Source organism: Anopheles arabiensis, chromosome 2 (genome assembly GCF_016920715.1).
Source record: "Anopheles arabiensis isolate DONGOLA chromosome 2, AaraD3, whole genome shotgun sequence".
NCBI lineage: Eukaryota > Metazoa > Arthropoda > Insecta > Diptera > Culicidae > Anopheles > Anopheles arabiensis.
The window spans coordinates 17,280,001-17,514,599 of NC_053517.1; the positions used below are offsets into that span (position 1 = coordinate 17,280,001).

A 234,599-nucleotide genomic window follows, 5' to 3' on the forward strand; every position below is an offset into this window, starting at 1 on the left:
CCGGCCCACTTTACGGTTGAGCAGAGCACCAACCGCAATGGATCACCACAAAGCATTCTCCGTATTGCTAGGGCTGCTGCTACATGGAAGTGTAAGTGGTCAAGTCGTAATTCTACAATTCTTCAATGAAAAGGGTGCCATAATTCCTTCCAATTTTAGCTACAGGCATACGGTACCATATCTCCCAAGGTCATCGCACTGCAGCAAGTGCTCTCCAGCGAGCTACAGACACTGGAACGTAACGCACTGCTTACGGGTCCGTTGCACGCCGAATCATCCTCCGATGGAAGTGCGATTAGTCGTCTCCGAAGAACGTTTCACGAATTCGAACGTCAAAATCAGGAAAGTATTACTGCGATTTTGAGGGTGCTGGCACTGATCGATCATACGCTGGAGAACACCATTCAAGACTGTGAAAAAGTGTTCCATCTTCCGTCGCTCTACAGTGAGAATGTATTGTTTCGCGACGTTACCCGATCGCTACTGCTGCTGGTGGAACAGCTCTGTCAGCAAATAACCTTAGAGGACTTTGGCCAGATAGAGTCATCGTTAGAGGCGGTAGAACAGGCGGCCACCCATTACCGATCCCGGTTGGATGAGACGAAACGCAGCATGCAGGTTGTGTTGGACGAGCTGGATAACATTATGGGAACGTTCTCAGCCCCATTACACCTGACTGCGCTGTTCGATCAAATGGAACAGGTAAATGCAACAATCCGTAGTTCAATTGCAAGTGCGACAGTCAACTTGCTCGATAGGCAACACGCTATCAGTGACATGATTCTTCCCACCGAGGGGAATAACGATATGTTTGTGATTGTTGAGAGCTTTATGACGTTTTTGACGAACGAAACCGATATTTTAGCGGAAGATCTAACTGAACAGCTGGACGATTGGTTCAATGAAACGACGAACTTGATTAACATCGTAGCGGAAGAAGTGTCCGCCATACCGCAAACGCTAATGGAAGCTCCCATCGAAGCGTTTCTGAGGCAAGAAAGCTCACTCAAATGCTTGGCGGAGTACAACAACAAAAAGGCTGTGGAGAAATTGTGGATTGGATTGGATCGAATTCTGCAGTGCTTCCACGTTGGCAACGACACCGAGCGCCCGTTTGAAATGGCGAAACAATTGCTCAGCTTAGCGGACAGGGACATTCAGCTCACTTTGGAAGAGATTTTGGAGTGCCACCAGAGCACCTTGCGCGTCGGTTACGATGCGAAGGTTTATGATGAGATGGCAAGCTGCTATGAAATGGTGAGCATGCATGTATAGTCGCTGAACCAAATCACCAGAACTGAACAATTTTTTCCACCAATTTGAACTCTTTTCAGTCCAAACCGATTCTGGAAGCAATGCAGGAGTACGTTGACTCGAAGATGGATGAGATTTACTTCCATGTTGAGCTTTCAATGTACTTTAACGAGCTTAAAATGGAATCGTGCGTTTACTATCGGGCGAGAGAGATGATGTTGGACGTGTCCGAGGTCAACCAGCGCTATCGAAAGTGTAACGAAGAAGGCCAAATAGAGTTGTAAGGAATAACTGATGGAACATATTTATAATTCCTTTAATCACTTTCAACTCTACGCTCGAACCGTATTAAGTATCCCTGCTCCTGCTTTAGAGCTATATCGAACCGAAACTGCATCCGCTCCATAGTTAGCTCGGTGTGGAGCTCATACCTCCGAACGATCTTGCACAAAATAATCTTCATAATCTGCATGGCGTACCGTGAGCCAATGCAATTGCGACTCCCTGTGTTGAACGGCATAAAGGCACAACCCATTCTATTCTTGCACCGTTCGGGCAGAAATCGATCGGGATCGAACCTCTCCGCATCGGCACCCCAGAAATCCTTTCTACGATGCAGTGCAAATAAGCTCACAACTACCGTTGTACCGCGCGGAATCAACTGTCCCTCGACTGTTAGGTCTTCTTGGGCTTCGCGTGCCACCGTTGCGCCCGGAGGAGCTAGTCGTAAGCTTTCCTTGATCACACACTCCATGTAGCTTAGTTGTTTCAGCTTTTCCTCGGTAATGTGCTCATCGGCACTGTAAAACACATCGCGCAGCTCTTGGTACAGCTTTCTTTGTACTGCAGGATGCATCGCAAGGAATAGGCACGTGTGACCGAGCGAGTGTGCCGTCGTATCGTTACCCTTGAAAGGAAAGGCGTCAATCATTAGAAATTATAGGAATACACATCTCTTACGCCTGCTACATACAGCACCGACGATTGAGTAGATGTTTTGTACGATTTCTGTATCCGACAGTGGACCGTCCTCATTCACCGAAAGCAATCGATCCAACATGGCTGGCGAATCGTTCGCTTCGTAGAACTCATTTTCTAAGGCGCTTCTCCGGGACGCAAGAACCTTTGCAAACCAAATATTTCGTTAGTAGTTTTTCTCTACTGCTTACACCAAACTAAGCAGAAACAGCATATCACCTACCTTATCTACTACGCTATAACACGCCGCCCTGGAAGCGGATTCTATTTTGCAATTGTTTGTATGCTTGTAGACCCAGTCGATGTGGTGCAGTGCATTTATCGCTCGAGCAGATATCATCTGAAATAATCTATGAAAAAAATATCGATGCAAGTGTGCTGATGCACCCGCATGAGTACTCACATGTCTAGATTGTTTAAAATATGCTTCGCCTCCCTCTCTTCTACTACATTTGCTCCCAGGGTAGTGGAAAATATCACATTAAGCAAACACTCGCTCAAAACTGGTGCCAGCGAAACTGTTGAATCATTCGCCACCATTGCCTCTAGCTTGGACATCAAATTGTCCGCACACATTACGAACAACGGTAGCGCGTTGGTCACTTTGCTCGTGCTGAAGGCAGGGCTCATCACTTTTCGGTACCGCTTCCAGTTTTGATCTAAAAGAATCGAATAAAATCGTCTAACACCACCCTCCTATGCATCTTCCTCAGCGACTTACACATACATTTGCGAGTCAAAATTCCCTGCTCGAGCTGCACAAAGCTGTAGAAAAATGGCTTATCCAAGCACTTTGGATGGCTCAACACCGACTCGGCCAGCACTGGATGCGAGGTGCACAGCATCAGCTGTGGTCCGAGCCAAACTTTGAACCACCGATCGAACTGGTTAAACGGTTGCACCACATTCTGGAACAGTTTGACCGGTGACTTTTCTAGGAACGATAGGCCGTTCCCTATCAGTGGATAGCAAGGCTGAGCACAGGGCACGTCCTGTGCATACCGAGTGCGCACGACACAGGTGTAGTAATAGCAGACACACGCGGCGATGAGAAACAGTACGATTGCAAACATTCTGTTCCAGTCGACGGTTCGAATGCAACTGAATCTTAGTTGTTGCGCTGCTGTATGCGCTGTAGATGCTACTAGTGGGTTAAGGATAACAAGCGCATGCATGTGTGTGCCTGCATGTACCGATACAGTGCGTGTGAATAGATCATGATTTATCTCTTTATTAGAATGCGTACGCTAGCGCACTGCTGAGAATATTCACACAACTGAGATTTAATCAAATCTTCAACCAGATTCTATTGTCTAACATTCAATCACGCTAAGGTTGATGTTTAAAATCTTGGTGAATTTCTGGCGTGTTTTAACAAGTTTTCACTCGACATTTACCCACACGACGATCGCTTTTGCTCGATTCTCTCTTTCTGTCTTTCTCTTTCTCTCTCTCTCTCTCTATATATATATATATATATATATATATATATATATATATATATATACATATATATAAATATATATATATATATATATATATATATATATATATATATATATATATATATATATATATATATATATATATATATATATATATATATACATATATATATTATATATATCTCGCTATATATCTCTCTATCTCTCCTTCTCTCTCTCACTCTCTCTCTCTCTCTCTCTCTCTCTCTCTCACACACACACACACACCCATACACACTGCACCTACATCCGCTTCTCCACCTGTACAAAATATTCAGAATCAAGCTTCAGCGTCAGACCGAACCGAAACTGCAGATCATTCATTTGCAGATCCGACCGAAGCCGCAACCGGCGCAGTATGCTGGACAGCATCACCTTCATGCTGAGCATGGCGTACCGCCCGCCGATACAATTGCGAGAACCGGCACTGAACGGTATGAACACGTTCGCGCTTCTGCCTTCGCTTCGCTCCGGCAGAAACCGATCTGGGTCAAACACGTCCGCGTCCGGGCCCCAAATATCCTCACGGCGGTGCATTGAAAATATGCTCATCACTATCAAACTGTCACGCGGTATGTGTAAACCAGCTATCTCAATGTCCTTCATCGTTTGACGTGCAATGTACGGTCCGGACGGGGCTAGCCGAAGGCTCTCCTTGATTACGCGCTCCATGTAGGTCAGCTTCTTGAGATCCTCCACCTCAATGTCCTGATCGGGATCGGGAAACACGTCCATCACCTCGCGGTACACGCGCTCCTGTATCGCTGGGTGCATGGCAAGGAACAGACAAGTGTGTGTCACCTGAAGTGCAGTAGTGTCATTGCCCTGCGGTGGAAACCATTGTTGAGCTCTTGTTGATAAGCATAAGGATTTGTAACATCGATTCTCCACACTTACCGCTGCTATTATCGAGTAAATGTTGTGCTTAACTTCGATGTCGGTAAAGGGATTTCCGTTGTGTTGCGCCGCCAACAGCTGGTCGGCAAATATGAGAGGCTTTTTGTAGTCCTCACACTCATCCTCAATGGCGGTAGAGTTTATGCGAGCCTTTGCCTTTTCAATTACCTATTCAATAAAGTATACAGTACGTTGTGATTATTTTTGTAAGCGTCAATTTCACTGCAACCATCAAGAGGCCTCACCGTTTCGAAGAAACGAAAGCAGGATGTGCGAGTCTCAGACTCCTCAATGAAGTCGCGCGAAAACCGGTACAGCAGCTCGATGTAATGATGGATACTGACCATACGTTTCGCGATGAGCTCGAACCATCTGAAAAAACTCGCACAAAACGTCGAGACGGCAAACAGGGAAACAAAGGAAAACGGGTTGCGAGTAAACAGTAAATGAGTAAACGAGAGCAACAGGAACCGAAATGTAAAAAATAGCACACAGAGAAACAAAGGAATATGGATTGTGGTTAAACAAACAGGACAGCATCAGGAAACAAAATCTTAAAATAGCAAACAGGAGAACAGGTTGCAGACCATTCGCATCGCTTACCGGTCGACATTCTCGATGAACGTTTCCTTGCCTGGCTGCTCCATCACATCGCATCCAATCGTCGTCCCGCACACCATTTCCAGCGTACATTTGCTAATGAAAGGGAAGATGGATATCGACCGGCCGACGTCACCCACACTTTGCTCCATGTGCTGCACCATCTGCCTGGCGCACTGGACAAACACCGGAATAAAGCTGTTCAGTATGCGCGTGTTGAAGGTCGGATTGAGCGCTTTCCGTTGTGTTTTCCACGGATGATCTACGAAGGAACGGAAAACAAACACACGCATCACTTTTATCTTCCTTTTCACCAACGCTCCCACTGCCACTCCTCATCACGCTCTGTCCCTACAGTGTCCCGCAAAGATCCCGTGCTCCAGCTTCACAAAGTCGTAGAAAAACGGTTTCTCCAGACAATCGGGATGGCTAAGTACTGCATTCATGATGTCCGGATGCGAGGTAGCCAGCACCAGCTTTGGACCGAGCCATGCCTTAAACCAACCATCATACTGCCGGAACGGCTGCAGTAACTGATTGAACAGATCAACGCCTGATTTTCCGATGAAAAGCTGCGCATTCCCTATAATGGGATAGTACGGCTGCATCACCGGCAGGTGGGATGCAAACCGATGGCGCTTTACAATCCACCACTGCCACAATCCGAGGGCTGCTAGCACCAAAGCCACCAACCAAAGCCACCACATCTTGTTGATCCTTACACTTGCACTGCTTTGCACTGACTGGCATGTAAACAGGGCGCTAGTGGGAATATATATTCTCCATCTATCTGGCCACAGCCAGTTCCACGGGTTCTAATAGTACCACGAGCGAACGTCGCACTGTCGCACCAAAGTTGAACAGCATTGTGCGTCTGGTTCTCAGCGACAAAACGGTGCAGGCACAATGCCAACACTGAATTCATTTTCATCTTTTCAAATTAAATAATCTTTGGGGGCATTTCAAATTAAATGAACGTCTTTTAGTTTGAAATTTCATACCACCCAAGAAACATACCCTACAAAATTTTACACTTATATAAAAAATGCTCTATTATGAGCGTACTAATCCACTTATTTTAATACATCTTTTGAAGATGCTAAACAGTCTTTAAAGTTGTAAACCCTTTAAAACGTTCTGAAGATGCTTATAAGACTATCTTTTAAAACTAAAAATAAGGTTTTGATGGCTGGCTTTAATCAACCTGCAAACGTGTTCTTAAGCATGCTTAAGATTTTTTTTATTTGAGAGAAAGGCATTAAAATCAACTGATCTTATGAAATGTAAATTATGTATTGGATGAAGGGAACTCGAAACAGACTATACAGGCTGTACCCGAGATACGCAATTAACGCAAAACGTAGGGAAAACGAGAATTTCAGCGTGAGTTGTATTTCGTGGTAAATTTTTCATTCATTCAATTTTTAATTTTTCATTTTGTTTTGCTTGTATTGGGTGATTTTATCTTCTTCTTCTTCTTCTTTGGCACAACAACCGTTGTCGGTCAAGGCCTGCCTGTACACCACTAGTGGGCTTGGCTTTCAGTGACTTATTGATTTACCCATAGCAGGCTAGTCAGTCCTAAGTATGGGGGCTTGGTTCATTTTGGGCTTGAACCTATGACGGGCATATTATTAAGTCGTACGAGTTGACGACTGTAGCACGAGCTCGGTCATCATTGCGGGTAAAAACTGCAATAACTATTATGCTCATGTATAATAAAGTCGTGTAAAGCTGTAACATAGAAACGTATTCCCGTATTTCAAAAATAAGACAACGTAGGGGTTAGCGTGATTACATTCTTTAAACCAAAAAGATGCTTATTGAGTCGCTTTCATATATTTCAAATTATAATGAAGCGTTTCAACAGTGATATTTTCATGTCATATATTTCTACTCATAGACCAGCGATTTCAGCAAACAAATATCCAGTCAACATTTAGCAATCAATCAGAAACATTATTATAACTTCATTACCATGACTTCATTACCGTCGCAAGAACATATCTATCGAAATAAGCAACAATTTTGGTTTGTTATTTGTGCTTCACATCCTAGAGGTCTAGAAATGGTTATAACTAGTAGTCTGAACAGAGTTCTGTAGATGGGCCATTTCAGTCATAAGTGGATTTTATTATAGTCTTATAAGGTCATAAAACACACCCCTATGAAAAAGTAAGACTTGATGAAGTAGGTTGAACACTTCCCGCTTTGAATATCGAAATATAAATTGACGGGCGGAATAGGTCAAATTTCCAATATGTAAATCAAACATAAAACCAATGTTTTATAAAAACAAACATAAAACCACGACATTGAGATGAACATTTGAAAAAAGAAACGAATATTTAAAAACCTGACATTGGATTGTTGTTTTTACAACTACGACTTTTATACACTGTTGCTTTTTACAACGATTATCAAAAAGCTTTTTCATAAGGAATCTGCAATTTGACTGATTTGACATTACTTCATAGTAGCATATTGTACGCTTGTCTCAATAATGTTTGACTCGTCAAGGCTTTTGTACTATTTTGAGTACCTACAAACATTTTTGGCACCAGGTACGATGGTCATAAAGAAGCGATATCGCTTTTGCTTTGTAGTTTTGGCTGATCACACTTTTGCGCACTCTGTTGCCGATTCTTATATGATAAATTTTGACTATGCGTTTTAATAATTTATAGTACCAATTTTTGCCTGGCTTGGATGATATACTTACAGAATATAGACAACAGAAAAGAACACAATATAGAGCATGGACAGTTACTCGATTTTAAAAATTTAAAAACGATAAACCATGTACTGATACAAGTCCGGCACAGTTTTACTATTTAGTTAAAACTTGTAAAATTTACCATTGAGTAAAAATGAGTTAACGGATCGACTTCAACATTTTCATCCCCACGATAGCTTTGGCGTGACATCAAACTTGGCGACCTTGAGGTTGACTTTGAGTTCGAGCAGGAACCCGAATATGTTCCGCATCAGCTCCCCTCACATCTGTTCTTGCTCTGATTGTACAGAGCAAAAAAGTAAAAGTAAAATGTTGTACCTTTTGGTAAACTGATGCTGATCACCTCAGTGGCATCAGTGAAAAACACCACTGCAACCTGAATGTGTGCGGACTTTTCATCAGTTCTCGAACAAATCTTGATGAGAAAAAGATTTAAACTTAACAGTTCTGCTCTCAATAAATTTGTTCGACCTGTCCGTTCAACTTCTCTGCTTCCGATCTCTTTATTCTCCATTTATTCTCTCTCTCTTTACTTGTGGCAAATCACACTCCTTGCGGAAGGACTTCTCCGCATTTTAGAAAGGCCTGTTCTCATGTCTGCATTCTGCTATCGGATGCTGCGGTCGTGCCTTACAGAAACGATACAGAACACTTCAAGACATCGTTGAATCTCGACCACATTTAGTTTGTGGCTGTCGGTCGGACGAGAAGGAGCGAAAATGTTCTTCATACCTGCACTCATCCTGCTACTTGGGCTTGTACTCTATTGGAGCAAGCTCTCCCGCAAAACCAGTGCCCAGTTGTTTGGCAAAGATATTCCCGGTCCTCGGTCTTATCCGCTCATCGGTTCAGCCCATCTGTTCTTGGGCTCGGACGAGCGAACCTTCAGTGTGATAAACGAGCTGTTCCACAAATACGGTAGCTTTTTCAAACTATCGCTCGGCCCCAAGACGTTCTTGTGTCTGTCCGATCCGGATCTTATTCAACAAGCGCTCACATCGAGCGCCTGTCAGGATAAAGCGTTTTTCTATCGTTTTATGGAGCTCGACTATGGATTGATTTCGTCTCAATGTAAGTTTCGCTTTCAAGTGTGTGTGTGTGTGTGTTATGAAGTGATTGCAAGTGAAATATTCTAAAACATACCATCGTTGTGCCGCTTATTCCTCCAGATACCGATTGGAAGCTGTACCGAAAGTCGCTTAATCCTGCCTTTAACCAACGCATCCTTATCAGTTTCATATCGATCTTCAATCGATGCTCGGAAGTAATGGTAGCACGCATGGCGAAGGAGGCAGATCGTAGACAACCGTTCGATGTGCTTCATTACACTGCCCAGTGCGCACTGGAGATGGTATTCGCAAGCTCCCTCAAGAGCGACATTACGGACGATGCGCAGCTGCACGAGGCTTGCGAAGCTATCCAAAATATGTGCACCATCATGAGCAGCCGTATGTTTAATGTGTTGCTTTACAGTGACCTGCTATTTACGTTCACGCATAAGTACCATGAGCTGCAGAAGTTGAAGGTCAAAGTGGAACGAGTGGTAAATCCGGTGAGTGTAACTTTGATAACCTTCAAGGGTTTGCAAATGTAATGGTCTTTGAATGCTACCGCTGCAGATTTTGTACGGAAGACGAGAGAGACTTTCCCAGCAACGATTGGAAAACGCACACTCAAAGGACGAGGAGCATTACCGGAAGCCGATGGTTTTTCTTGACCAGTTGCTGCACATGCAGCGAGGTGGTCAAGACTTGGACATCCAGGAGATTGAAAACCATCTCAACAACATCATTGCAGCGGTGAGCTATTGTTTGTGTACATGCAATTGTGCCATTGTTTCTTTCATTTTCATAGTAAACATTTTTACATTGATTGTGCAGGGCAGTGATACGACAGCCAGCCAAGTCGCATTCATTCTGCTGATGCTTGCAATGCATCCCGAAGTGCAGGAACGGGTCTTCGAAGAAATCGTCTCCATCTACGGTAGTTCCGCCTCGGACCTTTCGTACGAAACCATTTCGGCACAAACGTATCTCGAGCAGGTGATCAAAGAAACGATGCGAATGTATCCTGTGGGTCCAATCATCGGGCGGCAAACGATCGAGACGGTGAAGCTGGGTGATGTGATCGTCCCACCCGGGGTAACGCTGCTCATCAACATTCTTACCGTGCATCGCAACAAGGAGCTGTGGGGAGAGCGGGCGCATGTGTTCGATCCGGATCGATTCGATCCTGCACTATACGATGCCAAGAAGCAACATCCCTTCAGCTACATTCCGTTCGGTGGAGGGCCTCGAAACTGCATCGGCTACAGGTACGGGATGTTTGCCATGAAAATTATGGTAACGCAGGTACTTCGCAAATACCAACTGTCCACACCGCTCACGCCAAGCGATTCATTAAGACCTTTCTTCGCGATAACACTCAAGGTTGGTACGGGCCACAGCATATGCGTAAAGCGCAGAGCAAGTGTCGTACTTTAGCTTTTTACCAAGCAAAACTTACAACGCTTGTATGTTTATGTTAATGTTTGTGTCTGTATTTGTTATGTTTGTGTTCCATCAAAATAGGGATAAGAAAAATAAAACAATAAAAACAAATTAAATCTCAGAAAGCACATTATTCTTTTCTCAATTTTTACTCAATGAAAATGACTCGGCCGTTTTGCTTATTTAACTATCATAATATGAGGACTGCGTTATTTTAATCCTAGAACGCAAAGGATGGGTGTTGGAGTTAATGAAATATTTATGGGTTGAAGTCCTTTATTTTTTAATTTATCTAAAAATGGCTATAGTCTTTCAACGATAAACCATGTCGATTAGTTTTATAAGTACAAGTCAAGCACAGTTTTACTATTTAATCAAAACTTGTAAAATTTACCTTATTAAACTTAAAAACTTATTAAGTATCAATCAGTTAACGTATCGATTTCAACATTTTCACCCCCACGATAGCTTGCCGACCTTGAGATTGACTTTGAGTTCGGACAGGAACCCGAATTTGATCCTCATCCGCTTCCCACACATCTGCTCTTGTTCTGATTGTACAGTGCAAAAAAGTGAATGTAAAGTTTTGTTGTTTTTGTTAAACTGATGCTGTTCACCTCAGTGGCATCAGCGAAAAACACCAGTGGGGCAAGGGCGGTCGTAAATATTATTTACTTTTATTCAAAAATATAACAACAATATTAGATTCATGTTCTACGATCTTTTTTTAATACAAACAGAAACAAAATCGTTCTAAAAACAACATTTTTCAACTTTGGTGGTGAATTAAAAAATGTATACTGTTCTATATATTTTTTCTCCACACCTTATTTTACTTCTGGTCAACATGCTATCAAAAATTCGGACTTATCTTTTAACTTCAATTGTGGATGCAAATGCATTCAAACAAGTTTGAATCGCGCGCCGTTGCACAGTGCGCAATACAAAAATCGTTCACCTGCACTACCGCACAAACGATAGAACGCCCTGTACTTGGCGCTGCAGCGTGTTTGGGATTTTAATACTTTTTGAAATTCCGCAGTATTTTGTATATACATGACATTTTGTGACAACATATCCAGAAACCGAAAAACATGTTTTGTATCTAACGCGGGAAATTTCAGCGGAATTGACGAAGATATATTCAATCAATGACGACTAAAAAGCGTCTAAGCGGAACTATAATCCTAGATCATAGTTTTCTTTAAAAATGTCGACTGAGATAAAATAGTTGCTAAAATAATTATTTTCTTTTATTTTTTATAAAACGAATTGTCTAATGCAGGGTTCTACGAGTAATTGGAAAATTGATGATACTTATTTATTTTTATTCACTTGGTTAATGAATGTTTTAAATTGTGTAATGATTATTTTGGACGTTTGTTTTATTAAAACCAATACAATGATTCTCAAATATAAAACTATGTTGATGACGATTGTATTCACCGAATGATATATGTGTCTGTGGCGATGTACAGCAAAGGGATACAGTGTTTTAACTCATTAGAAAGACTTTGGCACCCAATATAAAGACTTTCTCTAGAGCATGAAGACCAACACTTAGAGTATGACGCAAATGCTGTGTAGACTATGCATAAGCACATAAATGCATCGACTTCTACTGATCGCATACAAAATATTTTTTATTTCTATTTGTTCGACCTGTCCGTTCAACTTCTCTGCTTCCGTTCTCTTTATTCTCCATTTATTCTCTCTCTCTTTACTTGTGGCAAATCACACTCCTTGCGGAAGGACTTCTCCGCATTTTAGAAAGGCCTGTTCCCATGTCTACATTCTGCTATCGGATGCTGCGGTCGTGCCTTACAGAAACGATACAGAACACTTCAAGACATCGTTGAATCTCGACCACATTTAGTTTGTGGCTGTCGGTCGGACGAGAAGGAGCGAAAATGTTCTTCATACCTGCACTCATCCTGCTACTTGGGCTTGTACTCTATTGGAGCAAGCTCTCCCGCAAAACCAGTGCCCAGTTGTTCGGCAAAGATATTCCCGGTCCTCGGTCTTATCCGCTCATCGGTTCAGCCCATCTGTTCTTGGGCTCGGACGAGCGAACCTTTAGTGTGATAAACGAGCTGTTCCACAAATACGGTAGCTTTTTCAAACTATCGCTCGGCCCCAAGACGTTCTTGTGTCTGTCCGATCCGGATCTTATTCAACAAGCGCTCACATCGAGCGCCTGTCAGGATAAAGCGTTTTTCTACCGTTTTATGGAGCTTGATTACGGATTAGTTTCGTCTCGATGTAAGTTTCGCTCTCAAGTGTGTGTGTGTGTTATGAAGTGATTGCAAGTGAAATATTCTAAAACATACCATCGTTGTGCCGCTTATTCCTCCAGATACCGATTGGAAGCTGTACCGAAAGTCGCTTAATCCTGCCTTTAACCAACGCATTCTTATCAGTTTCATATCGATCTTCAATCGATGCTCGGAAGTAATGGTAGCACGCATGGCGAAAGAGGCAGATCGTAGACAACCGTTCGATGTCCTTCATTACACCGCTCAGTGCACATTCGAGATGGTGTGCGCTAGCTCCCTGAAAAGCGACATTACGGACGATCCTCAAGCGCGTGAGGCTTGTGGAGCCATCGAGAAGATGTGCGCCATTATGAGCAGCCGTCTGTTTAATGTGCTGCTTTACAGTGACCTGCTGTTTACGTTAACGCAAAGGTACCGAGAGATGCAGAAGGTGAGGGCTACGTTGGGACGAGTGGTAAATCCGGTGAGTGTAACTTTGATAACATACATGGGTTTGCAATTGTAATATAGTTTGAACACTACCGATACAGATTTTGGACGACAGACGAGAAAAAATATCCAAACAGCGATTGGAAAACGCACACTCAGAGGATGAGGAGCATTACCGGAAGCCGATGGTTTTTCTTGACCAGTTGCTGCACACGCAGCGAGGTGGTCAAGACTTGGAAACGCAGGAGATTGAAAACCATCTTAACACCATTATTGGAGCCGTAAGTTATATTCCACGTACATGATATAACATTATTTCATTCAAGTTCATTGTACACATACGTCCATTGATTGTGCAGGGCAGTGAAACGACAGCCAACCAAGTCGCATTCATTCTGCTGATGATCGCAATGCATCCCGAGGTACAAGATCGGGTCCACGAAGAAATCGTCTCCATCTACGGTAGTTCCGCCTCGGACCTTTCGTACGAAACCATTTCGGCTCAAATGTATCTCGAGCAGGTGATCAAAGAAACGATGCGAGTGTATCCTGTGGCTCCACTCATCGGGCGGGAAACGATCGAGACGGTGAAGCTGAGTGATGTGATCGTCCCACCCGGGGTAACGCTGCTCATCAACATCCTTACCTTGCATCGCAACAAGGAGCTGTGGGGAGAGCGGGCGCATGTGTTCGATCCGGATCGATTCGATCCTGCACAATACGATGCCAAGAAGCAACATCCCTTCAGCTACATTCCGTTCGGTGGAGGGCCTCGAAACTGCATCGGCTACAGGTACGGGATGTTTGCCATGAAAATTATGGTAACGCAGGTACTTCGCAAATACCAACTGTCCACACCGCTCACGCCAACCGACTCATTGAGACTGTCCTTCGCGGTAACGCTCAAGGTTGGTACGGGCCACAGCATATACGTAAAGCGCAGAGCAAGTGTCGTACTTTAGCTTTTTACCAAGCAAAACTTACAACGCTTGTATGTTTATGTTAATGTTTGTGTCTGTATTTGTTATGTTTGTGTTCCATCAAAATAGGGATAAGAAAAATAAAACAATAAAAACAAATTAAATTTAAAAAATCATATTATTTTATTCTCAATTTTTACTCAGTAACAATGATCCGGCCGTCCCACGATAGCTTTGGCGTGCCATCAAACTTGGCAACCTTGAGTTTGACTTTAAGTTCGAGCAGGAACCCGAATCTGTTCCGCATCAGCTTCCCTTGTATCAGTTCTTGTTCTGATTGTACAGAGCAAAAATGTGAAAGACAAAATTGCGTATCTCTTGGTAAACTGATGCTGTTCACGTCAGTGGCATCAGCGAAAAACGTCACTGCAACCTGCATGTGTGCAGACTTTGCACCTCGAACAAATCGTGATGAGAAATAAATTGTAATATAACAGCGCTGTTCCCAAGACTCGATTTTTTTTACTTTTTCTTTGAAGACAGTCCGGCTCAATCAATAAGTTCGTAGTACAATGCTCTTCTCTCTGGTGGTGGCATTTATTTTGTGTCTATTGTGGTGGTTTATTTGTGAAACACTTAACTTCAAATTCAACTAAAAAGTAACATAACATAAGTTATATCGACAAAGCTGTCTGATCTTTGAAAGATTTTTTTAATTACAATATTCAATAATCCCAATGGGTTTTATTCATTCATTTGTTCTTGATATTTACTTCAAGAACGTGAACTGGCATGCTTTAACATTTATATTGTATACCTAATTACATGCTTAGCATCCACTATTTCAAAATCAGTACAATCTAAGAAGTATTCCTTCCATACCTCCATACTGAAAGTCATCACTTAACATTCAAACATCAATTGGTTGGATCTTAAATTTATAGCCCTGCGATAACTTCAGCGTGATATCAAACTTGTACTCCACCTGCTCGTACTCCAGGTCGGTATAAAACCGAAAACTGCGCAACAGATGGACTAACACCAGCTTCATCCCTTGTATTGCATACCGCTTGCCGATGCAATCTCTCGATCCCATACTGAACGGTGCGTACGCATGCGGGTGGCGACCTTGCGACCGTTCGGGCAGAAACCGATCCGGATCGAAGCGTTCGGCATCCGGTCCCCACACGTCTGTTCTTCGGTGCAGCGCAAAAATGCTAAACAGAAAGTTCGTCCCGCGCGGAATAACGTTACCATCCACCTCGATGTCTTCGCTGCAGACCCGACCTAGTAGTGGCCCAGAAGGACACAAACGCAACGCCTCCAGAATGCATCGCTCCAGGTACGGTAGCTGGCTTAACGCTTCCGGTGTCGTCTCTAGCTCCACTCCGGCAGGAAAAACGGCCATAATTTCCTCACGTGCTTTCTCCTGTACCTTTGGGTGCATTGCCAGCAGTGTAAGGTGATTGCAGAGTGCTAATGCCGACGTGTCATTGCCCTACCAATGATAAGGTTGTATAAAGTGCGAAAATAACAAACAAACTTCACACTGCAAAAGTTATTAAATGCTTACTCCCACAATTATTGTAACGGCGTGGTGCAGTATTTCGAGATCTGGAAATGGTTCACCCGCACGCTTTCCCTTTACCAAATGTTCGACGAATATCTGTGGCTTGCGATACTCGATGTCATCCTCGGCTTCGTTGCGCTTTTCAGTATTTTCGTCTGTCAAGGAGGCTCTTTTTCTGTTGATAATCTACAACAAATCGAGTCACGGTGTGATTGTTTGATGGTACTAGATAGGCACTCTACATCACAGCACTTACCGAGTACACGTATTCGTAAAACGTCGATCGTAGGTACATTTCTTCTTTGTAGTCGGAAGTGAGCTTGTATATAAACTCGGGATACTTCGATACAGTCACAACGCGCCTTGCGATTATTTCAAATGCTCTGCAAAATATCCAAATTACTATGATGAATCCCTGCCGAAGCTTGATTGTTTCGTCACTTGTACGCACTTATCTATCATAGGAACAAATTTGTTCGCTTCCGGGTCGTCCAGAATGTTCGAACCAAACGTTGATCCACACACCATGTCCAGCGTGCAACGGCTACAGTGCTTCATCACATCCACTCGGGACAGATCGGCCTCCTGCTTGATTGCGTTAACCATTTTCCGGGCACACTTGTCAAATAGCGGAAGAAAGCTATCCAAAATTCGTTTGTTAAAGGACGTGTTGAGCGTTTTGCGCTGATGCTTCCATAAACCATCTTTAAAATACACAGACACACACATTAGATTATTTTGATATCGAATTACCATTTTTCTTCTTTTTTTTTGCTATTATAATTCGTTCACTTACAGGGTGTGGCAAACAATCCCTGGTCGAGTTTGAAAAAATCGTACAGCATCGGTTTGTTCATCGACTTTGGATTGTCCAGCACCGCATGCATTATATCCGGATGAGACGAACACACGAACAGCATCAATCCCAGCCGCAATTGAAACAGACGATCATGTTGCAGGTAAGCGCTTTTAAATATTTGAAACACTTTTTCGGGCAATTTGCCCAGCAGCAGCAATGAGTGGCCAAACACTGGCACGTAGGAGTGAAGCATCTCTATCTTCTCCGCAAATTTAAACATTTTCTGATGCTTCCGGTACAAAACTGCACCGAAGATAACGACAAGCGTCAGCAGAAATAGCTGCATGATCACACTTTTCTTATGACGACACTCGCACACGTACCACTACTGAGCGACGAGTAAATGATTGCAAAGCCTTATATCTATTCAGTACAAGCTGTTTACCAAGCGGAAACAAATTACGTCTTGGATCGGAAGTGGAATTAGGTTACATTTTGAACTCGTCTTCAGACGAAATTTTTTATATCGTTGTTCTCATGACGTGGAACGTTTCGTGCCTAAACAACATCGGTCGTCAGAACTTTGCCCTCAGCGTCATTCGATGTCCATTACCGTAGATTTTACAAGCTCGTTACTACCCTGCCACTTTTGTACCGCTGTACTTATTTCATTTTCATGATTATTCTGCTAACCCTGACGCAAGCTCGGTGTCAACCCTGGGAGTAGCAAAAAATATTAGAATAAATAAGAAAGTTTACGCGAAAGGAACATATTTGACGACAAAGTCTGGTGGTATGTTTTTACCCAAAAACAAACAGAAACCTTCAGCATCAATGTAAAGATGAAAAAAAAAACAACATCAGAAAGAATAACCTCACAGTGAACTATTAAACCTGCCGCCATAAATGTTTCTTTTTTGCGACGGTACTTTAACTCGACCGGTCTTTTATGATTCAGGGGAATGGCTACTAAATCCTACAGCAAAGGAATGGGACATCCAGTGGGGTAGACTGCTTAAAACAGATGACCAATGTCTCTAACCATTTTGTTGTCTGATGGAAGATTGAATGTTAACTCAATTAACAAAAAATAATAACATTACAGAACAGTTTAGGCCACCGTTGAATCTCATCCGAAATTAGTTTGTGGCTGTCGGTTGGACGAGACAGAGCGAAAATGTTCTTCATACCTGCACTCATCCTGCTGCTCGGGCTTGTGCTCTATTGGAGCATGCTCTCCCGCAAAACCAGTGCCCAGTTGTTTGCGAAAGATATTCCCGGTCCTCGGTCATATCCGCTCATCGGTTCGGCCCATCTGTTCTTGGGCTCGGACGAGCGTACCTTCAGTGTGGTGAACGAGTTGTTTTGCAAATACGGTAGCTTTTTCAAACTATCGCTCGGCCCCAAGACGGTCCTGTGTCTGTCCGATCCGGATCTTATTCAACAAGCGCTCACATCGAGCGTCTGTCAGGATAAAGCGTTTTTCTACCGCTTTCTCGAGCTCGACTATGGATTGATTTCGTCTCGCTGTAAGTTACGCTCTCAAGTGTGTGTGTTATGAAGTGATAGCAAGGGAAATATTCTAAAATACACAGTCGTTGTGCTGCCTATTCCTCCAGATACCGATTGGAAGCTGTACCGAAAGTCGCTTAATCCTGCCTTTAACCAACGCATTCTTATCAGTTTCATATCGATCTTCAATCGATGCTCGGAAATGATGGTAGCACGCATGGCGAAGGAGGCAGATCGTAGACAACCGTTCGATGTGCTTCATTACACCGCCCAGTGCACGCTGGAGATGGTGTGCGCTAGCTCTCTCAAGAGCGACATTACGGACGATCCGCAAGCGCGCGAAGCTTGCGGAGCCATCGAGAAGATGTGCGCCATTATGAGCAGCCGTCTGTTTAATGTGCTGCTTTACAGTGACCTGCTATTTACGTTAACGCAAAGGTACCGCGAGATGCAGAAGGTGAGGGTTAAGCTGGAACATGTAGTAAATCCGGTGAGTGTGGCTGTGATGACATTCGAGGGTTTGCAATGCAGTTTTTATATTATTTGAACACTATCGTTGCAGATTTTATACGGAAGACGAGAGAGACTTTCCAAGCAACGTTTGAAAAATGCACACTCAGAGGACGAGGAGCATTACCGGAAGCCGATGGTTTTTCTTGACCAGTTGCTGCACACGCAGCGAGGTGGTCGAGACTTGGAAATGCAGGAGATTGAAAACCATCTTTACACAATTATTGGAGCGGTAAGCTATTGTTAATGTACATGCGAATATGGTAATCAATCATTGTATTCATTTTCATAGTAAACATTTTTACATTGATTGTGCAGGGCAGTGAAACAACAGCCAACCAAGTCGCATTCATTCTGCTGATGATCGCAATGCATCCCGAGGTACAAGATCGGGTCCACGAAGAAATCGTCTCCATCTACGGTAGTTCCGCCTCGGACTTTTCGTACGAAACCATTTCGGCTCAAATGTATCTCGAGCAGGTGATCAAAGAAACGATGCGAGTGTATCCTGTGGCTCCACTCATCGGGCGGGAAACGATCGAGACGGTGAAGCTGAGTGATGTGATCGTCCCACCCGGGGTAACTCTGCTCATCAACATCCTTACCTTGCATCGCAACAAGGAGCTGTGGGGTGAACGGGCGCATGTGTTCGATCCGGATCGATTCGATCCTGCACTATACGATGCCAAGAAGCAACATCCCTTCAGCTACATTCCGTTCGGTGGAGGTCCCCGAAACTGCATCGGCTACAGGTACGGGATGTTTGCCATGAAAATTATGGTAACGCAGGTACTTCGCAAATACCAACTGTCCACACCGCTCACGCCAACCGACTCATTGAGACTGTCCTTCGCGGTAACGCTCAAGGTTGGTACGGGGCACAGCATATGCGTAAAGCGTAGAGCAAATGTCGTACAGTGAGCTAGCGGAAGGTGAAATAGATACGGAACAAATACTGATGTGAATTTTATGCTAAACACAACAAATCAAGCAGTATTGTGGAGTACAATCTTATTTTAAAAATTGAAACACAATTAATACTACAAGAAGCGGGTAATACCAATTACTTAAAAGTAATAATAAATGAATAATAATGAATAACTTAATAAAGATTTACTTAAATAAAACCCCGTTAAAGCTTGGACAAACGATAGATGATGAAAATAACAATAATGCTCACATGGATCACTGGTTAGTGGAACAAACAAAGAAATTGGAAAATCCCTCACATCTCTTGACCATGTGATCGTTTTTATTTTCATTTGCTTGCACTGCTTGCCATAAACGGTATGCGCCTGTTGCTAGTCAATCCGCATTACATTCAGCATTTGTTCAGCAATCATGCCTTCAGTGGAGGGCAATCGAGGAGAAATTTTTAAACAATTAAAACATCGGCATAAACATATATAAATAAATTAACAAACATCGGCATTAATAAGGCGATTATTACTTCCTGCTATTTTTTAGGTGGATTTGCAAATGATTTAGTTATACACATTAAATGCTAAATATGCTTCAAAACACTGCTTTAGCAGGAATAGTACCAGGAAGTTATAAAAGTTCTTAATACAGCAACAAATATTGTATTTTACCACAATCTATTTGGTATCTTTGACGATGAAATAAGAGTAGTCCGCACGTGGACAGAGTATTCGCAAATCAACCCTTTACAGCTTTGTGCTCTACACTTAATGCCGACCTTGAACTGTTTAATTTTTGTTTGTCCTCTTCAATGTTTGGAGAGTTCGAGTGTTAATGTGCAGTTGATTAGATTATATGATTATTACATTTATGCATCCGTTTTATAAATTTCTCATTTTACATTACCATTACCAAATTACATGTAACAGCGTATTCGTATCGAAAAGATAGGTGCAGAACCCAAAGGTACTTTCGAGAATGACTTCATTCGTCGGATGCAATTGCAAATAGGTTAAATTTGAGCACAGCAACGCCAACCATGCTAACCTAATCTGATAATCATCTGTATTGCATTGCACAAGTGCCCATTTTGCCAGTCTGATCCAGATTCTCTTTCCCCGAAACCAACCACGATCAGATCTGTCAGCCAGCAAACCAGCCAGCCACATACTAGCACGTGTATCTCCGTTCAACCACGCCACCACCTGTGTGCACTTTGCTGCCAGCCACAAAATAAGCCACCACCAACAATATACGCACTGCCTCCGCCGGCACACTTGTACCGCTGGCTCGAAAAGAAAGCATGCATCGGATGAAAAACTACTCAGAGGCAGCAAACAATGCAATTTACTGCGTCATGTCGCGCAGGGAAGGTCATGGGAAAATCGGTGACAGACGTGTTAGCATGCGGATGCAGCTGCAATTGCAAGACACTACGCGATACTGCACACATACACGCACACGTATACAGGTCGCTCTGATGCTGCTACCGATTTGACACACATTTTGGCCACATATATATCATCTGACGACTCCGCCCAATGACTGCATGTGCAGGCAGAGCGAGAACTGTTTTTCTCCCCTAAACGTAGTGCTAATTTTTTAACAGATTTTTAGAAACCACTATCGAAATAGAGTTTCATAAAAGCTCAGCAGAACGGTAACGAAACTCGCAGCTAACCATTTCGATTTCATTTTCAGCAAACTATTTACATGTTTACCAAACCGCCCCGATTCCAGACACGTTCCAACGCCCCGGCGATGCTCGATTTTTTCCACTTTCTTGCTGCGAACTATCCGTGCGGAATCCGTAAATCCCCACCGACACCCAGCGCTAACATATGCATCAACAATGTGCAATTAACCGTTGCCGATGGCTCCTCATCCTCATCCTAGGTGCAGCAGTTGCGTGGAGAAACAAGAAGTGAACCAAGAAATGGAGGAGGGGGCGAGGCGAGGGGTGAACCGCTGATGAAGAAATGAAAGTGAAATAGCAAAACAGTAACACCAGAGATGCATCTACACAGACAGAGGGGTTAGGAGAAGTAAAAAAAAAACCGAGTGGTAAAAAAAGAAACCCGAATACAAAACTCGACCCAAAGCACACAAAATGGCCCGCTCTGATGGGGAGGAAAGCTTTCGATGCCTCGATACGTACCGGTATGGAATGAGGCGCAGAGAACAAACAAATACACGTCGAAAAAGATGTAACAAAATGTTGAGAAAAGCTCGGACATGCCGCCCCCCGCACTACTAAGCGAACTACAGGATTTGCTAATACAAAAACACCAATCAAACGGCTAGTCATCGTCCGAGACTTGCCAAACCGGTCGATCGATAAACTTTGATGAGTGTTTCGTGGTGGAAAAAGGAACACGATTAATCGAAATGCAACTAAAGTGCAAACATTGAGCGGTAGTAGCAAAAACGAAATCAACTAATGTGTGTGTGTGTGTCGATGTGGATAAAGGCTTTTGGAAATGGGCAGGACGCACCTGTGTGCTCCTGTGTGCTGTTTTTTGCGCAGTGGATGCGCTTGGGCCGCGTGGTTAATGATGCCATTGCATAATGCTGGTCTGTGCTGGAGGGGTCAAACTAATTAAGAGCATGTGCGCCGGGTTGATGGGGAAAGGATGGTAGGAGCGTCTGGGTTTGACGGACGGTTCCATGTTTACCTCACGTTTGTTTTACTAACGCCCTTTAGCTAGAGTAATGATACGTTTCATTAACCGCTTAGGACAGCACTTGAGGGGAAGCCAAACAAGAAGCAAACAGGTTGAAAATCTCAACTACTGAAATGGAATCGAAGTGTCGAAGAAATATTAAACGAGTATCGAAAATTGCTGTCATGATCAACCTGGATTTTCATATCTTTTGATTTTAGAAAATCATAAAAAATGTCTTCCAAGCATAGAAATTATTAACAACACGCACATATTATTTCTACGCGGATTTAAAAATACAACTGAAAAGTTACTCAGAAAGTATCGAAGGCTTCACTCGTAACACCAAACTAAACCGCCTCAACAACAGTATTTCTGCAATTGCGTTGTTCTCTCGTCATGACTCGTTTCGCAATGACCTTAGCAAATGAAGTGGAGCAGAATGTGGCTCGAAACCTTTTATTATATTATTTAAAATATTTTAAAAATAAACATCAACCAATATCAAAGGTAGGGTACGAGTCAGGTGTTGTGTTGAGATAAAGTCATTTCTATTTTCTACACAAGATCAAACCTGTGCAACAACCAACATTCCAATACGCAATGATACGGTTTATCAGGTCACTCAGGCCACTCACCAGCACTACACAAAACTAGACGGCGAAAATGCACCGACCCAAGCCCATTGGGGAGGGAAAGCATTTAGCTTGACTGGAAAAGGGCACCACAGCCAGCCACACAAAGCAAGCAAGTTAGCGGGCCGGACAGGCAGGCAGCCAGCACACCAGCAGTACACGTTCCAGAAAGAGGCCACCCGTGCTCCGGGTTTGCCGTGGAAGTGCCGTGGAAGAGTGCCGCATTATGTAAGTGCCAGAGGACGTGCGTTTGCCCGCGTTTGGTAAGAGCCAGCAGCCAGAGACAGCAGCCACCCCCACCCTCCCCCCCCTTGGTCGGCATGTCGGCACAAACACCGAGAAGCGAAGGTTTGGCCCGGTTCTGACCGACGGGCGATTCCGACCGCGGCTGACCTGAATTGCGTTTCGGTCGGCTACAACGCTTCCGACGCCCGGGTTCCCTCTAGCTCCGATTCCGTTCTCAGCCGCACTGGCAGTGGGCTGGCAGCGGAAGGCAGCAAACAAATGAGATCTTGATTGAATTAGGTGCAGCATCGCATGCTAGTTGCATTTGCACCTTTCAGCCGAAGCCGTTCGGCCGGGTTTGGCCCACTCGCAAGCGTTCACACGATCGAACCGGCCGGCCGGCCATATCACAGCGTGCACCCCGCGCAGTGGAATGGATTGGAATTTCACCCGGGCATGCAGCGGCCCCCACTGCCCACTGCCGCAGCGGTATGCCCCGGCCGGACGATTGACCTCGGGGATCCCGGGAGAGTATGATTATGCGCTGCCAATGGTTGCCGTGGTCGCCGCCACCATTGCGGCATAAAGAAAGCACCCAAGGAAGTGGTGAATTATTAATGCTTCCACATTTATCATACAACGGGGGCCTGCCGACATCACTGCTGTGTACCCGGTGTTGCCGCCGTGCCGGCGTAAGAGAAAGAATGAAGCCCCTCCCTTCCCCATGCACGTATCGACGCGATCACAAGGCGTGAAAAAAGGGCCCCAGCACCGCCCGCCCCGGAGAAGATTCGAGAATGCGGGAGAGAACGAGATCGATCCCGGCGATCCCTTCTGCGAAACCCTGGTGCTGCGCAAAACCAACGGTACCGCAATCGCGGTACTGACCGCTGACAAACGGCTCAACACGCTTGTTTTTTTTTCTTGTGCCGCCAGCCCACCATGAGAATGGAGACACGAATGGCAGAATAAAAAAAAAAACGAAAGAAAATCTCACCTTTGCCAATTTTCACTTTTAATAGCATCGGCGCATCATAGTACCACCACCAGCTGCCCGACGCCAACACACACACACACACACTAAAAGTGCACCGTTTCGGTTGCAGTTTAGTACCGGGCTTCCGTCGCTGGCAATGCCTCAGCACTTCGTCTCCGCCCGCCTTGGTAGTAAGATAAGCTATCCTTTTTTTGTGTTTTTTATTCGCGCCCGCTTATCGCTTGCACCATACCGGTGTACCGCAATCGGTACCGTTCTACCTACATATGCCCATTTCTTTGCCCTGCTGCTGCCCATCATTAGGCTGCGGCCTAGTCGTTTTGCGCCTCTTTTCATCCATTGCCACCCGGTGCTGCGATGGTGTGCTCATTCTAGGAGGAACAAAAACGCACTGGTAGAATATATTACGACCCTCTCTCGTCTCGCTGCCGCATCATTACTACGGCCAGCGAGCCAAAAGTGCATTAGTGTGGCATTATCATGGGCGAAATTTATTCGAATTATCTTTCCCGCTTAGCTGGTACTATTGAGCGGAGCTTTTTAAGGTTGTCCTTTATCCTACACGGTAAGCTAACGATGGAGCAGCATTTAAACTGTACAAGTGTTTTCAACGAATGCCTGTAATAGCTGTTTAAGTTAATGAAAAAAGCTATAATTTAAATTATGTTTCGCTAGTTGACTGTTTGCTGCACCGACTCAACACGAACGTTTGTATTGAATCCGGTTCGAAGGACCAAAGTTTTGATTCCTATTATTTCGTTTAAATGGTATTGGTATACAACCTTAAAAGATACCAAAACTGTACCCAATCATCTAACTCACTTCAATTGTTCGCTATTTCTAGCGTTCTTAATACAGCTTTTACTGTCTCACATGAATAATTGTGTTGCTTTGTTACACTATCAACAGACGTGAAGCAATCGGCCGGGCGTCTTGGCTGCGAAATGAAAGTGAAACGATAGGTCATCCACTGATCACCGGTATGTAAACTACCGCAATCGCAAGCGGAGGGGAAACAGACACCCTGCCATTGTCGTCACCAGGCCCAGCCGTCACCTGACACTTCAAGGAGAGGAGGGCGCATCCGTAATGTTACGGCTGACGAAACAATCAAGCACAGCGCCACCTGAAAGCCCATAACCGAACCGATCCATCCATTGCGGTGTCAACCTTACGGTAGGTCGTGTATCGTTACAACCCCCATCAACCTTCGCTGTCACTAATCACTCGAATCGAATTTCGATCACTCTCAGCCGCAAACGCAGATCAAGACCCTTTAGGACAAAGACACACTGTGGCACGGTGGCTTTCAACTGATGCGCAAAGGGTACAGATATCGGGTTAGATGGGAGCTGAAATGGCAAACATGAACATGGAAATTGATCTAAGGAATGTTTGCCCCTGCCGACTGCGAGTGCCACTACCCATGATGTCCAGGCCATGCTGCTCTGCCTGCTCTGCCACGAACCGAGTCCGCTCACAAGTCGGGCGATTACTTTCGACATTTTCCCGTTCGCTACGTTGACCTCTAGCGCTCATTGCGGATCATCCCTAGATTGATCCCGTTAGGATTGGGCCATGTTTTGTTTTTTTTTTTTTATTTTAGGCATAACAGCAACCACAACGAACCCCATCGACAGTCCCCCTCGCAGCATCACAGTGATCAAATATAAAGCAAAACCATGTTCTACAGGCCTGCTGAGCGCAGGCGGCTGCCCAGAATGTCCGGAATGATCGCTTCATCCGAAGTCACAGACCACTGTCGTACGGCTGATGATGATCCGCTTCGAAAGCTCCGCTCCGAAGCCCCTTAATTGGGTCCCATTAGCTTCACTTAGCTTTTGGTTTATTGCTTTGTCCAGTGTCCACCCGGGGTCGGTTTTCATCCTCCCACCAAGTCACCGTTTCTCCGACGAAAACCTCTTCCATCTTCGTTGGTTGGTTGCCATTCTTTGGATTCTACTTCCGCCTCGCCAGCCGAAAGGCAAATTCTTCTCCAAAAGCCACCCAAACGGTCGGCCGGAAGAAATCCACCCGGTCTAGCTTTGTGGCACACCGACACACAGCCGGCGGACACAAAATTTCACTTCACCGCGGCAGTTTGCGCAAAGGTTCTCGGTAATGTGGCCCCCCAGAACAATCACCGTTGAGGGGCGCATAGGGCTAGCGGTGATAGCTATCACGGAAACTCATCTCAGCCACACATATCGGCTAATAATTTGTTGTGACTAAATATGTCCCAAAACCTTTTAGGGGAAAGGGCGCAGCTAGTGGGGCGGGTTCGCTGATCGCCCACCGCGGAAGGTACGAACGAGGGCTAATGGCCATCAGGCGGAGAGTTATGGTCCATTTAGCAACTACCAAAGTGGCCCGTTAGCACCGTAAGCACCGTACGGAGGGAGTGCTAAAAACATATCATGTTATCGTGAGCTTGAAGCTGGATGGAATAGTGGATACACAGTAAGCGGTCGAATGCTTGGAAGGAATGTGAGTTGTTTAAACACATACGTTTAAAGGAGCTTTGTTGTAAAAGATATTCCATATTTTCTTAGTTTCCTAGGTTTTCAGAGTCTTAATAGTGTATAGTTTTTTCAAGTTTGATATATAGTATTGTGTATTATGAGAGTCATATTTATCACAATCCAGAATCTAAGCTTTAATATACATTTTAATACCATGGATAATGTACATTAAGCTTTTGAAAATCTCGATACTTTAATAACCAGTTTTTTCGTCAGACATCTCTTCAACATAGCGATATAGTACTCTCCCAATGAACCCCTTTATCGTAATGTAGGATGCGATGCTGATGCATTTGTTGCTAACAGCTAATAATAAATATCAATTACTCCTTGTTTAGCTCGTTGTCTACGAAAGTCTGCGGCAAGTTAATGTATGCGTCTGAACTTCTTTTTGCACGGTTAATTAATTTCTATTATTAACATTTATTCCCTCACTACTTATCGGTCGTGCGTCAACGATCATCGATAATCATCTGTCTTGGTACCTGGTTGGGGAACGTTACGTTCTCGAACCAACCAGCGGCCTCGCAGCTCTTCATTTATGTGGCGTTGATTCTCGCCTGAACCACTTACTGGACCACTTTTTCGTGAGTTCCAAACGAGGCAGCAACACAACGCACTCGCCATGGCCCCCGAGCGCTGCAGGATATTGCAGCGAACGCAGAACAAATAGCACCAGCACCAACAACAAACTGTGCTCCCAATGTGCATGTCCCAGGACAAGTTCAACTAGTCGCTCGTTCTGCAGAAAGGTTGATCACCACGCATGCGCCTTCAAGGACATTGTGTTTGCGTTTGCCTGATATGCTCCGTCACGATGCAATCCAGTTGGTGAGATAGGGAGCAGCACAGGCAAGGCCAATATGCAGCAGAACGAGCAGAAAACCAAACCGGCTAGTAGCAGACCGATTCTTTCCATTTACGGACTTCCTGAACGCAGCCCCGGAGCATGTATTTTGCTCTGTAATCACCAAACTGTTATCAACTGCTGCTTAATAATCGCGAAACGATAAGCGCGACTGGTTGCAAACAGCATTCAAGGCCCGGGGCAAAGGAATGAACCGCTTACCATGTGCCTGTTGACATTCTGTACCGTTTGCCGAGCTAGGCGAAGAACAGTTTCAAATCTCCACATCGACACTTTCATCATTCGAAAGCCTTCCCAGACGCAGCCACATTGTTGACAGAACGCAGGTGAAACCGTTTGCCATACCCGCCTGTCCGCACGTTTGACTTAATTCAATCCATCCCAATGCTTTGCTACTTTCCAACTATTGTTTGCTGATCGGTAAATGTGGCGGGAACGTTTCTGAAAACAGCTCCGTCCTCGGTCTCGCAGATGCGCTGTGACGCTTCTTTCCAGCATGAAACATTCATAAACCACCCCTAGGTCGGTGTGCCTCTTTTGGCTGCCATACATTAACGAACTGAGTTTGAGACGCTCCTTCTAAACAATATCTTTGACAGTAAGTAGTGAGTTTAAAGTAAAGCGGCGCGTTTCTGCATGTTTAAACACACATCTTAACGAAAGTTGCTTCAGCGGCTTTGATTTTGGGAGAAAGTGCATCGCACCGACGGAGGATCGGAACCATAATTGAAGCCAGCCACCGCGCTGGAATTTAGAAATAAAATCTTAACCTTCCATCGCACAGCTTACGGGGCAGATGGGTTCGTCAATGAAACGTGCCTAGTGGTTAACAATAAAATAGGGAACACATCTGTATGTCATGCTGCCTCCAAACTCCAAACCCATTACAACGTCCCGGCGCCGTGCTTCCTATCGTGCTTCCGCCAGGACTCATCTCGTTTCCGTTCCTCCTCCATACACTTGCCCCGCAGGCATCATTCGGTAAATGTCACTTCCTACCGAAACCCTTGGCCACCATAGGACCACCTGAACCCAACCGCGTCGTGTTTTGTGTTTATGAAGATCGGCTTGACATTTCATCCCGCCGCTCGCCACGATCGTGCTCTCGCCGGACTCCGGTTGGTGGAGTGGCGAAATTTGAAGACGAACTCGCAAAACGAGGATCACGGATGGACGGGAGAAGCACAAAGCACAAACAAAAAGCAAAAGTCCCAGCGTACACACGAAGAAAGTTTCGCCGATCGTGGCCGACGCAAAAACGTCCGAACGTATGCCATTAAAAGTCGTTTCCCTCATTACTCATCGCGGCAAACGCGCGCTACGCTGATAGCACACGGCCGGGTGTCTCGCTCACCGACCGGCTTCGTCTATCCTTTTCTCTTTCGGGACTTTGGGATTTCGTCTGAAAGGGAGGAAAAAAGGTAAACTTGCACAATCTTAGTGGATGCATCCTGCCGTTACGTTGAAAGCGAGAGTTTGATTGCGTTTGATGTGTCGCAAATTCCGCACAAATCGCCGACGGAACAGGTGTCTCTTGCACATCACAAAGCCTCCGGTTAACCGTTATTGATGCACGATCGATCGCTCGCCTTGCCGCATAGAGCATACCGCAGCAGCAGGGAAGTGCAATAAACACACTGACGCGTCCCGCTGTACTCGGCGACAAACATGCATACACCAAGGGGGGAGTTCAGAATTCAATTATCCATTGTGGAATGCATGCGCACTGCTGGACTGGGAAATGCATTGCCCCCCCCCCCCCACGGCACAGTCGGTAATAGAAAAGTAAACCCCACTTTAGGCACGCAGACAGGGGAGCAAACCAAACGGTTTCGGAAGAAGAAAGTTGTAGCCCCCTCCGCACGAAGCTATCATATTGTTTGCATGATTTATTAACGACAACCACAGGGCTCTGTAAACAGCTTGCCTAATTGATTGTCCAGCCGACTGCCGGCTGGCCAGCTGGCTGGGACGGCACACGATCGCGCGGCGCCAGGAGGGAGGGGAATATTTAGTGTGAGAAAATTCGATGGAAATCAAACAATTTGCCCCCTCCTTTCCTCTGAACCTCTGGTAACAAATGTATCTACCAAAAAAATAACATTGGCCAGTACGGAGAGTTTCAGCTTGAACCCCGTGGTTCAGCTGGTTCAACTTTCAATTTGAGGTTATCATCATTCGCTCGCGCAAAAGAGATACAACACTGCTGTAAAGCTTTAACGAAAGAGAAACTGCAGCCACTAACAGATACTTTATTGAATTTCACGCCCAAGAGAGGGCTTTTAATTAGAACCAGCGAAAAATTAGACCCACTGCCAGGCAGCCCGGGCTCTCAGGGTCACCAGGCGTACAGTTTCGGTGATTAGTGAGTGAAAAGTTTTTCACTTTTCCTCCGGTACGGGTTGAGTTTGTTGTTATGAGCTGAAGATAGGAAAAATTCGACCTCCTATCATAAAATTAAGCCCAACCAACCAATCGTACGCGGTGAAAGTGACGCTGTGATTGTGCTGGATTTGTGCCGGTGTATCATAAATTCTAGCATCAAAGCCACGAGAGCAGAAACTCTGACTCATCTGAAACGACATCCGATTTCCTTCACCGCCACGAGAACGCTTGATACATCCAGCCAGCCAGCCAGCCAGTAAGATGCACTTTCAGTTTTCAATCACTTTTCCTTTCCAAAAAGGAACCATTCCCGCCAACGCCCATTTCCGTGGTGGACGATCTTTTTTTAATTTGTCTTTTCACTTTTCCCACGTGTCGCTTCAACACCCTCTGTCGGCGCTGGAGCGCGACACCCCCGAATGCCCCGTAGTGAGTGGGGCGAAAAAATCAATTTCCTCGCACTTTAAAACCTCACCTGCGATCGATCGTGTCGGTTGTGATGGGACTCACACACACACACACACATGGTTAATGGAAAGTCATCATCACCCGAAAGCGCACACCAAAGGGTGGAATGATTTTCAATTTCTTTTTTGTTTCTGTCTTTTTTGTGTGTGTTCTATTTTGATGTTTTCAAGGAATCGCCGTACATTTGTACCAAAGTTCCGCTCACGGTGTGGCGTATGCTTAGTATTTAAATGTTATTTCCTTTCGGTGTTTGTGCACCGAAAATGCGCGACACATCTTCCTCATCATACCAGCACAAGGGGAGAGAGCGGGGTGATTTAATTCAAGGTCTTACTCCCTGCCAACCCGGCTGTATCTGCAACGCCCGTCTGAAATGTCACCCAATGTCAAACAGAATCAACTCAGGTCCCCGGTTTGCAGCGGCCGTTTTTTGAACCGCACCCGCACCCGTATGAATATTCAAATTTGGAAACGGTGAGTGTGGCTTTTTCCTTGTTTCAATACTCACCATGGCTCACTCGACCGTCTCGTCGATGCTGCATCATTGATTAGGATCCGGTTGTGCGAAAATCTAGCTCATCCGAACACTACACCCTCACAGTTAGGACTGACGATCAGCCGTAGCTATCGAATGGTGTTGCTACAAAGCATTTACGCATTTCGTAGAAGTGTTTGTCCAGTCGATCCATTTCATTTTCATGATTATTTTTATTTAAACGCATGACAAAGTCATTAAGTAACTAACGAATAGTTAAAAGACAAGTTGTAAAGCTGAAAATATAACTCTGAGAAGCAATGTAACATACAATACTTAGAAAAACAAAACATAAATAAATAAATACATAAATCAACAAGTTACAAATATGGTATGTACAAAAAATGAAATAAATAACATTGTTTAATAAAACTGTTTAACACGATTGTTGAAATATTACAAGATAAAGCAATGTAAAGTAAAAAGAACTTAAATCGAAAACTACCAAGAACAAAAGAATATGCAACATATAGGTAACAAACAGATTAAATTACGTATAAACTAAGCCAAACTAAAAATAAAAATAAAAAATTATAATAATGACCTGTACAAAACGGAAAATTCAATTTGACAGGTAAAATGTGCTAACCAGCCCAAAATGGACCATTATCAATTGAGTCAAAATAGTATTTAAACAGGTTTCATTCAAGTCAATCAGAATTTTTTTTTACTCTCGGCTGTTGTCTAAAAGAAAATGTATTTCATAATACTCCGACTGATCGGCAACATTCCACCAGGATCACCTATTCTTCGTACGACCCATTCATGCCCTTTCAGGCCCGAACGATCGCATCGATAGGTCCCGTGCGAGCCCATGGATGCCCATTCATACTTATCTCCCGGGTTTTTTTTTACACTTTAGCTTTCTGGTTTTCAACCGACTGCTTTCTATCTGTGCCTAACATCGCGATCACACCCCACTTCGCTTCCCCCCTGCGTAATCCTCCATTGGTTTTGCCCTACGTGATAAACATTCTTTTCCGCCTATAATGTAACCTTTTCTCTTCTCTCCCGCTTACCTTTCTCTCTCTCTCTCTCTCTCGCTCTCTCCCTCCCTCTCTCTCTCTCTCTCTCTCAATATCTTTCTCTCGGTATCTCTCTATTGACAACCATCCAAGCTGGGTTGAGTACTGCCCTTTCTCCAATTGAAAAATTCCAAATCCTCGCGATACACGCTCGGTGTAGGTCTCTCCTAAAACTCAAACGCTCTTGGCGCTCTCGGAGCATCCGGACAACCCGTTCGGCGTTACGCTCTCTCGGCAGGGAAGGGGGGAAAACCGCGGAGCGCAGCAACGGATCGCAGCACTGCGTCAAGTGGATTCACGCGCCAGCCAGTTTTCTTCCAGCAGCCTTCAGGTGTGCCTCGGCGGTCGTGGCTACAGTCGGCACTACGCCTGTATGTGATTTTTCGCCGTCGTTTCGACGTTTCGCAAACGAATCTCGTGCTCTCCACGCGGGAACGAACTTACCTTCGCCTTCCGCGGCTGATTCGCGTTCGGTTTGTGTGTTTGTTGTAGTTTTTTTTTTTGTTCACTCTTCTCTCGCACCAGACGCTGTGTGAAAGTGATGCGTTTAGGAAAGTGACGGCGCAATCAAATATGTGCAAATTGGGCTCCCATGGTGTTGGCCCGTGCGTATCACGCAAACGAGCGCTGAAGAATGCATGCTAGTGTAGGGGAGTGAGTGTGTTGCGTGCTGTTCAGCGCAAAGTTCAGTTCAGATTTGGCTAACGTTTCAAAACTGTGTCGTTTGTGCAGAAGTGCGCCCTAGTGCTTTCATGATAGCGGATTGATCGCGGAAGCTTTCAAAAATTTGGCAGCAAACGGTGAAATCTCATTTTTCGCCACACAGAGTGACGATATTGTGAACGGTGTGAACGTGTGAGCGTCTGCAGTGTCGTCCTGTTATTTGTCTTGTGTGTGTGTGTGTGCTCGTGTAAACCTAATTTTAACGATGATCATGTCAAGTTCCGGTGGTGACACGGGCAGCCGCAAGTGATCCATTTCTAGCTCCACGTTCGAAAAGTTTCATACCGTGTACGTGCAGCGCATCCCTGGGATCGCAGCGGCATCACCATGGACTCCAAGACCGAGGTCCGCTCGAAGCCGATCCTGAGTCCGACGCGCTCGCTGGACGAAGGCTTCGAGAGCGACCCGGACCGCATCTCGACCGACTCGGAACTAGCGACGGCCCAAACGACGCCGGCCTTCGATGTGCTGCAGCGTACCGATCGCGATGGGGTGCAGCACACGCAGATCGCACGGCGCACCTCGCCCACCACCACGCAGGACTCGCAGGGCTCGGCCGGCTCGAAGGACAGTGGCCCAGAAAGTATCCTCTGCCTGGAGGGTGAAATCGAAAAGGAACTTCGCACCAAGCTCGAGAAAACGACCCTCGGCCGGCCGCCGACCGGACTGCCGAAGCCGAACACCGCCACCGGTGGACAGCAGATACGGTACCGGCGAATAAAGACGCGTGCGCCACCGCCCCCAATCGGTTCCTACTACTACCAGAAGCGTTCGGCATCGGTTGACAGTGTGAACCGGGCGGGCGGTGCCCACCACGGCCCCAGCAGCCTGTACAATCTTAGTCTCGATCCGGGCAGCACGGCGAACCTGCACCTCGATCTGGCGTCGGGCCCGGTGAGTGTAGGGCCGCCCGGCACCCAGACGGGGCACGACGTCCTGGCCGGCCGGTTCGTGCGCGTCACCGTCGATCCGCGGCACCATCAGCCACCCGCCTCGCTGAACCAGTACCGACTAGCATCGCTTTCGACGAACAACATCTACAAATATTGTCACGCACCGGCGCCAATGACCGGCCACTACCATCATCTGCACCAGCAGCAGCAGCAGCAGCACCAGCAGCAACAGCAGCAACCCCTCCCGCATCATCCGCTGCATCCGCTGTCCCATCATCAACATCATCATCCCTTGCATCATCACCATCACCAGACGCAGCACCAGCAGCAGCTGCAGCAACACTCCGGCCTGCACCATGGGCACCACCATCTCAGCTACATACCGACCTCGGTTGCATCGGGCGGCGGCGCGGTCGGCAGCGGTGGCAGCAATCGCAACAATTTATACTCATTACCACCCCAGTACGGATTAGGCGCGGCCGGGATGGGTTCTGGGCTGAATCAGTCCACCGCTGCTGCTGCTGCTGCGGCGGCCTCCTCGATCGCACCGTCCTCGATCGCGCCGTCCCATCCGCAGCCGGGCGCAACCGGATCCGTCGCGATGTCGGGCGTCGGTCCTGTGGCCGGCTCGGCGGTCCGGAATTATCAACATTTCAATCATGTTCCAGTTTGCTGGACTCAATCGATACCCAGACAAACGCGAAGGTAAGCGCCCCGGCGGAAAGTTCCGCACAAAGTTCTCATACCGCTCTGGGTCCACGCTCGCACGACTGGGGGGAGGGGGGGGGGGAGAGCGCACACATTGCGCCACTAAGTCGCACACGCACTTGACATTGCCGGTTTCATTCCATTTCGTTTCGAGCACGGCATGCATGGGATGCATACAAACGAACTCGCTCGCGCGCTCGTTTGCGATCTGATTTGAGAAGCCACGTACGGAACTAGGGCTAGTCCGCCGCGAGTGTAGCCGATTCGGTTGCTGTTTAACCCTATTTGTAGTGCACTGTCGACCACACACACACACGCACACACACAAATTACACGCTAAAAAGTGGCCTCCGATGGCCGGAAAAGTCCCAACCTCTATGCCTGTGGCCTCTGCTTATGCCGTGCGCGTACACCACCTAACCCAAATTTCGTGAGCCGCCAGCTAAGTAAGCCGCAATAAAGCGCGTTGATAAAGCGCTGGCGTACAGTATCTAACATGTGAAACAGGAGCCGTTTGCTGACAGCGAGGGATTTTTGTTTGTTTGCTGTGCCCCATCCCCCGGTGCAGTCGTGAGTGTGTGATTAGCACGGCGCACAAGGGCAAACTGCTTTCAATCTCTTTCACTTTATCGGACGAATCGAATTATAACCCCATTTTCAGTGCTTGTTTAATGATGTATAAGTGTCCTGAATTGACTCTAGACCTTACTGCACACACAACACACACACACACACACAAGCTGAACAATAAGGCTGGCATTATTGATGTTCTTGGTAGTCTTTGTCCACTGAGTGCGCTACGTCAAACGGATGTTTCTCGGTCGCCGTAAATAGCATCTTCACAGAAAACAGCTAAACACTTATCGTTCACTTAGCAACTCGCCTTCATAAAACGAACCATCCGTTCTATTGTGTTCCTGTTCACAGCTGAACGCGGCAGCTCGATGTACCGTCCTGTTGTCACTTTGGGAGTGCGCGCAATTGTCAAGCGGTTGTCAATAGGCTCATCCTCCCTGGCGGCAATAAGCACAGTACCGGTGGTAAGATAGCAAACAGGCACGAAACTACCGGACGGATGGCAAATTTTAAGCCAAATAGCAACCTAAGCCATAAAAACACCCATTATCTGTTCATTAGCCGTCATTCGCGCATCTTGCATTCCAACCTGGGGGAAGGTCGATAATTCGGAGATACTCATCTTCGAATCCTATCGCTAGAAACCACACTACTCGTTTTAAGTCTCATCACACTGCTCTTAAGCAATCCACCAGGCTACATGAAGCGCTGCGAAAGCGATTGCTCCCTCACATCGTTCTCTCTAGTTTTTTTTTTTACCAAATGCTTATGGCACGTCGTTGGTCAATAAAACCGTAAATTATGTTCACCAACCGGCGTAACAGGCATGGTTTGCGTTTTTGCTATTGCCGCGCGCTTGGCACTCTTTGCCTTTGATCTATGCAAACGTGACCACTTGTGCGCTGCCGTCCGCCATCGCTTAAACCGTCGTAGTGCGTCCGCAGAGCGCCGTACGCAAATCGATACGGTACGAAAGATTCCACGGTGACATCAAGCGACGAACCTGTCATCTGAAGTCCGTATATGCGGGAACCAACATTAGGCCATCGTGACTATTCCCTGAGTGCTTGCGTGCGTTTGTGCGTGTGTGTGTTTATTTGCTGATGACATTTTGGGAAGAGTCGTACGTTGCGATGCTTCTCATGTTTAGTGCTTTTGTTGTTGTTGTTGTTGTTGTTGTTGTTGTTTTGCTTTCGGTTTTGCTAATGAAAAGGCCAATCGAAGTCTGTTGAAGTGGTAGCAAATATGTTGATTTGCTTTCTATAAAGGTTAAACTATGAACCGTACCGTGCAGTGTAATTTGTATGTATTTGTGCTTGTTACACACTTTAATGTTTATATTATCTTACGGATAATGTACGGCACAGTAGATAATAGTAAACATTTTATTACACGTTATGAAACGATTTACCCCTTTCTTGTGGGTTATTGGAAAGCTATATCTTTTTTTTTAAATTAAAAATAACTCTATCATAAAAAGTAAGGATGAACAACAATCGTTGAACTGGTTCTTTTCAAATTTCAACCATCAATCTTTTAAATAAATAATCGTTCCATTGCCTCTTTATGTTTTTTTAGTTCCATTCTGAACATCCCACGCACGTAAAGCCCTTTGCTTGCCCTTAGCACACTCACACACGTATATACCGGCTTGCACAAATTCCCACGAATTTTGGCGGCCACTTCCGATCGGGCGATTTGGTGTGAAAATCGCAGCCCCAAACGATATGCTGAAACGATTGACCACCAAGCGGACCACCCTGTAATGGTTGTGTTCCTGTGCTGCCATCGTTAATCTCACCCATCCCACACTCCTGCCCCTGTGAACGTTCTGTCAAGGGCAGCTTCTACCCGGTGTCGAGAGTCGGACCGATAATTGCCATCGTTCATCCCTTGCGGGCACACTTAATAATGTACGACAGGCAGCAACAAAGCGGCAGAAGAAACACCATCCCATCCAATCGGAAAACAATTCACTCCCCAATCGGATCGGAATCTCGCCCTCGAAGGGGGGGGCACCATACAGCAAGCGACGAACCCTCCGCGAGCTTGCCCAGCGCTCAGTGCACTCAGGGCAAGGCAGACGAATGTGCCCAAAAGCAAACAACTTTTACTTTCACGGCCCAAAGCATCCGATCCAATCGATCTCTTCAGGCCTTCTCTTTCCCTTTATGGAAGCGTTTTGCGCGCATAAACATACACACACGTATGTACATACGATCGAAGAAACAGATGGGAGTGAAAACTGTGCAGCAACTCCAACATCACATCACATCAGTCATACGGTTCTGCAATGGCTCACTGACCAGCAACAACATGCTAATGGCTCTGGTGGGCTGCTCCCCCGTTCCCCCACCGCTCCATCTGCAGTGGGACAGGTGAAATGTTTGCTCAGCCGCCAGTCATGCTTGAATCAAAAGCCGACTTGCGATCACACCGATTCGCGCAGATCATTTCTTATAATGTACCGCGCTCGGTGAGGGTTAGTACTTTTGTTGTTTTGTTTTTTTGCTGCCGTTTCGCGCGCCCATCGGAGATAGTTGCTGCCCAATTGTTTAATTTACAACCATAACCTGAATTTCACCGGCTCGCACGCGTGTAGCTCACCATCGGCAAAGGGATGGCTGCGAGTGGAAAAGAAGTGAGATCGGCCATGGCGGTTAAAATGGCCAACACCCATCATTCAGTCAACCAAAACATCGCCAGCGAGGGGAGCGATGGAGGGAGGTATAAAACACGCATTTCCATTCCGAAAACAAAAAACTACAGACGCACCGTACCAAAACTCGATCAAGTGTACGAATTATTCGATTTTGCCTACGCACGCTACACTCTCTGGGTTAGCACGGCCGGAGCTGGCCATTTTCGCTTTTCGCTCGTTTTTTTTCATTTCCCTTTCAGCCTCACTACCACTGCGCTCAAACACGAGACCGAGCGCAAAGAACAAGCGCAATCGAGTGATAATTAGACCGGGCAAACCGGAGTAAGGGGAGCTGGGTTGGATGTGGCCGGAACGATGACGAACCGAAAGATGCGCTTGGAAAAATTTACACACAATCGACACTGCCAGGCCGACACGCCGCCCGCTGCCGATGCTGCGCCAACCATCTTTGCTGCCAACCATAGCTCCAATCGGGCAAACTCCCCTTTGAAAAAAACACACCATTACAGACAGTTTTTCGAACAGTTCGCGATGGCACCGCTCGATTCGGGCGCAAAAATGTACACGCGGGGAAATTTTGTATAAATTAATGAGGAAAAAAAGTGAAATTAGCCACCACCAACTGAACCGTCCCCTCCCCCCCGGCGGGCAGCTCCAACGGAAGTTGATTGCCGCCTTGCTTTCGATTTCGTTTAAGGGCAGGCAACCGAAAACAAGAAAATGAACACGCGGAAACTTCTGCACCGGTTTCCGCCAAAATCCAATTTCGGGGTGGGTTTTAAAAATAAGATTCCCATTTTCTGCGCCCCATCACACGGCCACCATTACTGGGGCCGTAAAACATGGTAAAAATGACGATTAAACTAAGCTTTTCACCTTCTGCGTACGGAGGTGAAGTTTGTAGCTTGTTTGATGTAGCTGTGAAGATGCTGTGCTTTTATTTCAGATTGTTGTTGACCACTACTTCCGCCCAACAAGAGTGCAATTAGAAAAACGTGATCATAAAATGCGGGTGCGCACAACACATAATCCACGCATACAGCGCTTCATTTGCAGACACTAAATTCCGCATACACACCAACCAAACAAAAAAACATACACAACAGTTCACCCCCAGGCGGTAAAGTAAAAGTAAACCAACCTGATTCTGGGTGTAGCGTTTGATCCTTCCGCGATACGGCTTGGCCACTTACGGCACGCCGGGGTGGTCGCAGACACAATCGCTTCCCTTCCCGCGCATGCATGCCGCTGGCTGATTTCCGGTCTCGGCGCAGCGCGCGCGGCAGGGAGAGCCCGATGTGCATTGAGCAGTTTCCTCTTTCCGCGCTTATTAACCGGATGGATAAGACATTCGGCCGCGCGTCAGCCGGAGTCCGGGTGTCTTTGGCAATCGTTTGTCCCGTCCAACGATGCACGTTGTTTTTGCAGGTTCGTTCAGCTCAAACCTAGCACCATCACTCCAAGCGATGCACATGTACAGAGTGCAGTAAAGCACAACAAACGACCAGCACAATCCTCAGGGGACAAGGGGGAAGAGCAACCGGTATGCAAACGTGCTTCCTCAACCAGCATTACCGGCTGGTACGTCCAATAATTGCACTGTTTAGGCTATTGGCAAGCCTCAGCTACTTCAGGGAGACCAAGACGGCGCGGACCAAGATCGCAAACAGGTTGAAGCTTCACTGCCTTCACCCATCCTTGCAGCGTGCCAAAGATTTATCCCGAAAACATGGTATAATAAATGTGTTTAAAGCAAAAACATAACCAAACCAGCTGAACCAAAAAAAACACATCCCCAAGTCCCAAAGGAAACCTGAAAGTAAAAGTTTCTCAACGTGCCACAACCACCACCATCACGGCATGCAGCACACACACACACTGGGTCTTTGAGACTGCACGCCGTAAAGATGTGTATGTGTGGATTTTCCATCAAACTTTCAACACGCAAGAAAAGTGTTACAATCGTGAGTGGAAATGATCATTTTTCTCTGGAGCTTTCTTCAAATTTGCGCTACCGTCCGGGCAGGAATAGAACTGTCTTCCCTGTTGCATAACGTCCCGTTCGTGCGCGTTACCACTGCACTACGGTGGACGGGCCAACGCCACCATCGGTGGCTGCTGGGTGGATAGGATTCCGGTTTTTGTTTTTATATGCTGCGGTGCGCCAGCGCGAGGAAGTAAGGAATTTTTGGACTCGCGCAAGCAGGTTTCGTGCAGCGAAAGTGTGTGGAGCCGATGGTTTTGGACGGACGTTTTTAGGATGTTTTTGTTAGCGAGCTGAAATCGGAAGCAACTTTTGCCCCCAAAACCGGTTCACGGCCGCTCCACCGGTAACGGTTTGTTGCATTATGGGAACACCGGCCGATTTGAGAAGATCGCACTTGGCAGTGTTGGCCAAAACGTTAGCGAAAATGATTGCGCTTCGCGTTGGTTGCGCTGTGGCTTTTGCTACCATGCATCATTGACATTTAAATTACTGCACTGTAAATGTTAATTTTCTCTAATTCTATTAGCGCTTTCGTTACCAACGCCATCGTTACCCATCGTTAGCCGTCGACCGCAACATAATTATTATTTGCATTTCGTTCTAATCTAACCGATCTAACCCTGCGATGGTTATCGTGGCTAATTGTTGTTTGCTGCTGCCCGGACGACACAACACGCAATGACGGCCATGTAAATGATTCGTGTTACGTGTCCGCCCCTGTCCGCTAGCGCACTGAACGACAATAAAACCATATAAAAAAGCCCCGTTGCATTTCACGTAATTAAACATGGACCGACCGACCTCTGCCACCTTCCGTCGGTTCCCACGGGCCGCTCGGGCCGGTGTGGACTGGTGAGTCGCACCGTTCCGTTAATTATAATCTTATTCCGAACGCAACGACAGCAGTGGGGGGAGATTTTTCACCCGGGCTTTACATAAACTCGCAAAACCTATACGAAAATTACGCATCATTACGCTTTAGCTGCAGATAAAGTGATATCGTACCGGCTAATTAATTGCCTGCGTTTGGGTGTACAAGGGGAGTGTGTGTGTGTACGTCATTTGGAATTCTTTCACCCGATGGTCGATTTCTTGCAATGCAAGGGAGCAAAACAGAAACGAAAGCCAACAACAAAACTGCCGAGGGCAAACCGAGGATGAGCGGGAGGATGAGTTTTTCTTTTGGGAAGTGAGAAGCGCTGCCTCTTCGAACACGCTGGTTCGAGCAGTGGTGATGATCATCCTTCTTCCTCACCGTGATGCACTTTCAGAACCGTGCGCCCATTCGCCCATTCTAGACACGCGATCTTAGCTATTTTAATTAGCATTCCATTCACCATTCTCTTCCCCCAAAGCGTCGGGGGTCCTGGTGTCATCTAGTGTGCGCGTTCGGAATCGTTCGACCGTAGCATTCAATGAAACAATTTTATTGGCTGCCCTCGTGCGCTCTGCTGCTCTCTCTCTCTCTCTATCTCGCTCTCTCTATATGTCTCTGTGTGCGTTTTTCAATGCCCTTGCACTTTAAATGGTCCCTCTGTGGGACAACAGCTTAAGAGCGGCTAATCTTTTCCACTTCTACGGCTTGAAGGAACTGCGGCTTGGGAAGGAAAGAAGTAGGCCAGCGCAAGCCGATTTTGTTTGGTTTTTTTCGTCGTTGTCAGTTTAATGTTGTATGTATTGTAAAGTTTGAGACAATTATAATGTTTACGTACGATGTTGAATTGAAATATTCAAACAAACAAGAGAACCAGCACAAGTCCGTTTACATGGGCCATTGACCATTGAAAATTGTTAACTTCGACTAATACGAATGTGTGAGGTCGTTTGTCGAGAATCATCCTGGGTACAAAAGAACTAGAAGTATCCGTTCTTAGATTTGCCTAAAAATACAAAAAACCAAACGTAATCACAATACTCAACAATGCTTGTTTTAGCTCATTTTTGTATAAGTGAAAAGGCTGAAAGTACAAACAGATCGCGCAGTGACTGCCGCGACATTGTTTAAATTGCCAGTCATGTGCTTCAGCGCCTTCATCGCCCTCCTGGCCCGCATCAAGTGCTGTGCAAATCCGGTGCAGCACTACATTAAATGCATAACCAGCCAGCCACAGTTACGACGCGACCCTTATCCTACTTACTATTGATGATGTAAACGCTCTCAGCGTGCACCCTCCAGCACCGGCTACACTTGTTGGCACTTTCTTACACACCCACAAACGCTCACACACACATACGATCACATCTACAGGAACAGTGTAAAAGTATAAAAGGCTTGATTCAATCTGCCTACTAATGGTTCGCCCTGTTCCGCATTGTTTATCGAATCCGAACCATCGGGGCCTGCTCGCGAACGCATCACCCCAAACACAAGGGCGGTTTCGTTACAATTTGCGATCGCGTTTTACCCACCACCTGTCTGCGCAGACTCACTTCCCCTTGTTTGTTGTGGCTTTCCGTTGCAGTTTTGTTTTGGGCCGCATTCAGTCGTCTGTGGGTTGTGGTTTTTTTTGTTGCCTTCCGGGAGAGTTTTTCCTACAACGAAATGTTAATTAGTATCGCGATCATCTTTCAGCTCGGGTCGGGCTCATGCAATCTTGCCGTCGTCTTAATCTCGCAAATTCGGTTCCCCAGCTAGGGGTTTTTGCAAGCTCTGCAAAAGTGTCTCTTCAGATTTAGAGGAAACATAAAAGCCACCCGGCATGGGAGAAAGGCACCGGGGCAACAATTACCCAAAAGCAAACGATCGGACATACTCTACGGCAGCGTGCAAGCAGTTTTGTGGACAATGTTTCGAGATGATCCAATTTTGAGGCTAACCCATCTTATCGGGGTACACTACATCGCATCTCGATGCTGTGGGGATGCAAGGGAGTGCGTGCTGCTTGTTGAGGGTAGAGATCGGTTAGCGCCGACATGGATACACGGAACGATGAAACCTTTCATCAAAAGCGCTCTCCAACATCAGCGAAACATATCCGCGCCAAATGGACATTCACTTCAGCACCACCACCATCACCAAACCGGCCGATTACAGAACAGGAAAGGTGACGAAGATGATTATTTTGCACTCTTCCCGTACCCATCGCCCGGACGATGCTCTTGGATGATGTAACGAAGAGAAAGGCGTCCGTATTAACTGGATGCACGAAACGATATACACATACCCACCGCACGAACAACAACATCAACAAAAAACAAAATGTCGTGGCTTTCGCTTGTTTTATGCTTTTATAACAGCGTGCAATCATAATTTGTGCATACTGCTTCTTCCTCGTTTATTGCGCTAATAATGTGCTCTTCTGTGTGTATGTGTTTGTGCGGATTGCGGACCTTCTTCAATTCACAGTAATTCTTGGCAGGGCGTCAGTGTGCTCCGGTGCGTATGCTCCACTTGAAACTGTGCGCGTTAAATATTCTTACGCGTTGGCGAAAGAGATGGTTGGCAAAGTTGGTTGATTTTGGCACGTTTTGTGACCACGATGTGTGTATACATCGAGCGCTGCTATGGTGGGCTTCGAAGCGTAACCTAGCCGAGTGTTGGATTGTAGTCGAAATTTACACCTCAGCGTGGGGCTGTTTCTTTGCAGCTCTGTATCGAAACAAACTACTCCCTCAAGGTATCATAAATACTGGCGTGATCGTCAGAGTGTGGTACATTGAATGGGAAATAGGCAATCGAGTTGAACAATCGGTTGAAATTAGCATTACTCAATTTTATTTTGTTCAATATAAAAAAAAACATGCAAATCTTTAGGGAATAATTAAAGGCTGAAGATGTGTATGATATTCCTTGCTTATTAAGGGGATTCCACTCAGCTTATGTGTTATTTTCTCTCATAATTCTTTGAATATAAACTTCCTTACATCAAACATTGCAAAATTTACGACACGATCACTTTTATCTGCAAGGAAGAATTCCCGTTTAGAATTCCCGTTACGTACTCGTAATGCAATATTTAAAAGCTACTCTACTGTTAGAAACCCCCAATTATTTGGTTCCGGGGTGATCTTCAAATTCCGCTCATCAAATTGTTCCAAATGTCCACTCTGTCTGACCATACACCGACACCGGTGGTGAGATAATCGCCCGTTTAATCAGCGGAAGAGCAATCGTCCAACCAAACAGGCCAACTGAACCACCCCAACCCCGAACGTCTGCTCGCGTGTGCCATCCATCTTCCTCCCGCAGTGTCCATCTTCCGCAGGCACTGTGTCGAACCCGAAACAACATACTCTACCAATTACCTTTAAGATGTCTCCCGAATCTATGCTTCATCTCTCGTGTACCGGGCTCGTTAAAACACCGCTAGAATTCAACCGTACACTTTGCCCCGTCCCGCAAGACTGTTGCCAACTGCTACTACCTATCCGAGTGGCGGGCGGAAGCAAGATGAGCCTATCCGCGCAGCGTGGCGTGAGAAACCATGATCCTGTGCTGCATCTCGCGCTCGCTCGCAACCACGGCAACCCCAGCGACGACGACAACGACGACGAAAATGGGCATTGCTGTCCGCCAAAGCTGCCGGCAATGGGCCAATGAGCTGACGTCCCCGGCACGGCGCGGGTATGCCCACGAGCCGGGTATACCGAAACATACAGCATACAACAATGTTGCGTCGCTTAAGTGAGATGTCCAAATGAGCAATTATCGGGCAAACGGTTTTCAATTGACCCAGTCCCATCGAGGATCTCGGGGACGTAGAACAAACACGAACCTGCGGGGCGGCGCGGATCCGAGAATGATCTGCCCCGGCCTGGCTCCGCCGGCTCCGCTAAACCTTTTCCCCCACTCTAGTGGCAGCTACAATTGGGCCACAGCTGATGAGACACGCCATACCGGTGCACCGCACGAAGTCATCAAGTGGTACCGAAACCGTTCCGAGCACGCTAACGGAACAGGAATGCACTCGAGAGGATCAGGCGGATTGGGACTGGGAAGCAGGAGTAAGGAGAACCCATTTCGTTGAGGCAACAGTTGCCATGCGCTGTGATCTTGCATACCGTTTCGAGGCAGAGCTGCAGCATCGTATCGGGAACCGTATCGAATCGAACCGATTCGAACCGGGAATCTGCCTGGCGTCCTCGATGACGATGACACCGAGAAGTGGCGGATAACGAACACAAAATGGGATCACTTATCCCAATGGTAAAACAGGCTGCAAACAGGCAAACGATGCAATCTGGGCCATCACCATTGGCGTAACAGAAGGTACCAACTATCTGCCAGCGCTACCAGATAGCTGGCGTTGAAAGTGGCTGACCGTACCGACTAGCACAACCACGGGACAATCCCGGCCATAGGCATAATAATCATAATGTTAAAGGGGGGTAGCGAATCCCGCTGTTCATTATATTCGTCAACGATCGGAAGCAGTCAGCGGTGCGGGGCTGCGAGGATAAAATTTAATTACAAGCGGTTACGGAATCACGACAATTTATTTCCCACTCGTGCGACATGCGGCACCCATGCCGATATGCATGTGAAGAAAGTGTAGAACATGCTGAGTTTTTTTTTCGCTAGCAAGCGGACAACAAAGCTGGGCGAGAGGCCCACCCCATGGAGGTGGTAGTATATGGGCAATAAATTTATTCTAGATACCGTTAGCTTTTACCGTGCGCCAACGTGCTACCGAGCCTCGGTTATATCCCCGGAGGTCACATGACCGTGGGGTATGGCACTAATTTGCCTGTGGCATGCCTAAAAGAGTGGACGATCGGCACTCTGTACAGTCACGCCACCACATTGGGGTTGTTTTTGCTTCTAAAATACAAATTGATTACCTGCACACATTTCGGATACAATATCTAATCATTGAATCTTAAAAAAGAGGATCTCCAGAAGTAAGATTGAAGCGCTCTGCACTGAAATTTGATGTTCGGAGCCATTGAGCGTACCATTAAAGGCACTGCTAATCATTTAAAAACGATCTTATCTTCACCTTGAAGGGATTTATGGTTTAAAAACAACCGCTTCGGTTGATTTATTTGCTTCGATAATGAAAAGAAGTCTCATTTATTTCATTTCACCTGCTCGCCAAACAAACATAACCTTCATTGTGTCACCGGCGTTCACAGCACCAGCGAAAGCCCACCAAGTTGATGCTGAAAACCCAGCCCTGCTCTCATTAATCGAATTTTTAATATGTTCTTAACGTGGTGAGATACAGCTATCTAGACATCTAAGCCGTTCTACTTCACACAAACACTATAACAGAACTCACGACCGCCACTCGCCGCTTTTTCACTGTCAACCAACACACTCTGAAAAGCGATACAACCTCTCAGCTGCATATAAATCACTGTTCATTAAAATAATTCAATAATTTTATCATTCCATTTCGCTCGAACTTTCGGTGGTTGTGTTCGGCGGCTGGCGGATTAGAAAACTGCCAGTACCGTTCCATTTTGCTAACGACCCCGAACAATGTTTGAAGCGAACGATGCCGGCGACAAAAGGGTGGTAAGATAATTATCCTAACATCTTGTCCTCTGCTCTCGGAAAGCGAACAGTGCCATTTCGCTTGGGCCGTGTGTGGGAGCAGCATTCACAAAATCAATACAATTTCCGCACATAAACTATCCCGCAGCTTGATTATACATTAGACGTTCTTGTGACATTGTCTTTAGTTCTATCATCAATATTTTCGTTCGTCGGCATGCTTCCTCCCAATCAATGAGCTGGCAAAAGTCCCGGTTTGCGTCACTGAGTGGGCATATTTTTCATCTTCCCAAAGAGTTCCAGGAAAGTGGTGTCCAGCTGGTACGGGGTTGTTTCTATGTTTGGTATGAACATAATCATACGATTTCGTAGCGGTTTTCATCTCCAAACGCAAAAACCTCTCGAGAACGAGCCAATTGAGCTTGGCTATAAATCAATTACAATGGTCGAGAGTCTAGACGATTGTCTCACTTTTTTGTGTGTTGCTAGAACTCACAATTCTATCCTTAATGAATACAAAAGAGGGAAGAGTATTCGCACTATCCGGATGCAGGAACGGGTCGAATCTATCGGGCAAGGGAAATGCTCATTAAGCTGGTTGACGCGGTTTTTGTAACATTATAAACCATTTCATCATTCATCTGGCTTCATGTTAATGCTAGCAGTGTGAACCTTATATTAGGTTAGAAATTAATGCTTTGTTGTTCTGATTACTCTGCGTCTTTTCGATCGAATCTGAACGCAAGCTTGGAAGGAAGTCTTTCTTCCACTCCTATCTGATGGTATTTAATGAACTTTAGACAGTTTGAAGGAGGGTGGGGGAGCTAACGACGAAAACAGTCATTCCCTTTCGACCGACCGACCAACCGACCGAACACACAGCAAATTACGTCGCAGTATCACACTCATTAGAATCTCATCCAGCAGAGACCATCGGTGGAACACCCATGATTCCCGTGATTCTGGAACGCGCCCGCAGTCGCTGAACCTGCTGCGAAGATGCTCACCAGCGACCGAGAAAAAGAGAGAGAAAGAGAGAAAGAGAGCGTAAAGAGAGAAGATAAAATAATCCACTGTGAAATTAATCTGATTTTCAGCCATTTTCGCTAAGACGCACGACCTCGCCCTCTCAAGGGCATCTCGTAAACACGGCGTCAGCGTACTCTGGTGCTGTGTGTGGTTCAACATATCTCGTGCTGATTTCCCTCCCGGTCATGGCATTTCCCCGTATGGAATGTGCGCGGGAAGGAGATGGTTACGGTTGTTCTTTTTGTACACGACAAAGAGACAAATATCATTCGAAGAAACCTTTCTTACGCACACGACGCTTAACACGCGGTTCTAAGCCGCGGTGTGCCTGTGCCCAAACTCTTGCCAGCGCTCAACGGACAGAGTCATCGAATCGACAGATTTGCCGGATTATTGAACCCGCGGTTTGACGTGTGCGATCTGTTGGCAGCGTCCAGAAGATCCGCGCGAGCGCTGGAAACACGATCCCATGGCGACGCCATTCCCGACGCCCCAAAGTAGCTCCGATGGCGTTCCGTCCACTCGAAAATCAATCCACCATGGCGAACACCCAACAAGTGGCCACCATCGTCCAAAAGCCAAAGCCCAAACACTCCCCTTCCGTCCACGCTAAAAGGATCTTAGCCTCCCGACCCGACTCCTCTAGCAGTTGCCTGAGCTGGCGATTTCGATCGACTGTTGTTCCGGTAGGTTTGGGGCTGGCGCGTCCCACGATATGCCATCGGAGTTCAGCGTAAATGGCCTACCAGCAAAACAAACCCAAGGCCCCGAACACCAAACAAGCACACGGGCATGGTCAAACAAAAACACTTTCAATTTGCAACGCCATCGCCAATTGCTCGCTTCCTCATTCTTGGCGCCAGCGCTAGTTCAATATCCGGATCAGGCCGATGTTTTGCGAACGTTCACATTCACCTGGCACGTTGTGCGGTTGGGCACCTGGGCACTAGCAAAAGCAAATGTACTTACTGTTCCGTTCGACTCCGTTCAAAGTCGACCGTTTTACGGTCAAATAGAGAAATCAATTACAAAGGCTACATGAACAAGGCAAATAGTTTTGACGTTTGCCAGATTCCATCCGCATTTCTCTCTGGCGGAATGGGAACTGAACTGTATTGCAACGACTACCACCCAGCACTGAACACACAGCTCAGGTGTCACAACCCAGTCTTCAACTTTTCGGACCGGTACAGCACGCACAGTTTACAGCGTTTGCGCTGCGCCAATAATCATCATTAACAATTAGTTCTGTTGCCAAAATTGCATCCCATACACACGAACATTCGTACATCTTCGATTACTCAACAAATCCAATCCACGGCAAGCGGGCATTTAGTTGCGCGGACTGCCGCGACCCCAAACCCAGGGCGCCCGTTTGCTTTGTAAACGTAATTAGATATGTTTTGATTTCCCATGCGCCAGCGGACGTATGATGCAACCCTGCGCCGCCACACACCGTTCACCCCGCCCATCGTGGACATCATCGCTCACAGTGCTCAATGCGACCCTTCTCGATGCGTACGACAACATCCCTTTACAAGCGGCAACTCCGAAAGATCCGATCACATACAGGCAAATCCGGCTGTCGAGGTTTCGATCTGTTCCAGGGAGAGGAGTCGATGGAGAATGGCAGTTTTACGATGCCCACTTGGGACAGCATACTTTCCCACGTGTGTTCAGAGGCGCAGACAAAACCTTCAGAGCCGTTTTGGCCGAATGTGTTGCAAAAGCCGGGTACAACATTAAGCTCAACGGTTGGTGCAGACGGGCAAGGTTGCCAGGCTTTTGCATCGCCGTGTCCACCGGTGCTCCGATCATCAGCGCACAACATTTTCTTAATTTTATTTCGGTTTACCGAAACTGCTAACCGAACATAAAAAGAGCGACATGCAATCGATCTACGCTTTGGTGGTTTCGCTGCTAACGTACGTGGTTAACGATTTGTTGCGCCTAAATGATGTAGCGAACTCCCAAAACATCAGCCAATACAGTAGTGGTTGGGATAATTTTTCACTCATTCTTGTCTCGTGTGTATGTCTATCTTTTTTTTTTTTTTTGCTGTAACCGCTGTCACTTTTAATTAACTAATGCAATGCCTTTTTTTTGTTCTTCTTCTTCCACTTTTACTTGCACGCTCTGCCCAACTCGTCCCATAAACAGGTAAGTGTTTCGTGCTATTTCAATGTCAAATTTACATCTCCAAAAAAATGTGACCTTCAATCTAATTGACCCTAGTTTAACTGTGCAATATGATAATGGATGATGGTCCACCGGTTGAGCTTTTTTTTTTTTGCTACATCTATACATGATTGATGGCAGCGTTATTCGCATAGCTTTGTACAGGTTGGGGACTCAAGTTCACTGAGATCACGTAGTGACCTTTCCCAAATAATGACCCTTTGAACTTCCAATTCCGAATACAGCGCAAACAGGCCAGTGGATTGACTTGTTAATCACTGTGTTTAATTAAAATAGCTTCACGTCTGGTACCCACTTTTACCCGCAAACGATCCAAGAACAACGCCGTGTTTAATGCCAACCAATGTTCACGCTGCGTTTTAACAACCTCGATCATCATTTAGCGAACGGTTAATTGATTACGATCACCTTCGCTGTTGTGCAAAAATTACGCCAAAAACATACCATCACGAAACAACAGCTCGACGATGGTCTGGGACCATTAAAAACTCGAGACTCCTCCCTGCGACGTGCCGTGACGATCGTATAATTTTCAATTCGTACCATTCTTTTCGTCCAGCCCCGAAAACAAAAATATACGCCGGGTGCGTGATCTCACAGTTCTCGTTAAGGGGTAAGCCACCGTACACGGTATGACCCCGTCAACACCGGGCGTCCCGTCATCGGGCGTCCCAGTGTCAGTGAAAGTTTTTGAAACATTTTCCCACATCTCTCTCTCGCTCTTTCTCTACCGAGTGCGCTGGTGCACGATCGCGCTCGCCGGTACGGAATGAAAAATAAAGGTGATACATATACATAAAACCCGGTGCAGCTTTCTTTGCCCAGCCTTCCTCTTCAGCACGAAATGGTCGAAAGTTATAGCCACCAAATTAGTAGCAATGGCAATCGTCAACCCATCATCAGCCAGTCGTCGACACAGCGGGAAAGCTGAGCACGGTGCCTAGCCTCACCACTCTCGGCTACATTCTAACAATTGTGTTCGCTGGTGGTACACCGTCGACTTCTCATAAAATTCTCATTATTGTCTGGCCCCACCGAGGGCCTGCTGCCGATGCTCAACGATGGCAATGGTGACAATGAAGACGACGAAAAACGCATACGCGATTCAACGCTGACAATGTGGACGCGGGAGTACATTGACGCGATGCGCTACTCGCTCAAACACACACCAACACCGTTGACAGCGTGGCCACAGGCAGCAGTGCGGTTTGTTCGCAATTTCACCCCGAAAGGGCGAAGGGGAGAAGATTTATGCGCGCTTAGCTATAAACTCCGACCGGTTAGAAAACGTTGCTACTGTTCCCCGCCCTCCCTATAGCGTACGGTTGTCCCTGCTCGGTTGTCGCTCGGCTCGGGAGCCCCACCCGGCGTAGGAAATGATAATAGTTTAAAAAGGAAAACCACCAACGCGCCAACGAGATGCTCTAATGATGAATTGTATGGAAGCGCATTAATGCAACTTTGTGATTTCCCACGATTTTGATACAGTTTCACCTGCATAGATACGGAGCGATGCATAGCGCTCTATTTATGCGCTTGCTTTTTTTCTTCTTCAACACGTACCGAGCCCGAGCGCGATAATCTCTGGCGTGCGGAATCACGCACAACTTTTGGGGGTGCACTCGTGCTGTGCGGGAGAACCCTGCACATACGCTGAAACGTGCGGCAATTCGTCTAGCGCTGGAATGACTTCCAGCTGCCCGGTTTAGGATGTTTCAATTTCTATGCGATTTCACCGAGTTCATCTCACCCGAGTTCACCCGTTCGCTAGCTCGTTAGCCGCCTGCAATTAAGCGTTCGGATGTGATTGGGGAAGCTGTTAACAAACGGGAGCTGTTTTGCAAAGCTACAAATTGGGGGCGAAATGCAGACTTTTGTCCATTGTTCGACTGGCTTTCCGTTGTATTCATTCTGTGAAAAGCTGCACGATTGATAAGGAAACGGAAGCGATGATTTTTTTTTCTTTCGAGCGGCTTAATTATGTGATGAAAGATAAAAATCTATTTTAGATGATCGATGTTGGGCCACAGTTTGAAATTTATCTATACTGGATGACATGGGATTGCAAAATTTAAGCATAATCTGGACCATAGAGTAATTCGATGATTGGCCTGTAATTAGCTAAGTGTTAGTGCATGTTTGATAATGGTCCTTGATGCTGTTTTGAGACCAACTGTTTATTGTTTACATGGACTTACTGTAGAACATGTTTTATCAGAAGTCAAATTTCTTCACAACAGGTATGTCATCTGCATACCTACATACTTGTACAACAACATTACTAATAGTATGTATTTCAGGAAAGTCCAAAATAATATCTAAATTAATCGTAAATTCTGCGGACATCACGCTGAGTAATGAATGTGTGTAGTAAGAGAGCTCGATTGGTAAGAAATGTCGAACATTTTTGAACATCAAAACTGTAAGAAGGGTGAATCTAACACCTGATTCTGGAACATGAGAACCGATAAAAGTTATCATAGATTTAGTTAGCATGGTTCTTTTCCAATTTAATATAAAATATTTTGGGAAAAAGGACATAATGTCCTCTCTTTCAAAAGTTATGTAGAATGTATCTGAATGTACATAGTTCAGTACAGTAGTTGTGGAGGATGCTTAAAGTATCAGCATGTTCTATGTACTAGAGCAAACTACATGACTCTGCAATGCAGCAATTATCATCCTTAGATATTGTGGTAATTTGTTGCAAAAGAAAATGTTGAAAAGGATGATCATATCTTACAAGAACATTTTTACTTCACCATTTTCGACAAGGTACGACCATTATTTTCTCTTGAAAACAAAATAATATTCCGGAAAAGTACATCATAGAAAACATTAATGAGCTTAAACATTAAAAACAACAGAGGCTCTATATTTGAAGACCTACTAATATCAGCTCAATACCGTTCCCAACGTAACTTTGAACAGTTGTCTCACGCAGTCTCCATGAACTGACCTTTCGGTGTAAATAAAAGAAACCTTTTTGTTTTGTTTTCTTCGCTACCAATGTTCCTCTCGTTTCACATCAAGGCCCGCCCCGTTTATACAACCCTAAGCACACATCCGATAGTCCATCAAAACGCTTTACAACCACCGTGCACCACATTACCACCGGCGATAAGTATCCGGTTAGCGAAAGTTACTGTTTGACCCTTCCATTGACCATGACTCACCGTCGTCCGAGTTTAGGCTAGCCTCGCCCGAAGGTCGAAGCCTTCAAAGTTGCCGCTGAGTGGCCGCGTCAACCAGATGTGTGATTTTGTGTCGCATTGCGCAACGCCCTCGAGCGATACTGCAGTATCATGTTTCGTTCGCGAGCGGCTCAAAACACCAAGATGAATGCATTTTGGTTTTAACGAACCTCCACCTACGGACAGCTTTTTTCCGACAGCTGCATGAAGTTTTACACCATTCTTGCTTTCCGGTTTCTATTTCTTTTTTTTTCGACAGATTTATACTTCCGATTTACGAGCCCTGCTTTGCATCTATACCAACACGCAGCTTTATAGCTGTTGAAGGGAAGCATGGGGTCGGCGGTGGATGGGGCCACAACACGCTACGTTTTCGTTTCATATCCTCACACATTCGCATGCCGGATATATTAATGCGCTAAACACTGAAAATAACGAAAAACTTTCACTAACAGGCTTGTTAGGCTCTCGCATCTCAACGCCAGCGCTGGGATGGTCGTCGTCTACCCCATGCTCGTGCTGGACATTCCTTACTGCCGGAGAATTTCATCTCCTGCGGCTGCTTCTAATTTACATCAAATAAATATGCACACAGCACGGCAGCACGCAATGAGGGAGCGAGCGTGCGAGTGCTTTTAACCTTTAGCGGATCTAACTCTCGATTTCATTCCCGAGGGTAAAAGGTGAGATAGCCAGAAAAGTGTTATCGCTCGACATACATGCAGGATACAACATCAAACCGGTTCCACCATTTTTGGTGAACATTTTTGCCAAAACATATAGCGCCTTTTACGTCAAACGAACGCCATTCTGCCTTGATGATATGCGACTACGTCGACGGTTCGCGAAATTCACCCAGCACCGTGCCGACATTAGCCACCGTGACCGCGAATTACTTAGCGCACTTCGCGCGGTAATAGGGAAGTCATAAACCCCGCCTCCCGCATTTGAAGGATGCCTCCCCTCAGGGCAGGCTCGCGTTTTGGAAGGCCGCACCGCAGCCCCAATCAGCATTCCGCATGTCACTAGATCGCTAGTTTACGCGATGCGATAGAGCTTTTGCCAAACCGAATGTTTGCTAGAACGGTTCGCTACGCCTAACCATCGCTTCGATGCCGGAGAGCGTGCCGGCAAAATCGACCGTTGAGCTGTCGATGGAAACGATTTATAGCCATCATTAAAACATCCATTCCTACAGCCAGCGCCGCGGTGCATCGAGCTCATCCACCAGGCTGCTGCTGCTCCGTCAGTGCCGGTGCTCCCAGCTACTGTACACTTCTCAGCACTCGGGAACTCGTGTGCTCTAAATTCTACTCCACTCGACTTCTAGAAAGTGGCCCAACGGCAACTCGCGAAGTGACTCAACGTCATCGGACAGCCAAAGCCACCAGGTCCTGGTTTGGTATGTCGGACCGCCAGAGGTCCGTCGCAGGTGTCAGAAGAGGTAGCCGTGCTGCTATCTCCCCCATTGCATCTTGGCATGATTTATTCCGAAGCAATCGTTATGTCAGTCGGACGACGGACGGTTAGCTTCTGGTTCCAGCGGCATCCATCGACCGCCGCCAACCCGCCGAATATGTTCGCCCGGCCAGGCTGCCCGTCACCCGGTAAGCCCTGCGGCTCGCCGTACAATTCGGTAACGGGCTCTGTCAATCCCCCGAAAGGCATCGCTTTGGTCGCGTAGAATGCGCAGACATCCTAGGCGGTCTCACGCGGGCGGTTTGAAATATCTCCATGAGGTTTTTTTTTCTTTCACCCCTCGGCTATTGCCAGACACTCCCACTCACCTACCCGAATGCTTCGCGTGAGCCACGCTGGATGTACGGGAAATCGATGGGTATCAGCCCATTCCGAGGTTTGAATATTTATGCCAATTTTCAATCCGATTCCCCTGGCACACGCTCCGTCACCTACCGCTCCGGAAAGCTTATCTGGATCGTTCTCTGAGCAAAAACTAAAACCTGGTTACGCCGGCACTAGAAAAGCATCGGAAAGGGGGAAGGGAAGCAGGCAAACAAATCCCAAACTACCATTAACACTGACCGGTCCGGTTCTAGGCTACAACTAGGCTGCAGATTCGGGCAGACGGTTACATAACCCACTTCCATGCTGCGACGAGCGACCCCAAACACACGAGCGAGAAGACAGCCCATATCCCCTGCGGCCCATCAGGGGCAAGAGATCTCGCAGTACGATTCTGGGCTCGCTAGCAAACGAGTTATATGCTGGTGCTGAAAGGGAAGTGTGGAATCACAGGAGTAATCGAGCGGGAGAGCCGGGTGAGAATCCTTTCCACACGAAACTGTGTCAGGTGTAACTCAACTGACCGTTTCGTAACGGTTCCCGACCACCGACCTGTGCCGCTTGCACTTGCACATCCGCTTGAGCGGCGCGGATTAGCTGACGATTGAGCTTTCTGCACGATTCACGCCCGATGGCAACGGGCCAGAACTGTCCTACTTCTGCCCGTAATGCAAACCGGCATCCCGGGCCCCTGAATGATGATCGTGTGGTGCCGGAGCGGTTTCGGAGCCCAGTTTTGCAGTTTTTGTCTCGCAACTAAATGGTCATGGTAGACGTTTTGTGTGGTATGCTCTTGGGTTGCACCCCGTGGCACTTGTGAGAAAATTCCAGGGACAAAATGGGACAAAATTAACACAACATTCCAGACTCTGCTCGGACATCATGGATGAGATTGGGATTTTTAAATTTAAAGCATAAAGCACCACCAGCAAATACATTTTTTGTTGAAGTTGTTGTTTGACTCTCCTTGCTCCAAGAATCAAAGCACTTTAATATTTTTCTTCTATTTGGCGTAACAGCCATTGTGGTCATGCCGGCCTATAAAGGCTTTCTAGACTTATTAAAATACCACGGAGTCCTTGCTCCTGGGGTCGGTCCATATGAGGCTTGAATCCATGACGGGTATGTTATTAACTTGTACGACTTGACGACTGTACTACGGGACCACTCCTCTCTCGTATTCTATATGTGATATTTTGGAATCTGTTATGGAGATCAAATAAGCTTACAAAATACTTCGTTAAAGAGTGAGAAAAGCTCTTGTCTATGCCGTACAATCTTTCAAAAGTTCTTCATAATTCAACCACATGGGGCAAACATTAAGTATGGAAAAAGTGTAACATATTATAAGATATAATTCCTCACAACAACTAGCGGAATAGAGACACTTTGTAATATTTGGCACATTTAAAAACAGTAGGAGCACTAGTAAAATGTGAAGAATCTATTTAAATTTCACTTTTTTTATAAGGTCTCTCTTTAATTATTCTTTATTGGATAGGTTTCCAGTCTTAAACTTGATATAAATAAATCATGTTCGAGATTCACTTAAAAATTTGAAAAAAATCTAGTTAAGGCTCTGAGAAAGTTTAAACAAATGTCTAATTAAGCTACTAGCTTAAGTTGCGCTAATTTACGATTTTGCTTACGATAAGACAAGAAAAGGCAATAAGTCAATAAAAAGCTCTTAAAAAGCAATTAATTCTTTTGAACCTCCTGATGTTAAGTAGCAGTGCGATGGTTACCCGATCATACAGTTTTTCTGACCGTAGCCACCATCGCCGGCATTGCATCGGTTTTCTTACTATCTCGCGCTCATTTTACCATTACGATCGTTTATTACGATGCCCGCCAGTGGGCACTCACAATCTTCCAAACCGGACTCCCGTTGCACCGTTATTCAACTAATGCCTGCGCAAAAATCCCACTCAAACCGCCTATACCCCACTGCAATTGATCCAGCGCCGGCTAATTTCTGTTATCTAGCTCAATCTCCTAAAACATCACTTCACCAAAAATCATGCCCACCGGCAATGATCGCCTGTTATCGCACCAGCTCACCGCCACACGGCTACCGGTGGGGTAGAACAGCAACTACAACAGCAAAAAGCAGCACCACCATCAAAACAATATGTCTCCAAATTGAAGGGTGAAAAATGACTCCACACGCGCCCGCGTTCGACTGGCTCTGCATGACAAATGGTTTCATTTGCTGTCGTCTAAATTACATCGCATTTGTCTGGCAGTACTTTGTTGTGTGTGTTAGTGCTGCCGAGTTGCTATTTCTTTTCCTTTTCCTCCTGTTTGGCTACTGTCCAGGGGGATGATATTTCGTACACAAGAATAGTCAGCGACACAATAACAACAACAAAAATCCCAACAGCAACAAAAAAAAAGCAGCGCGACATAATTCCCCTTAAGACGCCAGCCCGTGAGAAAGTGAACGGATTTAACTTTTATTTTGGTGGTTCGGTGTTTTGCTATTACCGTGATGTTTTTTTTTTACCCCCTAGCCAGTCCAGTAAAGTTTGTCTTTATTTCGGGACATAAAAGATCGACCCTAAGACAAAAACAAAATGCGCGCCGAGCACGAAGTGCGAAGAAAGTTTGGAGCAATTTGTGCCGGGGGCATGCTGGAGACACCACCGGCCAGCCCCAGCAAACGCTCGGAGAACGCCGGGAGGACATAAGCGCTGGAACGTTTCCCAGGTGTTGATAAAAATGATTGAAGTGCGTGTGACGCAAAAAACGCTCAGTGGGGAAGGGGTGGTCTGTACCTTACGCAACGCATTGCTTCTTACCGATCGATACGAAGATGAAAGAGGCGAGCTGAGAGGCAACCAACGGGAAGCACATAATTCAACCTAAAACAGATAAAAAAGGGAAAAAGAAAGGAGCACAACACAAACTGTCACTTTCATAATCGCCACCGGTACTGCTGGTACTGGATTACACGGGTGAGTTGCGTCCCCCTGCTCACCCCCACTGCACGAAAGGTGCGGCATTAGGCCGTGGCGGAAGACCTCACACGGTCGCTTACATTGCACCAATTGCGGCGCCGAAGTTATACCCGGCAGCCCGTTTGTGGCGCGTTTCCTGGGCCTACTACCGCCGCGGCCACTGCCCCACGGGCAGCGCGAGGCGCGTAAGACGCGTAGACGCGAACGCGCAATTGTACGTACGCTATAATTAGGTGCAAGCGATCGTCATCGGCATCGAGATGAAGACACGCGGAGAAAGAAAGAGGTTCACAGGCAGGGAGCAGGGTAAAAGCACGGTGTGTATTACGTATCGCGTTAGATCGCATGATCGAAGATATCCGACCGATGCGAATCTTCAATTAAGCCTTTGCAACCGATCGGAGGCGCGCCGCCGCAGCATTTCGCGGACGATCGATCGATTGCCACCGGGTGTCCGAGAGCCCCGATAACTCAGCCTCCCCCCCCCCCCTCGTCGCTGATAACATGCGCTCGGAATGGGTGCGATTGATTTATCGCTTTACCAAACCGCCCATCGAACGGCCTCCCAATCAGGAAGAGAGGTTGAACCGTTTAGGTTATTACGTTTTGCTTTCGCACGCTACGCCCGAGCTTCTTCGCCATCCCCCAAGGGCAAGGGAAGAATCTCTTTGAGCTAGCCGAAATCTCTCCCAACTTCCACCCTCCCCATGTGTGTGTATTAAATAAATTGCAAACAATCAAGAGCCAACAGACCTCGCCGGCACCATTTAACATTCCCCGAAAACGGTGATGATAGTGCAACAGAAGTGCAACTGCACCCGTACCTACAGTACGCAGTCAACCGTAACCCGTACAAAGAATGGCCGATCTTTTCCATCCCAACGTGGTGGGCAGCAAAACAGTACCAGCGCACACATTAAAGACACGGGAAACAAAACAACCATACAAAACAAAGCAACGGGCGCAACATCGGACGGAAAGATTTTAAGCCCCACGGCTTAACGACGGCCAGCGCCGAATCGCCCTCGAACAGCATCTGTGAAAGTGAAAGCCCATTCTGTCGAGTTTTGTTTGCCGCCCGGCAGGGATCTAGTTGGCTTTTGTTCACTTTCCATCCATGGCACGTAGCCAAGGTGTTTATTCGGCAAGCTGTACCGCTTTTTGCGCTAGTTTTGTGTTTAATGTTTCGGGTGCGCCATTTGTCGACCAGAATTAAACACTTTTTTGAGCTGGCTCAATGATTTGGTTCAATTCTGTCACTATTGCTGTGATTTTTTTACTGTCTTGAATTATCCAAAATGCGTAAAAAAATTAGTCCAAAAATAGCAAAACTTCGTTTACAATTACGAGACGACGATAAAATGTTCAACATTTCGGGGAGAAAGGATTTCCTGCCGCGCGCTCGTACAATGCCGGACACTGTCGGCCGTGTACTGCATGAGCCACGAAGGGCGCAAGGAGGGTTACACCCATGTTTCGAGCTCCCCAACCAACTATAGTGCGCTATGAAACGAAGCATTGTTCAGCTGGCCAAGCGGTAGCGCAGTCCTCAACCAAACCGATCATGTGTTTCGGCTTCGCCCTCGCGTGAAAGGCGCCCTTACAAGTGGTGCCTGTTGTTGTTTTTTCTTCTTCCTTCCTTTGCCACCAGTTCATCGTACCATGCGATGGACTTGAAAGAGAGCGATTGCACTCACATTCTTGCACCAAGACGGGGTAGTAAAGCGATAAAGCAACAAAACATGTGCCAGCTCCCGATTGCATGCCCTGACAGACAGCATGAGTGCGAAACGTGTGTTACCATCGCAACCGATTGGAAGTCGATGTCGATCGACACCAGGCTAACACGCCCGGGCCGAAAGCAATCCATCGAAGGCTCGATCGAAAGTGAAGCATGTAAGGCGCGTGTATGATTTATCAACCACGTGTCGATTGTTTCGCACCGCCCCCGGGGGTGGCTGTATGCTCGGCGGATTTTCCCCTGTCTCAACCCCATCGGGGAATGGAGTAAGCGCTACACACATCGGAGAAAGACCGTGTCCGGGGCCCTTCCGCACGGCGTGTACACCATCTGCTGGTATTGCTTGGTACTAGCCCCGTTGCGGTAGGTCGACGATCTGAAGATCGGGCTAGTACAATCGACGCCACACCAGTACGGTACGGACGGTACAGTGGTTGTAGGAGCATTTGCGTTGCTTTGACCTGCTTTCTGGGGCCGGGTATGCTCAAGTGCTCTTTCCCGCCTAGCAAGAGCTAGTTCCAATTCGTACGCATGCTAGCTTAGACACCTTTAAACGCGCTGCCAGCTTGCGCCGAAAGCTTGCGCAAAGAAACATTTCGAGCAACCAGAATTAAAATAAAAAAGACATTAAACCTAATTGCGACCGATCCGGGCAGATTGGGGGAATGGTTTTGTGAGTCTTTTTTTTTTCTTCTTTCTTCATTTACTATCGCGATTGATAAATCGATTTTCCACCGCCGATTACACCCATGCACTTAGCTGCACGATTTGCTCTCCGCTCGGTGGCTAATGCAATCAGCGTGCGGGGGAAAAGAACGATTAAAAGGTGGTAATTTAAAGGTGTGGCTGCCATTCCGCTGCATTCCGGTCAGTTTTACATTTCTCTCTTTTAATCGCCACAATTAATAGCCATGGGAAACGGAGATGTAAATGTGTGCGCACACTTTGTGTTCGCTTTTAAGCTGAATTTCCATCGATAAAATGGCTTCTTTAAAGTTTTCAAGCAGTACAAGCAGGCAGTGTGAGCTGCTTTTCTCAGACTTGCACAAACAATTTTACATACTTTCATTTTCCTCGTTCGCTTGATGGACAATTCGCCAGAGCGAGTGCACGAGCCAGTATGTCATCAACAGTTTCGGCACACTCCACCGACCAACCAACCCAGTCTGTCCCAGCCGTGTCTGGCACGGCCGATACACCGTGATTGGGGAGCGTCTGTGGCCCCGAATCGAATAGCTCAGCCCGAAAAGTAGGTAATGCGAGCTGCACTTACCGTAAGCAAATTACGGTTGTTCCTGTTTTTATTTCATCTTCGCCTAGATTCAGTCCCAGGGAGGCCAGAGAAGGTTTCAACGCGTGTGCCCGCGTTCCTTCTCGCCAGCACCGACACCTGTTCCAAGGCTACGAATGGTAGCTTGAAGTATCGCACGCCTTACGGCAAAAGTCACGCGGGAGAAGGCCGAAGGCTGTGTAAACAGGCGAAAATGATTAAACAAGAATTTACAATTACCCTCGCTCTCACCATTGCTTAGCTTTGGGGTCGAAAAGGATCATATTACCACCAGCCGGGTGACCGATTCTATGGAATCGGTAAATACTTTGTGTGCTAACAACTGGCATAATGTATTCAGCAACTTCTCGACCAGGCTGGTATGGGTAGCGTTGGGTGCCGGGTAGGAAAGAACCATCGGCGTAGCATAAACTTGTTTCGCTTGTTGCTGGTGCCATCGCTTAATAAGCTGCTATAAATTGAAGTGTTTGGACTGCAATCCAAACCGTCCCCGTGTTGTGTGACAACGCGCCAGAACCAATCAATGTTTGTCGTATTCTGCGCGCTTCTTGTTCCACAGCACCAACAACACCACAACACACCGTTGATTGTTTAATAAATGGGTGCTCTAGGGTGCCGATTTGCATAATCATATTCGCGCAGACACACCATCGGCACGGCAATATCGATATCATTTCAGAATCATCGTCGACACATGCCAAACCCTGGAGCTGGATTTATAGACATCCGTAAAAGCCATTCTCGGACCAGTTCCATTTGGGCAGCCCGGTACAGTTATGCCCATAAAACTGATACGAATGGGTACTTAATGAACCATTTTGACAATCTACAGTTAGCGAGATTGGTTGGCAGAATGTGTGTAAAAGACTGGGGTGGCTGTAAATGAAAACGGCACCTGTAGAAGACGGTGCTCTGGAATGTAGCTGGTAGATGGAACAATCGTAAACGTGTAGATACAATCGATGCTGATCAATATGCCAATATCCCTTTTATAGGTTTAAAGAAGTCATTTCGTCTGCGCGTCACTATCGCACACCAAACAGGGGTATAGCATTTGGTTCCTCAATGTGGCACCTTTTTTTGGTGTGAGATTTTGTAGCATTGGCCAATCCGGCTCTCGGCTCGCTTACAAGCTGGCGAAAAAAAGCAACAGGAGCTGTAAATATGCAACGTACATAAAAATAAGTTTAGCCTCGTTTTTAGCTTTTGCCCCTACTTGTTTGTGCCTCACTCATCCTCTTTGGTGATATAATTGCAACCCTGGTGATGGAAGCCTCCATTCCCGAGTGGCCAAACGGCGCACGGCTAATACTAAACTGGTACGACAGCAAAACAAACACCATTTTAGCACCTACCGGTCAAACACTAATTCATCATCATTTATTTCCAACATTACTCATCACTCTGGCCACGCTGGTCGGGCCCCGGTTTGCTGGACGCTGGTGGGGTCTCCCATTTTTTGACACCTTGCCGCGATCTTCAGCGCGAAAGCTCCATTGTTTGAGCACCAACGTGCTCACGTACCGTCCAGCTCCTCATGCGGCGAACTTATGATTTCATCGTGCCATTATGTGCTCGGCACGACACCTTCACGGCACATGGCACAAGTGCCTGATAGTGCTGTGTGCCCTCCGCCTGGCTCGATAACCAGGCGCTTCTTCTCCCGTACGGCCGTCCTCCTTGGCGTTGGAAACGACTTTTACTTTCTGACACCGGTCTGCACGCCCAGCTTCCCAGCAGCTAATCGCGGTAAGTTGGCAGACCAAGCCGACGGACTTGCATTACCTCACACAAGTCAATGAGCCGTTGACCGCCGGAGGGACGGCCACTCGATCATTCGCACCGCCGCCGTTACGCTGGTACACCACGTGTGCCGGAGGACGCATCTTCGCAAACAGAAACGTGCGCTCTCGCCCGCTCCAGAGCTGCTCATTAGCAACTGGTCGGGCAATAAATCATGGGTCCACTAGGGGGTTCCACCGTTTCCCCCGTGGCCGGGCCTATTATGCCGCCGCAATTATCGCATGAAGGAAGAAGCACCTAGGAGCTGGATTATTACAGCCAAAGGAAGACACACACACACACTCGGCTGGTGATGTGCAGCTGGAACAGGTAACATGCAATGATTGTTCAAATCTTTTCGCTCATTGGATTGATCGCTCGATAAACGGCGCAGGCGGAGTAGTGATACTGTTAAGTGTGGGGTTTCCATTGCACCGGACAATTGATGGGCGGCTCGACATCCCGACGGGCCAGTCGACTTATCAATCCGCTTGGTTTGTCTGTGGTCGCTTATCGAGCGTAAAGTGTGCGTCATCGAGCTAATTACCGTCCCGTGCCATTGATCTGACCATTGGTGTTAGCTATCACCTTGGGAGAAGGTAAACGCTTCCTGTCCGCTTCCTTTCACCATCAGGTTATGCAATTGGATGGCACAGATGCAACGATGCACGTTGGAAGTGCCGCTTAAGTAACCGTTTGCATGCTTAAAACATACAACTTTTCTTCACCATTTTTTACATTGGTCAATCGTCAATCGAGTCTCGAACGCACAAAACACACGACAAAGCTCTTCAATTCTTCCGCCCAATCTTATTCACCCCGATACGTTAAATGTGATTCAAAACGTCACTAATCTGCCATCTGGCCCGACCGACTGAATGGTGTTCAAATTCAATTACGTCCCCGGCAGCACTTTTCACTTTTCATCTTCACTAAATTGCGCCGATGTCACGGCGCGAAACTATCCCGAAAACGGGGGTACCAGTTTGGTCTCGGTGACCTGCACCATCCAGCCCCCGCGTCCTCCCTCAAGTGCAACGCTCCTAATTTGCATTCGATGCGAACTGTGACGTAGTCCGGCGCTGTCCGCGTCTCGGCGGCGTCGTCTGTAAGCGAAAATGTCACGCAGTTTGTCACCTGCCATCCGTGGCCGTGGCCGTTACGGCTGAATGCTGCGGAAGGCGAAAACGACACCGTTAGCGACGGCCGCATCACTAACCTTAGGGCGCACAGCCGTAGTTAAGCCGGCTTACGCGCGGAGCCGTGCCGAGAAAGTGTGAAACAGTGGTGACGGCTAATCGTTGTTCCCCGCGTGCCGAAGAAATTGGGACAGAACGGAGCCACTGGGTCAATCGCACCGACTCACCGACTTATGCACGGGCCGCTTCGTAGTGTGGGGTGCCATTTTGTGCGAATCGGTTTCATTTTTCGGTCTGAGGCTAATGAGCTTTACTTTTCAACACCACGCTCGCCCCCCCCCCCCCCCCGGCTGCCAAAAGGCGGGCGAAAAGCGAAAATGTTTTCAATTTTGTTTTCATTGCCGTGTCGGGGTAGGGGTTTTTCTCTCCGCTGCCTTAGAGCCTTTTACAATCCCGTTTAAAGTAGTTTATGTATTAGTTTGCAAGATTGGAAAATAAACAAAAACATGCGCGATCGCAACCTCAGACGCAACGGATTGGCTACTGGCTAAAGCTATTTCCGATGTTACTCGCTAACCAAACGACCTCTGCCACCGTAACTGCAGCCCGTGGCGTGGCACAAAGCAGCATGAGCGGAGTTAGAGAGCAAGAGGGAGAGGAAAGGAGACACACCCCCCTGGTCGGTAAACTGCACTGATTATGCAAACCGTCAATCATGCGGCCTGCAGCAGCTGCAACATGCCAAATCGTTCGATCAGTAGCCAGCCTCCCAGCGCGAAGGAAAGCACTGACTCCCGCGTCTAGTCTAGCTACCTTGAGCCGGAGGACGCAGCGATGGCGGTAAGAGTGGCGCTGCCACGAAACGCAACGCGATGTTGTAAAAAGCTGTCGATGGATTAGTCAGCTCAGTTCGTGACGCCCGTCCGTCCCCATGTCCGTCGCCGTCCTGTGCCGGCCTACTCGGCTAGTGTGATCGGTAATTTGCATACCTGGCGTGAGCCTGAGCATGCAATAGCCAGCTTCTTCGCACACTGCCACCTACCCTTCGGGTCACGTCAGCTGGTCGGAACAGGTAGTCTGGCGCTGGACGGACGCCACCACGTGAGCAGTTTTCCTCACGCGATTAGACGGTTACGCGACACCTCAACGGAGCCCCCCTGCCCGCACTCATTAACCGTCCGCAATGAGCAGTTTCGAACCACTTTCCTTCGCGTGGTCCGGCTGCTGCTGCTGCTGGGGTTCATGGTCCGTCCATGAAAAGTTGGCCGAAGCTCGTTGAACGTCTAGTCTAGTGTTGGGCGAGCGAACGGTTTGATTTGAAGCACGGTTTTGAAGAAGCCCATAACCGCTCGATAAATGCAGCCAATTGCGATCGATGGCCGTACACTATGTTACACCGTTCCACCCACCCAAACGCTCTCTGAGGTAGCTTGAGCGTGGTAGGCGCGACAGTCAATTAGCCATTCTCCGAAGCGTCAAGAGACCCTTCTTCGGCAGCCACTCGTGGTGTGGTGTATGGGGCAGTAGTATTACCGCGGTGTGCAAGTGACTTTTCAACCCCCTCCCAAACGGGTCCGTCGCTCGAGATCCAGTCAATCACACGCCACTTTGCGATCAGCATCCAGATCGAGAAGGCTTGCGCCCGGGGCTGTAGGACGCGGTGCTCCGTGGCCGGAGCCATTCGATGTCACAATTCACTTTCACGCTCACGCGCAACGGAAATTAATAATTACTTATTTTTGTGCGGTACAAAATCGGCAAACTGTATAAGTAATCAGCAGAAGGTGGTTGTTGTTCGGTTCTAGCAGCGCCGCTCTGTACGCCGTGGTTTAATTAGCCATGATCCAATTTCTTAACACTACACAAGAAGAGTTTAAGCAAATAAAAATTCAACTCCTGCCGTGTATGCTTTCCTTTTGCACTTTGCTGTCCTTCACTTGGCACATCCATTTATCAACCATTTTTTGACAGCGTCCAGTGTCATTGGAATTAAAATCTTTAACAACCAATCAAGCTGGCCAGTCAGACAGCGATTCAGTTTTCCCTTCACGTGACTAAAATAACTCTTCCTTTTGTGCAAACCAACAAAGACGGTAGACAGCTACGTTGTGCAGTGTGTGTAATTGATTCCCAACCAGCCGACGACTTTGTAAGAAAATAATTTAATCTCACAAATCGCAAAGAGCAAATCTCTCTGTTTCGTATGTTTCGCGCCCGTTGTGTTGTGTTGTGGCTTTGCTTGCAAATAAAAAATAAACACAATTCGCCTGCATACAAAAGGTCCTACCCAATGACATCGGTTTCGTGTGTCGGGTTTCAGCTTTTGCAACAATCATTTTACTGTTGGGAGGTGTTTTCTCTCCCTCTCTCTCTCTCTCTTAAACACACCTTCAGATGCAATCAGCTTATGTTTCAAGGGATTGCGATGAATCATACACCTGTACCGCCCGCGGGCGGACACCCGAATATTTTCAGCAACCGGTCGGAAAGTACGAAAAATAATCACCCGTCCGTCAGATGGATGGAGGCTTTTGTCATCGTTACCAACGATGGTCATCGTCACTGTCCAGGGTCGTTCAGCTGCAAACAACGTTGGCAACCGCAAACTTTTAACTCCCAGACGCATCCTTTGCACGCGGACCCGCTACGGCTGCTCCTCCTGTGCGCCGGTTGTGCGCAATTTGTCAATGCAATATTACCGATCAACCTTTTCCGTGCTTGCTCGCCACAAACAAATCACGCTTTGACATTCTTCCCAAGGTCCGCGCTTGAGTGTGCCTGTAGCTGTGCCGTGTGATGGTTTTAAAACCTTCACAGGGAGCACGCAAAAAACCAATCGAAATCTTCCATCCGTGCGGTTGCGGTAGAGGGAAAGGATAATTTCTTAATTAAAACAACAATGGGATGCTCACGTTCAGCATTCCCCTCCGAGCGGGGGGGGCGAGCGATCAAACATGAAGGATGATATCTACGAGCGGATATGTCTAGCAATTGACTGTGTACGCTGATGTCGATCAGCGCAGTCAATAGATGAACATGAGAATCGCGCTCGACTGAATTGCCTTCGAAGCAGCGGTGGTAGAAGAAACAAAAATTGCTCCTTGAATCCACAACTCCCCCACTCCAAGTGTCGGCGCATCCGCGTCAGCAAGATTACGCGTTCGACATGATCATCGCCATTGGGACACAACAACAAACAACACACACACAAAAAGCAGCCCCACCGTAATGAAGACGACAGAGTTAGCATTTACACGCTAGCTACGCCATACGTCTAATGATCAAATATTTAGACGCTCATCGACGCACATTGCTGCTCTAGCCTGGTGGGGTAGCGATCTAGCGTGACCGTTCGATTAACATCCAGCGGGCTAGCCAGAGTGGGCAAGCCACATTACATGGTTGGGCAACGATGAATAAAGTTCACACTGTCGGGGGTCAAACCCTTAGCGAACCGATCGGCTGCTCAGAGGCGCATCCACATGTGTTCCGGTCAATGGGAAACTCCGGGTCATGAATCACAGGCGTACAAAACGATCTAATGATCAAGATTTTTCTAAATGACAGCTTTCAATCTGATTCGAAGTATATAAAAAAGGAAATTATGCGAGCAAGTTTTATGTGTTTTTTTTTTTTTGTTTCTTGAAGTTTAAAATACTAATTCCTGTTTTAATCGACCTTACTGGTTGTTTTCCTTGTAACACATCAGCGATTGTTTTCCTTTCTTGATATCCTGGCTGCATTTACCTTTCAGCCTAATCGCGCCAGCAAACGGCCAAACTACTTTCCCAAACCCACCCAAACCCAATGTCACCGGTTTCTAAACTGTTTGCTTTTGTTTTCTTTCCCCTTCTAACGCAGATACATCACTCCGACGACGCTGCCGCAGGTGATTGCACCATCGAACAAATCCACCAGCACCGGCATATCGCAGAAGCTGCGCGACCTGGCGACCTCGGCCGGTTTGCTCACTGCCAAACCGCGGCCACCGCTGAAACCGGTCATCAAGACGCGCGGCTCCAACAGTACCGAGTTCCCGAAAAAAGTCACATTCAGTGCTTTTGCAACCGTGCAGGTTGTTTGAGAGGACACGCGGAGACGCGGAGGGAAGGGAGCAAGACAAGGGGACATCTCCGCCCCGGATCAGCACACACACACCAGCACATCATCGTCACCGTCATCCAGCACCAGCACTGGCGTCATCTCATGCCGAGGACTCCACGCCCGAAACAACCCACAGAACGGAATATCAACTATTTCTACCGCAGTGCGCCAGCGCACCATGGAAATAGTTTCGTTATTCTGCACCCCCAAAAACCGACCCCCAGCCCGCAGACCACACAACGAAATGAGCAAAAAACCAAAAGATGTATAGCCAAACCCTCTGTGGTGAGAGTTGGACTAGATGGACATGCATCCTGTGCGTAGTGATGAAAAGACTGTTTTTTTGTTGTTTTTGCCTCCTCTAACATACTCTCACACATCCTACGTGTGTTTGACGTTTGCTTACTAGTAAGCGTGATGTGGCTGGTAGTGAAACAGGCCAGAGAAAAACGAGCGCAAAGTCTGCCCCTAACTCGATCGCAAATCGATCGCGGTAGATGCGTGCCGCGCAGTTTGGCTCCTTCGGGACCGACGCGTTACATCATGCGCCAACCTGGACGGGCACCGTACCCTTTCAGACCGGACTGGCTCTGCTGCATGGCACTATCAGCAGCAGGTTACACGGTGCAATCGATCGTTCGATCGCGTTTCGCGCCACTTGTGTAGCAATTTGTGATGTGTTTTTTCCTGCTACTCTCCTCGCTCCGAGCTTCTCTCGGTTGCCCCGTAGACCTTTTTTCTTCCTAATTTGTCCCAGTCTGCAGCTAATCTTCAACATACTGTTCGGCGGTGAAAAATGTAGTGTAGTACCAACAACAACATCAACAAAAAACTGAACCAATGAAACAATCGACGAAAAACTAAAGGCATAAAATTAGCTGAGATTGCGAGCAGGCAAGCGGACTTGGGTAGTGATCTAATCTATGGCAAACGTTGTAAATCGTAGCCGTTACACTGGCTCATGTTGATGTGTGTGTGTTTTTTTTCTCTCGTTTTTACATCGTGCGAGATATGAGATACCTTTTTCGTGTAAATGAACAGTTTTTTTTATTATACACATAAACAATCTCCAGCCAAAAGCCATCAAACTATTCGACATCTTTGCGTTGGTTTAGCAAGTGAAGCACAATTAGTCCAAATAAAACGCACCAACCAATGCACCACATCCAGCAGCATCTAGTCGCGCAAACGGCATACGGGTTGGGCAAAGTTAGTAGGACAACAATTTTGCACAACCAGATCGAGATAGGAAACAGAAATCTTGCGACTGGAGCAAAACTCGAGCACTTCCCGCTTGCAAGGCGCTACGCGAAGCGAACAATTAGATCAATTAAAGATAACAGGAAACTGGCGATCGATATTTTTATTGGGAAGCATGCATGGCTGGAAAAAAAAAAACGGTGAACTACTCCAACCGAACCATTTCGAGCGCATCGCGCGGTCCACGATGAACAACCAACGGGCATTGTGAAATGGAACCAGGTTCACCGAATACACCGTAACGTTAAAAGCGAAGCACAGCGATTGATCGATCACCCAATTATTGGAAACGCTCGTTCGGTGGGATTGGGAAATTTATGTGCGTGTGTGATCTACTGCCCTTAATGTTGCAGCATTGTGTCTTGGGACCGTTTCCAACCCAGAGCGATTTGTCCGTTGTCATAAAATCGGAAGCCATCAAAAGTAGAATCGAGACGACAGATTGTTTGATGAGGTTGTAAAAGTGTGACAACTCTTCGCACGCAGCAGTTGTGACATACAAATTGAAATAGCGCTCGGAGAAAGCTGATGCGTCTTAAGGTCTTACCGTAAACAGGGGTTTGAGATTTGAGTAGAGTTTTTACCGTAAAATATTCTAAATGCGGTTGAAACTCACATTCCATAATGCATCTGAATGCACAATCCTCCATAGCATCACCACACATTCGCATGGGCGCTGTATACGAGCTGCATAAAAACACAACGATTTGCAACATAATTAGCTTTAAATCGTCGTTTAAATTAGATGACGCAATCATCCTGAGCCAGATGTGTTTTCCCAGCAACTTACCCATTACCAAACTGATTCCGATAGGTAAACAAAAAGCGCAGAAAAAAAAATCACAAAATGAACTAATTCCAACACAAACGAAGCAAAAGAGTGAACTCCAAAAAAAAAAACAATCAAATAACGAACACACAACGCAAAGCTTACGCACTGCACGGCGTACAAACGCGGGCGAGGGTGAAGCAATAGCGGTAGCGTAAGCGATAGTGGGCCAAGCAAAAGGAAGTGAAGCCGACGATTAAAACCCTATTATCTCTCACGGTTTTATTTTATGTAAATACTAATCTACACTAAGCAGAAGATAACCGTTTGATAATCGTGCGCAGTGGGAGTCGAGGCGGCCGAGGGCACGGCTCAAAGCCGTTTGCCGTCTTGCGCCTTTTCCCATGTGTGTAGCTGTGTAGTAGAAGTTAGCAGAAGCGGCTTCCGATTCCGTGTAATAACACTGTCTGTAAAAAAACAAAACAAAAACTAAGCAGCGTTCACTTACGTGAGCGTATTTGAAATAAAACTAAAAATATTTCAAGTGGCTACAACTGAAGATCATGTGTGTGTGTGTGTACAGCGCCTATCGCCTCCAAACATCCGAACATCTCAAGCGCCCCCAAACTTGTTCGCCCCAACGTCATTAGCTTCCAAACCGTGTGAGTGTATGTCAATCGTGTTCCGCTTCCCTTTCCACTACAGTTGTACAGGAGAGCAACCAACAACCGTTTCGTATTACATCCATCAACATGTCATCACGCTAAACGAATCGCGTTTGCGTCGTACCACCAGCCACACGCCGCGAGGCTCGTCGCGCATACGCGTCCCATGTCCGGATATTAATATTCATAATCTGCGTACCGCTTTTATTTTGCGTAATCTACATTTACCCCTAGCGTGTCCCAGCGCGCCCGCGCGCCCCTGTGTGTGTGTGTATGTGCCAAACCGCCCGAAAGCTGTAACCAAAAACTTCCCCCAAACAACCCTAAACCGGGCAAAGACGTTTCGGATGGTGCAATGACATTTGGAAGAAACGCTCGAAGCGTAAATTGTGCTGGAAACAACGATGACCAAAGTAGCAGTGGAGTGGGTGATATTATGCTTTCAATACACATATCCCTATCCTTTTCCTCCTGGCAGCACGGCCCCGTGCGCTGGTGATCACCATCCAATTGCACACCATTAGTAAGGTTGCCATACCAACACCACGAAAAAAAAACCACTACTCTAGCTGCACATACTACTAACGATCCAATGCAGAGGTTGCTCGGGATATTTGCTAAGCGTTTCGGGGTCTTGAAATCTTCAAAGCGCTAAACCCAGCTCTGTAATGGGATGGGATCCGAAGCCCCATTGAGGGATAATACAGGCTCTCCCATCCAACTCCTATTCCGACACGTCCTCGTCGTGCAGAGTGGTAACATGTGTCACCACATATCCAAGCTTGGGTACACGGGCTTGACCCAACCCCTTGGGCGGATGGTGGCACATGGCGAACCAGGAGGGGGGTGGGTATTCCGGGAAACTGGTGCCTGAACGTCGGGGGGGCAACCCGACGCTAAACAAAACGGTCACGTGGGCGCAGGGCCAGTCACCCAGTCCCATGAATCAACGACTACGGAAAGCCACAGAAATTTTCGAAACGGACATCCCGATACCGACCATACGCAATGCCCCCGGACTACTCTGAAAATGGGCTCATGGAACGTACGCACTCTAAGCGAAGCCGGAGCCTTGAAAAAACTTGATGATGCCCTAGCCACACTGAGCATGGACCTCGTAGCTTTACAAGAGATTCGGTGGCTAGGGAACGGTGTGCACAATAGGCGTGGTAAGCATTGCTACGACATATATTACAGCTGCCACGACCGCCACCGCGTGCTCGGAACGGGTTTCGCCGTAGGTCCCCGGTTGAAACCCGCAATCATGGATTTCAAGGCTATAAACGATAGGCTATGCACCCTGCGCATGCGAGGCAAATTCTTTAATATAAGCCTCATAAACGTTCACGCCCCTACCGAAGATAAAGAGGAAGAGGAGAAGGACCTTTTTTACGGCCGCCTCGCTAGAATTGTAGATGCGTGCCCCAGGCATGACCTGATAATCATCCTGGGGGACTTCAACGCAAAAGTCGGTAGGGAGCCAATGTACCGCCAATACACTGGCTGTCACAGTCTGCATGAGCACAGTAATGATAATGGTAGTAGATTGGTCCAGTTCGCCGCAGCGAACAATCTGGTTGTAGGGAGTACCAAATTTGCGCGCAAAAAAATCCACAAGATTACGTGGGCGCACCCGGGTGGAGAATCCTTCAACCAGATCGACCACGTGTTAATAAGCCGCCGACGACAGTCGAGTCTGTTAAATGTCAGAACATATCGAGGAGCCAATATCGATTCCGATCACTACTTGGTTGGCTTAGTGATACGTTGTAGAATCGCCCGCCCCCGCGCCAATGGGGGCGGAGAAAACACGCAGCCTCGGCTCAACACGGACTCTCTAAGGGACATTACTGTCCAACAGGAATTCAAAGCCGCTTTAGACGAGTCTCTACTACCAGAAAACAGATATGAAACTACGAGCGAGAGGTGGAACGCTCTAAAAACAAAAATAATAAACTGTGCAAGAAATATACTCCCACCAAGTCGTGGCAACACCAAATCTGGCTGGTTCGACGATGAATGCAGACTAGTGACCGAACGTAAGAATACTGCATACCGAGCAATGCAACAACGGCATAGAACGCGGGCATGCGCAGAGGAATATTCACGGCTCAGACGCGAAGAGAAACGAGTTCACCGCTCCAAGAAACACGCTTTGGAAGAGCAAAACATGCGGGAACTCGAGCAAACCAGAGAGGCGTACGGACCGACACGAAAGTTTTACCAAGCGATAGCAGGTCACCGAAACAACGTTGTACCTAAGGTAACCTGCTGTCGCAACAAGGATGGAGATCTGGTCAGTAACCAGCCAGAGGTCCTCTCGCGGTGGGCTCAGTACTTTGATGAATTACTCAATGACCAGTTTAGCGAACAGCTAGAAGCGCCACTAGCAGATAATGTCATGCTACTGCCACCTAGCATAGAAGAAACACGAAAGGCTATCCGTCGGCTGAAAAATAACAAGGCACCCGGAACCGACGGAATTGCGGCCGAACTGGTCAAGAATGGAGGTGCACGACTAGAAAACGAGATTCATCAAATTGTTACTGAGGTGTGGGATAGCGAATCGATGCCTTGTGATTGGAATCTCGGCATCATCTACCCCATATACAAGAAGGGAGACAGGTTGGACTGCAACAACTACAGGGGTATTACGGTGTTGAATACTGCCTATAAAATATTCTCCCTGATCCTTCAGGATCGCCTTGTCCCGCACGTCGAAGAGATAGTAGGAAACTATCAAAGAGGATTCCGAAACGGAAAATCAACCACTGATCAGATCTTCACCATGCGGCAGATCTTGGAGAAGATGGCTGAATACAGAAACGACACATACCATCTCTTCATAGATTTCAAAGCCGCATACGATAGCATAGCCAGGGTAAAACTGTACGACGCTATGAGCTCATTTGGAATCCCGGCCAAACTGATAAGGCTAGTTAGAATGACTATGACCAACGTCACATGCCAGGTGAGGGTGGATGGAAAACTCTCAGGACCTTTTGCTACCACCAGGGGTCTGCGCCAGGGGGACGGGCTTGCCTGTCTCCTATTCAACTTGGCGCTAGAGAGGGCCATCCGCGACTCGAGGGTGGAGACTACGGGAACCATCTTCTATAAGTCAACCCAGATCCTGGCATACGCTGATGATATAGACATCATTGGTCTGCGGCTCTCCTATGTAGCAGAAGCCTACCAAGGGATTGAGCAGGCGGCAGAGAACCTCGGATTGCAGATAAACGAGGCAAAGACCAAACTGATGGTGGCAACATCAGCGGACCTACCAATAAATAATCCAAATCTACGTAGGCGTGATGTACAGATAGGTGAACGCACTTTTGAAGTCGTCCCAGAATTCACCTATCTTGGGTCAAAGGTCAGCAACGACAACAGTATGGAAGTTGAGTTGCGCGCAAGGATGCTGGCTGCCAACCGGTCATTCTACAGCCTGAAAAAGCAGTTCACCTCAAAGAACCTGTCGCGACGGACGAAGCTGGGACTATATAGTACCTATATAGTACCAGTACTCACATACGCCTCTGAGACAGGGACACTGTCCAAATCTGACGAAACCCTCTTAGCCGCGTTCGAGAGGAAGATGCTCAGAAGGATACTTGGCCCCGTATGTGTGGAAGGACAATGGAGGAGCCGCTATAATGACGAGCTATACGAGATGTACGGCGACCTCACTGTCGTACAGCGTATAAAGCTCGCCAGGCTCCGGTGGGCTGGCCATGTTATACGCATGGAAACGGACGACCCAGCCCGTAAAGTCTTTTTAGGCCGTCCACAAGGACAGAGGAGGCGTGGTAGGCCCAAGTTGAGGTGGCAGGATGGCGTGGAGGCGTCCGCCATTAAGGCCGGGATAACGGACTGGCAGACGAAGGCGCGAGACCGTGAGCGGTTTCGGACACTCCTGAGGCAGGCCAAGACCGCAAAGCGGTTGTAGCGCCGGATAAGTAAGTAAGTAGTAAACCCAGCGATCCTGACTGGGCGGTTGCCATCGGTTGCCAAGGCGTGCAAAAACGCAACCACAGAGACACAATCACAGCCACAGTGGTAGGAAAAATGGTCGCTCGGTATGCACATGCCCGCGGGGCGTATCATTACACTTGTTCCAGTGATCTTTTCACCAGTGATCCAGTTTTTTTTTCTTCTCCTGCCATTACGATTTCTGCCCCCAACCTGCATGCAAAGGGTACGCGAGAAGAGAAAAGCATAAAAAAACACGTACACACTGATCGCAAAACGGTTTGTACAGTTCGCACGGAACGCCGATCGTTAAATAAGAGGGGGAGGTGGGGTGGGATTTGGACGGCATACAGTCGCACAATCGTTGGACGTACGTGAAACCGTGACTGTGCGGACTGAGGAGGAGATGTTTAAAATTTTGGCAGTTTTCTTACGATGACTTCAGCCGCCCTTCCGATGGTACACCCCAATTCGAGACGGACAGGCAGGGAATGGCATCGACCGTTTGCTGATGAATTGAGCAGCGCAACCTTCGTCATTTTTGCTGTAATAATGGAAAATGGACCAATGTACTGGGTTGTGTATTATGCCATAATAACATCATCATTGAGGTCAGCTGTAAGCTAGATGTTATTACATGTGCAGATCGAAAAAATGGGCCTAAAACGGTTGGTGACGATCAGGGAAGATTCGATAGGTTCGATGGTTTACGGTTTGTGTATGTTTTTGATTAATTTTAAATTTGTCCCCAGATTTAAGTTGCTGCCTGGACATGCTGCTTTTTAATATTAGATATTTGCAATGAATAAATGACTACTAGAATACATTAAAAATACGTCTGATAATGTGTGATGATAACAAGCAAACCACGATATTTGATGGATGTATGTGACAAATGCATTGATGGCCGAACGGGAATGACAGTCAATTCGCGTAGCAGTTCTTCGGTTTTATGCATCTACGATTACAAGAGAAAAACAGCACCCAAACCCCGTTGTATTTAAAAGACCATCGTTCTGTCGGTCTAGCAGGACACCAACATCCAGAATAAAGTGTCCAGACCTTTAAATTTAAAGTGTGTGTGTGTAAATTTAAAGATTATAAGATCAAATCGTCCTTAATTTGAAACATGAACTCAAAACTGTGGAATATGAATCAAAATATGGTTGCAGTTTTATGATATGTTGCATTGTTCCGAGTTAAATTATTGATTTTTTAAGTCAAATGTAGAAGGTTTGCTTTAGTAAAGTGAGTTAAAAAGAGGTTTGAGCGATTAAAATTTAATTAGTGAGAATTCAAAGCAATACAGTATACATCTTACCAATCTATACAAATTCTAGTGTTTGTCTGAATCTCAATAAACTATGAAGTCATCAGTCCCTGTGAATGCTTTCTTGTTAATGTCCATGTCGAGAAGAGTATTGTTAAAACAAAATGTAGCTAGGTTGGTTTTGGATTTATAAAAATAAAATCATTCCTAAAAACAATATCTTCCTCCAATACTCACTATTGCCATTCCTTGACGACCACCTTTCATCCAACACCTGTCACAGGTCTGCGAGCTCCGACTTAGATTCATTCACTGTTTACGCATCTCTTGTAAAGTGATCAGGTGTTTGTATTTGTTAGAAAACGTGAAAAATGGCTAAAAACCTTCTCGGAGCAACAAAACGGTACAACGAACCGGAATCAAGCCTTACCCGCACACACGAGCACACACACACACACATTCTGGTCCGGTACGCCAGACCGTGCCCGGATGCGTACTTGTGCCACGGTTAGTGTGGCACCGGTGGGACACCGTGTGCGTCGCTAAAAACAACTTGTCACTCAAGATAGCTCTTCACTTTCTTCTTGCCCAAAGCCGTGCGCCATCCATCTGCCGAAAGAATCTGTGCGGTATCAACAACATAGACCCGCACAGCGACCACTGCGAAAGCGAAACACCGGAGCGGCCCAAAGTGAGCTACGAAGCTGGACAGCCGTTGCCGTTTCCAGCGAAAGAAAAAAAAAACACACACACACACACAGTTGGTGCCTCACACGACCTCACCGCTCGGCGAGGTTTCGCTAGGCTCTGCCGGGCTCGTGCCTTTGGCCGTGCCGTGCTTCATCGTTGCTGCTGCCGGTCAAAAACCGGTCGTTTTATTGATCCTCAGTTTTCGCTTTCGTTCGCCTCGGCCACCCGGGCTGTGTGGTCCGGACCTGGACCTAGACTGCCGGACATGGTCATCCGCGGATGTCCAGTCAGTGAGCGGGAGCTGCACCGAAAGCTGCACCTTCGGCCGTGCGTCAGTTTTTGCTAGTAGCTCCCAACCACCGAAGCCGCACAATGAACCTGTGCCAGTGTTGTGTTGAACGAACGATCTGGAGACACACAGTATCATAGAAAATGGGGGGTTTTAAATGTGTCTCTTGCATCGATCACTTGTTTTGCTTTTGTGATGTATCCCGCGCCTTCCGATGAGTGCGTTAAAGGGTGTATAAAGGGGGAGGGAATGGAAATACTACTAAATCCGTAACAAGACTCAAAAACGGAAAGACTGGATAGAAAGGGAAAGAAAACCTCACCCGCTTGAGTGCGGAGTAGCAAACGGCTAGGTGAGTGAGTTAGCGTAAAACAACGACACAGGGCAAGACAGCACACACACGCACAACGCCTTCTGTTGCTGTTCGATTGCCAATTTGGTACATCTACTATCACTTCTACTTTTGGAATGTAGGTTAGCTGAAGCCCGCTGCTGCCCATCGGCTGCCCAGCGCTTGATTCCGGCTCCGGTTTCCAGGGTCATCGAACGGTTGATCGATTTCTGATGGATTTTCGAGCTGCCTGGTGGCTTCCAGCTGAATCGTTCACCCAAAACTGGGGTGTTGAAGGGATGGGTCAATAGGGAAGCTTGCCCGGATCGTGGATTGTCAACTGGCAACCTGGGGTCACGCGTGCGGTGCGAACTAATTAATCACCCGTTGGTCTTTGGTGCATGGTTCGTCTTCCCGCGTACGTGTTATCATTATTTCTGGGTCTGTACAGGAAAAATAAAACGGAATGAGAAATAATTCCTCTCAATGAATGGTGAATCAGCTATCTTCCACAGATGAATAGTTGGAGAAGTTAAGAACTTCACCAAAAAACCACCGGATCACTTCACAGCTTCACACCAATCGTCTGACTCGCACGCGATGAGGGTATAAATGAAACATACAATAAATAGCAAACTTGCCCCGGATTCAACCAACGTTCATCCAAATTTGTCATTCCCCAGTGTTCGTGCCCTCAAGAGAGTCATACATCAGCTCTTTCGCTGACGATGACAAACTGTTCTGTTCTAGGAATTTGCCCATCCGCCACCGCAAGATTGATGGTTTGGTTCGTTCCTCTAATGAGCCTCTTTAGATAAACGGAAAAAAGCACTATGGTTTGCGGTTTCACGTGCATGACCCCATGTCCAGTTTTGAAAGTGTCTCTTTTTACTGTGGCAGCCAGCGAGAATGAGAATGTTCTGTTATGAAAAATGCTTTAAAATTGGTGTTTTGTGTACAGCACAAAATGAACAAGAAACCACACGCATTCCAAATTTTGTATGAACTCTTTAGCTTTTCAGCCCAAGCGGCGGCTCAGACTCTATCGCGCGCGCGCGCAATGTACCGCCAAATGGGTCCAAATTCGAGTGCATTTCTTCCACTTTTCTCACACATTTGGCGTTATGTAAAATCACACTTGCCAACTTGCTACCGAGGCGAACACGTTTGCATAAATAAGTGATTCCAGCTCGCACGGACTGTATGTTCGACTGTCGGGCGCCCCCCCGAACAACGCATTCCTGCCAGCGCAGTGTGCTGCTCAGCACCGTTTTCTCACCCAAACCTGTCAACTCCGTCAAAGCGGCAGGTTCAGCGGCGCACCAACGGCAGGCCCGAAATGCATATCATTTCCAATTTTAAGCAACGAGACGCAGTGGGTTTTGTTACGAATTCAAATTCTTTTGCTTCTTCGCTAGCGTTTTGTGTGCAATTAGCAGATCGTTGGTAATGTACCGTGGCGCCCGGTAAGCCTCCGCCAAATGCTTCGATCACGAAATGGCACTTGTGGCGAATGGGCTTCAAACGTCACGAAACGCGTCCCGGACGGCATGTACCACGAGGGCGAGGGTTAAACAGTTGGAGACCGAATTCCGAAGAAAAAAATGACTCAACGCTCACGTGTGTCACGGTTGCGCAGTAAATTTTACCAAAGTACGATCGCAATTTAGCAGGTGGATCATCGTTCAATAGTATAGTATAGAGGTTTCGGGAACAGGGGTGTTTAGAATAGGAGGATTTACATTATTGACATCTTAAATGAAATGCAAATCATTACAACAATGTGAACAAAACTCTGTAATTTAACTTCCCTCGTGCAAATTAAATTACAAAAAGTAGGAAGCGTCTAGAAGTACTTAACCCTGCAACGGACACCATTACTGCTACTCACAGACGACTGTGCTGCCGGAGAAAGAATTGCGCAATTCCCAACAGTGATGTCCAATAGACAAATTGTTTTTACCCCCCTATCAATCTCTTTCTCTCTTTCCTCCCCCCCTATTCGTACCCTAAATGATGCTGCTCCGGGACACGGAAAATGGATAATCTGTACCGCCGTGCGCACTATTCCTATCGGCATTCCACACGCACTTTTGACGGCGGCCAAATTGCATGGTCAATACCGCTTCCATGCGTGTTTCAATGCGCCACCGTATTACTTCAGCATTAACCACTTACGTCCATTTTTCCTGCACAGCATCAAGCTTAATTTACGTAAATCGAGGCCAATGAGTATGCCGTGGAACACGGCCATTGCATAACCCTCGCTCGCGAACGCTCAGTTTTCCGGCACCGGGCCACACTGGTGGGGTGTGTTATCAGTGCATTCCTGGCAGGCGGAAAGAGTTAAATTAACTTGTTATTTGATAGGTGGTTTTGTGTGTAAGTGTGTGTGTGCTCTCTTTTCATTCATTTCCTTTCAGTGCGTACGCATGAAAGGAAACTAATGATCAATGTGTGTGTTTTTTTTTTATTTCAATTGTATGTTAGGAAGAGAAAAAATACATTCAAAAACAAGAACACAAAAATCTTCAACCGATTCAACACATTTCTAGCTTTCCTGCTGAGAGAGGTGCAGAGCTTTGCTTATGCAACTGCAAGCCGGCAACTTCCTTCGCTTTCGGTAAAAACAGATATCCAGGGGTTCGTCGCTTCAAGTCTTTCGTGTTTTCGCCACCATCCAGTCCAATTCGAACGAGACTTGCGGCCCCAGTTTAACCGGATGCCGGGTAAGCTCCCGCTAGCATTAGCACTTGTGCTGTAAAACTGTTGCTGTTGCTGCTGCTGCTGCTGTTGCTGCAACATTGTATTGGAACGGCACGTTAATTAACATCTCCGGTGTATGTATTTGAAGTTAGTATTTTCACATACTAGCCAGTAAGGTATAACATAACGCTACTAATTATGTTGCATCGTTATGCTAAAGCAATGCGGCAAAACACACAAACGTTTCAAAAAACATACTTTTACTTTTACTATTCTCCCTATCTCACCCTCTCTCTCCTTCTACCAGAGTTAATAACGGTCAGTTTTACTGTTTGGTATTAGTTTTCAGAAAATGGTCAAAACGATCATTATCATTAATTAGCAAACGAGAGGCTTGTTGTCTTACTTTTCTGCGGTGTGCGATTTCTTATCAGCCGTTTATTACAAAACGCTGCGACATTTTGCTTCCTTCATCCTATTTCTTCTGTGAATGTTAATATATCCATTAAAATAAAACATCTCTTCGCTATGCGAAGCTACACAAGACAATAATCAAACTCATCCAACAGGGAGAAAGTCATAGGTCAACCTAATCAAGCCGCGTGGCGTGTGATTCGTTTTGCCAGTGCTATGCACACGATTATGCACGATCTAATCGTTGGCTAATTTGTAGCCGCGCGAAGATCCACTGATAAGACCAGGGAGCCGACTTTCGCCTTCCCCCTCCCCAGTATCCCAGGCAGTGCCATTTCTCGCACGGCTGCAAATCCTGTCCCCTGTCTGCGGATGACGTGAGCATGTCGCATAATTCACCTTCGCCGAACGGCCAATGTGGAAAAGCAGCCAATCCGGACACACGAGAAACCTCCATAGCGTACCGCAGGCCGAGACGGGCCCTGGTCCCATGGTCCGTAATCGCGCAAAAGGTGGCGGTTTTTTTTTGTGTCTAATATTTATCATATTCGATTTCACCTTCTCCGTGGTACGATTGGTGTGTTTTGGCCTTTTCCCATCGGTGAGCCCGGGTACGTAGCCGCGACCTGACGGCGCGAAGGATTAGCGAGCCAGCAGTGCAGTTACGTGAGTGCATAATCCAACCATACCGGCATTGCCGTACGCGTTTTCCTTCCCGTCGAAATGAATCCTGCAGACGGCTTCATTCAAACGCTTGAAAAACGCTCATCCCATGAATTTCAGGCGAATTCCTTCCTACACATCCGAAGCATTCCCTTTCGGAAGCCAACTGCCGGGACGACTTTGGTTGCTTCGATCGCTGTCGCACATACTAGAAGGGCGGTAGGCAGAGAGAAACGCAACCACGGTAGAGAAAACAGGAGAGATAGCGAGCGAAAGAGATAAGGAAAAACCGATCATAGCTAGCTAACGTACCCACCACCGTACGGGGCCCGGTCACCGGTCAGTGAATTAGAAAGTCATTGAACTGCCCACGGTGCGATGTCTCCCGGTGGGCCCTTGCCGGCACCGGGACCGGAAGGAAGGAAAGATGAGGCAAAGATGCTGCCTCTGGATATGCGCGAGCTAAAGGAGCAGGGGGCGGCAGGGATCCCGGCGGCGGTGCAGACGCTGGCAACGACAGTTTGCACGCAGCCAACGGCTTTTGGGCCGGCCAGCAGCTCCAGTACGAATGGCCCCCGAGGGCTCCCATCGCATGGCACTCCGCGGAGAAAGGAGTCTTACCGCTATCGGCGTAAGAGTGAGTCGGCTGGGTTTTCTTCCCCCTCTTCTTCGTTTTGTTTCGTTTCAGGGGAAGCAGCAACATTGGCCATTGGCGGCTGTCACTTGAACGGGACCGTGCCCGTAACTTTACATCGGAACTTCCTGATCGCTGCACCTCGATCGAGGATGGCTTACAAATTATCAAACACCTGGTAATAACTCCTGGTGAAGTAGAAGAGCTGGAAGGCAGTTTGATTTGCAACAATTTCGAATTTCACTTTGCAACGAATTGTAGCATAGTTTTGAAGAAAAAACGATGCATTTCATGCGTGCAGAAGCATACACTCGATTAACACACTCAACAGCAAATGAACGCATTGTACCGTGCTACAGCATTGTTGCTTGTACTGGTGTACGATGTTCCGATTGCAATCAGTCAAGCTGCACTTATCGTGCATGCTACAGGGAAATGTTGATAAATCGATCGGAAACTGTGCAGCGAAAATTTCCCTGTTCGAGAAAGCGATTACAAATCCGTGTTCGAACATCAAACGGCATGGCCGATTGGTCTGGCCGCGGAACCATTCACCAGGAACCAAAGAGAACACATTCAAACCACCACCGCTGCACATACATTTGCCCCGTTTGCCAAGCACACACGCGGGATGATGGCACACACCACCCCAACCCCCCCCCCCCCCCCCCCGTCACAAATGCGGCAAACAATCGAAGCATTTGTTCGCATGACATCACACACCCGGCACCCGGTTTGTGTGTTTTGGTAAACATTTCGGCACAACCTTGAATCCATTTCCTTCCCCGGTATCGCGCTCGCGCTTGCCACCTTCATGCTTTGCGTAATAGAAAAATTAAAACGCTTGCGCAACGCGCTTGCGCATGCGGTGTCACCGAAATGGAAATGCAGTGCGCGCAGGTACACGACCATTTGCGCGCGCTGCTCGACGGGAAGTCTAATTAACGGCTGCCCAGTAATCAGGATGATGGTTACGCACGAGCGTTGGTGTGGTGATATGCAGCCGGCGCATGTCGTCGACGGGTGGCTATCGATACTCTGCCCTACTCGGCCGTCCAATCGACAAGGGAATCGGACGTGAGGCGAATTCGGTCGCCGCTAAACGGTAGCAGATCTAATTTGGCAATCGCATTATGTTAAAGCGCATCGCGCTCTCCGCAAGGTGCCGAGGTTGCGTCGAAGCTGTTGCACGTTGCAAAAATTGCACATCGTGCGTGTGTAAGCTCAGCAGGCCGCAGTCGGTTACAATTTAAATTAAGAAAAATTAAATTTACACATCGTTTATTTGTTTGGAAGATAAAATGCTTATAGATAGAATTGGTATTGTAGAGATTATAATGATTATATATACAGTTCGAATTGGGTGTTTAATTGATTGTTAACAACTATCTGGGCAAGGGCAATAGTTTATTATTAATCATTATGATTTCATATCGGAATATTGGCACAAACATAGCATTTGGCGTACAAAAGACCTATATTCTGCCACCTCTGAATTCTCGGATAGTAAGACAAATTCATTCAACAGCACGAGCAAAAAAACAGCCATAATGCTTGTGCAGTGGTGCCACCATACCGTTGGCCACATTCGCTCTCAAATTGACCCGGAATGTGTAGTCCCATAAATGGACTTCTTCCATCCCGGTGGGCGATTATTTAACGGGCGAAGTACGTAGGGCATTGTAGCATAACTACAGCACGCAACAGCCGTAGACAGCCAAAGTGCAGCACACGCACGCCTGCCACCCTAAACGGGGCGATGGGTCGAGTGAAATTACTTCCTAATTAAAATTTAATTACACTGCCCCCTCGCGTCTAGCGAACACACACACACACCAAACGACGGTCACCGTTGGGGGTGGATGTTACATAGACACATTCACACACACACACACACGCACACGGGACCGTTTAGCGATGGCATTAATTTTGTGACATATCGATCGTGTAAAGATCGCTAACGCCACCTTTGGCATTCTCACGCTTCGATGCAATGGCGCAATGAGCAGACCAAGCGGCGGCGTGCCTCTTCCTATATGAATGGTTCGAAAATGATTATTTGTTTTCCGGTACTAGTCTCTGATGCAATCACAGATCAAACTGCATTGAAAAAATGCCGCAAAACATTACTTTCTAACGCGTTAAACTATTTATTTAATGGTGATCGTTCAACCGTTTCATTTTACTTTCAGCCACAGCGACGCATTCCTGCAACCGTTCTGTTTCATTCTAAAAAAATCGATAAAGCGCTCATCACTAGAAATACGCGACCAATGTTCTCACGGACAATCCGCCCAGGCCCAGGCTCAATCCATTTAATCGTCCCGCGATAAAGTTATTTGCTGGCGCGCGTAATACGTCATTAAAGCAACTTACCGTGCAGTTTACCTACCGTATGGCCGTCATCATTCCGGGAGCAAAAAAAAAAATTCCACCGATCGATCGCGATCGCACAAACCCGGGCGATCTAGCACTAATTCACTCACTAACACCTTCGACTGGGGGTCAAACGGGGCCTGCGCCGCCTTTAGCCGCGACTAGTTTTCTTACTTTCATTGCGAACCGCGAACAGTAATGGCTCCATTACTGGACACCGGCCCGCGGATTGTCCACCCCGGGGGCTGAGGTGGATGGAAATGGAGAGGCATCGCTAATAATCTTCAAATTAGCGTCGCTTCGCCACAAGCGCGATCCCTTTTGCGAATGACCGACCAAAGAGACCACCCTAAGCAAAGCCAAAGCCATTAGGATATTCTTGTCGCGTTGGGATGGCAGAACTTGGCACCAAAACACACACTTACACACACACACACACACACACACACACACACACACACACACATCCCGGAGTACGTTGGCCTTGGGATTCATGCGCAAAGTCCATCGGACGGGACGGGAATTTACGTCGCGGCGGCGAAAGCGAAAAAAAAAATAATTACTCTCCCGGACCGGCAAGTGTCGTCTCCCCACCGGGGCCGGAGTGTTAAGCGCCGATCGGTTCTATACGGCAGTGTGGATAAGCGGTCGATGGAGGGACGTGTGGGGAGGATCAGTCGATCGAAACTGAAGATCGAAATAGATTCCATCGGTCTTTCGGACGGAGAGATGATTCTCCGACGCTTGTCCGAACGATCGACGGCCACGGCACGGGGTGGTCATTCTGACAGGAACTGTGTGAGGCAGGACTTTAGATAGACAGTTGTTTTTATGTCCCTCGATAGATTCCCTTCGGCAAAGCAAGGGAAGGAAAGAGAGCAAGAAAGCGGATTGCCATTAGCTCTCGATCCAGAACTTTCAATTACATCATACACCATGAGATGAGGTGTGGCGTAATGTTGGAGCGGTTTTTTTTTGCTCTGACGCATTTAATTTTTGCTATGCCATGGACGTCATCTAGTGTGACTTATCAAGCAGCGATAGCATTCCGATGTTTTATATCACCCTGAAATATTCTACCAAAACCCTCATCCTTCACTCGCTTACGGATGGTCGCAAGGTGTGATGGGCAAATATTCTAACAAGCGCCGTCACCGATCGCTGAAGCCATCGGAATGTGCTGCAGGAGCGCGCTGTGCCGAGAAGCACGTGTCACACTTAATTAGGCAGCTCAATTTTCACCTCACCGTACGTAAGGTAACACGTGAGCGTCTTAAAACGCGTTAAAAAAAGAAACAGAACGAACCTGCGTTGGATCTGAATCCAAGAGAACAACTGCACCAGCCCGGCTGCTGACAGCTTGGCTACGGGACGGCCACTCCAGGTCCTCACTCCAGCTCCATGGGTAAGAGAGCAGAGAGTTTATCCTTAACTTTGAATTACACATTCCCTCGCCCGTCTTAATAAAGCTGTCAGCTTTCGTTCGATGTCAAAACACTAGCGCAGGCGTGCGCCGGCACTCTCGGCAAGGGTGCGTTCACCTTTGGTTGCCGGGGAAACTGCACCGCTAGCTGGGCGAAACCCGGCTGAGGGAATATCTCCAGAATGCAACGGCAAGAACCCGATCCTGGTGAGGTGTAGAGTGCGTGTGTGTGTGCTGCCCATCATTCTGAAGTTTGCCCAAGTGGAAGCTGAATTGCTGAAATAAAGCTCAAGCTGTAAGGTGATATCATTTAATTAGCGTGCGGCCAGAATGGAACGAGAATTTGACCCATCGTGAAGAAACGCATCTGAAGAAAATGCGTGGTGCGGCTGATTACTATAATTTGCATAACGCTTTTTTGCCAGTACCCGCTTTTACTTGCCTTTTTTTACTCCCGTACAGACCAGGTTTGCCTCCCCCACGATAGCAACGATCGCGTTGCCACCTTCTGCTATCAAGGCAACGAGGGGATGCGGTATCCGCCCTTTCGATGCACAAATTTGACACCCGTGCGCCCTCTGACGCTACGTGCATCGTAGAAACAATGTTTCACTTCATGCCTTTATCGTACATGAATTGTATTCAAGCTTATTTTTCGTTTCGGTCTCTTAGTTGCGACCATTTCAGCTGAAATGTGTGAAAATGGCTGACAGTCTCGCCGGAAGGTAGAAAGGTATGAGCATCCCAATTAGCGCTGTTAAAACTGGCGTTGGACAATTTAATAACACACACCCCACGCACGGTAACACGTTCTAGGCCCGCAAGTTTGTAGCCACGCGTTCATACACACGCAGATTGACAGCATTACCCAGGTCTATACTGCTTCTGAAGATCGTGCCAGCGAGTGGACAACGGGATTAAAAGAATTTTTGGTTTGTTTTTTCTCTGAAAGATTTGTTTATCAAAGCCACGAGATGCAGTGTCGTCTTTTGTGATTCAATGGTGCTGTAACCGCGACTAGATATCTCGATTTTGACTTAAAACATGATCAAACTGATGATCAACATGATGAATGTTTCTGAATAGGTATGCAAACGCTCGAGAGGAGAATTAAACATGAGCGTATTCTATAACTTTTTTGATCTAGGCTGTCCTACTTTATCTCCGATCTGTCGAGTCACCGAAATGTTTTCACAAAAGCTGCCATCGTCATGAGCTGCTGTAAAAAACCGATCTTCAATTTTCGAATCCGGAGTTGGCACTGTAATTGATTCCGGAATCGGAATCAGAAACGGAATCAGAGTTGACTTCACAATCGGAATTGACCTGAGAATCGCAATTTGTTCCGGGAATGGAATCAGAATTGACTCCAGAATTGAATTGATATCAGAAGCTTCAAAAGCGATATCAGTGCGGGAATCTCCGTGAGAATTGATCGTTTACACGTAAATTTGGATTCTTTGCGACTATCAATAGGTAGCATCAATGGATCCAAACGCTTGTTCTTATAGAGATGCCGAAACCGACTCCGATTTCGAAGCCAATTCTGATGCTGGAGCCGATTGCGATTCCGGAGCCGATTCTGATACCGGAGCCAATTCTGGAATCGATTCCAAAAAATATCGGAGCTAGTCAGAATGAATTTCAACGAAAACTTCTTTTTTCCATCACTACTATGAACTCATTGCATAATTTGAATAATTCCCTATGACTACATAGTGTAACCAAACATAGAACCGTCTTCGGTACGCTGGCCCATATTGGACAACTTTACTGATAATGATAATACTGTTGAATAATCACATACGCCATAAAATTGTTCGTTTGTCACCAGTATCGCATCAGCTGCATTACCGCGTTAACAACTAATTTTAACCGCCAACAGCACGCGATGATTTGCGAGCGATTTGAAATACCACCACAATAGCGCCCTCTCTCTGTCAACATTTGCACTAACGCCAGACGCACCTCCTGACAGTGTGGCCAGATTATTTTGGCGGTTTTCGGTAGGCGCATCAAAATTTTATCGGTAGTTTTCGGTAGGTTGAAACTCGAAACTTAAAAGAAGTAAAAGCGAAAGAAGTGTTAAGCGGGAGGGGTGGGTGCTAATGCGCAAAATGAAAGTTCCATCTCACGAGAATATGCATCCCCAAGTAGCCTTAAGAAACTTTATTTGATTATTAACAGTGTTTTAAGCCCCGGAATTACTGCTGTATGGAATGCTAAAAGTAATACTTTTAGGCATACTTTTAACGGTTTCTTAACAGGATTGTGCTACTTGGGTTCTTTATCTAGGATATGGATAAGATTTGGTTCAGCGGTTACACAAATGAAGATTTTTCTGAAGTGTCGATCTGAAAATTGGAATTCTAAGCCAATTCTAAGATGCACATTTTTTCTCAGTGGTGACAAGTTCTTTTTCTCGAGGCTCCACGCGACCGCTTAGGGCCGCAGCAGTGCTCCATTGGATACGATTTAATCGTACGTACTGTCATTTGATTTTTGCTGGATTATTTAGACTGATTTGACAGCCAAACAGAGTTTAATAGTTCAATGATTAAAAAATTGAGATTTTTTTCGTCAAACCCTAGATATATATACATCGGTATTTCTGGTCACTTTGCCCACAGAGCAAGGCGAGCTTTTTGGCGGCCACCGTCGCAAAACCGTCGCAAAACGTCAAAACCGGCGTCGCATGTTCTGCAAACCGACGTCGCCAGCGAGCGAAACTCGCAACGATTTCGAGGCGCTGGCGACGTCGGTTTGCAGTACTTGTAACGTCGGTTTTGACGTTTTGCGACGGTTTTGCGACGGTGGCCGCCAAAAAGCTCGCCTGACCTGCGGACCAGTGTGGCCAGATTATATTGGCAGATTTCGGCAGGAGCACTGTTGAGAACGCAACCATTTAAATTTAATCAATTATTTTAACGATCAATTTCTTTTTGCCCTACTAGCAAAGAGAATGAAAAAGTGTACGTCTTTTATAAATAATGTGTGCGGTTTGAAGCAAGATTGTGTGAAGCTATGAATTGAAATGTGCTTTTATTTGCAATAAAAGTGATAAAATATTTATAAACCAAGTTTGATGTGTTAAAGTTTATCTTTTGATTCGGGTGCACCAAGTCCGTGTAAAGGGAAGTGCACAGCGCGCTAAGAAAGAAACGAGCGGGAGGGGGTTTCAGTCCAGCGCAGCGCAACTCGCTGGAATCAAGTGGGGTACCAATTCAGCGCAGCGCAAACCGAAAGAAACGGAAAGGAAGGGGTATGAGGAAAATACAATGAAACAGCGCGAGCGAGCGTTCTTTTCAGTGAGAGCGCCTCGTGCATTTTAAAGGCATGCAATAGTGCGCATTCTTTCCGTGGTAGCGCTCTATCCGCCAATTTTAATTTTTAGCCCAAAACAACGAACTTCGGATCCGATCTTGGGCCGGACCCCCACCGTGTGTTTCTACTTACCCCTCGCCTGAAAATTTTATGCTCTTTGTCTGTCGGGTAAGCTTTAACCGCAGACAGCGAGATTCAAATTCAAATTTAAATGATTTTCTTTGATGAGCAATTCTCGGAATCCACGCAACTGACATTTTCTACTTATTATGAACATTAAATTTTACCGGATAAAAATAAAAGTGCCAGGCAAACAAACGTGAATCAGCGCGATAAGTAACAAATGAGGTTAGCCATCCTTGAAACAGCATCCCAAGCGCCACAGATTAAGCTTAAACGACTGAAAAATCAAATATCTGAGATTTTCGGTAGGATAAATGGAAAATCGGTGGTTTTAGGGCGGTCATCTGTAAATCGGTAGGCATATAAAAAAAATCGGTAGGAATACAGATAAATCGGTATTTCTGGTCACTCCGCCTCCTGTATTGGAGGTTTCGCTCTTGGCGTTTGATAAATTGGATTTTGTTTACAAAAGTTCGGCACAAGCTTGGTCAAGAGATTTTCCTCATTTTTCGGTGCAAAAAGTGTACCTTGTAAATTAAACATAAACTGCAAAGGGCTAAAGTGTTCACACAAAGCGGTTACACAACTTTTCCATTAGCTTGTACACGCTCACTGGCACTGTAAGCATCGGATTTGATTCACCACTGTGAACCGCGCTGAACCGCTCCGTGATATCCCTCTCGGCTGAAAAACTCTCGTAAAACCAGCCTGCAAAATGCCAACACAGAAGAAGAAAGTGAAAAAGCCAAAAGAGGACACTGAAAGCAAAGCGCCAGCGGCCAACGTGAAGCAGGAACCGGAAGAGCTGAAACCGCTGAGCGCGTACGTCGACGACCGGCTAGAGCTGATACGCCAGGTGTTTTCCTGCATCAAGCCGAAGGAAATCAAGTATCTGCTGCCCGACTTCCTGGAGGGAAAATCGAACGACGTGATCAAGGAGCGTTGCCTGGACGAGCTGCTCGGCATCTCCACCAAGCGGCTGCACTCCATCATCCAAAACACGAAATGTCCCACCGACACGGAGTCCTCATCGGAGGGGTCGGACGTGGAGAAAATCGAAGGTATTGTTGCCGGCTCTACGTTACCTACGCAATGAAGTATCTATCTATTTACCAGTAATTTATTGTCACTCTCATATTTCCTCCCTTTTAGAGCACATTTCTTTGGATGAAATTTCGTCCGATTCCGATGTCGACTCGAAGCGTACCGCTAAGCGGAACAAAAAAGGTAAGCAACGTTCAGACGGCCGATTCCGACTGCTGAGCTTCTGGCACCTGCGGTATATAGCGCACTTCCATGCCAACCACATCCGTGTCCGATTCTAACTCCGCTCCGCTCACGATACAGTTACCAGCGTGTAAATAACCGAACCGTCTGCCGTACGCAATGGCGCGGCGAATAAGCCGTTGCTGTGGAATGGTAGAAGCGGCCAGTTCGAGAATCGGTACCGCGTACTTTCGCAGCAAAAGTGTGTTCAGCTCCTGGTCGGAACTTGTGATTACCAGGACGTTACAAAGCGGGTTAATTGAGCAGATTTCAGTGGCTAGCTTTGGGCTTGTAGCCGGCAAAATGATTGCGCTCGCGTTCGCTTCCTTGGAGGAAAAATCTAAACAGTACGGCAGTGCGCTATCGTCCGGTGAGATGGTTCGGAGTGGCTGTTGATTTCTTTCTAGCTGCAATCGGTTCACATCCCTTAGGAAGTCTTGTATGCGTGCAAGCTCTTTGCCGTTAACTATGATCACATCGGCCTCTTCGATCGGTGGTGGTGTTTCTTCCTTGTCCAAATGAAACAAAACAGGTTTACCGGAAGCTTTCATGTGCTTCAATAGATCGATATCCTTCGTAATGTACGAGTGAAACGATTCTTCCAGCTCGCTCAAGAGTTTAAATGCTGAAGAATCATCTGCCCGTAGTATGATTTGAAGATCCTTATAGAGATTGCTGCCTTTAAACAATTCTAATAATTTGCGCAATGTTTTCACATTCATTTCTGGAACTATAACAAATTTACACCCGTTTTTCGTAACACACTCCAGTTCAGTGAGGCTTGAAGAAAGATCCAACTCCCCATCGTCTTCTGTGTTACCGGCTTTAGGTGCACGTATAACGATACTAAACGGCTTCAGCAATCCTCCTTCCGTTACTTTGCATGTTAAAAAGTTGTCCACAATTCTTTCCACCGTCAGCTTCACCGAACCAATCGATAAAACGTCTCCAACGCTTGAGCCGGTTAGCTGCTCGAAATTTGTCACATACTTTACCTCATCAAAACATTGACTATCATACCGTGTATCACCCGTTAGTGTAATTATTTGCTCTTCAGTTACAAGGACATCCGCTTTGCCGACTGTAAACCACCGTACACGTGGTTGGGGTCCACTGAGCTCACAAATAATTCCAGTGGCCATCTTCCATGGGTAGCACAGCTTGGTGTACGTATCGATCGCTTCGTTGCATCGCTCAAGTATCGTGATACATTCCGGCGGCGTGAAATTACCGCAACGAATGTGTAAAAATGTGGCACCACTCTTCAGAGCGTGCTGGAGCTCTTCCACTGTAGTATCACTCTGCACGGTTACGGCAAACTTTTGCCATAGCAATGCGTTTCTGCCAATAAAGTGTTCCATTGCTTCCTTTCCTAATCAAAATGTTGCTTTATTCTTCTAGCCGACGGCAGCAAGCAAGGAACGGAGGAAAGGAATGGCGAACCAAAGTGTAAGTGTAAATTCTAATTATTCCCTTCCCATGGCAAGTGCGATCCGCTAACTAACAAATTAGGCTCCTTGTTTACTGCAGCGGAAAAGGAGATGACTGTGCTGGAGCTGCTCGAGCTGCAGGCCCGTGCACGTGCGATCCGTTCGCAGCTGGCGCTGGAACCGGTTACGAAGATAGAAATCGACTCCGAGCATGAGGCGGAGGACGGTCGCCATGGTGACGTCGATACGGACGACGAGACGAAGCTGCCGGCAAGAGTTCGCACTGGCTCGAAAGCGTCGGACGGGGCGAAAAATGGCACTCAGTTCAAGAATGAAAACAACGCGCAACAGCTCACGAAACGGGTGCGGCTGAAACGTAACTTCCGCATACGCAAGGTGGGCGACGAGGAAGATGATGAGCAGGAGCTGTCCAGCAATCCGCCCGACACTGGGCGAGAAAAATCGACCGAACTGGCGATGGAAGCGATGGTAGAGGAGGAGCAAGAGAAGGCAGCGGAAAGTTCCCCGCAGCAGATGGACGAAAAGATGGAAGAGGATGAAGGGGAAAAACCCGCGCCAAGCGTCACACAAGCTGAGGAGGAAAAGCAAACCGAGCCGGACAGTTCAGCGGTAGAAAAGGAAACCGAAACTGACACCGCGGAAGCGAATGCGGATACGAACGTACCAGTAACAACAACGGAAGCAACGGATGCTATTCAAAAGGATGATGCCGATGCTGAACCACCTCAAACCGTCCGTGCTGGCGAGGAAGGCGATCGTGAAAGCTCTCCGGAAGTGATCCCCGTGGAGGCGAGCCCGGAAACGCTGTGCATTTCGTCCGACTCGGAGGAGGAACGGCTAGCGAAGGAGCGTGCATCGATCTTCGTGCCCAACATCGAGGAACTGGACCGGCAGGCAAAGAAACCGCCAACCCCGGTGCCCGCACAACCGGCAGAAGATACGGAGCCGGAGGAGGGTGAAATATCGGAGGATGAAGAACCGGAACCGGAACCAGCAGCAGTGCCGGAAGAGCAGCCGACCGAAGACAAGGAGCAGTCGGGTGAAGCGGAAGACACCGTACAAATGGAAACCGCGGAAGGGAGGAACCCGCTCCAGACGCAGCAATGGAACAAGATAAAGCAAAGGCAGATACGATGGAGACGGAGGAAGCAACGGCAAAGGACAAAAGCGTGGTACTGTCCGCTGGTAGCAGCGATGAGGGTGACAGTGACGGTAGCTCATCATCGGACAGTAGCTCGTCCTCGGAGGCGGAGCAGGACGACGCGAAAGACGACGCGCCGACAAAGCTGGACCACTCAGCCCAGGACGACCACGACATTGTGGAGATACACGATTCGGGCGATGAAACGCTGCTGCTCGAAGACAAGCCGCCCGAGGAGGAGGCAAAGTCGTGGAACTCGCGCTGGCTGAAAAGCAACCGCGTGGCGAAGGTGATGGCCGCCTCCCGGCTGGGCAACAAGGTACGGGAGAAGCTGAAGAAAAAGAAGAAGAAGCAAATTCAACAAGCTGCTGAACAGCAGCAGCAGCAACAGCAGCAAGAGAAACCAGCGGACGGTCCAGAAGTCTCGTCGGAAACGATAACAAACGCAGGCGATACGACGACGACCGCGACGGAGCTGCCCGCAAACGTGGAGCTCGGATCGGTCGAGCATTATCGCGAGCTGATAGCACAGCAGGAAAACAAACAAAACTAGGCCACGCAGGCTGCTCCACTGTCTGTAAAGCATGCAAAAGCAACCCATTTTCCCAGGTCGAGGAAAATGGTTTCAACTCGATTGAAAAAAAAAAATAAAAAACAAATAAAACTAGACCGAAACGAAAGATGTTTGCTAGATTCCGATACATTACCGGGAAAGGGTTTAATACTTTATTGCCTACCATGCCAATTTATATTTAACAAATTGTTCGTCTACTTACGGAAAGGGGAAATCGATTGACGGTTAGGAGAGGGGGGAAAGCGTGGCTATGTCAATACTCTTGTCCCTACGAATCCTAGAGGAAGCATACAACCAGCACCATACATCCGCCCATTGTGTATGGTTGCAGGAGCGGTTGTGGAATTGACTGCACACATCTAAACAGCCGGGACGCGACTGGGCGACATTTATAATTGCATAAATAATATAGTATACTAACGTACGAATAGGATTAGGAAGGATTGGATGACGGGGGACACACGTTTTAGGTTACATTAGCACATCATTACATCCTTTCACCAGGCGAATTTGATCGATTAACTTTATGTCGCGCGTGAGATAGTAGGCCATTCCATTTCCATCCGCTCTCTCTCTCTCTCTCTCTCTCTCTTTCTCTCGCTCTATGCGAAGCTAAAATTGCTGAAATCCGTCTTCAGCTGTATCGTCGGTTTCTGCTGCTGGGCGGCACTGTTCCGGGCGGCCGCATTGGCCGCCTCGCTCTTGCTCTTCTGCAGCGTGGCGTTCATCTGGTTGCGCTTGATGGCCGCTTCCAGCTTGCGGCGCAGGTCGGGCGCTTGTGCCATGAACGTTTTGAACTCTTGCGGATACTTTAGCCCGATCTTCATTAGCCACTGTATGGCGTGATCGTTCAGTGCGGTCACGTACTTCGATTTGGTTCGTTGTTGTTGCTGGGGCGCTAACTGCTTCGGTTCCTCTGGATCGTCCAGGTAGTTGATGAGGATGGGTACGAGCAAGGTTAGCATCTGGATGCCTACGAAAACGGAAACAGAAGATGGATTAGCACTTAGTAAATTATAATGCGAATGGAGAAGCACTCCATGTGTGTGGCGACTATCTTCTATTCAACCGCCATTACTACCTTGCATCAATTCTCCTAATGAATGCGTGAAACGGGGCAATTAAGTAACTCAGTTAGCAGTTATTCAGTTTTACAAAACTAGCTCCATATCACCAAGCTTCCCAAGAAAGAAACCTCATTCCCCAAATCGGAATACTTACGATTCTGCGGTTCCGCCAGTGCAATCAGCGTCTCCACCGTCGTTATACCTTCCAGCACCAGCGCCAGCTCGTGTTCGTTGGTTGGGTTGCGCGCCTGCTCCGAGTACAGCTGCTCGATCAGCCGGGGTGCGAGCGCGTGTATGTACGGCGTGGACACGCGCAGGTCGCCGTTCGCAAAGATCGAGCGCATCGTCTGCACACACTTCAGGCGTACCGGCAGCGAGGCGCTCTGGAAGCACTGCCGGAAGTGGTTGATGCACGGGTACTGCAGGTTCAGCACCGACACGACGCCGGCCGGCGAGTGCAGCAGAAAGACCGCGATCGCCAGCATCACCGTCACCTCGTCCATCTTCGTCTCCTCGCAGCCCGTCTTGGTGAGATCGATCAGGCGGCCGAGGGCGCTCTGCAGCAGCTTGCACCACTCCTCGCCGGACAGCTCGTGCCGCCCGTACCGGTCGGTGGCGAGCGTTTTCAGCAGCTGCACCGCCGCCTGCACCACCACGTTCGTGCTGGCGATCGGCGACTCGTCGTGCACCGATTTGGTCGCCACCTCCTTGATGACGCCCGTCGTTAGGTACAGGATGGTGGGCAGGATGGACAGGGCGCCAAGCGGCGAGCACAGCTTCGGCAGCTCGTTCAGGCTTTGGATTGCGTGCGCCACCAGCAGACAGTTGTCGTCGCCGAGCTTGATCAGCCCGTTCTGGGCCTGGGCCAGCTGGCGCTGCAGCTGCTCGTTCGCCACGCGCGTACTCTGGGACGGGTTCATGCCCGGTATCTGGCGCGCTAGCAGGCACAGAACGACCTCCAGCACCGCATACACTAGCGACTTGCCGGGCAATATTTCGCCCTCTTCTCCGCCTTCGCCGAGGAAGTCCAGCTCGTGGGATGGCTCTTCCACCGGTTCGTCGTTACCATTATTTTCACCCGCTTGCTCGCCCTGCTCGCCGCCAGTAGTGGCGATGCGTGCCACCTTCTTTCGCCGCTCCACCTCCTTCTCCCGCTCCAGACACTCGTTCGCGGCCGCTATCGTTTGTTTCAGTATCGAAATGCACAGGTACTGTACCTGCACGCTGTCCCGCGTCAGTATCAACCGATGCAGCACGTTGCACAGCTCCACGGGGAGCGTTTTGTTCTGCATGAGCATCTCGCGCGACCAGGCCGAATCGAACACCGTGTAGAGCGACTGCAGGCAGGCGATCACACTGTCCAGCTTCTCGTTCGTGCGCGTACTGCACAGCGCCTCCATGCAGATGCCAAAGATGAGGTGGAACCGGTCCGCGCTCGGGCTACCGTGCGATATCGCAGTGGCGGCGGTGCCACTGTTCGTGACGGACGCCGTTTGTCCCTTCGCGCTCGGCACATCGTTCGCGTTCGCTCTGTCCTCTTCCTGGGCGCGGGACAGCTGGCCCTCGTCGTCGCCCTGCCGGAATCCTTCCGCGTTCAGCCACAGGGCTGCCGCGTACAGGATCGATGGCCACGAAATCAAATAGTGCGGTTTGGAAAGATTCATCGTGTCGTTCGTGTAGAACGCTCCCCCGTCGTGGGGCAGCTGGCTCGCGTACTCCGCCGGCAGCGACAGCAGTGCGTAGTCTTTCAGCGCCGCCAGCCAATGCTTGGACAGATTGTCCAGCTCGGGCTGCACTAGCGAGAGCAAGCTTTCGCCCCGGCTCTCGAAATCGCCAAACTCGTCGTCGAACGCCAGCCGGCTGAACTCTTTCGGCTGGGCGGCGGACGCACCTGCCAGCTGCGAAGGGGAGCCGGCGGACGAGCTGAGCGCCTTCAGCATCTGGCTGGCCGGGGCGGCACCGTGCCCCACCATCGCCATAATGTACACCTGGCCCCAGGCCTTCAGGATGCTCAGCTTCTCCAGCGTGGCCATGCTTTCGTTGTACAGCTGCGTGCTGTTGGTGCGGCTGCTCAGCTTGCTCAGGTTCGACACAAGCAGCTGATGGACGCGCCGCAGATCGTTCAGATCGCGCGCGACACCGGACCCGATCCACGCGCTGCACACCTCGCACGCGGCCGCCGTCACGTGGGACGGCGTGTCCTGCGAGAAGGCGGGCCGCAGGGCCGCCCCGACCTGCGCCTGGAACTGCTCGAGCAGCAGGTGGCCCGGGAACTCGGGCTCCGGCACGTGCGCAAACTTGTCGATGATTTCCTGCAGCGTCTTCAGGCCCTCCAGCCGCAGCTGGTCCGAATCGCTCGTCGCCGCCATGAACGCCATCCGGATCAGGTCGGACAGATGCAGCACCAGGAAGTCGCCGCGCGACTTGGTCATCTGCATCTCCTTCGCCGCCAGCAGATCGAAATGGTTCGCGCTGGCATTTTCGCACGTCGCAATCACCTTGCGCACGCACTCGGCCGCAAACACGCGGGTCGGCCAGCGCGGCTGCACCGCCGGATGCGTTGCCTGGTGGTCCTCCGCATGGAACTCCATATTGTCATCGTCATCGTCGTCATCGTCATCGTCGCCATCGTCTCCTTCGCCCCGGTGGTCCCCGGCAGCGCCATCCTTGCCGGCTGCCCCACTACCACCACCACCACCGCCACCGCCAGCACCACCGGCCCCGCCGCCTCCTCCTCCCGCTGCACCGGGAAGCGTGCCTTCCGCGCCGACCGACGCATCCGACGCGACGGTAAGCACATTCTTGCACATGCTCAACCACTGGGACAGATTTTCCGCGGCCAGTATCTGCAGCATCGAGGTGATGGTGTCGTGAATGTTGCGCACCATCTGGCTGTCGCTTTCCGTGTCGAGCATGCCGAACAGCACGCCCGGCAGCCCGTAATCCGACAGCGCGTACCGGTCCTCGTCGCTCACCAGGTTGGCCGCGTGCTCGCACACCTCCTTCGCTTCGCGCGTCGTCAGCTGGCGCAGGCAGGAGACGGCCGCCTTGCGCAGCATCAAATAGTTGCTGCTCAGGTTCTGGCACAGGTTCGGGACGAGCGTCGACAGGTTGACGTTGCGCGGCGCGAACAGGTGCAGCTGCTGCAGGCAGCCCGTCGCCTCCGCCTGCACCAGCGGGTCCGAGTGCGCCTGCATGATGGCGGCCGCGCACAGGAACGACGAGCGCGCCGTTGCAACGGAGTTCGCGTCGCCCTGCAGCTCCGGCCCGATCGTCGTGATCAGGGCGCTCAGCACACGCCCTATGCACTGGTGCACGTCCACGTGCGATTGCGGGACGGTCAGCAGCAGCTTGAGCGCGAGCGACAGCGACGGCTCAACGTACCCGCGGAACATGGGACCGCCGGAATCGGCTATCAGCGACAGTGCGTAAAGCGACCACACCTGTACGACCGGCGAGCTGCCGTCCTGGGCGAGCGCCAGCAGTATCGACACGCTCGTGTTCAGATGCTGCGACGAGCCCATCCCGCCGACGTACCGATGGAGGCAGCCGAGGGCCAGCGAATGGCCCGTGCGCGTCACCACGTCCCGGGCCGACTTCAACCGATCGAAGCTGGTCTGGGCCAGCTCGGCCGTTACGCGCGAATCGCCCACCACCTGGGCGATGCGGCCGAGCGCCTCTCCCGCCGCACAGCGCAGTATCGGATTGGCACTGGTCAGCGCGCCGATGATCAGGTTCGTTGCGCTCTTGCGCACATCGTCCTGCCCGATCGCTGACTTCGTCTCGGTCAAACCCTTCAGCCCGCTGAGCAGGGCGGTGAAGATGTTCATCTGGACCGCTTCCTGGCGCGAGCTTTTCGCGTGCTTGATGCACTCGCCAAAGTGCTCCAGCATCTGGAGCCGGTGCTTGTTCGCCACCTTGGGGAAGATTAGCCCGAACAGTATGACGGACATGTCGATCACGGCGACGCCGAGCGGCAGCGGGCCCGGGCACTGCTCACCGGCAGCGATGCCACGGTACAGGCAGCAGGCATCGTGTTCCAGGGCACCCGAACCGGCGGCACTGTTCGGTTGAAGCTGGAAAAACACACACACAAAAACAGGAGATTAATTGCGCGTTTCCGCTGGGCATTGTGTCATTGTCATTGTGCCAGGGATCGTTTCGTTTGCCTGTGAGTGAAGCACGTACACTACCACACACACGCACACAAATACACACTCTACAGAGGTAAAAACAGAATAAGCTGGACAGTTTGTACAAGCTGCATGATCGTAATGGTGATTCAATGGTGAAGTAATAAGGTTCCAATTCAACGTACGGTTGCAACACTGGTTGCGATTGAGGTTTGCCCGTGGCACTTTTGAGGTGCAGGAAGGTGCAGAAGATCATTATAAAAAGCATTAAAAAAGGGTTTTTAGCAGAAATGGAACGGTTGTGTTGGGCAGAAACCAAAAAACAAAATCAAAATAGATGCTTGTTTGCAGCAACTGGGCCGTATTGTACAGCATAATAATGAAGGGCAACTAAGTACGAGTTGAAAAACGATCAACACAAACAGTGACAAGCCGAACGAATGGCATGGACAGCGAATGAAAAAAGAGAGCAAATGGATGTGATGGATGCATATAGCGCAGGAGTTTAGGAAAACAAAAAAACAAAACAAAACGAGCGTCAGTCCCGTCAGTTCGAGAGACCGAATTGGAATTGTGCACTGTAAAAAAGGTACGCATTAAAAAAGATGGCAAACGTTTTGGGGCAAGCAAAAGTCACAGGGGACTAGAGGCACTAGAAATGGTCTCACTTACATAGTCACCGTCAGCCTTACGGTTCGGTTCCATCTATACATAGGGGCGGGATGTGTACGGTTTAGGTTGCATTGCCATCGCGCATTTGTACCGCACAAAAATAAAATAAGAGTACACATACACACAGCGATGACAAAAGTAAGAGTAGGGATCGCAAGTAGGGTGTGGGGGTAAGATAGGAAGAGGGAAGAAAACATTTAAGTTTACTCGTTCGTTTAACATGTTGCACCCTCCCATTGAATCGGTTGTGATAACGCTACCCCCCACCGTTGCGATGCTATCACACACCCACGATCCCACGGTCGGCTTCAATAAACGGCCGGTTAAGCCGTTTATCCGCAAGCCCGGGGACGATACAACCGTCACCGCGCGGAAAGCTCACCTGATCTTCGATCGTGCGATGGTCGGTGTCCTGCAGCCAGGTGCCCAGTATGATCGAATCATCCCCATGGCACATCTGCCGCAGAAAGGAGGTGGTCGTGTTGGCCGGATTCTCCGTCAGCGTAAACTCCGACACCAGCATGCGCAGCAGGTGCGTGTAGGACGATTCCAGCGCGTTCGCGGGCAGCAGCGATAACGTTTCGTACAGCCGCAGGCGTACCATCGCCGTCGGTGCTTTCAGATGCTGGCCGTAGTTTTTCAGCACGGACGTTATGCTGCAACAACAAAAAAAACGCGCATTCAACAACACAATCCAACTATAGTTTTCTTGCAGCAGGTTGAACTCACTTGATCAGCATCGCCAAAGCGCTCTCGATCGGTGTCAGCAGCCGGCGCGTAATATCGTCCGTCACGAGCTCGGGACAGTGCAGCAGGAAGCTGTGCATCACGGACAGCGCCCCGGCCCGGCCCTCGAGCGTCACCTGCCAGGTGAAGGCGTCCCCGCGTGCCTTCTCCGATTCCAGCTCCTTGGTCGAGCGGGGAAATGCGTTCCTCCAGAGCAGCAGCATCCGGGGCAGCAGACCCTTCACCACCGGCACCCCCAGCGTCATGATGGCTCCGATCAGCAGCCAGCCGGCCTGCGTTCGATTGAGCGACAGCCGGCTGTTCTGGCTTGCCGTACGCAGCAGCTCTTCGGCGGTGTTGAAGATGATTTTCCCGCGCGTGTGCGGTATCCCAAGCGGTGAGTACCGTACGCCACCGAGCACGGCCGCCAGCGCTCCACTGTACCCGGAAATGGCGTCCGGCGAGGTGCGCATCTTCTCGATCGCATCGATAAACCGATCGATCAGTGGCGTGATCTGCCCTGGCACGGCAACGCAAACGCACCGTAAACACCAGGCGGCCGCTAGCCGGGCCGCCATGCACGGATGGATCAGCACGGCGCAGATGGCGTCGATGAAGTTGAGCGACTGGTCGGCGAGCAGGTTCTGCGCGGTGGTGCCGAGCAGCAGCACCAGGCTGCCCAGCTCCTGCAGCGCGCACACGAGCAGATGCTGGCTGAACAGCGTCTCCTGGTTGGAGTCTTTCGCGTTCTCCGGATTGAAGTCGATCGAGTTCATCTGCTTCGCGATCAGGTGTACCAGCTCCTTGCAGGCGGACGATTGCGCCTTCTCGCCCAGCATCTTGCCGATGACGGAGCGCAGTATGAAGTTGATGCACTTGCGCGAGTACACCGCATCGACGTGGGACGAGGCCGCCTTCGGGTTGGCCACCAGGTCGAGCACGTGCACCAGGAACGGCTGCAGGTTGCGCTCCAGCCACAGCCCGCCCATCGTCTGCACGAACACCACGTACGCGTGGGTGACGCCGACGCGCACCTCCCGATTTACGCCCGAGCTGCCCTTGATGATTTCGCCCGTGCCCTTCAGGAAGGAGACGCCGCCGCGCAGAAAGCCCGCCATCAGCACGCCGAGCGCCTCGTCCAGCGACACCGGCCGGAGCGATTTCGTGCTCGAGGCCGACGCCGTCATGCTGCTAAAGTTGCGCAGGCTGCCGTTCTGCGTGCAGGCGATCAGTGTGCCGAGCAGCCGGGCCACCGCGCACCGCACCTCGTAGTTGCAGCCGTCGAACGCGCGGAAGCACAGCGAGGCCAAGCTTTCCAGCTCGGTCGTGTACAGGAACGGGGCGTGCCCGGTCATCTCCAGCAGACAGTTGGAGGCGGCCACCCGCACCGCCATCACGCGATCGGTCAGACAGTACCGCACCGCCTTGTAGATGTCCTTGTGCACGTTCGCGATGGCCGAGCCCATGCCGGCGCACACCTTCTCCAGCGTCATCATGATCTCGATGCGCGACTGCGATTCCGCGTTCTTGAGCGACTTGAGCAGGATCTGGACCGTCTCCTCGTACGAGCGGCCCATCATGCGGCCAAGCTTCTCGTACATGCAGCCCACCACGCAGATCGCGGCCAGCCGAGTCGGCAGGTAGCTCGGCGAATCGTCCTTGTTTTTCAGTATGTCATTGCACTTGTTGACCGTTTCGAACAGCAGAAACGTGTCGCCGACCGAGAAGAGGGTGGCCAGACAGCGGGCGATCAGCTTGCGCGTGGGCGGCCCCGGCGCCCCCTGGATGTGTTGCGTCAGCTGCTCGACCAGCTTCTTCTGGCAGCCCTTGATGTCGGACTTTTGGGCCGCGACCAGCACCTTGTCCAGGAAGCGCAACCATTCGAAGATGAATACGGGCCGCTTCTGCTCAGGCAGCTGGCTGAGGGCGGCCTCGTTGAGCGTGAGACTGTGCGACAGCTCCATTCTGGCGCTTAGTTCCGCCTCCGCTTCCTCCTCTTCCTGCGCTTCTGCGCCGTCGGGGCTGCTGCTGTCGAACGGGTGAAGCTGCGGGAAGTGTTTTAACGACTGTGTCGCCGCGTCGCGAATATAGCTGCGCGAAAGAAAGAAAAGGGGAAGCAATTGTATTAAACAAACCATTCCAATCTGGCTGTAAACAATACGTATTCTAATATAGGTCGTTCTAGACATAGAACAGGCATGTGAAACCATTTTTATCTAACGTTATTCGATTGGATGCAATATTGTTTTCCGTTTCCCACCAAAGTCACTGACGCGCACACACACAAGCGCTAGTTGATTGGTCAGTTGGCGTGTTTCACGGAAGCCTTATAAGGAGTTTAATGTCCAGCAACTTTCCTTATATTGCGCTACCATGTGTTCGACAAAGGCCGAACTTCTGGACATGGGCGGATTCAAAGCCTTGGCGTAACGGAATCATTCCTCTGCGCATGATCTCATCTCACGCTTCAAATCTTTATTGCAGCCAGAACCAGATTGAACGATCGCTTGGCGTGATGCTATTAAATTACGCGACTTTTTGAAACACCTTATGCTACAATAGAAAATGTCTTTACGACTTAAGGAAGGGATAGATAAAAGTGGTTACAAACAAACGGATCAAATTGCATCGCCTAGTCTCGAGCAAAGGTGCCACAAGCCGATATGCGTTGATGACCATGACCATGTGAGCAGTGAGCGATTCCATGTTTTAGGTCCCCCACGACCTACAATTCCGTGTATACGATTCACTTCATTTGTTTACGATACATTTGTGAGCACGCAGTTGTTTTATTTACCGAAATAGCGACAGATTTTCGATGTGCCCCATTTTGCTTTTGGCTCAAGCACCACATGTGGTGTGAACTGCAACTCGAACCGTTTGGCAAATCGCTTATGCCAGCACAACAAATGCCCAGAATAGCGGACGCGGTGCGACTTTACAGTATGGTGGTAGAGTTCATGATCAATCCGTCCCCGTTGTGGAAACGATTATTTGCGATTTCGAGATGCGGCCGAGAAATGAGAACACGTGGACGCGCACATGCTGCACGATCGCGCGGTCGAGAGATCAAGGGCGTACGGCGCGCGCGGCGCTTTTTGTTTACGTTTGACCTCTTTTTTATTTGCACTTTTTGAAAACTTGCAGACCACCAATCTAGAGCGCGCTTCGAGTTTTATTTTAACTTTTGCACACAGCACCAACTCGGCAACCTTTCGCGGGATCCTCCTTCTGCTACAGGGCAGGTACACGGGGAGAAGAGGTTGCACACAACATTTCGCAAGACAAAAAAACCCGTGTTCCAACTATTGATCCTGTTTTTTTGTAAAGATTTTAGTGGAACAACCCGAAAAAAACACTGAACCAACAAAAAAAAGACAAAAAAGGAAACAACCGAACAAAAAAAAAACGTGATCCGAAGGACAACCGTGTACAGGCCGCGAAAGGCGAAAGAAGAGTTGCGTTCGTCACGCGACACCGTTCCGGGGCAGACTGAAAGGCAGAACTGTAAAGCCTGGCAACGCGCGCGCTGGCCCCGGCAGCCGGGAAAAATTGACCACGATGCATTTATTACCGGTTCCGTCGGTGTGCTACACATTGTGCTTCGGGGGCACTGGGCAGCTTACAGCTTTTGAGCAGACGAAGCCTTCGGTTCGTTCGTTCGTTCGCTCGCTCGCGCGCACCCGAGAGCGAGAACATCCGAAAGCGAAACGTGCGAGCATAGAAGGAGAAGTTGTATGAGCCATGCTTATGCTGTGCATCTTTAGCGACTGTTTTGCGCGACCCGGGGAAAGGTTGAAGTATGCTGGAGCATTCCTTGTTTTTTTCCTCCCACTCTCTCTCTCTCTCTCTCTTCCTAGCGAAGCCATCGACCCAATAAAACTTTGGAAAGGGATTTTTCCTTCTTCTGTTCTCCTGCACGTTCGCTTTATCATTTAATCGTCTGCTTCTCTCGCGGTGCTTTTGGCTTCACTCAGGGACTGTGCGACCCGACCGTTTCGTCACAGTGGCCTTTTTGTTTTTTGTTTTTTTTTTTTTTTTTGTTGTACCTTCACAGCCTTACTCCTGCCCTTCGGCGGCAATCGGTGCATTCGGAACACTGTTTGCTCTTCATGTTAGTGCGTAAAGCGTAGGAAAGCTATCATAATCGTCCCTTTTTTCTATTGTGTAACAGAGCGCGTGTTAACGCCCGCACGGTACGGATTCGTGTTATTAATAATGATCCGAGGGTTCGGTGGGGGGGGGTGGTTTAGCTGTTTGGTATGATATTTAACGACATTAACATTCCACAGGATAAATCAAAATGTGTTTCCCAGGAATTTATAAGCCCGCCGAAAAGGCGTTATCGAATGAAAGCATTCTTGTCGTATGCAGGAATAGTTTCTTCGCTTCAGAGTTATTGTACACCTGTGGATCCCTTTAAGGTCACGTTAAAAGCCATTTTCACAGTGCTTACATTAACAAACATTTCTGCTCTGCTTGTGAGCATACTAAACTACCTAAACACCTAATGAAGCGGCCCTGACTGTTTGTACTGCCCCCGCCAGTACATGAAATACAACTACCGAATTAACCAAAAACGATAAGCATATTTCTTACTAATTGCCCTCACTAACGTTACGCGAACACGAAAGTTCGTTTTGCTTCTAAGGCCGCTCGACTTGAGGTTAACAATCGCTAAACACGCCACCGATAACAGGAACAAACTCTCCTCTGCGGGGGGGGGAGGTATCTAACTGCTGGCTCCGGTGCCACAGCATCCCTTTCCTTCAGCCGGCACCAAACAAGCCGGCATCAAAGCGACATTTCCGTACAGACAGTGCTGTGCAAGACGCCGAACAGAGTGTGTAGAGAGAGTCACTTTAATAGTTATCTTTGCTGTGTAGCCACTCTTCGCTGTCGCTGTCTGCCAAACGGCCCATAAAAGCAGACTGACGCCGGTCGGTCGGTCGGTGGCCGCCGGTTCAGTGCGCGTGTCTTTGCAGAAGCTGGGCTTGGAGGGAAAAGTGTCGACGGAGACGACGGAGGCCATCCATAAAAGTGAAATCTTACTTCTTTTTGGCAAATGGAAAAGCAACCGCCCGGCGAGCCCGGCGAAGGGTGGTCGAGAGGATGCGATGTGACTGACTGACTGTGCGTTCGAACGGGCAAACAGTTTTGGCAAAACAGTTGCCGAACTCATAATTCACCGGTCAGTCCAAGGCGCATTTAATTTATGCGATCCAATGGTTGCATCGATCGGTAACGCGCAGAGCTATCGTGTGTGCGGTGAGGGAAATTTCGCATTCAGGAAATGTGAATGGAAACCTTTCCGCGTTCGAGCTTTTCAACGGCTACACGGAAATATATTTTTTCACCCTGAAAAGAAGCATTTTTGATAAAAAAAAGTTTAATAAACTTTGTTTAAATCTGGTTCCCGGAAGCTATTCCCTTTTGCTTCGGCCTTCTTTTGCAATAGTTATCAATTGCTTATGGCCAGTATTCTGTTTGTGTTCTTGTAACATTTTGAAATTGACCGTGACACGTTCGCATGTATCATCCGGCAACTTGCCACCCCCTCCTTTTCCGAACCCTCTCTCCTCCCCTCTTACTCCGCTTTACAAACACCAACCAAACGCTTCAACTCTCGGTCAATACCACCTACGCGTTCGGATCCGTTCTTAGACCCTCCTCCCTCAACACTTTGCTGCCCAAATACGTACACCCGTTCAGTCCGGTGCCTTCACCCTCCCTTTACCATCCTCAGACCATACTGACAAAGCGGTAGAACGAATTGTTGCTAAACCTTTCTGGACTGGCGCATGGAAACAATCGAACTAACTGAAAACACAGCAATCCAGTATTTCGTCACGGCAACGACGCACATAGAGCGCCCCACACATGATGGATCAATCGTGCAGGCATATTGCGGCCCCCGAATTTCATATCACAAGCGACTGTGGCACGAAATGGACAACGCAATCGTGGACCCCCCTGGACACACACACTTCTGGTTCTGCGCCCACACAATCTTTTTGCTTCTCCTATCTTTTTTTTTCTCTCTCTAGCTTCCTCGCGGGCTGGTCAATCAGAGCAAAGCAGTAAACGGATGGTATGCGATTGAAAAAAAGAACAAAAAATGATATCATCCGGAAATGGGTCACCAGCTAAAGATAGTGGAGAAAACGCACTGCGCTCGAGCCCACCCCACCGACCGCCTCCCGGCCCTTACACCACCATGGAAAACATGCAAAACAACAAGCAAACACCCTCGTCCTACTGCACTTACTGGTTTCACTACTCGTGCAACATAATTTTCACCAAACTCCAGCTGATTTTAGCAACACTCTGCCACAGCTCCAGCACACACACACACGCGCACGCACGGGCTGAGGGTAGAAAAAATGCGTGCGCTTCTTCTTCTTCGTCGGCTTTCACTTCTTCTGCCTGCCTGGGTGATGAGGTGACACGATGCACACAGTTTGCAGAATTTGCACCACCCTTCACTGCACCGTGCACGCTGCTGCACACGTATCGCGATGGAATGGGACTGTGCTCTTTAGGAACTGACTTCGACACATTTCACAACTCCCATTTTTGGGGGAAAAAGTGACTATTTTTCACTACTGCTTCGACTGTGGCTTTTTCCAAAACATTGATTTTGGCAGATTTTACCCGTACAACATGGCGAGGGTTTTTGACGTTCGAAACCATATCGCTGCATCTCGCTCATTTACGCTACCCTGCCTTTGCTCGCCTACAGTGCTCCTTTCAGGCCGCTGCCAGACACACCAAAATACCACCGTACACACCGAAAAAATTGGCAACTGAAATATAACGCATTGTAACGCCCCTCTCTTCGGTTGATCGATCTCGGTCCACCCGTCGGTGAGCGAAATCATCTTGAACCCTTTAAAACCCCCACAACGCCTTTCAAAAACGCTCGCTAGCGAGGGAAATAGGCGAGCTCGTGAAAACCGTTACACCGCTTTTGCCTAGCGTTGTCACAGGGGGTAAGGCAGTTCAACAGCCTGGCGCTACATGCCGAATAAATTGAAATTATTTTTTTTATTTGGGATATTTTTTTTCCGATTCACTGCAATAAACCGTAAAAAGCAACAAAAAATAAGACACCTTATTTGTATGCTACTAAACTGAGTGGCGGGAAACCCAGACCCGCAAGCGTTACATGAGAATAACGCCACCGCACACGAAGCGAGGTACACAGTGAGCGACTTTGCATTGCATTGCACAATGTGAAATTTCTAGTCTTTTTTTATTGTAATTTGTCTTTCAACTTGTACATACATTATTTTCTTGCTATTTTTTAGTTTTTATCGCGAATTTTTACTCAATTTTGGAGAGAAAACGAACACACGTTTTCAATATTATCCTTGTTTGTCTGTCCCTTTACTAGCCCGCAGTGCGCATGTACAACCATCGCAGCAAACAGCTGATCCGGTGTTTGCAAATTGTAACGACTAGCGATTTGACACAAGGCCGTAGCGAAAAACCCCTTACCAAACAAAGTAAGCTGCACACAGTTTTTCTTCGGCAGCTCTCTTCTACATCCCACAGTGGCGCTAAATTTCACTCGTTTACTTAAATCCGCAAAGCTTGTACGCACGATGAGCGAGGCGGCCCACGGAAACCGGATACCGCAGGCGTTCGAGGGCGACGAAGACGGCCAGCAAGACATTTGGATCTTCGGGTACGGATCGCTCGTATGGAAGGCCGACTTTCCGTTCGAGGAAAAGCGCACCGGCTACATTAAAGGATTTTTGCGGCGCTTCTTCCAAAACAGTATCGACCATCGGGGCACACAGGACCGGGTAAGTGCAAACCCGTGGGATCATACACACACACACTTACCTTGGTTTGTTTCAGCCTGGCCGTGTGGTGACTTTGGTACACTCGGACGACCCGGAATCGAAGGTGTGGGGCATGGGCTACCGTATCGGTGCGTCGGAGAAGCAGCAGGTACTGAGCCACCTTGACCACCGGGAGAAGAACGGCTACGATCGGCACTGTGTGAAGTTTTATCCCTACCCGCCGTGCACGGCACAGTTGAACGAACCGCAACCGATACTGCTGTACGTGGCCACGCAGGACAATCCATCGTTTGCCGGGCTGCACCACACGCTGGACGAGATTGCGGACCAGATACTGGGGTCCGCTGGGCAGAGTGGGAAAAACCCGGAGTACGTGTACAAGCTGGCGGAAGCGATGAGGCAGCTTTACCCGGGCGAGCGGGATGACCATTTGTTCGAGCTGGAGCAGTTGCTGCTAAAGCGTGAGTGTAGACCAGAGCCACCGACGACGGATGGGGATACCAGCCGGTCGGAAGCTAGTAAGGAAGGCTAGTGGGAAGTGGGGAAGGAGCCTTGCGGTGCATATGCTGGCAATGCACAATAATTAGCCGGTGATCTCGTCTCCGTTACCGCGCGCAGCACCACACACGTATTAGATGGTTTCCGAACGGTAATGTTTCACAATAGGTCGGTATGGTTTTTGAAACCAACATTTTGCTGCACAATACATTAAACAATTGAGCTGCAAATGCTTATGTTGTCCCGGTGCGCAATATGAAAATCGAAAGAAAGCAAAGCAAAGTTCAATAGATCTTATAGCACGTCCTTGAGGGTTCGTTTTTAGGGGTGAAAGAGAAAAGCACCATTCGCGGGAAGGGGGAGAGGATGTAAACAGCATCCCACATGGTTTTGTTTACAAACACTGGCTCTCACACATACATGCACGTCCTTGAATTGCACGCGGTAGTATGATATTTTGTGGCACGAACGAGAGACCTAATCAACAAGAAAAAAAAAACAAGATCCACCAACTGCGCATGTGCCTCGCCAAAACCAGATTTTCTTCGACAGTTGACTGACGATAATATCGGATATCGATCACTGTCAGGCGGTCCGTGAAGCATCCGACCGTGTTTTTCTACGCACCGTGCACAATCTCGCGTACCTCGCGTACCCGCCTGCTATTAATGAGTCAATTCGCGCGACAGCACGCGATCAGTTCGCGCCGCTCCGTCCAAAGGCACTAGGTGGAAGATTTAAATTGCATTATGTAAGCCCCGAAAAAGCGCGATTGGCAAGATACGCTCTCGCGCTGGTGAAGCCAGTGGATTAGATAGCAGTGCAGCACAGCCGGAAAAGTCGTGGAAATGTGGAACAAACTACTTAAAACCGTCCCTGGGCCACGGGCCACGGGAAATCATACGTGCGGAACCGTGGTTCGGCTGGGCAGCAGCGAAGCGACCCCTCAGGTCAGCCGCCAGGCACGTGTCGTGGTGGCAGGGGCAGGCCTGTTGGGCAACTCGGTTGCCTACCACCTGGCGGACAACGGGTGGAGCAATGTGCTCGTGCTGGACCAGAGCAAGGTGGGCAGCGGGACGTCCCACTTCGGGTCCGGCACGATCGGGCTGTTCAAGCCGACGCCCGAGCGCAACATTGTGGTGGAAAGCCTGAAGCTGTACCAGCGGCTGCAGGACCAGGGCCACGACATTGGCCTGCGACGGTGCGGCAGTCTTAATTTAGCGCAAACGCACGATCGCGTCATCGCGCTGCAGCGCCGGGCGGCTTACATTCTGCCGACCGGCATGGCGGCCGAGCTGATCGACTCGGAGACGGCCCGGAAGCTGCACCCGTTCCTCTACACGGACGATCTGCAGGGTGCGGTGTACGTGCCGGACGACTGCATTGCCGATCCGGCCGCCGTCGTGCAGGTGCTGGCGAGCGAGGCGAAGCGCAAAGGCGTTAAATACTTCGAGGGCTGTCAGGTGAAGTATGTAAGTAAGCTGTGACTGTGAAGGGGTTTAAAATCGTGAGAAAAGTATAGCGATGCTGCAAGATCGTGCGATCTCAATTTATCCTTCCCTGTTGTTTGCAGATCAACACAAAAAATGAGCGCGTCTTCTCGGTCGAAACGGACGTCGGCACGATCACGTGCGAGTACTTTGTCAATTGTAGCGGCATGTGGGCGCGCGAGCTCGGCCTCAAGTGCAAACCACCGGTCCGGGTGCCGGCCTACCCCGCCCAGCACTATTACGCGCTCACGCCCACCCTCGACCTGCCGACCGACGACGACAATCTGCTGCCCTGCATCCGCGACTACGATTCCAACCTGTACGCGCGCCAGTACGACCAGTCGCTGCTGGTCGGCTGGTTCGAGAAGGACGCCAAGCCGGCGTTCGAGGAGACGAAGGACATCCCGAAGGCCTGGCAGGACCATCTGCAGGACGATCCGGACCACTGTGCGGCGCTGTGGGAGAAGGCGGTCGATCGGTTGCCGGTGCTGCGCGATCTCCGCATGCCGACGGTGCGCAACAGCCCGGACAACTTTACGCCCGACGGGCGGTTCATCTTTGGCGAGTCGGCCGAGGTGAAGAACTACTTCGTGGCGTGCGGCATGAACGGCAACCCGCTGCAGGGCTCGGGCGGCGTGGGCAAGGCGCTGGCAGAGTGGATCGTTAGCGGCACACCGACGATCGATATGCTGCCGTTCAATGTGCAGCGCTTTCTCGACCTGCACAACAACCGGCAGTACCTGCAGCAGCGCATCCGGGAGGTGGTGGGCCGCCAGTACGCGATCCTCTACCCGAACCAGGCCGAGTACAAGTTTGCGCGCAAGTTGCGCTGCTCGCCGCTGTACAGCGTGCTGGAGGCACGGGGCGCTGTGTTCGGCACGAAAATGGGCTACGAGCGGGCGCTCTACTTCGATGCGGACTATCGGCGTAAGTACGCATTTCTATTCGAATGCAATTGAAATTTCAATACTGCTTCCCCCGTTTGCAGGTGGTGATCCACTGCCCACCCTCCCAGAGGGTAGCTTCTACAAGCCCAAGTTCTTCCAGCACATGGAGAAGGAGTATCAGGCCTGTGCGCAGCACGTCGGCATAATCGACATCTCGTCCTTCTCGAAAATCGAAATCAAGCCCGGCATCCAGTCGGACGCGGCGGGATCGGGCGGCAACGCCGTGCTCAGCTACCTGCAGTACATGTGTGCCAACGACGTGAACATCGCGGTCGGCCACATCGTGCACACCGGGATGCTGAACGAGCGCGGCGGCTACGAGAACGACTGCATGCTAATCCGCCAGACCGAGGAGAGCTACTTCATGATATCGCCTTCCTCCCAGCAGACGCGCATCTACGAGTGGATGTCGCGCAACCTGCCGACCGACGCGTCCGTCCAGCTGAACGACGTCACCTCGATGTACACCGTGATCAACGTGGTCGGACCGAAGTCGACCCTGCTGATGAGCGAACTGTCCAACTCGGACGTCCGGCTGGCACCGTTCAGCTACCGGAAGCTGAACATTGGCTACGCGAGCGACGTCATGATCATGTCCTTCACGCACACCGGCATGCCCGGCTACTGTCTGTACGTGCCGTCCGAGTACGCGCTGCACGTGTACGATCGGCTGATTACGCGCGGGCGCGATTATGGGGCGCGCGACGTCGGCACGCTTACGCAACGGTTGCTGCGCATCGACAAGTTTATACCGTTCTGGGGCGACGAGCTGACCAGCATGACGACCCCGTTCGAGGCGGGCGTGTTTTACTCGGTACGGTTGGATGTAAGTACCGCTCGTATGTGTATCCGTCTGCATGATGTGTGTGTGTGGTGTGTGGGTGTGGTTTTTGTGTTCTGGTCGATTCACAGATTTCCCAATTGAAGAAAAAGGAAAACTTTATCGGCCGGCAAGCGCTGGAGCGCCAGAAGCGGGACGGTTTGCGGAAGCGGCTGGTGCTGTTCCACGTGGAGGACATCGACATCGACAAGGACGTGTGGCCGTGGGGTGGTGAGCCGCTGTACAGGAACAACGAATTTTGCGGCACCGTTACCTCGGCCGGGTAAGTTTGGTGTAGTGGTGGTGGGAGCTCGGAATCGCACCTTGACGATTCCGATTCCGTGTTCGGAATCAATTCCGGTGTCAATTCCAGAGTCGATCCCGGAATCAGAATCGGCTCCGGAATCGGAATCGATCTGAGAATCGTAATTTGTTCCGGTAACGGAATCAGGATTAACTCCAGAAATAGAATTTGCTCCGGAATGAGAATCAGTTCTTGAATTGCAATCAGAAGTTTCAAAAGTCAGTCCGGGAATATCCATGAGAATGGGTCGTATACAAGTAAATTTTGATGCTTTGCGGCTATCAATACTTAGCATCATTGGCCCCAAACGCCAATTCTTATGGAGATGCTGAAACCGACTCCGTTTCGAATCCGATTCAGATTACTGAGGCAATTCCGATTTCGGAACCAATTTCGATTCTGGAGCGAATTTCGGGGCCAGTAATGATTCCGGACCTACTATTCGGAATCGATTCCAGAAAACATCGGAGCTAGCCGGAAACGATTCCGACAAAAACTTCATTTTCCCATCACTAATTCGGTGATCGATCGCCCATTCGAAAAAGAGGCCTATCTATTCACTCTTTCTAATCGATGTTCTCCTATAGCTATGGATTTGCGTCAGAAAAGCTCGTCTGCTTGGGCTACATTAGTCGCCCGGACAGTAACGCGGTGCGCACGATCACGACTGAGTTCATCATGGACAAGGATGCGGTGTACCACATCGACATTGCCGGCAAGCGGTTCCGGCTGACGCAACACATCCACCCGAAGGCGGCAATGGCCAGCGCGAACGAGCGGCAGGATATGAGCAAATCCTATCGCCCGACCGTTGTGAAGGAGAAGAAGCAACAGAAAAGTTAATTTTTTTTTCGTTGGAAATGCAAACGGCCTGGCCGAACATCTTATTGTATACTAAGGGTGATTTGAGTGAATGTACAAAAACAGCCCCTCGCAACTAGTTCGTAGTAAATATTGTTAAGCAGTGCACAATAAAAAGGAGATAATTTGTTTTACAAATAAAGCAAATTACGAAACGAAGGAACGAAGTGGTTGTTTTATTTGAAAAAGGCCTGTCGACTGTGATTCTCAGGGCCGCGACACAACCCTCGCGAAAGGCAGACATGCAATACAACCCTGCACAATGATAGAAACGTCACAAACGTCAGGCCGCGCGCGATGGCTGTCAGCAGAAAGTAAACATAAAAAATACCAAGGCAAAACACATTTCGCTTCTCCGGAAGCCTTGGCAGAAAGTTTAATCGCAAAACTAAAATGAATATTTTAAAACACATTCTTCCGATTTCACAGCAGCTTTCCAAATGCCTCGCAACAGTCAACACACAGCAAGTGTTTGCCACACTGCAAAGGTACGATTGGGGGTGACAAAAATCCACCCCTCCTAAAGTTACATAAAAACCGACCGGTGCATTTTGTTTTTGCAGGCACGCAGCGCCATCAGTGCGGGCGATTTCCACCACCGCGCCCCGGCACGATTTGATGCAGTTTTTCGACGATAAAAAGAACTGGGGCGAGCAGGAGGTAAAGCACGGGCGCGGCTGGACGAAGGACGATCTGCGCATCAAGTCGAACAGTGACCTGCACCAGCTGTGGTTCGTGCTGCTGAAGGAGCGCAACATGCTGCTAACGATGGAGCACGAGTGCAAGGAGAAGATGGAACTGTTCCCCAGCCCGGAGCGTTTAGATAAGGTACGGTACGGGTGTTTGTGTAATGGTGCTGGCGGAACGGTTTAACGATACAATAAACCCCCTCCCCGCAGGTAAAGGAATCTATGGAAAATCTGGAAGAAGTGGTGCGCGAGCGGAACCGTGCCTACTACGAGCTGGAAACGGGCGAGACGGGCGAACGGCCCGGTAAGGTTGTGCCGAACGAGCTCGGCATACGGTTCTACTACCGTGCGTTCGAGCACGTGATACCGAAGTACGCCAACCGGAAGTGGAACGAGCGGCACAAGTTCACGTTCGGCGGCTCGGCCGTGTGGAAGTTCTTGCGCCTGTACCGCGAGCGACTTTACAACGAGAAGCGCAAGCTGCGCAACCGGGAGCGCAACGAGGTGGTCCATCTGTTGCGCCGGTTTCCGAACATCGATCGGGAAACGCTGGCCCAACGCTTCCCCACCGTGGACGTGGAGAAGCTGTACAAGCTGGACAAAATTCGCATGAACCAGTCGGTGAAGAGTGGCAGCAGCAGCAGTAGTACGTAATAGTTCAAATAGTTCCCTCTGGTCAGTGGATGCGCCATGGGTGAATAAAGCGCATCATGCAGTCCCCCTCGATCGTACGATGGTTGTTGTTCGCGAGTTCACGAGAAAATCCGAATGTGGAGTACAGTTTGTTATTCTTTTTTTGTTTATTTGTTATCTTTACTCCTTTTGACCACTCCTTCTCCTGCGACGTGCTACCTCCCCGCACACTGCAGTTCGCAAATTACAGTCCTTTTGTTTTTTTCTTCTATGCAGCGCAGAACGATTGTATTTTTAATGCTGAATATGATAGGCGCTGCTTACGCCTCACCATCAGATGGCAGAAAATAGAGGAAACACACACACGCACATGTCTTGTCCCTTGTTTAAAGGCAATGTTTTGTTTAAAGAGATCTTCCTTCACACCATGACAATGAACAATCCGGTACGGGCGGTGGTGGTTGAGAGGATCCATTCCATTCCTCTGGAAAAGCATGGAAAGTGCAACTGCTCTGGGCTTATTGCAATCACTGGCCGTTGCAAATAAACCCCTTTAAGCCTTCGCCCTCGGCGTTCATTCCATCCACCACATTGGACATTGTCCATTTGCCCTGCAGCTTGAACTACTGTAGGTAAAACAGTGAGCTTGGTAGGATGTAGTATTGCGTACAGCCACCAACCAAACACCTGTGTGCTGTTCTGCTCTTGCGGAACACAAACTTGAAAGTCAGAAGATGTAGCAGGAATCGCTCTACCATACACCGGCACCCTCCAGGGAAGCGTGTTTACTACCTACTGCGGACAAAGCATCACTTCTTGTTTTCCTCCGATTCTTCGTTTTTACTTGTCTCGAAAGAGTAGTATTGATCGCGTTTTTGTTTGTTTGTTGTAATTTTACAAATTTAATCTATCCTCTCTACCTCTGTGTCTCTCTCACGCTATATCTTCCCATTTCTTCACACCTCCTTCTATTCAGCCCAGGTTTGCAGTATGTGTTTAGTATATAATTCGTTTGTGTGGTTTGCGTTTGCCATTTTGGTGGTATGCGGATTAGATACACATTTTCTGAAGATTGCAAAACGTTCACATATTTTTGTTATTTATATGTATATATATCTCAATATTATGATTAACCCTGAAAGATTTCTGCAGAGGCTTCACACACATACACACACACATGGACAGAATCTCTCTGGCAAAGTACCGCCACACGCCCATATTCCTCCCAGCTTATGTTCCGTCCACGTCCACGTCCATGAGTACACGTTACCTTTGTTGCCATAAGTTGAATTTTTGCACATAATATTCCTATATCATTGGAACGCACCTGGCATGTGTCGTGCACATGGGGCCCCAATGCGGCCTGAGTGTTTTGCTCCTACTTACAGTAGATTCTTTCCCACTACCTTTGCGGTTCATGCTTGTGGTACACATTGTTTCCCCCTCATACCTCTAAACCATTGCTTTATACCAACTGAAGTAACTGAGTGCAGCCAGAAAGGGCAATCCTAAACGATCACGACGAACAAAATACCAATCATACCAAAGAGGTCCCGAGTTCCCGCCTCGAGTGTGGGGGTAGGTGGTAGCAGCGGGTACAATTCACCAGGTGTGTTTTGTACAAATTGACATACGATAACTTTTGAATGTGCAGCTAAAGATGGGGTGGGTTTCTTTTGAACCGACACCGCGAGTGCGAGTGGCAGCGAAAGACCTGTGTTCGGTTGGGAATATTCTTCGCAAGTACCATGTCGCCGCCGCCCCCGAGCACTGTTTGAACACAATTGTGATAGTGTGAAAGGAACGATTCGAAACACAACGACAACTCAGACATAAGCAATACCACCCAGTTTACGTCACCCCGCCGTTTGATAGGCTCTAACGTATCCCTATGGCCAAAAACCTCTATCCCGCCCCATCCCATCTGTTGAGTTCTCTCACTCGTATGTAATAGTTATAGTAAAGCTGTAATTGTGCTATCCACGTCCGGAACCGATACCAACGATTCTGCATCATACGAGAAGCGAATAGAGCGAACCTTCTTGCTGCTGGGAGTGGAGAGTTATTAATGTCAGCCAACGTACGAAAAGTAAATGATGTAATTAAGGTCAATTTGTTGTGTTTGCTTTGTTTACTGTCATACTTTTTCTTCTTCTTCTTTTCGCGTTCATGGTTCGATTAATAGTAAAACCTAAAATATCGGATTATTTATGGATTGCGTGTCTGTAGTAGGTGTGTGTGTAGATGTATGTCGTTTGCTTCCCATCTCAATTCTCTTTATCTAACACACGTCGGAGCACTGCCTGGCGGGTTTTCTTTTAGAAATCTTACTAGTCTATTCAAACGCATCCGTGCACTCTGCACAACCCGGGCACAACGTCAGCCTGCACACCCTGCCCCGGTCGCCCTTACCGTATCCCGGTCAATGGTACCACCCCTACACGTGGTGTGTGTGTGTGCTTGCGTGTGTTAAAGTGAATGTGTGAAAGTTTTACCGGTTTACCGTAGCTGTTCGTTTTCGTCCTCCAGACAGTGAGTCGTAATTGTTTTTTCTTCTGCTTTGCATGTTTGCTTGTGAAATGCATCGTCCTTGCATCAGGTTAACCAAACCACATAGACACACACTTGCGCGCGTACGCACACACCATTGGCCTATACTACCACCGTCCGAATGATTTCGTGTCAAGGAACAACAAACAACATCTTCATCATCATCCAGAGAAAAAAAAGCATTTGGATTATTTCGCAATTTCGTGCATACTTTCGTACTTCATTACACGCGTTCGTTCCTCGGATAGTAGACACATGAGTTTAAGAGCAAAAGAGATATCTAAGATTACCTAAATGGTCGTAATTAATGTTACACCACCCCTTCCTTACGTTTGGCTCTCTTTACAGGCAGACAAGTGAAGAAACGTTAGCTCCCGTGTTGCTGGGTACAAAGATTAGATACAAACATTGCCTATACATATCGCCAGCTTGTTTCTTCTTATTTGTTATGTTTTTTTCCTTCTTCTTCTTCTTCTTCGTTTTGTAACATTAGTGTTATCGTAACTGCCGGCAAAGGATGTTTGCCAGAGAGAAATAGCGGGCGGGAGAGAGAGAGAGAAAGAGAGAGAAGGGAGAAAGTTCCAGCCGTCCACGTTCCGCACCTTTCGCGTTACAATGCAGGTATATACCAGCGGAATTATTTTATTCCCTCATCCACAAGTCTAAAGCGCGCACAGCTGGATGCGACTCTTGTAAGATTCCCGCTTCAAAATGATTTCCCCCAACTCCCACCCTCCCCCTACCCCTCAAAACATGTGCATTGCACTGCCGCTCCCTAACGCGACCCCTTTATGTGATACTTTATGTGACAAATGAAACTTCTTGCTGCTAAATTTGTAACCACGGAACTATCTGCTTTGTGCGTATCAATCACGGTAAAATGGCTAAATGTTACGAACGAACGCCCCCGCCCCTCCCCTCCCACTGGAAGCACCTGTTCCCGGGGGGAAGGGGTGAACCTCTCTCCCTTTAACGCTCCCCCTGCGACCACCTCGTCGCACGTCGAGTTGGTTTGGCCGAATGTTGTTATCTAGCTACTGCGAAACGCGGTTGGCGATTGGCGGCGTTTTAAAAGATGTGTGTGCGTGTGAAACTCCCAACACTACCCTCTGCTCGAATGAAGCATTTCGCGCTTTACCCTGTGCCCTGACGACCAAAGCGAAATAGTGTGGGGCCCTGCAGCACAGGGTTGACGATGCACCGGAAACGCAGGACACAACGCCCAGGCTCAATAATAGGCGGCTTGCCGTGTTCTGCTACTGCTACTACTCTGCTTCCTTTGTTTTGCTGCGGCCATCTCTTACACACGTATCGAATTGAATAAGTCGAATATTAGAAAACGAGGCGCGGACATACTGTATTACTGCTGCTGCTGCTGCTGGCTTGCTAGCTTGCGGCGTCAGAAAGGGGAGAGAGGGTGGTAACGTACGGTGATCCCTTTTTTTCAAGCGGCCTCTTATAGCAGCTGGCACTTGAATCGTCTGCTGGAGACCAGTTTGTGGTGCTTTCGATTCTTCTTCCCCCTCTCTTTGTCTTTGCGAATTTCGCGCACTAGCGTGTAGAACGCGTCGTCGACGCCCATCCGTGTTTTGGCGGAGGTTTCTACAAACGGGACACCGTACTGTTTCGCCACCTACAAAAGAAGAAGAAGCGCGGTTTGGAAAGGGAGCGGAACCATGAGTATAATACCATTGGCATAAACGCCAGTGCTACGGAGCGATTTGGGGGGGGGGGGGAAACTTACATCTCTGGCCTGGTTCATATCCACTGCCCACGCTTGCAGGTCGCACTTGTTGCCAACTAACACCATCGGCACCTCTTCGGCGTCTTTAACGCGCTTAATCTGTTCTCTGTAGGTTCCTGGGGTAAGGAGGTATGAGAAAATGGAAGAAAAAATCCGTGAGTGTGTGCGTGTGTGTGGAAACAAACAGAAGACACCCCATTGCGACCCCACCAAACACACAGCCCACTGTGTGGTGCTAATAATACCGCCTGCATTCCGCCTCCCTGCGCAGCCACGCATACATACCTATATCTTCGAAACTTTTGGCACTGTTAACAGCAAATACTAGCAGAAATCCTTCACCCGTTCGCATATACTGATCACGCATCGCGGAATACTCCTCCTGACCGGCTGTGTCCAGAATGTCCAGCAAACACGTTTCGCCATCTGAATGGGGAAGAAAGAAAAGGCAACGATGCGGAACGATGGAATTATTGGATGCGATTTTGCAACAACAACATCAATAGAGGGTGGGGTGGAGAGCTGAAGGGTGGAAGGTTATTAGAATTTGGTTAGCGATAAGATTAGATACGCGTGTGCCCTTAGGCAGATACAATAACACGCGACGGTTTGTAGTCGGCGCGCAATCGTTTTCTAGGAAGTTTCATGTGTTTTTTTGTTGTTGCTCGGCCTCGGCCTTAGCCAGTTTTAAACGAGCAAGAGAGAAAAGCACCGATGAGTAAGAGATCACCATCATCATCGGCATGCAGAAAAGAATAAATGCATGCATTTAATTGAATTCAATTAATGTGAGAAACGCCATGCAAGCGCACCACCAGCCGAGATACTCTTGATTCGCTGATTCATTGCTTATGAATGCAGTAAACACAAAAAATGAAAGACTAGTGGTGATGGTGCACCATACTTTGTGCTGAAGTTTTATCGAATAAATACACGCCGAACAAAGCACAATGAGACGCCATCAAAAAGCAACAACTGCAATTTAATAAACCGCAAAAATCGTTACAAAATTAAGACATTTTTCTATGAAATTCAACCCATACATCGATATCATTGCTGTACAAGTGAGCCTCTCTCTCTCTCTGTATTGGCGCAACAATACCTTTGCGTTTAATTTGCGTATATGTTTCTTTTTTCTATTTCAATCCTATTTTTTGCCTCCCATCCTTCGCTGTGGCATCAGAAAGGGGAGGGAGCTGCAGTTGTGTACATACTTTCCCTCCTCCTTCCCTACCATTCATCCTTCACCTGCTTCCGCCGCCGCCGCTCCCTTTTCGCAGTGCTAAAAATAACAATCCAAAACTTACCTATAACTACTTGCTTCCGGTAGGAATCTTCAATTGTCGGATCGTACTCATCTACGAAATGGTTCTGAATAAGCTGTATGGTCAGTGCCGACTTGCCGACACCTCCAGCGCCTACTACCACTAGTTTGTACTCCGTCATCGTACCGACCGGATTGGTGGTGGTGGTGGTGGTGGTGGTGGAGGAGGTGGTTCGCGGCTTCGATTTTCAGCAGGCGCACGCACGGTGACGACGACACACGGAGGAAAGCGCGGAGAAAAATGCTTCCTCAACAAAGCACACCGCGGCGTGGCTGTAGCAACCAGCTCCCCAGTGCCTCGGCCAGGTAACAGATGATGACGATGATGTCGGTGATGATGTAGATGAGTTTGGCACCCTTTGGCCGTCTAGTTTAGTTAGCACCACACGCGCAGTATGGAAAATTTCGCTCACTACAACACACCACTGCCGCTTCCTATTGCCAAAATGACCCTTTGGGCGTGAAAGGACGACTCGTTGGAATTCGGGGATTTTTGTTTGTACTTGATGTGTATCACCGTTTTAATGACACTTGCACAACTCCAGCCGGTCTCGCCTTCTTCCACACTTCTCCCGTGCACTCCGAGCAGGGCTCACTCACGTCACTGTAGTTTGCACACTTGCAGCTACCACACACATACACACACACGCACACGGCTGAGCCAAACGATGCTCACTTGATTTGTTGCTCGCCGTTGGCTGACACGGGAATGAAGAAGATTGTTGCTAGCACTACGTTCTCTCTCCTCCTTTATTCTTTGCAATTTTCGCCAGCCACCACACCAGCCTGCGATGACTGCGATCGGGTTGCTCGATGACCGATGATGACAATGATGACGATAATGACAATGACGACGATGAAGTACAACGCCCGTCGTTCGACGTTGTGCTCTTGCTCTCTCTCTTTTTCTCTATCACGCACACACACGCACGCACACTTCTTTCTCTGTTGGCTCCTCTCTCGCTTGTTATACCACCCGTCAGCTATCCAGCTCGCTCTGGCACACGCGCGGTTTGTTTCGCCCTCCTCTACACACCAGTGTGCACTGACTGCTGTTTGGCTCGGGTGTGTGTGCGGATCTAGAATTGAGCCCTGCGGAAGATGATGATGGGAAGAATTTGTTAGCGTAACTTAAATTGACTATTTGGCACTACGGGGCTGCGTGATGGCAAAACAACTTCTTCTTCACACATCATAATGCTATGGCCGGGACCATGCTAGACCACAGGCAGCTAATCATTTCTGAGGTGGCTTATTGTGCATTTTACTCAGACAATCATGATGATGATGATGATGCTGCTGCTGCTACGGCTGCTGGTAAATCGCATCTACTCTGTGCACAAAAATCTGCACCGAACAGCAGGGATAGGTTGCTATGTTTTGGCCCTGTTTCGTTAGCGTTTTCACAAGCACTACGGCATTTGCTGCGCACTCTTCCTACAACACACTTGGTAACTTACCTAGGCAGCACGAAATACACCAAATGCAGTGTAATTTAGAGCCAAAGAACCTCTACATGCGGACCGTGCAGTGTCTCCGACTTTTACGATTTCATTGAAAATGGCGTCGGCGTGTTAAGAACTCGAGTCCAGTGTAAACCTGGGAACCGACCAACAGAGTGACCAGAAATACTGATTTTTTATATGTCTACCGTTTCACAGATGACCACCCTAAAACTACCGATTTTTTATTTATCCTACCGAAAAATCATGAAACTACTACTCAGGTGATATAATGCATTATATTTCATATAAATATATGGAAATCATTTGCGACCAAAACCATAAATTCAACACTGACAACTAAGGCCCGGGTCTGTACTTCATGAGATGCGATGTAATCGGACGCTCTAATAAAATTTTATACGGCATTTTGTCATACGTTGGAATAAAAATAAAAAAGAACAAAAAGAATTGTCTGACATAAAAAAATATCGATAAAATCGCAATTGATTTAGCACTCCCACGGTCCTAAGCGGCCGCTCCGAACCCCGAGAAAAGGGAGTCGCCAGGGAAAATGAGTATTTCAATTCTTCGATGGATAAAAATCCCCTAGAACAAAAATCTGGCCACACTGCCGAGCAACGCCCGAAGTTTGACGTTTTGGACCGAAAATTCGTGTTCGCACAATAACATCAAGGTTTATAAATGCATTTTCGAAGAGCACCATGAACGTTGGTGGTGTTTAAGTTTGGTCAAATTTACGGGTGCCAGAAATAAAACATAGACTCGGTCATAGCTTTTTTTTTACAAAATTTTCTATAAATAATCGTTTTATTGCACTAGAAATGTAATATTCGTATGAATATGTAACAAAGTAATGCAATAAATTCAGCAATTCAGCTGGTAAAATTCAAATAGAAGAAGGATGACATTTCATTCGACCGGCTCGAAAGCGTGCCAAAACAACACGGCGCCATCCAAGCACTTCTGCCGTTTCTCGCGATTCTGATACCAAATAATGTACAAACTTGTATAACCAGTGAAACTTGAGAATGCTTGCAGTCCAAAGAACGTAAATACATTTGCAATGGAGAACGAAAAGCTGAAGAAAACTACCGCGAACGTCCCATCGTTACCCTCGCCAGCACTTTGCATCCCGGGCACCACAAACGACACGGAACCGGATGAGCAACCGGACCTCAGCAAACACCAGGGACGAACACGTTCCTTTCCCCACGAGCGTGGCATCTGGGCCAGTTACGTCTTCATCGACTGTGAGTAGCGACTTGCAACCCGACGACGATAACCACTAACGTCCCCAACAACTGTTCCAACAGATGGCGACTCGGACGGTTGGCTTGAAATGCAAAACGAGTGCAAAACCCTGCTCAACGATGCTAGTACCACGGTGGAATTCAATCCAATCGACCGGATGCATCTGAGTCTCACGAAAACCTTCACCATCCGGCACCACAACATCAACCCGTTCGTGGCGAACCTGCGGGAGCAGCTGGCAGGTCGGCGACGCTTTCGGCTCGAGTTTTCCGGCGTACAGGTGTACGTGAACGAGGAACGCACCCGCACATTCCTCGGCGTACGTGTGGCCGAGGAATCGTACGGTGCGCTCAATGCGCTCGTCACCAGCCTGGATGAGTGTTTGCGCGAATACAAGCTGCCGCTGTACTACACCGATCGGGCATTTCACGTCAGCATTCTGTGGTGTTTGGGTGATCGAGAAGCGGATGTGCGGAAAGAGCTGCCCGCGCTCACGGCCGTGTTCGAGCGGGTGTACGAGGAGGAGTATTGTGATATTAGCCAGCAAGTGAAAACACTGTGGTTCAAATGTGGGAATAAATCATTTCATTTCGATCTTATTTAACATAAACCCGAGCGGTATGGAAATGGATGTGGACGTAGTGTGTTTGGTTGTGGCTTAATATGCCCACCTAAAAGAAAGAAAAATGGAGAAATAATTAAAAAAAATAACATCGTAAAAGCTCTCGATCTGCATTCCCACAAACAATACGTACAGTTTTAACACCTTATCTTTGCCACCGGAAGCAACCCGGGAACCGTCCGGTGCCCAATCCACGCCGTACACTTCGTCCGCGTGTCCGGGCAGCTCCTGCACCAGCTTGCGCTCCTTCACACTCCACACCTTGAGGGTTGAGTCCTTGCTGCCGCTAAGCACTAGCCGCGAATCGGCCGACCAGCAGACAGTGTAGACGGCCTGCACGTGACCGCGCAAGGCACAGATGAACGCCCCATCGCCGGCCCGCCACAGCCGGATCGATTTGTCGAACGAAGCGGACGCAATAAACTTCACGTCCGGTGAGTACTTCACATCGTTCACCACATTCTGGTGGCCGGTCATGCGCGTCACGAACTGTTTCTGGTTCGCGCGCCACAGATACAGCGTAAAGTCGTCCGAACACGAGACGAACGATTCCACCCCGTCCGGGCACACCTGCTCGTACCGCTCGAGCGCCAGCTGCTTGAGGGCGTCCTTATCCGTACCGTCCCCGTACATCTTGAATTTGTCCATCACCGGGTGAAACGGGCCCGTACGCAGCACGTAATCCGTGTTGAGCGCCAAACTATTCACCCAGTGCGCGTGGCCCGTGAACGTTTTGCACAGTACGCCGTCCTCCGCTCGCCACATCTTGACCGTGCGATCGCGGGACGAGGTGTAGAGCAGCCCGGAACCACCCCAACGGACGGCCGTGACAGCCGCTGTGTGCCCAGCGATTACCTTCACGCACGTGCCCAACACCACGTCCCATATGCGCGCATCGTTATCGTTGCCCGCGCTCGCCAGATACCGGCACTCCGCATTGCGATGGTACGGTTCCCAGGACAGGCAGCTGATCCACTTCTTGTGGCCCACGAGCGGTCTGCCGAGCTGCTTGCCTGTGTCCGGGGACCAGATGCGAATCTCGCCCGCCTTGCAAGCCGACGCCACCTTCAGCGAATCCGGTGCCCAGGCCACACACATTACCCACTGCCGGTGGCCGGTGCACGTGTAGTGGGGCGTCTCGGTGTTCAGATCCCACAGCCGTAGCGTTTTGTCGCCCGAGCCGCTAGCCAGATGTATGCTGTTCGGGCTGAAGGCGAGCGAAACGACCGCCTCGGCATGACCGGGCATGGTGCTGGTGCAGCGCGACACGGCCCGCACCCGGAACACGGCCTGCGGCTGGTACACGATGTCGAGCACATCTTCCGCATTGAGTCGCTTGCTGTCGACGGTTTGCTCAACCGATTCCTTGATCTCGTCATCGTTCACGAAAAACAGGTACGGCGTTTGTTGCTCCTAGAGAAGAAAACAAAAACAAACACAATGGTTTAGTGCTGTGAGGATCACCATTGCATTCCTTCCTACATTCTTCAGCAGTGCATTGCAAATCAGTTCCAGCTGCTCCTTGGTGACGTTGATCGGCAGCGCCAACGGTGGGCCCGCTTCTTCTCCAACGTCCGACACGAATCGGGCCTGCACCGTGCGCGTTGTTGGTTCATTTTCGTCCACTTCCATCGTCGCGCTCAGTGCTACACGAAGTTAATATTCAAAAGTGTTCAAAAGCCTCGCACAAAAATACGCTCCGCCGCACGTGCGTGCACAATCACGAGTCGACAAATGTCAAATGTGTTTGTTATTTACAATTGTCACAACACGCCTGGCAGAGCGCACCGCAGCATCTATGCACCTTGCGCGGTGGGCATGTCATATTGCATGACATTTGGGTGTATTTTTTTTTGGGAACAGCAAAAAGAGAAGAAAATATTTTCATTCCAACGTAAAATTCTGTCTGTGTTGATGAGTTTTGAGTGAAAGTTTAATCCAGTTTCTCGCCAGTTTTCGTTTGTAGAATATCTCATTCTGTTAAGTTCAGTTGCACTCACAAGGTTTTGGCTGGATATAAAAAAAAGCTTTGCGCACTGCAACGCTGTGGCCACTGATGCAGGTTCTTCTCGCTACAACAAAAAATATGAAGGCCACGACGACCAGTGCTGGACGGTGTACAAAGGATGTATGATAATTTAATTTGCTTCTCGGTCGTGCTCGCTCGGATGGAAGCACGGTAGAGCAGGGTAGGGTTTTGCGTGATTTTGGTGGGTGCGCCAGCAGTGGCAGCAGCAGCAGACGTGATGTCCCACAGTCCGCCCAACTACATGGACGGTGTTCCGGTGAAAATATCGGAACGGTTTAAACCGCCGCCGAAGATAGTGCTGCCGCAGGGGGTTGTTAACCGTCTGAATCAATACGATGTCGGGCAGGTGCTGCATGACTCACGCTACGAGGGCGAACTGGAGGACACGGTACTTAAGCGTATCGCGGAATGCAAAGCGGTGCGGGAGCGCGAACGCTACGAGCGGAAGGGGCGCCTGCAGGCCAGGGAGCAGGAGCGGATGCGTATGATCGAGGCGGAGCAGAAGCGAAAGCTCAATCAAATCTCGTACCCAAACACGGACGAGCTGTCCAGCGCGAGCGATGATAACGATGCGGATGGTGAGCGGCCCGCCCGAGCTGCCCGAATGATCGCGAACGGGTCCGACGAAGACGACTACGAGGAGGAGAACGATGAATCTGCCCCGTCCGGGTCGTCGGACGAGCGCACCACCACCGCTCAAGCGAAACCGTTCGACCATATGAGCCAGCTAAGCTCAATACTGGTACCGACTGTGATACGGGACACAGTACCTAGTGCTGTGGCCGCGCCCGCTGCTAACCCAAATGTACTCGCGAAAGCCACCAGCACCACTATCATTCCAAAGACCGAAATGGCCGCCTCGCCGAATGCCACATTTGGGAGCAACAACAACAACAATAATAATAATAACAATAATAATTATAATAAAATCAATTACTCGGACTTTGAGAACGATACCTCGAGCCCGTTCGACAACATGGAGCTGCGTACGATCAACGATTTGGATATTTTGGCGCAAGTGCTGAAGCAAAACACTACGCTCACCAGCCCAGCGAGTGAAGCGGTTCGGCCGGACACGAGCGAAACCCCGAAAGAGCAGGTGGAAGATACGAATCGGCAACCGGTGGCCAATGTGCAGTCACCGGCTTTACCAGCCACGGAACAGCGGCAGCTACCGCCACAACAACAATCGCATCCGCAACAACAGCCACAACCGGTAATTCAAAATTCTGCTCCAATTGCGACCAATCCGTATGGTACGGCGTATGGCACGAATCAACAGTATTCGATGTATCCGGCCCAGTACCAGCAACCGCCAGGCGCCGCTCAAAAATCGATTGCTGGTGTGGCCGACTATCTTCCTTCGCCCTACAGCACCACTTACCAGCAGGCGTACAGTAACTATAGCAACCAATACGAAACTACACCGCTGGCAGCTTCCGGCTACTCAGCGGCAAACACTGTCGATACGAGCCGGTACGGAATGTCGAACTATGCGAGCCCAACATACCATCATTCGGTTCCGGCCGTTAGCAGCAGTAGCAACCCGAGCGCTTACACACCAACCGTCACCAACTACACGTACGGATATCAGCAGCCGCACGCGTACGTCGTTACTGCACCATCCACTTCCATGGCGAGCGGCACCAGCGGTGGTGGTGGTGGCACGTTGACCTATGCGCCGAACTACGGTTACACCAGCACACCGGCGACGGGCACGACCGGTGGCTACTACACGCACTATCCTCACCAATCATCGGACGGTACGGCGGCTGCAGCAACAACAGCGTACTCTTCCATCTATACTACCGCTGTCACCGCCGGCAGCTTTGCAGCTGGTCCGGATGCAGTGGCGGGCCTCAAATCGAAGTCTAGAAGCGTCCCGGATATTATGCGGCAGCTGGATGACGACGTGCAGGATTCGGCGACGCGACGAACGCGTAACAATAGTCAAACGATTGCCGATCGTCAGACTGCGCGCGAACAAGATGCTGGTAGGTTAAAAGAAAGAAAGTTTTAACAAATCTCGTTGTTGACTTATACATTTGCCCTTCCCCTTTCTTTCCCCAGTATCGAGCAATGCCGGGGAGCGAAGCGGCGTGGACTACACTATCTACAATCAGCTAACGCAGCCGGATCAGAACACAGTGAAGCGCATCAGCTCCATGGGCTTTCCGCTCGAACGGGTAGTGTGGGTGCTAAAACGAATTGGAAACGATGATAAGAAGGTAAATCGAGCAAACCCTCCCGCTGCGTTTATCCGTCGGATGCGTTACTCCTCCTTTTTGAATTTAAATTGCAGATAATCGAACATCTTATACCGCTGAGTGAGCTGCTGGATCTGGGGTTCGAGGGAGAGAAAATCTCGGACGCACTGCTGAAGTTCGGCAACAATAAGCATAAAGCGCTTGATTATTTGATTTCGTAGGAGAGTTTTTCCTGTGCCCGCGGGATCGGCTTGTTGGTGAAATGGGTGAATCGGGTGAACTTTGCGGAGAGAAAACTTAAAGCCAATAAAGTTGTGTCGATTGTAATGAACAGATTGAGCCACGAGAAGCGAATCGAAACGCATAAGGATGACTGATGGACGGACTCAACGATGCAAATGGAAGGTTTTTTTTATAAATTTGATTTATTATAAGTTATAAACAACATCAAACACAAAGAGGTGTGTGTGTATACAGTGGGAATAACTGGGGGAATAAGTAACCGTCCTATACAATATGTAAAATGAAGAACACATTCATTTATCTTCCTCCCCTTTGACGCACTACTACTCCTTGCTAATGAGGCGCACGATCGTATCGATGACGCGCTTCCCGTGCTCGTGGTTCATCAAGTTCAGCAGCGGGTCGCTAATTTTGAGCTCCAACATTTTCGCCAGCTCCAGGCGCAGGAACTTCACCATCTCCGCGATCTGATGCGTCGCTGCCTGCAGCATCAACCAGCCACCCTCGAGCAGAATCACGAAATCGCCCCCGTGCAGCTCGATCGCCAGATCGCTGCCCGAGAACAGTACCATCGGCAGCAGCGGCACCATCGTCGTCTCGCGGATGAAAATGCGCGACGTCTTCATCTTTTCCTGGTACACCAGAAACGGCGAGCCGAAGTAACCGACGGTCGCGTTCACCGACGACGGGTGCAGCGCGACGTAACCGTCCTCCTGCGTTTTGAAGCGCAAATCGGACGCCTGCGGCAGCCGGGGCACTGCACCGACCGCACCGGTGACGAAGCTTTTCTCCGGCGTCAGAATTTTCACCACGTTCGGGTAGAGGGCGGCACACAGGATGGCCGCCAGCAGCCGATTGTTCGTGCCGTTCACGTTGATCTCCGCCCCGGTCAGCTTGAGCAGATCGTCGAGCTGCTGCCGTTTGGCGCGGCTACGCCCGGACAGATCGATCGGCACGAACCCGATCGAGACGAGCAGCTCGAGAAACTGGTACTTCATCTCGCCGATCGTGGCCAACGTTTTGCCGGACAGATAGTTTTCCTCCGCGAAGCACTGGCCGGCGTAGCGGCTTTTCTGGGCCGCCTCCAGCCAGCGGCGGTACGCGCTCAGCATCGTCAGATGATCGCTGTTGGCGATCGCAAACTGGCGCTTGCGGTTGTCGGCCTCGTCCCGCTTCCCGAACGGCGACACGAACGGGCTCTTGTAGCTAAGTATGGCGGCCATCGTCAGCACGCTGTCCAGACACTGGAAGATCGCGCCGAACAGCATCAGCTTGCCTATCCGCACGTCAACCGGCAGGGCGGACAGATGGTGCCCGAGCGGGGTCAGCTGCTCCTCCAGGTCGAGGGCGCCCACGTCGATCAGTCGCTTCTTGGCCGCCTGAATGTTTTCCACGCTCGGCGGCTCGATGATGGCGCCGAGCACTTCGTTCAGCGCACGCTCCGCCAACGTGGGCAGGGTTTTGATGCGCAGCAGCAGCGGCTCGAGCGGTATGCGATGAATTTCCGGCACCGGCTGGCCCAGGATGTGATGCGTAAATCGGGGCCGGGTGTACAGGTGTATGCAGACGCCGGGCATAACGCGACCGGCACGGCCTTTGCGCTGCAGTGCGTTGGCCCGCGACACCCATACCATCTCGAGCGACTCCATGTTGCGGTTCGAGTCGAAGCGCTTCTCCTTCATCTGGCCGCAGTCCAGCACGAACACGCAGTCGTCGATCGTAACCGACGTTTCGGCGATGTTGGTGCTGAGCACGATTTTCCTCTTGCCCTTGGGAGGCTTGCGAAACACGAGCGCTTGCTCCTCGTTCGTCAGCATCGAGTGTAGCGGTATCAGCACGAACCGATCGCCCCTCGGGCCAAACAGTTTGCTTTCGGCGAGCGATTCATGCACGGTTTGTATTTCGGCCAAACCGGGCAGGAAGATCAGTATGGAGCCTTCCCTTGGCCAGCCGTGCGACGTATCGTCCACGATGTAGGTTAGCACGTGCTCGATCAGTTCCGGATTGATGCGCAGTGGATCCATCAGATACAGCGCTTTGCACGTTTGCTTCGAGTAGTCTGAAATGAAAGATGAAGGTTTTGTAGCGCAACTATGCTTTATAATACCCCAACCCCATCCAACCGTTGCTACCCTTACCCGCATATCTTGCAAACATGTCAGCCATTTTAAGATTTTCGTCGCGTATCGTTTTGGCCGGTGCCGCATTCGCCGCCTTCACATCCGAATACTCCAGCTCCTGCAGCAGCAGCTCCTGCTCACCCTTGCGCAGCTTGCGGCAAAACTGCGAGTCCGGTTCCAGCACGAATCCGCTCCGCTCCAGTATGTCCTCGAGGAACAGCTGCTCGACGGGGAACGTGCGGCCGGGGATGTCCAGCACCGGTATGTCGCCAAAGTAGCTCGCGAACAGGTTCGAGTTGAGCGTGGCCGACATGAGAATCACCTTCAGGTCCGTGCGCTTCGTCAGCAGCTCCTTCAGTATGAGCAGCAGGAAGTCGGACTCTTCGCTTCGTTCGTGCACCTCGTCGACGATGATGTGCGTGACGGTCGCAAGGGTCGGATCGGACTGCAGCCGCCGCAGCAGGATGCCGGTCGTGCAGAACGTCAGTCGGGTGGAGGATGAAATTTTGTTCTCCAGCCGTATCTGATAGCCGACCGTATTGCCGATCTTCTCGTTCCGCTCGTCGGCCACTCGCTCCGCCACGCCAATGGCGGACAGACGCCTCGGTTGGGTGCAAATGATCTCTACGTGGCGCAGCGGCTCGTTCGGCTTCAGCTTGGACGATTGGAGCAGCCAATCGTCCAGCAGGAACTGCGGCACTTGCGTTGACTTTCCACAGCCCGTCTCGCCGCTGATCACGAGTATTTGATGCGCCTCCATCAGGGCCACGATTTCGCTCATCTTCGTCCAGGCGGGCAGATTGCGACGGTTCTTCAGCATCTCCTTGTACGCCGCATTCGTCTGCTTGTCCATAAACTTGCGCACTATGTTGCGGTCCTCCTTCATCAGCTGGTCGGGGTTTAGCTTGGGCCCGGTTTGCCGACCGGTTACGCCCCGCTGATGGTGCGTGGGCAGATTTTCCCCACTCCCACCGTCGTCCGCGTCCTGTTCCGGGACGTAGAACAGCGACCGGCGCCCATCGGGGAACTGGTAGCGATCTTGCTCGATAAACCGCCCAATTTCCTCGTCGTTCTGCAGCAGGTCGGCCACGGTGTAGATGCACGGCATGCCGTCCTTCGTCAGCTCGATGCACTCTTGCACCAGCCGACGGTTCACTCTAAGGCACAGCTGCTCCGGAATGTCGGAGCAGGTCGTTTTCAGCAACAGTATTGGCCGCTCGAACGGGTACCGGTTGCCCGGTGGAAACCGTATCTCCAGATAGAACCAGTTCGGATCCTCATCGGTCGCTTTGTCGGTTCCCCTTTTGCCAGGCTTCTTATCGGCCTCGTCCTTCGGTTCGTCCAGTTCGTGGGAGTAATGGCACCGATTGCCATACCGGCACTTTCCCTTCGCAAAGTTCCAACACTTTTCACGCTTCGCTTTCTTCTTCTTTGCCAGCGCCTCCAGCATGCGCCGCTTCTCCTCCTCGGCCTGCTGCGCTTCCCGCTCCGCCTGCTTCTTCATCTCCGACGGGCTGTGCGTGAGCAGATGGTCGATTTTGAACTTCAGCTGCCACACGCGATTGTGCTCCTTCTCCACGAACAGCTTGTCGTAGATCGATTCCAGCGCCTCCCGCTCGTCCGCGCGCAACGTGTCGAGCTCGTCCTCGTTGTGATCTTCCGTCACCGGCGGCAGATCGTTCGGCGGGGGGAAATACTTGGAAAACAGCAGTGCCAGCGCTTTGTCCACGTCCCCGTTGTGGTGATCGAGCGCCTCCTCACAGTGCGAACGGTGGAAGGCGTAGCTGTGCAGCTTCATCACTGCGTACATCCGGAACTTGTCCTCGTTGCTGTTGCCAGTGCGGGGGATGTTGGAGTAATCGAAACCGCCCTGTATCACCAGGTTGCCCCGATCCTGCCAGAAGCCTTTCTTCATCCGGCCTCCCTTGTCCTCGTACTTGGAGATGTCGCCCAGCTGGAAGGACTCGCCGTGTATTGACCGCAGCGTGTCCATGATGAGGGTTTGCGACTCATCCTTAAGCCGCAGCACTTGCAGCTCCACCTTGACGGGTTGCTTGGTGGGCGGCGGTTCGAGCGGTGCATTGCTATGAAAGGGGGAGAGACATGGACCGGTTCGAGTTAGGCACGGGACGATAGCCGCTTCCTGCCGAAAGAGAATGTGTCCTGCTTACGTGGATCGTGGGTCGACGATTGTTCTTAAAAAACAGTCCGAAATCAGCTGCTGGCTTTCCCCGTCCATGTTTCCGTGCGCCGCCGTTGTTTACGTAGCTCCGACTGACAGGTGTCACGTTGGTTGTGTTTTGGTTCCAAAAAAAAAGCGGAACCTTTTGGCCACTTAGTAGCCCATAGTTCAGCGAAAGCGAAAGAAAGAGAGAGGGGGCTAGAAGCATGGAATAAAAAAGAATAAAATAATTTCCGATAAAAGAGAGACACTTTTTGCAAATTAACTGCATTGAAATTGAAAATAACACGGGACCATAACATGATTTCAAGGTATTTTTTAGCATTTCTGTCCGTAGCATCGGGAATATTTGGATACAACACGTAGCATCAAACTTGTGTGCAACATTACATTCAACAATCACGTGCTTGCAATTACACGTTGGCGCCAATTTCAAAACGCTTGTAATGATCTCCATTGTTGGGTGTGGAAGATTTAAAATGAGTTTTTTTTATTTGTTCGTTCAGGTAGGATTTTGTTGATGCCTGAAATAAATACCAAATGTAGTAAAAAAATCTAGTATAATAAAAAAAAGAAAAGCAGACTTTTATACAGCTCCCAAGTTTCTTGAGACCTTGAAGACTTCATGGTAAATATTTTTGTCGTCATAGACTGGATGGTCTTGCCAGTATTATACATGATTATTACACTTATTTCACTACCTAACTGGATAGGAATTGTGCCACGTCCGTACTTGTAGCAGCCGTAGCATTTCTACCATTAAATACATCGACCACTTTGATAGAGTTTGTAATGCCCAGTACCTGGTACAAACTAGAGATGGGTTCTCCGGATCGCACCCACAGTTCCGGTCCGGTTTTGGCAAGATTGATTCAGATTCCAATTCTAGTGAAATGGAATCGCTAGGTCCACCGGAATCGTCTGGAATCGTCTGGTATCGTCCGGAATCGTCAGAATTGTCGGAATCGTCCGGAGTCATCGGAATCGTCAGGAATCGTAGTGGATGAATACTAGTGAAAATTCCTCCACCTTTAATAACATGAGCTCACTTACCTACTATGGATACAGCAATAAGTCATAGTTAGCTTAAACGATCAGAAGGTGTCAAGTGAACTGCGCCTTGGCTCGTGCAATTTTTAAACAAGGGCTAGTTTTTCTTGTCTATATTAAGAACAACAAAACAACGGAAAAATACAAAGAAAAATCGAAACAATTGAACGCCGTAAAACGGACAGTATAAAAGGCCTTTTGTTGCCAGTATACTAAGAGATTCCATCAACGCTCCAAACATTTTAGGGACGATTGCAGACAACTCCGACAATTCTGAACGATTCCGGACGATTCCGACACTTCTGAACGATTCCGGGCGATTTCGTACTGTTCCGGACGATTCTGTACGATTCGAAAAGATTCCGGACGATCCCAGACAACTCCAGCGGCTCAAGCAGAAAAAGATTCTGCTACGTTTTTTTTTGTAGAAAAATAGTTCTAAGCTACCTTTCATTACACCTGACGACTGAAAAATGTTGTGCAATTGCGTTTAAAAATATAAATCCCTTAAAATCTAATCAAACACATCCCAAATTTATGTAAAAATCAGCAGCATCTAACCATCAAACTACTCTGTTCATTCTAAAGTATTCTCAATGTGGAGCATTCCAAATTGAAACCCTCTTAATTCTACCCACTCACCAATCAGATAAACCACAAAAAAGTGCACACAGATAATCGCACAAAAATAGAACAATTCGGACTGCCACAAAATTCCGTTACGAACCATGGAAGGGGTTTGTCAAGGTCAGGCAAAATATTGGATGTGAATCAAAACTATCCGTTGTTCCATTGTTGTTCCGGTACTAGTTCTTTTTGTATCAGCTGCATCCCAACCGCCCTCTTCTCGCCCGCTTTACCAAAAAAAAAAAAAAAATACACGAATTGACATTCAATTGCGTGTGGCTTGTCTGTGGTTCACTGATCGGAAACTTATTACCCGTCTCGTGTTCCGACCATTCCGCGGTTGTGAGTGCGGGCGCGCTGGTACGATTGAAGCATAGTCACAATAGGAGCTCCACGTGCAATGTCAGTGTCACCGGGGCAGTACTGGTCACTCGTTGTAATATGACGAAGCGTACATGTATGAAACATAGGGGTGGTGTCTTGTGTGCGTATTTACCACGTTTATTGCACGATCCGATCGTATCACAAGAAAAGAAGCCCTTTCGATGAGAATCTATAAGAAAGGTGTCTCCGGATTAGCTGTAAATCTTTCTCGCCGTAATATGCTTTAATCGATTTTAATGATTACATAAGCTGATATGAAATGACCAGCTTCGGGGAGCGCTTTGATAAACCTTCCGAATTACGTGAGCCATTTATGACCATGAACATATACTTCGACATTTGATGTAATGGAGGAACGTTGCGCTAACACCCGGCAGTGTTTGCTTTTTTCCGGGAAGGATAGCTCTTATCGTGGACAGGGCAGAGCAGTCACCATGGCAAGGCCGGATTGGTGATTGTGTTTTCTTTGTTTGTGGACGCATCGAAAGCATTGGGGAGGAGGGATTCACGAGTATGCCGGTTCGCGCCTGTGCAATTTGCATATCGAATCTTGCAGCCGTCATCTGTCACCATCTGTACACTTTGTAGGATTCTTTGTCGAGAAAAGGCTAACAATCGTCACAATCGTCACACTTGTGCGCTTTGTGATCACAAAGATTATGCGTACGCGGCTGGATGACGCGGCTGGTAAGTTGGGTTAGTAATCGAGCAAACGATCAAGGAGGCAGGGGTTGCACATTTTGTGTTCCATGCCTTTGTGTTGCACCCGGTTGCACCTTTCTGTTGTCTGTTGCCCTCGCCGTCAGGCCATCAATTGGCAGAGCGTATCGATGCTGCGCCAATGACACTCGCTGCGCGGGTCAGCCGCGGATGATAAGCCACCGTGGCTGGGTGGGGAGAGTTGTCGAAAGGGTCGTTGCATTATCACACGGATCATTGCGCTGGGTAATCGGTCGTGTGGCGCGCACCGAACACGGGCGCATCTGTCACAGCATAATGCATGCTGCCCGACCGCTGCTGGCTCGGGGCTCGCACGAACGACCGATTGATAAGACGGAGCGAGCCCGAGTCGAGCGAGTGAATCGAGTGGATCGAGTGGACCGAGTCAACCAGCACAGCACAGGGCAATAGGATCGTGCTGCAGTGTCAAGTGCAGCGTCAATGCAAGAACCGTCGCAGTTCATCCGCAGCCATTAGAAGGGTACGCATGTCAGCTTCGTCAGCTCCGGTTCGATAGACCAACAAGAAAAAAGTTACAAACGGTTGCGTAAAAAAAGGGCACACAATCGGGTGGCCGTTTTTGTACTGCTGACTAGACGATTCTACCGCTCTACTAAACTCTTCTCCCACCCCCCATCACAGTAGTCGCGATCACTGATTCCTCGGTTCTGTGTGTGTGTGTGTGTGTGAGTATTTTTTTCGGTTTTTTACGCCTTACGCACCGATCTTGTCGTTGCTTTTCGCGCATAGAGGTCTCGTGGTCGTGTTTCCACTTGATCGACGCGTTCGACAGCGCGGTGGTGGTGGTGGTGCGGGATTTAGTTCGATCGTGCGGTCGGATTTCGTGCTGCCCGTTCGCGGCCTATCAGTCGGTGCCGGTCGCTCGGGTACGTTGCAGAGTCCGCAGTTCCACAACCTTCGCGAAAAAGCCTGCGCGCAAACCTCGCCTCGCTGAGTGCGGTTTTGGGACGGATCGGTGCAATAATGCGGCTCTGGTTAGTGTTTGTGCGAGTGTGTGTGTGTATGTGTATGTGTGTGTGTATTTTAAAGTGGTGTAATTTAAGAATGTGTTTTGTTGTTTCCCTTTCGTCTACCATCTTTGCACGTGTGATGGTACGAAGCGAATGGGAGGGAAAAACCGCCGGTGCAATGATTCAAGCTAAAAAAAACCTACCCTTTTCTCACTGAAACCGTTTCTGTCCGATAGTTCCTGGCGGTAGCCATACCCAGGCGCGCTGATAGTAGCAATAGGCAAGCTGTGTGAGCGCGTGTAAAAGCCGTCCAACCTTATCACATTCCGACAAAGAGTAGGCGAGCGTGTGGAGCGTTGCGCACTGGCCGAGTGTGTGCCTGTGTTGGACTGTTCCGTCTGTACCGTCGCCTAGCTGCCATCGTACTGGTCGGAGAAATAAATAATAATAATAACAAAACGATCGACAAAACAATTCGCAGCAAATGCAAAACGGGTCACCAGCCCCCCCGTGTGGGTGTGCGCGAAAGTTGCTTCGCTGGGCGCCGATTCTCGCATAACCGTTTAACCGATCGTCGATCTTTTCGAGTATCGATGACGATCGCTCGCTTGAAATCGATCGCATCCGGCCGTTCCGGATGAGCAAGGTTAAAGTGACCGTTTGTCGCATCGCAATCGCGGATGATGGTTTAAAAGTTGGAAGGTGAAATCCGGCCGCATATCAGAATTTGGTGCTTTTGAGTGCTGTTTGATGACGACAGCTCCTTCGGAGCCGTGTTGGTCCCGGCTGGACTTCCCGAAATATCCCCCTGTCGATTGCTGCCCCTTCAAAACCCGTTTCACGTGATTGAAGCAATCATAGTGCTTTTGGCAATCCTGCTCTCTCTCTCTCTCTCTGTCTCCCTCTCTATCCGTTTGGATCCGATTGTCACGTGATGCGCGTTCAGCGCAAGTTTGGTTTATATTGCGTCAATGATTAATAACTAATAGCACGCGCGATCGGATGGCGCGACGAACCGAAGAAGTATGTCACAGTCACCCAGCCTCGATGCCCTGACCTGTGATCGTTTGATCCGAATTTTTATGCCGTATTGTTACTCATGGTACGGTTACGATTGATTCATCCAGCATTCTACCAGCACAGGCTTACACATTGTTGTGCCAAGGACAAGATAAGGATGCCTAAGCTAAAAAGCACCAATTACCCGACTTTACAATGCAGCCATACCAGTATCAGAGGTCGGCTGCATGAAAATGCATGTCGCAGGGCACCGGTGTATCCGATACCGTTTAATCGCCGTATACTGGTACCCTGCCCTGCCCGACGGGGTGGAGAGCTCGTTTGTGAAATATGTTCTAATCAGCGATTCTAGTTTGTTTTTTCTGCTTCTTCTATTCACTCGTCCCTGATACCGTCCTAACTGCGACCGTTTCCAAAGACCACCACCAAGAACACCGTACCTTAATTGGCAGCCTATTCCGATCCGTCATTTGCATTGTTATGAAAATTCCAACGGTAAACAGAATGTAAACGTACTGCCCGTGGGCCTCCCAACCGCTGCACAAACACACTTGAGCAAACGAGCCGAGGCGCACACACAAGGGCAGGTGCAAATAGATGACACGAGAGTTCGATAAGTAGGGTCGCGAATTGACGATCCCCGCCCTGCCCGGGATGGTTGAGCAGCGCGCGCCTGGTCTAGTTTTCGATTAGCATAGTTAGCATCGTGTTCCCGCGCGATCGGATCTTGCGAGCGAGGCAGCTAACTAACGATCAGCAGCATCTCTGATACTGTGATGATCGGCTATCTTGTTTTGCTCGGGGAGAGCGAGAAAGAGCCACTTAAAGATGCTCCCCGCCAGTGCATTGAGATCTATAATGGATGGGTTCAGGGTATCGGTTAGAACTCTGACGTGTGCTGGAGCTGTTTGGAAGTGTCTAGAGAGTGACTGCGACCACGCCGTGCCCGACCGTGCAAGTGTCTCAGTTTGTGGCGGATGATCGTACCCCTTTCGATGACCCCTTCGGACATCCATTCCAAGCGTCAGCGTGGTGATCGGATGGCTTCAGAAGCAAAACAAAAAACACACATAAAACCCTCGCACACAAACACACGTGGGCGCGGGTTTGCACTTGTGCCCGTAGCATAAGCGCTCAGCTGGTGGGCAAGTTCAAGTTTTGTTTTCGATGTCTTCTTTGTTTTTGCATTCTCCCAGTGCCCTTCGTTCGGTGTTGTGTTTCGTGCTTTCGTGGGCCGACTCTGCCGTAGGCGAGCGAGTTATTGTGAGCATGAGAAGATCGAACACGATTTTGGATGCAGCACATGCAGCAGACAGCAGCTCCCGCTCTCGAACGCTTCCGAACGAACGAGCTGCACCAGGTTAAGAAAGTTCACGTTCAATGCCACTCGGACGATGATGGTTGCCACGATGGAAGTGTTGTTTTCCTTATTCTAGCCGTTTCTTGTGAGCTGTTGTTTTGTTGCTGCTGCTGCTGGTACCAAACAGCTTCAGCGTGGTCAGTTCTTCCTCGGCCTCACACGACCTTTGCAGTACGGCAATTAAACATTACCAGCTACATTACGTTTTGTTTTTTTTTGTTTCTTTCTTTTGTCTTGTTTCCTTCTGTGTTGCTGCTGGTTCATGTTTTCGGATCATCGAAATCGCACCGCACAGCGACCTTGGCCCACATAGCACGCAAAATCCACCATTTGGCCTAGCACGTGCTAGAATCGGAAAGAAAGCTTTACAGCATTTGGTTTCGGCACCCGTTTCGTTCGCCATACGTTCTCAATGTCGACCGATCCCGAACCGCGGAACGCGAACGCGATAAGCGCTCGGCAACATTTCACGCGACATTTGCTTTGCTTTGCCTGGTAAAGATCGAACCGGTCACTGGGTATCTCGGTGGACCGTGCGTGCCGCCGCATAAGCCTTGTGTCTGAGCCGGGCCCCGGAGTTCACGGTTAGTTTTGGGGGCACACTGGCTGTGTTAGTGGTGGCCGGTAAGCGACGAACCTCCGCGTGCTCTGTTACCTTCGCGCTGCTGGCCCGAGCTCACTTTGCCGCTGCAAACAAAAGTTCATGGATGAGTGAACGTTTCACGGTGCCGGTTGGTAGCAATGTTTGGCAATGGGCAATTGGAACTACATTTACGCAAAACAAAAAGAAGGAGAGTAAAAAAAAGGCCAGACTGTTGGTTCCTTAGCGCTTAGAGCGATTTAAGGCCACTTCAAACAATCAATATCATAACGCTAAACTTGGATAGTTGGAAAATTGACAGCAGGATGATAAGAAATAATGAAGTGTTAATTCGCTGTGATCATTTATCTGCTTATTATAATTATCTGCTAACCTGCTAACAACAATGATTGAGTTTTAGATCATTTTATCTGAATCGATGGCCATCACCCCGATCACCCCGGCTCTTTAACACAACAGCCAGATTAGCAGAGGGCAACAATCGAATCAACAATCGTGCGATAGACAAACGACGCTCTATCTGTCCACCCATAACGTACAAGATCTCCGATAAGCCGATGATGATAAACCATTTGACACAGCTGACCGAATCGACGGGTGCAGCGTTGCACCTCTCAAGCAGTTGCGAATGGTCAAGGTGCTCTTCGTGCTTCGCCGATAAGACATTTTATTCGCGCGGGCTCCGCCAGAATGGTGGGAGAATAGAACCGGGACAATCAATCACCGGGAGGGTGAAATTGGTAGCAATAAATGCACTCAAAAACTATCCACTGACCATCGTCATAGTGCCGTAAAACTCCTCAAGCAGCTGTCGAGCTGCGAAACGAGTCGCTAGGATGATGCGATTATGGCAGTAAGATTACTGTCAGGATAGCGCCTTTGGATGACGGTTCACCACTCACGTTGGCCGGTTTGTGCGTCAACGAAGGGTGGATTAGAACTTCCTATCGCACTTGCAAAGGCGATTTCGATCGATAGTATGCCCGGTGCTGGTGTTATTTCTCCGCATGTTTGAACGACCCACTTTGAACTGGGACTGGGAAGCAAAAAAAGGTTTATATTTGCCAAGCGAATAGGGTGAAGATGCTTCACACCAAGCAATAAATTAATTCACCGCTCTCCTGCTGGTTGGTGGTTTCTACCTTGCAAAGCAAGCCAGTAGAACACATTCTAAACTATAATTTCCCAATACTGTAGCTCCTACTGGCACACATCGCTCGTCGTATAATGTGGCTTGTTATGTGTGCTTTTTCTTCTTCTTTGAGTGTGTGCTATCGCTATCGCGAACGCTTCTTCTGGACGTCGCAAGAAGGTGCGTTTAATCGCACCGAGTGGGATTTTAAAATAATAGCAATTAGATCGGGCTTACGAAGTAATTTATGGCAGACGGAGGAGCTGGAATTCTTGTGTTACTTTGTGTCCGACTTCCGGCCGGATTCCAGCCATCGCCATGGATGACCAACGGTCCCGGGCGTTGTGATAGGTTGGTGTGTTATTTTCTGACCAACGATGAGTTGTACTTTTGAGTCAGAGGCACAAGCGCAAACGATACACCGTATTCACGAAATTGTAGCCCAATTAAAATGGCCCACGTTTGCAGCCGGTGTGGCCGGCTATAAAATACGCTAATGGTACGTACGGCTTCGTTCGCGGAAGGAAGCAAATGATGTATGAACAACCCCAGAAACCCACTGGCCAGTGTAGCATTGAGCAAGAGAATTTCGGAAGAAGCTGTAAGACCTTGTGTGAGTATTTTTTGTCGTTGTGTATAATTTTCATAAAGAGCGATCGTCGCATGTTTCTACCATCTTCTTGGAAGATTCCAACTTAATTGGTAGCGTGAATTGTTCCATCCAATGTTCCACACCTGAAACATTGTGCTGAAGCATCCACATTGTTAGCTTGCCCATTGCCTTCACCGCAATCAGTATAGAAAGCAAGTTAGCAGCAGTTTGATTAAATCACACGTGCCGCATGAAAATGAAGTCGTTCGGAAGCGCAGACCAGATTGGGGACCGGGTGGGCAGGATCGAATTGCTAGTTTTTGCATAGAAATCACAGCATAAATTATCAGCCGCATGGTCGTATCCCGCGGAGAGCATTGGACTACCATCTCGCGATCAGTCGGTGTTGCTTTTTTTTTGAATGGAAACCAAAATACAGCCCCCCCGCTGTCTGCATCTGCACCCAAACACGGACGGCAAGGCAAAAATGGAGAACGATCGATCTTCACCACCGAGCTTCCTTGGCGGACTGCAAATCTCCGCCAATTTGTGTTACGGGCCCTGTAGGCGTTAACTGTGCCGCTTTTGATCACGTACGTCGCGCAGGGTAGCGTGATTTTGAATAATGGCGATCAGTTTCTTGGAATGGGTTGTTGTTTTTTTTTGTTGCTCGCTCCAGTAAAATTTACATAGATAAACGGCCATTCATAAATATTGCCCAGAGAGGGTGAAACTAGCACAGCAAAATGTAAAACATTCAAACTTGTGCGCTGGCGAAGATGACACGAGCATCTAGCTTAACTGCGGGAGCGTTAACGATTATCAAAATCGCGTATAGAATATCAGCAGTTTAGCATAGCATAGTATTGGAGCGCAAGCCGCTAAGTTCAGTGAGAAAGCAGGCTCTGTTTTGTTTCTACACAATTTACATACAATTACACAAATTAAAGCATTACGTTCGGCAGTGGCACGCAGTTAATGCATGTTTGCATCTTTTCACGATCATCCCTTTCAGACCGATATCCAGAGCGATCCTAATGCAGTAGGCGGGCACGGTAGGCCCAACCAAAGGCAAAGAGTGGAACCTGGTGGAAGATGTACTATGGCATACACTGATAATCTGATCAACGCCGTCCCCGTTCCGCTGTACGTACGCATACTGTTGCTGCTGCTGCTGCGATTGGATCTTCCGGAAAGGGCTGGCCACTATCGCGCGATTGGCGTTCGCTCACGAATGATTGCAATTTCCGCCTGTTAAAGGAGCTGTGTGTAGGTTTTTTTTGTGATCAATGCACTGTGTACCTGTGCTGTTCTTGCCCGGTGAAACAATACTCAGCCCTCAAGCCCTAATCGGATCGCCGGAAACGATCACGCCACGAACGATCAAAAGTGTGGCCACGCATCGGATACATCATTTTTTGAGAAGTGATAATTGATTGCATAAGTAGTTGCAGCGTGAGTACGTGAGTGCGTGCAAGCAGTGTGTGTGAGTGTGTGTGTGTGGACCTATGGGTCAACTATCTCCTTGATCGAACCGGTGCGTTCGCGTTCATGCGAAGATCTGGATCGGTTGTCGATGCTCTGGGTAGTGAATTTCATTAAATGCACCTACCTGATACGTAGCGTGTGAGTGTGTACGTCAGTGTGTAATAGTGCTTTTGCTCAGCGTAATCAGTGCATCGGAGACAACAGTGTATACCTGCACATCCTCCGATCGCTATCGGAGGATAAACGCGATCAGCCTCGGCACCTTAGGAAAGGAGATAACCGACAGGTAGATCGCAGCGACTCTCGCTTCAGCTGGCGTAAGGTGAGAAGCTTTACCTCTCCGGTTCGCTTCGAGTAACTGAAACGAGTGAATCTGAACGTAAAACCAGTACCCCGGGGCAAATGTGAATGAATGCGCAAAGCCGGGAGAAGGAGTAGCATGGAATTCTAGTCCCAGCGGAGTGGTTGATCCCGCACGGTAGACCTCCGCCACGTTTATTCCATTGTCGGAGCAGGTGGAGTGATGTGGTGTTGACCTGGCAGTCTGACGGTTAGAAGGAGAGAAAGCTTACGCTACTGTGCGTGTGTGATTTTATGTTTGATCCTAAGCATCGAGATTTTCAGTTTTCGTTTTTACTGTGCGTGATCCCGCGTGTACTGCGCTGCATTGTCGGTGGAATCCCGTGGAAAACGTGTCGCGATCGGGCACAGTGTTGTGCAAAAGTGTAACGAAAAGCCGCGACTACAGTGAAACCCCTTTTTGCTTGCTTGCAAGCCTTAATGAACATCGTCGTTTGGTGCGTAGAGCTGCAGTGCAGGGAGAGTAAAACCCGTTTAGCTGTGTGCGCTGTTCGGCGGGCTAGGTAGCCCAGGCCCAATGCCCAGACATGACACCGAAGGAGTGGTTCGCTTTGCTCCTGTTCTACGCGGCGTACCTCTTCATGGGCGCCAGCGTGTTCTATCATGTCGAAAACGACCTGGAGACGGAGCGGCGGGCCGAAGAGTTGGCCGAGCGGATCGAAATTAATGGTAAGTGTGCGTCATGGGTGAAGCGGCAAGCGAAAACCGAGAAAAGGAAATGGATGAATGGATGGCCAATTTTATGTGCATATATATTTCGTTCAGCATCGGTTTATCGAATTGTTAATATTGCATACGTGTGAAGTTAACTTTTTTTTTTGTATTTTATGAGAAGCTAGTTCTTGTTCATTTCAATTCTGAATTCGTAAGGCGTTCATTGCTATCAATTTGAAGTTGGAATTTTGCTCCTTGGTAGAACAAAAAGCATCTGTTGGCTACCATGATCATTGTTTTCCCTATCGTGTAGTGTCCCAATGATTATTTCGGTCTGTTTATTTATTTTAATTGTTAATATTTTAAATAAAAAAGCTTGGTGTTTCATGTTCTCATCTCAGAGAATACTGAACAATTTCAAACTCCTTAAAAGCTTATTAGTTTTATACACTTTTTACGACCATTTGTATTGTAATTGTGATATTAGAAATTCGTGCTCAATAGTATGTTCAGACCGGTCTCGTGGTTCAGTTGTCAACTCATGCGACTGAATAACATGTCCGTCATGGGTTCAAGCCCCGAAAAGACCGTACCGTAGAACTGACGGTAACAAAAAGATACTGAAAGTCAAGCCCTTTAGTAGTGGGTACAGGAGGGAGGCCTTGACCGGCAACGGTTGTTGAGCCAAAGAAGAAGAAGAAGAAGTATGTTCACATCCTACGCCATTCAGGCACTACACTTTTCAGTAAAATCGATCTGACAGATGGTTACTGGCTATAGATGATTTTATTGTAAATAGTCATCTCATATCAAATATCAGTATCTAGAGATCACTTCAATACTTCGACAAAAAGTCGCCAGTTTATGAGGACTACGGCAGTGTTGCTCGTTTTTATACCACCGTTTTATCGGTTTGCTATCAAAAGTCAGCTAAAGGGCATACGCTAGTTTGATGCGCCCAGTCAATATATGTCAGGTATATGCATAGAAGATCAGTGCAATATAACACCATGATAAGTACCTATAGGTACCTTCAATGCGAACTATTCAATAATCTATCTAATCAATCAGAAACCTGTAACATCGCATGAACAGAATCGTGCATTATTGTATTCTTAGTCGCTGGATCTGAGCTGTCTAGTGAAGAAAGGACACGGCTCTAGCACGTCACCTAACAATTGCCCGTAAAATCCTTCATACATTTTTTTTCTCGCTTCTCGTGAAGCGTGGTATCGCAGATCGTACCACTAATTCGCTTACCCACCAGGGAAACAGCACGTTCGCTGTGATTGTGGCCTCTATCGCGCGATCATGCAAATTCAATCGTACCCGTCGCACCGTAACCGAACCTATTCATCACGCTTCGGGTCAGCAGAGGGGCGGTGCGCGCGGTGACCAATTTCCTGTTGCTCATAAATCATCAAATTGCCAGGGAGACAACACAACTCCTCCCTCTGACGGTATCGACATGTTTATTCGAGAGTACAATTTAAATTTTAATGAGCCTGTAAAAAAAATCCGCTTCTGCGCTGACGGTTTAAAGTGCGCCAGTGCCGCCGACCAGTGAATGAAATCGATCTCCGGCTCGGTAAGGTGTAGCGCGTATCGGTTTACACTAAGCGCCACGCTCCAGTGCTGGAGCTGGAGAATGGGATGCATCGCGTACATGCTGCTTGCAAGACGGTTCAGTCTAGTGCAAATTATCGCGGCCCATGCCTGCCCGGTTCGGCGCACGGGTCTGTGGTTTGTTGTTATTGTTTTCCTTGACGACCGCTTGCAAACCCCTTATCAGCCGGCTGGCTGAGCAGGTGTACGGGGGGAGGGGATACGGGGTTGGATGGGCCAGCTGCTTCATATGCACGTGTTCTGCCCGATGCCAGTGACTGAGGACACACTTGAGGCTGGATGCGCTGCTCGCGCTGTGTGCTTTTCACGATCCAGCTACAACTCTCACGGGCGTGTGTGGTTCTGTGCATTGGAAACTATTACATTTAATGACAAAATCGTGTTAAACTTTGTTTGTAAATACCGTTCCCGTTTATCGGACAAATGAAAAACAAAAGGGCAATGCTGAGAGGTGACTAGTCGATGGGCTGTGATAACAAATATACCTTGGAAGGGATCCGCAATTGATTGCATATTACTTGGGTGCTGACACTCTTACGTCCACGGTAAAAAGTTTTGAGCTTGTACAGGAAATGTTAAATAGGATTTTATTTACACAGCAATAAGTACGTTGTAGTCTTTGCAAATATGTACACTATCATCACACGATCATTTGCTATAAATAATTCACTCATTTCACTCATATTTGTAGGATGATTGAAGAGCATCCAATTCTACTGGATCAATTTGCGCTAACCTATTCTCATCTATTCACAAACAATCCTAATTCCGATACAAATCCAATGCCACTATCACAGCAACATTGTATGCCTTCGATCATGCTGTCCGATGCTGCGGATACTCCAGCGGATCAGCTCATTATCGTACCGTTGCAATCGGCTTCCAGCACACGATCCGCGTTGACAGAAATGAAGTGATTTCAATTAAATCGTTTGCCCTCCCCAAGCTCAACTCAACAAGCAAGCTCACTCACTCGCCAGTGTCAAGTGCAATCGAATGACACTCTAGTGCTCGTACCGGCCCGTTCCCATTGCCCAGCTGCACACGATTGCTTAATTTGAATATTACAATGCCCGGTTTGTAGTCGTTGTCGGGCGTACGCGTGGCAATTGCGCTACAAATTTTGCACCCACGGTGTTGTAATGAGGAAAATATGAGTATGTATATCACGCCAACTTCCCGGTCGCCCCAAACGGTCCCGACTGTCGGAGCGATCGGGCAAGACGCCGTTAACGGCAGGGTAACAGGGACAGCCGTAGGGGTGAAATAACTAGCGGCACTTAATTAATGACTGGTTTGGCGCGTGCCCATCGCAACTAATCTGCACGTTGCGTTGCGCTTGTAAAGCTCGATTTGAGTCAATAAATCAGCGCGGAATGCGGTATATGACAGCTGGGTGAATACGTTTATAGTTAAGTAGCCCTAGCAGCGGGCAACACGTTGAATGACTACTTTAGATAGCGCCCATTGCGCGCTCCGATGATTGAATACGCACAATATCTTGTTTCTAAGTACAATTGCAATAAAAAAAATCAGATTGAATCGAAGGTTGAATTGAAGTTTTGGTGCCACCAATCTCGTGTTCATCGTGATCTAGAGATCCATCTGGAATCGATAATTGGAAATTAAATATAAAGATCAATTCGCACGGTCGGGTGAATCTTCACAGTAGTCGCGCCAGTCGATGGCACCACAGCGACGGCGTACAACAATGTACAACCTAAGGACTAAGGAAAAGCGGAAGCCAGAAAAAAGGGAAAAGAGTTGAGATAGTTGAACAGCGTGTGGCTTGCCATCGGATCTACCTGGGTGTCCATGGTACATGTGAACAAATCACTAAACACCAAACTAGGCTATCATTTTCGAGATCCAATTAGCACTCGCTTCCTTGTCCACAATAGTTGGCTGATAAAAATTTAGCTGCCAGATCGCCTTTTTTTAATGGAACATCGATATTTTGCGACCACACCGTCAGTTTCTATTTGCGAAGCCATCATGTGAACTTTGAGTGTTAGACTGCCATGGGAGAAATGAATGGACAAGAAGCTGGCAATAAATTCATTCGCCAGATTAGTCATCCTGGTGGAAAGTTGTTGAGCAAACAACGATTTAAATATTCAAATATCAAACGTTGAGCTGTGAGCGTAAAATTTTGGAGAAAGTTGAACGTCTTTCTTGGTCTGTTCTTCTCGTATTGATAAAATAACATGAATTTTATGGATATGCGGTTCGTAAAAATGTTCCACCTGCGATTTACATTGCAGTAAAATGCAACATATGGTGTAAAATAGGAAACGAATGAAAACGTATTTCCAATAAGAATGACATCATTTGATTGGATGCAATAGTTTCTGCTACGCTCAAAGCACTACTTCTTAGCTTACCTTTGTTATTACAGGAAAGAAACCATCGTAAGAATAGTGTCAAATGTTACACTGCGCTATAACAGTCTTATAGCACTTGTGTTCGAGCAAATGCCATACAATCCACACACCATGCTACAGGTGCTAATGGAACGTGTTAGTCGCGCAACAATGAAGAATAAACGGGCTGAAACGAATTCAAACAATCCTTCAAAACGTCATAACGAGCTCTTCTCTTTTTGCGTTCTTATTCTTCCCTCTCCACAGAAATGCTCGTTCGCTACTTGTCACCGGAAGATATGGAACTGCAGCGCAAACTGATCGGCCGGCTGGACGAGTACTGCGGCAGCAGGGTGACCAACTATACCGAGGACGAGTATGAACCACCGTACGTGTGGGATTTTTATCATTCATTTTACTTCGCCTTTATCATTTGCTCTACCGTCGGTAAGTAGGGAGCAAATGGACTAGTACGACCATTTGTTGTTGTATTGATACTGCTAACATCACTATCCTGTTGGTACTTCAGGTTACGGTAACATCTCGCCGCACAACACGTTCGGGCGCATCTTTTTAATATTTTACGCGCTGATCGGCCTCCCGGTGAATGGGTTCTTCTTTGCGTACGTCGGCGAGTTCTGGGCCCGTGGGGTAAGACAGTTTGACGAATAATAGTTAAACCAATAACAAACTGCTAACCCTTCCTAATGAACACACACTCGTTCTCGGGCAGTTTGTGCGGCTGTACCGGCGCTACAAGGCGTATAAATTATCCGCCAACGCCGGGTACGCACCGCGGCGCATCAGCTTCATCGGGCAGATCGTGCTGTACCTGATACCGGGCGTGATCGTGTTCATCTTTGCACCGGCGTGCGTCTTTACGTACTTTGAGCAGTGGCCGTACGACGTGTCGGTGTACTACTCGTTCGTCACGCTGACGACGATCGGATTTGGCGACTACGCCGCCTCGTTCCAGCCGTCCCAGCAGCACGAGTTCGGTTCGCTGTTTACCGTGTACAAGATATTCATCATCTTTTGGTTCTTCGCTGGCATCGGGTACATCTTTATGATACTGGGCTTTATTGCCAAGTGAGTAGTGCGACAATCGGAGCAACTGGAAGGCAGTGGTGGAACTTACATGAATCATCTTGAACTCTTTCAGAGGCATATCGCACAAAAAGATTCAACAGCTGGAAAAGCTGGTCGCTTCCAACCTGAAGGAAACGCAGCACCGTGTGTGGAACGGAGTTACCAAAGACATTAGTTACCTGCGTAGGATTCTCAACGAGGTGTACATGCTAAAGTTTAAGGTAAGTTACTACCGCTTCCAAAGCGCACTCGTGGCAGCTGCTTTATTTTGCAAGAGACACGCTGCCTTCCTTGTCGTCTGGCGAAGCGTGCTGTTTGCTCGGCTCGGCCACATTAACTTAGCGTACTGCTGGTAATGGGTGAAATACAATTCAAACAAACATTTTCTTCCAATGCATCTACTCGCCCGCCCAGTGGACGGAACAAGCTCGGTAAGGGCGCTCAAATTCTTGCCCCCCCCCCCCCTCCGCACACACACAGTAAACATAAAATCCCCTCCCAACGCATCCCCATGTAAGCTACGGTTTTGGCATTGCAATTCATTAGTGTCCTATTTGCAGCCCGTGTACGAGGAACCTTCGGACCGGTGGTTTAGCCTGTCGAAAAGCAGATCAAGCTCGTGCCCGGAGCTGTCGATGTACCGGCCGCCGGAGCAGCCCACCATTCGGCGCAAGCGCGCCAACTCGGAAAGTGCTCTCGTGTTTGCAGCGACACGGCCGGTGGACGGTGGATCGCTGGTGCGCCGTCTCTCCGACACCGACCTGAACCGCATCAATCGGGAGAAAACGTTCGGCGTGCAGGCACTGGTACAGCCGGCCGAGCTGCTGGCGCGCGTTGTGACGGCGCTGGGCAACATTACCGCCAACCAGGACGACAACCAGAGCTTCCTCGAGCGAGCCTCGCTGAACGCAGGCGTGAACTGCTTTTCCGACTCGCAGATACTGGCCAGCGAGCGCACCTGGTCTGGCTGGTCGATGAGCGGGTCGGACAAGAGCGCCTACCTAACGGCACCGCCGATGCGGCCGCGGGCTGCATCGGACATTGGCGTTCCGCCGCATCTTAGCTCACAGGTAATGATGATGGAAGTTGGTGACGATGATGATGGATGGGTTTCGGTTTTTAAACGTAAACAACTAACCTCTTGTTTCTTTTGCGTCTCTCATCCAACCAACCACCAACAGGATGCGAACGAGTGGACGTGGAGCGGCGGAGACAACAGCCAAATACAGGAGATCCTGCAGGTACGCCAGAAGGTAAAGCAGAAGGACAATCTGCTGCGGGCCGCCCTCTCCAACAACGTCAACTTTGACTCGAGCCTCACCATCAACATGCCACCGACGGGCCGGGAAAGCAAAGCGTCCGCCGTCAACCGGAGCGTGCTGCAGCGATTGAACCCGTTCCGCAAGCGCTCCAAGCAGCTCGCCCCGGCGGACATCGAAACGGCTCCCGGCCTCGAGTCGTACCTTGCCGCCACCGGCAAGGGGCGCAGCTCGATGTTTAACCTGCCCACCTCGTCCTACCTGAGCGCGACGTCGCGCGGGCGCGGCAGCATCCTCTCGATGCCGCCGCAGGACGAGCATCTTCTCGAAACGACCACCATCGGCGATCTGTTGCGCGCGCTCGAGCTGATGCACACGGACACGGTGACGGCCGGTGCGGGCCAGCACCGGGGAAGCGTCGGGACGAACGAGCAGCAGGCGACACTGCATCGGGCGGGCCGCCACCAGTCGCAACCGTTCGCCGGCGGGCCGAGCAATCTGCCGTCGCTGCTGACTCTGTTCACGCCGCCGATCGAGGCGGGCGGGTCGCGCCGTGGCTCGCTGAAGCCGCCGCTCGGTCGCACCGGCAGTGCCGATTCGGCCCCCTCCGTCCTGCGGCGACCCTCGTTCCGTCCAACGAATCCACCCTCCTACTCGGCCACGGTGTCCGGGTCGCCGGCCGGTGGCGGTAGCCCAACGCTCGGCATTATCGGTCCATCGCCCAAACCGATCCGGCGCCGGTTCAGCGTCCGCCCCTCGAACCTGGCCTATCCACCGGGGCACTGTCCGCGGCCGCCAGCCGGGCCAACCGGTGGGCCCGAGCTGCCCGGCTCACCGCACATCAGCTCGTCGTCCCAGTCGCTGCACAATCTGCCGACGACGACGCTCCAGCGCCGGTTGTCGTCCCGTCCGAGCCCGCTCGCTACCCACCAATCGTCCCATCTGACCGTACCGTCGGCCGGTGGCACGGCTGGCGTCGCACCCGGCGGACCCCAGGGCCAGTTCCGCTGGCGGCCGAATCTGATGCGCTCGGATTCGGACCAATCGACGGCGGTCAGTGGGCTGACCGTGCCAAACAGTGTCCGCAACCGGCACAGCAGCCTGTCCAACCTGTTCGACGAGAAGCGTTAGGGTGCTGGGGCTGGGGCATAACCGCGGGTAGAATTAGTAGCATTAGCAACAAAAACACCAGTGTGGAAGGCGTACCACCAACATCACCACAACCACCACCAACGCAGCAACGTATCAGTATTGTAACGCTGTCCCGGTGGGCCAACACGGGGTGTTGCCCCGGGACAGCGCGTAGAGATGTATGAAATTATTTATGCCAGAGCAGCAAGGGAGAAGACAACTATCTGATGCCATTCCAACCAGTCATTATGCGGTAGTGCGGAAGTTATTGCAGTAGCTTGTAGGTATACCAGTGGCCCATCGAGCCCTATGGCATGCGGACCAGTGGAAGATTGTGGAGCGATCGTGATCGTCAAACAGTACACAGTGACAGTTTTGTGACCGGGAAAACGGAACAAAAAACAGAGCCAGCTGAGCGAAAATAAAGCAGTCAAGTGGCCGAGTTGCTTACCGGCCACTGTCTACCGTCCCTTTAAACCGATGTGGTGCTGTTTGTGTTTTCTTCTACTTCTCTTCTCTCCTAGCGATAGATTCTAACCGTTCGGTTGTTATTTCCGTTTGATTGGACAATTGAGTGGAGCAGCGAGCAAGGGGCGACAGGGGCAGCTTTTGTGCATTCTAATTGATTCTGTGCATTTGGCACGGCGCCCACCTTCGGTGGGAAGGTGTTGAGCGAGCGTCAGAAGGGTTTTTTTTGCTTTCGTTTTCCATGGTTGTATTTTTATCGCAACCATTCAAATGTCCCGCCCCTTACTCTCCCTCCGGTTCTGGTTCTGGTGCAAAAAATGGGAAAATCATTCAACCGAGCAGCAGCGGGCGAGCATTGTGCATGCTGCCGGTGCTGATGTGCCTGGTGATGGAGCGCTGATGTATCATTGATGGGCTTTGTGCTTTTTTGAAATAGCCGTCAGAGCTGGAGCTTTGTTGCCATGTTCTGCTGGCAGACAGACGAGGGAGCATTTTTCCACACAAGACTCCTCCGCATCCCCGTGTCCGTACAGCGATCGAAAACATTTATTTGTTCAGAAAGATACAAACGCTCGATGATGGTGTGAAGGATCGATTTAGAGCCTCACAGGACAATTGTGCGTTCCGGTCAAATTGTCCGAGCCCGATTTGCACTTGGTGTCTATTTTTGCACCGCGCCTGCAAAGTGTTCCCGAGAATGGGTCCCTTTTCAGATTATTTACACCTCTCGTAGTGGAGGAAAAAATATGAGCTTTTTGCTATTGCCCAAAACACCAGGCTGGCAAGCAATGTTGCCGATGTTTGGCCCATAAAAATTCACGATTGACTTGCTCAGTGTAATAGTTCGCACTGTGGAGCCAGATTCGAGGAACAGTGCTAGAGCATTGGTTACACCGAAACGGGCCGGCTTTGGGCGTGGGATCAAGGGTGGCGCTGCACAACAAGGACACGCAGACAACCGGCGAGCGGTTCGCCCAGGTGGGGAGACGAAGCGCCAAACAAAAACGTAAAATTCGTAGTATCCGCCTAGCGTTACGGTGTGCGGTGGGCGACCAACACCAACACACCGACAGCTTCGCCGTACCGTTCGTGGAGGAGTTTTTACACGTCCAGGTTTCATCACTACACGCGAAGGTACAATTTTCCGGTTGCCGGTGCGGCCCAGTGCCAGTGGGAAGGTTGAGCGTCGCGTGGCTTGGGGCCGACGCGTTCGTTATTTTCATCGCTTGCTTTGCGCTGCCGTGCTCTCCGGTGGCACTGGTGGCAACAGCGCTCAGCGAAATCAGTTACACGAAACCGTCACACAAACAGGCAACCATCGGTGCGTGACGAAGGATACGCACTGCCGTCTAACGCGCGTTGTTTGTTACAGCATTTGACCCACATCCTCCCGCAGTCATCCCCGTTGGTAACAATCGGAGAGCGTAGCAAAGCGTAGTGCGAGCAAGACCCCATCACATCTGCCCCACTTACACCGATTCACACACACACATGTACACAGCCAGAAACTTAATAGCAACCAAATGGAGACGCATGGTGCTGAGAGTGGTAGCAATTAGTATTAGTAAACCGTGAAATAAAGCGAGAGAGAGAGAGTGCAATTTTATAAAGAGCACGAGAAAGCGCGCGAGAGAGCGTAAGGGTGAAAGAAACATTGGAAACTGTTTACTGCGTTCACAATACAGGTTGAATGTGTGTGTGGAGTTGGCACAAGAATGCTTTCCTTTTTTGTTTCACGTGTGTGTGTGCATGGTTTTGTAGTAAACTTGTGTATCATCGAGAGAAATGTAATAAGTCGTCCAGTGAGCGACACTTGCTTGTTGTTGTATGGGTGAGCAGGACCGTTTTGTATTGGTTCCCGCCATTTGTGGGAAAACGGCAGTGCTGAGCGGGGGTTGGAATTTTCCGACTCTCCTGGTCGCCAGTCAACGGCACAGCAAAGTACACTCCGATCCTTCCCAGCATGTCACCACCGCCGCGTCGGTGCTCGGAGTAAGGCAAGACGATCTATCAAACTCCATCAGTTTCGGCTGCCTGCAAGAAACGGACGGAAACAGTTCCGGTGTTTGTGGGTTAGTCGTCCTGTGCGGTGGTGTGCGTTGCCGCGGACAAGCCTGCCGCTTTTACCTGGGTGCGAGAGAAGGGTGGCAGATTCCTGTTCCAGTTTGTGATGCGGTTTGTGGCAGGATGTGAGCGCTCTCAATCGAGTGCTCTCTCTCTCTCTTTCTCCATTTCCCGACTCTGGATCGCATGAACACACACACACACACCTGAGAGGCAGCGCAAGGATACCGTTTGCATAACACACGGATCCTGTTGCTTCTCGGCGGTACGCGGTGGTTGGTTTCGCTGTGCTGGTATGTGTGTCCCAGTGCCGAGCCCTGCATGGGTGCGAACGCGCGCCCGGTTCCCCGTCTCCTGCTCCGTCCCCTCTCCCCGTTCGGTCCGTCGGTAGGAACTGAGCGAACCGACTGGCTTGCCTGGCGTAGCGCGACCGCACCGCACGGGAGCAGTGCACGGGTTCCGCTGGCAAGTGGATGTGCGTTTCGGGCCAGTAGTGTAGGCGCTGCCGTACTGGTGCTAGCAACGCAGTGCAGTGTGTAGTGTCCTGTTTTTAGTCTCCACCAATGGTTCCGCCATTTCCAGCCCAGAGTAGTTCGGTTTACTTGCTAAACGGAAGAAGAAGTGTTTCTTTTTTCTGCTCCTTCTTTGTGTTGTCCGGTGTTCGGTTCTAGCGTACCTTCGCCAGGTTTTGCCGCAATACGTAACGCTTCTTTCTCCTTCCTCCCCGCCAGAGGGGCATGTAAGCTTTCTTCCCGTATCCGTATCGCTTCCACTGTTTTTCACGCGAGAAACGTCAAAATAAAGGTGCTTGTGGTTAAGTGGCTGCCCATTCTTGACACCGGAGCTTTTGCGGTCTTCACACCGGATGTAGCGAGTGGCGATAGAATGGACGAATAAGTTCCGACGACTGTCACAGGATGGCTCGCAGCCTTATCCGCGCCGATCCGCACTTGGTTCGCAGGACCGAGGAGTGCCACTTGCGACCAAGGCACGGCAAGCACTGCCAGTAAGCTTGGCATTCGAAACAATCTTGCTTTACGAACGAAATCGCCCAGCGTCCAGTACTGGTACGACGAAAAAGTGCATCGAAAAGGTGGAAAATTCAGGCACGGTGTGAAACTGTACTCATGCTGCCTCTCCCGCAAGTTTGTGGCTGTGAAAAGCGACGGTACTCCTTTTGTATTAGCAACTCCCGGGAAGGTGTGATTCGGGAAGTGCGGCAATAAGTACAAACGACAAAGAAAGGTGGCTCGATTGTTACAAATTTTTATCGCAAACAGTGTATCAGTGACACAGGGTTGGCACACTGTATGGCCGTCAGTTTGCATAAGAGCATCGGAGCATCGCTACTTATCAGTAACGCAAATTTGACATTTGAGAAAATTCGCTCCTCGGGATGATGCTGTGCGTCAGGGAGGTGTGTACCGGAGAGGTAGAGTACTAGACAAAGAGAGAGAGAGAGAGAGAGAGAGATAGAAAGAGAGAGAAAAAAGTGAGAGAGATTGCTGCTAGACATTGCCAATTAATTTCCCACAGCCATGGTTACGACCGATTTCTTATCGTGAAGAATAGAAAAGTGTGAACTTTAGAAAAAACTGAAACGGAACCGGCTCCATTGGTCCACAGATCTCGTAAAAGTATCAGTATTATCAAAGTCTTATTCTGACGAGGAGTAAGTGTACATTAAGGATGGAATGATAATTTCGAAATGAATTAAACCTTTCGTTTGTTTGGTGCTGTACGTTTCTTAACATTTCTTCCGGCAGTACGCGAGAACCCCTCGTTAGCAATATTTTGGCTCGCTGTGCTGCGAATGTGTGTTACAGGATGTATCAAAGTAAAGTGCGAGAAAGAGAGAGCGTGAGCAAGACAAACCATACCGGTCTACATGTGCGCCTGGGCGTGTGTTTGTGTGTGTGCCTCTGAAGGATCCGTACGCCGTTACGATGAAGCGAAGAAAATGTAGTAACACTAAGAAACGAAGCACCGAGAGCCAAAACTAGGTCAACACAGAGAGTAAAGAGCAAAAGAGGGAGAGAGAGAGAGAGAGAGTGACTAGACGCAATACTGAGACCTGTGTCCTGTGTGTACTACGGGGAACTTTTTTCGGACACAACATAGAGCGCGCGAATCTTGCAGGACGTGCTCGGTGCTGCCATGCACACGCATCGAAGTAGCCGGCAGCGAAAAGTCAGCGCTCCAGTGCAAAACGCGCCTAGCTTATCCGTGTATCCTCCGTGGGTTGGTGCAGCTTTCTGATCCTTGTAGTGCACTCGGCTGCTGGTGACAGACACGGAGGTAATATAAATAAATTATACTCAACCCAGCAAAACAAACCCTTCTCATCCGTGTGTGTGTGCATGTCCCACCAGAAATGTTGGCTTGTGTGTAATCGGCTGTGCATCATTCCGTTGCTGTTTGGTGTAGCGGTAAGCCCCTGCAAGAGTTAACGGGCACCAGAAGCAGCAGTTTCAGTGTGTGTGTGTGTGTGTGTATTTCACGCCTTCGGGCGAAGTGGAGGCTGTGTAAACACAATTAGTAGTGCGCACCCACCCTCACGCGCCCCGCCCGGAGCGCTCTCTAATCCAGCAGCACCGGAAACCCGACCGGTCCACCGGTATGGCTGCCGCCGTTCAGGGAAGCCCGCGGACGGGCGACGAATCGTCGGAAAGTGAGAATGAAACCGAACCGGCCAAAATATTCCACCGGAAATTGTCTACCAAGAAGGACGTCAAGTCAGCGGTAGGTATCGTGGGGAAGGAAGGAACTGAAAGGACTCGGGGCGGGCTGGTGGCTCGTTGCATTTCAGCTGGTATAATGTCGCTTCACAGCCGTGCAAAATTCGATTGCTGCCGGCGGCGGCGGCGGCGGCGGCTTGCTGTGAGCGTGATAAGCGAATGAAAAACACACCACTTCAGGCGCTTGGAAGGGGGAAGGAGTGAGGATGATTAAATTTCCTTCGTTTCCGGTGCCGAAGAATGCATCGGCGCCGTGGCTGTGCCAGCCGCCGAGGCCGGTGGCTCGTTTGCAGCTTCGTTAAACTGCCGCAGAACGGAGGTGCCCTCAAGCGTGGTGCCGTTTTGGTGCCGCAGCTGGTACAGCGTAAAGGCACTTAAGTTGCATAATAACGTTGACATTCTGCATCAATTATGCCACAATCGACTTGAGTGTGTGTGTTTAAAATAACCCGAACCTGGTGAACTGGTGTGCCGTCAGGGCAGGGATGTTGTTCTTTGCGGAAGTGTGGAAGTTGAGGTAATGAAGTTTATCTATTTTGGTGCATTCTACCGTATGGATGCGGCTATTGTTGGCAGTGGCTTTATTTACACCGCTTGGTAGAGGAGTTGAAGTGTAAATTTAACGCAGAATTGTACATTGAATTATTCAATCTATCTGACTGGGAGAGCCCTTCCAGGATCCTGAATAGCAAGAGAGTTAAAAACGGTAATGGAAAGCTTGGGTGGTAGTGTACTGACACCAGCACAGAAAGGATATTGTTTGATTAACATTGGTTTGGTTATAAACTTGTTAGTCGGGATAAAACTCGACTATTGACTGAAACATAACAACGGAGTTCCTTCAAGCATCATTCTTATTTGTATGAAAAAGACGATGCATATTGGATATGGAAAGTTGAGAAACTGTAAGGAACTAGTTGTGAAAAATGTGCGGCATTTGAAGATCCTTGATTGCTAGGCGAGATTTATAGCTAGGGGACTCGCAGTAATACATCCTCCAAGGATACTTTGTCTTGGGCTCAAATTTTGAACGAAGCCGAACCTCCATTCGCAGTCCATTCGGATTAAACTATGTTGCTATGGATGAGCTAATGATTCATAAAATGCCAAGCCCTTTTCAAGCCGAAACAGGCCAATGACGATTACGTTTGTTACGCCATATAGGAAGTATTAACAAGAGATACACATAGAGAGCTCTGTAAGCGGTAGTATAGGAGATATCAACATGAAGGGCGCTGGAATGGACCCAAAACACAAAACGAATGTTGCTTCTATCACGTGTTGGCTGTTGGAATACATCAACCACACCTCTAGTTGACTGTAGTCTGCAGTTTTGAGGGATGCAAGATAAATGGGCGCATACGCTGGAATATGGTGTACCGGAAGGATTTCCTGACCATTCGGCCTTCTAACGAAGCGATCCGTAAAAGTGTTACCTTGTAGGTGCTACACCAATGGTGTCCGTCATCATTTACCCGAGAGGTAAGCATACAGACACACACACACCCACACGGCACACAGACCGAGCGCGAAGATGGATGGTCATGATGATGTTTCGCACGACTGCAGGACGCCAGCCGTCGCCTTGATTGACCTGATTTCGTGCAGCTATGTGACGCCAGGCCACCGCTCTGACCTCATTTGCGATGGCGATGCGTCGTTTTACAGCCATCGTCTGCACCCACCGTACGGTGTAAGGACGGCACGGTTTCCCAGCAACCCACTGTGCTGAAGCGTTTCCCTGTATGTAACCAAGGTGGTGAGCCCCACCCGGAAGTGACGATGACGATGACGTGTGCACAAGAAGCGAACGCGTTTGGCGCTGACAGCAAAAGCTGACTGACGGGAGAATGGTAGCGAGGGAGGGGGGTGGGGGTTGAGGGCTTTTTTCAAATTTTGTTTTGAACGCTGCTCTAGGTTTCGATCCATCCCCGGGACCTCGGACGGGTGCGTTATTCGACGGGGGGGAAATGTAGCAGAAAATGTTGATTGTTGGAAGGAGGTTTGCCCATTCAGTTTGCCCAGCATTTGATAGCGTTGACACACAATGGACGGATGGATGCTGGCGTGAACACAAATTTCACTCCCTTACGCTTTGACGTCTCGTTTCCAAGGCCCACCACCGGGCGTGTTCGGGGCTGCAACCATAGTGAAGAGCGAAACAGTGTCCTGTGGGTCTCGCATTGCTCGACGGGACAGGGTACGATCCGGTCGTGTGCGGGACTGCTAGGGAGAATAGTATAAAATGGAACAACCTGTCCAGAACAATCGAGGTGATACACGACTGCCAATGTAGCACAGATATGGGCCGCTTGTTCCGGGACATTGGTTCTGCATTGTTTGGAACGTGGAAAGGATGCCGTAAATGGGGACCCTGTGCGTACAGTGAATTTCAACCCTGATGTCAGAGCTTCCGGGAACGAAACGATATTTTGGCTCTGGAGATATGCAGAAGCTGTCAGCGACAGTGACACCCAGTGGCTGGCCTGACATTGGGGAAAACTAATTCTGCTATCCACCAGCAGCGATATTGTGTTTAAAAATGACATGCAAAAAGAGGAGTTTTTAACTATTTTTACGAAAAAAAACTATTTTTCGTAAAGAGTTTATGTGCCACACGACATCGCCCAAACTCCTCATGATCCTGGTTTACATCTCACACGGTTGAATAATTAAAAAAAGAAACTCACAATGTATTTGTGGCTGACATTCTTCTCTTTACAGACGGCCGTCAAGGAAGGTTACCTGATGAAGCAGACCTGGTCCTTTCAGCGCTGGCGTCGAAGGTACTTTCGACTGAAAGGACACAAGCTGTACTACGCCAAGGACAGCAAGGTACGTATTACGGCAGTCCCGCTCGCCATTACTCGCACCTCACACACTCTCACCTACACATCCCTGCTTCGTCGGCTCCGCAGTGTTGTGGTTAGACCGTTCCGAAGGTTTCTCCACCACGACCCTGACCAATTTTCCGCTCCTGAATGGTTAAAGTCCGAGCGGGCAAGGGAACGATCACTGGCAAGGTTTACACACGCAAGGTGTCCCTTCACGAATCTAATCTGTCGAATTGACGACGGTCACGTCGAGTCGAGTGGCGGAAAAAGGCGACTCCGCCTCAGTGGCAAGAGGTTGTGGTGGTCCGGTGCCGATCTGCTTGATTGACGGCGGGCAACATGTTGCATGTTAACGTTCACGTTTCGCTTGCCTTAACCGGCGATTGCGAGACTCTTTTCGGTGCAAGGTCCTCCACCGCAGGCGGAGGTAGCGGAATTTCGATATTCATTCCCCTTCGTCCTTGGGCAGGACCGCGGAAAAGTGTTTGGGGATGGTTGGGGAAGGTAGAAATTAATCTAAAATGCTTTCGCTAAGTGAGCAACTGGCAATCGGCAGACTATGGAAAAAATAAAACACAAAACCAAATCAAACGGATGAAACGCGCTACAATATTCACTTAAGCTTAGTAGCTGGCCGTTTTCGCCCAGACCGACGTACCGCTGCACGGCACGGATGGGGGCTCTAGCAACGCTCCAGATATTAACCTATCGATAAGGGTCTGCCAGCAAGGGGTGCGGCATTAGCATTCGACCCGATATCGACAAACCACCGCGGTAGCATACGGCGAGCCCATCACAAGCATCAGCGCCACTGCTGCAGAGCGTCCGTTTGCTTCGCTCGGTTTCAGCGTTCACCCGCCGCGCGGAAACGTTAAAGTGGTTTGTGTCGGCAATAAATGGCACGCAATGCGGAACACGAGCCGAGCAGTCGGTCGGTGTAGCAAAACAATGGCTAGAGTTTTAGTACCCCTTAGCGGACTCGAAAATCGTTTCCTCGCTGTGGCTGGCTACCGTGCTACCGGATGGGTGGGAGTCGCATCCGTCCTGCAAGGTCCCCGTACGTCCCCGTAAAAGTGCCTTGTGCACTGAGTTATGGTCCGGCTACGATACCGATTCCGTTTGCTTGGTACGGTGTGTTTCCGTTTGCCGAGTAGTTGCACAGCCGGAACGATTGCACACAGGACGGCGCGAGTAATGAACACTCGCGTTGGGAGTGGAGCAGCCACACCGGTTGAAACATAGCTTCGCGTACGATCGCCCGGTAGTGCTGGGAGAGCGGAGAAAATATGACATGCAATCAAATATAACAGCCGTGTTTCTGGTTGGGTGTGTGTGCGTGGGTGCACAAAGTTCGAAGGCGCATAGAGAAACCACTGAAGCACCACTTGGGGCTGAAGTTGTGTTAGGACTTTCGCTGCTGTTTGCTGCTAGTGGAATCCATCAAGGATTGGCGTGTGGCCCGTGTACGTTTCAGACGGACTTTGAATGTGTCCAATGGTGTGAGGAGCTGTGCACATCCGGTGTACATTTCCGTGGCAGTGCGTGTTAGCAGCAGCTTCACAGCAGCGAGCATTGCGAGGACGCAGGAACATCGTTTTACCCTCACCCATGCCATCATTCTCCATCAACCTCTTGTACGGTTTGGGGTTAGAACTGAAAGCATTTTCCCGTGCGCACCGTTCCCACTGTGAGCGATCGAGAAAGTCCATTATGCTCCGTTTTCAAACCTTGTACGTAAGGTAAGGAAGAAGTGCTCTACAGAAGGATATCGTACGGTGGGGCGGCTGATCCAGCCTTGCACAGGATACGTAACGTACTAGTATCGTCGGTATACATGGCTGCACGGCAAAAGCATTTGCTCGGTAAAAGGAAAATTAGGTTTGCGCCGCATAACCTTTGACCGGTCGTTTTGGTCAATTGCACACGGCCGTTCCAGCGGCTGGGTGGTGGTGCTGGTGTTCGTGGTCGTTGGTGGACGGTCAGGCTTCATCACACGGGTCCTCCTTTTGGAGGTAAAGCTACCAAATAGCTATAAATAATTATCGGCAATGGTAATGGTATTCTGGTCACGGATGTAAAACGCTGAATAGCTGGTTGTTAATAGTAGAGAGCCATAGCGGGCAGAGGAACTTAAAATAATAATAAACATTAGACAGTAATGCTGTGCAATACTGTGTTATGTAAATGCTTAAATAAGTGGTGGGGTATTATTACACTCATCGGGCGCTTTGAATTGAATAACTATTGATGGTATTATTTTGAAGTAAATCCTTGTGAGTATAGCGGCCATATGAGATCATTAGGTTTACATTCGTAATCATTACGCTTATCATTAATAGGTTCTATAAAAATAAAATTCTGCATCTTAACTACTTTGTCTTTGAAGATTATTTCTACTAATTAAATCATAAACCCCATGGTTTTATCGCCTGCAGCAAATGCGTCAAGTAAATTCACCCCGTAGCAGTGCAATCGGTCCACAGCTAATGCACACCATTAGCAAATGGAAGCAAATGCAGCGGTAGTTGGTGGTGGTGCGTCAGGTTTTGCACCAAGCAATTCAACGCACGGACCGAGAACGGTTTATTTCTCCAGCCCGTTAAATCGGTGAAGTGTAGCTGCACTAATGCCTAAGAATAGATTGCAAGAGCGTGAGACCGTGGTTAACCGACGACTAATGAGCAATCGCGAACACGGCACTGCATCGTAGCAGCGACGAATACTGTGCAATAGCATCACAACACATGGAAGGTTTTTTTATGGCATTACCATTAGCAGCCACCACGTGTGCTGATGTGTCGTTGGTGAGCGTTGGCAAAGGTATTGCAAATAAAAATAATCAATCACTTTAAAACGGTTAAAGTTTGTTCGGTTAAAGTGGGCCTGAAATGCAATACTCAATGGCAATGCTGCTGCCACTCGCACGAGTCTCGTCATACAGTTTGTTTATTATATTGCCTCCGGTTTAATCTGGTATCTGTTACCGTGAAGCAGAGCAGAAGCAGATGAAAGAGAAAATGCTTCATTCATTGCATATTTTTACTGCATAACGGACTGAATAATCACACGTGTGAGGGTGATATTTGGCGGTTCATTTTTTCTCTTTTCAATTGTACAGTACTGTTAATTAACAGTAATAAATTTTCAAAGAGAACAGAGCAATGTGCCTTTCGATGAATTGCAGAACTGTGATTATGATCACAGGCTTGTCGTAATGGAATGTAGTACAGTATGAAATTACAGGTATTGATTTTTAAATATAGCAATACTAATTATAAAATACATGAGTTGTGCATTCATTAAAAGATCCTGGAATATAATTGTTATATGAATATATTTACTGTCAATACTCTGAACAAGATCGACATTCATTAAACTGTCTATAATTAAATGACAAAAACCTTAAAACTGCTTGCACACTTTGTTTATTTTATTAAATACATGCATTGCTTAAATCTCATCTATTGTGTGTATTAGTGATAGTATTACTTTTGTAGTATGGTTTATATGAATTAAAGCTGTTTAATACCCTGTATTTAATTCTTTTGAAACGTACTATTCCACAAAATATGCACGCCCAATTATAAGCGCAAGCAATGTGTTGAATTCTAAGGACTGCATGCGTACCGACGGAAGTCAGCGACCATGCGCCTCCATGCTAAAAGAAGAAAAAAAAACTACACTTGAAAAAGATGGAAGCAAATACTATCGAAAGTGGCTTCCACGTGTATGAATTTTGGTGTAATGGTGCTGTGAAATGGTGCCCGTTTGGGGGGAGCGTTTTAGCTAACGGTAACCACCCACAGTGTCTTCCCCTGCTGCAGCCCGTTACGATGCGATACGGGCAGCTTGGGTTAAAACTACTTCGCTTTCGTGCTACTACCACCACCAAGGGAAAGACCCTACTGGGATGGGAAGCAAGGGCGTAGAAATATCTTTGACACGTGAGCAATCGCACCGGGAACCGGTTCGAAACCGGCGATCGGGGTGGAATTCGACGGCGGAAAGCGAACGCTACCGGCCGTCACAAGCAAGATAAAGAGCTACGCTATGTAAAAGTGGCGCAGAGAGATCGAGCATGAGCGAGTGCCTGCACCACGAGCAACACACCGTACACCGTAGTCTCACGGCAGAGCGTTACTTTTCCTTTGCCACTGGTGCGAAATTTGGGAGCGAAGGCTACACGCTGCTGGAAAATGAGTGCAAAAATGGAAACGATCGCGAATGCGGGGTACGTGCAAGTGGAGCACACTCAGCGGTACGCGATGGTCGAGTGGCAGGCAGACGAAAGTCTCGTGACCGTCGTGCTACGAAGCGTACACATCGATCTGCGTTGCTGCGAGAGGAAGGAAAAGAAGGCAGCCGACGACAACTCGCTACGCCGTGCACAGGAGACGAGCGTAATCGTAATCATGTGTTGCGCATCGTAAAAAAGGCGGACTAGCGAACGGGGACCAGCGTAAAAAGTGGGAGAAAGCGGACAGGAATAAGGTATAGACAGCAGGGTAGTGGTATCGATTAGGGTAGTGGGTTTTTTGTTTGTTTGTTTGTTCATATTTCTCCCTGCCTTCCTCCAGTATGGTTTGGTAAGTTTTTGACCTTTGAGAAGTTAGTAAAAAAGAGCGACCCGGAGCAACTGGGAGATACAGAGAGAAAGAGAGACTGGATGAGGTTCGAATAAGTGGGAACGAGTGACACAGTTGTAGAGAGACGCTGCGAAACAAAGATAAAAACACTCATATTACTGATAGCTAGTATATGAAACTGTGAGTATGTAAACGAGAAAATTTGCACCGACTGAGTTGTACAAATTGAGGGTTTTACCTACAGGTTCAACACGAGATTTTAGTGTATTTGGAAGTTGTAACGACCGATTGCTTTACACTGGCATTCCTGGACGAAGAATCAATCATGTCCTTCTATCTGATTTATCAGTTTGAGTTGATGGAGAATGCTTATACTAATTAAACATTAAATAGATTATTAGAAAATACTTACAGGGTTTCCCACGATTTATTGGTTGGTTCCCATCAATTTTTGGTGGGTTCCCATATTTTTTTGGTGCGTTCCCACGATTTTTTGGTCGTTTCCCAGAATTTGTTGGTCCAATTGTATTGATATCCAATTGGAAAATACCAATAAAATATGGGAACGAACCAAAAATCTATAGGATACGACCAAAAAATCGTGGGAACGCACCAATAAATCATGGGAACTGACCAATAAATCGTGGGAAACCCTGTATAACATACATACATATTACGTTTTGTTTTGGGCAAGGTCTAGCCATCCTAAATAATACCGAATCAAAGTTTGGAAAATTTGGAGACTCTCATACACAACATACAGGGTTTCCCACGATTTATTGGTCAGTTCCCATGATTTTTTGGTGCGTTCTCACGATTTTTTGGTCGTATCCCATAGATTTTTGGTTCGTTCCCATAATTTATTGGTATTTTCCGATTGGACATCAATACAATTGCACCAAAAAATTCTGGGAAACGACCAAAAAATCGTGGGAACGCACCAAACAAACATGGGAACCCACCAAAAATTGATGGGAACCAACCAATAAATCGTGAGAAACCCTGTAATAAAATACAAAGAAAAATATACCCACGTAGAAGTAAAGGCAAAATTCCAAAACCCTTTGAAAGGTACACATTTTCCTTTAAGTTAGATACCTACAGCGTTTTACCTGTTATTGAAAGGAATGGAATTTTCTCCTGGTTCGTGGATTTCTAAAGACTCACCAGATTGATGGCAGTTGTATTGATTAAAGTATTCGTTAGTATCTCAATTTAAGCCTTAGATTTAAACTTTTAGGGTATTTTAAAAGCATGTTATAATTGTCAACTCGTACGACTTAACAACATGCCCGTCATGGGTTCAATTCCCAAATGGACCGTGCCGCCATACGTAGGACTGACTATCCTGCTATGGGGGGGGGGGGGGGGAATGAATTAGTCACTGAAAGCCAAGCCCACAAGTGGTTACAGGCAGGCCTTGACCGACATCGGTTGTTGAGCCAAAGAAGAAGAAGAAGTTATAATTGTCATTCAGCTTTTTAAATGTGGATGTCAAACTGTTGCAATGTGAAATACAGAGTCGAACAGAGTGGCCCAGAATTTACAGTAAGCGAGTCAGGATCAAATGTTTTAATAAATTATTCAAATTTTGCAATATTCATCGTGCCAAAGTACGAAAGAAGTTATCGTTACATTCAACAGCTGATAGTTGAGTTTAATTGTTTTGGACGTTACAAATTTCCGATTTAAAGGAATTGTGAATGATGATTGAGGAAAGAAGGTTTCGATTATTAATAACCGCACAAAGTGAATGTTTCATGTCGGTGCTTGCCTATTTTCCGCCTGAATGCCCACCATTCACGAGATGGACGGACGGAGCGTTGTGCGACCTTTGGATCGCTCAGGGAAATACATTACAGCTGCCACAATGTAACGTCTGCGGGCCATTTATGAACATGCTCTCAACTTTTACCATGTTTTATCGTGTAATCGTGTAACTCGTCTGGTTCGGGTGAAATGGGAACAAGAACCATGGGGGCATAGAATACGTAGGAATGGGAGAAAGTTTGTGCTTTATTAAATTGACAAGATGAAAATCCTCGTGTACCGGTGCTCGTTCGGCTCGCCCTCCCGCACCGCTAGATGATAGATGAGGCAGAAGGTGAGTATTGTGCAATTTTGAGGGTTGGCTGCAAAAGTTTTCCATCCGCCAGGCTTATCCTTCTTCGGGGTTTTGACCATCGAAGCATACGTAATAGCGCGAAGCACACGGGTAGCCTGGCGCATTTGGGAAGTTCTAATGCTGTATGTGGCTCAGATGTCACACCGGTAAACTTCATCTCGGATGGTATTATAGAGCGAGCAAGAGAGAAAGAGAGAGAGAGAAAATACCATTTACAACTGACACGGACGAGTATCGAACATAAAAGCTACAGCGAAAGGTTGGCGAATGAAAAATGGACGGTAATATACGAGTAGAGCTAGGGCAACAGCATAAAGCATGATGGTCGGGCCAAAAAGGTTCCGTCGCCCGGTGTGCGGTTCGTTTTGTAACTGTTGGATTAGGTTCACCGTGCTCGTACCGTGACCTGAGCTACTTCATTTTAAGGTGTATGTGTGTACGGACGTTTGCCGCGTTTGCCTGTCGTTTCGGGCCAGCCCGTTTTGGGCGCGAACTCTTTACCGAACGCACTCGAGCGAGCGTGTGACTAACGATCCCCGAAAAATTTACTCTACCCTTTCCGGTTGGGCGGTTGAAGGAGGCGGAAAATTTCGGGAAAACTCATCTCCCGATGCGATGATGCTGTTATGTACTGCCTGGCCCCTATCCGCGCTTCCTGTATCCTCCTTTGCTTTGGATTTTCCCACGTTTTTCCCACGTTCAACAGAGAGTGAGAGTGAGAGAGTACACTTTTTCCTTGCCACTCTGGGAGAGGATTCGGGCGCACGAACGGCAGCAGCAGCTCGAAAAGGACGACCAGTACTATCCAAACGACAATGGTTGCTCTTTCGCTCGTACACACAGAGATGCGTAACTTCACCGGTGCGGTTTCGCTTTCACCGTTTTGTTTTCCCGATCCTATCCTACCCGACCACAGACCCATCCGGACAGAGCCATCTTCTCTTTGCAGTGGTGGTTCGCAGAGGTTTGGCTCTCTGCTCCACCACTGTGCAATGATTTCGCGCGCTGGAGCGGAGAGTCGGATCCGAAGCGAATCTCTCCCAAAACCCATACCGTGGCCGGATGCGATGTGGTTGCCGCAGTACCGCCAGGAAAGAATCAAAACTAGAACGCTTGCCCTGGTCGCCAGTCAGTGCAGAAACAGGATTCTAGCGAGTCGCGCTAGCCTAACCAAAACTGCGCACAGTCACCGCCTTCATCGGGCACGAAGCTTGCCCCAGGCCAGCCAACGTTACACACGGGACCGGGACCACGTCGGTGTGTTTCGCAGCGGTAGAAGAGGAATTGTTCGCACGGGTTTGCTCATCCAAAACGTGCACGTGGCCGACAGCTAGCAGAAGCTGTGTCAAGCAGGACAATCAGGAACTTCTTGGCGCTCGAAGTGAAACCCGCCGGCAAACGGGACAAGTTTAAGGGCGCATGTAAGTGATGCTGTAGTAGAACATTGTGCAATCTTGGTGAACCATCGTTAGAAAGCGTGTCATCGTGCAGTGCCAACAATCGTTCGAGAGGGAGAATATTTTCCGTGAAATATATCGAACGTGAGAAGAATTGTGTGTGTGTGTGTTTTACACTACGTCTGATCTTTTAGCAACTCGGAATTACGAACATAAAAAAACGATGCCATTAAGCAAAATTCTAAACATTTTAAAAATAAATTAACACTCTTCCGTAAGCAATATCAGCGCAAAACTGTAGCCTGTAGTGAGCACCGTAATATACGTAGGTACCAAATCCTCTATCGCCAAAACCACAAAACAGTGAATGCCTTTTCTCAAACTGAAGCCTCCAACAAACTAACCGAATCAAGTATAAAATCAAAGCCTAGCTATATTAAGCATTAGTGATACGTTAAGTCGTTGCTGTTATACCCGTATAGCTGTTCAATCAATCATCTCACTAGTAGTGACCTTCTAAAGTATGATACATATATAAACAATAATCGAACCTACAAAAGACAACCTATTCTAACTAGCGCTAGAATCGCTCCACAAAAGTAAAACAATTGAAGAAAGAAACACTTTATTATTGTGCGTTATTTCTACAAAAAAGAAAACCTGAGAGGAAAATGTTTAAGACGCTGGCTGTAAAAAGTCATTAAAAAAGAATTTCTGCCAAACTGATGTTTTTGATGGACAAGTTTTTAACGCGAATGTGTAATCGGCCGTATAAGAACAACATCGGTTAACGGTAGTGAGTGTTTGAAAGTTACATAAAATGAAAATAACTGATGCTAAGGCACAGTGCAAAACTTATTCTTCTTAGACAGTGTATGTGTGTGTGTGTTGTTAGAAGTTTTGCTAATAGTTGTAGCCGATGTGGTAGTTTGTAGAAGTTATATGGACGTCTGCAGCTGTAATTTCAAAAATCTGAGACCATTTTAAAGCAGCGCAAAAATTATTTTCGTGCTTTGAAGGTGAGTGCACCAAATTGATGTAAAATGTTGGGGGTAAGAGCATTTATCGGGCGGTAAGATCGCTTAAGAGGATTATGCATGCAGCGAAGTTGACACAAATAGCTGTTTGAATGATGGTGAAAGAAGTATTTAAATGTTTCAATGTTTAAATTAGTATCATACCATTTACCGAGGGTAAAAGGTACATACTTAAGACACAATATAATTGCAAAATGTAGCTTCGTTCCTTTGTTTGATGAAGGATATACCTACCTATGATTGGATACAGCCCCAAAGCCCGAACGGTGTGCTCGCAAACGTTCACTCGTGTGCATCGGTTTGTGTCAGCTCAATGAACATCGTGAAGCATAACATTATTTTTCACCGAATGAAGGTGGTGAACCCGTTGCACGGTTTTCGATTTTCGATTAATACTAACGCACAGGTATGGGGGACACGGGCATGAAGTGTAGCGCATCCCACACCTCGTGGGGTGAAGATGTTCCCGAGCGCTCGAGCGCCCGTAGTAGCTGTGTAATCCACGGGCGTACCTTTTTCAAAGCGGTCCACCGTTTCCCCTCAGCATGGTCGGCATCTCGATTGAAGATTATCAATGCGTAAAATGTAGGTACGCTAAAATAATTGGATATTACTATTGATTTTTATAAGCGCTTACCGGCTAAACCGGCCGATGCTTGCGATTAGAGAGCGGAGAAGAAAAAGAAACCCAACGATCGATTCGGAGCTGCTGTATTTATTTATCTTTTGAGTGAGGCAGCATCAGCAAATGGTAGCGAAAGCGGATGGTAAAGGCGGAGGTTGTGCTGACCCGTGCAAAAGATAATGCTGCGGCAAGAAAAGCATCGACACACGAGTGCGAAAAGCGAATCGATTTCGAACGCATCACTTCATTGACCCTTTTCATGGAGCGGTTTGATCATCAGGCAGAACAGAAAAACCATGATCCGTTCCTTCACAAATCGTTTAACGATCGGAAAATCATCCCGAGATAAGAGGGTTAGATGATATTGGACGTGGATCTAAAAGGTGCGATGGCAGGATAGTGAAGTAACACGGAATAAAATTCGATGAAATGTGAAAACAAAAAAAAAAAACAAGTAAAATTGGTAAAATGATCGACAAGCGAATTTTCAAGACACCGATATCTTTCGCCGTTGATATAGCGGGCAGGATGTACTCTTTTCAAACAATGCTGCTTATTCGACGACCAGTGTTCGATAGTTTTGATAGTGTTTTTGATAACCAATTGATTGACGGAACTAGGGCATGGCGTGCTGCTAATTGGTTCGTCGCTTTGCGTACCTAAGGCTTAACGAAAAGTGTTCTGTACTTCCGAATGCAAACAAGACCGCAACAATTACTCACACTACCTTGAGCGCTGCCGTATCCGTTGGACATTTGTTCAATTAATATTTCAGTACTCTCGCTAATGACGTAACAAGCTGATGCGCTTCCGTGGGCCTACGATCTGTGCCATGTGACCTATACTGTTCGCATCATTACGCCTCCGCCCGCGCACAGACCGGTACGATATCCTGCGAATGTTGGATCGAATGCAGGACGGCTTTACCAGTATTCATGAATTTATGAACGTGCTACTTTAGGGGCAAACGTACCCAGAGCACATCTTCGCTCTGTGGTACTGACAGGCTGACAGTATACTTTTTTGTTTTGTTTCGAGCGATAGCATTACCATACGTAAGGTGCTCTGGGGCTGCCCGCCAACTACAGCGACGGAACAGCTCACATAAACAAAACAACAATGTTTATGCATATTGAATGAATATTGATTCATTCTTGCTCCAAGTGGTACAACCGAAACGTGAGATAGATCCAAACGTGAACGAATTTCCTTCTTCGCTCAAGTAAAAGTCGCGATGGGGCGAGATGCATGGGTTAGAAGTTGTGCGAGTGTTTCAGACTGTACCACTTGTCCCGCTTGTGTGTTACGTTAGTGCAGATTGAGCAACCATCTTTACCGAATGGTGATGCGAAAAGAGATTGTGCGTTGCGGCCATCGCCCAACCAGCAGTCGTGAGAGAATTTGCAGCTAAAATAAACAGGAAAAAACCGTTCCAGAGCCTTCATCATTCGTGCACTGTTTCGACGTTCCTTTGCGAGTCAGGTGGCAATGGTTGGCGGTGGCATAGCATATATGCCGAGATGCCTATAATCGTTGCTCAGGACACAATGCACGAGTACAATGAAGGGCTAATAGCATTGCAAGGTAATGAAAATTGATGGAAAAAACATTTCCCACCCATTTGTTCCGCTTTATGTATCTCCCCAGGCACGCCACCGCCGCGCCTCGGTCTACGAGGGGCTATACGCTGTGTGCATTGTTTGAGCAAACGCTATTGTGTATCCTTCAGTTGGCAACACAAAAGTGCGATTATTGTTCTGGGGAAAGAGAGAAAAAAGAATGCCAAGTGCACCTATCTTCATTAGTTTGCTGTTTGTTTCAGACCGGGCATGATTGTATACATGCACCATAAACCGGTGGGGCTGCAAGATGCTATCAATTTCATCGCCCGTTTCTATGGCCACAGGCAAAGTGTGGACGGACGGACAAAGTAGACATCTGTGGATGAACCCACCCGCCCCCACAGTGAGCACCGCCAAAACACATCAACACACTCCCCGGCACATCCGCCGGTGGTCTAATAAATGACCTAAATAGCTGTACCAGCTGACCTCAATTGCGACCTCGACGCGCAAAGGTCTCGCTGGACCGGACTGGAGCAGGATATTTGGCACTGAGCATCACGCCAGCGCGCTCTGCTCCCACTCTTGTCTCTTTCGTTGCTCGATTGGCCTTGCGATTAGATGAGATGAACCAAAATGGGATGTGTGTGTGTGTGTGTGTGTGTTAGCAAGCAAGATGATCTAATTACTTGGTGTCGCGTCACACTACCCGATGCGGTGCGTACCGTTGTGCCCCTTTTTCAATCAATCAAAATGGTCCCATGCCTCCCTTAATGGCGTGCTATAATTTCCTTTCATTTCCTTGCTTGTTTGTTTCCAGCCTGAAAATGGTTTTCCCCGCGGAAACTAGCGAAGAAATTGAATTGGGAAATTGCGTTCGGGTAACATATTGCATCACTTAGCTATTGCCTGCAATGGTGATAAATTGGAAGCTGACTCTCAATCAAATGAATCGTTTATATCGCGTTGTAAAGCATGCGCAAGGAAGGACAATGTATAGGTCTTGAGGATAGGGAATTGGTTCGCTCATAGTCTTTTCGCTACGCAGAAACACCCACTGTACGGTGTGGCTGCGGGCCATCGGGGCTAAAGCTTGATGGATTACCCGCTGCAGAAATCTCAACCGGCCAATGTTGAGAGCTGCTTGCTCAGTGCGCATAGTTTCCTAAACATTCTTACTGACGTAAAGTAAGGTACAGTTATTAATAGTTAATACCTCCCGGAAACGCCTATAAATAATATCTGCCGCAAGGAGCGAGTGTTGTTGTACGGTGATGGTAGAATCCTTCCAGTGATGTATTGTTGTGTCGGTCACCTTCCTCGACGCAATCGCCTTTTTGATATGATACTCCGAATGTGTACGTGTGTGTGTTTGATTGTCTTACAGATATGTATTTTCGAATGTGTCCAAAATTGCTTTTCGTCGGAAAACCATTATACCCAGCGTTTAATGCTGAATGAATGGATGGATAGAATGAGCGTGGCCAGCTTCCTCATACGGTATCTGCGCGAGTCTGTGTCGCATAAAATCAATCACACGTGGATGATTAAATGTGTAGCTAGTTTTCCATGAACTTCCTTTATTGTTCCATTAGTAATAGAATAGAAGACAGCGACAGGCCAGCGAAAATTGATCCTTCTGCCTGCAAATTGTTTTGCTTCTATGTTAACGTATTTTATGCTACTTACTTGGGCTGTCTCTTATTCCTGAACGTAGTTATTTATTTTTATTGGTGTATTTTTGATTGGTACATTTTAAAGAATTTGTGAACATTTACAAATTTAAAGCCCGCATTTTTAAAGGATTTTTAAGTATACGCGAAAAAGTCCTCACACATCGTTAAATAGTTTGTTTCCGCATGATCAATCCGTACTGTACCATCGTGCTGCTGATAGATTGATACAACAAATTCTACCTGTTGTAGACATACGGCATAACGCTTGGGGTGGAGCAAAAGCCACAAAAGAAATGCATCACCTTCGAAGGAACGGGAGGAAACAAGATTGGCCAGGCAGCAAGATTGGGTGCCGTGTTTTTATAACGGGATGTGCACGGCATGTACGGCACTGCCACATCCCGGCACAAACCAAGCGCTTTGATCCGGTGTAATTGACTTTGTATGAAATTTCTAGCCGAAAGCATTGAACTTCAAACATTCCATTGGTTTTCCATTTGTATCCAATTTTTCGGTTTCTCTTATTTCTTTTCTTTCTTTTTTTTGAGTTTGTGGCGTTAGGAAGGGCTGCCATCTCCCGGTCAGCGACTGTAGGGACGGTATCGGCCGCAGACAGGTTCGATATTCGATTCCGCGTATTTTAGCCGCCTGGAGACTCGTGTATTTGATAACAGCCCCGCAAATATTGATGTTTGCCATAAAGTCAATTCCTATTTTTACCTTCGCTCCGATCGGTTTTCGCGGAACTGTTTAAACCAAAAAGGTACAGCATGCAATGTTGAAATTGAATTCATGTGGTTTCAACAGATGTGTTTGAGCACGGCGTTAGAGTGTAAGCGCATTGGAAACACTGCAAACGCAACCACGGTCATCACGAGATGTGTGTAACGCACACTGCTGATTAAAGGTACGGGAAAGCAGCAACTACTGTGTGCTACTATATAGCATTCTGTGCATTCGTGTTTCTTTACTTACTCCCGGTGAAGCTTTGCTAAAAGGTAAGAGTGAAGAGAAAGATTAACCTACTCAAAAACACTCACCGGATGTAAATTCACAACGAAATGCAATCAAAACTCGTTTGCCAACTGTCGGACACTATCCCAAGCCGGTATTAGATGGGAATCACCATCATAACTCATGGCGCGCATTTCTTGGTACGAATATTCTCCCAGCCATGGAACGGTAAATGTCAATAATGGCGTCAGTTTCCCAGAAATATCCTCTTCCAACTCTCGCTCAACCTTCACAGCCCAACAAATGACTCGGCCCTTGGCCTTTCGTCACTTCTGGGATGCATTATGGGTGGCTTGATAAGGTTTCACGACTCTCGGTGGGCAGGTAAAGTATGCACAACTTGTAACCGTATCGGTTGAGTTACAGTTTAGTAGTAGTGTTGTGCGTGAGGAGGTGAGGAGATACGGGGCGAAATGTTCATAATATGATATTAGAAAGTTCTGCATTGGGTTTCTTGTTGTTTCTGTTGCCTCGTTTTCTTTGGTAATGTGAATTCATACGGCATTTCCCACCGTTGGCAGCTTGTTGCAGAGACCCAAAACCCAAACCAAACACGGCCATGAATGTCACTCTTGCGTCATTCCCCGCGTGCTCCTCTCGTGTATGTGTATTTGGGCGATGGGCAAAAGTTATCCTGCTCTCGGCAACACGGCAACCACTGATATCCGAAAGGTTGTAGTTTTTCGTGTATATTTTTATGATGCCATAATTGGAACGGTGTACCACGATAAGGTATGGCGATGAGCCGCTGTTCGAGGTGTTTCTATCATGTGCACGGTCCCAAAATATGCTCCCATGGAATCGGCGTCACCAAAGGGATTGTTTAGGGCTGAGCGTGGAGGTTTGAACCTAGTGTACTTGATTGTATTTTCACTCTGAACTTAACTTCACGGGTGGAAGGACGTGATGTAGAAAACGGGTGGAAATTTATGTTTGGGACCGATAGGAAACCATTCCCAATTTGCACCGGTGGTTCATAGTGGGAAATGATTGTAGTGTGGTTTACTCTTTTGGTTTATTTTTTCATGTCGTTCTATAGAATCGACATGCTTAGTAGGGATGAACAAGAATCTAATGCTAAAAAAAGTCGTTTATACATACATTCGGGTAAATCAATGTACCATAGTGTAATCGTAACTGAGTTGACATCTTGATTCGTAATACCACGTGACATCTGTTGCAAATGGAATCGGGAAGCTCAGTCACACGCTTAAATAGCTCATTGATAAACAATTCGATGTAAATCCCACTAGCAAACCATTCGTCAAACAACGCTCGACGCGCTTGTTTCCATCAACTCTTGTCTAAACAACCATTATCTGTTCTTTGGCTCGGTAGCTTGACTACAACTTCGGACAGTTCCTTTGTATGCTGTGCTTGAAGCAATCAAGCTCACCATGGTGTAGAAATGATGACGGCACTATCGATCGGAAATTAGAGTGTTTGCTAAATTGAAATCCCTTCCCACAAAGCATCGTTACCGTGCCGTGCACATCACGGCTGTGCTGCTGACGACGCAACAGAGCATAAGTCTGATAGTAAAGTTTTATGCCTGAGCAGCGCACTGTGATGCGGTGCCTGGTAGGAGCGATACGACCGGGCAGAGCGCAATCTTCCCGGCTGCGTTAGCTAAAGTTCAAACTGCACAACAACCAATTCGTGCATGCTTGATGTGTTGCATGTCGCTTACCATCGCTTACACAAACGAAGTGCTGAATTCAATTTCTGCTCTATTTGTGAAACGGCACGGGTAACGATCGACCTATGTAAACGTTCTGACAAAATGGTTCTTATCGGCATATCGCTGTTACAAGTTTAGCGAAGCGATAACAAACATCAAGTTGAGTTGCAATCACCGATATATTTATGTGTGTGTGTATCTGCGTTTGCGAGCATACGAGGTTAGCAATCGAAAATCGTTATTATATCAGTTGATTTATAGCTAAGTGAAGTTATTAACGTAACACAACGCCAGTAAACAATGAAAACCAGATTACGACGTAATATTTCATTTATGGGTTTCATTCTTTATACAAAAGAATGAAAGAAACAAGCCATAAACTATAGAATATCAATAAAGTTATCAAATAGAATGAAAATACATTAGAGGTGAAGCAGAGCTTGGTCGGAAAGTTATAAAGCATTATAATAAATAATATAGTAGTGGAACATGTTTAGCTCCCATAGTTGAGTGGTTCGTACTTTATATTGGAACGTTCAAATTCAATTCAGCTGGGAATATGTTTACTTCATGCTAACATTACAAGCAAGTCCGATGATTTCTCACTTTGTTATCCTCCTCCCTTCGAGTTCAACAAGTTAACACACACATTTAATTTAGCTTCACGTGCAAAAGGTGTCGAATAAAGCATAGCTCAAACCACTTTTCAGCCAACGGTTGCATGGTATCATAAATCGATCAATTTTTATCGCCAAATTTGCCTTTTTCCGTGTCGCAGCCACGGCAGGAGGTGGATGAGCAAGATGAAAAATTGCTTGCAAACAGGAAATTAAATTTACACCGATATCGAACGGGGCTTGAAGGGAAAGGAAGAAGCGATCCGTTCCTGATACGGAAGAAGATGGCGGTCGGAACAGGATGCAACCGGGGTTTGAACGGATAAATCCGTAAAGAATGTTCTAGGTTTCTCAAATTGGTTTGATCGGGAAATGTTACGTACAAAAACGTGAAAGAACATTTGCAAGAGGATTAGTTTGGTGGACATGTTTCAGAAGGACATTATGGAATTATTCAAAATGATAATAAACTTTACGCTATGCTGAGTGTGTTATCTATTTGTGATTCCTGTGATCTATTTGTGAATATTTGCTAGGAGTGGTACTGGAAACGTTAAGTTCTTTTTAATAATTTATGCTTTCGAATAGAGCAGCAGCTTTCTATACCCACACCATGTTCGTGTGTAGGAACTTTAGTTGCCCAAGGAACATTTAATATAATCCCAACAAACAAGCGTCTTTCTAAAGCTAACCACAAGGTCGGACTACCCATTTGTAATAATTTTCCCCGTGCAAAAGGTCCGACTAATACAATGTATCGCTGAGATGTTGTACCCTTAGTTCGTAAAAAGCTTGCTTTAACTTTCACGTACTATCGGAGGCTGCCGAAAAGTGTGTGTTTATTTATGCATACTTTTTCGGAAACGAAAATGGAGCCTGTGGTCTTCATTGCTTGGTTGTACATAGAGCCGTCGCTATAATGCGGAAAGAACCCATTTCCTTTGAAACTGAGCGAATCCTTTCGCTGGTTCGGCGAATCCCTTGGTTGGGTTGGCGAAAGTTGGGACAGCATTTAGTCGCTTTTTTACATTCACCTTACCAAGACACCAACATCAAACACAGCCCGAACTTCTGGTGCTGACTTTCGTGCTCCGTTCGTGCTAGCGGCAGAGCGAAAACGAAAAACCTTCAGAACCATTGACACCGCCGGAGCACACTGATTAAAACGCAAATGCCCTCGGAGGGGCTCGACCACAGTTGTGTGGGAAGGAAAGTTTAGCTGCGTGCGTAAAGATTACACCGTGCGTTTGGTGCAAACTGTGTGTGTGGCTTGGTAGAACCGCAGCATTAGCCCGAAGCCGAAGACAAGCTACCAACTTTGCTTTTGCCTTTAGTCACTGGCTGTAATTGCCAGGCGTTGAAAGTAATTTCCATTTCAATCATTGCCTACCGCACTGTGTTCCCTTCTTAATTCGGGGCTCTATTTCGTAAACATCGATGTCAAAACCTGTTATCTGTAATGCTGGCAGAGCACGAATATTATTTATTTCCCCTTCTTGCTCATCGCTGCACGCGTGAAGGGAGGGATGATGGGAACGCGGACGCAGATGTTGATGAATATTGTGTCATCGTAATTTTGGTAAATAACTCGTGCAATCACCCTTCTCTTTTTGCTCCCTATACAAAGCGTACACACAAACACACACATTTTGCGCTTTGTGAAGAAAGCTTTTAAAATTATTAATTCAATTTCCAACCCAGGCAACTGAGAAAGGTTTCCCGACAGCACGGTAACAGATAAAAGGTTCCCCTTGGCTCAACCGTCGATGATTAATAAACGAGAGTGGCGGAATAAATGAACGCTTTGATTTCGGCTGGCGGGAGTTGGCCCCAAAAAGCAGGGGCAAGCTTTTGAAAGGTTTTCGTTCTGGTCGACATCGCTCCAATATCGGTGTTAGAAATCGGATGAAAGATCTCTGCTGATACCTTCCGTCTAGTGTGTCTTGTTGGAGCTCTTTTCTCCACATCTTTAAAAGCTGCTTAAAAATATTAGCGTATTAGCGTACCACGCTGATGAGGGGATTAATTCAAGGGCATTGAATTGTACACGACCTCTAGCAATGATTCAAATACCTGACCAGCCAGCTTACTGGAAACAATCTTTCATGTGAAGACAGCTAACCAATATGGCGAGGTTGGCCTTTTCGTCACCGGAAAACCAAAGCTGTATGCAACGGCATAAATAATGCTTATGATGGATATGTTGCTTGTAGCGGTTGGTTTGGAATACGCAAATTCACTTAATTTCGAAACGTTTCACCGTACTCCTTTAGCTCTTTGTGCTGCAGGGCACGTACAATAAATAGGGGCCAAAGTGTTTGCTTTAAATTAACTTCTATCGATGGGAAGGTAGCGGTTACGCCGGGAGATTCCACCAGTGCGTGACTATGAGATGAAGGAATGGAAAGAAGAACAAAACAGTAAGTAAAAATGCGGGAAATCACTAGGGCGATACCGCCCAGCAGCTCTGGTGACCGGCGTGCGGTTTTGCATTATGATTTGACAATTTAGCACGATCGATACTCTTGATAAACGATCTTAACGAGGGAAAAATGGTTGTCATAGGAAAAATATGTGTCCGTATTGTTCTCATCCCTCCTCATCTTTCAGTTAACTACTAGCTCTCTCTCTTTCTCTCTCTCTCTATCTCTCTCTCTCTCTCTCTCTCTCTCTCTCTATCCATCTGACACGAACGCACCGAGACGAAGCATATTTATACCCGTACTTTGTAAATAACTTTCCTTTCACTCGATAAAACCTGCACCCTGCTCCGTCCGCATATTGGAAAATCAACAGGCGATGTTTTCAAACTGTTGTGAGGCTTTCCAAGCTACCCATTTTAAGCTCTTATTTGCAGAACGGCCGAGAAAGACAGCAAGAGAGATAGCTACCTTCGGTAAATTGGTGCGTTCCCAGGGGATTATATTTTAAATACCTTTGCATCTTTATCGACGTTCTGTAAAACGAGAGCATGTTCCAGGATGGTGCTATCGTTGCCGGGCGTTGGCGTAGTCCTAATGTGTTGCTGCAGCATTATAGGGCATTGCTCTCTGCACAAGAAACAGGCAAAAGTGGAAGCTTCCGGACCGACTTCTACACCGTACCAAACGCTGTACGGTGGGGACATGACTCTCGGGGGAAATGTTCCATTCGAAGCATAAAATGGTGATGAAAAGTGGTTGACAGAAATTGGCTACGATTCTTACGTTCATATGAAGTACGGAGGAGAGCATATGAGGCCGAAACACAAAAAATACAGACGCAGATCGCAACCGATGGTGACAAAACGGTGGCCATATTAAGAGTTTTATCTAATGGTTTGTACAAGCTTCACTGATTTTTATCCAAGTTATAAGCTTTGAGATTGTGAGCGATATCTGAGTTGTATTACCTATTTTCTTCCCTTTTCTTGCCGATACAACGTCATCCGTATTAAAGAGCTCATAAAAATCTTTAAGTGAAGGTTTCTAACAAAGAAACACACGAGGAAAGTGTCTCGAAGGCTCAGTTTTCAAATGAAAAGAGACATTGGTGTTTCTTGGTAGTTGCATTGGGATTAAAAGCCAAGTTGTACGTAGAACACGTGGGAAAATAATCCCAAAAGGCGCGTTACTGTGAATAAGATAGTACGTACGTAAGCACGTTTGCTTCACAATGTGGTTTGATTTGGTTTTGTTTGGAATTCCTGTGTAAAGGTTAGATTAATTACATTCAAGCCTAAAACATCGTTTTCATTTTTGTCAAATTCGGTTAGGGTTTCATGGTGAAAATGTAAGAAACATATTTAGAAAGTGTCCTACACCTTAATAAAATCTCCTTGTCGAAGATTAGTACTACGAAAATTTGTGAATAGTGGAAGCACTATTGTCTTCAAAGATCCAATTCAATTCAATCAATTCTTTCAAAACTAAATAGCCAAAACACACTTTTACGGCTACCCGTAACGGAAAGAAGACTGAATTACGTTCGGAAGCTAACCGAATCGGATCCTTGTTGTTCATCATCCGGGTACTCGAACGGCTAGGTTGTAGCGTACCGGCTAATCTGAGTAATAAATATTTAACGAAGCGAATTGGAGTTCTGGGTAAATACATTAGCTTCGGCCAACAGTTTGGCGATGATTGAGTGGGGCGCCTCGCCCGTCTTGGTTTTAGTGGCTAGGCCGGTGACCGTTTGCTCGCAGTCGACCGTTCTGCCCTTTCCGGGTATTTCTTAATTTCGATCGCTTTTTCCACTCCGGCACGGTTGGCACCATTTGGAAAGCGTTATTTCTCCATAGCTTTATTACACACCTGTACAGCCCATCGCGAATTAGGTATGGTGTGATGCTTTCGCTTAAAGGGATTTATGCAATCCTATTCAACGGTAGCCATTGGGGTTGGGAACATACGGTGGTTATGACGTCAAACAAATAATCTTCCCTTGCTCTCCTTTAGACCAGCTACCAGCTCACTGTAGTGCGTGTGTAGAAGATTGCTGAATATGAATGCGCTCACAGACACATACAGCCCCACTTACAGGAAGGAAGGGAAAGCATCGCATTCTCACCTGCAGCGTCCCAGTATAACGTTACATCCGTTTGAAGATTCTCCGCATTGGATGTGGGTGTGTGAAAAGCTGAAAGCCTCGGAGGAATTTTGGCATCCTGACTTTTTTAATTACAATAGCATAAGAGCGATGATTCTTGGGAATTGTTTGGACACAAGCATCCCTCAAAAATGCCTTTGGCCAAGCAGGAAGCTCGCAATGTAATATGTTAGTTATGGAGATGTTTGAACAAAATATTTTTAATATTACGAGTGGAAGTAAATGAATTTATCAAGAAATGTAAGTAAAACAGAGAAAATTCATTCTTGTCTTGGTCAATCATCAGTAAAATATTCTCATTTGCATTACTTTACGAAACAAAATGGTGATGATTCCTTATTGCATCTACATTATACAACGAAATTAGTATCTTCCGATGACCATTCTGAAATGGAATAAATTGTAATGTTAAAAACACACACAAACTTTCATATAACCACAAACACTCGCTAGAAGCTGTACGTGAGAATATAGTGATGTAGGTACCGAAATAGAAGTTTTCCCACCTGCGGCTTGGCAAGATGACAATCCGTTCCCTGACATGGCAGGTGACAGTCGGGCTCGGGCAGAAAACTAGGTCGTTTGCCGTTTTTCCCTGTTGAGCTTTGGAAAGGAACGGTATATCGAGCCTTGCCGAGAGGCTTGTTATTCAACGGCGAACCCGGAGAAGTTGAAAAATTAAATAAAAGCATCGCCCGAACGTCCCTAAGCGTGGTCCATTGTTTGTAAAGGAGCGTTCGAGAAAGGCTACGCTTTCTGGTTCCCATGTTAAATGCCCGATGTACAGTGCTTGTTGGTGATGTTTCTTTTAAATTTAGCTGATGCTACTTTCCAGAACGGGTGCACAGAGACAAACAGAAAGAAAGGACAAGCTGTTAGTATAAATAATCAACACTAAACGAAATGAAAAATGATTATTCGCGTAAAGCAAAATTAAACGACATTAGAGGCGGGCAGTTAGTGGAAACTGGGCAAAGACGGAAACTGCCAGTTAAAAGGCAGCCAGCCGCCTACGTGTGCTTTACAAAGTAGCAAACCCCTTTCCGTTGAACGTGTTACAGCACAAAAGTTTCTCTACTACAGCATCCTAACGGCAAACATCCGCTCGATACGACCGGAAGTTCCTACCAAATCACTTGTACTAACGGATTTTCGTTCGTTGTAGGTCGCGTGCTAGAGTGCAGTGACGACCGAACGAACTATTCGCATCAAATTAATTCCAAAGAACGATTGTAACTTTCTACCAGCGAACGGATTTTATGGGGCGTTTTGTTCAGTCGTTCTTGTGTGTTTGAGTTGTTTGTGAGTGTTGTTTTTTTTTTGTTTTTGTTTTGTTTTGCTTGTCTTCACCGCTAACCTTCACGGCGAAAGCTTGAGCTGGGAGCTTTTCAAGCACGAGCGGTAGCATTTTCAGCGTGAGAAGATTTCCTCGTCCCCAGAGGTGCTAGAGCGCGTATAAGCGGGAAAACATCACCCAACAGTGAGGTGGGATTTCCCTTACTTTTTCTACTACCTCAGCAAAGCGTGCTCCAGTTTCGTACATCAGTCGTGAAAGTTGATGCCACCATTAGTGAAATTTAATATAGGGAGTCGAAAATTGAATTACACGCCATCGCCTCCTCGTAATGGAAGGTGTGAGTGTGTGTGTGAGAGAGGGAGAGAGAGAGAGAGAGAGAAAGAAAGAGAAAAAGAGAGAGAGAGGGAGAGAAGAAAGTCATAGACAGAATAAATTTAAGCAGATGAAGAAGGAAAAAAGAGACAGAGAGATTGATTCCAGTCCCGCACAGGATTGGCGAAGGCATCCAGTGTACCGTGCGCCTCCACTATTGCCTCTAATTCCCACAGAAACGTATCCAAACCTTCCCAAAGGTGAGGTGAGGTAAGTCTTCGTTTACGCGTTTGCGATTTTGCGCCGCTTACTGTCGCCCGCTTCTAAACATCACGCACAGGCAATGGGAGACGATTCGAGGTTTACTACACCAGCAACGACCGCACGGTGTGTCTTTGATGCGCACCGTTCACGTCCGTCCCTCCGAACCCCACATCCCACTCAGAAGCTAGAATTCTTGGAAGTAACAGAATCCTCCGCCGAAACTAAACGAAAAACGCAATAAAATTGTCCTGTGTCGGGCGGCACCAGGGGTCTGGAATACGGGGCCGACGAGTAGAGCAAGGTGGGAAACGAGCGGGTACGTTCCAAATATGAACGTTACGTGAAGTACGGCACAGCACAGCGATCGTATAATCACGATTTAGTTGCCCCGCTGGAAAGCTGTATCGAACGGCGAACTACGGTGACCCCATGCCGGTCGGTGATTGCGGCAAGAATTATTATTATTTTATTTATATAAATTGGTAATGAAGCAAACAAACACACACACACCAAAGCGCACGGAACATGGTATTGCTTTCAAACGGAGCATGTAGAAAGTTCCCACCCTGGAGAGAGAGCGTAAGAGAGAGAGAGAGAGAGAGAGAGAGAGAGAGAGAGAGAGCGGGCGAAGTGGATGAGCTTATTTTAACTCGTTCTGCCACGAATTACGAAAATTTCAGACCGTTGAGCGTGCCTGGGAAATGGATATATCCAACCATTCGTACATCAACGTTATTCGTTGTGTTTCGTCATACGCGTCTGTATGTGTCTTTGTGCGTAAAAATAAGGAAAGTGAGAAAAATTTGAACATCACAGATTAATTCGTTCGCTGTTCGCGATGGAACCGTTGACTGGCATTTGCTTTGCAATGACGAATAATTTAATGCCATGGTCGGCGAACCTTCGCGATGATGTTTAATTCACCGTGTTCCGTTGGAGGAGTAAATTGAAATACGCCCTCATACAAGGGGACATTTTTCACATATATTATGACAAATCACATTTGAAGTGGTATTAATATCAATCTCTATAAAAGATGAACACAAAGGCCTGATCTGGATAGTGTGTTCTCCAATTTCTTGGACCCCAACAAACCCATAACATTGAACAGAGGATGTTGTTCAAACATTAACTTACACGTGTAAAGTACGTAAGATTAAAGCCTCTATTTATAAAAACAATTTTTATGGCTTATGGAGAAAATAAAGGAAATAAAAAGCTGTCATACAGCTCTAATTTCCTTGAAGGTTTGCTAGCTTATCAATCACACGACAGCGCAAAGAAAACCAAAGTGCTGTCCAGTCCTCAATAATATAATCTGTGCCATAACGTGAGAACGATTGTGGGAACAGATGTGGACAAAAGGATTCATGGTAGTCAGCAAACAGCCCCCACCGAGCACCAGGTGTTGATAAGCATCAATAACAGCTAATAAAGACATTCCTTTACGGGATGGTAGTTCGGAAGCCATATGGTGTGTCGTTGGGTTAATTGGTAATATTGTACGCAGCATTGGTGATTGGCTAGTAAATGCCTGGTCATATGTTGTACGCTATTCCTATATCTTTTGATGCACGACGTTAAAAACGTACGCCAATGGAAACTATGCCACTTAAGATTCTACTATTGCGCGGGTATTGTGAAGTAGTTTTCCCGTGCTTGAACGGCCCTCACCCTCTCAAGACACTCGCTCTACGCTCGCTGAACAGTGCTTGACTTTGAGTGGTTGTGATCGCGAGCACCGCCATCACCATCATCCACTGCTGTTGTGTGTTGAAAGCTCTTTCCCCATGCACATCCTCCGCTAATCCTAAAAAGTGTTTGTTTTGAAGTACACGGCGCTCAAGGATACACGTTGGCTAATAAACGTGCTAATGGACCCGATTTGGCGTGGAAAATCGCGTAAAAAAGCACATATTTACATAATGAACGGCTATCGTGTAGCCGCCGGGTCGCGGTTCCCATTCGTCTCGACAAGTTTGTGGGTGCGGGAAGCATCTTTTACCATGCCGGATCATTAAAACGGTGCCTTCTCCGCGCGGCTGCTTTATGATACCCGCCGGCGGTTTGCTTTATTTGTACCATTTCCCATTTTCGGCCGGTCAAACCAGCATCCTCCGGCGCTCAGCGGTACCGGCACCGGGCTCGTTGATCTTTATTTACTGACATTTTCTGTTGAAAATGACCTTCATGGGATGGGTAGCAGCGGGCTCCAGCTAGCGACAGGGAGTAAATAACGCACCGACCAGCCAAGAGATTATTCATTCAAAAGGCAATCGGATAAGAATTGCTAATTAAAACTTTTCTCTCGCTCTCGCTTTCGATCCGGACGCTGCGTGCCTTCTCACTCGTTTGCGGAGCGGGAGTGCTTATTTATCGCCCTTGGATCTGTCAAGTGTCCTATGTCCGAACGGCATCCACACCCGGTGCCTAGCGAACCGATATTGCAAGAAGGAACTTTTGCCAGATAACAAACTTAAGACCTCCGCCGTGCACGGGGCCTAAACGGGACACCTCCCGGGCACTTACGGGAATCCTTACGCAAACCACTTCAGCTAAGGCAGTGCGGTAACTTCCACTCTGGCGCCACAAACCATCGAGCACAGCGGAGTCGCATTGTTGAGGATTTGGAATAAGTGGCGAGTTGTGCGTAGATTGTATGCTCTCTCGCTCTCGCTCTCTCTCTCTCTCTCCTTATCTCTCTGTCTGCCTCTCTCTTTTCTATCATCCCTGCATACACCACTGATCCCAAATCACTCGATTATACGGCTCAAAGTGAACTTTATTCTTTACGAGCGCGCTCGCGCAAATCTAATTAACAAACCGTAAATTGACATTTTATGTGTTTTTCGCCGGTCCTGAAGGAAGGTTTATTTAGCGTACTTTACGACTGTTGGTATCGAGCACTTTCCTCGCCGTGCCATCGAATGATCTGCTCAAAGCTTTAGCTCAAACAGAAAAACAAACGGATACGACCGAGCTTCGTCAGTCCAAAATTAAAACGTTGATTTTTAAGGGCTAGCCATCAAACGTTCGGTCTGGGTGGGAGGGGGATGATAATAGAATCACCATCAAAATAGGACGGACCACCTTAACCTCACCCATACACTCTCTTTCTCATGCTCATACAAAACCTAATGAATCTACTGCTTCAAAAATCGGGCGCACAAACTGAATGCTAATTGACGGTACAATTTGTTCCGGAAAACTTTGTCCTCAAGTTGTGTTTGACGTTTTTTTTTTGTTGTTTCCTTTTCTCCATTCCCTATTTTCAGAGTGATCTTTTCGATGAAATCGACCTCTCCAACCTGTGCTTCGCCGAGTGCAGTACGAAGAATGCTAACCATAGCTTCCAGGTAAGTTTGTCACGCAATTGAAGAAACACTGTTCCGTATCGATTTCTTCGGTGTAATTTAAACTGGCGTTTTCTTTTCGTTTTATTTCACGGCTTTGGGGTTTCCGAGTAAAAATACAGCAAAGCTATAAACGGTGTAAAACATATAATCAATTAGTTTTGCAATGTTCGCGGCCGTGTTTCTCGTGGCTGTTTTTGTACCGGCAGTGGTTGTAACAAAAAGATATTAAAACATCCATTACACAGTTCATTAAATTGTTCGGCTACAATCTCCACTGTTTATGGGAGATGTGGTCTACTTTTTTGATGCTGGATTTGCGAACTAATGATCAAAGTTTAATAACGCAAAAGGAAAAGGTTCAGCTTTACTGCCAGTGCCTTTGAGAGTTGCCGTTTTTTCCCTCTGCTGCCTAAGCACAGCATGTAAATTCTTGACATTGCCAAAAACCAAACCAAAGAAGAATGATTTCCCCGGAATGGTCTAAACGTCGCTCATGGAAGCGGCCGTCTCGACCGGAACATTTGCAGCGTCGACATCAAAGCTGGAAAAGCAATAAAAAAAACACTGCACTTGTCCCGGATCTTGACATTGTCGCTCGTCTAGCATCTTTCTGAAGAGTTCATTACGAACCATCAAATGCTGCTTGATGTCGCCATCATCCCGCTGTCGCGTTTCGTCGGCGCGCTGTCGGCGAGACGAGGAAAACGCAAAGGACAAGCAAAAGCTCTTCACCATCATCCCCATAATGCGTGCGTTTTGTTGTTCGGATGTTCGGTTGTCGGGGTGGATACACAACGGGCCCAAAAAAAGATTGCTTGCAGTGCAGTAGGAAAGACAAAGCATTCACGAGATTTTATTAGACCCGTGTTCGTCTTTTGCTCCTTACATCTGTTTGTTTCATACTAACACATACGCTCGAGGTCGAGTATCACAGTGTCTTTCCGACGCACCATTAGCACCGTTGAGCACCTTGGGGAAGAGCATAAAGTCGTCAGCGTAAACCCTTTATTGCACCCAAACCTTCGCGCGTGGGCTTTCAGTTTTCCTGCGAGTCTCAATAGACTCGGTGTATTTCGGTTGCCAATGTGACGATAAACTATGGTATGGATTAACGACACGCACACACACACATACCCATTGGTAATACATTTCCGATACAGTGCTTGAGCGTGGTGTTAACAATGTGCTTTTATGACGCGTTTAATGCGGCTAGAGTGGCTAGATGGTTCGAAAATTACGGAGCGGAAGTGTGTGTAGTTGTGGAAAGTTTACTTACTTATTAGGTGATATATCCAGTTCGCCACTTTTTGACTTTGACCGTAGTGACTGAAACGGTTCCATGGTATCGCGTAATCGTCTGGCATGATGCATTACTATTAAATGCCTCACATGGGACCTTTTACGTCACAAATTGTTCCAGGATTTTAACAGCGCTCGTGTGGCAAGAACTTCAAACGTTCAGGGCCGATTTGGAGATTTGAAATTCTTTCATTCGAACTTGACGTATTCTAAGCTACAGTCTCCCATTTGTAGATGAGCTGTACGCCACTTTTATATCACATTTTACTGTTTAACCCGTAATTATCTTCTGGTTGAAAATTCTTTAGGTGGGACTAAGAGCCGTACGAGAACCGCATGTGAATGAAGGATTTATTATGATTGTTTAGTTTAGGGACGTTTTATGCAAGTCCACGACCTGCACCATGTGAGAAATGCTCCCCAGACGATTATTTACTGCTGATTAATCTGTTTGAGCATGACAGGAAATGTGAAAGACCACAACGCGTCATAAGGTTAATCTAGTCAGTTCCTAGTTAATCAAGCCAGTGTGGAATGAGTTCTAGTTAACTGCATCCGATTTGATTGGAGCATATTTTCATGCTACAGCAGTATTTATTTGCCGTACATATTTAATCCTTTGTCCCTGAAATCAACGCTACGATGTCACTGTCAAGAACGTGAAACAGCACTTACACTCGACACTGGCAGGCATCATATGTACAATCATTGGCGCACAATGCTGCTTCGCACCGCTCGCTGCAGTTCATTGAAACAATCATCACACGTCGAATGTACTGCCATTCCTTCTTGTCAGTCTCCCATTGCTTTCGCTACAACAAAACCCTCCGCAAAGCTACTTTTCGAAACGCTACATAAAACGCCATAAAATGGCAATGCCAGACCACTCGGGAGCTCGTTTCTATCTGTCATCTAGACAGCGAATTTACGCGCTTGCTGGCATCGGAGTCGAAACGCAAATAGTACAAAAAAGCCGGCGCCGGTGGGAAAAGAGCAAACGGCAGGCACGGTAGACCTTTACCATACCATTGAAAACACACCATGAATAGAAAGAGGAAACACGGCGAAAAACAAATATGGCAAACCTAACCGGAGCTCCTGCTTATCATGATGGGCCTCGGTCGTACCTTACGGTCGGATTGTAGTCCGCATCGCGCGGTCGCGCACAGGAAAGCACAGGGTGCCGTTGGACGGAGAGGCCGAGATTAAACATTCTACACGGCACGGATCCACACCGTTGTGGTCTAGTTAGCTCGAGCTGTTGTTTGTAATTTACCGCCCGTATTTCCATGGGATTTTTTTTGTGCACGTTCCCGAACGGGCCAGGAAGGGTGAAAAAAACATCTAGCGGGCGTATGTGTGTTTGTGCCTGCTTTGATATTGCCTCATGCCTTATGTTCGGGACAGACAGCCTCGTGGCTCGTAACTGGTTTCGTGCGGAAAATAGGGAAAATTTGCCCTACCGAAGATAACACAACCCTGCCGAAAGACGGTTTACACAGGAGCTCGAACAGCGAAAAACAAATTTTAATTTGTAACCACACGCATCGGTGCGTTTGCATTTGTCGTATCCGCCAGAGCGCACATGAACGTTTAAGGGTTTCTTGTCAATTTTCGATGGTTCGGAGGTGCCTTCCGGAGGTCCTTTCCTCCCCTCCTAACCAGGACCGGTAACAGGCGGTATCAGTGTGACACAGGTACGTGAACTCTCGCTAGGATAGAGTGTGGTGGAGATAGGAAAAAATAAAGCTAAACAAAAAAAAAAGAAGAACCCGCTACATCTCAGTACACAAAAAGGTCGGTATTAAAACAAACCTTCCCAAAGGCTCTGTTTGCACAACAAAGCTTTCGCTACCAACTGTGCTTTGCCCCCACAAAAACACACGCGCACACACAATCGAGACAGCGAGACAGTAAAGTGAAGAGTGACGGGCAGAGCGTGAGATGCGTTACAAAAAGAAAGCCTCAAATGATGCTCCGGCGAGCAGAAGCAGAAGGTAAAGAAACCCCTGCACTGCAGCATTGTACCTGGCTCCGGTGGAAAGCTCCGGTTGTGGAAAGCCCGAACCACTACGGACGATGCTATTTACATACGGTGGCAGCTTCTGAGACGCGTGGTTGCGGTGGAGCACAGGGGAATGGTTTGCTTTTCGACTGGTGGACTATGCTGGCATTATAAATGGTGTAGAAACCACAGCACAGTCTCCATTATACCTTTTGTTTGTTCGGTTGTAGCACGAGGTTGGAAAGGATTTTTGTCTATCTGTTTTTTCTTTCCTTTTTGTCGGGTCGTCAATTCACGCTTTTCCACTCGCTCACACTTGATTTCGAAGGATGACAGCGAAAAGGGGGAACGAGATAAAGCACTAACACACACGTACAACATGCGGCGTGTGATCTGATGAAGATGAGCTCGAGCCTTTGCTAATTGGAAATGGTCCTGTGCTATTGTTAAGGGTGTAGGGTATTGGTAAGGGCAGGTCCTTGCGTGATATTTCATCACTCACAATGGAGCGACATTCGAGCTCCGGTGCGTGATGTGACGTTGGTGTTTGTCTGGCGCATTGAATCCAGTCTAGCGAGCCCCTTACAATTCCTGCCATGCATGACCTGGGTCCCTCATTAATTGTGCGGTGTTAGATTCACTAAACGTTCGTAGTACGGACGGAAGGAAACTACTATCCACTCTCCGCTTGGTGTGTATGTGTGTGTGCTTCAGTTCAGATGGTGACCCGGTGTAGTATTGCACAAGTGCCAGGCACACGCACGCCGGGCGCCCAAATTTGTCCTAATGAACAGTGATCCCGTTACCGTTGCTCTGCCGGCATTATCGCCTTGCCAGGGGTTTGGATTCTTCGTACCGTACCGTTCGGTTCGGTGTAAGTGGTTGCCGATGTTACCGTTGAATGGAATGGCATGTCAGCTTCACTACGCAGCTACACGTTACGATAATCGATGTAATGACGCTTGATGATGATTGTGCCCGGAACGGGGTTTCTTTTGTAGCGCGTGTGCCAAAGCGAGCGGGAAATGCGTGCCGGGTAAGAGGGCCGAGCGGTAACCTAACTGCTACCCCACTGTGCACCAATTAGAGATGGGAGACAACAGAGTGGCCACCTTTCGATCGGATATCGATGAACTGGAAATTAATTGTCATGGAGCAGTCTAGTTAAACAACGCACCAACTTCATAGCATAGCAGGGCTACTGGACCTTTTGGGACACTTGATCGAGGATTTTGGATTTTCACTGGTTCTTAAATATATTGAAAATGGTTTTACAATTCATTGCTACTGCAACCGTTACTAGGAGTGCCTGTAAAAGAGTGTGTAAAACATAATAAAACAAAACTTCCTGCAAAACCCTGCATTGCACTTTCTAATCGAATTGTCTAACCGCAGAAGCTGGGCAGTTAGCCATTCAGGTTCAGTCAGTCAGCTAGTTAGCCAGTTGTACGCTTAATGCGATTGTATCACTGTTAACCATCCCGGTGTTGCTTACTCCCCATTTTTTTTGCAGCTAATTACACCGACCCGTTCGCTAGTGCTGTGTGCTGAATCACGTCGAGAGATGGAAGACTGGCTGCAGGCACTGAAAGCCGCTTCGGCGCGGGAATTTTTCGAGCCGGGACCACCCGATCAGCACGATTTCCTCTCCGGGCATCATCACTGGTACGTAGTGCCCCCTTTTCGCTCTAGCTCTCTCTAGAAATGAAACGGTTCTTTTTGCGACATCATCAATATCTCCCATCCAAAAGGTATGCCACATCCCACGCCCGCCCGACGTACTGCAACGTGTGCCGGGAGGCACTGTCCGGCGTCACCTCCCACGGGCTGTCCTGCGAGGTGTGCAAATGCAAGGTGCATAAGCGCTGCGCCGCCAAAGCAATATCCAACTGCAAATGGACAACGCTCGCCAGCGTCGGCAAGGACATCATCGAGGACAGCGATGGGGTAAGTAGGCGGGATGGTTCCGTGCAAGCCGACGTTAGCTCCTACGAATGCTAATTGTGCGCTCTTCTGCCTTTCCCACCTTCCGCACAGAACATCGTGATGCCGCACCAGTGGATGGAGGGCAATCTGCCCGTCTCGTCCAAGTGTCTGGTGTGCGACAAGACGTGCGGGTCGGTTATGCGGCTGCAGGACTGGCGCTGCCTCTGGTGTCGCTCGACGGTGCATACGGCCTGCCGGCCCCAGTCACCCAACTCGTGCCCGCTCGGGCCGGCCCGCGTCTCCATGGTGCCGCCGACATCGCTCCACTCGATCGGGCTGGACGAGGCGTGGGACGTTTGCAAGCCGCACGGCAGCTTCTCGCCCCTGCTCGTGTTTGTCAACTCAAAGTCGGGCGACAATCAGGGCGTAAAGTTTCTGCGCCGCTTCAAGCAACTTCTCAACCCGGCCCAAGTGTTTGATCTCATCTCGAGCGGTCCGGGCCTCGGGCTGCGCCTGTTTCGCCATTTCGATCCGTTCCGCATACTGATCTGCTCCGGTGACGGGTCCGTCGGCTGGGTGCTCAGCGAGATCGACCATCTAAACATGCAAGTAAGTGTATCGGTCGTTTCCTAACCTCCTCCCCCCAACGCAAGGGACCGTCCAAAGCCTCTTCCGGTGTCTGCCGGAGCAAACTGTGCGTCCATCCGATTTCGTCGTCCACCGTGGGTAAAATTATTGGGGAAGGAAAAAAAGCACATCTCATTAGTAACCGTCCGGCAAATGGTGTATATGCTAATAAGGTGGTTGTCCATGATGTTTTACTGCTCCAAGCGGCCGGTGCCAGAATCGGGGAGGTTTGGTCTGGCTCGGGACTTTCGATACTTTACAGCTTCTGGCAATTGTGCTGCTTCATTTTCACTGCCCATGCCCACCAAGGTCTTGCCCACCAGTTGAGCCGTTGAGGTTCACTGTAAGCTCGGTTTGCGAGGTTGCGCCCAAGGACACGGACTCATTCCGACCGTGACCACATGGGGCTGGACCCAAAATGGCAAAGAAATTACGAGAAATGGCAAAAAGAAAAGCGTTCACGCTTTCCAACTATTGCGATTCGGTCGTGCCATTCCAAGACGGCTGCAAATTGAAGGTCCGCAGTAAAATGTCAAGGGTACGAATTATGGCACGTTATGGAGCGAAAAAGGGAAAAGTGCTTCCTTTGGTAAGAGGGCCAGCCGGGCAGACTTTCACTGCTACAGCAGCAACGAAGCGTTGCGCCTGAAGAGGCTAACGGCCAGGGGGTCTGCGGTCTGGGTAGAGTCGAGTATTTTATTATTGGTTGTTATGCGTAAAGCACACTCCGGTGACCAAACGGGGTTTTTGGGGCAAAACTTTAACGAAGTTTTAGATTTTTACGACAGTAATCACGATGCTTTTATCCAAATAACAGTTTTGCTCTGAACGGTTCCAGCTGGCGGGAGGGATGTGCTTTGTGTAAAGATATCGATCCGAGCACAAATGGGCTTGATCAAACTTTTGGGATCAATCAACTCGTCCAGATAAATATTGGTTCTATCGCAACGAGATCGTTGTCCCTCCTATTACATCCGGTTCCCCGTCAAAACGCTGCACACCATGCAATGCACGGAAAGACTGACACAGCTAGTGCTGGATGTGAAACAACGCACATTTCGTTGCGACACAGCTACTCCACAAGGAGATGAGGACCCTTGTGCTGGCGGATATGAAAGTCCCCGAGGGTCAGGAAGTGGCATGAGCGCAAGAAATGTGTCCTGAACCGAAAACGTCGTGCTGCTGATTTGGTCACGGTTGGATGCGAGAAATCATTCCCGCCCGCAGGAAATGAGTTATGTGAAACGTGTACACTGGGACAACAACAGCGTTCGGGAAAGGCGGGCACGAAAGGATATGAAGAATGGAGAAAGAAATAGAGGAAAAAGGAAATAGAGGAAAGGAAATGTAGCAAGGCAACACACGGAAGCTTACGCACCAATATCAGGATGAAGCATCTAAACGACCCATTCACCACCTAGCCTGATCGGGGGGAAGGATTAATATCTAATGAGCATAACAGGTTGTGTGTGTTGTAGCCAACAGAGAAGAGCTGCTCTGCGACTACACCGAAGATGGTTAGGTGACTTTCGAGGGGGTTTTCCAGGAGAATTTGCCATATTTTCAGCAAGACGCTGCTGGCGGTTCCACGCTTCCGGGTACCATTTGCCCCACGGCACGGTATTATGTGCTGTGGAGTGTGGAAAGATAATGCGCTATTTGATGATTAAAGAATACTGCCATGGTGCACGGTTTTGTTTGATGTTATGTGGAGTTGTGTTTTGGAGCCTGACACGTTTCAGTTTCGGGGAATATAATCTTTAGACAAGTGTACAGAGAAGAACAAAGCAGCCGGATTAGGGATTTGGAATTGAGAGCTGCTATCCGCTAGGTGTTTGCATACACGGATGTTGTTACAAATGCTCTTTATTACACATGTGGTTGGATAGACAAGAATTAACAGAAAGGTGGCAAACAATTACACAACTTTACAACGTTCAGCCCACAGCTCAAGAAGGTGTCCTTGGCGTTAGTTTAGGTCAGTTGCGCAATTGCTCTTACCTCACAATTACCAGCTGATTGGCTCCTGTTTGCAACTAATGATCACATTTTCATTTCGACAATTTTGACAAACTGCAAATTAGGCACGCTTGTTGTGCTGGTAGCCACCATCGCATTCGCGTACTTCGTCGAACTTGTCGTCGCCAGATACTGGTAATTTAATTTGCCAGTTCTCAACCGTTTTCACGATTCTGCTTACGCCCAAGCACGGAGATACGATGTAACGCCAGACGACGGAGGCAACCGTTGCCACAATGGTCGATAAGTGGAAATATTGCGTTAAATTTTTTGAACATTTTTATTATAAAAGTTATTGAATTCAGCAAAATATTTGTTTGGAAAAAAAATCATCTTCCATCTATTTTTTTGTTTTCCAGCGTTAATCATTTTACATTTAAAGATCTTCCGCCCATTTGTCAGGGGATGGACATTTGCGCGTGGTGTGGGCTTCCTACTGGATTGGATTGAATCTAAAGCACAAGCTATATAGTGTTTGTAAAGCATAATTGTATAGCTTCATAAAGGTGATGACATGCTAGGTACTTTTTTTTTGTCAAATCAAAGAATTACCATCCATGCGGCTCGCAATGTCTAGCCAATCAAATGCATCTGAAAGCTTCCAGTGAAAGAGAGCGCTGTGGATGTTTGAACTTGCGACTTATTTATAATTTTCCACAAAATTCGTCTCCATCTGCTACCAGTGCAAGAGATCCTTGCGATGGCAAAGCGAATACCGTGTGTATTTGTGTCAAATGACAAAAGTTTAATGCATATTTTTACTGGTTTCTAGAAAATGGTGAAAGTTAACGGGCTGCCAGGGGTGAGAGTTTTGCCAACTTGTCGAGAAATTTCCTTCCAAAGTTGGCATGTGTGGCATCGAAATGGAGACAGCATTGTGAGGGAGCACGGCTGTAAAGTGTTTGTACAATTTTTATTTTTCCAAACAAACACACTTTTTTCCTACTCGCAAATTGATGTTTGAGGGACACCCGACACCACCGCATGCTTTCTCCGCTGTGTCTCTGTCATCTTCCAACTCATCTTTCGCATCAGCGCTTAACGATGGATCGGTATACGCGAATTAAACTTTCCCAATTCTAACAATTCAATCGGGGTGCCAAGGACAAGTGGGTGATGATGCTGGTGAGCTATGTTTCCAGTGTGTGTTTGACTTTTGACTTTTCCCTGTTGCAGAAACAATGCCAAATAGCAGTGCTTCCGCTGGGGACGGGTAACGATCTGGCACGCGTCCTTGGCTGGGGCAGCTCCTGCGACGACGACGCGCACCTACCGCAGCTGCTGGAGCGATACGAGAAGGCTAGCACGAAAATGCTCGACAGGTAAGTTTTGGGACCCGGTGGGTTGCTGGTGTGAAGCACAGCAAGCGCGAGGGCGCGAGTAATTGAGAGCCCCAGTGCGAAACGTACCGCAAGGACGAGAACGTACAGGCGAATAATGCCATTCCATCAGTGTGTACATGAGGTGTTCATTAAAATGAGATGGCTGCCGCGCCATCTTCTAGCTTCTTCGGAAACCGTCTCCGTGCGATACAGAGGCACGGTGCGTTCAATCAATACCATGAATTGGTAATGTTTTTCTTCACCGGAATTGTGTAATGAGTTGCAGCGGAGTTCGGTTGCAAGGTGCGGGTGAGAACAGAAGTTCAAAATTTGTCACCTCATATTCGCACTCGAACCGTTTCAACCCTCCTCATACAAGTGCATGATACTTATACTCTCTCGAATTTCACCCACAATACCGCGCTTGCTGACATCGTTGCAGATGGAGTGTGATGGTTTTCGAGCGCGACATTGGCATCGCCTCGACACGCACGCCCAAGATGTCGATCTCGCACTATCCGGACCCGCTGCTCTCCCAGTACGAGGACAGTGCGCTGTGGCATCTGCAGTCAATTGTCTACAACGAAGACACACAAATGATGATACAATCGACGAGAATCCTGTGCGAAACGGTCAATGACTTTATTGCTAGAGTAAGAGAAACCAGCTCGGAAGAGGAGCAATTAAGCGTCAAATGTGATATTTTAAGGTAAGATTCCACCGGATTTGACCATTTCAATATGCAGGCTGTAGCTCTCCTCTCCTCTTGCCGGTACCTATTTGCAGACAAAAGTTAGGAATGTTATTAGATACTCTGAAGGATGAGGAAGCTGGTCTTCATGGTGACGACGAATTATTTAGAACACTGAAAGAAATTGCTCAAAAAAGTGCCTCAGAAAGACCAATAGATACGTAAGTAGTTGCGTTTGTTCAGCTGATCATATTCGTACTCAACCGCTAAGTACGGGATTGCAACTGTTTTTGCAGAAAAACCATAGAGAAAAACGAGAAAGACAAACTGAATTCCAAAGAGCGCATCAGTAGAATAGACCGTCGTTCGGAAAAGGAGGCACTTTTATGCCGGGCCAACAGCCTCAAGCGAGCAATACATGAAGTGGTGGAGATGAGCGAAAAGATCATACCGTACGCACCACAGAAGCGCCTTTCGGTACCTATGAACACACTACGAGGTAAGCGTTGCGACGATGCGGCTGTTGCTCGGACCGTTTGAGCATTGAGCTTTTATTTAAGTTTCCTTTTGCCATTTTTTTTCCAACGCAGCCACCGCTTCCTCATCGGATAATTCAGTGAACACGTCGCCGGCCACGCTGCCACCACCGCCCACCGGCATGATGTCGCCGTCGGTGTCGACGTCACGGCTGACCTGCATCTCACCGCTGCCCGACATGCGGCGCGACTCGATGGATGAGCACTTCTTCAGCACGCTGAACCTGCCCGTCCCGAAACAGTTCGCCGACGGTGGCAGCCGGCGCAGCTCGGGCGTCCCGGAGTCGTACCGCATCTCGAGCATCGAGGAGCTGGAGGAGAACAGCGTGCACACGGAGCCGAAGCTGGCCGACCGCATTCTGGAGCCGCCGATCGAGGGCGAGTCCGAGATGGCGACCGACAACCAGGGCAAGGATCAGGACGACACGCTGAACCAAAAGTCGACCACCACCACCACGTCCGATTCGCAGTCGACGACGGCACCGTACGACTTTTCGTTCGAGTCCGACACGAAGACGGTCAAGTTCGATCTCGATCCGAACAGTGCGTTCGAGCGGCTCGGCTTCAAACCGTTCAAGAAAACAATCGAACAACACCATCAGCAGCAACAGCAGCAGCTGGGGGGTGATGGACAGTCTCATCGCACCGAAGGCGGCGGCGGCGGCTATCTGCAGTTTCAGCCGATCGAAGTGTACGAACGCAACTACTACCGTACCCATGCGCAGCGGCTGGGTGTCGGTGGGGCAGGGAAAGCCGGGCTGGCTGGTGGTTCGGGCGAGGCAACGTCGGCGAAAGCGGGCGCATCGTGCAACATGCTGCAGGTGCCTACGATCTGCATTCCCAGCCTGGAGAAACCACCGGAAAACATCTACTTCAGCGAAAACATTACCATCATCGATACAGATATGCCGGTAAGGGGGTGGGAGTGTGGGAAAACGGTGTTTTTTTGCTTTGTTTGTTAACCAGGCAATATTCGATCTTCACAGGAGCGTTCGTCCTCCGATGAGGTCCCGGGCGATGGCAGTGATATTCTTTCAGCAATAAGCAACGAAGAATGTAGCGTCACGTCGGAGATACTGGACAGACAATCAGACAACAACTCGCAGGTTCATGTGGGTGACATTATACAGGTTAGTGTGTGTGTGTGTGTGCGACAACCACGATACAGATTGGTTCTAACCATCCCGTTCCTTCGCAGGATCTGGACAACGATCGCTTCAGCCATATCGATTCGCCGGAAACGAGCGACACGACGGAAGCCCTGCACGGCGAAAGCCTAATGGACGACATCAGCTCGGTGCTGGGGCAGGATTTGCTGGGCGCCCTGCAGGACAACACCATCACGGAGGACACGACCACACTCTGCACGCTCGAGCACACCAAGCGGCGAAGCTTCAAGGGCAAGCGCACCGTCGCCGCCGCGTCCGAGCCGGTCGAGCTCGACCAGTGCGGGTTCGAGAACCGCGTCTTCGACATCGACAATCGGTGCGACGACCAGAAGGTGAAGGAACCACGGTTCTGCAGCCTGGCCAAGTTTGTCGAGGGCAACGACATTGCGCGTAAAAGCTTCAAGCGTCCGCACCGTGGCGGTGCCGTGCGTAACCTCGGCCCACCACGGTACGCCAACCGGCTGTCGGTCGGCGAGAACGAGTACGAAAACATCAAAAGCTTTGCGCGCAACCTGCTGCCGGTGCACGGTTCCCCGTCCGACGTGTCCGTGTCTGAGACGGACACCGTGCGGTCGTCCGGCTTCGAGTACCGGAAGCTGGTGTCGGCGGCGAACGCGGAAGATGAGGACGGAAGCCTGCCGGACGATGAGCTCGGCGAGCGGTCGTTGAGCGAGAACGAGGAGTCGCGGCCGCAGCATCGCGCCCACGCGGATGACGATGAAGAGGGCGAGGAAGACGATGAGGAGGAAGAGGAGGAAGAGGAGGAGGAAGAGGAGGATGAAGAGAAGGAGGAAGAGGATGAGGACGGGGACGAGAGTTTGCTCGGGCGGGACGATGAGCACGAGAAGGACGACCGTAGCGAGAAAAGCTTCCAGCTGCCGTGCATTCCCACGATCAACGTGGTGGTGGAGCCGCCCTCGCCGGCCATCAGCGACGAGCTGCGGTCGCTGCGCGTGCCGGACATACGGCGCCACTCGGAGCATACGCCGAACCTGCTGGCGCCGCGCGAAATCGACATCAATCGGCGCCACTCGAACAACAACCCGAACCTGCTCGGGTTCGACTCGGAGCACATCCGCTTCCTGAACTGCTCGCCGGCCGCGTCACGGCGCATCAGCAGCGGCAGCCTGCTGTTCAAGCCGGAGGGTTTGGGCAGCTCGAAGAGCAACATCTTCAGCTCCAACCTGGGCCTGTTCGGGACGGACAAGGATGCGGAAGAGAGAAAGAAGGAGGAAAAGGAGGAGCGCGTGAAGAAGCTGCCCATCATCAATCCGCTCGTCCGGTTGCCGTCCTGGCCGAGTAAGTATGGCAACGGGGAGGGATGGTAGTCGTTGACGTTGTTAAGGTACGCACGTTATACAATTCCACCCCTTTTTTCCATTGCAGACGTAAGCACCGGTACGGGCTTCATATCGAAGTGCTTGCTGGCGAACGCAGACACGCTGTGTGCCGCGGTTAGCCCGCTGATGGATCCGGACGAAACGCTGCTGGAGGGGTACTACGAGAAGGCGGTCATGAACAACTACTTCGGCATCGGTATCGATGCGAAGATTTCGCTCGACTTCCACAACAAGCGCGAGGAGCACCCGGAGAAGTGCCGGTCGCGGGCCAAGAACTACATGTGGTACGGCGTGCTCGGCTCGAAGCAGTGGCTGCAGAAGACGTACAAAAACCTCGAGCAGAAGGTGCAGCTCGAGTGCGACGGGCAGCGCATCCCGCTGCCGTCGCTGCAGGGCATTGTGGTGCTGAACATACCGAGCTTCATGGGCGGTACGAACTTCTGGGGCAGCAAGAAGGAGGACGACTGCTTCCTGGCGCAGAGCTTCGACGACCGCATCCTGGAGGTGGTGGCCGTGTTCGGCTCGGTGCAGATGGCCGCCTCGCGGCTTATCAACCTGCAGCACCACCGGATAGCCCAGTGCCAGAGCGTGCAGATCAACATCCTTGGTAGGTGGAGACTTCGCTGGTGAAGCTTGTACTGAGTTTGGTAACAACACTACTGTTTATATTTTTTCTTGCTATTTGGCGCATCTGTGCAGGCGAAGAGTGCGTGCCGATACAGGTGGACGGTGAGGCGTGGCTGCAGCCGCCCGGCATGATACGCATCATACACAAGAACCGGGTGCAGATGCTGTGCCGCAACCGCAGCCTGGAGGTGTCGCTGAAGAGCTGGCAGGAGAAGCAGCGCCAGCACAGCATCAGCATCGCGCGGGAGCAACCGTCGACCGCGTCCGAGCATCACGTTGCGCCGTCTGAGGACATGTTCTCCGAGCGCGAGACGTACCTGCTGCTGAACTTTATCGAGTGCGTCAGCACGCTCGTGAAGTGGGTGAAGTTTCTGATCATCTCGCACCCATCGCTGCAGCCGAACCTGTACGTGGTGGCGTCGAAGACGGCGGACGCGCTGGAGTCGATCCACCCGGGGGGCAAAATCATCGAGGGACCAAACCTTCGCCGACAGCTGACCCAGTTGGTAAGGTTAAGGAAAGCAAGCAGCTACCTCCAATGGTTTGTACCAGACGGTCTTTCTTTTCGTGCCTTCTTCCCTGCGCAGGTTCGTTGCGCCCGGCAGCTGTACGAGGACACGTGCGAGCTGTTGCGCGAGCGCAGCCACAGCCTGATACTGCGCGAAGATCTGGAAACCAAGCTGAGCGTGTCGCTCGCCAACATGGAGATGGAGCTGGGCAAGTGCTCGCTGCAGCAGTCGTCCGATACGGGCGAAACGAAGGTGTATCTGAACGTGCTAGCCCCGAACGAGGAGATCGATCATCGCAAGAAGCAGAAACCGTTCTGGTTGCGGTTCCGCAGCGGGCACAGCTCGCACCACAGCCCCGCCCTGAGCGGTGCCGGCCCGAAAGCGGCCGGCACTACGTCGCGCGAAACCGTCAGCAACTGGGGGGTGGGTGAGGTCGTCACCTGGCTGGAGGCGATGCAGCTGGCCGAGTACGTGGACAGCTTCATCAAGAACGACATACGCGGCAAGGAGCTGCTAACGCTGGCGCGCCGCGATCTGAAGGACCTGGGCGTGACCAAGGTGGGCCATGTGAAGCGCATTTTGCAGGCGATCAAAGATCTTGGAGCAGGATAGATGTCACCAGTGGACGATAGGTTGGGCTTTCTCTCAATCGCCGCTCATGGCTTAACCCCTTGTAGTGAGCCAAGCTAAGGAACATCGCGCTACATCAACGAAACAAATCGAAACCTTAATTTATGACCATTCTTAAGCAACCACAACTAGTGGGACACAATCGAAAAGGAGCAGAAGAAGATATATCTAACAACAACAAAAAAACTTGAAGACATAACTAAAACTTCGATAAAAGCAACTGAAAGACTTTGTTATCTGTCGTGTTTAGTAGCAAGCGCATCGTAATCTATCGTAAGCATCGTTAAACGTAAGAGTTTAGCTTGTAAGGCCAAACGAAAAAATGAAAAGAAGAACTGCTGCATCGACTGATGAGTGCAGACAGTGTTAGTATCTTATATCTTCCGGCGGCCGCATTTATCATTAGCAATGGCAGCATGGTAGAGCTGTTTTCCTCCCAATTTTCCATTTCCAATCCTTTGCAAAACTTGTTGCTGTAAAGGTAAAAGAAATCACGAAAGAAGCCCAGAAATGAGGCATGTTTTGTGTTAAATGGAAGCCTATCAATATATCAGCATATTATATACATCTATAAGGAATAAGTAAACAAACGATCTCGTTATACCCACACTAACAGTTATACACATCGTATAGACTTATATGTATGTATATATATATATAGATATAACTAGGTTAAGTGTAAACTATTGGGGCTGTTGATTGTGTGTGATTTAGTTTCCTCCCTTTAATCGTTGCTTGAACCTACCGTCACCGATGTTCATGCCATTTTACGTCTATGGCGTCTTCGGCGTTCCCTTTCCCACCTTATACTGTAAGGATCACTATTACAAACACACATACACACACAGATTTTATGCACAAATTAAACAAAAGCAAAAACTCCACCAGTTGGCTCACCTGCGGTCTTTGCCATTTTTTGTGTTCCTGTTTAGTACTGTTGGATGTTTACTAATATTGTGTGGTATTGATTAAATGTGCAGCGTGTCGACAGTGTAATGCACCTGTGCTAGCTATGTTAGGTGTGTTAACAAGTTAAGCTATCGATAGAAGGAAATGGTTGACCGAACATTGGGCCTGAGATAAAGGGCCAACGTAACAGCGCGGTGCATCTAGTGCGTCTAGTAGTCAGCAGTTAGTCTATGTGGGTATGCGCCGGACAGGGGCAATGTTATATCTCATCGAATATTTAAACCAGATAAAAAAAAAAGAACAGAAAACCAAATACAGATCAAAGCAACCAATTATACACTTTACATGGTTAAATATACTAACTATCGTTTAAGGATATACTAAATCTTATACAAACTAATAGAATATACATATATACAACCCCGCCGGATCGAGTAAGGTTCAGCCCCCTAAAAGGCACGACGCACGAAAGGTCCCGGGCAAGAGGACAACTAACGATGTTCCATGCTAAGCCGTACCCGTAATGACTCTTCAAGATTGGCAGAAAAATTACCGATATTAATTAATTCCCGCTCGGGAGACAAAACAAACAACCAGAACAATCTGACCAATCGAAACCGCTGCTAAGGGGACAAAGATGCGGGAGGAAGTAAACTGCAACCTTATGCAATTAGAAAGAAAACAAAGAAACAAAGAAAAACCAAAAATACTGCGTAATGAAACAAATCATGAAATTAAATTCTAACGATACGCGTGCTAACGACAGTAGTAGTAACATTCCTCAATCAATTTATCACTGTATTCCGAAGACCAGATTTTAATAGAATGGCTAAGAAGGACGAGTGTTGATGGACGAGTGGTGAGTGTGCAGACTTCTAGTGCAGACACTGGTAGTAGTGTAGGATCGATTGCAATTCAAACCTTGCAAATGGCATCGAGAGGTAAAGTGTACTGTTGTTAATATCATATATCTAGTAAGAAAAGACATGTGTAACAGGGAATGTTCAGAGAAAAGCGCAATAGGCGAGGAAGATGTAAGAAAATAATAAGAAAAAGAAGCAACATAGAGGCTAAAATATGAACACGAAGAACAGAGCACAATTGCAGATTGAAAGCAAAAATAACGAACCTTATTCGCAATAACGAATAACGAAGGATATATTAGATATAAATATTATTGCTAAAAAGAAAAACTATAAATCTCAATTGAAACTAAAATACGCTTTCCGCAATTGGAATGTTTTCCATTCGAAAAAGACAATCGTAGTATGTGTAGTTGATCGTTTGAAATTATAGGCAGGATAAGAATCAGAATAAGAAAAAAACACACACACACAGTATCACACAGTAAAATTTACGAAGAAATTAAATCCCAACATAATGTAGTGTTAGCAAGTTTAGCAGATTTACCTTTTACCGATCATTTTTGCAAAGCAAACCTGCCGGTGGTAAAGCTAGTTTTCGTACAATTGTTCTTATTTCCCCCAGTTTTGGCAAAAAAAAAAAACAACGTATGCTGCCGTGAGGCATCAAAAAGAAACGAAGTAGACAAAATCGAAGCCTTTGGTTTTTGCTACAAATTTCTGATAACGAGTGGATTGTGTCATTGATTCCTCCAGGCGAGGTGTGCTAGACTCTTTGCCATTTCGGTTGCTATGCAAAACCCTAAACTCGTATGAAGTTACTTATAAGTGTCATTAGTCGTTAAAGATATTCAACAGAAAGGATGGTGATTGGGCGGTAGAGGGAGTTGTGAAGTCAGAGAGAAAAAGAATGCTACAGTGCTAATGGAGAGAGAGAGAGAGAGAAAATGCGCGAGAGAAAGAGATAGAGAGAGAGAGAGAGAGATTTAGAAAGGGAATGGTTACACCTATAATGCCTATGAATTAAGGTATATGTTTCAATTATGTGAAAAAAATACGAAAATCTGCGATTAAAGGTAACAATTTAAACAATTGATCCTATAAAAAAAGCAACAAATAAGTAATAACTATTTAAAATCCTTTAAACAAAACAAAACCCTCAAACATCCTTGATACTGATATTGGCAAATTTGTTAGGCAAAAATGGAACAGATAGATGTTGATCATTTACTGTTTCGCATTAAGTGTGTTAGAGTATTGTATCTCCCTCTGGTAGTGTGATATCCGGTAGCGCAAGGCATACAAGTTAATCATACATCATACATTGTGAAGTCTACACAAATCATACATAAAGAAAATGAAACAAGGAACGAGAAACAATGCATTCAACTTTTAATCACTATTTTGAATTTGTTTTGCAAAACAAAGCAAAGGAAATCGAACAGTAAGACAAAGAGAATGTTTCATTCTTCCTTTAAATATTGACACAAGAAGTGGTGTAATGTAGTAGCGGAGTGTTCGCTACCCTGTATTGTAAGCAAGAACAATCATTCGAGTGGGGTGCGTGATCAGTTTTCGGAATAGCGTTGATTCAGCGTGGCACCTTTTGTACATTACTTTTCTGGTTTTGTTTTAGTTTTTAACATTTCATAAAGTACATTGCAATAGAAACAAGCGATAAAGGAAACGTGCAGATCTTTGCTCTACAACACTCTACATATCAGTGTGATCTAGCATGATCGTACTGCTGTTTGTAGCAAACACAAGAGGCCATAACGATTACCATTACTAGCATAGCAATACACTCGCTACATGGCGTTGACGGTCACCGCCGTATGAGCCCGTAGTAGTGGACAAAAAAAAACTATTATGAGCAATATTATGGATCAGTTTCAACGCAATCGATAGTGTCATCTGTATCATTAAATTTATGTTCCCACTCCTTCCCCTTATAATATTACGAAAATTAGCGTAACTAATTGGACGAAAAGCAAAATTTAAGGTTTGTTGCATTATCACAACAATCTGAAGAGTAAAGCTGGAACGGAACAAAGCTGGGGAATGATTTCGATGCAATAATGTATGACATTTTTGACTAATAGGCGACTAAATAACGCATCGGTATATAATTAGCAGTACATGCACAACCAAAATTGTAACCCTCTGCCCTGGTGGCATTAATTGTATCATTGTAGCTGTAATTGTAAACTGTATGCAATCTGGTGGCAAGTCTGCACATTCCGAGAACGGTTAGAGCGGAAGCAACACCGTACACACTGCTGTGAAGCAATGAAACACAGGACCGCCCCTGCTATCCGCGATCATCCCTTGATCACCATGGTCTTTTTGATGCTGTTGTTGATCGGTTTGGTTTAGTTTGAAGGCGTCGCCTACAATGTGTATGACAAGTTGGTGGACAATGTATTGGAGACGATTGATGGTGAGAGAATGTAAGCGATGATGTGGTTTGATCAATGTTTTATGGTTAGCTAATTAATTGTTAGATTTTAGCCGGTATGGGTGAAGTGACTGTTTGGTGGAGTTTCAGAGAAGGACGGGGACACAGTGTCAGCAAAATGAACGGCATATAAGCAAGCGTAGAGCCTAACCTTCTTGAATCTGCTTAAAATGGTGAAACAAATCATACTTTCCCAATGACGGATGCTTCTATTCATAACAGAATAAGCGTATGATCAGCACCATAATCTGCAAGCAATAGGTAATCGTGTTAAACTCATGCTGCTATATACTATTTCCAAACAAAAAAACTAAGGACCAATTGCTCGCTTTCTCTCTCTCCCTCTCTCTCTTTCTCTCGTCGCGTCTTAATGACGAGATACCTGCAAACGTACCAGACCAATAGTGCTCGATTGCCGCTGATTTGTTTCACCATTTCGCCTGTAAAGACCAATGAGCAGAAGAGCAAGTGAACCAAATACCAAAAAGTGACAAACCAAAACGTTAAACATTATAATCAAATCCAAGCACAATCAAAGTTTTATAACGATTCTGAACCCTCTGCCCCCCCCCCCCAATACTCATTCCTGGCCACATAAAACGCATCAACAATACTAACAGTGGAAGGCTGTGTGAGGGGCGTAGAGAGTTGGAATGAGGCAGAAAGATGGAAATGAATTAATGTAATCAATGTGTCGTTTCTCATCGTTGTTGTCGTCATTATGTTTCGGTCTAATTGTAAAACGCAACCAACAACGCAGTCGAGTACTACGGGTAATTAACCAACCAAAAGGTGTACACATTACCACACATACACACACACAACCATAGAAACACTCTCATGAGAATTAATGCAATCAAGTTACTGCTATAACACAGCGGACACCGGACATGGTTAAACGAATAACTAAAAACAGTTTTGTAAAATGAGATTTTACAGTATACAGTGGGACGCGGTTTATCCGAGCTCCTCGGGACTTGACCTCGCTCGGATACTTGAATAACATGGATGATAGACCCAGGTGTGTTGTTCATACACGAATTCGTATAAGTTCCATCATGTTTTGCAAAAATGTATTAAGTTTAAGTTTAAGCAAAACATTTGAAAATGTTCATTAATTTTATTGGATTTCGTTATACAGTGGAGCGCCGTTTATCCGGGCTTCTCGGGACTTGACCTCGCCCGGATAAGCGAATAACACGGATAATGAGTGAAAGTATTTATTTTATCACAAAATCATGGTTTGTTTTTGAAGTTAATATTATTTTTTAATAAAACCTAGCTAGTTTTATAAACTTCATGTTTTTTGAAGAGAATATTTGCAATGTGCTATGAATTATAGCGTATTTTGTTATGACAAAATGTTCTGGTAACCGCTATTTCAAATATCCTCGTCAGCACGCAATGTCATCTAGGTATTGAACTGTCAGTTTTCAACAGCACGGATAAACGGATAACCGGATAAAAGGTACCCGGAAAAACGGCACTCCACTGTACTATTAATTGTAATAGCGGTTTATTAAAACCTTCCGCGCAGCACATTAGGTCACCTTTTTGTTGAGCTGTCGTTTCTGAGACACACGGATATTCGGACAACCGGATAAATGGCATCCCACTGTATTCTAAAATGTTCTTAGTTTTTATTTTTTTAAGAAAAAGTATTTCAACTCTCTTTTCAAAAATTTCCACATCAAATTAATATGGTTTACACAGTTGGACAGTACGTTAACACCACATGGTTAGTTCTATTCATGTTCTTAGAAGTGTATCCGCAATTTGTGGTATGTTTGACGCAGACTTTGTAAAATTGAGCTTTTCTTATCAATAAGTTCTATAAGTTTCTATGCAATATTAATTTTGCGAGCAAATAATATCGGTTTATTAGTACAATTGTTGAATTATAATACTTTATTTGCTTTTTGCTTTTGCGTGCTGTAGCGCAATGACAAGTTTGGCGTTTTATTCCCCTAATCTTGCGTATTTTAATTTTAAACAAATTGCTAATAGTCTCTCTTTTTGAATTTATATGGGTCTCCTTGAGTCGTGCCTTTTAGACGAAAGAGTTAAAGGTTATTTGATTATTGTTTAAAAATCACAAATTCAGTTAAGATTAGCCACATCCATTTAGTAAAATTTGAATTGGCTTTGTTTTATGTTTATTTGATTTAAAAACATAGCAAACATCAAGAAGATCTCAAACAAACTAAAATAGACGTGGTTTATTACAATGGTTATTCCATTTCCCTATATTGAGATGAGCAGCATACTGTTTAGAGGTAGCGAGTAGGAGTAGGTTTACACAACGGTGTGTGCGTGTGTGATTGTGTTAGTGCACATATATAAGTATCCGTATGTAAAATGTAATGTAATACGAGCAGCTGCTGCTGTTAAATACGACAAACACAAATCCTTACAAAGCACACATTTCGTACAATTAACCGCCATGCACTCTGATTGATTAATAATAGCATAAAATGGATCTTGTTTTGCTACGTTGTTTAAAGTAACTTGCGCTGATGCAACGTTCCATACATGCAGCGAAGCTTCCTTACTTGCATTTTGTACCAATCTTTACCGCTACCTGCACTCATAACAAAAACGAATAGAACAAAAATGAAAGTTTTCTTCACGAATGTACATCTGTGATATTTTGCATTCTTTAAATCTTTATACCCACCTTTTTCGAGCAAAAACAAAATTGCCAGATTGGAAGCAGCAATCTTCAAACACTTACACACATCTCTCCCACATTCTAAAGTGGTTCGTTTTGGGAATTATTTGAAAGAAAACAATGTGTCATACGACACACGAAAAACGAATAATACAAAAGTAAAGTAAGCGACTTTTTTACTCATTCATACAAGTTTACTGAGGGGTGCAGTGCGCCTTCTCCCTTAAAAAAAAAGATAGTTTAATTTTCTACCCAATTGGTAAAGTGAAAATGATTGCAAAATCGGCATATATAGTACCACAGCCTCTGCAGAATGAGAATGGCATTAGTGCGAGGGTGAATTCCTGCACCGAAACCCACAAACCCTTCAAACAACATCTCGCCTCTGTTGTAGACGGTTTTACCGCTCCTACTTATTCGAATGGGATATTACTTGTTCCCGAGATTTAACACTGTTACATCCTTTACACAGAGCAGAGGACAGACATACAACAGAAGCGTTCCGAGCGAGGATTTGCAGCAAACCCACAGGTTTTATTGTAATTTAAATAAGCGATGTCAAACACAGACTTGTTTTCCCTACCCACTGGTCGAACAGGAATCCTTACAAGCAAACTAACAAACAAAGAAACCCCGGTTTAACATTGTTCCGGAAACCAAAATGCGTGTGTAGTTCAGTGAGGTTGTTGATTTTTCCTGCTTACAAAATATCCGAAAACAAAAATGCAGGACACCACTAAGTGGCACAGGTATTTCTTATCGATCGTTGGAAGACTTTTGCTTTCTCTAGACTGCCGTCGCTAGACTGCGGTCAACCAGTTCCGGCTGTCTATGGTGCCAGCCGTTCGTACACCCACCCTTCCTCACCTTGGTGCAGCAGCGTTCCATCGACAGCTTCGCCCTCCTTAAGCGCCTTACGGAACCGGATGCGATCGTGCAGACGGTTTGTCTGTCCCTGCCAAAATTCGATCGCTTTCGGGCGTACCATATAGCCGCCCCAGTTCGGCAGGGGCACTTCCGTGTCCGGTCCGAGCTCCTCTTTGATGGCCTTTTCCTTTTTGTCCAAAAACTCCCGGCTCGGTATCGGTTGGCTCTGCGGGCTGGCCAGGGCACCGATTTGGCTGGCGCGCGGCCGCTGATGAAAATAGGTTTCCGACGCTTCGCGCGATATACGCTCGGCCGTGCCCTCGATGCGGACGGACCGTCTCAACGGTAGCCAGTAGAAGGCAAGGGCCACGTTGGGATTTTCGGCCAGCTCGTCCGCCTTGCGGCTTTCGTAGTTGGTAAAGAATGTAAAGCCTTCCTCGGTAACATCTTTCAGCAGCACAAACCGTGCCGACGGTACAGCATCCCTGCGTTTGCGGCGAAGAAGAGTGGCGAGAATAACGTTATCAGTCTATCGCATCGTAACCACAGACACGAACCCACGAGTGAGATAAGCGAATGTACGATTTTCAATTGTTCTCTTACTTTGTTGCTGTTGCCAAGCACATAGCGTTCGGTTCGATGATTTCTGGAGTTTCGACGGCATCTTGCATCCACTTGCGAAATAGGCTTATCGGTTCCTTTCGCTCGATGCTTGATTCTAGAAAGATCTCCTTCTCCGATTTGTACTTGATTCTGAGCGCTAGAATGGAAAAGCGCATCAATTAGAAAACAAGCATTGGCTTTTTTCATTTAAAGCACAAAATCTGCAGCTACTTACACGCAAGATCTACGAACGACATCCTTCTCAGCAGCGTTAATCTCATAGAGAAACAGAACAACAACTAACTGCTCGGGGTAAGTTCGGATTTGTTTTGGAACGAAAGTTTTCGCACCGAATGACGTTTATCGAGTTTGACGTTCCGTCGCGCGTCATCGATTGACGTAAGAAGCCCAAGCATCGACAAGGGTTTAAAAAAGGCGTTAATACTAGGTGTAAAAATAAGTTTCTGCGTCTTTTCAGCATCTGAAGAGCACCACAACACTCTCTTACTGCGAATGATTTTTAATAAAAATGATAATATTTGAGTATTTCTAGATCATGATTTTTTGTTCAATTACGAAGCATAAAATTTTGCTGAGTTTTTTTTATTATTTTATGATTTAAAAGAAGGTAAATAAAAAAATAAGTATGAACAAAAATTATTGAATAAATCAATACTACATATAATCAATGTTGTTAAGTATTTTCTTAGTATCTAGGGTGAGTTATATTGTGAGATGTTTTGTTTACAAATTCACCCCTCACCTTTTCCTGGACCCGGTTACCGATTGAATTGAAAATTTTCCCTAGATTTTTTCGTGACATTGAAAATTTGCTTAATTACTATCGTTGCCCTCATCGTTTCGATGTTAATACGCAACCAGCTTTCCTCACTTTGACAGCTTTCATCTACGTTTTGTACTGTGGTACGGTTTCGCATTGAAGTTTTGAATCGCTAGAACTACAACGGCAATACTATTGTTTAAATACTAAATTTCTATATGAACTATCATATAGAATGAGAATTGACTATTGATCGATGATGTTGATACTCGTTTATCTGATCAATGAGTACTAGAAGCGCCATCTATTGAGCAAACCAGAGAAGCTTAGAAGTTTTCTTTTTTTTCTATGGATATTTGATTTTCACAGGCAATGGAATGGAGTCACAGTTGTACTCTGTCGACTTGTTTTCTTTACTTTAGAGTTCTTTCACACCGGACGAATGTGACAATTCGCACGTTCGACGAACGTAGCTCAGTCCGGCTGTAGCTCCAAATACCGAAATAAGCATGATCTCTCGACGCACTCGCGAATTTGAAAGTTAAAACGACTTGTGGCCTAACAATAAATGTTAGATGTTATAAGTGATTAAAATGTGTTACTTAACATTGTTTACTAGTGTTGAAAACATTTTTATTAATCAAAACAATTTATAATTACCTTGTTTTTACAAAGTTTTTGATTTTTGATTTGGACGTGTAACCGACAAAGTTCGTGTTGCGTTCACACATGCAGCGTGCGCGAGCATCGCGAACTGCTTGAATTTTATTTATAAATTTGGAAATGAGCTAAGTTCGCCGAACGCAGACGCAACGATCTGTAAGTGAAACTTATTGTCGTTTATCAATTCTTAATCTCCAAAACAATAATTTATGTATTCAATGTCCATTAGACAAATATGGAATGCTCACATTTACGATAGTACATCAACTTAGGGTTAAAAAATCGGAACTTTTTCGATAAAAACGCCTAGCTGCAGAATGTGCTGCAAATGTTTGCCATCACAACAAGTGATTCAATATATCTGCAGCGACTAAGATGTTTGCGCCATTTTTTTTAATTTTTGAATGAAATCTGAAATATTGTGAAAATTTCAACCTTCACGTATATGACGGGACATCAACTTTTAAAAAAACGGAACATCTGGTCAGCCTACGGATGGAGTATTTCTATCGGTGGGAAAGATGTTCCAAAAAGGAAATGAATCACAATTTTGTGGACTAATAAACTATCCAGCTTACCCTAAAACGTTAAACATTGATAAAATTGTTGAAATTTTTCAAACTGTAGAAATATGTGCATATACAGTGCTGTTTACAAAAAATACCCTTGACTATACGATAACACAATGGAAAGCTGTCTTAGCCATCAAAAGTATGTAGATTCTCGTACCAAACTCCAATCAGCATAATAAACGATTGCAATTCATTCATTGAAATGTACGCTATTGGTGAAGCTAAATTCAAATTTTTAAATGAATTCAAGAACGTGTTCTTAAGAGCAGATCGGTAAGGGACGAAACACAAAAAAAAATGAATCAACCTTCACGGGTGCGTTAATCTTAATCGCACCTTCAATCCAAACTCACTCAATTTAGCAGTGGATATCGGACATTGTAAAATCCGTACTCAGCAGCAATTCGAAAGCAGAGGAAGTGGAATCGTTTCGACAGGGGAATAAAATCCATTTGGCATGATTAGCAACCGCCAGTAGCTTTTTAATTACTACACCTTATTAACCCAGGATCCCAACGGTCGGTCGGTCGGTCGTGGTGGCGGTAGGAATGAATTAAACTCTTCACTCTTCTATTGCTATTTTCTCATTTAGATTATTCCAGCCGACGGCACCCGGTCGCGGCTCGCACAGGTAGGCAGCATCAGCTGAGCCGTGAACGCCCACCGCCGCTGCCGTTCAGAATTCTCATCAGAGCCGAGCAGCACCATGACGTGCGTTTCATTTCAGTTCGGATTCAGATTCGTCCAAGAAACAGCGTGCGTTTAAAAAGTTCCGCCGTCTGTTTCTGCTGGTTCGGAGATTCGTAACAGACGTGTTACGCTTGTTGTTATTGTTGGTGTTTTTATTGGGTGGAGTAGTGGGAGCTATAGGAGCACGAACCATCGTCGCCGTATCCCGTCGAGCCGTATCCCGCCGAAACATCCAACATCCCGACGACGACGATGTCGAAAAAGTTGACCAAATTCCAAATCATCCTCGACCGTGGCGCCCTGCTGTACCTTCCCGGCCAGGTACTGTCCGGGCGAGTGCTGCTCGAAACGCAGGCCGACACCGCCGTCCTCGGGCTGCACTTTCACGTGCTGGGTGAGTGTACCGTGCACGTGCCGAAGGGGCGGCGTGACAAGTCGTACGATAAGGAAAACTACATCGACTTCCGCATGAAGCTGCTGGACGATTTCGACAACAAGCCGATCCTGCTGTCGCCCGGCATTCACTGCTTCCCGTTCAAGCTGGGGCTGCCCGTCTCGCTCCCGTCCACCTTTCTCGGCCGGCACGGTTGGGTGCAGTACTATTGCAAGACCAGCCTGCAGGAAACGTCCGGCATCACGCACAAAAACCAGCAGGTGTTCATCGTGCTGAATCCCATCGATTTAAACCTGGAGGTGCCGATCATGAGCGTAAGTTGTGTGTGTATGTGTGTGCGTGTGTTGGTCATGGTTGGTACACGTAAACGGAAAGTCGCTAATTCCCGCTTGCTGCTATTGTGTTTCGCCTGCTAGAGCCCGCTTGAGGCGAACGTCGATCATCGCGTAGGCGTCGGTTACATTGGCGGCACGGTGCGCTGCAACGTGGGCCTGGACAAGCGGGCGTACGTGCCGGGCGAGAGCATTCTGCTTACCGGCGAGGTTCACAACCGTACGAATGTGACCGTGAAGCTGCTCAAGTATGCACTCATCGAGGTAAGGTTGTTCGTCCCACGCACTCCAAGCGTTGGTTAGTAGGTTTGCTTGGGGGCCATGCATACGGGTTTGAGTTGTCACGTTATATGGTCAAAACGGGTATTAAAGTTTGGACATTTTTGTTCATCGACGCGCGGCTGGAGAATCATTTTAACCATACACAATTATTTCATTGTGCTGTGTTAGGGTTTTTGGCGGTTGTTGCAAACCGTTTTACAGAATGGTGGTAAGATTTAGAAGCAGTTTTGTTTCAGAATTAAATTTGTCTCACATAGCTTACAAACTTACTGACTTACTGACTGTGCCGTAAGTGCCAAAGCAGTAATACAGGGGTTTTAAGCTTTTCTGATAGTTTTAGCACACTTTCTGGACACTCTGTGACGTTGTGTGACAATCTGTTAAAGCACAAACAAAGCATTCAAGGTTCACTTAATGTCACACAGAGTCCAGAAAGTATGCCTACTTTATAAGATGATATCAAAAACCGCTGTAATGGATGAATTAACTGTTGATCACGAATGGCCAAGGCTTAAAATTGTTAGTCTGGACTGTTCGTGCAAGACTCGTACAAATCTGATCCAAGTAACCCTCGAGCCCGTCAGGGCAGGAATAGGGAAGGTCACGTTTGTACGCGACGGATGGAATAGTACTGCCGTTGTAATGTTTCTTTCTCTTCTCTTCCTTGCTTCTCTTCATTTGCCTCGAAAACCCTAGACGGTAAAATACTTTGTGCATGGTAAGCTGGTGCACCAGGAGCGCCGTGAGCTGGATGCGGTTGTGCGTGATAAAATAAAGTCCGGTGGACGCGACGTGCTGCAGAATGGGCATCTGACGGTGCCGCCACTGCCGCCCACCAATCTGCTCGGTTGCCACCTGATCAAGGTGCAGTACAGCGTGTGTGTAAGTATACTACGCCACAGACGGTCCGAATCGGTTTGGCTATGTTTACTTACCCGCCATTAGCATCTTGAGTCTATACCAGGGGTCTCCAAAGTGGTGCTCAAGAGCCCAATATGTGGCCCGTGATGATTTTTCTAAGAGTGAAATAGGGTATTGGTATGACTATTTAAATTAAAATTAGTTTTCTTTTACTTTATTGATAGGAAATTAACAAGATCAATAACAGAAAGCTGTGAAAATTGTATTATATGCAGTTAGTATTTTCTTAACGAAAGGAGATTTAAAAGTTATCAAAGTTAAATGGATAAATTGTATTATAACTTGCACTATTGTGGACTTCCCTTGGCACCCGTGGCAACAGCTGTACTACAATATTGTGGAATAGATGGGAAGAATAGACTTATAACTGCTGCGTGGTAACCGCTGCTTCTATCCCATTTTTTAGTCAAAAACAACGTAATAACAATATAAAATCGTTTCGCCTTGTGCATGCGATGTGCTTTTGGAGATTGAAATGGATGAATTTACAGCAAAAAACGATGTTCTTTTACCACAGATGCTGGGAACAGTTTTCTATCATTTGGTTGCAGTAAAGGCATTTGATTGCATGTACCTTCAATTATTTCTCCAAATCTTCCAAACTCTAATTCACCTATTGTCATCCTAAGTTACCCCAAAAACCTCCCCATATTCCCATCAGCTTCTAGTAACTATTACCATGCATTAATGTTAGCATTAGTGTTTCGTATAATTGAACTAGAAAGTCCAGAAAACTTGTTGCTTTTATCAATTTACGTAAATTACTCTCTCAACTATGTTGTTAGTTAAATAATAGATTGCTGTTGATGTAACGACCACCACCAGCGTCCCAACAACTCATACAATCCATTGTGTTCATCATCTCAGGTGCTGGTCGAGCCGAACTTGATGGAGCGCCAGGAAGCTATCCGGATACCGATCACGCTCGGCACCTACCCGTTCCGGCGTGACGATGAAAATCTGCAGGAGTGGGTGGACAACTACGTGCAGTATCCGGCAGCGCTACCCGTCTCGCGCGGCACTCCGTTCGAAGTGTTGCACTAGGGCAGCCGCACAAACCGACCTGGGATGTGAGGAATCTGTCACTGTCAAGATTAGTAACCATTTAGCTCCCTCCCCGTATGGATGTACGTAGATTGTAAGCTGGTACAGTCGGTGGGTACGTTAGCAGATTTAGCGTTTAATTAAACGGCAAAGAAGAGTTGGTGGAGGCAAACACTCAACCTAGCCCACACGTACATCGTTCGAGAGCGCACGGAAGTGCTCCGAGATTTTAAAATAAAATGTCATACGAATTTCTATCAAGTCGAAATAAAGTATAATCCACAGGACAGCAATGCAACGACCGGTTGTGGCAATGACCGGATTTGCCGCTCATCGCAAAGGGGATGCAGAGATTTTAATAATCTTCAAGATTGTTTCACCTGCCACCCCTCACAGAAACGGCACAGCATAGCGTCGTTTCGATTTGCCGACCAGAGCGATGAGAATCTTATTAGAGAACGACACAAACACATTTTTGCAGCACTCAGACCCCGGTATCTCATGCCTTCCCACCCTGACAAAAGCGTCCACCGATCACTGTGATGCTGTCGTTGGCAGCCATTCACTTGTAAAGCGTTACATTTTAAGACAACACCCGCTAGCGGAACAGCCATTCCGAAGTCTAGGCGAGTACGGACCCGGCAACTAGTGCAGCGACAAAACCAAAGCGACGGAAGTAATGATCGGGAAGATGCGTACGCTGTTCCAGCGGTTTTTTTAAAGACTTCTCAGGCACACACACACACACATTAGCATATGCACGGGATGCATTTTTGCCGAGCGGGGTGAAACGATGAAACCGAATCCCGAGTAGACAAAAGCTCGCCAAAACGATTCCAACCCCTAGCGAGTGAATCGCCGTGCGCCGTAAAGTATGCAAGCAGCGGATCGTAGTACAGAGCGCGCGCGACCAAACCGTTTCGCGAAGGCCAGGATAATGCGCGTTCATCCGAGCCGATGGTGATTCGTGCGCCGCTCGGGAGCGGCGTGTGCTTCTGTGCTTTCCAATGGATGCCTCCCAGCGAAGCAGAGCCCGATCCCGGTTCAGTTGCGTCCGAAGCGCCAGCGACACGGGTGTCTCCTGTTCGCTAACCACCCGGGAAAGATAGAGAGCAACCTGTTTTCCCCGTACGGGCGAACAGGAACAGCTTCATCGTAACGGTTTCCTTCCTTTTTTGAAGCTTTTTGTCTGAGAGTGTATGTGTGTGTGTGTGTGTGCGTTAGCTAGTGTTTAAGTAATTCATTCGAAGCTTTCCACATGAGTCGTTCCATCAATCGTGCCACATCCCGTGCAGTTACTGTCTGTGTGCCTGCGTTGCCGTCTGAATTATTGAGCAGCTTAAAGGCCGCATTTGAATGATTGGAAAATGCTTTCCCTCACCGTTCCGTGCGTTTGTGGATTGTGGTTGATGTGTATGTATGTGTGTGTGTGTGTGTGTGTGTGTGAAATGGAATAAAAATGTGCCAATGTGGCAATGTGAATGAGCAGTAGGAGCTGCAGGAGCTCTGGTATAGAAAGCCTCGTGGAAAGTGCAGTACATGTACAGGGGGTGGTAAAGAGCGTCGTGCCATGAGGTGAAAATTCGATACTGGGGCCTGTGTTTGCTTTTCCCGCCTCTTCGCATACGTGTGTGTGTGTGTGTGTGTGCGCGCGTGTTTGTTTGGGTATTTCGACAGATGAAGTAGTTTCGGTGAGCTTTCACCGCGTTGTGTGTATAGCGCGAATGCAGTTTTCAGCTCAGTATGCAACATAGAGCGAAGAGTGTGGTGCGGTGGTGAACATCCGTTTAGATTCCCCGAAACCGCAGCTTGATCAGCGAAAAGTCACGGGAGAATTTAACAAAAGAAGACACAACCTGACTTCGAGGATCTCACAGCACGGCAATACCGTTGGGGCAATACCGTGTTGCCAATCCATCGGGCACCACAAAGAAACCGTGCAGCTCGTACACTCAACAAAACACTGCCGTTAGTGTGGGTGTATGTGTGTGGTGCTGCTCTCACTAGTCGGTGTTTGGGAGAAATGCATTTCGCTGATGCATTTCTGCTACGTGTACGAGTGGCACCACAGCTCTCATCGGAGCACGAATCCCGGGAACTGGGTGAGAGCTGCATAGTGTGTGTGTATGTGTGTGTGTGTGTGTGTGTGTGTGTGTGTGTGTGTGTGTGTGTGTGTGTGTGTGTGTGTGTGTGTGTGTGTGTGTGTGTGTGTGTGTGTGTGTGTGTGTGTGTGTGTGTGTGTGTGTGTGTGTGTGTGTGTGTGTGTGTTAGGGAGAGTAAGTGTATGGTAAGCCTCGAGCTACGCGTATGCGTTGAGGAGGGGGTGGAGCACCGCTTGCGGTACTTCGTGGCATTGTGATACGATCGTTACCAATCGCGCGCGCGTGTACCATCCATTGAGCGATGAGTGTACAATTTTACGGTTAAACTGATTTCCGTCTGTCTCTCCAGTGGAACTGTACGGGGAAAATGGAAAACTAACCGTCGAGCTATAAAACTGCGGCGTGGTACAAGCATTCTCTGGTTTTTGTTTTAAAGTAATAAACAAAAGAAAATAAAAATAAAACATCTCGAAGCTATTCGCGAGCAAGGATGGCGAAATGGTGAAACATTTAACTTTGCGATTGTATTTCATAAAGGGTTAACTTATGACTGATTAAAAAGATGTGTAACGTTTAGTATTTATATTTAAAGTTTGAGAATAAATTATGAAACATTGCAGTTTTGTTGGCTGTTCTGGTAGGCTTGCAAAACGGCTAGTTTTTAAATGACGAAAAAACACAACAACAATAACACGTCTCGTTAAGCGAAGTTAAGTTTCATGTTACACGCATTAGTTTTCCATATTTGGCGTGCAGAAAAGTGTCTGCATTGCCCCATATTGGCCCATCTATAACGGTGACAGTGTAAAAATAGCGTAATTAGAAAAAAAAATCGTTTTTCTTCATACAAGTTATGTGGTATATTCCGATACTTGTACACCATTATAAGTACTAGGCGGCTCCTTCAAAAGTTGTACAAAGTGATTATGAGTGTTTGTTGTAACTCGTTATATGAAAAAAAAAGAGTTCATTATATTTTTCATTACTTCAGTTCATTACCGAATGTTGTCAGTGCAGTCGAACATCTCGGAAACGTAACCGCGTGAAATTGTTGTGCGAATGAACGGCAGCGCGCATATCCGGTTGTAAACTACTAGCAAAACGCACCATATCATAAACTGTGCGCACTATCGCTAAGAGACGGCGTACAGGCGGGTAGTGCACCCATTACAGCCAGTACTCATTATAAAGGATGCAACAACATCTTGCGCTACGGGTAACTTCGAACCCAGCCGTCAGCAAGGATCTGTAGGAAATAATGCAAGCCAAGATGGCAGCAGAAAACGGTGCAAAACATTTCTGTGATTATTAACACGGTGTAGCGCAGCATTACACATCCCGGTAGGTAAACGAAGCCTTGCATGACTGAAGCAAGAGCAACGCCTGTTGATAACACTTGTGAGGTAGTTATTATGTTGTTTTCTTTTCTTGATCATCTCCATGGTGCCGCTAGGCACCTCTCTCAATTCTACACGGTTGGATGGCATTGTAAATGGAAGAGGGAGGCGTTTCGTGCCCCACCGCCAATGAAGCTTATGATGTGTGTTTACGCCAAATGGGTTCATTATGTGGTGCTTCCTTTACTTCCAAAGAAAAGACTTTTGTTGCAGGGTCGCTGCGAGGTGATTCTTGCTACTTTTAGGTGTTTTTTTTGCTGTTTCTATCGCATGTATGTGTGCGGTGCGGTGCTTTTCAAAAAAGGTCATCAAATAGAGAGACAAATCTCAAAATAGATGCCAAAAGATTCCAAGGTAACTCACATTGGGTTAAGTAAAAATCAACTACCTGACTCTCCACTGTAAATTTAACCTTTGTATCATAGTGTTGGTCGGCCAGAATGCTACTGTTGAGCCCATTTTAATTATTTGCTTTGCTCGATGTACACAGCAACACATGAGCAAATTGAATGTGTGGAAACCAAAGTTTCCACGAACACTACTGCACACAAAACCCTTCTGACCTCCTATCAACTTTTGCAACAAAAAAATACGACGCTCTAACACGAGTTGTGCATTTGGTAGAAGCTGGAATGTTTTCTGTAGCGAGAGCAAACGGATGGGCGAAATAAATAAATGGACAAATTTTCGTTCGTTGCGGTAAGAGGGTCGTCCATCGTCGGACCAATGGCTCCCTCGCGCAAGGTAGCCTGAGCCCGAGTATTCACGGGAGCTTTGCTAATGGATGCGTAAATAACCCATTCATTCCCGCAACGGGTGTTTCGGAACGGTTGTGCGGTAGGGGGCAACAGCTGATGGCCAATCCGTGACAATCGTACCCTTAGCGAAAATAAACCGCTTTCACTCAAATAAAGCACCGTCCGAATGGACTGCTCCGAATTGTGTCCTGCCAAACTGGCTGGTTCCTCCGCCCCGCTCTCGGGCACCTGCCGTTGTAACCCTGGTGAGGCGACCAGAACCGTGCCCCTCTGATGAACGTTGTTCATCAGCGAGAAATGATGCATTTATACTGGGGCTGGTCGCATGGTTGCTATGTGCCTGCTAATGCGCTGGTTTACCATCTGCGGGGCGGCCGGAACGAGCAGGATGATCGAGCGAGAAACAAACACACACACACACACACCACCCCCGGGGGAGGGTAGGGTAGCGTCATCAAAGAAAAAGGGATGGCCATAAACGGCGATCCAATAATCGGCAGGCGACCCTTTTTCCGGACCCTTCCGGGCAGGTGCTATATTTCATACGCACAACCGTGCCGTACAAAGCGGCCGCATTACCAAACAGGGGGCCCCGTACGCCTGTAAAGCGTGTTTGTGATGAAGAGCATGAGCGGCGGCGGTGGGTGAAATGAAACATCAAATTAATCGCTAATAGCTTTCGGAGATCGTTGCGGTTTCCGGAGGGATGGGGGAGGAACCGAAGGGCAGGAAGTTGGACAGGGTAATGGTGTCACTTTTGAGCACGGAAAAGATGGCGCTTCGCGAGGCTGCCGGTGGAAGGGGCGAGCGAGATAATCCCGTCGCCCGTCGAGAGGTGCCGGCAGATGCGACTGATCGGCCACGCCGCGTACGGGTGAAGTAGGATTTATTAGTTGACATTATGACAGTGCTTGAAAGTCGCTGAGGGAGAGAGAACAGTGCGCCATGGAGCAAGCTTTACACATTGCTGTACAGCTGAAACGGGGATAGAAACGTAAGCGTGTTGCTAACAATCGCATAAAGTGTTGGTTGTGTGAACCTGCGCATGGTACACTCCGCTGGGCGTTTGCTTTACTGGACTGTTTGCGTATTTATAACCTCTATATTAAACTTTTGTGCAGTGCGACTCTTGTCTAATTTGTTTTGGGTGAGTCATACCCTGCATTGAGGCATCCATTGATGTATGATAAATGTACCATATGTAAATAAAAGTGCAATCTGAAAACTAACAGCCATTTTTAATGTTATTTTGAGCTAATAATAAATAAACAATTTGAAAACGTTTTGACGTTATCGGAGACTAATTGTTTTCGCAAACAAAATGTACCAAACAACTTTACCGAGCAAAATGAGATTTTGCCTACTGCTATGTTGCTCCCAAAATGGAGATTATTATCATGAATGTCTGTATTGTATTGGTAAAACTACCTAGCATATACTAGCATACAATACTAGGTTTCTCAAGAATTGTTGAAAAATTCCGCAAGTTTTTGAATTCGCGTCATGAATTTTTAACCGATTCCCATATATGTATTTGCTGGATCGTTTGCACGATTTATTGGAATCGCATCCATTGAAAATCAATGCAAATGAAACAGAAAAAGGAAAACGCCCAATACTGTGAGAACGGAACGAAAAATGTATTGAAGTATCTGGAGAAAAAATAACAGCAAAAAACCCCGGGAAACCCCTGTAAGAAGTACCATGTAAGTTTATGAAGACCAGATGGTCTCAAAGACTATTTTTATGACAAAATTTGAAAAAAACGTCACTTCTTGACAGAACGGGTAAAAACTTTTCTTCGAACGAAAGCTTGCTGACAACTTTCCCAATACACAAACGCTCTTAAACTCTTCGTTATTCGCAATGAAATACCTTCAAAAACACGAAAAATATTTCTAATTGTATCAAAATAATGCCGTTGATGAGGAAACCAATGTATACTACGTATATGTTGCTAAGAAAAGCGAACCGTTGCTATCGAAATTCATTTCACCCGTTCTGTGAAAAGGAACTTTTTATTATTCCGAAATTAGTTGTCAATTTGTATGGGACGAGACCAGCTGGTCTAAATACACTTTGAGAAATACTGTGAGCTTCATGTTAAGTTTGCACGGCTTACTTGTCAATCAAAGTGGTAGGAGAATGTTTATTTGCTTACTTACTTAGTATTCTGCACTTGCTGCCAATATTTTAGGGCCTACCATATCCCTTGTGTTCTTCTGGACGGTCCAAAAGTTTATTGGAATTGTAACCGCATTGTCAGTTATTTGACTATTCCCTGAAATCATGAGGCAAAACTAAACGGAATTTAATAACCTTTTTGGCCAGAAACCCAGCGAGAGCTCAACACTATTTAACAGGCATAAGTTGTAGAAATATTAAAATATAAACAGGAAACAATACGCAATTCAAATAACTACTCCGATTGATCGTTTGCATCGTGCTGTCTGGGCGGTCTACACGCTCTCTAACGCTTTACAAATTTACACTTACACCAATTGTGTAGTTCTCTATGATTGGGGCGAACAAATAATTGATTTGGTTTTCCTTTCTACATTTCTACAGGATGTCATCAAACCTACAGCTGACGACCATTACATCGCACATACGTGGGTAGAGTGCACTGTGGTTAGCAGCAGCACGAAGCGATCCGTTTGATAACTCCTCTGGCAGAGCAGGATCGATGTGCAGGGAAGGCTAGGGGTTCGCCACACGCCACGTCGATGCATCATGGGACGCTTCCCCTACAATGACGATCCGGTGGAAATGTGGCTCTGGTCATCTAGAAAGCCGGTACAATTTGTACGACTGTCATCGGTTCCGTTTGCGAGCCAGCATCTTTCCAACACGGCGACGGTAACGCTGGCCGGTGCGACCGTTGGCGTGGGCGTCCGCGGTTTGGCCGGAGGTTTGGTCCGCCCGCCCGCCTACACCGGGTACGCTAGCTACATGAAGCAATTTAATTTCACCGGCAACCCGATCGACAACCGGACCGGAGCCGAAGCCGGCCTCGGCCCGGACCGGATCGATGCGGACGACGACGAGGACGATGGGTCGTCGCTGGCGCTGCACAACTACTGGGCCCTGCTGGCAATAATACTCGTGTTCGGTACGGCCGCCGGCAACATTCTCGTCTGTCTCGCCATCGTCTGGGAGCGGCGGTTGCAGAACGTCACCAACTACTTCCTGATGTCGCTCGCCATTACGGACTTGATGGTTGCACTGTCCGTGATGCCGCTGGGCATCCTAACGCTGGTGAAAGGTAAGCCGGACCACTGTTGTGTAGTCAATTGTTGGCCCCTTTTGCTGTGATTTGTGATGCGCGCCACGGCAGCCGCTTGTCGTGTATTATGGGCGGTGTGGGGATGTTATGAAGTCATCCTCAACGTGTGCCAACGAGCGGATAGATCAAACCCCTTCCCAAAGCTTAAACCTCTGTTTCCTATGCGGACGTTCGGTGTCGATGAAGCTGTCCGTACGATGGTGCCTATACCTCGTTGTGCATCCATTAGCAGTGCATCACTGATACAGGGTCTTTCATCTTGTCACTGCGTTGAAACGTTCCACAATCGGATGAAAAGGGACCTGTGTGTACCTGTGCGATACACTCAGGCACATAGATAGTGCATAATTGTATCAACGAAGTTAGTACGGAGTTTTTACAAGCGTAACCACAACCGATGAGCTTTTAAACGGTGCTTTTAAAGTTACAAAAACAAATTATCTTAGCAGTTTTATTTGATTGGTTCTTGTATTGGAAAAGCGTGTTTTTCTTTTTGGTATCTATACTTACTATACTGCTTTTAAACATTTTCAATCCCATATGATTCGGGGAAAGATGATGAACCAATCCATAATGGGAACTAATCGTTAACAAACAAACCCAACAGATAGAAAGTGCACAACAGCTCTTACTAACAAAAGGGTTTTGAATTTTGTGCGAGCGAGAGAGAGAGAGAGAGAGAGAGAGAGAGAGAGAGAGAGAGAGAGCAAAAGAGTGGGCGAGAAAGATATAGAGAAACTCCGTTGGCTGCTTCGATGCGTTTATACAAACAAACATACATACAAACAGCGTCCAATTAGGATAATAGCTGGTTGCAGTCGGTGGCACATTCGCACCGAAACCCACACCTTACCCATGACTAAGTTTTACGCCAACGATTGAGCTGTTGATAGAGGTGAACTGAAAAGCGTTTTTCCTGAACTTTTCCGAAGCATGGGAAAATGAACAACACCAATAGGCATTCGATCGAAATTTGGCAATTTAGGTGTGTGTGTGTGTGTGTGTGTGTGTGTGTGTGTGTGTATGGTTTCTGCATGATGTGTCCATCGGGTTCATCACATTTTCCCAAAAGTTCCCAAAGCGAAAGGCCCAGGGGTTGTGTAATAGAATTTGCTACTACAGGAAAGCGGAGCTGGCATATGAGTATGTGTTATTGAGTAGAAGTGTACCATGGCCATTGCTTCCCGCAAGCAACCCTCGCCTAAGCGAACGGTCGGTTAATTGCATTCATATACAATTTTCCAGGGCCCACAACGGATCGCACTAAATGGGAAATGTGGCTTCCATTGCCTTGGGTGTGTGCGATACTGCGATCAAAACACAAGTTTTGCAATCCCTCGTCGCGGGTGTTGAACATCGTTTGCAGCCCATTTCCACAGCAAGGGTACATTTCCACTGTTCCACGTTACTTCACCTTCCCTCGAGGGAGGTGATGTGCCTTATTAGTGGTGACCTTTTATGGTTCGTGATGACTTGGGGATTTCCTGATGTGTCGGTGCTGTTCGCTATTTTTGTCATTTTTTTTCTTTCTCTCCCTCTCTCTCTCTCTCTCTCTCTCTCTCTATCCCTCTCTCACTATCTCTGCGGTGAATGTTTTTATAGGACATCGAAACCATCCCCAACGGCTTCGCGTTGTCTGACCTTCGTAAAAGGTTTTCCCTCCATGAATGATCACGTGATGCAAACACAGTACAGTCCCAAAAAAAAACATCATTTGCGGAACTTTGGGTTGTTTTTTTATGTGCTGACTTTCGTACCGTTACACAATGGCTAGCGCTTCCCCCGTGCCGCACATGATGTCCCGACGATGACGGGCGATTGTGATTTTAACCTTCGGTCGCTACCTCCCAGCTAAGCTGCCAAAGTTCAATGAGTTCCGCTGTTCTTATTGTCTTTTTTTTTGCATCGTTGCATACCCACCGCGCACAGGGCTTAGGTGTAACCATAAACAGCAGCAGAGGAAACAAAAAACACCCCGACCCAGATATAAGCTTATAAAAACGAGATGATCAGGCCATTGGTCGCATCGAGGAAATTAAAATGGGGGGTCCATTGTTACGCGTGGTCTAAAAAGTATTATAGAAATAAATGAAAAAAAAAAACAGACGAATCCAAACAGTTTGTTTGATGCGGCACACATTTGGGAAGAGCAAAACTTTACGCTCCTGTCCCTCCCAGTGGAACCATTACTCTTGTTCTGTAGGAGACAAAAGTTTTGCTCACGCGATCTGTAGACACTGTTCTAGTTGATTGCAATGGATGGAAAGTAATTTTCTTGATGTAAATTAAGTTTATATTACTAAACGGTACTGCTAATAATAATAAACCCAAAGACCGCACTGAGCTACAACTGAGAAGAATCAATAAGACACCATCAGGCAGGACGGTCATATTACTACGTCAGCGGCGTGACTGTTAATATGATGCACCTTTACACTACTGATTATGTAATAAAATCACAATCGCTTTCTCTCAATGAAATCTTTCTCTCTCATTGCAACAATTTTCTACTGATCTCAGTGCAGCTGCTCAATAGTTTAAAAAAAGAAACTATTGGGCTAACCGGTCATTGAAGGTATGTTATGCTTAGTCATTCTTTTAACGACTTTTCTTGTCGTTTGAGCTAACGATCAGTAGAAAAACAGTATCGACGCTAACATACAAGAGCAAAGCTCAAGGACGAGAATAATCGAGACCTCTACGACAAGTGTCGTGAAAAACAACACGACCTACAGCGAATTTTCTATTTGTTCTTTCACATATTTATACTCTAAGCAGTTCATTTGACGAAAACATGTTTACAATTTTTTCTTTTAACAACAGTCATACAAGCATAAACTTAGTTAAGTAATGTAAGCGTTCAACTGCTAGCTCGAGCTGTTTTCCCGTTGTTATGTTTTATTGCCTTACTGCTGGTTCATGATCGTTTTCATCGATCGCCTGTAGTTCAACCTCACCCACCGGTACGTTCTGTATAAATTGAACAACATTGAAGAAAAGAGCTGATTGTACATTTGTTACACACAACTGCTCAAAACGTCGATGCAATTTGGAGTGCGTTGAGGCGTTACACGCTACTTGCAATAGTACTGGAGCGAGGGAATGTTGCAATTACACTTTAAATGTGAGTACATCAACAGTTTATCAAACAGGCTACAGCATAGGACATCAAAGGCAGCACTAGTGCTGAATGAAACTACCGTTAGTATGATTTCGCTGCTCTCTTCATTACGCTAGGCGTAGTCTTTTTTCGCAACCAACAGAACATATAAATTTATGTGAGATATCTAAAAAAATCCCCTCAGCAGGATACAGTGGATGTGAAAAAATAGATAAATCTATCACTGTTGTTGTGCGGGCGAGAGAGAAAAAGTGAGGGATGTGGTATAGAAAATTATTTTATTTTATTTTATTTTTTCAGCCAAAAGGTCACTTGCGCTAGATTGCTGGTTGATTGGGTTTGAAAACGATTTCAAGCGTGGATTAAGCCACGACAGCTACCATTTGCGACCGTGGCACACAACAAACAACCGGCGTCCCACAGACGTACACCTAATGCTTCGAAAACGTTCAGCGAAACACACACACACACAGCTGTTTATCTCTGCTCCGGGCACAAAAACCGCCATCAGCCGCGGGCCGGCGCGTGCAATTTTCCAGCAGTCCCGCAACACACTCGTACGGAACCGACCTGTAGCGATCGACCCACCACCGAGCCACCAAACCGACAGAGGTGTTAAACAATTGTCAGTATGTTGTTTAAAATCTATTCACACTTCGGTGGGAGGAGCAGGAAACACACGTGGGCACAATAAAGTCAGATACGAAGGGAAGGGTGAGCAAGGATGCTGGCGTTGGAATTTGCGAACGTGAGATGATCTCGTTCGGACGGCGTGTGCGTGTGTGTGTGTGTGTGTGTATGGAGACCACCCCAAACGCTAGCATCTTCCCTGCATCCTACATCTTCCTCTTCCTCCCTTCCCCCTCCCCTCGCCCCACCACACACACACTCGCTTGCACATCTTCTCTAAACCCGTCGGGCGGGGAAAGCATTACGAATAATATTATGTAAATTCGAATCATGAAATATTTATACACCGGGTTCCACACGGACGCCTCCCGTCCCGATTGGTCGGACGGTTGCTCAGCCCGTGCGGGAACCGTTGGTCCTTTTCTTTGTCCAACATGCGAGAAGGCAATCCGCCACCGTCAGTCAATAGCCGGCACCGAAGGGAGGACCAAACGCCGAGTCAAGTACACTTGCCCCGTACCGTCCGCTCTGTTCGGCCCCGGTCGCCCCGTGGTGACAGACGGGAGTACCACAGCATACCTACTACGCCCACCCGCCCACGGCTGGGTGGGCAAAAAACACTGCCGTAAAACATTGGATAAGAAACGAAAACAAAACACACATACAATACGCACACACATACAAACACACACAGGCAGACATTTCCGGACTAGGCAGGATCCTGTCAAACGCCTGACTGACAGTGGCAGGCAAATCTCGCCTCGCCGCTGTCTGTTGGCGTTGTTTATCATCGACAGAGCAGCACCCAACACGAGTGCCGATGTATGTGGGTCGGTTGGTGGCTCGCTGGTTCCGCAGGATTGTGTTGGATGGTGTTATTCTTCCGCTTGTACCATCTTCCACCACCAGCGCGCCCCGTTGTTGAAAGTATATCGCAGGTGGTGTTTGATGGTCTCCACGCCTGCTCCTCCACACACCTCGGCAAGCCCCTAGCCCCGGCAGTCGGCTTGCGGACGCGTGCGGAAGGAGGGAGAGAATGAAAAATGGTTTTACTTGGAATGATCCTGCCACAATCTTCCAGCTACCCTCACCCACAAACGCCTTCTGCATGGGTAGCTGCTGCGGATTTCCGATGAAGCTTGTGTCCGGAAGCTATGGCAGGGGGGAAAAAACATGAGAAACTAACCGAAACACACACAAACACACACACCCACACGTATACACAGGCACACTCATATTTTCACGCCTTTATCCCGTTCGAGCGAAGCAGAAGGAACGGAGAAGAAACAAACATTTCCCGCGAGACAGGAAATGAACGGTTTTGGCCGTAGCTTCCGTGCCGGGGTACGGTGTGACCGCTAGCGAAACTGCTGAAATCATTTACACGAGCAATTGTTTTTTTCTCGGGTTGTGGCATGCTCCTAATTAATGATGTTTCCAGGCAAACAAAATGGGGGAGAAAAAACGCACAACAGTATGGCTAGCACCAGCCAACCAGTCAACCTGCAAAGTGAGAACTTTATCAGCCTTCCCGGCTAAGAGTCACGTCGAAAGATAGCTGGGAATCGACTGTTTGATCGGGCTGTTCGATATTTGCAGAGAAATTAACTGAAACCGAATACTCCACCCGTGGGACGCGTGTTAGTGAGGACATGTTTCGCGCCCGGAAGCGTCGATTGTTCCACACTGAGGATAAAGCAAATGAAGTGGCGTCTGGCGAGCTAATGGCAATTAAATTGCCTTGGACACTTAAAGTTATTACATGATAATGAACCCCTGGGCGATTGCCTGCAGGTCGCAGCGCTGCGAAAGCGCATCGGTTGATTGGATGGAGTGTTTAAGCTAATTGATTACATTCGTGATTGAATGCTCCTACACTGGTATATGTGTGTGTTGGAAATTATACTTTGATACAGCTCTGCCAAATGTAATGTTCGAGTTTAAGCATTCCTAATTGAATCATAGGAAATTAACATCAAAACCTTTTTAGCTGCCCATTTGACTACATTACAAAAAGAATTTTAAAATATGTGACATGTTTACGTATTTTTCGTAGATGAAGGCGCGAAACCGTGTGCTGTTTTCGAAGCACAGAGTGCAAAGCGGTTATAATGCCGGGTTAGTAAGTAAGTCTTACTCGCGGAGGACAGCCTTTGTCATATACATCGCATTCTAGACGCTTGCGCAACTTTACAACATGCCCGTTGTGGGTTCAAGCCTCGTAAGGTCCGATGTTTAGGAGTGGCTATCTTGCAATAGGAAATCTATTAGTCACTGGTAGCCAAGACTCAGGTCTAGCCCGACAGCAGTTGTTCTGTCAACAAAGAGGAAGGAGTGTTAGGACCTGTGGCTTGCGCAAACTGCAGCAGAAACCTGGCAGTAGGAAGATTGAGCGGTCAAGCGACACTATTTGGTCACAAGGTAACGTGTCAAGCCTAAGGACGGAACATCGAACAAACAGTAGCCGAAATGAATATTAATAAGCTTCTGGGCGTCTTGCGGATCTGGTAAGGCAGCATCCCAGTTTGCTGACGTGATCTGCTCCAACTTTGAGTGTCAACAACGACAAAGCTACCAAACGTTCGTCCTTACCATGCCGAAGTACTTAGCACTGAATTTGTTGCACCGAATTACCTTTTCGGGGTTGCTGTCGACATTCCTTGCCTAGTTCTAAGTTCGAAAATTCCGCTGTACACTTAGCACACACCCACAGTGCGACAAAGTTGAGAGCAACTTTACCGTGTCGCGTTAAGTATTTCAGCTTTAAGTTTTCGTACTTCCACGGCGCTCGCTGCGACTGTTCTCTCTTACAAATGAAAACAAAAAAAACACGAAGCAAATCCATCCAATGGAAAGAAACAGACGATGAAAAGGGAAATGCTCGGGGGGAAACTTTCGTTGAGTATCGATAAACTATTTATCAAACAAGATTAATCAGCATTCTTCCGAACATGATGACGATGATCATCATCACCGAAACTGCTCATCACTTTATTTATCAATTCCGTGTACTTTTCGGACGCTCCAGCATTGTGAAGACTAAATTTTGTTGTTGTTGGCACTCTTTATATTTCGGGCGGTCCATTATGAGTAATAGTTGCGATTGAAGTGTTCCGCTTCGGTTACCGGTTCGTGTGTTTCGCTTTATTTATAATGCGTTCTTCACGTAAGCAACTAGCAGAGGATGAAGCATTAGTATGAGAATTTGTTGAGGAAAAAAAAAAATCTGCCATCAATTTATATTTGAATTCGTGGAACAACAGTACGCTGACGGGTCCTACTCAACTGGGAAGCCGGCAAAATTCCACTCCTGCTCGAAATGTCGCTGATGGTTTGATGGTTCTCAGATTTCGAATGCATTGAAACTGATGTAGAAGATGAAGCAGGACGTAATGCGTAATGTTTTACGTAATGCAGGAGCAGAAACATACACGTAACACGTACATGTACACTGGCAGGCAGTGCTTCAATTACTAGGAAGCGGAACGTTTTAATCACTTGCGCACCCGTTGTGATGCTTGCTGGAAGGAAGCTGCCTGAGGCAGGCTATTCAGTAACAACAAACACAGAACCATTAAATTAATTGAATTGATCATAAAGAAGAATAACAAGGAAATACATTTATAATTAATGGCAACTTGTACGTCAAATCGTAGTTGAAAATAGGATTGAATCGACACCAACCAAAGCGAATTGCGAATGTATTACCTCATCAAACGTACTTTTTTTGAGTCATTGTGCAAACCGATCATGTAACCGTGGTTTGAACTGATCCATCGCAATCTTCGTCCACCCATGTTGGCAGGGCACTTTCCGCTGGATTCGGAGTACTGTCTGGTGTGGATCTGTTTGGATGTGCTGTTCTGCACCGCTAGCATCATGCACCTGTGCACCATCTCGGTCGATCGCTACCTGTCGCTGCGCTATCCGATGAAGTTCGGCCGGAACAAGACGCGTCGCCGGGTCGTGCTGAAGATAAGCTTCGTATGGTTGCTGTCGATTGCGATGAGTCTGCCACTAAGTCTAATGTATTCCAAGGTAAGCGCAACCGTACCGGTTTGTACCAACCAACGTCAACGGCACCATCGCTCGCTCTTTTCTGCCCACAGAACCACGCGTCGGTGCTGGTGGACGGAACGTGCCAAATACCGGATCCGGTGTACAAGCTCGTGGGCTCGATCGTGTGCTTCTACATTCCGCTCTGCGTAATGCTGATCACCTACACGCTGACCGTGCGGCTGCTGGCACAGCAGAGCGAAAACCTCGGCGGTGTCGGCAGTGGCGGCGGCTGGTCGAGCGGGTGGCTTGGCCAAGCGCCCGCGTTCGATCGGCGCAACACCTGGAAGCGCATCATTAAGCTGAGCCTGCCCGCGGCACAGAACCCGCACGCACACTCCGCCGCCTCCACCGATACGGAGCTTTCCACGCTGGACAATCACGACCTTTGGCTGCTGGAGTCTAGGTAAGATAATATGTCGCTTGCATCAAAAGCGTACCGAACCGACCCGGGTACCAGGGCATCGCATCGCGAAATTGGCTGACTTCTATTGCATTGCTATCGGGGAGCAAAGCGTACCAAGCGTACAAGGCACAAACTACCGTGTGCACGCGTTTCTTCCAGACATTGTAAACCAATTTCATCGGTGCAGCAACAAAATGTATTTTGTTTTCAGCATTCCAGAACCGAGCTCGATTACAATGACGGCGATGCAGCGATTCGGCGAGGAGATGTTGAAACTTTCCCAAGGGCTAGAATCGGTGGCGCAGCACAGCGATCGAAACCAGGGCCAGAACGGTAGCTCGCGCACGCCGGAGCCATCACGTGAGAAGGAATCGTTTCGGTAAGTGGGGGAAACTTTCATTGGCTTCACTGGAGGAGGAACAATAGGTGGTGTAATTGGTAGGACGTATACTCGTAGTTACGAGTAGGAGGAAACCTCAGGAGTTAGTTGGTTAACCTTCCCAATGTGAACATGAACATAATTCATTGTTCGGTATATGTTTTTCGACAGTAAAACCTAGTGAAATGTATACGGAACAGCAACATAAACCTCTGATCGCATGTAACCACGAATCCGGTATGTGCCAGTATGTAACAGTATGTGTTAAAATATATGTTGTTTTGAAATATACTTCATGCAATTGATCCCAACCCCTACGGACACAGAAACGAATCTGTTTCAACCAAATTGTGTGGCATTAAAATGTCATTAAACTTAACTCTGATTTCCTAAACTTAACTACTAAAGAAGATTTAATTATAGTAATTATAGTACTTTAATGAGAAATCCGTGCCTTAGCACACTGGTTGGCAACGGTTGGACATGCTTGTAACGCGCGGAAAGCACTTCTACGTACTTTCCTGAATTCTCTCTGAGTTTGTAATCTAGAATGTGTTAGTAACTGGGACTGCATGTCGAACACTTTTATATATGATTAGGTTACGAAATTCAGGTCATCGGTAGGAAGGTTTAGTTTTTAATCTGATATCCTTGACTAAGTATAAACAGACAAACTGGTCTAAAGTACTATCGTCGTAGTTGTTCGTGAAGCTAAGACAGAACAGGTTCCAGTAGAGAATGCATAACAGAATAGTAGACTAGTCATAGATATTCAATACAGACCGCGGTCCGTATGAGGCTTGAACGCACGACGGGAGGGTCGTGCGTGTCGTGATCGCCCCCAAAAAGTTTTGTTGTCTAAAATCGTCTTAGAGGTGGTTAACACGCGTACGCGTGTAGTAGATTGATTAATCGTTAGCGCTCTACCTCATTGAACCCTTCCACCCTTTGGCACCAATGAAGCGCTTCCAGGAACCTGGACAACGTTCGAGCTTATCGGATTTGAGCCATAAAATAAAAGCCATTCCCTTTTTGCTCTAAGAAGGATTTTATCGCAAATCAAAGATGGATGAACGGCAAAGTTAAGAAATTGAATGTCAGCAAGCAAAAAACAACAAAAATGCTTCTCCACAGCGGGGTAGTTAGGGATTTATGTACACGATACCGATACCCCGACTGATGGATTGATAACTTGGGGAGACAAAAAAAAAGAACCCCCGAAGCTGAGAGTAACATGACTAACGGCAGCACATACATGAACGTTTGATATTTGGCTTGTCTCTGGATTCCCCGATACTAAAAAAAACAACCTCAACCCTGCCTTACTTTGGCGATGACGTGAAGGAAGTTCCGTTTCATGTTTGTCGCATTCCTTGCCGTCCCGTCCTCGTTCGTTTTCGGCAGCGAACGGGCGATGCCACGCGACCGGCAAAGGCTTATCGTTTGCCAGCACAAAAGCACACCGAAAAGTTGACTGATGCCGTAAGATTAATGCTGAGTTGAGGAATTTTCAGCAATCTTTTACGTATGTCATCACTTCACGCACGGTTGGCGCTGGCAACCGATGGCTTTGTGGCGTGTTTTCGTCGTACGTCGCACAGCAATGGGCCGTCGTCGTAGCGCTGACCGTTGTAGTGGAAAGGAGGACATTAAAAAACATGCACACATTGGGCTATAAATTGTCCCTTTCCGTGTGTGTGTGTGTGTGGGAAGCCGCTGTGTTTGGTGTCATTTTCGTTTTAATGGTTCGGTGTCGGACGAACAGTAAATGACCGAGGTACAATTCGGTCTGAGGTTAAAAAGCCACTACATAAATGTGCCACGATGAAAGCTCAAGTGTTCTACGAACCGGGTGCCAGGAAATTGATATATACCACCGGCCCTGGGATCGTTTGATAAACACTCACACAACAACACACCTGAGTGTTTTCTGGAAACTACCGCTGTTCCAGGGAGGGAGGGATGAGCAATGCTTACAACAACATCAGAGCAGCGAGTTGTTCATCTGTCAACATCCGTCCTCCATGGTTTGAGTGTGTTCGGAATCGTCTATGCTTTATGTCGAGACTTTGAAGTGACATGCGACACCGAGAAAATGCTGCTGCTGCTGCTCCGTTTTGGGTACTGCTGCTAGCCCCTTCCTACCAGACGATAAATTCATTACATCATCCTTAACATGATAAATTTACCTTTCCCCCCGGTTGGGGCAGCGGGCACGGCAAACCTGGCGACGCAGACGTTTCGGCTCTCTCGTCCCATTCGGCACGCATTTCCGCATTTCCGTGCTGCCATGTCGCGGGGCGGCGCTAACGACGAGGCGATGAAGTGTATTACATTACAGTTATCGTAGCTTCGATAAATTCAATTCGTTGGCGCTGGTTAACAAGTTTGCCAGCATTGGTATGGTTTTGACTGTGTGCTATGCCTGTGTTTCCCACCACCCGGACGCTCGGTGTATGACGTGCGCGGCTACGCCGTTATGAGTGTAATAACATTTACTTGCCAAAATATGTATGTGTGCATGGGGTTGTTCTTGTGGATGATGTGGGCCGTTCGGCTGTTTTTTGCTCCCGCAGGAAAGAAAAAAAAACACCTAAAAAGCTACTGATTTGCTGGTGAAATTCATCATGCTTGATAAGGGAATTCGATTATCTTGCCTTTGTTCTCCTCCCGGTGGTGTATTGATTGGAGGATGAAAGGGGGAGGAAGACAGGGGATGGGAAGTAGCTCATCGCTTTCATTGAGCGCTTCACACGAAAAGCTCTTGCGGTTTTTCCTTTCACACCATTTTCACCTACCCGCTTTTCACGTATCCCTTTCTGTTTGCTTTTCTTCTCGCCCCTCACCGACCAACCACCCGCTCAACCCGCAGCAAAAAGCCAGCCAACGCAAAGCATGCGCCGGCGCCGGTCACGATGGTAACCGTGCGGTCGCCAGTGCCGTCGAAAAAGCGCCGCAGCTCCACCTCCACCTGGATCGCGCGGCGCAACTCGGGCACGCCGCCCCCGGTGCGGCTGGTGCGGAAGCGCTTCAAGAGCCTGCCGCACGCACTGCCGCCCCCCGCATCGGACGACATCGAGGTGGACGAGCAGTTCATGCAGGACGTGCTGTACGAGCTGCGGGACCGGGAGGACCGGGGATCGGTGCACGGCTCCTCGGCCCGACCCAGTGCCGCCGGGCTGGACGGCGTACCAGCCGCCCTCAGCAGGACCATCAGCGATCGACGGGAGGGCCGGGACGCGGGCAGCAATCCAGACGGCCCCAGGCAGGCGCATCCACTGGCGGCACCGAGCCAGTCGGCGGCCACCCTAAAGCTGCCCCCGCCCTGCAAGTGTCCGTTCTTCGGCGAAGGTGCGCCCGGCCGGCAGCAGTACCTGCGCCCGGCCGAGATCAAGATCGTCAAGACGAGCACCGACTTCGGGCCGATGGGCGGGGCGGCATCGAACGGCGACAGCCTCGTGTACAGCACGATCTCCATCTCCTCCGGCTCGAACGTGACGACGCAGCCGACCCGGTCCATCTCGAGCAGCCTGTCGACCCTGCCCGCCTCCGCACTGGCGTCCCCGAGCCGGAAGGGCAGCGCGCCGAAGGGCATCTCGGTGGTGACGTGGGATCAGCGGCGCCACCAGCGGCGCGGCTCGAGCTTTGGCGGGGCGCGAACCTCCCTGCTGCTCACGCCGACCAAGGCGAGCCCGTCGAGCGTGTCGCTGCGGCGGTCGATCAACCTGCGCCACTCGGCACTGGAGGGCGGTGGTGGCGGCAGCTGCGGCGGCGGCGGCGGCAGCGCCGGCGAAACCATGTTCCGCGGGGCGCCGAAAAAGAACAGCTCCTCGCCGTGCCTGATGCAACACCAAACGGGCGGCGGCGGCGGTGGCAATGGCACAGCGGTAGCGATGATGGCGGTGGCGGCCGCCTCGTCGACCGTGCCGACGCTGGCCACCACGACGATGGCCGTCCGGTCGCACCACTCGCGCAACTCGAGCATGATCTCGCGCAACTCCTCCCGCCACGGGCGCATCATCCGGCTCGAGCAGAAGGCGACCAAGGTGCTCGGCGTGGTGTTCTTCACGTTCGTCATCCTGTGGGCACCGTTCTTCGTGCTCAATCTGCTGCCGAGCGTGTGCAAGCACTGCGAGGACAACATCGACCAGTGGGTGTTCGAGTTCGTCACCTGGCTCGGGTACGCCAGCAGTCTGGTCAATCCGATCTTCTACACCATCTTCAACAAGGCGTTCCGGGACGCGTTCCGCAAGGTGCTGCTGTGCCGGTACGGGCTGAAGGCGCGCCACTGGCAGCCGAACAGCTAGTACGCGGCCGGTACCGGCCGCGGTCCGGACCACAGCGAGCTGTAGGTGAATCTTCCTCCTCCTCCTCCTCCCAACCACTCACCCACGCAAGCACACGAACTCCGCGCACAAACGGTTTCGGTCGGTTTTTGATACTTCCCGTTTAGGGCTTCTCGGGGGGGTCTTGCGTCACGTCCCGCTTGGCGAAAGGACGACGGCCCTGCACGAGTTTGTAGATATAGCGTACGGTGTGTCGGCGCGTGTATGTGGTGTTGTTACCTAGCAATAAATGTTTTATACGTTCTTCGTAGTAAAAAAAAAAAATGAACCACTCAAAGCCTGTTTTTATTGCGCTTTTATTTGTCCAGAAATACAGCAGCAGAAAGTTGTGTGTGTAATTGGTAAGTAAAAGGATTGAGAAACTTGCTGCGCTCACAGATGCGCTCCGGTTCCAAAACGAGAAATGCCGAGAAGTGGCACCACCTTCCATTGAAAACGATCATCTCTCCCGTTTGCTAGTACTGCTGGTTGAAGGGGCCGGAACGAATCCAAAGTGGTACAATACCTAATAAACTTTTAATTACAAACTTTTAGCGGTGGTTTTAAGTTCCGGTTTCCACCGAATGTTTTCTAGGTTAAAATAGTGATAGTACGGATCCGTCCAAGAATCACTTCGTACTGTTGGCGGTGTTTATATATATCTTGCTCACCAGAGAAACACATGTTTTGGTGTCAGTTCCAAGATAGGGCGTAAGTTCTCCAGCACCATCAACAGAGTCGGCAAAATCAAGACGCGACGTTGCCAGTCGTGGGTCACTATTGCTATATGTCGGGACGATACGATGAACGAGTTAAAATGACAAAAAAAAACAAGAACATTCCATTTATTTTCCTTGTGTTGCACAGCTCACTAGCGGACAGCTTGTAAAATGGCCATCGTTAGCTTGGCGTATTGAACTGTACGTCGCCGCGTGTGTGTGTGTGTGTCAGCCTTATCAACGAACCCGTTCGCCATAGCGGAACCGAAGCGAAATGGAGGTCCGACACACACACACACACACACACACACACACACACACACACACACACACACACACACAACAAAGGATAACGATCCTGGCATGACGGAGATATCATCGTTCAAAACAACTTTTCATCGTTTACCACCGACTTACGAATGATTTCCCATCTAAATCCCTTTCCGTTACGGTTTGCACCCCCCCCCCCCTCGCTCCATGTGCATTGCCGTTCGAGTTGAATGTGAAAATGGATGGATCAATCAGCACAACACACGCTCTACGCTTCCTGCACGCGGTAACCGAAGCAATCGACCTTAGGAGCTTCTTGCTTCTGCTGCTTACAGGACTTCACCACCGGCGAAGCTCTTTTCTCTCTTTCTCTCCCAAACACACACACACACACACACACACACACACAAACGTACAAGAAAAGCAACATTGTGTGACGAATTGTGAAACGTCCACCGGCGCACCAACCGGTGCAAAACCCTTGGCCCCTGTTTGCAGCGGCGATCGATCTGCGGCAAACCCCGAGCCGGATGTAAGGACGTGCTACAAGAATAGCCACAGCACTGCAAGTGTCAACCATCATCTTTCTCCAAGGTACGGAAACAATGTGCACCGGGTTCGGGTTGCTTTTGATGAAAAATTGATCCCTTTCCTGTACCACCATTGTGGAGCATTGCATTGTGTCTTCTACGTGTCCGTCCAAACGTTTACTTGCAAACGCTTGCACACGCTTATTGCCGTTTTGCTGCTGCCGAGTGGAAGCAAACAGGCTCGTCGTCGAAAGCCCTTGTCACTCAGCCAACTGTCTTAAGCCGAGTAAAGCAGCCTGCTGTTGTGCACTTGCAACACTGTATAGTCGTAAAAAATAAGAAAAATAAACGCTTGGCCAGAATTTTACCGGAACATACTTTTCCGGACCTGTGCCCTCTTCCCGCTGCTTTTGCCGTCATCCGCACCGTCCCAGCACTGCAAGCTGGTTTCCCATCGAACCGGCCCGGAGCTAGTAAGCGTCCGGTAACGTGGCAAATACAATTAGCGCTGCATAGCGCCTGCCTGGTTGGAATTGAATTTGAT

The 234,599-nt window shown here is 47.8% G+C and overlaps 25 protein-coding genes and 1 long non-coding RNA gene across 43 annotated transcripts in view; 16 read left to right on the forward strand and 10 right to left on the reverse strand.

The window, feature by feature from the left end:
• The window catches only part of LOC120895626, a 1,587-nt gene extending 36 nt beyond the window's left edge, over positions 1-1,551 (forward strand). Inside the window, exons 1-3 of the mRNA XM_040299129.1 lie at positions 1-91; positions 160-1,257; positions 1,335-1,551. The exon at positions 1-91 is cut by the window's left edge and continues 36 nt beyond it. Of these exons, the coding sequence (XP_040155063.1) occupies positions 38-91; positions 160-1,257; positions 1,335-1,538 (1,356 nt within the window). The 5' untranslated portion in view covers positions 1-37 and the 3' untranslated portion in view covers positions 1,539-1,551. The remainder of the gene's footprint in view (positions 92-159; positions 1,258-1,334) is intronic.
• LOC120895624 (cytochrome P450 4V2-like) overlaps positions 1-3,702 on the reverse strand; it is a 4,487-nt gene extending 785 nt beyond the window's left edge. The window contains exons 1-5 of one of the 2 annotated variants that reach the window (XM_040299127.1): positions 2,954-3,702; positions 2,636-2,891; positions 2,456-2,582; positions 2,228-2,377; positions 1-2,161 (exon numbers count right to left, since the gene is read on the reverse strand). The exon at positions 1-2,161 is cut by the window's left edge and continues 785 nt beyond it. In XM_040299127.1, the coding sequence (XP_040155061.1) occupies positions 1,571-2,161; positions 2,228-2,377; positions 2,456-2,582; positions 2,636-2,891; positions 2,954-3,407 (1,578 nt within the window). In that variant the 5' untranslated portion in view covers positions 3,408-3,702 and the 3' untranslated portion in view covers positions 1-1,570. The remainder of the gene's footprint in view (positions 2,162-2,227; positions 2,378-2,455; positions 2,583-2,635; positions 2,892-2,953) is intronic. The other variant, XM_040299128.1, reaches the window with a different exon arrangement.
• A 228-nt stretch (positions 3,703-3,930) lies between these two features.
• Positions 3,931-5,971, reverse strand: LOC120897515 (cytochrome P450 4C1-like). The gene is made up of 5 exons (XM_040302469.1): positions 5,569-5,971; positions 5,217-5,475; positions 4,859-4,985; positions 4,614-4,781; positions 3,931-4,541 (listed from the first exon to the last, which is right to left on the reverse strand). Exons 1-5 carry the CDS (start codon positions 5,918-5,920, stop codon positions 3,960-3,962), a joined length of 1,488 nt encoding a protein of 495 aa, XP_040158403.1. The 5' UTR covers positions 5,921-5,971; the 3' UTR covers positions 3,931-3,959.
• A 2,608-nt stretch (positions 5,972-8,579) lies between these two features.
• LOC120895165 (probable cytochrome P450 313a4) lies at positions 8,580-10,532 on the forward strand. Its single transcript, XM_040298266.1, has 4 exons — positions 8,580-9,021; positions 9,120-9,502; positions 9,570-9,749; positions 9,831-10,532. The coding sequence occupies exons 1-4, from the start codon at positions 8,670-8,672 to the stop codon at positions 10,431-10,433; spliced, it is 1,518 nt and encodes a 505-aa protein (XP_040154200.1). The 5' UTR covers positions 8,580-8,669; the 3' UTR covers positions 10,434-10,532.
• A 1,727-nt stretch (positions 10,533-12,259) lies between these two features.
• Positions 12,260-14,191, forward strand: LOC120895568 (probable cytochrome P450 313a4). The gene is made up of 4 exons (XM_040299060.1): positions 12,260-12,701; positions 12,796-13,178; positions 13,246-13,425; positions 13,504-14,191. The coding sequence occupies exons 1-4, from the start codon at positions 12,350-12,352 to the stop codon at positions 14,104-14,106; spliced, it is 1,518 nt and encodes a 505-aa protein (XP_040154994.1). The 5' UTR covers positions 12,260-12,349; the 3' UTR covers positions 14,107-14,191.
• Positions 14,192-14,897: 706 nt separating this feature from the next.
• On the reverse strand, positions 14,898-16,618 carry LOC120897050 (cytochrome P450 4c3-like). The gene is made up of 5 exons (XM_040301657.1): positions 16,431-16,618; positions 16,086-16,338; positions 15,891-16,017; positions 15,638-15,820; positions 14,898-15,562 (listed from the first exon to the last, which is right to left on the reverse strand). Exons 1-5 carry the CDS (start codon positions 16,552-16,554, stop codon positions 14,975-14,977), a joined length of 1,275 nt encoding a protein of 424 aa, XP_040157591.1. The 5' UTR covers positions 16,555-16,618; the 3' UTR covers positions 14,898-14,974.
• Positions 16,619-17,610: 992 nt separating this feature from the next.
• Positions 17,611-21,547, forward strand: LOC120897065 (probable cytochrome P450 313a4). Its single transcript, XM_040301675.1, has 5 exons — positions 17,611-17,962; positions 18,053-18,435; positions 18,508-18,687; positions 18,774-19,342; positions 21,463-21,547. Exons 1-5 carry the CDS (start codon positions 17,611-17,613, stop codon positions 21,545-21,547), a joined length of 1,569 nt encoding a protein of 522 aa, XP_040157609.1.
• Positions 21,548-31,968: 10,421 nt separating this feature from the next.
• Positions 31,969-69,517, forward strand: LOC120895607 (ecdysone-induced protein 74EF-like). The gene is made up of 2 exons (XM_040299111.1): positions 31,969-34,020; positions 66,687-69,517. The coding sequence occupies exons 1-2, from the start codon at positions 32,750-32,752 to the stop codon at positions 66,907-66,909; spliced, it is 1,494 nt and encodes a 497-aa protein (XP_040155045.1). The 5' UTR covers positions 31,969-32,749; the 3' UTR covers positions 66,910-69,517.
• Positions 69,518-88,262: 18,745 nt separating this feature from the next.
• On the forward strand, positions 88,263-92,094 carry LOC120898831 (nuclear anchorage protein 1). 2 transcript variants are annotated; one of them, XM_040305222.1, is made up of 5 exons: positions 88,263-88,458; positions 88,526-88,899; positions 88,991-89,065; positions 90,506-90,553; positions 90,635-92,094. In XM_040305222.1, exons 2-5 carry the CDS (start codon positions 88,554-88,556, stop codon positions 91,963-91,965), a joined length of 1,800 nt encoding a protein of 599 aa, XP_040161156.1. In that variant the 5' UTR covers positions 88,263-88,458; positions 88,526-88,553; the 3' UTR covers positions 91,966-92,094. The 2 variants fall into 2 exon arrangements, with proteins under 2 accessions (XP_040161156.1, XP_040161155.1); XM_040305221.1 differs by having other exon boundaries at positions 88,263-88,899.
• Positions 88,937-90,569, reverse strand: LOC120898832. Its single transcript, XM_040305223.1, has one exon. It carries the CDS (start codon positions 90,463-90,465, stop codon positions 89,077-89,079), a length of 1,389 nt encoding a protein of 462 aa, XP_040161157.1. The 5' UTR covers positions 90,466-90,569; the 3' UTR covers positions 88,937-89,076.
• On the forward strand, positions 91,977-92,371 carry LOC120898833 (putative potassium transport protein DDB_G0292412). Its single transcript, XM_040305225.1, has one exon. It carries the CDS (start codon positions 91,989-91,991, stop codon positions 92,247-92,249), a length of 261 nt encoding a protein of 86 aa, XP_040161159.1. The 5' UTR covers positions 91,977-91,988; the 3' UTR covers positions 92,250-92,371.
• Positions 92,372-92,380: 9 nt separating this feature from the next.
• On the reverse strand, positions 92,381-105,532 carry LOC120898830 (HEAT repeat-containing protein 5B). 5 transcript variants are annotated; one of them, XM_040305219.1, is made up of 7 exons: positions 105,137-105,532; positions 98,872-100,959; positions 98,525-98,798; positions 98,143-98,175; positions 93,492-97,413; positions 93,352-93,366; positions 92,381-93,243 (listed from the first exon to the last, which is right to left on the reverse strand). In XM_040305219.1, the coding sequence occupies exons 2-7, from the start codon at positions 100,830-100,832 to the stop codon at positions 92,873-92,875; spliced, it is 6,576 nt and encodes a 2,191-aa protein (XP_040161153.1). In that variant the 5' UTR covers positions 100,833-100,959; positions 105,137-105,532; the 3' UTR covers positions 92,381-92,872. The 5 variants fall into 5 exon arrangements, with proteins under 5 accessions (XP_040161153.1, XP_040161150.1, XP_040161152.1 ...); XM_040305216.1 differs by lacking the exon at positions 105,137-105,532 and adding an exon at positions 101,666-102,368; XM_040305218.1 differs by lacking the exons at positions 98,143-98,175; positions 105,137-105,532 and adding an exon at positions 101,666-102,367.
• A 730-nt stretch (positions 105,533-106,262) lies between these two features.
• LOC120895589 (putative glutathione-specific gamma-glutamylcyclotransferase 2) lies at positions 106,263-107,407 on the forward strand. 2 transcript variants are annotated; one of them, XM_040299088.1, is made up of 3 exons: positions 106,263-106,376; positions 106,464-106,679; positions 106,735-107,407. In XM_040299088.1, the coding sequence occupies exons 2-3, from the start codon at positions 106,476-106,478 to the stop codon at positions 107,209-107,211; spliced, it is 681 nt and encodes a 226-aa protein (XP_040155022.1). In that variant the 5' UTR covers positions 106,263-106,376; positions 106,464-106,475; the 3' UTR covers positions 107,212-107,407. The 2 variants fall into 2 exon arrangements, with proteins under 2 accessions (XP_040155022.1, XP_040155021.1); XM_040299087.1 differs by having other exon boundaries at positions 106,324-106,679.
• Positions 107,408-107,702: 295 nt separating this feature from the next.
• LOC120895584 (pyruvate dehydrogenase phosphatase regulatory subunit, mitochondrial-like) lies at positions 107,703-111,758 on the forward strand. Of its 3 annotated transcripts, none has more exons than XM_040299079.1 (5): positions 107,703-108,649; positions 108,751-109,594; positions 109,656-110,440; positions 110,527-110,717; positions 111,326-111,758. In XM_040299079.1, exons 1-5 carry the CDS (start codon positions 108,026-108,028, stop codon positions 111,579-111,581), a joined length of 2,700 nt encoding a protein of 899 aa, XP_040155013.1. In that variant the 5' UTR covers positions 107,703-108,025; the 3' UTR covers positions 111,582-111,758. The 3 variants fall into 3 exon arrangements, with proteins under 3 accessions (XP_040155013.1, XP_040155015.1, XP_040155014.1); XM_040299081.1 differs by having other exon boundaries at positions 107,705-108,649; positions 110,542-110,717; XM_040299080.1 differs by having other exon boundaries at positions 107,705-108,649; positions 109,656-110,428.
• Positions 111,759-111,886: 128 nt separating this feature from the next.
• LOC120895587 (39S ribosomal protein L47, mitochondrial) lies at positions 111,887-113,019 on the forward strand. Its single transcript, XM_040299085.1, has 3 exons — positions 111,887-112,087; positions 112,163-112,427; positions 112,499-113,019. Exons 1-3 carry the CDS (start codon positions 111,993-111,995, stop codon positions 112,940-112,942), a joined length of 804 nt encoding a protein of 267 aa, XP_040155019.1. The 5' UTR covers positions 111,887-111,992; the 3' UTR covers positions 112,943-113,019.
• A 2,014-nt stretch (positions 113,020-115,033) lies between these two features.
• LOC120895590 (GTPase HRas) lies at positions 115,034-120,135 on the reverse strand. The gene is made up of 5 exons (XM_040299089.1): positions 120,000-120,135; positions 118,523-119,631; positions 117,501-117,641; positions 117,216-117,331; positions 115,034-117,104 (listed from the first exon to the last, which is right to left on the reverse strand). The coding sequence occupies exons 2-5, from the start codon at positions 118,659-118,661 to the stop codon at positions 116,928-116,930; spliced, it is 573 nt and encodes a 190-aa protein (XP_040155023.1). The 5' UTR covers positions 118,662-119,631; positions 120,000-120,135; the 3' UTR covers positions 115,034-116,927.
• Positions 120,136-120,774: 639 nt separating this feature from the next.
• LOC120895588 (U6 snRNA phosphodiesterase) lies at positions 120,775-121,887 on the forward strand. Its single transcript, XM_040299086.1, has 2 exons — positions 120,775-121,255; positions 121,319-121,887. The coding sequence occupies exons 1-2, from the start codon at positions 121,069-121,071 to the stop codon at positions 121,858-121,860; spliced, it is 729 nt and encodes a 242-aa protein (XP_040155020.1). The 5' UTR covers positions 120,775-121,068; the 3' UTR covers positions 121,861-121,887.
• Positions 121,819-123,622, reverse strand: LOC120895586 (protein Notchless). The gene is made up of 3 exons (XM_040299084.1): positions 123,361-123,622; positions 122,012-123,291; positions 121,819-121,927 (listed from the first exon to the last, which is right to left on the reverse strand). The coding sequence occupies exons 1-3, from the start codon at positions 123,508-123,510 to the stop codon at positions 121,915-121,917; spliced, it is 1,443 nt and encodes a 480-aa protein (XP_040155018.1). The 5' UTR covers positions 123,511-123,622; the 3' UTR covers positions 121,819-121,914.
• A 96-nt stretch (positions 123,623-123,718) lies between these two features.
• Positions 123,719-126,449, forward strand: LOC120895585 (myosin-G heavy chain). The gene is made up of 3 exons (XM_040299082.1): positions 123,719-125,901; positions 125,978-126,135; positions 126,210-126,449. The coding sequence occupies exons 1-3, from the start codon at positions 124,125-124,127 to the stop codon at positions 126,333-126,335; spliced, it is 2,061 nt and encodes a 686-aa protein (XP_040155016.1). The 5' UTR covers positions 123,719-124,124; the 3' UTR covers positions 126,336-126,449.
• A 77-nt stretch (positions 126,450-126,526) lies between these two features.
• On the reverse strand, positions 126,527-130,780 carry LOC120895582 (putative ATP-dependent RNA helicase DHX57). The gene is made up of 3 exons (XM_040299078.1): positions 130,649-130,780; positions 128,496-130,561; positions 126,527-128,416 (listed from the first exon to the last, which is right to left on the reverse strand). The coding sequence occupies exons 1-3, from the start codon at positions 130,714-130,716 to the stop codon at positions 126,681-126,683; spliced, it is 3,870 nt and encodes a 1,289-aa protein (XP_040155012.1). The 5' UTR covers positions 130,717-130,780; the 3' UTR covers positions 126,527-126,680.
• Positions 130,781-133,688: 2,908 nt separating this feature from the next.
• LOC120893192 (open rectifier potassium channel protein 1) lies at positions 133,689-149,567 on the forward strand. 6 transcript variants are annotated; one of them, XM_040294926.1, is made up of 8 exons: positions 133,689-134,124; positions 140,132-141,633; positions 145,875-146,054; positions 146,137-146,258; positions 146,341-146,696; positions 146,770-146,917; positions 147,257-147,766; positions 147,878-149,567. In XM_040294926.1, exons 2-8 carry the CDS (start codon positions 141,492-141,494, stop codon positions 149,084-149,086), a joined length of 2,667 nt encoding a protein of 888 aa, XP_040150860.1. In that variant the 5' UTR covers positions 133,689-134,124; positions 140,132-141,491; the 3' UTR covers positions 149,087-149,567. The 6 variants fall into 6 exon arrangements, with proteins under 6 accessions (XP_040150860.1, XP_040150859.1, XP_040150861.1 ...); XM_040294925.1 differs by having other exon boundaries at positions 133,689-133,921; XM_040294927.1 differs by lacking the exon at positions 133,689-134,124 and adding an exon at positions 134,137-134,435.
• LOC120893194 lies at positions 143,068-143,845 on the reverse strand. Its single transcript, XR_005738111.1, has 2 exons — positions 143,730-143,845; positions 143,068-143,600 (listed from the first exon to the last, which is right to left on the reverse strand). It is a non-coding gene; the product is annotated as an uncharacterized LOC120893194 (long non-coding RNA).
• A 2,493-nt stretch (positions 149,568-152,060) lies between the features above and the next one.
• Positions 152,061-201,151, forward strand: LOC120908557 (diacylglycerol kinase eta). The gene is made up of 16 exons (XM_040319706.1): positions 152,061-154,360; positions 157,081-157,191; positions 183,246-183,326; positions 188,144-188,295; positions 188,382-188,577; positions 188,668-189,165; positions 192,379-192,524; positions 192,967-193,233; positions 193,311-193,436; positions 193,512-193,714; positions 193,806-194,662; positions 194,738-194,881; positions 194,950-196,219; positions 196,307-196,867; positions 196,960-197,393; positions 197,475-201,151. The coding sequence occupies exons 1-16, from the start codon at positions 154,238-154,240 to the stop codon at positions 198,006-198,008; spliced, it is 5,703 nt and encodes a 1,900-aa protein (XP_040175640.1). The 5' UTR covers positions 152,061-154,237; the 3' UTR covers positions 198,009-201,151.
• A 3,339-nt stretch (positions 201,152-204,490) lies between these two features.
• Positions 204,491-206,748, reverse strand: LOC120908558 (pyridoxine/pyridoxamine 5'-phosphate oxidase-like). The gene is made up of 3 exons (XM_040319707.1): positions 206,633-206,748; positions 206,398-206,554; positions 204,491-206,279 (listed from the first exon to the last, which is right to left on the reverse strand). Exons 1-3 carry the CDS (start codon positions 206,676-206,678, stop codon positions 205,757-205,759), a joined length of 726 nt encoding a protein of 241 aa, XP_040175641.1. The 5' UTR covers positions 206,679-206,748; the 3' UTR covers positions 204,491-205,756.
• Positions 206,749-209,109: 2,361 nt separating this feature from the next.
• Positions 209,110-212,333, forward strand: LOC120895127 (arrestin domain-containing protein 3-like). Its single transcript, XM_040298167.1, has 4 exons — positions 209,110-209,811; positions 209,914-210,093; positions 210,808-210,993; positions 211,900-212,333. Exons 1-4 carry the CDS (start codon positions 209,356-209,358, stop codon positions 212,074-212,076), a joined length of 999 nt encoding a protein of 332 aa, XP_040154101.1. The 5' UTR covers positions 209,110-209,355; the 3' UTR covers positions 212,077-212,333.
• A 210-nt stretch (positions 212,334-212,543) lies between these two features.
• Positions 212,544-232,810, forward strand: LOC120895126. 4 transcript variants are annotated; one of them, XM_040298162.1, is made up of 7 exons: positions 212,544-213,489; positions 215,170-215,519; positions 218,902-219,598; positions 227,176-227,408; positions 227,480-227,832; positions 228,044-228,211; positions 231,084-232,810. In XM_040298162.1, exons 3-7 carry the CDS (start codon positions 219,067-219,069, stop codon positions 232,516-232,518), a joined length of 2,721 nt encoding a protein of 906 aa, XP_040154096.1. In that variant the 5' UTR covers positions 212,544-213,489; positions 215,170-215,519; positions 218,902-219,066; the 3' UTR covers positions 232,519-232,810. The 4 variants fall into 4 exon arrangements, with proteins under 4 accessions (XP_040154096.1, XP_040154097.1, XP_040154100.1 ...); XM_040298163.1 differs by having other exon boundaries at positions 212,544-213,273; XM_040298166.1 differs by having other exon boundaries at positions 212,544-213,237.
• Positions 232,811-234,599: the final 1,789 nt, after the last annotated feature.

Coding starts and splice junctions, on each gene's coding strand:
- LOC120897515 (XM_040302469.1), bottom strand. CDS start 5,920: ATGTGGTGGCTTTGGTTGGTGGCTTTGGTGCTAGCAGCCCTCGGATTG. Junction 4,986..5,216: donor TTCATCGAGAATGTCGACCG/GTAAGCGATGCG, acceptor GAGTTTTTTCAG/ATGGTTCGAGCTCATCGCGA. Junction 4,542..4,613: donor TTTACTCGATAATAGCAGCG/GTAAGTGTGGAG, acceptor TTTCCACCGCAG/GGCAATGACACTACTGCACT.
- LOC120895165 (XM_040298266.1), top strand. CDS start 8,670: ATGTTCTTCATACCTGCACTCATCCTGCTACTTGGGCTTGTACTCTAT. Junction 9,022..9,119: donor TGGATTGATTTCGTCTCAAT/GTAAGTTTCGCT, acceptor TTATTCCTCCAG/ATACCGATTGGAAGCTGTAC. Junction 9,750..9,830: donor TCAACAACATCATTGCAGCG/GTGAGCTATTGT, acceptor TTGATTGTGCAG/GGCAGTGATACGACAGCCAG.
- LOC120895568 (XM_040299060.1), top strand. CDS start 12,350: ATGTTCTTCATACCTGCACTCATCCTGCTACTTGGGCTTGTACTCTAT. Junction 12,702..12,795: donor CGGATTAGTTTCGTCTCGAT/GTAAGTTTCGCT, acceptor TTATTCCTCCAG/ATACCGATTGGAAGCTGTAC. Junction 13,426..13,503: donor TTAACACCATTATTGGAGCC/GTAAGTTATATT, acceptor TTGATTGTGCAG/GGCAGTGAAACGACAGCCAA.
- LOC120897050 (XM_040301657.1), bottom strand. CDS start 16,554: ATGCTGTTCGTGTGTTCGTCTCATCCGGATATAATGCATGCGGTGCTG. Junction 16,339..16,430: donor GGGATTGTTTGCCACACCCT/GTAAGTGAACGA, acceptor TGTATTTTAAAG/ATGGTTTATGGAAGCATCAG. Junction 15,821..15,890: donor TTTACGAATACGTGTACTCG/GTAAGTGCTGTG, acceptor GATTTGTTGTAG/ATTATCAACAGAAAAAGAGC.
- LOC120897065 (XM_040301675.1), top strand. CDS start 17,611: ATGTTCTTCATACCTGCACTCATCCTGCTGCTCGGGCTTGTGCTCTAT. Junction 18,436..18,507: donor TGGAACATGTAGTAAATCCG/GTGAGTGTGGCT, acceptor CTATCGTTGCAG/ATTTTATACGGAAGACGAGA. Junction 19,343..21,462: donor GTTGGTACGGGGCACAGCAT/ATGCGTAAAGCG, acceptor AAACCCGAATAC/AAAACTCGACCCAAAGCACA.
- LOC120895607 (XM_040299111.1), top strand. CDS start 32,750: ATGGACTCCAAGACCGAGGTCCGCTCGAAGCCGATCCTGAGTCCGACG. Junction 34,021..66,686: donor ATACCCAGACAAACGCGAAG/GTAAGCGCCCCG, acceptor CTTCTAACGCAG/ATACATCACTCCGACGACGC.
- LOC120898831 (XM_040305221.1), top strand. CDS start 88,554: ATGCCAACACAGAAGAAGAAAGTGAAAAAGCCAAAAGAGGACACTGAA. Junction 88,900..88,990: donor GGACGTGGAGAAAATCGAAG/GTATTGTTGCCG, acceptor CCTCCCTTTTAG/AGCACATTTCTTTGGATGAA. Junction 89,066..90,505: donor CGCTAAGCGGAACAAAAAAG/GTAAGCAACGTT, acceptor TTATTCTTCTAG/CCGACGGCAGCAAGCAAGGA.
- LOC120898832 (XM_040305223.1), bottom strand. CDS start 90,465: ATGGAACACTTTATTGGCAGAAACGCATTGCTATGGCAAAAGTTTGCC.
- LOC120898833 (XM_040305225.1), top strand. CDS start 91,989: ATGGCCGCCTCCCGGCTGGGCAACAAGGTACGGGAGAAGCTGAAGAAA.
- LOC120898830 (XM_040305216.1), bottom strand. CDS start 101,697: ATGGGGCACATCGAAAATCTGTCGCTATTTCG. Junction 98,799..98,871: donor GCTTTGGCGATGCTGATCAA/GTGAGTTCAACC, acceptor TTGTTGTTGCAG/CATAACGTCCGTGCTGAAAA. Junction 97,414..98,142: donor GTAAGGCTGACGGTGACTAT/GTAAGTGAGACC, acceptor GTGTTTTTCCAG/CTTCAACCGAACAGTGCCGC.
- LOC120895589 (XM_040299088.1), top strand. CDS start 106,476: ATGAGCGAGGCGGCCCACGGAAACCGGATACCGCAGGCGTTCGAGGGC. Junction 106,680..106,734: donor ATCGGGGCACACAGGACCGG/GTAAGTGCAAAC, acceptor GGTTTGTTTCAG/CCTGGCCGTGTGGTGACTTT.
- LOC120895584 (XM_040299079.1), top strand. CDS start 108,026: ATGTGGAACAAACTACTTAAAACCGTCCCTGGGCCACGGGCCACGGGA. Junction 108,650..108,750: donor AGGGCTGTCAGGTGAAGTAT/GTAAGTAAGCTG, acceptor TGTTGTTTGCAG/ATCAACACAAAAAATGAGCG. Junction 110,441..110,526: donor TTTACTCGGTACGGTTGGAT/GTAAGTACCGCT, acceptor GTCGATTCACAG/ATTTCCCAATTGAAGAAAAA.
- LOC120895587 (XM_040299085.1), top strand. CDS start 111,993: ATGAATATTTTAAAACACATTCTTCCGATTTCACAGCAGCTTTCCAAA. Junction 112,088..112,162: donor GTGTTTGCCACACTGCAAAG/GTACGATTGGGG, acceptor TTGTTTTTGCAG/GCACGCAGCGCCATCAGTGC. Junction 112,428..112,498: donor GCCCGGAGCGTTTAGATAAG/GTACGGTACGGG, acceptor CCCTCCCCGCAG/GTAAAGGAATCTATGGAAAA.
- LOC120895590 (XM_040299089.1), bottom strand. CDS start 118,661: ATGACGGAGTACAAACTAGTGGTAGTAGGCGCTGGAGGTGTCGGCAAG. Junction 117,332..117,500: donor CAAAAGTTTCGAAGATATAG/GTATGTATGCGT, acceptor TCCTTACCCCAG/GAACCTACAGAGAACAGATT. Junction 117,105..117,215: donor ATATGAACCAGGCCAGAGAT/GTAAGTTTCCCC, acceptor CTTCTTTTGTAG/GTGGCGAAACAGTACGGTGT.
- LOC120895588 (XM_040299086.1), top strand. CDS start 121,069: ATGGAGAACGAAAAGCTGAAGAAAACTACCGCGAACGTCCCATCGTTA. Junction 121,256..121,318: donor CAGTTACGTCTTCATCGACT/GTGAGTAGCGAC, acceptor CTGTTCCAACAG/ATGGCGACTCGGACGGTTGG.
- LOC120895586 (XM_040299084.1), bottom strand. CDS start 123,510: ATGGAAGTGGACGAAAATGAACCAACAACGCGCACGGTGCAGGCCCGA. Junction 123,292..123,360: donor GCAATGCACTGCTGAAGAAT/GTAGGAAGGAAT, acceptor TTTCTTCTCTAG/GAGCAACAAACGCCGTACCT.
- LOC120895585 (XM_040299082.1), top strand. CDS start 124,125: ATGTCCCACAGTCCGCCCAACTACATGGACGGTGTTCCGGTGAAAATA. Junction 125,902..125,977: donor TGCGCGCGAACAAGATGCTG/GTAGGTTAAAAG, acceptor TTCTTTCCCCAG/TATCGAGCAATGCCGGGGAG. Junction 126,136..126,209: donor TTGGAAACGATGATAAGAAG/GTAAATCGAGCA, acceptor TTTAAATTGCAG/ATAATCGAACATCTTATACC.
- LOC120895582 (XM_040299078.1), bottom strand. CDS start 130,716: ATGGACGGGGAAAGCCAGCAGCTGATTTCGGACTGTTTTTTAAGAACA. Junction 130,562..130,648: donor ATCGTCGACCCACGATCCAC/GTAAGCAGGACA, acceptor CCCCTTTCATAG/CAATGCACCGCTCGAACCGC. Junction 128,417..128,495: donor CATGTTTGCAAGATATGCGG/GTAAGGGTAGCA, acceptor CTTTCATTTCAG/ACTACTCGAAGCAAACGTGC.
- LOC120893192 (XM_040294926.1), top strand. CDS start 141,492: ATGACACCGAAGGAGTGGTTCGCTTTGCTCCTGTTCTACGCGGCGTAC. Junction 146,259..146,340: donor GCGAGTTCTGGGCCCGTGGG/GTAAGACAGTTT, acceptor GTTCTCGGGCAG/TTTGTGCGGCTGTACCGGCG. Junction 147,767..147,877: donor CGCCGCATCTTAGCTCACAG/GTAATGATGATG, acceptor AACCACCAACAG/GATGCGAACGAGTGGACGTG.
- LOC120908557 (XM_040319706.1), top strand. CDS start 154,238: ATGGCTGCCGCCGTTCAGGGAAGCCCGCGGACGGGCGACGAATCGTCG. Junction 193,715..193,805: donor ACCTATGAACACACTACGAG/GTAAGCGTTGCG, acceptor TTTCCAACGCAG/CCACCGCTTCCTCATCGGAT. Junction 194,663..194,737: donor TCATCGATACAGATATGCCG/GTAAGGGGGTGG, acceptor CGATCTTCACAG/GAGCGTTCGTCCTCCGATGA.
- LOC120908558 (XM_040319707.1), bottom strand. CDS start 206,678: ATGAGATTAACGCTGCTGAGAAGGATGTCGTTCGTAGATCTTGCGT. Junction 206,555..206,632: donor GTCGTTCGTAGATCTTGCGT/GTAAGTAGCTGC, acceptor TTTCCATTCTAG/CGCTCAGAATCAAGTACAAA. Junction 206,280..206,397: donor TGCTTGGCAACAGCAACAAA/GTAAGAGAACAA, acceptor CCGCAAACGCAG/GGATGCTGTACCGTCGGCAC.
- LOC120895127 (XM_040298167.1), top strand. CDS start 209,356: ATGTCGAAAAAGTTGACCAAATTCCAAATCATCCTCGACCGTGGCGCC. Junction 210,094..210,807: donor TCAAGTATGCACTCATCGAG/GTAAGGTTGTTC, acceptor CGAAAACCCTAG/ACGGTAAAATACTTTGTGCA. Junction 210,994..211,899: donor AGGTGCAGTACAGCGTGTGT/GTAAGTATACTA, acceptor TCATCATCTCAG/GTGCTGGTCGAGCCGAACTT.
- LOC120895126 (XM_040298162.1), top strand. CDS start 219,067: ATGGGACGCTTCCCCTACAATGACGATCCGGTGGAAATGTGGCTCTGG. Junction 227,833..228,043: donor CTTTGGCTGCTGGAGTCTAG/GTAAGATAATAT, acceptor TTTTGTTTTCAG/CATTCCAGAACCGAGCTCGA. Junction 228,212..231,083: donor CGTGAGAAGGAATCGTTTCG/GTAAGTGGGGGA, acceptor CTCAACCCGCAG/CAAAAAGCCAGCCAACGCAA.